At 44.1% G+C, this 288,358-nt stretch overlaps 6 protein-coding genes and 1 long non-coding RNA gene across 17 annotated transcripts in view; 3 read left to right on the top strand and 4 right to left on the bottom strand.

The window, feature by feature from the left end:
- LOC119436175 (alpha-1,2-mannosyltransferase ALG9) overlaps positions 1–14,434 on the bottom strand; it is a 15,514-nt gene extending 1,080 nt beyond the window's left edge. The window contains exons 1-2 of the mRNA XM_037702942.2: positions 13,043–14,434; positions 1–8,121 (exon numbers count right to left, since the gene is read on the bottom strand). The exon at positions 1–8,121 is cut by the window's left edge and continues 1,080 nt beyond it. Of these exons, the coding sequence (XP_037558870.1) occupies positions 7,605–8,121; positions 13,043–14,313 (1,788 nt within the window). The 5' untranslated portion in view covers positions 14,314–14,434 and the 3' untranslated portion in view covers positions 1–7,604. The remainder of the gene's footprint in view (positions 8,122–13,042) is intronic.
- LOC125940209 (uncharacterized) overlaps positions 1–36,412 on the top strand; it is a 174,443-nt gene extending 138,031 nt beyond the window's left edge. The window contains exon 2 of the long non-coding RNA XR_007463441.1: positions 35,872–36,412. This is a non-coding gene — a long non-coding RNA (uncharacterized LOC125940209). The remainder of the gene's footprint in view (positions 1–35,871) is intronic.
- On the top strand, positions 15,120–36,412 carry LOC119436174 (repressor of RNA polymerase III transcription MAF1 homolog). The gene is made up of 6 exons (XM_037702941.2): positions 15,120–15,714; positions 16,613–16,762; positions 16,870–17,026; positions 23,171–23,415; positions 24,974–25,060; positions 33,749–36,412. Exons 1-6 carry the CDS (start codon positions 15,632–15,634, stop codon positions 33,768–33,770), a joined length of 744 nt encoding a protein of 247 aa, XP_037558869.1. The 5' UTR covers positions 15,120–15,631; the 3' UTR covers positions 33,771–36,412.
- Positions 36,413–46,689: 10,277 nt separating this feature from the next.
- On the bottom strand, positions 46,690–92,931 carry LOC119436173 (hyaluronan-mediated motility receptor-like). Of its 11 annotated transcripts, none has more exons than XM_049655943.1 (14): positions 92,710–92,930; positions 92,527–92,622; positions 86,208–86,263; positions 85,148–85,320; positions 81,901–82,121; positions 66,013–66,395; positions 65,509–65,760; positions 64,753–65,256; positions 63,413–64,500; positions 59,255–59,356; positions 58,910–58,963; positions 54,159–54,207; positions 52,103–52,279; positions 46,690–47,022 (listed from the first exon to the last, which is right to left on the bottom strand). In XM_049655943.1, the coding sequence occupies exons 1-14, from the start codon at positions 92,747–92,749 to the stop codon at positions 46,873–46,875; spliced, it is 3,345 nt and encodes a 1,114-aa protein (XP_049511900.1). In that variant the 5' UTR covers positions 92,750–92,930; the 3' UTR covers positions 46,690–46,872. The 11 variants fall into 11 exon arrangements, with proteins under 11 accessions (XP_049511900.1, XP_049511917.1, XP_049511903.1 ...); XM_049655960.1 differs by having other exon boundaries at positions 65,005–65,256; XM_049655946.1 differs by having other exon boundaries at positions 63,413–64,752; positions 65,005–65,256; positions 92,710–92,929.
- Positions 92,932–107,084: 14,153 nt separating this feature from the next.
- On the bottom strand, positions 107,085–180,417 carry LOC119436170 (cleft lip and palate transmembrane protein 1-like protein). Its single transcript, XM_037702935.2, has 16 exons — positions 180,264–180,417; positions 178,488–178,681; positions 171,901–172,001; positions 167,185–167,401; positions 151,580–151,713; positions 145,349–145,421; positions 143,216–143,333; positions 138,749–138,843; positions 138,024–138,212; positions 136,642–136,707; positions 130,529–130,579; positions 128,211–128,293; positions 126,895–126,929; positions 122,644–122,744; positions 119,416–119,531; positions 107,085–108,095 (listed from the first exon to the last, which is right to left on the bottom strand). Exons 2-16 carry the CDS (start codon positions 178,638–178,640, stop codon positions 108,014–108,016), a joined length of 1,614 nt encoding a protein of 537 aa, XP_037558863.1. The 5' UTR covers positions 178,641–178,681; positions 180,264–180,417; the 3' UTR covers positions 107,085–108,013.
- Positions 180,418–180,609: 192 nt separating this feature from the next.
- Positions 180,610–195,219, top strand: LOC119436172 (small nuclear ribonucleoprotein E-like). Its single transcript, XM_037702939.2, has 5 exons — positions 180,610–180,778; positions 181,082–181,108; positions 185,678–185,740; positions 187,928–188,006; positions 195,022–195,219. The coding sequence occupies exons 1-5, from the start codon at positions 180,722–180,724 to the stop codon at positions 195,078–195,080; spliced, it is 285 nt and encodes a 94-aa protein (XP_037558867.1). The 5' UTR covers positions 180,610–180,721; the 3' UTR covers positions 195,081–195,219.
- Positions 195,220–201,062: 5,843 nt separating this feature from the next.
- LOC119436171 (zip homologous protein 2-like) lies at positions 201,063–275,694 on the bottom strand. The gene is made up of 16 exons (XM_037702936.2): positions 275,506–275,694; positions 275,341–275,402; positions 275,214–275,276; positions 275,045–275,101; positions 272,576–272,634; positions 229,118–229,189; positions 228,255–228,355; positions 214,314–214,374; positions 213,822–213,864; positions 211,942–212,032; positions 208,375–208,405; positions 205,854–205,922; positions 205,751–205,797; positions 205,655–205,686; positions 201,396–201,442; positions 201,063–201,327 (listed from the first exon to the last, which is right to left on the bottom strand). The coding sequence occupies exons 1-16, from the start codon at positions 275,615–275,617 to the stop codon at positions 201,294–201,296; spliced, it is 981 nt and encodes a 326-aa protein (XP_037558864.1). The 5' UTR covers positions 275,618–275,694; the 3' UTR covers positions 201,063–201,293.
- Between the last annotated feature and the right edge of the window lie 12,664 nt (positions 275,695–288,358).

Genomic DNA, 288,358 nt, shown 5'->3' with positions numbered 1-288,358 from the left:
TATACATTTGGCTATCAATCAAGCTCATATCAATGTCAAAGTCGCAAGAACATTGTTTGTAATAAATGCTCGTTTTAATTTCTAAGCCTTCCAGCTGTACTAACTTCAGCAAACAGCACTTATAAGATCCATTCAGAAGAAAACTTGTGCCTAGTGCAAAGAAAGTGAAACAAAGAAAGTCTGTAGCACATCTAGCTTTACTTTTTTTTGGCAGACTTTAAGGCTATGTGGTTAGCAATGACATAATACCCTTGAACATCAACTTGAGCTTTATGTGGTAGCACGCATCAACAACTACACGACAACACAATGGAGCAATGACCTTGTGAAACTGTACAAAACTACAGTGTATCAGCTGATCCTCAATGAACATTACACAGCCTTGGCTTCATGCATGTTAACAAGCAACACCTTTCATGACATTCTATATTGTTTCCAAGGCTGAACTTGAACTCTGCAAGTAAGCTGCATTTCTGATAAGAACTTGAAAAGGTACCAGCAAAAACAGTATGTATCATATATTGGTGAACCTAAGTATGTTTTGTTTCTTTCCATGCTCAGCTTTACCAAAGTGTGGAGGGGTGCTTACATTTAATAAATTAAATGTTTCATGAAGTCTGTGCATTAATGCCATTTCATTAACTAAGTACGGATCTGGAATTTTGTCTTCCCTTTTTTTTTAACGACTAGCCGTCAACCCAGTGATTGCAGTGTGATGCCTCAATCACTCGTGAGCACAGCAAATGATTGGTTAGATCACCTTTTAATACATCCAGTTCGAAACAAGCACCAAGTGCCGCACGGCTTCGGACATGAAGCAGGATGCAATCATGTCACCATAACTGGAGGCACCGGTCACGTCACCACAGACTCCTTACGAGTGCACCTATGCTATGGCCAAGCTATTGAAAGCAAAGTATTCAACAGGATAAGGGGGAGTAGGAGGGAATAGGAACTCACTGTGTGCCCAGAAAAGCAACTGCAGAGGATGAGACTGAATTTTTTTTGGAAAAGCAGAGCCAGTTTTTGGCAACACAGTAATTGTGTGTCTTTCAAACATTTCACTGGGTTGACTGGCAGATGCACATGTGGTTTGTAATACCATGTGATCACTACCTACAGTTTTGGTGATGTGCACTGCTCCCTGCCTCATGTCAAGCTGCGCTGCACTTGGCACATGTTTTGAACTGGTCGCATTAAAAGTCGCACACAATTACTTGCTGCACTCTTGAGAAATTTAGGCTTTATGTTGTAATCACAGTGTGGATAGCTGCCTAGAAATACAAAAAGCGATACACAAGGTTTCTGTGTCAGCATTAGTTTAATGAGAAACTCAAATTAAAAAGCCCAAAGTCATCTGCAATGTTGGAAAAATTATGGTCCACTATTTAGATTGCTGCTTGCCACCAGCCCACTTCCTTGTAACCAAGCACTCATTCTGTCCGCTTGACATGGAGGCCTTTGCGACACTGCCCCACCTGCTGCTCTTGCTGTTATCAGTGCCTCATAACAAATTGACCGTCTGTTCCTCGAGCCTGCTTGTAATGCCACACATTAAAAAAAATTTCATCATAAGAATGGCCTGAACAGCAACAACATCTTTGAGAACAAGGGGAGTGCTTACATTTGCATACACTTTGGAGCAAAATTGGGCCGGGTGCAGGCTCTTCCAATACGAGAATAGAGCGAATATTTAGATTCACGCACATATGGTACATATGTGCTTAAGGTTAGCCACACTATGTTGGGCAAAAATAAATTAAGAGAGAGATCAAGATGACAAGAAATTCATGACTAGGTGCAACAAAGGGTACAATCTAATTTAATTAATTATTAATTAATTAACAAGTGCTGTCTGGCAAACAATAAGCTTTCGGTGTCAGTAAAATTGGCACAGCATGTCATCAAAACATTTCTGCAGCTATGCAGCATGTTCCACAGAACTCCCACTGAGCGTTTAATTAGACAGGGTTTTGCATTTTTTAAAGTTTATTTTAGAGAATACACGGACAGGAGTTTTCAGAATACATTTCTGACAAAAACTTAGAACTTTTCGGCTTGTTTTATCACGGTATAAGCATTCATAAGATTGTGTTTCAACATGCAGAGACAAAATTTATACATATAGGAAATTTTTTATCATAGTCTTGTTATCGGTAAGTAGATTATGCCTAATGGTTATGGTTTTTCCCAATTTCTGATAAGCTGAATGCTGGGGACAGAACTCTGAATCTTACTGACTGGACTGAGAAGATGTTTTCATGGGACTAGCTCGAGGATGACATTTTAAGCGAATATTGCGATTCTTTGTGCAACCATTATGGGCCGTGTGCACAACGGCAAACAGGCGTGAAGTGCCAGCCTGTGTGCTTACTTAACTTCTTGCATATCCTGTGCACTGGAAGAAAACAAACAACAAACATTGGCTAACAGCACCAACTTTTTAAAAAGAAGAAAAGGAGGTTGCTCGTGGGTATACACATTAGAGTCCTAAAATTCAGAGTCCTTTGGGTGAATCTGAGCAGGCAAACATTTTCTAGATGACTTGTGCTTCGAACTTCAGTTGCCAAAAATACAGAATGCTCTGTGTGCATTGGTAAACGAGAGAAAGGCATTTTGTACAATACGTGAAAACGATGAGACAAGGATATCTTTCTTTTTTTCGTCATATTGTGATAAAGACATACTGACCTCTGAACAATAATAAACATCTAAACAAATTTATTTATTGAGCTGTCAAGCACCGAAAGAAATTTTTAAAATGTGTGAAATTTCTCTCTGCAGCAGTATTTCCCAGTTGGGAAGAGATCTAATAATGCGAGAGGTTCATGTCTGACATTAACAACACATAGTGAATTGGCCATGCTACATACTAGCTGTTACTATAATAGCAAAAACTGCAATGAGCATTTTGAAGTACCCTGTAAATGTTTGGGTGGTTTATAATATACAGGGTGTTTCAGCGAACACCTTCAAAATTTATTTAAGGTTGCCTGTGGCAAATAGCCCAATTATAGTTAATGAGCTGGTCTACTCAAAGAGGCGGACATTACTTGTACAAAACATTGAAATGCATAATTGACTAATTAACAAAAAGTTACTAATTAAGTTTTAAACTAATTATCTGATGGCCCATATTGCAATTTACAAATTGTAGCCGTGAACGCCAATGCATTTCTCCGCAAAGTTCGGGAATTAATATCTCGAAACTCGTGTCATCCCGAGAATTCGTTCCAAGTGGATCCGCCTTGTGAACTCCACGGCTACAATTTGTAAATTACAATATGGGCCATCAGCTAATTAGTTAAAAACTTAATTAGTCCATTTTCTAATTATTCGATTATGCATTTCAATTTCTTGTGTAAGTAATGTCCGCCTCTTCGAGTAGACCAGCTCATGAACTAGAATTGTGCTATCTGCCACAGGTAACCTTTAAGAATTTTTGAAAGTGTTCGCTGTAACACCCTGTATACAAGTCACTACTATGCAAATAAAATTCCTTCACATATAGGGAGCCAGTGCTGAAATTTCGTGTGGCAACAGCAGTGCTGTAACACACTGCTTAGCGAGCAGTGAAAACAGTTTTTAGTAGAACATGCTTTCATTTTGCATCAGCAAATTCACCGCTCATCTTGAGGCACATGTGCCTAGTGCTTGACCTGACTGGGCACCGGCATGCTAGAATGTGTGAGCTCATGCCTTCCTCAAAAGGCCTATTGCTACGAAAAAAGGCTGGCCAGATGCACCAGGCGCTATCAAGTGCTGATACAGGTGCGCCTCTGTCATTGTTTAAGATATCCTACGATTTCCTTGGCATCCCTATCAAACGGCCTCAGCATATTTTAGTAAGGCAATCAAATTGCCATAGCACCTTCTGGCCAGCGCTGGTTTCCTATAGAGTGGTTAAAAATGGAATTTTGCTGGAGTTCAGTGGTACTCCTTGTTCCATCACTGTGAATCACTTCAAGTTTCTATCTGCCTGTGTATCTGTATCTTGCTTGGCTATACACATAATTGCATTAAATGTTATTCATGACTTGTAAAACTGTTTATTTCTGACTAAACTGAAAATTTCCATGAGTTAAATAATGACTACCAATTTCATTGCTAAATATATTATTAATGTGTCAAACTAGGTGCACAAGAGCTAGTGTTACTTGAATTTGAGGAAGCATAAATACAGGATGACTTTACCTTTAACGCTCAGCCAAAGTTATAGTGATGCACCGTTTGTTAGTAGACATACTGCAATAGTGGTTAATGGCCTAAATCTCATTTTGCACATAAGAGAGCTTTTCTTTGAAAGTAAGCGGTATACTTCACAGTAGAGGAAAAAAAACAAGGCAATATCAGTTACCACTGAAGTAGTGTATCATTAAAATAACCTCACAAACATTGCAACTGTGCAGAAAATGTACCTGAAGAATGCTATAGGAAATGAAATTATAATAAAAAAAAAACATGGCAGTCACAAGGAAAATTAAAAAATGAGCCACTTTTTGCTTGTGTCAAACAACACAAGTTTCTAGAAAGCTTAAGCTACACATTGTGCACAAGTACAATGTAGATTTTGAACTGATGCTTATGAAATTAGGTGAAAGCATCGCTGAATTTTATATAATCAAGCATTGGAAAAATGCTGCCACTTCAGCAGTCAATCAACATGTTTTTATTAAGTAGAATGAATCTACTTTGTCAGTATCAACAAAAACATTTAAAATGGCATGTCCACAAAATAGGTTTGTTAAGAACAAGCAACTTCACTAATTTAGGGTCCCAACTCTACATGTATAATATAATGTTGGCAACTGACCTGAATACAGACGTAGAAATATTAACTCACTGAGTTTTATTCAGAATTTACAGACTGCTTAATGCAAGCTTTCTTATTGCCCAACACACCTTAGAGGCATCAGATTTATGCTCACATGCACCAATGACTGTCCTGGTCAATGACAGTCACCAGGAAGTCGATGGATTTTTGTTACACAGATGGCCAGTTTCTTCAAAATTTTATAAAAGGTCACTACTCCAATGAAGACAAACTTCATTACATGAAATTTCAAAACAACATGAACCCTATTTTCTCCTATTGGCACCATTCCCACCCCTCAAGTACAGCATTGGCCACTTATATGCACCTTGTTTTCGGGTGAGAACTCCAAAAGCACTGCCACAAGTGGCTATTACAATGTCTGACATGCCGACATTTTTATTCTAAATATTTTTTTGAAGTGTGGGACATCGTAACCTCTCTTATGACTCACTACCAGCTGCTGATTACCCCCCCCCCCCCCCCCCCATAACACAAGCGATCTATTTCCAAACCATACATGCTGCAAAATGTGCAAAAAAAAGGTTCATATATGAGAGTCACGCATTACGCATGTTTCTGATATCTCAACACATCAAACACATCCCTATAATGCGCAGAGAGAAAAAAAAAAGTTTCCCCTACATGCAGAACATGTAAGTGCATGCTCCGTCATGTAAGCATCAGTAGATGCCATGCTCCTGGTTTTTTACTTGTTTGATAAGCCTTCTACCTGTTCTTTAATGTGCACAAAAAAAGAAAAAGAAAGGCAATAAAAGAACGAGCATTGTGTTTAATTGCCATATCTTGTGCATCTTTTAGGAAAATTGATTAAAGAAACTATTTGCTGCAAAATGACAGCATTGACAGGTGGCATGACCTATTATTTTGCTTCTCACAGGCTCAATTTAGTGGGCAATTCAGCACTTCAAAAGAAGCCAGTGTTAAGTATCTGTACCACAGAAAACACCATCCCAAAACATGATGTGCATCTGCCATTTTAACAATCTATAACCTAATGGTACCTCCAGTGAACTACACTGCTCCTGTAACATTTCGTAGAAGGCGTGAGGAGTTACTTTTTATATTTATACGCATCAATTTGTACTCAAATGGACCCTGCAAACCAAACTTCCCAAATCTTGCTCATGTCACGTGAATGGTATCATTGAACATGGTTGATTTTCTGCATTATAAAGCTATGAGAAATGCCACATCATGTAATGGTGAGCATATGAGAATGCCTAAGTTTATGCTCACATGCTCTCACGAAAGGATTCCATTCTACTACTTAACTCATCAATTATTGCTCCTACGTGGAGTGACTCACAACAATGCATGGTTGGCACAAAAAGGAAGTTGGTGAATCATGGTGGCCAAGGCAGCTAGTGTCCACTGCTGCTGATGGTACTTGAAACCTTCAGTATGGTATCACCATGACATTGTGAATGCATAAAAGCGCATAATTTACCGAACTGAGCACAAAGCTGAGTGCTATGCCTGTGAGATGTTGCAAATATAGATAGTTGGGAACAGCAATTGAGGTAAAAATGTAGCCAGGATCTCTACTAAGAAGTGGTTGAACATATTCTGCATTGTTTGTTTTGAGGTACTGTGTATTGAAGATGCTGTAAGACATAGCATATTCTTTTACAGCTTTGAACTTACAGTGAACAGCACCTTTCTGTTTGCCTGTAATTTGAAATGCCTCAGCTGAGTAATTTTTACGTATGCCTTTGCCAGTCTTCATAGCTGTTATTGCACTTATTTCTGTGGTTTAAAAAGAGTATATCTGCAGAACTAGTGGCATTAATAGGTTACTACAGGGCCCCTTTCAGGGGCCGTATACCCTCTATGACACGTCTCAGTTCCAATGTAAACTGCATTACTGTGCTGTAAAACAGCACAAAGAGTTCTAGGCACTGAGACAGCATCCCATTTTTCTAAATCACAGTCACTGCTATGCATACAAACACAGTTATAATGAGACTCAATGAAGTTTCCAGGTGGAATGCTCTTTAATTTTACGGCATTTATCATGGCTTTCAGCATATTCAAAAATCCACAAGCTTGTAATTTGTAAACTGAGTGTGTGCCATATTCCTTTTTACTTGTCATGATGTAAAATGTTTCTATGAGCAGCTACTGATGTATTGAACTGGTTTCAGTCCTCACTGACTTGTGCACAACATTTGCAATTATTTACATAGGCGTGTAAGTTTCAATAATTTACAGCATAAAAGCTTATTGGCATAAAAAAAAAGGATATATATTTTTTAAATCTTCTGCACAGTTTTACAACGTACACCCAGCGACAATGTTTATGGACCACGGTATCTCAGCAAACGTTCAATTCCCGAGTAGCTTGTAGCAGTAGCCAGTAAAACTGTATACGACAATGTTGCTAGCATATTCTAGTCGAGGCCCGAAATGCAAATACCAGGCTGCGTTGTGAGGCTGTGGAAATATTCAGCTTTTTCTCAGATTTCATGGTCCGTAATATTTTGTCACCGAGTGTACATGCAAATGGTGTTTTTGCTAATTTTCAACACTACAGAAATATAGCGATGCAGGCTGATGGTGCCCCCCCCCCCCCCCCCCCAAAACTACCTGTACTAAAAATTTATATGAACATGTAACTAGTTCAAAACTAAACATTTTGTCAACATGTCAGGTCTTTAGTCATGGTTGAAAATGTCTTAGACATCCACACACAAACCAAGCGCTAAGTACTATGGAATGCTCTTTCAGCATTCGGTCATGGACCCCTTAGAAGAAAATGAAAGAAGAGCTAAGCCTTATTCCTAGTTGGTTTCTTTCGCTTGAGCAGGTAGTAGTTGACATATGAGCATTGCCGTTCTGTCACAAATGGCACATAAAAGGTTCTTGCATAAACTGGAGACCTCTTGCTGTCCAAAAACTTGACAGAAGTGACAACCTCCCAATCTGGACTGGACGAGTAGTCAGGCTCACGATCAGTCACATCATGACCATCTGTGTCAACAAGGTAGTCACACAGAGTTGGACTTATGTAGCGAGACCGTTCTTCCCTATTGGCATCATTCATATCTGTGGGTATGATGCGTGTTGCATTAGCACCAGATGCATACGGTTTGGGAAGCTGTCCTCGAAATTCTGACTCAATGAAGGAGAGTTCCCAGTTTTGAGGTAGAAAAAAAGACGAGGGAAATCGGTACCACTCTTTCCCCACACAAAGTGTTGATGGCACAATGTCACCCTGGCTACCATGGCTGTCAGCACCAAGGCTTGCAAGTGGCCCAAGCTCCATGTATATCTCCATGGGTGCTCTGCAATGAAAACAAGGAGACTACATGAAATAAAGCATTTCCAACCACTTCTCAATGAAGGTTCAAAAATTTCTATTCCACGACCAGGAAAAAAAAAAAGAAACTTAGTGGCCCTGCAACACTTTTTGACAATGTCACAAGATGCCTCGTAAGCATTGCTTCAGGAACCTCCTCCTACAAGAATTTCCTAGAACCATTTTGTATCGGCAAAGTTGCAAAGAGTGCAAAATTTCCTGGAAAGCTTTCCTTTCTCTTTGTTTTTCCTAAGATGCGGGAAGCTGCAATGCATTGGCAGAGAATGCAATGCCTTGTCTGCTGTCACATGACTGTGCTGCACCTCTTATTTATTTTTTGTATTGAAATATGTCTGGAAGGGCACCTGTGAACATGGGTGCTAGCACTTCCACTTGAGCATGGCCATGATGAGGCGTACTAAGGCTTGCCACTGTGTGTGTGTCTTCATCACTGAATGTGGCTCTAGCTGTTAAATGGCGCTGACTAGTAATGACCACTTAAAAAATAAGGCCAATAGCCACTAAGTGCTCCCTTGTTAACATAGAGCTGATCATAGAGCAGCAGAGACTCACTAAAGCTGCAGGAAAGTGCAAACTAGCTTCACAGTGCTGTTGTCTGCTTGTAGGTGAGTACCGTTTTGTCCAAATGATGATGATGATATGTGGTTTTTTTGTGGCGCAAGGGCCAGATATGGCCAAAGAGCGTCATGACTGATAATTGTCCAAGTACTCTTCACAAGAGCATGGCCTAAAGTCCCATTATTTTCTATATACCTCCATGTACTCATTCTTTTCTACATATCAATTTCAATAAAGTTGCAGGGCCCCTTTAAGGTGTCATTGCTCAGCACTTGGCAGCAACACTGATATGCTCACTGGCAAGCCAACTTGCCCTTGACAGCTATTTTATAGCAATTTTAAATTTAACAAAAAAGACAAATCTTTTATCTTTAGAAACAAGCATCCTGGATAGAAAGAGGGCAGAGGATCATGGCTTGAATGGCAGGCAGACAGATTTTATAACACACATAACTTAGTGCTTTGCACCTATTGCCAAACATATGATTATGGGGCTCAGCAGTTGGGAGAAAACTGAATTTCCTCGCATCCAGTGCATGCATTGCGAAACTGAAAGCCACACTCTACACTTCTGATGACCAACACAGGTGTGTGCTACTGAATTCTAGGCAGTGCAGTGATGACACAAGAAAATTACATATTCTTATGGTTTTCAGATTCGGGATTTTTGCAGGTAGGCTCACACTAACTATTTATGCTTAGGTATTGGTTTTTACCCAATACAATGCTGATTAGTGTTGCACGAGCACTGGCATAAAGGTTTAAAAATAAAATTGTCTGTGCTAGCCTGGCACCTCTACCAGGAGCTCAGAGAGTTAGTACTTCCTTTCAAACAAAGTGTTCTTAAAGGTAGACTAAAGGCAAATACTAAGTCCACGTGGACTGTTAAAATACTATTCCGGAAACCTCGCAGCGCCTGTTTCGTACTAAGAAAAGACTTAGTTTATAAGAAAATTGCGTCTGAAGAGTATTCTTTAATGCAATTCAAATCGCCCACCCCCGAGCGGGGATTGGTGACGTTGCATATGCCATCACCATCCTTTACTACCAACGATGAGTAAAACGGCGCTCGACAGAAGGCACTACGGTTTTTGGCGCAATACGCAAATGCGTGGCCATGCAGAAACCGAGCCATGACACAGCATTGTATTCAGCATTGCAACTGCTTTTGGTCAAGGAGTAAGGACCATTCGGGAATTCCGCGACATCACATGGACATGGCATTCTCTGCTACTTGCAGGCTGTGTTAGTTTCGCAAGCCAGCAAAACCAGTGCAGCACTATGCAATAATGAAACTACTGAAATATAAAAGCGTGGATACCTCAGAATGGAGAAAACGAAACCTTTCAAACACCCGCACCACTGTCAAGGGTAACGTCAGTAAGTGCTTTTTTCTAAAAATCAAACAGAACTGGACAAATAGCATTTTCTTTTGTCTTATATTGCAATGCAACTAACTTTTTATTATGAGTGGTTGTGTACTAGTGACCGAATTATAATGAGGAGTGCCTTCTTCATCGGGCTAGTACTTGAATGTCCCAGGGGAGTCTCTAATCGTGTCCTGCAGTTACCTCTATTTCTCGATTACTAAAGCTCTGTTAGTGATAATATTGACGCCTTAGACGTTCTCTATCACTTTAGCTTAACTTAATATTTGCCTTTAGTGTCCCTTTAATTACTCTACACATATCATTTTCGGCTTTCCCTGCAGAATGTAAGAGAACTATGTAAGATCACTACGCCCATGTGATGGCAGAAACACACATGCAAATTTGTGATAGAAGTCTGATAGTGAAGAAAACTGATCTACAAGTAATTAGCACAAGCAAAGGTCCTCAGACTTAAAATGTAGGCTTATCACAGTAGCCACAATGTTCGGAAAATAATATGTACAAGACATGCAAAGCAATTTGTCACATAATTTCTCTAATCTTTCCAAACATTAGCGTGCCTGCAGCCAATACAACCTATGTCATTTTATAACACTGTTAATTAAGTGCTTTGCATTTAATGATCTTTGGCACCCACAAGGATCAATGTATGGTCACTATCAAGAACTAGAAGTGGATGTGTATGCAAGAGATGTATTCTCCTGATGCTGCTGTTCCTTTCAGCAATGCAGGAAAATGGGGTGGCTCAGTCAGCTAAGGTGTTGCGCTGCTGAGCACGAGGTCGCGGGATCGAATCCCGGCCCCGGCGGCCGCATTTCGATGGAGGCGAAATGCAAAAACGCCCGTGTGCTTGCGTTGTAGCGCACGCTAAAGAACCCCAGGTGGTCAAAATTAATCCGGAGCCCTCCACTACGGCGTGCCTCATAATCAGAACTGGTTTTGGCACGTAAAACCCCAGAAAGAAGAAGAACATGCATATAACAATTTTATCTTGTACAGGGCAACTCACTAGGGCCCCACTGAAAATTTTGGTTATACATTGGAAATTCTAAAGTGCCATGCAGGGAGCATTTTACTGCAAGAGTTTTTGAATTACAATTATTAAAGGGGATAGAGGAAATTGAAATTGTGTTATCATGCTGCCAGGTGCAAAGCTTCACTGCCAACATATACCTCAATCACACCCGATCATTACTTTTGATCACAATCAAGTTCGATTGGGACCGAAAGTAATAGACTCTCTCCCTTTGCCTCGAGTAGCATTTGTAAGCAGCATTCCTTCCCTGCCTTCTCCCATACCAGAGCTGAGAGACTCATGTTTACGTAACAAGCTCCATTTCCTTTTTTTTTTTTTCTCTTCCTTTGTTGCAGCACAGGGCCGGTATTTTGTAGCGATGCCTTTCCGGTAATAATGCCTTTTCGCGCTTATCGTGCTTTGTCAGTGGCCGGAACAACGGTCCGCTCACGTTATCAACGGGATCAGCTGGCCGTGAGCGGTGGATTATAAGACTAGAGTAGAATAAGTCATAATGCCTCGCTACAAAATCGTGGCCCAGTGTATGTTCAGAAGTGGCTTTGCGTGCCTTGCATTGAATGACTTAACAAAGTCCCGTGCTGTACTAAGTGATAATGCAGGCAGTGCAGTATGATGTGGAGGCACTAATGCATGCGACTTTGATTCTCCAGCAGGAAGTGGTGCTCCCTTGAGAGAAAGGGCACACAAACTTTCATTTGAAATTTCAACTGTTTTCATGTTATGCAGCAGTTTGATACTATCCAGAAACGATCGTTAATGCATGATCTACACACTAGGCAAGTCTGTTTGCAATGCCCAAACTTGATGAGGAAGGAGGCCCTTTAGTTGACGATGGCAAGTGAACTTTAGATAATGCGGTTAAATGGGCTAGTTGGTTGCTGGATTATTGACTCGTGTTACCAGCGTAATAGAAACTTGACACAAATAGAAGATGCACACACCACAAACAACTGATCACGATCTAAAGTGTCCCATGTGACTGGGGTAATAGACACTTTCTCCATTAGCTTCGACTAATGTCTGCAAGCGACATTCCCTTCCCTGCTTTCTCCACACCATACAAACAGTTGTCGTCAAGCATTCTGTGGTGTCTACATCTTCTCTTTGTGCCCCATTTCTATTGCACTGGTAACAGGAATAACGAATATCAAGCCAAAAATTATGGCATTGCTGGAGCATCATTCTATGGCTCACATCAATGCCTAAATATTGGAAGCTTTGACACATATTTAACATGAGGTACTTGCTAGGACTGCTCTGCAAGTGATCTGCATTTACCTACATGGAACATGTATCATTGCATTGAAACTAATTTATTTCTAATGGACTTGCACTGCATTCATATAATAAACAATGCACAAGAAAGCAAATGCCTACACAATACATGACCCTCTTAAAGTTCTAAATTAAATTAAATTCCGGGGTTTTATCTGCCGAAACCACGATATGATTATGAGGCACAACATAGTGGGAGACTCCGGGTTAGATTTGACAACCTGGGTTTCTTTAATGCACACCCAATGCACGGTACACGGGTTTTGTTGCATTTTGAACCCATCAAAATGCAGCCGCCGCAGCCGGGATTCAATCCTGCAACCTCAGGCTTTTCTTGTACTGATATTAGTGAATGTTACAATAATGCCAATGTGTGTTGATTTAGCAGTGACTGACATTGGTGAGAAAAACAAAACAAAACACCTTCACCGCATATTGTGCAATAAGGACTTTGTTACTATTAAAATTGCAGTATGTCTCCTACTGTCATTTAAGGAAAAAACTAAATGTTTAAGCTTTCACAGCCTCAGTGCTGATTAATCGGATGACGCACATCATCCAATTAATCGGATGACACACATCATCCGCAAACCATGTGAAAGAGAACTCCTGGATCTCAGTCAAACCTGAAATTTCGATAGAGGGCCACCGTCCTGGACACGGACAGCAGCGTGGCGGTGACCAGAAAGACGAGCCAGAGATGCTGGGCGACAGCAGACGTGGCGCGGCGTGCGACACCCGTCAGTGTGCGCGAGTAGTGGCTGGTCACAGACTCGAGTGTGCTGACACAGATGGCGGCACACAGACAGATGAGTGGGTACACGGGAAAGAGGAAGCGCTCTTCCTTGTGGGCTTGGCTGAAGAAAATCGCGCACCAAAGGTAAAGTGGCGCCAGCTCCAACAGGCAGTCAGCGCTCACGCGGCCGTGTGGCGGATGACCTTGTCGTGTCAGCTTAGGCCACATCCACACCGCCGGGCCTGACGCCAAAGCGGCTGCAAAAGCGACATTGAAGTTGAGCAGTCCGTTCTTGAAGTAGAAGGACCATGGCTCGACTCCGTACAAGTTGGCGCCGTGCTTGCTGAACACGTTATACATGACAATGTTGAGTGGCGCCAGCACGGTTCGACCGAAATAATGCGTGTCGATAGTCACGAGCACGGGCAGAATGAAGGCAAGCGAACCCACACAGGAAACCAAAAAAGGGTGAGGCTTGCGCTTCACGAAAGCTATGTCGTAAGCAGCTGGCAAGCTAAGCGCGGCCGAGAACGGCCAGCCCAATAGAGCACCTACGGCAGTGGCGAACACTGTAACACGGTGGTCACCAAGCAACCAGCCTCCAAATGCAACCATCGTGCAATACATGGAAAATGAGCTCGGAAGATACGCAGTACAGGAGACAAACATACCAGTGCTAAAGAGAAGCAGGACTAGAGTCGAGCGTGCAACTACCGGTCCGAAGCGCTTAAGCACGCCTTTATAGAAATAGACCTCGCAAAGCGCGCAAACGAAGCCCAAGATGCAGCGCATGAAGTAAAATACAAGAACCCTATTTGATTGAAGCAGGGTGCTGTAGACAAGGCCTGGAAGCGCGTGGAGCCAAAGGTACGCATACGACCGAATAGCGTACTGGGGAGAGTATTCCCAGGTTTGAAGGCCTTTGCCATACATCAGGTAGTGGGTAGGCTCCCAGTAGTTAAAGGTCTCGTCGCAATCAGCTATGTTGTTCCACACTGCTGCACATAGTCGAGCGGACAAAATTGCTTTGAAAGCAGTATACGGCAGAGGCGCCCATGGGCCAAGTTGATCATCATTTGCATTCGCAGGTGGTCGGGGCTTCGCGGCTAGTTGAAGCTTTCTGGGGTGGTCCCTCGGTTCTTTGCGACGCTGCCGTGCCATCGTGACAATCGATGACTGAGGGCTTTGTATGCTTCCTTACTTCAATTCACAACACGATAACATGGCCTTTGAGTTGGCACTCAACGAGCAGACCAAGCAGACGTCGAAGGGACGCATTTGCGATGCAGTAGGCGATGGCGATGTCAATATTTGAAAATTATGAATTTTGATATTATACACTGTTATATACTAAAATAAAACAATAAAAATAAATTTTAACTAATTTATTAATAACTTTATATCTATTTCGTAAAATGTTAATGAGAAGCGTCTTGCGTACACCGTGGTTGATTGTGTTTCAATTTTTTTTTTCTCAAGTTCAAACTCTGTTTACATTCACTGTTGCCATGCGCCCTGGTTATTTACATAGAGAAAGTTTTTTTTATTATTCTTGGGTCATATAGTGAGAAACTATAGGACTTGGGTTTTACCTTCCACTAGAGTGCACAAGTACACTCTTACTTCCACCATCGTTGTTTACAATCATGGAGGAAAGAAAATATTCCTCCATGTTTGCCGATGTTTACAAAGGCAATCGCAATCCGCGGTGGTTTCGCATTCGCAAGCCAACATTTCAAAATCAAAACACTGATCAAAACGCTGATAACATACCCACAGTAACCTGAGAGAAAAAAGACTCACTCCCATTCACGATCCCTCTTGTTTAGCACATTCCTACCTATTAAAAGAAGAAAAAAAAAGTATTTTTTTAGTGCAGCCCCCACTAGGACCCTACCCCCACTAGAGTGACTCTACCCCCACCGTGGGTAGGAGTCGGAGCCACATACGTGAGAGGCAATAACAACAACAACACCGGTCACCGGTGACGAGAGTAGTGGCATATTTTAGTTCCGTTCGCATTGCCCAAGCTGCGCTTGCCAAGTGAAAGCGGCAAACTGCTCATCGCTTTATTTCAGGGTACCTCAGGTGCTGTTTTCTCGCGGGGGTGAAGTTTATTTGCTGCCGCAGTTGTCGGAGCTGGACCATTTGCCAGGAGCATTCCGTGACATAGTTCCAGAACGACAGCGCAGTTGACCCGAAACAAGACGCCATTGTTGTAATCCAGATGAAAACAGTGATCAGCTGTCGTCCAGAAGTAATGATCGCTGGCCTTAGGTCGAAATTTCAGAGTTTTGGCCTCACTACGAGCTCTGGAAGTTCGAAGAGCCTTAAGAAAAGTAAAAGAATAGAGGAGTACCCTCGAAGACTTGCGGAAAACTTTTTCGCCTAGGCTTCTTGTGTCGAACGTTCGAACTGTGACGCGACAACTTTTGTGTTCCTGTAATTTTGTTCGTGCTCTTGTAGTCTCAGTGGGACAATGAAGCTTCTGGAGAGCAGTCGCTTCGAGGCCATCAACTCAGCGTTGTGCTTCGAGACTGGTGATTGCAAGATTGTTGGCAGGTAGGTGCAAAGCGAAAGCTCGAGTTGGAATCATCTAATTATCTGCCGCGTACAGGGCACTACGGTATTATCGCCAGAACGCTGATTTAACGGTGATTGATACTGTCGGAAGAAGGTTTTAGTCTCCTTTCCGAGCGATAGAAATATGGGCGTCGCATTAAAGCGAGAATGTATGCTACCTGAAATGATGTTCTGAAGTTATGTCAACGAACTGCGTCTGCGCCCACTTTCGAACTTCTGGTTGTTTGTGTATCTGTAGAAACACTGCGTTACGGAGTACGGCAGCCGTGGTAGCACCACTTTTGCCAAAGTTGCAGTTATGACGCCACTTCGAAATTGTTTACCGTTATTTTCATTACTGTACTCCTGCATTTGGTTATGCAGCGCGTGCTTCACGAATGTTGTGAGTTCAGGTAAAGTTACGATTGCGCTAGCGCTTGAAAAAACGTCGATGTTCACCAACAAGAAAAATATGTTGCCAATGCTTTTCTGCATTATTAATAAAATAATGTTATAGACTCGCGATCAACGGTAGAACAGTGAGCACGCTTTCAAAAATTTTCAAGGCTCTTTCTAGTTGCTTATGAGAGTTGCTGCTTGACATTTTTTGTTTGCTGAATTGGGGCTGAACAGGGAGGCTTTGGAACTGCAAATTGGCATCAGCACTAATTTTCACGATTTAAAGACTTGCGTGAAGGCTCTGTGAGTGCATACTTTTTTAGATGGTTTATTTATACTGCAAGAGTGTGTGTATATATATATATATATATATATATATATATATATATATATATATATATATATATCTGGAGCTGCTCTGAAGCAGAACTTTGTACATGTTTTCTGCAGTGAACAATAAAGTCAGCACTGCATGTGAACTGTTATATTCTCTGCCCAGGATTGAGAGCTACTCTTGCAAGATGGTGGGAAGCGATAAGCGGTTGTTCAAGACCATGAATGCTGAAGCAGGTGGTGGCCCAAATGACTTACAAGCACTATCGCCACCACAGAGTGTACTCATTTCGCAGAGTCCAAGCAGACTTTACAGGCAAGTCACCCCACATCTATGTTGCTGCAACGTAAATTGCTAGTTAGTGTGCTTTCTGTAACTCAGCACTCATATTTGTCCCTCTTTATGTCCCTCTCTATTTGCAGCCGGAGCCAAAGTGATGATGGAGAGTGCCACTTATGTGACACTATTAGTCGCAAGACTCTGTTTCACTTAATTGGCACCCTGAATGCATCCTTCCATCCCGACTATGATTTCAGCCAGGCCAAGAGTGACGAATTCAGCCGGGAGCCCAGTCTGGACGTGAGGACCATTTTCAATGTTATACAATAGCCTCCGTGATAGCTGAAGGGTCTTGCTATTTATGCCATTTGATGTTAAACCAAGTCATTTAACTACAGTGGCGGCTGTTGCTTCTCCCAGTTTTTTTTCTTTTTTTTCACTGGGACTGTGATTTTATGTAATAATAATGTCACTGCTGGAATATGCACCGACCTTGTTCTATTTTCTAGAGATCAGCATTGTAATGGTACAGTTCTCCACTTTTTAGATCATTTCATGGGACCATCGACCGGCACGGCGGTTAGCACCACGTCCTTGGGGGTGCACCTGTGAAAGTAGTGAAGATGGGTGCATGGTGTGCTGGAGCGTTGTCCTGTCCGAGCATCATTTGCTGTGTAATTTCATTCAGCCCGACATAGCCCCTATGGTTTATCTGATTTCAACATAAGTAGAAATGCGCACACAATAGTTCCAATAAATGGCTGCAAGTGATAAATAAGCTCATAAGCAGCAGGGGCTATGTCAGGCTGAATAGCATAACCTGGCATACAGTGCTTGGACAAGAGGACGCTGCACGCATGCACCTTTCGTCATCACTTTCACATGTGCATTCTGGGACACAGCTCTAGTTGTCTTGCCTGTTGGCATTCTCGTAAGATTATTTAAAAATTGGAGAGCTGCTCATATTGTAACTCCCTGGTTTTAGACATTGTGTTACTATATAACATACAAACTTATCCAAAACTTATATTGGCTCATTTAAGTATTGTGATCACTGAAATAAGATAATTGCCTTTCACTTTAAATTTGTGTCAGTTGAATATTGACGGCTAAGTCAAATATTACAGATGAAATCAAGGGCCCATCACTGGAGCACCTAAATCTGTTGGTTTCAAACAGTCAGAATTTTGTTGTGTCTGAATATTGTTGTGTTTGCCACACAACTGCTATAATGCACTGTTGTGTGCGAAGAGTGTTTCAATAAGTGTATTTATGGCATATCACAGCAGTGAAGTAATGTGGAGCACTTTTGACTGCAAGTGTATAGTTTCCTCGTCTCGAGATGTGTACTGCGATTATGGACCAATTATGTGCACATTGTGAACCTAAGAAAGTTCTTGCCACGGGAAAAAAATTAAAAGGAAAGGTTGTGATAAACAAGCATGCTTAATTACATTGTGCTATTGTGGCTAGTGAATCACTATATACATAGTTATTTGTTTGATAATATTTATTAAACTTGGACAGAATAAACAGGCATTTTCCCCTCACATTTGTGGTCAAGCTTTCCCAAAACCATCCAGCCTTTTTGTCTTTAACAGTCAGCAGTGCAAGTAACCCTCATGAAAACTTTTTCCGTTATGCACATTATAACTCTTATTGCAGTGCTCTGTCATGAACATAAACAAAAATGCAAATGAGACAGTTCAAGCATATAGGATGATCATTGAAAAGTGAAACTAGAAGTGTGGAGTTCACTGGCATTTAGCCTGACAAACCTGTAATCTAGGTGTTTGACTTCTCCATTTGAATGGCCACTCTGCATATCATTTGTCCACAGTGGTGCATAACCAAGAGTTGATACCCGCCGTGGTTGCTCAGTGGCTATGGTGTTAGGCTGCTGAGCACGAGGTCGCGGGATCAAATCCTGGCCACGGCGGAAGCATTTCGATGGGGGCAAAATGTGAAAACACCCGTGTACTTAGATTTAGGTGCACGTTAAAGAACCCCAGGTGGTCCAAATTTCCGGAGTCCCCCACTATGGCGTGCCTCATAATCAGAGCGTGGTTCTGGCACGTAAAACCCCATAATTTAATTTTTTTTTAACCAAGAGTTGATTTAGGGCATGAAAGCTTAGAAAATTGAAAAGCAGAGGTGTGGTCATTTCCTCATAATAAAATCGTGGTTTTCGCACGTAAAACCCCAGAATTCATTCATTCAATCTAACCTTGAGTGGAAGAATTTTTTTATATACCTTCCATAAAGGGAGGGGGGGGGGGGGGGGGGGACTGTAACAAGCTTTCTTAGATGGTTATGCAAATTCCACATTTTCGTGTAGTTACCATCCTCCATAGGGAGCATGAATTTTTGAGTAGTTGTTTTTATGTGATAATTTTAAAAATAATAAGAATTTTTAAGAGATTTGCATGCTACTTGGTCAAGATGTCAGCTTCTAGGATCGGTGGTAAAGTTTGTTTATTTAGGCTAATTTGTTACAGGAGACCCGTATCATGAGAAGGAATTCTATGGAAGGTTAAAAATGGGTTGGAGTGCAATGACAGGCTCTACTGAGTGATGGCCAGCATCATGCCACTATCGTTGAAAAGTGTAGAATTGTTGCTTCTACTGGTACTAACATATAGGGCTTTCTAGAAACTTGGAGGTTAAAAAAAAGCTTGAGAAGAAGTAGTGGACCATGCAATGAGAAATGGTAACTGATAACCAAAGCGTTAAGAGACAAAAACACAGCAGTGTGGATTAAAGAGCTAATGAAGGTAGCCAATATTCTTGTTGAGATTAACTAAGAGGAAGAAATGGAGTTGGGAAGGCCATGTAATGCTTAAGTTAAGAATGCTTAATGTCTATTAGAATTACAGAATGGGTGCCAAAGGAAGGCAAGTGTGGTCAAGGATGGCAGAGAACTAAGTAGTGTGATGAAATTAGGAAATTTGCAGGTATAGGTCAATGTCAGCTGGCACAAGAAAGGGTAATTACACCCGTGTACTTAGATTTAGGTGCACGTTGAAGAACCCCAGGTGGTCCAAATTATTCCGGAGTCCCTCACTACAGTGTGCCTCAAATGAGATCGGGGTTCTGGCACGTAAAACCTCATAATTTCTTTAATTTTTTTTAAAGAAAGTGTAATTGGAGATCACCGGGAGAGGCTTTCTTCTTGCAGTGGACATAAAATAGCCTACTTCTTCTCAAGCTTTTTTGTTAACCTCCCAGTTTCTAGAAAGCACTATATGTTAGTATCAGTAGAAGCAATGAGGGTCAAAACAAGCTGAAGCAGTTAATGTACAGCATAGTCTCTATCTGTACTATGTTGCTGCATGTGTATTGAGCACCTATTTTTCTCTCGTTTTGGCAAACATGTTCCGACACACAAAGGAAAATGTGGGTATGTTTGTCTGACCAAGCATATTCACCTTTTCCTTTGTTTCTTGTCTAACTTCTTGCCTAACTTCTTGCCTATAACTTTTAGTGAGTTTTGCAAATTGTGGAAATGATGCATTGCTGGGGAAATGATGCATTGTGGATATGTGTGATGGTTTGATCAAAATTGGGCAAAACAAGTTATGAGTGCTTTGTGTGGTTATAGCCTTGTCCTCTGTCCCCTGCAGATTCAGATTTTGTCTGCAGTAGTAGGCTTACATGAACCTGAGCCCAGTTGTGCTGAATTTTGGGATATGCTGAATAATGTGCGAGTGGTTTCTAGATTCCACATACACACGCGCACACACACACACAGACAGACAGACAATAATAATAATTTACACAAGACCTCTGCTGCAGTGACCAAGCGAGTGACCCCAATGGCTGACTGACTCCCATTGGGGCATTAAGCAGCGGCAATTGAGAGAAGCACCTTCAGTGGGCGGCCTGCGTGGATGCTCTTCTTTCTATCTTTTTTAATGTTACTGTCTTAAGAGGGAAGTCAGTTTTGAGCCTCCCTTAAATATACTTGTATAATAGGCCAATTAGTTCCAAAGCTAATTAAAAATAAGTAACTATTGTTGCTGGGAAAGACTACTCGCCAAAATATTTCTTTAGGACATAGCTAGATACTAAGAAGCATAAGGTTCACAATGATGGGAATACCTTTGGTGTGAGAAGTATTAACACTTATACAGCCCTTCAAAGTTCTGTGTTCAAAATGTGGCTAACTCATTATGTAATGTACAGCCAAGAAAAAAAAATGAAAACCAAAACTTGGAAATATGCTTCTACCAATGTGTGCATTATGTGTTTATCTAAGTGACGTAACAAAAACTATGATTCTAGGTGCGCTGATGGCTGAGACATCACTCCCGAAAAATTGCAAGGAGCTCAAAATTCGTTTCTTGAGAAAATAAAAAAAAAAGTTCATTTTTAATGGAATACTAAACAAAAAAATATTGAATATATTGACATTGCTAGACGATTAGTAGCCGCCATGTATATGTATATATTCAGTCAGCCTACAGCTACTTGAATACCATTTTCAAATTACATATTTTTTGGCGATATTTTGACCCGCACCTGTGCTGCAAGACTGATGTCATGCTCTGCAATCAGGGGTCGACGTCGGCTTCACGCCAACTACACTGTTCACGCCGCAGACACTGTTTCACGGCGTTTGCTTTTCTTAGGAGGGACAAGTGCGCTGTCTTCACTGATGTTTACATTAGACGCGCGTAGTCTCGGAGCAGGGTCTAGAATGCATGAATGAACACACACACGCTGCCTGTGTATGTGAGGAGAGGCGCGGGAACAAGCGTCAGCACATAGTCTAGGGTCTCCGAAAGAAAACGACATCTGCGAATGGGGCTCACCGACAAAGGGGAATGGTTTGCTTCACTGTAACTTGTTCGGTCCGGCACGATCTTATCACCGGCTTGTCTGAACCTTGGCAATGACCACCTCCATGTTGGTACGGCATCTTCTACTTACTTGTCTAATGCGCCTTTCTGTGTCCCTGTTCTGCTTGTTCTACAACAAAGTAGAAGCAGAGAAGGTTTGCTTTCAGAAGGCACGTCCGGTTTCAAACATTCTTTTCTTCTTTTCTTTTCTTTTATGCGAGTGCTGATTCACCACTTGCGATCACGATCTGGTTGATCTGCTGTGATCAACTAAGAAACGGCGGGTCACCTTTTTTTTTTAAGCAGGCCTAGCAGACGAGCACTGTAGGCTTCGAGAGCCGTGGTCTTGGAGTCCCACGTCAAACTGAGGGTCGTTCTCTAGCCTATGCTGCCGGTGCGCCTCGTAATGGGTAGCTGCCTTACGCAACTGGGGTGTCACACGGAGGCTAAGCGGGCCCACGCCGTCGTCTGAGCAGAGTTGACAAGAGTTGCTTCATTCGTGATGAGTACGAAGTCGAGAGGTAGGGTAAACGGTACAGAGGGTTTATTTATATAGGAAAGGCAAACTTATTTATAGGACAAGGAAATACTCCTACTGGCTGGAGTACGGAGCACATTACATTGTAGCATGTCAGCGCTACTACATCTAAGCAGACTACATAGTTCTGGGAGAGCACTCGTTACATGGCAGAGCAGATGGGAGAGTACCGAGTTACATCTCAGAGCAGAGGGGAGAGCACTCCAGATGAGCTGTGAAAGTCTGCTTAAATGCACCTCGTCCTCCCTAGATCCCTAGGCCAGGGAAACCTGCGGTCACCTTCATTCAACCGGAGCGTCCAAAGTCGCCGAAGGCTCCTCCTTGAGGAAGAGGTGCGCATGAACTCTCTGGCGCCTTTGTTCGCTGAACACACTTGGAAAAGTAGCCTCAGGTGCACACGGCTCACTGTCGCAGAGAATGGAGGTGTCGGTCGTAGACTGGAGGTGTCATGCTTGACCCAACCTGGCGCGTCTTGGTTCCGGGGATGACCAAGCCATTAGCGGGTTCGTCTGTCCAACAGCCTTGATGGCTAGCAGCGACTGCAACGAAACGGCGTCGAGCGCACTTTCCCAGGCATTCCCTGGTCCCAGCGTCGTGGTCGGCGGCCGGGTGACATCCAGTAACCGCGTATTCGTTGAAACGTGTCTCGCCATGGTATCGCCGCTGGTCTTTTACATGGGACGTATTTTCAGTTTCACGACGCGATTTGTCTCAGGAAATTAGATGTGGCTCAAAGTTCGCCGCCCCCACTGGCTGATAGTAACAAGGCATGTCGGGGTGCGATACAAAGAAGGGTGCTATACAAAGAAGGGTGCGATAAATAGGGCTTTGCTACTGGCACCAACCTTGCTGAGGAGAGTGGATGAGTTGAGGAGGAATAGTAAAAGCAAGCATTGCACTAATTCCACCTTTCATGTTTGCTCTTCATATATTTCTTGAAAGACCACATTTGTAGAACATGTTTGTCAGGTTTTAGAGAGAAGGTGTTTCATTAAAAATGTGGAATGTGGTCCACTGTAATCCTTTACCACTGAGTTGAATGGCACTTGTTTCTTTGGCCTGCAGTGGGTGATGAACACTGTGGACAGCAACCTGTTTGCAACAGCTAACCAGGCATACAGCGCACTCCGAAGCCACCTGTGGGCAGCCGTGGAAAGTGAAATCTCACTGACTGAATGTGAGATCTTCAGTTACAACCCAGATCTGGCCTCGGATCCTTATGGGGAAGATGGTTGCCTGTGGTCTTTTAATTATTTCTTCTACAACCGCCGGCTCAAGCGCATTGTCTTCTTCACCTGCCGGGCAGTCAGGTGAGCTACTGCATTTGTTCTTCAAACTGGGGAAGTCAAAACATACCGTTGAAGGGATGGTAAAGAGAAAAATAAGTTTAACTGTATTAGAAAAAAAAAAAAAAGCTTTCTACAATATCAGAAAAGTCATTCTTGCTGTGAAAGGAGGCTTGGTAACCCAGAAATGACTCAAGTATGAAAGATTCAAGTTCCTGCACCAGCTGACAGTGACTTCGAGGATTTTGATGCCATCTCCTAAGGCCTAGTCAATTTTTTGGACTTCAAAGTGGGCTGCATTTCATTTTAAAGGTGCTAAAGGCCAAAGTTCGTAAGTTGAGAGAATTTTTGCTGCATCACAATGGCTGAAATCAGTGATGTCACAATGATGTGCTGGTATTTTAGCAAGAAAAAAAAGAGGGGGGGAGCTGGTTACCTTGTAATTAAAAAAAACAGTTTTGAAAGAAAACGTCATTTGTCTTAAGTTATTTAATGTTTCTCTTTAGTGTCCCTTTATAGTGAATAGCACACTCGCAGAACATCATATTAGCTATAAGAATGGATATCTGTGCAACATCAACTTTGTTGTGTGTCAAGGTGATAAAATTGCTTTTCACAATGCCCTCATGCCACATTAGTTGCTATAAAAACTGAATCTAGCTTGTATGAGCCAGCTTAAACATAAAAAAAGACATTGTTTTGAGTTAAGAAAGATACTGTCAATTTTATAGATAAAGTTTCTTCAATGATGTAGCATGCCACAGAAGTGACATTAAGTGGGAAGTCTGTGGGTTCTTTTCATAGAAACATTGCTAGAAAATCTAGCAGAGATCCCTCATTGGACACGAATAATAGTGAGTGAGGATTGATTTCTTTGCAACTTAAGTAGCTGTTTGCTTGGAGACAGTGGCCGAACAAGCTTATTGTTTGTAAGATTAAACGGAGAAGTGTTACTGTCAATTTATATGATCCATTAGCACTCTTTGTATGTCTTGAGTAACTGTGTTGAGCTATTACGTTACCTGTCCACACACTTTTTTGACAAAGTACTAATGTCATAAGCAGTGATTAAATACATGTGCTTCTCAGGTGACACCAGCACGTTGTTGGTTGTCTGTTGTTACATCTGAATGGGCACTTGCTCGAAAAAGAAGTGATTACACTCTGAAGGAGGGAATGTATGGGAAATGTGGTTGGCATGGAAATAGGAAAAATGAAGTTCCTAGGAAAACATTCACATTTATTTGCTCAGATCTAATATTTCGTTGTTAAAGACAGTAAAAAGGAATTCTTTTTGGTGTGTTCCGCTATTTAGCATGTTTTGTATTTTTGGAAAAAGCGTGCTTTAATGTTACTTTTGTAAAAAAAGAAAAGGAAAGCTACAGCTAATCAAGGCATTTTGTTTCACAGTTGTTTAGCGAAATGCAAACAATAAATATGGAAGCAGCTCAAAACTATTTTTTTTTCTTCCAAAACTTGTAGAAGTGTGTGGCCTTTCTTAGGCTGTGATTGTTACGATTTAATTGCTCACTGTTCTAATGTGCTTATTTATAGACATGCAACATGTATTTTTTTCATACAGTGCAAACAGCTTTGAGTATGGCCGAGATGATCTGGAACTGGAAATGAACATGGAGCTGGAAGAAGAGTCTGTGGCCACTACCAGCAGGTTAGCATCACTGCTGTCTGAATTTTCTAATATTTTAACGAGTTGTACAGAACAGAGGTGCTTGACTAAAATGGCAGTGGCTTCAGTTTTGTCAATAATGTAAGTGGCCTAGGGCCACTTAACATTCGACAAAATTCTGGTTGAGAAATGTGAAGAAAAGGAAATTCAACACAGTGATGTGTCATTGAGTAGGATGTTGCACTCACTGGCAGGGGCCATAGCTTTCGGTATGCACCATACAGCGAAAGCTCCCTAATGCGACCTCTGTTAACCCAAAAAATCAGATAATTTGAACTCTCTACCTTGTCCCAGGAAACATGCACTATGCAATAGCATCAGATGCCAGTTAATTTGGAGGTATTTGGCTGCACACTGGTTAATACAGACAAGCCCCAGAGCGTAGCAAGCATATTGCGCCTCTATGTGCGAAGAAAAGGCGGCAGTGGAGTATGTGTCACCACGTCATTTACCCAGCACACATCACATAGTATGCAGTACATATGTGACATGTACATATGTGACATGTACATAGTATGCACCTCTGGTTTAACAGATGTTTCACATCTGTCACCATGGTTACAGGTAGTGCTGGCGAATGCCCCCAGAGCTAGGTTATAATATGTGTACATAAATGCTGAAGAAAGTGGATGAAGGGACAACCGTCACCGTAGCTCATTAGGTAGAGCATTACATGTGTTGTAGAGGCTGTAGGTTCCACTCCAACCAGCAGCTAATTGTCTTGCGTTTTCATTTTTATTCTTCCTTTATTACGAATGTGAAATTTATTGCATATTTATTTCTTGTTCATAATTAACTGTACAGTTAAATTAAGTAATAGTCATATAAGATAGAGGTGTGCAAATATTCAAAACCTTTGAATAACGGATCAAATAGTCACTATTCGTAAATGCGAATATTTTTCAAATACCTTTAGAATATTTTGGAACGTCAACGGCGCCCAAATATACGTGGTGCTAGCAAAAGTTCCGGGAATTCAGTCATGAAAAAAAATGTGTTGACCATAATGACTAATCAGCACTGTCTCCTTCCAAGTAGTCTCCTTGGGCATGTATATACCGATCCCAGGGTTTCTGCCACGATTCCATGCATTTGTGAAACTGTCCAGGCGACAGTGTGTCAAGCACCGCCTGAAATTCCGACTGGATCTCTTCAACAGTGTGAAACCGACGTCCTTTCAGCTTCAACTTCAACTTTGGGAACAAGAAGAAGTCACAAGGGGCGAGGTCAGGTGTATAGGGTGGGTGCAGAAGTACTGTGGTTTGTTTAGAAGTCGGGAACTGTCGAACGAGTGATGAGTGAATGGGCGCGTTTTCGTGATGAAGAAGCCAGTTGTTCCACTTCTCTGGACGTTTACGACAAATGCTCTCTCTTAAGCACCTTAAAATGTCACAGTAAAGCTCGCTATTCACGGTTTGTCCAGGAGGTACGAATTCCTTGTGGACAATTTCATGTAGGTAAAAAAGAAAAAGAAAAAACAGTGAACATGGGCTTCACATTGCCATGAACTTGACGCGCCTTTTTCGACCGTGGGGAATTTGGCGAGTTCCATTGCGGCGACTGCTGTTTGGTTTCAGGATCATAGCCATAAACCCACGTCCCATCCCCTGTTATTACACTAGAGAGGAATGTGGGATTGTCTCTGAATTGTTGCTTCAGTTCCGTACAGACAGGAACACAGTGCAGCTTCTGTTCGTCACTGAGCAGTCTTGGCACTAATTTTGCAGAAGTGCACCTCATGTTCAAAACATTCGACAAAATTTGCTGAACTGTGCCGTACGATTGTCCTACAATGTCGCAGACATCCTTTATAGTTACTGCAATTTCCAAGGATAGGCTTATGAACTTCCGCTATCGTTTACGGGGTTGTGCTCGTTGACGGGCATCTAGAACGTTGATCGTCGTCAACACACATTCGACCCTCTTTGAAGCATTTATGCCATGAAAACACCCTACTTTGGCTCATGGTGTCGACTCCAAAAGCAGTTCTCTAGCATACGATGAGCTTCTGCCATATTGGTTGCTAAGAAATGCGCCAAATCAGTGAAACATTGCATTGCAAAAGAACATTTCGTAAAACAATACTTCTTAGATGCAAGTCGTTCAGCACACTGATTTACAAGGCATACTGCTAGCCACATATAGCGGCGGAAAAGTGTACCGCACACAGTTTACCAGTGCTTTTCAATTTCCCGGAGCTTTTTGGTAGCACCTCGTACATAAAATTGGAGCAAAAGGACAGTAAGTTCCCCCCTGCAGGCATAGTACAGTAAAACGTTAATTCGACCCTGGTTAATTTGGAAAATCTGATAATGCAGACTCATCCTTTGGTCCCGGCCAGCGTATGCATTATTCAATTCAGTCGTTAATTCGGACGTTTTTGGCCGCACATCGGTTAATGCGGACAACTTTTGAAGCTTGGCAAGCAAGAAGCGCCGCAAATGCGCAATGCAAAAGAACAACAATGGTGCTAGCGTACCAATGATGTGCTGCGGATGTGCTGCGAAGGAAGTTGCGAGGCCTTGATCGCCGCTACGAGAGCCAGTGAGTCACGAGATGACGAGAATTTCAGCATCTGCTCTGCTTTTGTGCAAATTAGCGACATGATTTGCTCATTTATTCACTAAATAAAAGCGTGTTGACGTAGTAAGCTTTTGCTTGTTGTTTACTGGATACCCTGGATAATTTGACATTCGGTTAATTCAGACATTTCTTTCGGTCCCGTGAAATCCGAATTAACGAGGTTTTGCTGTATAGACATAAAACATCAGAACTTGCGCAGTGGAGCAGGCTACGTCACTTAAGCAGCCATACTTTACAGGCTGTTACAGCAATCATTCGCACTCTCTGATGAGCCCTGTGCATGTGAAGAAACTACTTGTTTGCTCCTAATGCTCCATTTGCGCTTTTAATAAACAACGCTTCATTACGTACTATGTAATGACAGAAACTTTCCAATTTTAAGACTGCCGGGATGGGAACATCGTTTTATATTAATTGTCATAATGGCTGTTCATTTTTCGAAATCTATTCAATTCGCTTCTGGCACTGTTCGATTCGGTGTCGGAAATCGCTATTTGTATACCCCTTATAAAAGAACAGGCAATTTCCCCTATGCTTACCTTAGCTTTGTGCGTCTGTTACGGAAAAACTGAGCTCCTTGATTCCACCAGTTATTCTCACTCATTGCATAGCGAAGGTCTCAACTTTGGGAGGTAGCATATGAGGGTTTATTGGCCAGTTGCATGCTCCTAAGATACTAACATACTTTGTGACAGCTGCAGTTTAATGGATGTCCCATATCTGCTGCCATGGCCACAAGCGGTGCTGGATTTATTTATTTGCTTACTTACTTGTTTGTTTGTTTATTTATTTATTTATTTATTTGTTTATTTATTTATTTATTTATTTATTTATTTATTTATTTATTTATTTATCATAGTATCCTCAGTGCCATTAAGGCATTACAGAGAAGGTTGGGGGGGGGGGGGGGTGTTGCACACTACATAATTTGGTGACAATGACATGTATGGGTATCAATTGCAATAAAAAAGTATTCCATATCACAATAAGTAACAAGCATTGAACACTGAAATAGATATACTTAATTCCAACAAAATCAAAATAACAAATACTGCAAAAAGAACTTTTGTATTATAAACATAACATTAGAGCAGGCAGTAAAGACAGTGTTAGAGTTAATGGTAGCAACATCATGAGATAGGCAATTCCATTCCGAACTTGTGCGCAGAAAAAATGTATTTCTGAACACCTCAGCTCTGCACTTGTATATTCACTAACCTTCTTAGTATGATCGATTCGTGGTGAGATGTAGTGCGGTTGAAATATGTACATGTCCTTGTCTATAGCTGTTCTGGAACAAAATATGGCATGAAACATTTTTAATCTTTACTTTTTCCTTCGTATTTCCAGCGTTTCCCACCCCAAGCCCTCTTTTGCAATGGACACGTTAAATTGATATCTGTAATTGTTGAGGACAAACCTTACCTCTAAGTTTTGTACCCTTTCTAGTAGCTTGATGTCTTGTTTAACCACGGGTCTCATGCTGTACAAGCATACTCGAGGATAGACCGGACCTTCACTTGGTACAAAAGTTGTTTTGTTTCTACTGGGAAGTGTTTTTCGTTTCTCCGCAGGAAGCCTAATACTTTACCGGCTTTAGCTGTTACCTAACAGATATGGCAGTCCCATGGTAAAGTTTCTTTTAAGGACACTCCTAGGTATTTCATTTCTCTCTCTGATGAAATGTGGTTGCCATTTATGCTGTAGTTAAACTCATGAGTTATCTGCTTACGTGGAAATGACATCCTTACAGTCTTCTAAAAATTTATGTGCATTTGCCAAATCTCGCACCAATCAAACAATTTATCTAAGTCATCCTGCAATGAAACACAATTGCTTGGACTACGTATTGTTTTGTCTAACGCGCAGTCATCTGCGAATAATTGCACAGAAGACGGCAGATCGTCACTGATGGCATTTAAAAAATTTAAAAACAATGAAGGGCCCAAAACAGAACCTTGCACAACTCCTGACATCACTCCAGCCTCATGAGAACATTTGTTGTTAATAAGAACCCTCTGACTTTGCGCAGTGAGGTATTCTCAAATCCAAGCAATAACTGATGTGTTTATATTATACCATTTTAGTTTTTCGATTAATCGGGAATGGAGAACGCGATCAAAGGCTCTTCTGAAATGTATGAAAATTGCGCCAATTATAAACCCTTTATCAAGTGCACTCGATAGTTCATGTATTAGTTCTGTTAGCTGTGTGACACAAGAACGACCGCTACGAAAACCATGCTGTTGGGGGATAAGTAATGAGTTTGCATTCAGATGTGCCATGATGTTAGTGAACAGAACATGTTAAATAATTTACACACCACACTAGTGAGAGAAATTGGTCCGTAAATCTTAATGCTGTTACGAGGACCTACCTGGAACACACTACTTGGAAGAGTCACAGCGTGACGTCGTCATCGGCGCACGTGCAGTGGCTCGGTTGGCAAAATGCTGCCTCCACCCGTGGTGCAGCCGTGTAGTGCTTAGTGCGGGTCTGCGCTACATGGACGCTTTTTTTTCTCCATAAACCTCTACAATCACCATGTCAGCCAGATTAGCAGTATATTGTGTGCCGGAGAACATCAGTGTGTGGTAAACTGCATGATGGAGAAATGGGAACACTGGTTTTATTACTTGTGGAAGTGAACAACGTGGTAGTCTGTGGTGGACTATGCATTGAAGGACAGTGACGTAGACTTTTCTTTGGAAATGCACCACGTTTGATGCGGTGCAATAAAGTGCGCAGCAAAAAATAGTGACAGTATGGGCTCATCTTTGTGTAGGGAAATGAACCACATTGTTGTGTGGATGTGTGTGTGTGTGGCGTAATGCGTGATTGACAATGCATCTCATCTACATTGATTACAGGTGGGAAAGAATGAGATTTGATGATCAGTGAGCACATATATCTCAGTGCCTTCTGTGAAGAAAAAAAAAATTGTCGGAGCATAATCTATCGGTTTAAAGGTTTTGATTATAAATGAGCTCCTAGCATGCGTTTTACCATTCCCTGAACAGCGTATGCCTCGCCACAGGGAACGTGCATGCGCTACTAGCATGGTTTTACTATTACCAAAGCTCTGCGTGTATGCTTCGCGTTGGGGATTGTAGAAAAGGTGACCGACTAAAGTTATCACGCTTCATAGCAGATCTTATGGGTTTTAACTAAAACAATGAACTTCTTTCTTTTATTTCTTCTTTTTATACTTACCTTTGCGACACAAATTTATGCTATAATGATGCACATAAACACAAAATTGGGTCTTATAAAGTTAAAAGCAGCAAATGGAGCCACAGCGAAGTTAACACGCAATAAATTATCTATTATTTATATACGCTTTGTGCATTCGCATTGCGATAACTAATAAGTAAAATTAATTAACATATGATGTTTAACATCCCTAATCAGCAGAGATGCCTTATATGAAGAATGCTGTAAGGGGAGAGCTCCAGATTAATTTTGACCACCTGAGGTTTTTTACCATGCACCTAATACGGTAAAGACTGTTTTTGCATTTTGCCCCCATCGGAATTTAGGCACCACCATTGGGTATGGCTGATAGTTGTAGACGAAGTTTATCTTGTATATCATTTAAGATGACAGTGCAAATAGATGCAAATTAAGTACATTCACGGCAATGCAATGCATTATCAGAAGACCATTCATTTATGTGAAGTGTCATTTCGGCACGGGGAAGATGTCAATCTTCTGTGATAAAATATTGGAACAACTATATTGCCGCGGGTATGTGCCAGTGGGGACGAGGTTGAAGTAGCACGGGTTTTTTAGGTTAAGCGTGGAGACGAAGAAGACATTGTTGGTTTTGTTGACAACTGATAAAGTTTCTTTGTTGGTGCTGCTCCGCGTCTTCGTTGATCTCACGTCGTTACACTAGTGGAGGTGCATTCAAAAAGTTCTGAAATTTTTGTGGCTGTTTCAAATACAGAAGAGCCGTTCTCATGAAATCACCATATGCTGACTTAAAGCACTTGGCAACAACGCTACGTTGTTGTGCCAGTATTTCGAGGACGGGTACTTTCAAAGCACAATTCGTAGAAGTTTTCACTTCATAAAATATCAATATACAGGAATTGTGATCGCAGCAAATTAGGTACAAGCAGCACTCCTATGCAGAAAGATGTGGCCAGCTGAATGTTTTTTGCCAACCAGTGCCCACTTCGGAGCTGCGGCGGATGGGAGGGGCACTAACAGTGACGTCACGCTGTTTGCAAACAGAGCGAGGTCTATTGAAAGGGTCTCATTTTTCTGTATGTCAGCGCTTTCTATATGTCAGTGCTGTTGCAAATCATCTTGGGCGCGATACTACATATACGTTCATATATCTGGTTTGCCAGTTTCATCTTCTCTTTTACTATATTGTGAATTGTAGTTTATCACAAATTCTCATGCATAATTAATAAATGCAATAAAATAATTTTAAGTTTAGTTGTTCCTGTTGGTTTTTTTTTTTTTTTTACTTCATGTGGTTATAAAAATTAAGTCCCCTCATGAGCATGGGTAATATGGTTCTGGCAGGTTGTAGTTGTACAAAAAATGAACACTTGTAAGCATTCATTAAACTTGGTCATGGTTTTCTGTATGTAGGAAAGCTAGTTTTCATTCAACGACCGTTTATTCATTTGTATGTTATGGAGGTGCAATAAAAGTTACATGCTTAGTATATTTCTGATAGCATGGTTTTCTGTATGTAGGAAAGCTAGTTTTCATTCGAGGGCCATTTATTCATTTCTATGTTATGGAGGTGCAAAAAAAGTTACATGCTGAGTATATTTCTCATAGCAGCCTACTTTATAGGGTGGTTTATCAGTTTCTGGAGTAATGTGCTGCAGGTTTCCTGATTTTTAGTTGACAGCACTGGCACTGTCTTTATCAAGTGTTGGGCTTAAACATGGCTGTATATGTTCTTAGACTCTAGGGAGGGTTGGGGTTTGTGTGTGAGGGGTGGGTATATTGATTCCAGATAATCAGAAACATTAGTTGTACAGTTAAACCTCAATGTAACAAAGTTCGTAAAATCGGCAATTTGCTTCTGTTATATAGAAATATTGTCGTATTGAAATTCGACCTTTTATGCAAATAAGTATAGCCGCTGATCAATATTTTTTTACACAGAAGGGGCTGCAATATTTTCTGAATGAACGGACAACCAAAAAAAGCAAATTTGAATGAGAAAAGAAATTCATTTTGGTTGAATTTGAGAATCTGTGACGAAAGATACGGTTTCATGCAGTGTCGATATCTTCACATCAGCGGTACGAATTAAGCGATGCCAGCCACACTTTTAAGTCCACTCCCCACGGCCCTGTGGCTGATAGCATTGCCCACAGTAGGACGACGCTATCATGGAATGTGCCAGCAGCGAGGTGCTGCAAATGCTTCAGCTGCCTCTCGCTTCAACAAGTCTCCAAAATTTGAGATTATGCAACCTCTAGTACTAAACATCTGAGAAGACATTGCACATAATGCCACACAATCTCGGCATGCCCATTCTGTACATGTAGCAGATTACCTCGAAAATGGCGCGCAGTCTGCTCAGCTGCACTGGAAAAGGAGACATGCATCAACCTGTCCCCCCCCCCCCCCCCCCCTACTCGCACATGCTTGATCGCATTACTGACCGCACCTTCGCACACTGTGACTTGCACTCAAAGCATACAGCTCCCGTGGCTTGATAGGATCTTATCGCACTTGGACCTTATATGGAACGTGACACTGCTCTGCATGGGTGGTTGGTCGTGCAGCCCTTTGTAATTCAACCATTTTACCATCTGTGTCCACAGCAGTTTTCATTTATAGCCTCGGTATTCCTTTGCAGCGGCAGTGAAATTTCATTATACTTAAATCATCTATGAACACATTTCATTATATTGAACTTCGAAATACATGGTGTTCTATGAACAAAAAGTTATAAAAAGTTAGATAGTTCGTTATATTGAGAGTCGAATTATATTGAAGTCTGTTATATCGAGGTTTCACTGTGCAAGAATGCATTTCAGCGGTAGTTGTGATTTAATGAGGTGTGATCTAATGTCCTGAATGTTTGCTATTGCTTTTTTCCTGCAGAGCCACGCAAGAGGCATTTTAAGAGTACGCCTCAAGAATTGTGAATTGCTCCAGCAGCAAGCAGCCAGGCAACTTGCACCAGGCACATCACTGGAATCTCCCGTCCGCTTTTTGCACCTGTTCGTTCAGTACATTCAATACATTTTCCACATTAGCGCACAAGCTATATAATTGGTTGATCACATGGTACCCTCAAAAAATTTGTATATAAAACTACATTGTATGCACATCAAACATATGCCAATTTTTAACTGTACAGTCAAGGATTTTAGACAAAAATCTTGCTTTATTGCCCGGTGTAACAAAATAGTACCTGCCTTTAATGAAACATCCCTTGCCTTTGAGTTGCACTTTCTCTACTGTCTATGTCTTTCTATGTTACTCATTGCATCCAGCTAGTGCAGGATACTAGAATGAGCGCTTTGAAACCACACCAGGATTGCGGTAAACTACGGCTGTTTGAATATGACCATGTCATGGGAGGAAAACTTTATATAAAGTTTTGTTGGGAATTCTGCAGTTATCTCTGCTTGTTACTCTGATCTAGATACAGTTAAACCTGGATATAATGAAATTGACAAATTCCCGAAAAACTTTGTTATAAAGAGGATTTTGTTATATGCAGGTTTGGCAGGAAAATGCGAAAAAGAAACGCTTACTGTATTTACTCGATTCTAACGCGTCCTTGATTGTAACACGCACCCGTTTTTCGTTTTCGTCGAAGCACTCATCCTTGGAATGTCACACCAGGTACTGGATGCGTGGACGCGTGTCGTTTCGCACAAGCGCGAGGCATTGGAAACGAAGAGCGAGCGTCACAATGGCGTCGTTGCGTCGTATAGTGTTACAGTAGAACCCCCCCCCTGTTACGTTTCCGGGTGCTGCGTTTTCCCGGCTGTTACGTCGTTTTCGGCCGGTCCCGGCACAGCTCCCATAGAACCCAATGCATTGGTAACCCCGCTGTTGCGTCGCAACTGTGGGACCGTTCCCGCATCATACATTGCGAACTGCCACCCTGCGCCGGCCCGTGCGGCCATTTTGACTTTTCATGTCACTTGGCTTGTCGCCCCCGGCCAAAGTGCCGGGGGCGACAACTATGACGTATTTTCGGTTTCCGTCAGCAAAAGTATGGCCTTTGAGATCCTTATTTGCTGTCTAAAGATGGTGTCTATGACGCGTTGTAGCCCTAAAATTGGTTTTGGCTCATAGATGTTTCGTATTAAGTCCAAGGGCGATAACGCAGTCACCGCGCGCCGTATGCTGTTTGTGCGAGTGAAAACGTGCGAGAGGAGCCGACAACTGCGTCTAAATCTCACGCGCGCAAGAAGGAAAAGCAGGGAGGAAGCGCACCTTCTTCCGTTGCGCTCGGGGCACCGGCGAGGGAGCGAGGGGGGGGGGGGGGGGATAGCGGGCGGCGTTGTACTGTACTCTTGCATCAACTGCAAACTGCGTGGCGGCGCGCAGTCGCGCGGGCTGTATTTTGAAACCGATCTGCGTTGGGGCAGAGTCTAGGCAGTGTAGGTGCGTCGGCGGTACACTGTATCGGTGGCTCGTAGCATTGTGTGCTGTGTATTCTCGGCGCTCATATTGCGTTGCAGGAATAGACAACAGCACGAAGGTCACATCGCTCGCTTCTGCAGCGGCGCTTCCACACACCGCCAGCGTGTGACAGCGCGTGTCCGTGCTCATCGAGTGTGATGTGTCACAGCGTCTGCCAGTGCGTCGGCAACATCAACTGGAAATAGGAGAGTGCCGGCTTGGCGGGCTAGGCCAGCTGCAGCAAGCGGCAGGATCAGGTTTGAATGAAGGGAGGGGGAAAGGTCATGCCCGCGGCGGCAAGGTCACCGGGTCGAGGGATGCAGGCCCGCCTTGCACACGTGCGCTCGCTTCGCATTCCGTCGCGGCGGAGAAAGTGCTTCCGGTTGCTGCTCGCGAAAAATGACAAAATTTGGGGCGAAATCTCTAGGTTGTCGGCGGGGAAAATTAGTTATTTCGAGGCGGTCTCCCGCTGCCACTTCGTTACGTAGAGGTCTCAAATACATGTGCTTCTATGGAGAACGGTGGGGAAAAGAAAAACTTCGTTATATCCAGGAATTCGTTATATGGAGGTTCGTTATAAGCAGGTTTAACTGTAACACCTAAGCAATAAGCTGTAATAGACTAAAGTTCTTCTTTTTGCTGTATTTTTTGTCTAATGAGAGATTGTCGTGGCAAAGCAGAATTCGCTCAGTCTAGTTCCTTCTATGTGTGGTGTGTTTACATAACTGCGTCACCATTGCGTATATTGATGCAGTTGCAGCAGTGGTCTGCAACAGGAGACATAGGCGTTCAGAAGGTGGCAGTTTGTCAAATAGATGTGTTTTCTTCTGCATAGCCAAATGATATATGCTGCTCTTTGCTTGTACACATAGCCATTTACCAGTACAAACTATAAGAGAACACTTATAGTAGCAAACCCATCTGTTGTGTGTTCTTTGCAATATATTTTTTTTCTTTTTCCCATTGGCTGCATGGTATGACACAAAAGGCAGTAGCTGCCACTGTTTGTTTTATACTACCGGTTTAGTGTGTGAAAAGCAAAATGGTATGTGCAGTTTTAATGGTTTCTTTTTAATGTACATTTTACAGCTATTTAATCCAGAACGAAATAAAGAAAAAAAGTGATTTGGTGTTCCTTGCATTTTATCACTGGCATCCAGCTGAGCATGCCATAACTTACATGCATAGCAATTTAATAGCAACAGCAGATGTCCTTAGCTATGCATACAGTTTAATGACTATACAGACTTTAAGAAATCTCCTGTGGCAGTAAGCACAATTCTAGTCGTTTGGTAATTACTCGAAGAGGTGGACATTTACGCATTTTAGTCGGAAAGTTCGCAAGGCATATCCACTTGGAATGAACCTCGAGATGACACAAGTTTCAAGATTTTCAAAGTGTATGACAAAACACATTGGCATACCAGCTATACCTGCGCTTCCATGCATAAAACGGTGTTTTGTTAAAAAATGTGTAGAACAAGAGTACATTTTTACTGCAAGTTTGAAGACGTATATCTTGGAAACTGGTGCCATCCTCAGAATTCATTCCAAGTGGATGTGCCTTTCAATCTTGCCAGCTACAAGTCATTAATTGCAATGTGCCATAAAGTAACTAATTATAGCCTTAATTGGTGAAATTTGTTGTTAATTAGTCAATTATGCATTTGGATTTATTGTGCATGTACACCTTTTCAAGCAATCCAGTTTCATGGGTTAGAGTATGCTATCTGCAACAGGCAATTTTTAAAAATTCTGTATATTCTTTGACGCAAGCATTGCTAGAAGAGAGCCTGGGTGCTAATGCATGCAGATCAGTGTTGCCAGGTTTGGCTATATATAGCCAAATTGGACTACAGAAATAAAAAATTTTGGCGTCGACTTCGACGAGTTGGCTATGTGGCTATATTCGGGCTACTGAAAATCTGCAACTTGGCTTTGTTTGGGCTATAAGGGGCGCCCTAATCAACGCTCCAGAGGGGCTCTGATCGAGTAGAAACAAATATCGAAGGCTATGTTTTAGCTGACGGAGCCAGCAGTGCGCCTGTGCGTGTGTGCATGCGTGAAATGCCATCCGCCCCCTCTCGCCCTCCATTCTCTGCGCCGTTGTCTGAGCCAGTGGCTTTGATCTTTGATGTACTTAAACTTGCATCGCACTACACCGTGAGAGACCCGATCCCCGGGCATCAGGATGAGCCTGGGAGTAGAGGGTTTTTCACAGTACACTGTACTAACAATGCTATGCTCGGAGAGCAAAAAAATGGGGTCGGGGCGATCGTGGCGCCGACATGAAAGAAGCACAGGTAGATGACACGCTCCAGTGTGCTCACGGCCATGGCTTCTTGGTGAACTACCGCACCGGGCGCAACTTTCAACCTGTTTCACGTTTCTCACGCTAAGCTTTACTGCTATTTTCTTTTTCCTGCGAGATGAGTTTTTGTTTGTGCTTACATTAGAGTTCATTTCCATAGGTTAGACTTAAGACTGAATCCTCCTCGGAGAGGAGAATCGAACCATGGGGAAGTGGGCCAAGTATGCGAGAAAGTATAAAAAAGAATGGGAGCAAGACCCCGAGCCCAAAGTGGGTCCTGGTGCGTTTACTTATAGATGATTTGCCCGTAATGTGACAGATGCAGGTACTTATTTTGCTAATATCGAAACAAGTTTGCCGTGATGCCATCCGTGCGCCACGTCACATGAACATCACCCAGTGTGTTAGCTTAGCAGGTGAGGTGTCGCGCTGCTGGCTCGAGAACTGGGTTGGCCACAGTGGCCGCATTTCGATCGAGGCTAAATGTTGAAACACCCGTGTACTTAGATTTATGTGCACGTTAAAGAACCCCAGGTGGTCAAAATTAATCCGGATTCGCCCACTGATTCATGCCTCCCAATCATATCATGGTTTTGGCACGTAAAACTCCAGTAATTATTATTAATAGTATACCAACATGGTTTGCTTTTTGACAGTAACTAGTTTTCACAGGATTACCACTGTTATCAATTTGTCATTTACCTTTGCCACTTCGAGCGAGTTACGTTCGGGAAGTGCTCGTCGCCGTAAACGACTGCGCGCTTCTTACATTTGTGTGCCGTTTTTCGCAGCAACCGTTTAAGTTTCGCTTACACCGATTGAGACAGCGAGTGGCATCTGTTGTCTCTCACTTCTTTTTAACGCATGTTCTTGGCGTGCTGGAGACCTAAGACGGTGGCCAGGTTAACGTAAATGGAAACTATATAGAGTGTGTCCCAGGTAACCCGGGCCAATCTAATTAACGAGAAAACAAGATAGGACGATGAGACAAATAACGCGAGATATTATAGCGCGATACACTGGTTTCAGCTCATTAAAAAAAAAACAAAAAAAACCGTGGTCACGTCACTGTTGCAAACTGCTGGACAGCTGATGCTTTTCTACGCCGTAGGCGGATGTCACGTGAGAGCTCAATGACGCTGATCATTATTTTGCGTTCACGTGAGCTAAAAAGCAGAGTTCGTAGTTAGTATTACTGTATATAACTAAAAATAATAACTTAGTACTATCTGTCATATAATAAAAGCACTATGATTTCGCCTTCTGCAGCGATTTGCTGCAAGCGTGATGTAGACCGTCACGGCGGCAAGGACATTTGGTTAAAAAAAGAATTGCGTTGTTGAATGTGAAAATTTGTATAGAAATAAAACTGCAAATAAAAATGGCTACATTTGACTACGAAATATTTTGCTCTCTTTTTGTGTTTGGCTACATTTGGGCTAAAATTTCTCTAACTTTGGGCTACGCCGCCTCATCCGACCTGGCAACAAAAGTTGCAGATATCATCAGCCTTCCTTTGGCATTGAAATTACTGGTAGTTTGATTATACCTGCCTACTTGTCGTGAACCTAATTGTCGAATGGAATTTATTTGAGCAATCATAACAGTTGAACTTTGCAAAGGCATTGTTGTCAGTTGTGAAAAATCATCAGTAATGCAGATTTATTTTTTCCACAGTGGACCATGAAAGTGCAGGTTTTAGATTGCTGAAGAAGACTAACAGTAGTCTAACAGGTATTTAGTGCATGTGCATTTTCAGGCATGTGATGTATCCAAAGCTAGTTAATGTGCTTGCAGTCACTAGTGGTAAACGGTCAAAGGTGATTTGGAAAACTATATTTTGTTGAATAATCTGTAAAGTTTTTTTTGTTTTTTTCTCGCAGAGTGCAATGGTTTACAATGTAAACTTTCATTAATATCTCCACAGCATTTCTTTTCACAGCTGGTGATGCAAGATTTGGCCTAGAGTCTGCCATGCTGGTGATATGCACACCACATTGGAAACTAAAGGCTTTCTTTCAACAAGCACTTTGGCACAAACATAAGAAGCAATGGTATTGCAACTGCTGGTCAGGTCGATGTGCAATTTGTGGTAAATTTTTGTTTGTCTTTGTCAAAAGGCTACCAGAACACGTATCACTTGCACCAAGGCTCTAATCATCAGTTGAGTGAAGTGCAGTAAAACCTTGTTAACACATAACTGTGTAATAATGCTGGTTTAAACATAGGCGCGATGAATCCCCTGCCGTGTTGCCATTGAACCTATAGTATTGGCCGACCGATTAAGTCATAGTCGCTTAACGCATGCCAAACAGTTATTGCGTAGTATTTACTTAATTTTTCAGTGCATACAAGTGCAGAATCAGCGAAATGTTATGCGCGCAGACCATAGATAGTGAAATTGTGGCATAGGACCTTTCCCGGACTGTAGTCACCACCGATAGTAATGTCAAAACATGGTAGCCACGACGTGTTTCCTGCTCCCATAACTTCTAGCGCCTCCACGTCCTCGTCATGGACGAGGACTGACGAGGACGAGGTAGTAGGTGATGGCCCTTCCGTAACCGATGCAGCGCTTGCGTTGACTGTCATGAAAGCGTTCGCAGAGAAGTGGGGCCTGCCTGATGGAGAAACTGGCTTGTGGCCTTGCTGAGTATGAGAATGCGGTCGTCACTGCAAGGCTGCCACGGCACCAAGTGAAAATCAAATTTGTAGCTGCCTATTCGCAAATAAAACTTGTCTGCATATGTGCTTGAGTGAGAATTAAGACATTTTTTGGCCAGTAAGTCTATAACTGCTCATCTGCCATTGTCGGTTAATTAGTATATCGCTTAGTGCGCACCTGATCCATGTTCCCACCAACTACGTATTACCGAGGTTTTACTGTACAAGAAACACGAAATTGGGCACCCAGAGACAAGTATGGCTGCTAGAGCAATTCCTCTAACAGAGTTGTTAGTTTACATATAGACTGTGTGCCATTACCCACTTGAAAAATTGGATGCTATGCTGTTCCGATTTTTAACACAAGTTGTTGCATGTGGGAGCGCTCCAAGTTGGCTCGGCTGTCATGGATGTCTTGTCTTGCAAGTCTTGCAATAGACTTTTGAACAACCTTGTAGCTGCTAGTGTGAACTTTTTTTTTTAAGCTTCGAAAAGGTTAGTCACAGCTTCAAAGGTCATTGCAAGTTGAGTTTAGTTTATAAAGGGGCACTAAAGTGACAGTAAATCAGTTTAGATTGATAAAATATTTTTCAAAATTCTGTAGTCATGAATTTTATGGTAATTGGGTGATTAATAAAAGAGAAAATGAAGGTCAAAGATAAATTTTCAGAATTTTGTGCCAAAAGTCTAGGGTCGGTATGTTGCAGTGACAATGTGTATGTCTACGTATTTTCTCGCATTTGAGCGATAGCTCAGTGAAAGTTCTTGAAACTTGCCAAGGTCATTTTTTGATTCTTCTAGAATACCATGCAGTCTATCTTTAGCAATGAAAAAATAACTAGGCCTCAGAGAGAGAGAAAGGACATATATTTTAGGCCTGAGTAGACTGCGTCAAAACCCACGTCACGGTGAGCTGGTATGGAAATTTCAAGGAAGTGTCACCACTGGTGTTTTGTTATTGTCTTTGGCATATCAAGCCTCTTCTCAAGGTAAGAGTGCCTTTTTTCGATGTTGTAGAAGGGTGATTTACTAATACAGCTCAAATGTTTTTCTTGTGTCCTTTTAATGTGCAAGTGGTACTATTTGAGTTTTCTAAGCATACCACAGAACGAATCTTTTAGAATGTAAAAGACTGCCATATTAAGAACTGATGTCAAGTAGGTAAAACACAGCATAACATAGTATTTAAAATGCAACAAATTACAATTCTTTGTAATGTGTACAGCCACACCAAGGTGTGGCCATCACATTTCACTGAACACCAGTGAAACACTTGTAAATGCAGCATACTTTATTGTCGCAATTTCATATACTTAAGTGTTTAGATAGTAATGACAAATCTGGAATAAAATATGAATGCTTCTCTTAGTCTATCGAATGAAAACATGAATAACGGTAAGCTAGGAGTTACTATTGCTGGATACGTCAACATTTGCATTACAGCAGAGGTTTATTAAGTGTTCAAACATTTGACTGGGTGGAGGATCTCTCAAAGATGAACCAGCCTGCATGCCATAAGTGATAACAATCATGAAAGCATGTTTTAGTTACATTCCTTATTCAAAAATAAAAATTAGGAAGACTAGCAGTGGAAATTCTGCATGAATAATATATCGGGCAATGTTTGCATGGCATTACATGCATAAATTTATGTAGATAAACATTTTGAAGTGAAATGACAAAAAAAAATAGGCAGATCCCTCGCATAGGTGGGAATCGACATAAAGCGAAGCTTGTCGTCTTTCATGGCCTCTACGCATTGTTGCTTTGCCTCCCGTCTTCGAGCCGGCCAGAATACATTCACGGTCTGCACTTTTTGCTGCGTAGCGAAGATGCTCCTGTTCCATGCGACGCTTCTTTAGGGCCTGGGTGTCGTCGACGCTGACTGCATGCTTTGGAGCCATTTTGCTGGCGTGAGTTTACGTGATCGTTCTGCACACGTGGCCAGCACGCTGTTGAAACACCAGCTCTAAGCGCTTCCTTCAGGCTATGGACGATTGTAATTGTGTACGTTATTCCAGTATTCTTCTGCTCCAAGAGACTAAGGTTCCGGAACCTCTCCGAGTCTTCATCACTACAAAGCTGTTTTCTCCTAGCATCACGCGCGCTCATTATGGACAGGAAAAAATACAAGCACAAGCCATCATTTTTATACACAGACACATCACATGCGCAGCTGGACACCGCCACCTTCTGCACGCCACATCAAGAAATTGTAGCAGCGAGGATACGTTACAACCAGAAGCATATAGTCTACAACCAGAAGCATATAGTCATGGCTAGCGCATACTACAGACCATTGGCAAAATCACAAGACACAAATTAATATATTGGTTATGGCAGCCGAAACATGCCTACCCAAGAGATTCCATTCTGGTAGGTGGGGAACTTCAATGCGCCACGTGAAACATGGGGCTACCGAAACTCAAGCTCAAAAGGAGCAAGACTTCTCACTGCAGCCAGCGAAAAGGCTGGGCTTTTATTGGCCAATGATCTCGACTATCCTACGCGACGCAGTATGCAACCTAAACAAGGTGGCACAATTCCAGACCTGACCTGACCTGGCACACTGGTAACATCACTAAGGATTGGCGTTGCGGCCACGAGACGATGGGTAGTAATCATTACCCAATTTGGATTGAGTGAACTCAACTCTAAGAAAACGAAGACTCACTATAGTTGGGTACAACTTTAGAAGGCAGCGGCATTTGCTCCTCAAAGGCGGATGCACACGAGCCTCCACCAATGGGCGCACACTCTAGACTGACGTCATGCGCCGGACGGCCGGTGACACCGCCGATGGAGAGCATGCAGCCCGCGCTTCGAGCTGGGCCGAGTCTAGCCGAGTCACGTCAGCGGGACTATTTCTTTAGTCACGGAGGCAATCGGCTGCCGCGCTTCGGTCGTCTTGGCGGGGCCTCTCCTGTCTTCTTAAGTTGTACCCGACTATACTCAGTCACCTGGCAAAAGTTCAGAGAGGTACTCGATGAACATCTAGAACTTCCTATTGAGGACCTCGTGCGAAGGGCCAGAGAACAAGCCACCACTACCGCACTGGTGACAACAGATGTCCCCACACCAGATAACCACCTCCTCAACCTCTGGGAGAGCTGGTAGCAGGCAGAGCAAGAATACCTATTATCAAGAAAGGATTATAAGAAATTGTTGACGTGCAAAAGACAAGCAGAGGCGAGAATACGCGCTAAGCAGCTCAGCCGGGAGAGATGGCTAGACTTCTGTAGCAGTCTGTCACACTGGCCGTTCCGGTTCAGGGCGCTTGTGGTGCAGCTTCAGAGCTATGAATAGCCAAAAGAAGACTAGGAATAACATGGAGAACATCCCGATCTGCACCGGCCAGACTGTCGAGGAACTAGAGCATGAGGCAGCATACACCCTTTTCCCGCAGCCTGTTCATCTACCACCACCCGATATCTACACCCCCCTGCCGTCTCGGAACTCGGGACGGCATCAGTGCACCATTCAGCCCATTAGAGCTAGCCCTTTCGCAAGTGAAGTGGCACGTGCTGCCGTGAAGCTACACCTAATTTGCTTTACTGTTAAACTTTTTGAATTTTTGGTGCGGATTATACGTGCAAAAATACGGTACCAGAAAGCATGGAAGCATTGTGTGGTCAAACTGTGGAAGAAACAAATGCGGACGCCGTAGGAAATGTAATAAAATTTAAAAATTAAATGATGGGGTTTTATGTGCCAAAACCATGATCTGATTATGAGGCACGCCGTAGTGGGGGACTCCGGAAATTTGGACTACCTGGGGTTCTTTAACGTGCACCTAAATCTAAGTACACGGGTGTTTTTGCATTTACAGCTACAATAATTCTTCCCAGAAAAGAAGGATGTCAGGTGAGGACACTGGGCCTCTTCGATTATCCGTCTTCGACAGTCGCAGACTATCCGAAAGACTGCATATGCAATGCTCATTGGCTGAAAGCAGTCTCGGGCAGTCCGGGACTGTCGGGAACGGATAATCGAAGAGGCCCACTATTATTGATGTGAAAGCATCAAATGGCTGATTAAGCGAAAAAGCCGGCGTCTGTGGTCCGTAGCAGCGAAACGGCAGGTAAATTCCCATTGGCTGTGACGCCATGTCATGAGCGTGCCTCGACGGAGCAGAACGGGCGAAAGGATACACCTGCTGCTGCGTTAGCGCACCAGGTGTTGCGCGAGGAAAGAGGGCATCAATGCGTCGCTGGCACCGCAGGTTGCTGCTGCTGCTTGCTGGCTCTGGCAGCACATACCACTATGGTACATTACTCGCAGTACAAAATTCGAAGGACCGCTCAGCGCCATTCAAATGGACACTAATGCTTAGTGCATTGTCAACTCCTAAAAAAGGCTTAGGTGTCCTCGAATTTTTTCACTGTATCATTGCAAGTTTTGAAAGATTAGATATAGGGATTAGTATGGAATGTCTCTGGTAGCCGTCGTTTGCAGTTGACAATGTCCTGTTCAGCAATGTTAGAGATGACTTGCAACTTGACAGCTCTGTCTACACCTTCCCTTAACCCTTTAATGTACACAATTGCGTGTGACAAGATTAGTGCATCAACAGCAAAAGCATTGATAAAATATTTTAAATGTGTTGCATGCATTTTGAAACACTTCTGCTTGGAATTGTGCTGCAATGATGTGTGAAAAATCTTAGTAAAATGAGTGGGAAAGTACTGTTGGGTGTTCTTGCTTTATGTGAGTATGCCATATGTAGCCAGTTCACTTGTTCCATTAGGCATAATTTTCAAGTGGCTGGATAGATTCTTTTCAAGCCTGCTAGATATAGTTGATATTCTCATACCTGATGTTCCTGCAGAGAGTTTTTTGCACAGAATTCACATTCTGTAAACTTGAGAAAACTCGCAGCAGAATTGAAAATTCTAACTATCTGCAGCTGTATGCTTTTTACGATTCTGAAGATGTGAGAAATGCAGTGAAAGCAAGAGTTAAAACAGAAATAATTGGCACCTGAAAGGGTTAAAGCTCATCTTATTGCCTGGCATCTTCCAGTCTTCACAATGCCTCTGCAGGAACTTTGTGCTTCGGAACGCTATTCTTTTGCTCTACCGTAGTTACTCGTTGAAATGAAAAGTTTACAATCATTGCGTTCTTCCGGTGCTAACATATGGGGCAGGAACTTGGAGGTTAACAAAGAAGCTCGACAACAAGTTAAGGACCATGCAAAGAGCGATGGAACAAAGAATGTTAGGTGTAACGTTAAGAGACATGAAGAGAGGTGTGGGTCAGAGAGCAAACGGGGATAGCAGATGTTTTAGTTGACATTAAGAGAAAGAAATGGAGCTGGGCAAGCCATGTATTGGGTAGGGTAGATAACTGGTGGACCATTAGAGTTACAGAATGGGTGCCAAGGGAAGGGAAGTGCAGTCGACGATGGCGGAAAATTAGGTGGGGTTTGAAATTAGGAAATTTGCAGGTGCAAGTTGGAATCGGCTAGCGCATGACAGGGGAATTGGGGATCGCGGGGAGAGGCCTTTGTCCTGCAGTGGACATAAAAATAGGCTGATGATGTATTCAAATAAGCTAGAAAAATTTGTCAGAAATGTTGTAACAATATGATCCATCAACCTATGTTCATGGTCAAAGAATCTGTACCTATATTCTTGAACAAAACTAGCAGAAGTACTGTGCTAACGTAGTTCGTTCATTGTACCCGCTGTTCAAGCAGCACTAGTGCCGTATTTTCTGGGCTATAAGTCGCACCTTTGTACAAGTCCTCGCACAGCGCTCGGGAACTCGATCACGATAAGAACCCGGTACCTCGATAACGCGCACAGAACCCATAGCAATTAAGTGGCAGAGGAGTTCAACTTAGTGTGCTTCGCATGGTCATAGCCTCCAATCCGGTTTTGACAGCAATTTTTACGAAAAAAAAAATTAATAAATAAACATACATAAGTCGCACCGGTGTATAAGACGCATCAACGAAAAATTCAGAAAAAAAAATGCTACTTATACACCGGAAAATACGGTACATATATTTGTGTTAGACACCAAAAATTGGATGGTTGCCAGCGAAACATCCAATGAGGAAAACTTCTCTGGCAATTCCAACGAGGATGCAGCTTGTGGGTGAACTGGAGACATTTCATAGCCAAGCTTATGGTAAATAAAGAAGTGTCACGTTCGAAGTTAGTTTTTCTAAAAAGTAATGGGTCAACCTATATTCGAACTAATATGTAGAGGTCAACCTATATTAGCATTTGAACTATTTTGGTGTAAATACGGTAGGTGTTGGGTTTCCATTCCAACTGCGACATTCATACGTGCCATGTCTCTGCTAGCATTGCCAGCGTCTGCCAAGTTTCTTGTGACCTTCAGCAAAGCACATTCATTCAACTAAGCAATGATCAAGGACGCCAGCAGAGTTCTGTCTGCTATTGATTTCACTCACTTATCAAGTGCTAATTTTTTTTTTATTCATGCACTCATTTACACTATACTAAATGGGGATGAGCTGATGACTATGGTGATTTCATGAATTGAAAGTTATAATATACAATCTTCATTCTATTTGAAAATGTCATCTACATGACAAAATGTAGTCTTCCCAATGCTTTGAAGCATATCTGACGCATATCTACATGGGTGGCTTTGGGAGCACATTCTCTTTTGCTGAATGGTCAAACAGTCCTTTCTGTCCTTGTTTCAGTTTTTGGCTCAGTTGTAGTTCAAGTCTAACAATTTCTTTTGTCTGCTTCAATGTCTTCTGGCGGAGGGTGTACAGCTCCTGAAAAAGAAAAAGGAATTTTCACCATCTATACAGTAATTAAGGCCACCTGAAAATGTCTGCAGCAAGTTGAGCATCTTGGCCTCTGCACTTGTTCGAAGAGTTTAGCTTAACCTTCATGACTGAATTCAAAATAACAAAGAAGGCTTCCATTCTAAAAGCGGATTACTGCAACCATTGTCATGAATATCACTATTACAAAAGCTTGCTAGCACACAAAGCCAATCTTGCAGTGCTAAAACTGCAACTTAAGTAATACTGATCTAGTTTCTTGTAACTTATCACGAACAGTTTAGCTCCATTTGTGTTTCCCACTTTTTGCATAGGTGAATGCAAAAAGGAATAGAATTTTTGCACATAATGGATGAGCAGCTCTCCGCTTTAATTTAATAGGCATCAACTTTCCACTTTCACTCTCAGTGGCATTTCTTGGCACAACAAATTTCAACATGTTGCATACACAAAAGTTGATCCAACTTGCGTCTGTGGTTGTCAATGGAAAACAGCAGTTGAGGTGAGACATTAGTCGCTGCCCATGGTGTGACCTCTAGCAAAACTTTCTGCACTGTCCATTCTTTAGTACTACATATCTTAATTGGAAGAGCTTCAAGACAGGTACAGTGCAGTCCGTTTATAAAGGGAACACATTACTAGTTATTGCACCAGCATTGCCTCTAGCTCAGATTCGAGAGAGAGGCCTGCCTGCCACACCAGTCTTGTCAATACTGCTGCAAGTCTGAAGACCGAAGCCAATGTAGACGACAATGTGAAAGTTCTGGCATGCCACCTTGGTCACTTATGTCTGTGCAGCTTATTTTATCTCGTAAACATTCAAAAATACAAGTTTTCATGCAACAATACCATGGAACGCATACTAATGAATGCACTCATACTCTAGTTTCTTAGACACGGATACGAGAGAATGACAAAGTATGAGCGGACGCAAGTGAGCACCAGTAAGTGGGAGTGGACGTGAGTATGAAGGAGAGCAAATTTGAACAGGCGTGCAATGCCAATGAATCTTAGTGGACCTGGATGGGTCAAATGAGTTAATAGCTGAACAAATTTTTGTGAGTATGTTCATATATGTGAGCAACATGTCATAGTCGCACTTCCATGACAAAATTCAAGAAACGTAGTTGTAATGATTTGAATGCTAAGTGGTTGCTCTTTTTAACAGTGGACCACACTGTACCATTGGGAGTAAAAGTCGAGACCATGGGAGTGGTGTGAAACTGCACAGCTGCACACTAGTGGTGGCACGCATGCATTCAAGACCAGGATAATAGACAGGGCAATTAGAGAACCAATATTGGGAACATTCCGATCACAATGGAAAAAGAAGTAAAACTCTGAACATATGGTGGCGCTGGTGCTGTGTTGAAACTTTGAAACTAGAGTGTAATACACAAAATACAGACTGCGTGACCTGCCATGAAGATGAAAAAAAATGCTGAGTGACCTGTCTGAACAAGTGCATCTGCATTCACGTGTAAAAAATAAATTCTGCAGTTTTACGTGCCAAAACCATGATATGATTATGAGGCCCGCTGTAGTGGGGAACTCTGGATTAATTTTGACCACCTGGAATCTAACGTGCACACAATGCACAGTACATGGGTGTTTTTGCATTTTGCCCCGATTAAATGCAGCTGCCACAGGAAGGAATCGAACCCACAACCTCATACGTAGCAGTGCAATGCCATAGCCGCAAAGCCATCGCGGCTGGTAGCATCCAAGTGTTTGAAGCTGTCTTGCTCGGCACATATGTCTTGTCAATAAAGTAACATACATGAAATAGGTCACTGAAAAAAAAAAGTCAAGGAATTACAGTGAAAGCAGCTGCATACAAGTAATCGATGACGTAGAAAAATTACTGAAATTGGTAGTACAACTATTAATTATTTGCATGTGATTCATTACATACAAGTTTGAGTCCTGCCTTTTTGCTAGAATATTCTTTTATGACTACCTGAGCCAAATGTTCAGTACACACGGCAGGAGGCCTATAATTTTTCTCCCAAGCATTGCCTACGCTTTCCTTTAATTTCTTGAAGTCCCTACCACTTCTCACACTTATTGTGATCCCGCAATAAGCATGATTGCTATTTGCCAGATGTAACAGGTTTTCTTTTTTGCCTGAACAGAATTCTTAACATCGGCCCATGACTGATAGGACAATTGTACTGCCTAAGGTAGATCACTCGAGGCATTGGGTATTATTTCCATGAGAAATTGCAGTAAATGATAATCTAATTAGTAACTAGTCACTTTATGGCACATTTTGCAGTTACTTGATGCCAGTGGATTTACCATGCAAGACACGTCCCCTTGAAATAAAAATTGCACGAGTGGGTTTTGTGTGCCAAAACTACAATTTGATTATTAGGCACGGCGGAATAATTTTGACCACCTGGGGTTCCTTTAACATGCATAGAATGCACAGGCGTTTTTGCATTTTCCCCCCATCAAAATATGTAGCTGCTGCAGCCAGGATTGAACCTACAACCTCAGTAGCACAACGCCATAGTTGCTAGGCTACTGCAGCATTTGGAAGGAGTCTTGAAACTAGCACTAGTTTCTAGAAAAGCACTCTTGCATCAAAATGCAGTGCTACACAAAATGCCTTTTTGGGCAGTGCAGGACAAAGTTCATCGCACATTTTGGGAACATCTCAAAACTGATGCCAGCCTGAGAATTAATTTTAAGTGGATATGCCCTAAAGTGATTAGTGTAGTTCAGATTTGATTAGTACATCTAGTATAGATGCCAAGAAAACGCAGTGACTCTGGCAGGGCTAAAAATGAAATCTCATGACAAAGCCAATTGTGCGATCTGGTAGCAGAAAGCAATAACACTGCCGATACTATGGCCTCCAAAATTGGGCTAGTTCGGATCTATCTTAGAGGCCATGCCAGTTCTCAGTGTGGCAGTGGGCGGATAAACACGGGTATTGCTCCGTGTTGGCATAGCACCATGGCTTTTAGTGCAGTTGAAGTGAAGAAATGGATAGGAAGGCTGAAAACATGGCAGAGGCAACATTTGATTGCTGATAACTCTGTTCATATGTGGTGCCTTAAAAATATGTCAGAACAAATTTCACGATGTCTGTCATGTTAATGTGATTAGCATTCAAGCAATGTAGCAACATACAGTATTGCTGAAGACACCTTTATTTAGGATCTGTAGTGGTAATTCTGAGATTTCCATTGTTTCAGCTATATAGGTTATACAGTAAAACCTTGATTTGACCCTTGTTAATTTGGAAAATTGGATAATTCGGACTCAACCTCTGGTCCGGGCAGGGGTACGCATTATTTAATGGCATCAAACTCCTTAATTCAGATGAATTTTGCCATGACAGGAACACCGGAACGCTTCGTGCCTATTTGTGCCTCAAAGCCTTTATTCTTGCGTTTACTGCCGTGCATGACACCACGCTGTCCTCGTGCCTTTAGAGCCATGATCGCATCAACAGCAACTACGGTTGCGTCTGCAGCGCTTGCAGTAAATAGTAGTTTCATTTTGACTCAATGCGCGCGCTGGCTGCATGTCTTAAAGGGACACTAAAGGGAAAAACAATTTCTTCTGTATCAGTAGATTACTCTTCCCCAATACCGAAAACGCCACTCTTACCGCGAGAAGCCGCTTGGTAAGCCAGAAAGAAACGAAAAACACAGAAGGCGAGTGGCGACGCCACCTTGAAGTTCCCGCACCAGCTCACCATGACATCAGATTTTGACAGCGTCTTCTAGGTCCCAGTTAATTCTTTAGCGGTAAAGATTGACTACATTGTGTTCTAAAGGAGTCCAAGACTGAGTATGGCAAGTTTGGTGAATTTTAGTGAGCCAATGTGGCCTAAATATGAAAAATTACTTTAGAAGTCGTGACGTCACACTGAAGTGCTGACATTGGGGTTTCCGCGTGAAATTCAAAGAATTTAACTTTGAGCTTCATTTTCTCTTCTAAAAATTGACCTAGTGCAGTGTAATTAACGACAGCGGAGTTGTCGAAGAATAATTTATCAGTCTAAATTGATTTAGTGTCCCTTTAAATATGCGTGGTGAATATGCATGGTGTCCATCTATGATTGTGTCAGTAGCGACCATGGTTACGTCCGCAGCGGTTGCAGCAAACAGTAATTCCTTTTCGACTGGGCGCGCGGTGGCCGCGGGCCTTCAAAAATGCATGGTTGTCATTCATGATAGTGTCATAGCGACCGCGCTTTCGTTTGCAGCAATTGCGGCAAACAGTAGTTTCATTTTGACTGTGTGCACGTTGGCTGTGTGCTGTTGTTTATTCATTAATAAATGTGTGCTGATTTAGTAAGCATTCAGTTGTTTTTTTTCATACCCTTGATTATTCAACATTCGGTAATTACCCAATGACCCAAGTTGGTGTCAAAGATTCATTAAAGAGCGGCACATACCCAGTGTTCCAGGTTGGTTTTGACGGTCAATTTCAAACCCTGTTCTCTCAGCAGAGCAGCCTGATGCTGTACCCATTGGAACATGGACTACTCAGTGACTGAATGTAGTGTGAAAATGGTTAGAGACCCATCCAGACAGAAAAATAGACAAAAACAGTCCTTTAAAAATGCGTGAAGTTACCAAAGAATGCTAATCGCATAAAAAAAAGATGCATTGGAAAAATTTGCTAGGCAGTGCTCTATCCCTGACACATTCCACACCTTAACAGCTGTTGTAGGGCCCCTTTAATTCAGACCACCTGAAAATGTTTGGAGGAAGTTCAATACATTGGTGTTTGAATTGGTTTAATCTAAACCACACACACCCTGCCCTCATTGTAATGTGGCCAGGAATGGAACCACCAAGTTCATGCTCAGCGGAACACTTCCATTGAGCCACCAAGTGGGCATGGCTAGAGTAAATGATTAGGAAGTCGAATGCTGGTAAAGCTAAGGGAAAAGCTGGTAAAAAGTATGCAAACAAAAAGGTTTTATATATAAAAATTAGGTATGCTGACAAGAAAAACCCCAGCAGGGAAACATGCACAGAAGCAGGTATGTGCTTAAATTTCTAATCCCTGTTAAGGATAGATCAGGCTGTTGCTCACTGACCTTCTTAAAGTCATCCCGCTCTTTCAGAAGGTTGCTCAGGTACCGTATCTTTTGCTTGTGATTCTGGTGACCCATCATTTTGGACACCTTTTCGTGCAACTTGGACAGCTCACTCTCTGTTGCCTCGTTCCTTCTTTCAAGAAGCTGCTTCTCCAGCTCGTACAGCTCTAGCTGCTCCTACAGTGAACAAAAATACCACAAAGTTGAAGTGTCCAATTTTACCCTTAATACACAAATGCTAGAAAAGGCAACTATGCGAAAAGCTATTAGGATGCATAACTTAGAGAAAAAAAAAAAAGCATTTTTTCTCATTATTGAATTATAGGGTTTACCATCCCAAAGCACACATGGCCTATGAGAAATGTAGTGTAGGACTCTAGACTAATTTCAATTGACCACCAAGTGCTTTAGTGGCACGAGCATCGAGTGAGATTTTTGTTTCTTGTGCAGCACTTCCGGTTCACCTCCTGAGACGACTGGGGACGAAATTCAAAATAAATCAGAAAAAAAAAAATAGTACAGTACAAAATTCATGGGTTTCATTATAGATATATCGGAGCATTAGTTTAGTTACAAGTTGAGTTACTGAAGTGCCTGGAATTATTAGAATTATTTAGCCGAGAAGAAATTCAAAATCAGAAATAGAAAAAAAATAGTACAGTACAAAATTCGTGGGTCTCGTAGATATATCACAGCATAAATTTACTTACAAGTAGAATTGAAGTGTCTGGAATAATTAGAAATCACTGATTACCACACACTGAAGCACAGAACAACGCCGAGGTGAGAGTGCTACTAAGCGACCAATAAGTCAAAGATTAGGGTCGCCTACCGTTTTTAAATTTGCACCCCAAGCATGGTAGATCGAACATTTCTGCATTCCGCCCACGTCATAATGCAGCCAGTGCAACCTGGAATCGAACTTGCAACCTCTTGCTCCATCAGAATCGTGGCTCAGCCAGTTGGTACTTGCCAAGATGACGAAACACAGACACATAACACAAACACACAGAACTGCCTGGATTGCGTGATACAGGGCCTGTGTATTTCTGTATGGGAAGTTCAGATCATATGTAAAGGACAGTCCCTTCCCATGCAAGCTTAAAAGGTTTAAAATGTGGCCATGTTTCATCGCTTTTGAGCAAAATAATGTGAGTCTTGCTCAGCAGCAGAATGCCATAGCCACTGAGCTGCCACAGCCGGTATCATTTTTTCTAACATTTAAACAAACTGCTTATTTTTCTCCAATCCACATCTGGGGATGTGCAGCTGTGTAGAGAACCTAAAAAAAGTTGAAGCTATCCAGGCATGCTTAGCCAAATTCAGCTATAGAAAGGCCGAACAGCATTGCTACCTTTTCATTAAAGCATTTCACTCGCCCACACAATGAGAAATGTTCCTACATATGAAGTATTAAAGATAAACAAGAAAAAAGGACACGTTTGGCACCAAACAAAGAAATAGTTTACGACAACCAACCAGCTCACATTCGCGACCACAAAAATAGCGCCTCATATGAAAGACATATGTGTCAGGTAATTCGATGCAACATTACCTCTAATGTCATGATAAGCGACATAAAGGTATAACTGCTACATGAAAGGTGTTTCAAGTCTGAACCTATTTACTAATGAACGAACGGAATGGTGTCTCTCTGCAACTAGCAGCAACACTCGTGCTCGCAACGAAAACATGGTATGTTGCATACTGGAAGCGCGAAGGCGACCAAATATGTGGTATGATGTAACCTTACGTCCCGAAATTGGAGTCGTAATATATGAAGTAGGTATTCCGTAGATAACATTGTCGCAGATCCTAAGCAACTGCACTGCAATACACACTGAAAGACCTTTGCTCTTGCACTAATTGCATAGCTTCTGCAGCATTGCCTGCTAAGTATGAAACAAAGTACAGTAAAGCCAAGTCACGAAAATAGTATACTGGCAAACTTGTGTTTCTAAAGCCAAACTTGCTGCTTTGTAGTGCCCGAATACTTTCTCTGTAGTGCACTAACTTTTATAGTGTAAAAACAGGCAAATATTTCCATCTCACAAACCTGGAAAGGTGAAACTCTCATCTGCAGAGCCTCGAAGCTTGTCTTCCATCTGCAAATTGGCGTAGCAATTTTCAAAGGTTGCACACAGCATCAAAAATACTGCAGTTCAATGATACATAAACGTCATACAGGCCATTCCTTTACATTGCATGCAATGTTTCCTGCAAAGGGCCACTAATTCTTTACACATATGGGGGACTCAAATCCAGTCATTTCCAGTTGTGCAGCAGTAACAAATGTGAGGTGCACAACAAGCCATAAAGCACTCTCTGAACTCTCCAGCAGCGGGTGGTGTGGCTGCGGATTAGTATGAGAGATGGCACGAGTGTTGCACTGCTAACACCACGTAATGGCAGGGTTACTCGGTCGCAGGAGGGAGTAGCCTGTTCCTTTTAGATGTGAAGCATCTTATGGTCGAGGCTATGTCACTCCCTCCCTCCCTCCATCCATCCATCCATCCATCCGCCGTGCGACGTCCACACCCCTACTGCGCATGCGCATCCTCCTCCCCCTCCTCTCCTTGTCTCATCTCCTCACGGCATTCCTCCTCTACTCTGGATTGCGCAACGAATGGCAACACCTGCGGCTCCGCGTGCGATAATGCGAAGCAGCTTAGGTTAGAGGTGCGACGGTAGGCGCCCCAGAGGCACCGGCAACAGTCACCGACGGCGTCGACAACAGTTGTGCGCGTTGCTGGTGCTGCTGCATGTCCAAGTTTATACAGCTGATAAAACTACCTTGAGTCAACCCCATGGCTGCTTCGCATACTACTCGGGGTTCCCCTACGGGAAGATGGTGTAATTTTTTGGCTTGGCGTCAGCTGGCTGCATGGACATTTCACATGCGTGCCGGCTGTTCACGTAACCATCCTGCGAAAGGCTTAGGAGCAGGACACCGGAATGGACAAACACGATCGTTCAAACATGACACAGTTCGCATGACAGTACGCGCAAACAATTAGACATTGGTGTCCAGCATATTCGCTCGCAATCTGGTCACGGCGAGTCCGACTTTCTCGATTTGTCACACACCCATCAGCATGTTCTATTGGTAATAATTCGGCTGGCTAGATTGGTGTATATAAGGTGCAATAAATGCCCTTGTGATTGTCTGCACAACTGTGTTGTTCTTTTGTCCCATGAGTGCGTTTTAGACGTCACAAGCTTATGTCAAATTGTAACAATGCTTACGAGGGTTTTGCAAAAGTCCTCACAAATAAGAGTTATATTTCAGAGTGGTGTGCAATATACATAAATTTTGTCCACTTACGGAATTGTGATATCGTTATTCATTACTATGTTACAAAGTTGAAAATTGGTACTTGAGTTCGCTTTCTTTTTTTTTAATTTCTAAATTTTCATAAATTTTCAGTTGTCTAAATAAAGGATCTGCTTCCTATGGTCACTTGGTTTTAACTTCCTTTTAAATGAAAGAACATCAAATTTAGTGCAGTGGATGCCGAACAAAACATTCTCTGTTCCCATGTATTCATAGGGACACTAAAGCAAAATATTAAGCCAAGTTAGAGAGTATTTGTCTAGAAGAATATCATTGGTTTCCTGCATAGCAATATATATAATACGACTTTGTTGAATAGAAAATTTTTGCCGAAGGTCGCACTGCTGCTCCTCCATTTGCAATGCCAACACCAAAACTCAAAAGTTGAAGCATCTCTGCATGACACTCCCTATATGCTGCTGTTACGTCTTTTACAGCGAAGCTGTATATGGCTAGGGTTCTATGTATTTTTTATGTCTGTGCGTCAACAACAACAAGGGGGGAAACAAAGGGGAAAAAAAGGGGGGGGGGATGGGAGTTGGCCGATCCCGGAGATAGTGCAATACCAGGCCGACCCGCGGCGGAGGTGAGGCCGGCTTCAAGCACCAATAATACATCAAGATGCATTGTTTGAAGTCGTTGGGTATACTGGAATCCTCTGAACAGCACATGGACGCATGAGCAGGAGGTGTTGCCATATATGCAAAGCACAAAATGTTTGTACAACCATACACAATTCCGGCCACGGCGGCCGCATTTTGATAGGGGCAAAATGCGAAAACACCTGTGTAGTACTTAGATTTAGGTGCACGTTAAAGAACCCCAGGTGGTTCAAATTTTTCGGAGTCCCCCACTACGGCGTGCCTCATAATCAGATCAGGGTTTTGGCACGTAAAACCCCACAATTTAATTTTAATTTTTAACCATACACCCTTGACTCCTAAGAGGGCAATGCCACCGACTGCGGGGATGTATGGGCCGTACAAACGAAAGACAGAATTGTGATATCCACTGCGTATAAATCTCCAGGCACACCCAAGTGCGATATCGAGAAGTTCATGACCACGCACTTCGCATGGGTTAGCTGTGATGACACTACCCCTGTGATTATTTCAAAACCAGACAAGAAATGGTTCACTCAGTTTGTGCTAGAAGAGTTTGGTTTGAAGTGCCACACCATTCCAAGTCACTCAACTACTAAACGATTGTGTATGAATAACTTTGGCCAAGAATCTGTTTAAGGGTGTAACCGAATCAGTGTATCACAGTAATCACAAAGCAATCGTCACTACCATTACCAATGATGAAAATAAATACATGTACCCTTGTCTAACCCTGTGTGATACGCTACAGCTTCGCTGGTAATCCACCATCATAGAGTGGAATGGCTCCTCAAATTTTTTTAAACTCTCTTTATATAGCTCTATATAGATAGTGTACTGCTTGGTGGCTGCAGGTGTTCTGTTTGCAAGAATTCCCTGCAGCTCTGCTTGGGTTCCGGATACTGAATATCGGATATGGCAGCTTGAGCGGGAGCTCTGCGATTGTTAACGGAGAATGCAACGTAGTGAGCAGTGGTAAAACATAGCAGCTGCTCTCGGAGCATCAGCAGTGCTGAAGTCGCATATGAGAGGTGCCATAGTCCAAGACAGCTGGTGCTACTCTAAATTTCAATTTTGGTCATTTTATCACTTACAAAAACCTTTGTTTTAGTTGTAAATTAGGAATTTGTCATTACAGAAGGCTAATCATTCAATCTAGCTCGACTTATTTTGCTTTAGTGTCACTTTAAAGAGGAGCTCCTGAGGTAAAGCTTCCTCTTAAAAAAAAAGCTTAAGCTTGGGAGCTCCTATGTAAGTAACATGCAAACAGTTTTCCTCGGCACCTATACGAGAGACATGGAGACAAGAAATTAGTATTCCATGAAAGGCATTACACTCGTACCAGTATGTTACTCGGGTTTCGAAAAACATGTTTCAGGGCCCCTGTAAAACAGTGCTTTCTCTTTAAGAAACGCTGCTGTTTTGTAGAGGTCTGCAGCAAGTGGAGGGAACCATTCTCGCATGCTCCCCCCCTCGTTGCATGCTTTGACCATTTCAGATAACCTTAGTTCCAATCAAGCAACTGTATAACTCAATAGTGTTTCTAGTCTCCAAAACTATTTCAATAAAATTAAATTTTCTCTCGGAAACAAATCTGTGCTTGAATGATTTAATGCAATTTCAAGAAGGCTCTCATACCTTAAAACTTTTGGCACTGCAACGTTCATGCAGGGAGACATGTACTATACTATGAAATGTGCTGTCAACAACACATTTGACTGCAAAGTAAAAGCTACACAGTACAACCATTAATGTTTGCACACAGCACCATCTAGAGTGAAACCTCGATTATGACTTTCTCGGGACCATGCGAGAACATTGCATAATTCGGGAGTTGTATAATCTGAACAACAAGAATTGTGTATATAATACATGTTTTCATATGACAAGAGTTGCAAGGTGCTTCAATTTAAATTATATGATAATGCTCTGCAGGAATATGTGTGAACGTGCGTATTTGCTATGATCTGCGTGTTGTCCAGCAGCTAATTGGTTCGATCTTCACACATGCTTTCGCGATATCCATATGCGTTAGGGCAGTATTCTCGAGTGATCACTTTCGGAGTTTTACTTTTGCGAGACTCAGTGTTGGACGTGTCAAGTATACGGCTGACAGCGTTCTTGGCATTGCAAAGATAGTGAGCTTGGTACAGTGCCAAAAACACTGTCGGCTTATACACGAACGTGTGTGGTGACAGGAGCAGGTGCTGCAAAAACTGCAAGAGAAAATGCAAGGAGACAGCAATGAAAAGACAAAGGCAAGTGGCAGTTGAGCGGCATGAAGAAGGGGAAAGAAAATGATGGCAGGGCGGTGAATGCAAGAGAAGGTAAAAAAATAAGCAAAAAACCATCGAGAATGATTGTAAACATAAGTGAATAGCTCAAACAAACAGCCGAATGAGCGAGCAACAGTATCCCCTCCTTCCCACAGATTCCTGCGACAGTGTTGCCCAAGAGCATGCGCCCTTTCGATTGACACCTTCCCTCGCCGAACAAGCGAGCAACAGCCTCTCCTCCTTCCCACAACTTGGTTGCACGAGAGCTCATGCATGACGGTACCTTCCGCCTCGATACTCACTTGCCCGTGCATGCACCCTATCCCTCGCCTTCCAGCGAGGAACGAGCGATGAATTCTGCCTTGAATGAGATGGTTATGGTGTCTGCAGCTGGTGTCCTTTATGCTTTTCCCCATACTCTTAGCAATAATTTCCTCCTATTATCTATATTTTTGGCTCTATAAAGGTACAACCCAAATATCAGCAGAGCATGAATCAACAAACAGGAGCAAGGCTGGGACCATAATATTCTAATAAATTTTTATTCTCTTTGCAGTGTTGAGTGACACAGTAAAATGATTGAGTGCAAACTGACCTCTCAGCATCGGCTGCTGTGGAGTTGAGCTGCTCAGTCAAGTTGTTCACTTGCCTGAAAAGTGACACGCAAGTGATGTTTACAATCGCACACTGTGCCGAAGAAACAAAGAAAAGCTAGCATCTTCCACAGCTTCAATGCAAAAATTTACTGCAAAGAGTAAAAACCGAAAAGCAAAAACAGAAGCATGTGTGCGAGCATTCACTGACACACACTGACACAAATGTGTGCACATTGACATGCACACAAACGCAAACAGCGGGCGTGAATGTTATGGACATTCAGCTGGTTAGACAATGATAAGCAGCGTGACCGTCACTGTTGCAGCACGTAACACGCAAATACCTTGCGTGAATGTCCCAATTGGAAGAAAGAAAGTGCTCTAAAGACAGCCACCACGATAGCCTAGACACCATCATCTCGTAAAATTCTGCAGCCACCTGCATCCTGAACAGCACAAAGAAACTTGCATCAGCTACTGAAGACTGGCCTGGTTTATAATGAGTGCAAATAGTCACTATACATCCAAAATGATCCTTGACTGGACATGTTTTATGCACCAATGCAACACCTGGTATATGAGTGCTGCCCTGAATTAAGTTTTGACTAGCTGGGTATTTATTGCAGTGCAAACGAAATTTCATCAGACATGTCTTTGCATTGTGCCTACATCTGAATGCAGCCACTATGGCTGAAAAACAAACTTGAAGATTTGCTTCAGCTTCATTTTGAACAGACAATAAATGAATGCCAGCATTAAATTCTGGAATGACTATCTGAAAACATTTCGTATGCACAAAACAATGAAAATAGGTGCCTGGTATGTGAGCAACAGAGTAACCTGTTGGGGAAAAAAAAAAAGACTTCTCACTTGCAAGTCACTAATGCTCCTGCAAGGAATTTCTATAAGAAACTGCTATGGAAAGAAGCCAGATGCAGAATTTGTGTGCTATCACATCCTCGCACCTAAATATGTTTGCCTCACCAAGAAAAGGCAGACATACGCAAGTGAAGTGGCATTCTATATGTTGAGCACACCCAACACACCACTCATTACACACCTGATTAAACTGCCCTGCATTGTAGGTCAGCACATTTGCACTGATCAAGATGAGATGCACAATTTTTGATCAATATATAAAATAGTATTTATCATTGACAAATACAAATTGAGCTGGGATACCAGCACTTTTGTAACTTATTTGCAACAGCAGTACATGGTGCATCCAATGCTTTTTGTATATCTGCCTGGCTGTTTGTGGAAAAATAACTCACTGCATGCACCCTCTTCATTAGTGCAGGTTGCCACTCAACTGTTGTGCTTGATATCTGTCTGCGAACCAGGCCTTACTCTCAGTGCTTGGAAACTGCACAAAGCAGCTCTTCTATGATGTCGCCACACAGCAATATTGAGCGACTTCATTCCCGCATGCCCTTTTGATATCCCCCAAATTATTCAGCAGCCACAGTAGCCCGTCTAATGACACAACTGGAAAGCAGCCAACATCTCTTACTGACTGCCATAATGTGACTACCTTGCTGCATGAAATCGCTTGCAACGTGTTGTGTACATATATTCTTCTAGTTTTCTGTCTCTTAAATGTTCGTCAACTTAGCACTAAGAGCATTTTGCATTTTCTTCTTCTGGAATGGTTTCACATTGTTAGCGCTAAATGCTACGTTTTCGCAAATGACATGCTGTTCATATTTTCAATTTCAGTGCGATTTCATTTTGCTCACGCTTCGCGCCTTGTACTCAATGTATTGTTCGTCATGTATGAAACCAATCCTGCTCAAGGCCTCTAATCAGAGGCTGGCAGTACTCTTGAAATAAATGTGTAGCTCTGATAGACTGCAAAGTTTAGGGGAGCAGCATCTATGAAACTATACAAATGCAAGATATGGGCAATTATACTAAAGCAGTGAGCAAATTAACATAATAAGCAAGCTGAAAGCTGAGAGCCATATGCTGTTCTCAGTGTCATATGCGAGTAGCAAAGGAAGGAAGTGGACATATGCATAGGAATATAACCTTAAAGGGACACTAAAGCAAAACAATACATCAACTTAGACTGATAAAAGTATTCTTTGAAAACTGTGCTGTCGTTAATTACACTGCAATAGGCCAATTATTAGAAGAGAAAATGAAGCGCAAGGTTAAATTTTTTTTTTTTCAATTTCGTGCGGAAACCCCCAACGTCAGCACTTTAGTGTGACGTCATGACTTAAAGTAACCTTTTGTATTTGGGCCATGTTGGCTCAGTAAAGGTTCGCAAAACTTGCCACATTCAGTCTTGAGCTTGAAAATGGGGGTACCAGCGAATACACGACAACGCGTACACAACTAGGACTAGCAACTAGAACAACTAGAACTAACCTTGGGAATTTGCCACTCACAAACCTCGGCGAGTTGTGGCGCTGGCTAACACTCCTAGGGTTAGTTCTAGTTGTAAAACAAATACCCCGGAAAGTGGATGAGAAAACTGCGCCGCGGTAGCTCTATGGTAAGAGCATCGCACAGCAGTAATGCGAAGACGTGGGATCGTTCCCCACCTGTGGCCAGTTGTTTTTCCATCCATATTCATTTCCATTAATTTATCATTTCTTTAATTCAATTAGTAAACAAGTAATTTTCCCTATGTTGTCCTTGGTGCCATTGTTTGTTGGCTTCTTATATGATATGATTAATAAAAATCAGGCCCCTCATTTCCCTTTCTTGCCAAAAATTATGTCATTTCTAACGAATGCAAGAGGCAAGGTCAAATATTTTCATTTCGTGATACAAGGCTGCAAATTTGGCAAAAAGATTCTAAGAGGAATGCTTCACTAATACTTTAGCAGCATCTGCAAGGACAAACACAGAAGCCGCCAAGCAATGAATGTATCATTTCACTACATTTTGGCCCAGAATGTTAGTAGTACCCACACTTCAGAAGCCGCAAGTAATGAATGTATCATTTCGCTATATTTTGGCCTAGAATGTTAGTAGTACCCACACTTGAATTCCATGCCAGCTTGTAGGGAGATTAGGAGCATGTAAGCAGGCACAGGTGTAAGCTGTCAGTGACAAAGGGATCTGGCTGTGCCTGAATGATCAACTTTTTTTGTCAAATGAAGATCAGGAAGTGACAGCACTATAAACGCAACATGGGACACATTTGGCAGCTATCTGTGTATGTATGCATCAGCACGGCATTTTTTTTCAAATTTTTTCAAGCGACTACGGCTTAAGCGGTCAGCCAATATATTAGGGTTAATGGCGACAGGGCGAGGGATAATACATCGCGACTATATTTAAACCGGAATTACTTATTAAGTGGGTACATATTAACAAGGTTTTACTAATCAGAGGGGTTCCACTGTATTGATTGGTTCCCTTCAATACAGCAGCGATGAACTCAGACTAAAAATACAGAAGCAATATTTCAATGCGGGCTTCAACGCTCTGATCCGGTGTGCAACACCAGTCATGTACTGCCAGTGCTTGCAATAAAAACCACACAGATGGCATGCTTTGACAGATGGCATGCAAGCATACAATGCCTATCTTCCACTTCATGAAATTTAGTATCTCTAGTGCATTTTATTCAAGCAAACATTAGGACTGCATTGAAGAACTGAGTTCTGCTGAGATGAAAGTGAATGATTGCAATTCCAGCAACTCTGACGTATTTTGAAAGCATTGGAAATGTTGCAAAAAGTGTGCCGTGTGATTATATGTTTTATAGAATATCAGATTAACTACAGCCTTAAACCACGGTACATACAATGGAATTCATTATTGGCTGAAGGCACAGCACAATGCGAGACACAATGAAAGAAAATGCAATTGATTGCAGTTCAGACCAAAGCTGGTTGTTAATAACAAATACAAATTTTAGCTGGCAAATCAGTTCTGCGGAATCCCGCAAGGTGAAGGAAGTATCATGAAAGGGAAAAATTGTCATCCACCCGAATGGAAAACCATACGGGTTTCTCGAAAAAAACGCTTCGCAATTGAGAAAAAATTCGTCCTGGTCTGGGATTTCTTTGTAGTTTCGTGCTACATTTGGGTGGATGACAATTCTTACCTTCCACAAATTTTAGCTCAACAAACATTGTCTTTGATGAGTCATCATCATTAAACCTTTTTTTAGGTCACATTTGTGGTGTATATTAATGTGGAACTTAAAGGATTAGGAAATCTTTTTAATTATAGGTTTTGGAAAGTTAGCATAAGGGTGAATTAAAAAATTTGCATCTTGTTGCATATATTTACACAATTGACCACCTCGCTTTGGCTGTTAGTCCCAAAAGGGAACATTATTGACAATGACTCAAGTGCTAAAATCTTTTCATACACTGCTTCACCTTGTATGTCTGACCGAGCAGATTTGTTTTGGATGCTCAATTTTTACGACTAGACTAAGAGTGCAACCAAATGATTTATTCTCTCCTAGGTACAACTCAATTGCAGCTATGCAAATTACAAGCAAGGAGAGAGAAAAAAAAAAAAAAACTCACTCGTCCTTGACTTGTGTTAGTTCTTCTGACAGCTGCTTCAGTTGGTCACGCAGCTCCCTCTTCTGCCGGTCAAGTTCACTGCATACGCATTTGTACTTGTCAGCACGAAGCACAGCAGCTTTGAGTTGCTGAGCGCAGTCGGCCAGTTCTTCATCTCGGCGTCGATTTTCACAGGACAAAACTTCTGCCTTTTCCTTCCAAATATTAAGGTTGCGTGTGGCGTCTGAGAGCTTAACTTCAATTCCGTTCCTTATTTCATGACACGACTGAATGCTTTCTTCAAGCTGTTTTTTTTCTTTCAGCAGTTCAGAAATATTGTCTTGTGCTACCCTGTTTGCATCCTCCAGAGCAGACGTTTTCTTGGCAAATTCTTTGTTGCTGCTATGAAGGCTGTCAACTTCAACAAGTGCTGAAGCGAGTCTTTCTTCCAGGCTTGTTTTGAGGGTCAGTATATCCCCAAAGTCAACAAGTTCTTTTAGCATGTCCTGCTTTAGCTGCTCATGATTGGAAATTTCACGATTCAAAAGGGCCACTGAAGACTTGAGCTCAGCTTCCTCACAGTGTGCTTTATCAAGTTTAAACTGAAGATCTTCAATGCAATCTGTTAAGAGCAAATGTTGCTGTTCCCATTTGCTTTTTAAACCTTCAAGAATCTGAACATTTGCTTTCAAAACTTCATTTTGTTTCACAACTTCATCCATTCTCATGTACAGAATCACTTTCTCCTCCTGATATTGCATGGCTTCATGGTGAAGCTTATGGTACTTGCTTGCAAGATCTTCGAGGCTTCTCTCTATAGCTGTCTTCTCCATGTGCAGCTCTGCTACCCTCTTCTCACCTTCCTCTTTTTCCAATTTCACTTGGGTAAGAGCATCATTCAGTGCAATAAGCTCTTGCTTGCAGTCAGCAAGTGACTGTGCTTTGTTTTGCAGCACTTCATTTTCAAGGACCAACTGTTCAATTTGTGTGCCCTTGGCAGTGTTTTCTTTTTTCTGGGATACAAGCTCTTGATGAAGCTCAGTATGCTTGGCCTCAAGGTTCTCAATGCTTGCTTTCAGAGAAGAATTCTCTTTGCAAGTTTCTGCCACCTTCTCCTCTAATTCATGCTTTTCTGCCTTCACACGATCCAAGACTGCACTCAGCTCTTGCTTGCATTCAGCAAGTGACTGTGTTTTGTTTTTCAGCACTTCATTTCCAAGGACCAGTTGTTCAATATGTGCGCTCTTGGCAGCATTTTCTTGTTTCTGGCATACAAGCTCATGATAAAGCTCAGTATGCTTGGCCTCAAGGTTCTCAATGCTTGCTTTCAGAGAAGAATTCTCTTTGCAAGTTTCTGCCACCTTCTCTACTAATTCATGCTTTTCTGCCTTTACACGCTCCAAGATGGCATTCAGTTCTTGCTTGCAATCAGCAAGTGACTGTGCTTTGCTTTGTAACATTTCATTTTCAAGGACCAACTGTTCAATTTGCGTGCCCTTGGCAGTGTTTTCTTTTTTCTGGCATACAAGCTCATGATGAAGCTCAGTATGCTTGGCTTCAAGGTTCTCAATGCTTGCTTTCAGAGAAGAATTCTCTTTGCAAGTTTCTGCCACCTTCTCCTCTAATTCATGCATTTCTGCCTTTACACGCTCCAAGATGGCATTCAGTTCTTGCTTGCAATCAGCAAGTGACTGTGCTTTGTTTTGTAGCATTTCATTTTCAAGGACCAACTGTTCAATTTGCGTGCCCTTGGCAGTGTTTTCTTTTTTCTGGCATACAAGATCGTGATGAAGCTCAGTATGCTTGGCCTCAAGGTTCTCAATGCTTGCTTTCAGAGAAGAATTCTCTTTGCAAGTTTCTGCCACCTTCTCTACTAATTCATGCTTTTCTGCCTTTACACGCTCCAAGATGGCATTCAGTTCTTGCTTGCAATCAGCAAGTGACTGTGCTTTGCTTTGTAACATTTCATTTTCAAGGACCAACTGTTCAATTTGCGTGCCCTTGGCAGTGTTTTCTTTTTTCTGGCATACAAGCTCATGATGAAGCTCAGTATGCTTGGCTTCAAGGTTCTCAATGCTTGCTTTCAGAGAAGAATTCTCTTTGCAAGTTTCTGCCACTTTCTCCTCTAATTCATGCTTTTCTGCTATTACACGCTCCAAGATGGCATTCAGTTCTTGCTTGCAATCAGCAAGTGACTGTGCTTTGTTTTGTAGCATTTCATTTTCAAGGACCAACTGTTCAATTTGGGTGCCCTTGGCAGTGTTTTCTTTTTTCTGGCATACAAGCTCGTGATGAAGCTCAGTATGCTTGGCCTCGAGGTCTTCAATGCTTGCTTTCAGAGAAGAATTCTCTTTGCAAGTTTCTGCCACCTTCTCCTCTAATTCATGCTTTTCTGCCTTTACACGGTCCAAATCTGCATTCATCTCTTCCTTGCAATCAGCAAGTGACTGTGCTTTGTTTTGCAGCACTTCATTTTCAAGAACCAACTGTTCAATTTGTGTGCCCTTGGCAGTGTTTTCTTTTTTCTGGGATACAAGCTCTTGATGAAGCTCAGTATGCTTGGCCTCAAGGTCCTCAATGCTTGCTTTCAGAGAAGAATTCTCTTTGCAAGTTTCCGCCACCTTCTCCTCTAATTCATGCTTTGCAGCCTTCACACGGTCCAAGACTGCATTCAGCTCTTCATTGCAATCAGCAAGTGACTGTGCTTTGTTTTGCAGCACTTCATTTTCAAGAACCAACTGTTCAATTTGTGTGTCCTTGGCAGTGTTTTCTTTTTTCTGGCATACAAGCTTGTGATGAAGCTCCCTACACTTGGCTTCAATATCTTCTACTATTTCTCGCAGAGATGACCTTTCAATGTAAATGTCTGCCACATTCTTCTCCAATTCTTGTTTTTCAGTAGTCATATTGGTCAGCATGTTACTCAAAGCCTTAAGTTCTTGTTCAACGAGAAAAACTTTGGTCTTGAAGCTTGCATTTTCTTCGTCGTACGCATCCATGAGATCTGTTTGGGAAGATATGTAGGTTAGGACAAAGCCTACAAGAAATGTATAGTGAGAAATCAACCATTTGTAGAATATTACAATAATTTTCGCTCATTCTTGAACAACAATGATTGCATAGCAATATTACATGAAAACAAAAACAAAACAAACAAAAGCAGACAGAAAGTTAATGTACCAAAAGCAAGACAAATACAAGAGCTGAACATGTCAGTATGATACTACATCCTATGTAGAGCTTGCATTGTGCCAACCAATGCAAGAAGTCCCATGCACATATATTGTCTTAGGGTTTCACACTGCAATAATACATGCAAAATCACCCTGGCAGCTATCTTTGAATATGGAATTGCATGCTTCACACCACTTGGGCAACATCTAGTGCACCACTTAAGTCCAGAATAACTGAACATCTCAGCTGAGAGACACCAATTTATTGCCAACTGCTATCTCAATGTAGCAAACTTTGCACTTATACCAATGTCTAGCTGTCTGATTGAGAGACAATTCGATGGCAACACTGTTTTATGCCACACTGGGGCATAGTAAGGTTCTTTTTGAGGCTACTTGTGCTATGCGTTTCAGTGCGACTTAGCATGCAGAAAAAGACAATATACAACTTAATAGGGACTAAACAATAACCACGCCCTATTTCTTGATATCACTACTGCAACAATTTTACATTTCTACATTAAGTACAAACACAGCTGCTTTATCCCCTTCAGCGGCGGTGACTACGTTTGTGTACGCAAATTTGAATCGCGCGCCGGTGCAAGTGAAAGCCTCCGTGGGGAATTTGGGTGCCTTCCGCAGTTTCGTAGACGCATCGCACATGAACACCTAGCACCACCTTGCTTTGGATGGCAAAGCTCAAGCCTAAAACAATCATTCAAGATGGACACCTCCGCAGTCTACGGGTCGGCATGTGAGTACCCCCTACAAGTCTCTTAATTTTGCCATCATACGTTTTTAATAGCAAATAATTTTTATTGCAAGATTGTAAGTTGCTCATTTAGGCTTCTGACGTTTGCTGATATTTAATTTAGCTTAGCTGGAGCGAGTCTCGTGTTACCAAGAGAAATATATAAGCGTACACAGACGTGCACAACGCACCTCAATGCCAGCAATCCTAATAAAGATACTGAAGTTGCTTACGCAAATTATGCATGTTGTACTGATTCGTAGTTCGTAACGCGTGTTTTGTGTCTTGTAGGTCTCGAAGATCACTCCCGCTCAAGAAGAAGAGTAGAGACGTCATCAGCTGAGCAATTTTTACTAAAAATTGCCAATGGAAATGTGTCGGTTGGCGACTTCTTGGACGATGAGCTGGATGAGACTGTAGAAATAACAGCAAGTGTCCGTTTCTCAACAATTCTGCAGCAATACCATTCATTGTCTAATTCTGGTTTGTTTGTTTTTGTAATCCACCCTAACACAGCCTCAAGAGAGCGAACGACCGGCAACAGGTACTGGTGACGAGGACAGCGAGGACGAAGAGCCCATGCCACCCGAGCCACCTCAACCTAAACGCAAAAAGAAAGCAGAAGTGAAGTGGATTGACAAGGATTTCACACCTAGAAGCACTGATTGCACATTCAGTCACCAAGAAGCGACTGCTCCGCTAGCCTCTTCAGTACTTTCTGAAGTATTTTACAGAAATGTTCAGCGAGCTAGCCAAGTTCACTAACATTCATGCTTTGCAACAAGAGGGAGTTGAGTTGCAGACCACAGCTGATGAAATGAAGGTATTCTTTGGAATAATGATGCGAATGGCAGTCCTGAAGTACCCAAGAATACGGATGTATTGGCAAGAGGATACAAAGGTTCCCACAATTGCTGACACGATGTCATGCAAGCGGTTTTTCAAACTCGGGGCCATGCTCCATGTGACGGACGTTAACAGTCCGAGGGACCCTACACCTGACAAATTTTGGAAAGTAAGACCAATAATCAGTGCAATACAAACCCAATGTCTCAAGCTTGTCCCGTTGCCAGTTCAAAGCATTGATGAGCAAATGATTCCGTTTATGGGAAGGGTTGTTGCGAAGCAATTTGTGAAAGGGAAGCCCAACCCGAAAGGGATTAAAGTCTTCGTTCGCTGTAGTGCTGACTGCTTGGCCCATGACCTGGAAATTTACCAGGGCCAAGGCATGGGCATAAGTGAGAACCATTCCCACCTCGGCCTAGGGGGTTCTGTTGTGATGCGGCTTGTAGAGCATACTCCACATGGACACAATATGAGGGTTTACACGGATAACTATTTTTCCTCTGTGCCCCTCTTGCGGGAACTGAAAGAAGTTCCAATCTTGGCAAGTAACTCCATTCGATCGAACCATCTCCTCAGATGCCCCTTGAAAAGCGACAAGGAACTAAAGCAGACAGGGCGCGGTAGCTACGATAGGAAGGTCAGCGAAGAAGGAGATATTGTAATAGTTAGATGGCATGACAACGGTCCGGGGAACATGGTGTCGACAATCATTGGCATCAGAGAGTTATCAAAGGTGAAAAGGTGGAGCGAGTCACAGAAACAGCATGTCGAAATTGACTGCCCGGAAATCAATTCACAATACAATAGCTTCATGGGGGGTGTGAAAAATAATTTTTTAATGTCTCTGTACCCACTGAAAGCCAAGACGAAGAAGTGGCCAGTCCGTGTAATCTCGCACTTCGTGACATTTGCCATTTGCAATGGCTGGATAGAGTACATTCGGAACGCAAATGAAGGCATCTTCATGAAAGATATGATGGCCTTTCAAATGAATGTAGCCCGCAGTCTCATCGCAATCAACAAAAGCAAGCGGCCCAAGAGGTGACGGCCGAGCAGCGCTGCGAGGCCAAGTAATTCTCGGAAGGCATAACTCTACACCAATGCCCACAAACTCCACAAGATATGATGGCATCAACCACTGGCCAAGGCACGTCGCTACGAACTTCGCTCAATGATGCAAGAACCACGGATGCACTCCGAGGTCCTGAGTTTGCTGCCGCAAGTGTGAAGTCTTTCTTTGCTTGTCTGCTGGAAACGACTACTTTAACGAATTTCATACCAAAATCTAAAATCCTGTGTTGTAGCGCTCAACTGTTTCCAAAAAATGTTTTATGTGCACAAGCAAATTACCCGAAACAAGCAGTTTCTAACCGTAAAGCCTTACTCCTAGACATAAGCTGAAAGGTTGCCATTGAGGCACGATGTGCACAATTGTGCACGCAACAAAAGTTTTTTGTATAAACAAAAAACAATTGTATAAAACTTTTTTTTTGCTGGGTGTTTAATAAAGTTCCTTTTGAAAAGAATTTTCTTGGCAGTTTCTTAATTCGCGCCTGAAGGGGTTTGTGCAATTATAGCTAGAAAATTCACAGTATTTTTATTGTAGGCTACCTGCTCGAGAACAGTGCCACGAATATAACCAACGTCGATAGCTAGGGGCAGCTGGGAAACTGCGCAGTCTCACCACGGGAGCGACATGGTCCCTTGCTGCCGCCCAAAACGCGGCAACGTTGCAATCGAGATGTGCTCCAAGCATTGCCTCTTTTCAGCTGCATTCGACTTGCATTAATTAGCACAGCCTCTTCGGAGCACCTTCAACTCTCCAAATTTGGTTAATTGTGTTAACTGAGTGGAGCGAGTTCCCCTGTCGCAAACACTGCAGCTCTTCTTTTCTACAGCTGAACTATTCTGCTGAACACACCTGAACCATTCTGTGGTAAAAGGCATGAACGCTGTCTTAGGAACACCTTCAAGAACGGGAACTTGGTGGTCTTAACGAAACATTGTTTTATGCATTGAAGCACAAAAGTAACTGGAATGCAAATGCATTTCTTTGCAAAGTTCGGTAATCAATATCTCGAAACTGGTGTCATCCTGAGAATTCGTTCCAAGTGGATCTGCCTTGAGAACTCCACGGCAAGAGTTTGTAAATTGCAATATGGGCCATAAGGTAATTAGTTAAAAACATAATTAGTGAATTTTTGTTAGTCAATTATGCATTTTAATTTTTTTTTGCAAGTAATGTCCGCCTCTTCGAGTAGACGAGCTCATGGACTAGAATTGTGCTATCTGCCACAGGCAACCTTTAAAAATCGAAAATCTTTGAAAGTGTTCGCTGAAACACCCAGTACTAATCTTCAAGTGGAAGCTTTAGCTTGGGCCCAACTCCGATGCCGCCTATTCAAATACATGTAAAACACAAACGCTTTTCTGAGATAACCCAATGAGCCAATTTTAATGACATTTGTTGCATTTGAGAGAGAAAGTTAAACTTTAGTGACTGATAGAAGTAGAATTCTGATTTAGGGCCTGAATTTCTTAAATAGAATTTTCAAACATCGCTAGTTTGAAAAAAAAAAATATAAGCACGAAGGTTACAAATTTGTAGCTCTGCACCTAGAACAGGTATCGCAGTTCCATTAGAGCATCCAAAGCAGACAAATCTGATATGTCAATTTATACCTTACGTGAACTTGTTACATGTTTACGAGGGTTCTGCAAAAGTTCTGCTCACAAGTAAGTGGTCTTTTTAAAAGCCATGTATAATATATAAATTGTGTCCGCTTTAGATGTACTAATAGGTTCAATTTACAGTATTGTGATATCATTTTTCATTGTTGAGTTAGAGTTGTAAACTTGATAGTTTCGTTGCCTGAAAATTTGCAATTTTTTGTCAATATTTATTTTAAAAATTGACAACTAAAATAAAAAATTCGCAATCAACAGTCGCTAGATTTTAACTTTTCCTTTTAAATGCAACAATCCTCATCAAATTTTGTGCAGTGGTTGCCGAGAAAACGATTTCTCCTTTCCCACGTATTTAGATAGGATGCCCTGAGCTAAAGCTTCCTCTTAAGAAGGGAGACATTAAAGAATTGAAGAATTATAGGCCCATTAGCTTGCTTTCAGTATTGTATAAAATATTCACCAAGACAATTTCCAATAGAATCAGGGCAACAGTTGACTTCAAAAAAAAAAAATTAAATTATGGGGTTTTACGTGCCAAAACCAGTTCTGATTATGAGGCACGCCGTAGAGGGGGACTCCGGAAATTTGGAGCACCTGGGGTTCTTTAACGTGCACCTAAATTTAAGTACACGGGTGTTTTCGCATTTTGCCCCCATCGAAATGCGGCCGCTGTGGCCGGGATTCAATCCTGCGACCTCGTGCTCAGCAGCCCAACACCATAGCCACTGAGCAACCACGGCGGGTAGTTGACTTCAATCACCCAAGCGAACAGGCTGGCTTCAGGAAGGGATAGTCTACAATGGATCACATCCATCTCATCAATCTGGCAATCGTGAAATCTGCGGCGTACAATCAACCTCTCTATATGGATTTCATAGATTATGAAAAGGCATTTAATTCAGTTGAGATACCAGCAGTCATAGAGGCATTGCGTAATCAAGGAATACAGGAGGGATACGTGAATATCTTGGGAAATATTGTGACCGAGGGAAGAAGCAAGACGGGAAAATGTATTTACAATATGTACACGATTGATAGGATGGACACAATCAGTCAGTCGCCAAAGCGTCGTCTTCTTCAGCCCCAAGCTCGTGCTCCTCTTCCTCGATGCTGTGTGGAGCAGTGTAAAATTTTCTACAAATACTCCACGGCTACCTTGCTTCTTCACAATAAAAAAAAAAGTTACCTATCAAGAAAGGGGTCAGGCAAGGAGATCTCCAATGCTATTCACTGCATGCTTAGAAGTAAAGTGGAATCTCGATGGTACGATCACGGCTAATACGAATTTCCGGATGATACAAATTTTTCTGTGGTCCCGGCCGAGCCCCATTACTTTGCAACGTGCTAGAGAATGGTTGTTACGAATCGATTTTCGACCCGCGTTGGTTGATACGAATAAACGCCGCCCCACCGACGGCCGCGAAAGAGAACAGCGCGCAGTCACACGCTTTCTCCTTCTCTCTTTTGGTGCGGAGGCGCGGACGCGGCGCCAAGGCCGCGACTGGGCGCGAAGAGTGACGCGGTGGCACTTTTCTTACTTTTGAGCTTTTCCCCACGCAGGCGTGGGGAAGTGCGGTCTGTCGCTTCAACGGAAACTGAGCGGTGTAAGCACAGCGCAAACAAAGGTCAGAGCCGTGTGGAGATCACTCTCAAGATACGGTGCGCGCGACAGCCCTGACAGCCGGCACAGGCGCAAAGTACAAGAACGCATTTGTTGGCAGAGTAGAAGCCGCCCCCCCCCCCCCCCCCCTCCCTCCTGCGCTGCCTTCCCGCTTTGCTCCTTTCGCGTGGGAGATTGCGTCGCCAGTTACCCTTGCGCCCGGTTGCAAGATACGCATTTGGTGCCCCACAGCACAGCAGGCGAGTCTCACCACTGGCAGTTCTTGCTAAGAATTTCACGGACTAGGTAGACTCACCCTTAAGTATGTTCTCTGTGGTCCAAGAATGCCATGGTAGTTTTATAATGCAGAAGGAGAGGACCTCACATGTTTCATACTTAGTCGGGCAAAATACAATGGGATTTCAAGGCACCAGTGAGCTTGGAGTTGTTGCTTTAGGCAACAAAAGAGAAGTCACCATTTTGATTAACAATACAAAATTTGGAGACGTCCTGCATCCTCAAGCTAAAAAAAAAAATTTGAACACAAGGTGACATTTCTGGCTGCATAGGACATCTGCCGCAGTAAGAGCTGCTGGAACAACGAAAGGAATATTGCAGTCTGTCGATACTGTCCTTGTTCCTTTTGTGGAAAGCTACAGGAGTTGTACAGGAGACATGAATGTGCACTCTGGATTTTTTATTCATCTCTTGCACAGTGCACAAGAAATCTCCCGAAAAAGCAGAATGTACAGGTGCCCAGGGAGAGACTGCAAAAATGGGCAGAGTAAGGGCACACTAGATTTCTAGATGGCAATTCATACAGGTTTGCAGAATGAAAATAACTTGTTTATTCTGGCACAGTATCGAAATCATTAATGCACCCGAAGCCCTTTATTGGTAGCCTTTCTCTATATATCCATGCCTTACGACTGTCTACAGGGATGTGCATATTTTGTTTAAAAACTTAGAAGAAAGATTTTGCATGTACTGTTGCTTGGTTATTGCTCAAATTTGGCCGAAAGATATTTTATGGTCTAGATCACTAAATTAACACTTGGCAGTTATTTGCCTGGTTTTTGAATAAACAAATGTGAAGTTGCATTTGCTTAGCTGATGTGAAGACTGCGCTAGCATAATCTTGTGTCGCCGCCTGTCAGCAGCTGTGGGAAGCAGCTGTTATAGGAGGGTTGCTGCATGTTCCAGAGGAGTGGGAAGCATGTGGCAACGCTAGTAAGCAAAGATATTGTCAAATCTAACTGTGGGTAAAATAAACATGCAGAAAATGAGTGTGGTACAATGTGCACTGCAAATCAATGACTTCGAATTTAGGAATGTGATTAAAATGTGTGGCTACATGGTCAAGGGCGCATTTTTGTTGTGTGTTGCTCATCACTTAAAAAAAAAAATTATTAAAGACGTTTTGCCATGGCAATGATTTCGCATCGCTACAAGTGATTCAGCTCTTGGTGTAGCAATTCGTATGTGTCAGAACATGCCTGAACCAGCGAATTTGGACATGTTTGTTTCAGCACCTGTGGGCCTGGATTAATTATGGGGTTTTGTGTGCCAAAACCACAATCTAATTATGAGGCACGCCGTAGTGGGGGACTCCGGAAATTTGGATTACCTGGGATTCTTTAACATGCACCTAAATCTAAGTACACGGTGTTTTCGCATTTCGCCCCCATTGAAATGCGGCCACCGTGGCCGGGATTCGATCCCGCGACCTCGTGCTCAGCAGCCCAACACCATAGCCACTGAGCAAGCACGGCGGGTGCGGCGCTCGAGGCAGGCGACACGCGTAGGAAAATCCCAGCGCCTCGGCAGCAGAATACCGGGTAGTGGTCGCATACGTTCAAACAGCGATTGAAAAGCAAGTTCCCAACGAGTGTTGATTTCAGAACGCGGGCAAGAGTGGGCCGCTCTCCACACCATGGACAGATGTCCGCGTATTGTGTGGGGCTTATATAGTGTTGCCGGTATAGATTTGTGTACGTGTTCGTTTATAGTTGACGCCAGTCACGAGCCTGTTCACTGGCAAGGTCCGGGTGCGGATTACTCAATTTTTGGAGGTCACGTCGCTGGTTTTCCAAGATGTCACGCGAGTTTGTTAGAGGTTCGTCGATAGGACTCGTCGGCGCTTGGATGTGAAATACGCGAGCTAGCCGATCCGCCATTTCGTTTCCCTCCAGTCCCGTATGTGCTGGGCACCACACGATGGTATGATATTCTAGTAAGCCATGTCCCAAAATGTTCAAGGCCGCCTTGGGGATGTTTCCAATTAAATAGAGGCGGCAGGCTACTTGGGAGTCTGTGAGAACCAAGGCTGACTCTCCTCTCCGGTCTTTATCCTTGATGGCTAGGGCGATTGCTACCGCCTCTGCCATACTGGCCGATTTTGCTTTGGTAGAGGCTGCTATGGTTGATCGTTGGCTTACAGCCGCTAGGCAGTATTTGTTATTTTGTATTTTAGCTACGTCCGTGTAGATCGTTCCGGGATGCGAGCCAAAGCGCTTGTGTAGATTCTTAGCCCTTGCCTGCCTTCTAGGTTGATGATATTTAGGATTCATGTTTTTTGGTACTGGAGAAACTTTTATTCGATTCCGTATTTCCCGGGGCATTGGGGTGGTTTCCTTGTTTAGGTACTGGGGTCGTAGGGGATACCCTAAGCGCTCAAGCAGGGCTCAGCCTGTTGCGGTGATATTGAGCCTTTCCCTTTTAGATATCACCGCGACTGCGTGCTCTTCGTACGTGTTGTACAAACCATAGTTACAGTCGAATCGCATTAATTCGAACACGCTTAATTCGAACTTCTGGTTAATTCAAACTGATGCTGTGGTCTCGTCAAATTTGTGTATCCCAATGGGCAAAAACGCTCGGTAATTCGAACGCGAAAGCATTTGCGACAGTTAATTCGAACATAACCGCGCACCGACAATGCTCTCAGCAGCACGCCAAATCACGTGGCGGCGCCTCCGACCAGCATTGCTCTGACACCGCCAAAAGCAAAAGCTTAGGAGAGACCCCTCAACGCCGCGCGGAGAAATAAAAAAGAAAGAAAAAAAATTACACCATCTTCCCGTGGGGGAACCCTGAGTAGTATGCGAAGCAGCCATGGGGTCGGCTCAAGGTAGTTTTATCAGCTGTATAAACTTGGACATGCAGCAGCACCAGCAATGCGCAGAACTGTTGACGCCGTCGGCGTTTCGCCCGCACCGAACGCGCGCGGCGTTGGTGACTTGCTAGTGCCTCTGGGGCGCCTACCGTCGCGTCTCTAACCTAAGCTGCTTCGCATTATCACGTGCGGAGCCGCAGGTGTTGCCATTCGTTGCGCAATCCGGAGAGGAGCGGAGGAATGCCGAGAGGAGAGATGAGACAAGGAGAGGAGGATGCGCATGAATGCCGAGAGGAGAGGAGGTGAGACAAGGAGAGAAGGGGGAGGAGGATGCACATGCGCAGTAGGTGTGTGGACGCACGGCGGTTGGATGGATGGTGGGAGTTAGGGAGTAGAGTACTAGAATATGGTCGAGTGGGACGAGCGGCTGGGGCGGCGCATGCTTTGCAGTGAGGCGCCCGACGTGGAAAAATACTGGGGCGGCGCTGCAGTCGAAGTGGACTGGGCCGCATCAAGGTCGCGTCGTTGGAAACTGCTGGCGATACGGCTCGGCAGGGTCATTAGTACTACTTCGCGCGCTGGTATTTGCGTTCAGACCGATCAAATGGGGTTCATAATTGCATATGACATGTATTTATGCCTTAAGAATAAATTCCTTTCCTTTCTCTTCTTTATTTTTTATTATTTTCTAATGCCGCTCGGTGATTGCGCGTGCATTGCGGCCGCAGTGTCGGCTTTCATTCTATTATGTTATTGTACGGTTCCCTTTGGAGAGAAAATGTTTTTCTCGTTCTTCAAGCAACATGTATCTCTCGTGTGTACTGTTCCGGATATAGTTTTCTATCAGTAGGTCTTGCAAAACGCAGACGAAGCAACATATGTAACCTTCCTGCTTGCCGCTTCAAACAAGTAAAGCATACCTGCCCCATCCAGCGCCTTGTACTTAGATTTACGGGAAGCCTTGGTATAGATCTAAAAAAAAAAAAGAGTAAACTGCAGTGCAACATTCCATGCAAGCTTCCGCCTTTCTCGCGTAATAGAATGCGGAGTAATTGGTACAGGGTCATTTATTGCAGTCGGACGTCCAGCGCCAAAAACGGTTTTAGTTAGCCATTCTGTATGCTAATCTTTGGCCGTAAGCTGTATGTGGAATGTTTTTCCAAATCGATACTTCAAAAAAAAAAAAAAAAAAAAAAAGCCTGCGCGGTAGCCTAATTAGTGCATATATCGTGGATACGGCGTTGCGCTGCTAATTCTGGAGCTCGTGGGTTCAATCCAGGTCGCGGAATTCGATGGGAACGAAATGGAAAAAGACTCGTGTACTTCTATTTAGGTGCGCGTTAAAGAACCCCAGGTGGCAAAAACTAAACCGGGTGCCTCATAATCATATCGTAGTTTTGCCACGTAAAACCCAAGAATTTGCTTATATTAAAAAAAGAAAGAAAAAAGCAGGTGGCTGCGTTCTTCGGCTTATTTCTGGGGGTGTAAACAAGATAAATCATTCTCGAGTCTGATTTCCGAGAAAAACATGTTACGTTTATCCTATATTTCATGCGTAAATGTAATGCCGTTCCCAAATGTATGACCGCTCAACTCTGCAGCTTGTATATTATAAACGGCTGCGTTCAGTTATCCAGTGCACTATCATAACGACTATAATGAAACAAAACAACGGCATGTCTCACATACACAGAGATACGTGCAGATCTGTTGCGTTCGTTGAAGAAGTGGGACACTCAGTTTTAATGGGTTGCAAACATGGTGGGACTGTCAAAAATTCTTGTCTGAGTCAAGTTAGCAGATTTGCAGGCTGCCCCAAAATGGGGCATTTATATTGAATGAGAGCTAGGAACTTCGACAAGAGCCAGCTAGGAGCTGGCTCAGGCTGTTGCGCCTCTGCGCAACAGCCATGTATCTCCGGCAACAAAATCATTGGAAATAACAGTCCTCACTTGCGTGCAGACACTCACCATTGAGATTTAAATAGTGCTGTTTTGCGTTACATTCGAACGGACTATACGGCGTAGTACAGTATAATAATAACACACACGCGCACACACGTGCACGCGCTCACGCATATAAAATGGGTTTGCATGCTATGAATATTATGTCTGCGAATGAGAGTTTTATTTACAGTATTCACTAATAAGTGTGTTTGTTACTGCAAACACGTGCGCTTATTCCCCCCCCCCCCCCCCTCTCTCCAGTCGGGAGTTCTCACTTTTTCAATTATTGCATTTAGAATATTTCTTTTTTTCCCTTACACACACACACACACACACACACACACACACACGTCTATGTACCGTTTGATTTAATTACCCAGAAATACATTGGTCATTCTTCGCGCCACGCAGTTAATGAACCTGGTTTATTTCACCCTAATATTGTTTTTTGCGATCATTGTCCCTGATCAATATCCACCAACAAGAAGCGCGTGTAAAATGACACGATATCAATAATAAAAATTTTTTACGTAGCCTTCATGGTGCGGAGATACCAGTTACTTTTAGAGGGCAGTCGTAAAAACAGCCGTTCACCTGGCTAAAACTACATTTGGCACCGGATTTAAGAGTCATGGGCGCACCAAAGCAACTAAAACATTTAAAAAATGTACTGCACAGAGGTTCTGCGAGAAAAACGGGGCGTGCGCCAGCGTCCGCGTAGCGAACGCGCGCTCGCTAGCAGACGACGCGCTTGACAACGACAGCAAAATTGAAGACGTCGCGTTGTATAATCTATGCCTCAAATATATATGTTTGGCAAAATGGGGTAAACATAAAGTTGCAGTTGAAATAAAGCACTATTTTAAGAGCGTACTATGCGCAATCGGCCTCGGCGCCCACAGCGAAAGTACGTTGAATATGCCGCGCAGCGCGTCTCCGCCCCAATCCAGCTCGCTGGCAGCGCCCTCGCACTATTTTTCCACACGCGGCGCCTCAGCGGCAGAGCGCCGTTCGGCCCACTCGTACACTCTAGTAGGGAGTGACATAGCCCCGAGCATAAGATGCTTGTCATCTAAAAATACCGCGGTGAAAATTTCCTCTCTCAAATGTCGCCGTTTCTGCGTTGTGCCGGAAGACGCGTGTACGTGCCGACGCCTCAGCCAATGCTGCGGCTGCGGCGCATAGGGAAGCAACGCGGAGGCCCAGTCCGGCCAACGAAACTGCCCACGCCGGCTAACGCTCACTTCAACGGCAGAAAACGAAACTTCGGGGAGCGGGCGAAGCTAGCGCCGGTCTGGCGGGAGCGGCGGGCGCGCACGGAGACAGTCGAAGGTGAGGGAGCTACGAGGGAGTTGCACCGAAGCGACGGGATTGGCGAGGCCAAATGCGCTTCCCTGCCGCCCTCCTCCCTCACCTTCGACAGTCTCCGCGCGCGGTGTCGGCGCCGCCCGCTCCCTGAAGTTTCGTTCACTGCCGTTATCGGGATGCGAGAGAGAGAGATCGTGGTTGGAAAGAGGAAGACGCTATCGGGATGCGAGCGTTGGCCGGAATGGCGCTGAGCCGTGCTCCCTCAAGGGCTGCAGAAAATAGCGCCAACATTTCCCTTTCCACACGAACCACTTGTGCAGTTTCGTGGCCCTCGCTCGCTATGTGCTTGCGCGCCGCGATATTTCACGACTCGCACCGTTCGTACGTAGCGCTATGGTGCACAAATACGTCAAAAATAAGTCCTTTAAATTCGAACAAATTTTCGGGCCCCTTCGAGTTCGAATTATCGAGATTCGACTTATTTTCTGCTGGTGCGTCTCGCCCTTGGACAGGAACAACTCCTTTAGCACACATTGCAGACCCTTGTCCGCATTCTCGTTGTCTTTCGTGCGAAAGAAGCTTTGTAAGGCTTCGAGGCCAGCAAGGGCTTCGGCGAAGGTAGCCGGTGGGCGCAAGCCTTCGTTATCGCCACTGTCTTCAGGCGCCTCGTCCGCCACCACTTCCGCTGCGTCGTCCCCCACTACCTCCGCTACGATCTCGGCGAGTCGTAGCGCAGCGCGCGCGGCCGCCGCGCGCTGTTTTCGCCTCTTAGTAGTTGGCGTTGAAGGGAGGGGCGAGGTAGCGCAAAGGTCAATTCGCTCGCCGCTGCTGCCGCGCTTCGTCACTTCGGGCGAACGAGCAATGCAGAGAAGCCGCGCGGCGGCCGTCTGCCACTTAGCGCCTCACAAGCACACGAGAGCGGCCTTTTTGCACACCTGAATGTTAATTTTTCGCTGCAGAACGTTTGCTGCAATGCTGAACGTTGCTGCCGAATAATCGTATTTTCAGAGAACGTATTAAGACATTCCTCTATGGGGTTATGTTTATTTTTCGCGATTGCGAACGTAGGCGCCGGGTAATCGTATTAAGCGGGAACGTATCAGCGAGGTTCTACTGTACATCATCAGGCATCTTCAAACAAAAGTCGGTCGATGTAGAGGACGAGGCTCAAGACCGTGGAAGGAGCACAAGATGCCACAAATGGTCAAGCTCAGCATTATCTCCTGTACAATGCCGGTTGCAAACAATCGGGAAAAAAAAGTTATTGAATAAAATCACTGCCTTGGATACTGTGCTATCTGAGGAAAGCAACACAAAAACTGTAAGAAATGGCAGCAAGAACAGCTGTGTTACAAATAATTTTTTTTCTACTCTGCATGAGCTAATTCAGCCTTGCTTGAATGAGTGCTACGAACAGCTTGGCACACATCCTGAAAAAGTGTTGCACTTCACGAGTTTAATACATTTGTAAATGCGGCATGTTGAACGAGAGCTTTACATTAGGAGACGCACGTGAAATGCGCTATACGTTAGATGCTGCACGTTAGTGTTCAAGGAGAACACAGAAGCAAAATATTTACTATCAAAATCAAAAGCAGAACAAAGATTAATGCTCCACTAACGATCTCGGAAGACATGATTAATAATCAGCCTAGTTGCTGCAGGCGCTAGCGGCAGCATGACAGCTGAGGCACGAGGCTCTACGAGAGCGTCTACTCTACCTATAGCTTTCAATATGACGTTGTCACGTGATATCTTAAATATTTTATGGGCTTTTTTCATCGAAAAAAAAAAAAAGAACCACACTACACCTAGGTTGCTCTAAACACTGTTATTGGTAATTTCTCGATATCCTGAACAACTTTTGCACTGACCCCTTACCGATTAAACAAGTTAATGAAAAGTCGCCCAAATAAACTCATTACTAGCATTAATAATGCAAAGTGGGTGCCATTTATTTAAAGCCCCTACTTATACTATGATTCTTGGTGACATTTAGTTGGGACAGCTAGTATACTAAATTCTGTTTTGTGTAATAAGTGCTCAAGGGATAAATGTGCCAACTGTCAGCAATTAGCAAAAATTAAGTCATGAAAATTGAATTTTTTACAGTATATTCAATGTTTCTTTTACTGCATCCTTAACTTTTATGTATTTGTTATATTAGCTATTTACATATATGAAGGGTGTTTTAGAATATGCCTTTGAAATTTCTTTAAAAGGGGGAAGATGCGACAGAACTTCTCTGAGGGTTGCTTTCACCATAGAGGCAAACTTACATTAAGTTGAGGTAGTAACCAGACAATTATGCAAATTAGACCAATTAACTTTCTAGCCAAACAAGCCAGACACTTGATTTTAATGCAAGATTTGAAGCCATCCTACTTGGCAATTGGTTCTAGACATGCTGCAACAAGGTGACACTGATAATTTTTGCAGTGTAATGAATGCTGGCTAATTTCACCAAGACAACCGAAACTGAACTGCCAAAGAGCACAACTGTCAAGCTCTTAGCAGGCGCCCATGAGGGACATGACCATTTACGCCTCATCATCAGACGAGCATGAAGTGTGTGAGATAGCAGATTGCAGCTGCACTCTCTTGCAGTTCAGTTTTGGCTTGTTTTCTGGGTGAAATAAGCAAGCATTCATTACACTACAGAAACTGGCAGCATCAACTTTTTGCATCCCTGGAAATGATTATGAACTCCTCGAACGACAAGGTTGCATTAGAATTGGTTGCCAAGCTCTTTTGGGTAAAAGGAATCTAACTTACATAATTACTTGTATATTTACCATCTTGACTCATTTTTAATGTATGCCACTGTGATAAATGCAATCTGGAGGAAATAAATTATTGCACCTTCCCCATTTTTAAGCGTTCTTAAGCATGATTTTCTGAAACCCGGTATAATGTGTATATTTACTGCTTTAATATTAACTGGGCTGATATATTTTGTTCTCTAATGAATTTTTTTTTTCACTTTGCATTTGAAACTTTTGAGCACGCACGTTATGCACCTTTTTTTGCCCCTCCTGCATGGCCCTCCAAGCATATAGTACTAAATCATTAAACTACAAACCTGTGTTGTGGGCCTCGGAATCATCAGCATTCATCTTGTCAATCATGTCATTGAGCTCCTCCTTCAGTTCTTGTGTTCCTTTTGATAGCCGAACTTCACAAAAGGCCTCTTCTGCAGTGTCAGTATCCCCTAGTTCTTTCAAGAGAGCACGAGTGTCTTCTATATCTTGCCGACTTGTCCTTGAAGCCTTGCAGCTTTTTGATTTCCTCGCACCGTGCAAGCTACACCAAAGATTTGATTAAAATAGCATGAGCTCAGATTTTCCAGACAGCAGCATTGCAATACTAAATAACTGCAAAACACAATGAGATTATTGAAAGTGACTTAAGCTTAGTGCAAACAAAAAAAAGAAATAAGGAAGATGTACAGGACCAACCCTTCTAAGGGCAAACCAGGTCGTTAGTATTCAAATACATTTCCAGCATTTTTTTTTTTCCTTTACTTTATATGGAATGAAAGCGGCCAGTATTTAAGTAGATATATACTGCTTATAGATTACCTGGCGGCCTTTAGGGCAAATGTAAACCACTTTGAGCACTTTGCCTCTTTGAGTGGACTACCTTGTATGTAGGGTACCACTAACAAATGCCCATCAGTACATCACCATATTAAAGTGTTATTGTATAGGACATTCACCAGCTTTCCTGGCAGCCATTGACACAAAATTGAGTGGGAGAGGGAGTTGACACAAGCCAAGCAGAGTAATGACATAGGATGAGTGTCAGAGGGCACTGAGAGGAGCACACAGCAGGGTGGGAGCAAGAGCCAGCCGATCAACCGAAGACTAATGTTTTACAAACTACCAATACAGATTCTTTGCACCTTATACTTAGACCCACACAAAGCCCAAACACCATTTGACATAAAAGAAAATTAAAACAACCTCTTCACATTTATTTCTGGTCATTAAGAGTACTATACTCATACAAGCCCCAAAAAATGAAATAAAAATTGAGTAAAATTAATTAGTCATCAGTTTGCTGAAATATCAATTGAGAACTCCCTCCAGTGAATAAAAATGCTACTATGGGCTTTGCGTTGTTTACAGCGCTTGAATCATAATTTACAGGCATAAAATTTAGCATACCAAAAATAATACATTGTGGTTTGTGGGGGTTAAGGATGCAATACTACTTGCAACAGTATGTGGCATGTCACATTTAGCACCCATGCTCAAGCTCTAGCATTTGTTCATAAAAATACGAGAAGAGTCATTTACAGAAATTGTGGCTAAAGCCCACACGTACCTATATGCACAACCAAATGTACACTTTCATTCTCATGTTTTACTTTTACCATTACTGCATCATGAATGTATAATTATTATTGGTGTTCAAATAGTATTCAAAATTTTTAATACACACTGAATGATCCTCGCTATTCGATTTGTACTCAATTCAAGATTTAACTATTCAAAATTGTCACTATTCGTTTCTGTTGAAGTATAAGGGATAACGCTTACTGGAGTTCAAGAGAGAATGATGCAAGAGTGGACTGTTCCAAATTATTCGGCTGTAGGAGAGCCGATGTTTTGTAGAGGCACCAGTTCCTGGGTGATCACTAAGGGCAGATAACTGCGGCTCAATAATTTCCATTCATTTAATAAGACTGCCTCACTTTTAGGCAAATTATACATTGTGTCCCAGCTGTCATGCACAATAGCTTCAACAAAGGAGGATAATTCTACGTGGACAAGATGAAGTGCTATTTTTCAGAGTCCACTTGAGAAACTGCCAGTAATTTTGAGTACCTGTCGCCCAATTAGTAATTGGGATTAATTAGCTTACTTTTTAATTGCTGTTATAATGGTCAGAAAGTCATTAAGGAGCTGTAGAATATACCATACATCAAAATGTTTCCAGCAATATATACATTGCATGTTTATTTTTTGGGTGAAGAGAGAAAACCCGTAAAATGTGAAATACCATGTGACTATGTGCCCATAGAGCACGTGTTAGAGTGCCATCAAATAGTCTCAGTGAGAAAGCAAGAAGCAGTTTATGTAAGGCTTGCCACTCAAGGCAGTTAGTTTCCTTGACCTCGGTATGCAATAATCACTGGCACATTGTTAGAGGAGGAGGAAACAACTTTATAAAAATGGCACATTGTTAGAAGAATATGCATGCTGTTATTGTTAGAAGAATATGCATGCTGTTATCGTTGCCGCTTGACCCAGACAGATGAACAGCTTGCTCTCCCACTGAGGTTGTTTGATGGCACTATCCCGTGCCATCAAACATGCTATTTTTCATATATCACAGAGTTCCTATCATCACCTGACAAAATTAACACACTACGAGTATCTTGCTGGAAACATTTTTTGAAGTTTCTTATGATTCTCTTGAACTGCTCAACAGCTTGACAATAACAATTAAAAGTTAGCTAATTACTTTTCCTTCAGAAATTGGAAGTCAGGGACTAAATTATAGAAGTTTCTCAACTGGCCTCCAAACAAGAAGCACTTGGTCATATTCACGTAGAATGATCATTCTTTTTTCAAAGCGTCATGCATGATAGCTTGGACACCCTTATACAAATTTGTCTTGATTTAGGTAAAGCAATTTATTATCTGGCCAATTTGTTATTGGGCCAGTGTCACTTTTCTCCTTCAGCAAACAACACTCGCGTGGATCTTGAGTTGTGCTGTTCCTTTGTTTAATTTACAGTCATTATCATGGCACAGCAGACAACTGAAAGCGGTTTATTTCCGAGCTCCTCAGTTAAGCAGATGTCCAGTTGTGAATGGGCGTGACATGCAGTATCAGATAACCGAAATAACCCTTTTTAAAATTTTTTTTCACAAGTGGACTCCATGCAACTTTTTTTTCCCTTAATTTAGAAATGAGAAACTAGGGGCGCGATCTTGTACGCGTTCCAAAATGAAACGGAGGCGGTCCGTCGAGCCGCACACAATTGGTCAATTTGATCGTCATGGTTAAAATTGACCAATCGTGTGCGGCTCGATGGAACGGACGGCCTCCGTTCCATTTTGGAACGCGTACAAGATCGCGCCCTAGGTATTCAATATTCGATGCAATATTCAGAGGTTGTTGTTCTCTAATGTTTGTATTCAATTCAGAAATTTCACTATTTGAATGCCCTTAATAATAAGTGACCACTGTAAACCTTCACATAACTTTTTAGGTGACACTGGTTGGAAATTTAAAGCAGTCTTTCATAATAATGAGCAATACTGCATTATCTTACAACAGACAACGAAGACTAAAAATCCCAAATTAGGACATACGTTTCGTTTTTGGCTGACACCTTTCGTGAAAGGCCTCTGAGAAGTTCCTCCAGTTGGCTTACACGGGTGTGGAGCTTCCCCTTGCTGACTCGTAGCTGTCCTATCAACATGTCCCTCTCTTCAAGGTGCTGAGCCATTTCTGACAGTCTGCGCTTCAAGAGTTCCTTGGAGGCCTGTCAGTTGAAATAAGTGGTTTCTCAAATGTCACACTCCATATTAAACAAAACGGCTGACAAACAAACAAACATGCGCAAAACATAAACAAAAACAAAATATGCGCAACATAATAAAGGAGCATTCACCCCTATAGTACAATACCTTCACCATGCTAACCTTATCAGTAGCGGCTACTATCTCAGGGATGAAGCAACGCAAATCCCTTCCTTTTGAATGAATCAACTATATTTGGTTCATTCAGGTGAAGGCAGTTCATTCGAATAATCTGTATAATGACGATGTAAGCATAAAGGTAGTGGTTTCTAGTCGGAAAACGCATACTTGTGAGCATCTTTGACATATATCCTACTTTGCATGTACTTACCATGCTGATACACCAGCAAAACAAAAAATGCCTCCATTACTACCTGACCCACCAGAATGCTTACTCATTTAGATGAGAATTTTTTGTTACGATTTAATAAGCAAAACAATTCTGAGAGCTGGTAAGGGCTGGCAATACCGAACAGTAATGAAGAGTAGAACAAAAGACAATGTACCAGAAGAACAGACATGCTATGATGTGCATGCTTGAAAAAGTTCAAAATGGGGCCCAACTGGTTACACGGCTGATTTTGACCAATATTAGGTCAAAAACACAAAGGTGAGACAGAGCACTCTTCCTTTTAATTTTTCTACACCTTTTTCCTTTCAAGTATAACCTGGCATTATGCAAGAGTAGTGTATCAGCATGTGCTCAGTTCATGGAAGCAGTGCATTTAAATAATTAAAACAGTGAGCAGTCCTAAATGTCTGGGGTTATAGCCGTAGGCTAGGGTCACAAAAAAATGTAGATAACATGCTGCTTGAATGTTCTCTTGAAGTATTCATAAAGGATACTCACATGCAATGGTATTGGGGGCATACGGTAGGAACCACCAGGTGTGAAAAAGCTAGCACCTGAGAGCAGGACATAAGAAAAAAAATGAGCACCACTAGTATTCTTTGTTGTCGAATAAACTTCACAGTGACGTGTTTACAATCTGTACACATCATGCACAGCACAGGAGTCAATTAAAACGTAAGCATGTGAATTTAACAGACAGCAAACAAGAGAAACTGTCAAGGATTCACAGGCCCGTGTATGTACAGCAGAAAATCATTGATGCATTCCCACTAAGTATTTCAGCTCTTACACTCCGCAGCGGTGGTCCTATTTAGTCCCCAAAGGGTCATGCATAGTCAAACCTCTTTATAGTGAAGTCACAGAGGCCACGAAAATACCTTCGTTATATCCAATATTCGTCATAAGTATACACGCAGATACCTGAGGCATTTTGGCACTTTGGTAATTTGATTCTCTGCTTCAAAAGGCAAGTGGAAAAGACTTGCAAGAGGATCATGTGCAACATTGCAATTGCTAGCCACACGTCGTCGCAACACCGCATTTCTGGTGGTTATTACAGTTCACGCTTTCGCGTAGCGTCGACTAAAGGCAGCGACCATCATTTGCTTAAAGAAAAAACACCATAATGAGTTTAAAATAAAATGAATTAAAAATAATTTAACTTTTTCGCATCACTCTCATGCACACAATCATGCAAGGACAGCTGTTGCCACGACTAAAAAAAACTTGCGAGGTCACATGGCGATTCTGTCACTGAGCTGGTACTCGTAGTGGCATATATTGTTTAGGTGAACTTGCTAAGTATTTTGCATTTGACACAGAAGTGAAAAATTAAAATTGAGGAGCCATTCCACTCTGATGGTGGATGACCAGAGAAGCTTTAGCAGGGTTAGACAACGGTACATGTATTTATTTTTATCATTTGGTAATGGTAGTAACGACAGCTTTGCAATTACCGTGATATACACCGACTGGTTTGGTTACAACCTTAGACTAAATCTTGGCCAAAGTTTGCAGTGGCCTCCAAGATTGCGCGGCTTGGAGAAGCCTTGGAGCAGTTTCTCATATTTATCATGGATGTAGCAGCTTTAACACAATGCAGCAGATTGGTTATCGACAGCACAGTAAAATTAGCTATATATTTAAAATACCAGTGCTTGTGGCAGAAATCAGATCAAACGGTAAAGCTGAGTACCGCAATCACCTACAACCGTTGACAAAGCAGCAGTTGATAATCGGTATGAGATCGAAGTAATCTCAGTCACTTTCACATTTCACCAAAATAGTCTGCATGTCAAGTTCAAAAATACAGCTAAATGAGCTACTGGCCATGAGATCGAGCAGAGTCGCCTCCTGGCGGGCACTGGCTCAACCATGGATAGTGTGGATCGCGCCACATGTCGTCTGCAAGGCACTACATGTTTACGTGTGCATGTACAGCGTGAATATCTTTGAAGACGATTCCTCCTGTGCTTGTAGCACAGTCGTAAATGCTGGCCTGCATTTTTTTGACGGTGTACAAAAGCATCTGGCCCTGCACTGTCCTCTTTGCGCAATACTACGATTAGTGAGGGTCCTAGTCGAGCGCACGATGTGCGATTGTCGCACCCTCCGCTCGCCAGAAACATTAATTTTATTGTCGCTTCGCATTTTGAGTAGGTCGCAAAAAGTACTTCATCTAATGTTAAACAAGTGGCAGTAAGACGTGAATGCCACACTTTTGTGAATTGTCAAGATGTGTTGATCACTCCGCAATCCAATACCATGAAACATGAACGGGGCAGCGTGAAGGTCACTCAGAAAAAAAAAATGAACATATCCATTTCGTCTGCTGATAAGAGTTCTGAATGGCTGGGCTGGGGTACGCATCAGGAGGAGACAGGCGCCCCCAGCCAATCAGCACTTCAGCAGCAGACGAAATGGACATGTCCACTAGGTGGACACTTGCCCCCTGATGATCCTATTAACTCAGTGTCCTAGCTTGCTTAATGTTTTTAACTCTTTAACTGTTTGTTTTCACAGCGAATGAAAAAAAAAAAAATGGAAACAGATGAATGCGCACAATTGGTGATGTAGTGTGTGCCTTAACTTGCTACTTTACCTTCGCTGTAAAGGAATGGACGTTTTTAAGAACCGGCAAGATTCGCAGAGAATGCAGATTTTAACTTGTGCAACAATATTAAAAGAGTAGGCGGAACACAAGCGAAACGTACACAATAAGCCCATGTAAGTGCCGAAACAGACTATGGCTGAGTACCAGTCCCCTGTCGAATGACATTTTGCGCTTCTTTCAAGTAAATAGAAATGTTCTGCCCATTTCATAGAAAAATGTGGCATTGGGAGCCAATATAATATCATTTTAGCGCAGTGAGTACATATCATTACCAGAAAATTGGGTCAAATCGTTCACCAGTGGAATGCCGCCGTGTACATTTCAATGCAAGCCGACCGCTTTCCACATTAAAGCGACACTGGTGCTGCCACCTGTAGTTCGATCTCGTGGTGAACATATTTAAAACGCCAGTTTTTGTGGCAGAAATGAGATCAAGGCCGATAAAGCTGAGCTCCACAATGTAAAAGCAATCAGTCACATATCACAGTTGCCACACAGCAGCAGCTGGTAATCAGTATGAGATCGAATTTTCCTGCGCCATTTCGGAAAATGTTCGGAGCAGTTACCAACAAAAATGACAGTTTGGAGCAGCATGTAGCAGCATTTCTCTTTTGGAGCAGTTTGGCGCAATTGGTGCAGCACTTCCATCCCTGGTTTACGACCATGCACACACATTAAACATATCAGCGATGTCTTGTACCAGAATGCTTTAGGATGATCCTGGAGACAACATTTGCCATGGGATAGCCTTAAAAAAGCCGACTCGCAAGCAAAAAATTTACAAATCATTAGGCACTTTAGAAATTTTGTTTGTGGGGCTTTGCCAGCAAGTATTGCGTAATAAAACTTGCTTGTCACCAAGTATCATGCAACATAGTTTGCATTCTTGCATGAAGTTGTATAAAGGTGTGTTTTTTTCAATGATGTTTATCTACATGATTGTGCTTGTTATTTCTGGAGTTCTTCAATAGCTTATTTCTAATACTCCCCTCACTCACAATGTTTTGTTGTCACAGACAGAAAGGTGAATCAAATATTAGAACAGCATAAACAGTTCTCTAGAAGAGCACTTATTCCAGCATTACACAACATACAGGTCAACAAGGTACTATATTAGAAGACCGAAAATGACATGCAGGCACTCCGAGCTTGTGGCCATTTGAGATTATGTAGAAGAAATCCTGCTTGATCTAATCAATAGAAAAGTGAGGCAATATTCCTTAGGTTCAACAAGCTCTCACCAAATTTACGTGTCCATTCCACGTAGCATACTTGCTACATGGAATGGACATGTAAGTTTGGTAAAGGAGTTTACCAACTCAACAGGACACACTAGCACAAGATCATCACTGAATGGGCTCTTGGCCACGTGGTCATACTATGAAATGAGATGAGATCGCCGACCTCATGACTTTCCTTCGAATTCAGATTGAGGTCAGGGAGGAAAGCCGCCTAGAGCAATCCAGCTCATCTACGAGCCAGCAGCTTCACCAATGTGAATTCCAGCCTCTGGAGCTGTGCCCACCTTCCTCCGCAGCTCTCTTAGTCGAAGTAAGATTGCCGTACATGCGGCACAGCTCACTGTGCAACGCGTCCGACCACACAGTTGAAGTATGCTCCGAGATGCTCACTCAACAAGAGAAGTGAAGACTACAAGCGTGGAAATGCTTCCGCTGCGCCAAGTGGAACCACTCAGCTAGTGTCTGCAGGACAGCCAGAAATTTGCAGGGCACCCACTGTGCTGGTCACCACGTGACATTGCTGCAATGTCTCCACTCCAGTGCAGAGCCAGTCAGGGAGTATGGGCAATGCATTTCCGCCGTCAGCACATCAAGGCCGCACGTCAGGTTCTGTAGACACGCCACCTAGAGCTGCACCCATATCGGAGAGCGGTACCGGGCTCCTGCCTGTACTCGTTCAGACCGGCAGAGTGCAGGCTGTTGCACCAGCAAGGACAGTGCTGCTGCGGTTCCTTTAGCTACAAGAAGTCAGCATACTTTAGTTTGGCAGGACGTCGCTCGAGTTTCGAAATGTCTTGTTCGAGGCGTTGAGCACCTTAACTTATTCACAAGCTTCGGGAAAACACTGTGCCCTGTGACCATTACGTTTAATTGCATGGCAGTCACAGTCCGAAGCCAGCACAGTAGCAACCAGACAACTATAGAGGCTCTCAAGGTTCCAGCAATATATGCTGTCACCAGGCACTAGCGGATGGAGAGATCCTCTCCATGATGACACCACGGTCTTGTTATCACCAATGCAAGCCCTAAGGTGGCGACTTTCAGAGAGGACAAAATAAGCATCCCGATTGGCTCTGATATTTACTGACTGTCACCACAGGATACATAACTTGATTGTCAGCGCAGGTTACAGCAGTGGGAACTTTTTTGGATGGATGTTCCAAAGAACGACTTCTCCCAAGGTTCAGCTGTAGAAAGCACGCCACTCTTCTCTGGTACTGGAGAACCTTCCACAGATGATGCGCCAATGAAAGAGGAGAGTTCTTCAATGGGGCACCCGAATACAGTCAGCATACAAGACACTACGAGGAAGGTAACCAGGACAAAGTTCCCCTTGTCATCAAAGGACCTGGCACAGCACTGCAGCTCTTCCATCGTCCACCAAGCATCGATATGAGGCTGCTGCTGCCCAGGGAACCAGCTGCCACCATGCTCCAGAAGGAGGGAAAAAAAAGTAAACAATGACAAGAAAGGCGGCAAGAACAACAACAAAAGAAAGGCAAAGATCAAAAAAGGCAACTTCAAGAGCCCCAAGGTTGGGAAGGTTGCCAGTGAAGGAACGCCACCAAAAGCAACCACTGAAGATGTTCCTAAGGAACCCAACTCCAATAGCAGCATTGTGGAGTCAACCAAGGGCAAGAAATGTACAGCCCCTACACGGCTGTGGAAACAGCATAGACGAGTGATGGCGAACGATGGTTCCATGTGCTCCGAACGGTAATTCAACGACGAGCACAGCAATGCGCAACTGCGTGAAGATGCAGATGTACAAGCGCCGTCCTTCTGGTACGAAGGTCGGCGCACAACAGCGTCAAGCGGAGATACAGGTGCTGCACAAGTACGCCGCCAAGCTACCACAGGTCGCGGTCGCAGGACAAGGGCGCCTACGACAGATGGGTACTGTTGCTGCAGCAACGAGTCGAAAGGAGACATTAACGATGCTCATGACATGTCCTGTAGCCAAAAGGGCTCGCATTACAAGGTCCAGGAGCAAGACCAACCACAAGCAACGTCATAATTAACCCGACACCGATCGTTGCCATTCAAGCCAGCACATGCATCGCTAGGTCATCACCTCAATCGATCGTCAGGCATCTGTATCGCAGGCCTGCCACTCATTGTGCTAGATCAGCGCTCTGCGGCTGGCATGCGGTGTATGCACTGATGAGGCCCGTGTAAAAGTGAACTGGACAGGTTGTAAATGAAGAAGGTGCGCCGAACACGAGCAATGGCCACGGGTTCGTTCAGTTGCTGCCAGATGACGTATTAGTCAGACGTCCAGGTCTAATCCCCGCGTCGTTGAACTACAAGTGCTTGAAATGTAGTTAGACGACGGGGATTAGACCCGTTCGTCATCAGGCAGCAACTGAGCGAGCCAGCGCCCGTGGCCGCTGCTCGTGCTCGGTGCACCTACAGTGTACTGTAGTACACTGTAGGTACACTGTACACTGTACAGTGTACTGTAGTACACTGTAGTGCACCTTTATTTGCAACACGCCACACATCAGACAGCGGGAGAGGGAAAAGTGGAAAAGGGGGGGGTCGGCTCGTACTTGACCAGGGCAGAGGGGTGCAGGCGGGTGTCGCACCTCGCGTATTCTCAGGCGATCATTTTCGCGAGGAAAAGTGCTCGCCTGGGAATACGTCCCATATTACACAAATTTCGAAGGAGGGGGGAGCGGGGGGGCGCTTAAGCCCCCCCCCCCCCGCCGCCGCTCTTGCCTACGCCCCTGAGGTCAGACAATATTCACAGGTCGGCTACCAAAAATTTGCTTTTCTGCAACACTCGCTGTTGTGTAGCAAATATAACTGATAACGCACTCAACCAATACTGTTGTCATGATTCCTGAAAATCAATACTCTGTCCGTCTGTGTTCACGCTACTTGCGGTAATATACATGAACTAAGAAACAGCACAGTTCGCAACAGGCTTCTACAAAGACAAGGAGGTGAAACACGTTACCATGGGTGTCGCGAAATCTTGTAGCTGAGCAAAACTTGGGCGCAGGGGTGCGACTTTCTAGAGCTGGGTTGTAGGAACCTACTGGAGGTACATCATCTGCAAGAAAACAGAAACAAGCTGCGTTGACAATACGCACAACGTAGTAGAAACAAACAAAACAACACAGAAGAGTGCAAAGTATACCGTTGCCGCCAGGGAAGCGGGGTGCTTTCGGAAAAGACATTGTGGAAAGGCAAGTTACCAAGCACAAGCTTTACCAGACGACGTAACAAGTGATACTGCTAAGCACGGCGACTTTAGTCAGCTTTCGCCGCCCGAAAGCAACAGCCTGAACAGCCCGCAGGCTCGCAGCTGACAGAATAGGGGTCCAGTCGGCCCAGCCAGAGAACGCAGTTCAAACGGTTCAAATTTGAGCGGACCCAATCAACAGAGGCGTTTACTCAAATTTTATTGGTCGAAACCATGGACCAGCGTTCCTAGCATGGCAACTCGCAACCTGCATCAGCGCGCTAACCTCAGCAGCAAGATAGAACTAATATAAGCGCTGCGGGCTGCGGCCAATATGAGCCGACTGTTCAAGTCATCTGCTTTATGCAGCAGCAAATTTTTCAGGAAGTATCAGAAACTGTGCAGTTAGCAAAAGCAGTGAAGCCGTCATTTTATGCTGTCAATTGCAACTTGTTTTATCATCATCATCATCATCACTACCAACGGTTTTTTTTTTTTTTCTTATACTTCTGTCACACGCGCACGCAAAAACTATTTTACGTAAGCAGTCTTTTACCAAGCTGAAAGACTTTTGAATGAAGAGGTGTTGCGCAGCAGACACACGGCGCCGACGATCTTCTTTTAGTGTTTCCTTCTGGACACACTACCAAAAACATGGCGCTAGCGTTCGAAACAATGTCAGCAAAATAAAAACTATGTATCGAAATATGAAGTGAAAACTTATTGTTTACACGTTTTTCAAATAAATTTACCTTAAGAAACGTTAATATAAAGATTTATTGTAGTAGTTTGAAGAGCGTCAACATGTGACAGCCCCAGCTAGAGTGTCCAAACACGGCCAAAGCACGGTGTAAAAAGCACGACGTCGTGGTAAAAAGTGAAAAAGGAAGGTGATCCGACGGCGGCGCGTACGCACGCCGCTGCCGCAAGGGGCAGCACCTGTTTTGGGGGCCACTTTTTCGCTCGCTTTGCTGGCGCTTTTATGGGCACGCGCGGCAGAAGTGCTTTATTTCGATGAATATATGTCGTTCGCCTGCTTAAAACGACTCTACTTGTTTGGAGGAACGTCCCTTAATATTTCTGCCGACATTCCGATTGACTCCGACGCGGCGAGCAGCGGTAAGCGCAGCGCGCCGTCTGCTCGAGCAGACGACGCGTCTCTCTCGTGTTCGAAATGACGGTATTTTGAATGTAAGTGGCATGAAACCTTCTACCTGCTCAGGATTTGGCGTCTAAATAACGAAAAATTGCATATCTTTGGCTATGGGTGTTTGGAACTCGAACACGAACTCAGATCGTGGGTTTCAAGCGTGCAAAGAGATGTGTGTGTTCTGCACATTAAGACAGCACTCCACAGAAGCCTGCCCTGCGGATATGCCCCTGACGCAGAAGAGGAAAGTGCTATCAAATGATAAACGGTGCTTCCGATGCACCACCAAAGGTCATAGGGCGCGCGACTGCAAACGGAGAATCTCTTGCTCGAGGTGCAAAGGTCGCCATGCCTCAAGTATGTGCGACCCACAAAGGATCCCTCAGAGTTCGCACCAAGGACTCAAGATGACAGAGCAAGCACGACAGTTTGCGCATCGGTAGGGGGACGACGACGAAGCAACGATGGATCGACTTGCGTCTTCTTGCAAACATTTCGAGCCTGGGCGGTAAGAGACAACACTTGCCGCTACATGCGAGGTGTCTTCGACGGCGGAAGTCAACGCACATTTGTTACCGAAGACTTGTCACGACACCTGGGCCTCAAGTGTGTTGGATCTATAAAGATAGCTCTCAACACATTCGCCAGCGCCTCAGACCAGGCGGCAGGAAACCGACGAATAGTGGAGCTGCGCTTACGAAGTCAGTTTTCTGACATCGAGGTTGTGCTAAGCGCCATTGAGATTCCGCATATATGCCAAGACATCGAAGAAACTAAAATGGAAGTGTCTTTTGTCACTTCATTTAAGAAACTGGGAAGAGACGTAGCCGATGAACCGATACATGCATCAGTATTCAGTCATCACGCAAAGCGGAATCAGCGTGCTGATCGGCTCTGATCAAATGTGGAGAGTCTTGACGGGCGACGTTCTACGTTGTGAAGGCAATGAATCGCTGATTGCCATGAATTCCAAGCTTGGTTGGACCTTTCAAGGACGCACCACCTGTTTGACATCACTGCCAGCAACAACGGGCATAATGGTTTGCGTTTTGAAAAGTCAAGTATGCGAGTCGGACGAGTTCTTACGGACATTTTGTGAACTTGATCACCTTGGAATTTCTGATGCAGGTGACAGAACCAATGAAGTCAGCAAGGTGATGCAATATTTTGAGAGCACCGTCACATATCGCAACAGAAGGTATGAAGTACCACTGCCTTGGAAGGATGGATTTGAGCTTTCGGACAACAAACAGGTTGCTGTCACAAGGCTGCAGAAGCTTCTTAATCGACTAACGAGGCAGAAAGGGCTGCTGCGGATATACGATGACACCATACGTGAGTACGTACGAGCTGGTCACGCCGAAATCGTCGACGACCTCCATCCTGAGCAAGGCAAGGTGTATTACATGCCACACAAAGAAGTCATCAGAAAACAAGTGTTGACCACGAAAGTTCGGGTGGTTTTTGACGCGTCATCACATGAATAAGGTAGTAGGTCTCTCAACGAGTGTCTTGAAAAGGGGGACAACCTGTACCAAGACCTTGGAAAAATACTACTGCGCTTCAGGACACACCCCATAGCGGTAATCGCCGATATTGAAAAGGCATTCCTGCAGATATCCATACGGGAGGAAGACAGAGACGCTTTTCGGTTCCTGTGGTTTGCCGAAGGCAACCTAATGGGGACTCCGCTCCAAGAATGGAGGATGACATTTATGTCTTGAAGGATACAAAAATTTCTTTGTAAACCGCACAAATCGGCGTGGAGGTGGTGTCGCTCTTTACACTGATACCTGTAAAAACTTTGAAATCCTACCAGAATACTCGGCAATTACCGATGACTACGAATTTTTATGTGTAAAAAATGGCTCTGAGCTAGCTACTGTGGTGTATCGCCCTCCAAACGGCAACCTAATGTTGTTTATGAATTATTTTGAGGCAATGTTAGAATACGCTCGCTCAAATAACTTTACATTAATTTGTGGAGGTGATTTCAACATAAATGTTCTTGATGACACACCTATTGTACGTGACTTTACTACGAGGCTACTTTCATCAGGCTTTGTTAATATAATCAAAACACCTACTCGAGTAACGGTGTCCACTTCGTCTGCGCTAGACTTGCTAATTACAAACTGCGAAACTGTAATTTGTGACGCTGGTACATTAGCATGGGAAATTAGCGACCATTGTCCAATTTTTATGCGTTACCATGCTCCTGGGAAAACCGGAAAACGTCAGTGCGACGCAGTTACTGTTCAGTGTATCTCCGATGATGCCTTAGAGGCTTTCAAATCTAATATCTCTTCGCAAGATTGGTCCTGCGTATATGAAAAAAGAAATGTTAATGACGCATATTTAGAATTTCTGGAGACATTTACGAACATTTACATGAAGCATTTTCCTTTTAAAACTTTCAGACCATCCAGAAAAATAAGAAAACCGTGGGTAACGCCTGCACACAGAAGAGAAATAAATCGCAAAAACAAGCTTTTCCATGCTTTCTTAAAGACAAGATGTCCTACTGCACTGAAGAAGTTCAAAGACGTTAGAAATAAGCTAAATGCGGAACTACGGCGAGCTAAGGCAACTTATTACGAAAATATTTTGGTAACATTTCAAACAATGACTCCTCTGCAGCATGGAATGCAGTAAATAAATTTTTAGGGCATGAAAGAAAGAATGCGTCTCCGGAAGAAATTACGCACGAAAACAGAGTGTATACTGGTGATGCTCTCGCAGAATTTTTTAATAAGCACTTCATTGGCATTAACACTCCTGCTACAAATCCCCTACTCGGCGATGACTTGGCCAATATCTGCACTGAAAGTATGTTCCTTCATCCCACAGATGAATTCGAAGTTTATAGGACTTTCATGTCTTTAAAGAATACGAGAGCACTAGACATAGACAACCTCCAAATTAGACCAATCAAAACAATACTTGAATTCATAGTGCCCGTACTCGCATACATATATAACTTGTCGATAGAACTAGGTGAATTCCCAGATGCAATGAAACGATCAAGAGTGTCTGTTGTATATAAAGGCGGAGACAAAAACGTGCCTAAAAATTACCGACCTATATCTATCATACCTATCTTTGCTAAAGCCTTTGAAAAAATCCTGCATTATCGGCTCAATAACTTTTTTCAGAGGATACAGCTTCTGTCAGAATCACAACATGGTTTTCGTAAGGGACGGTCAACCGAATCAGCATTATTAGAATTGAAAGAACATGTACTAATAAACATTCAAAAGAAACTAATAACTCTAGCCTTATTCATAGATTTCAGCAAGGCATTTGATTCACTTGACCATAAAATTTTAGCACATAAGTTATCAATCTGTGGAATACGAGGTAAGCCTTTATCTTTAATTCGATCTTACCTTACAAACAGAAGCCAGTATGTATGTATCGGCACGCACAAATCATCTTTACTAACAATAACGACAGGCGTACCGCAAGGAAGCGTATTGGGACCGCTTCTGTTTAATGTTTATATAAATAGCATAGTTAACATTGATTTGACAGTAAAGTTCATTATATATGCGGATGATTGCACCGTGCTTCTTTCTGGTCCTGATGCGACCAAACTGGCTGTTGACTGTAACAATATACTTGAAAAAATTGTTCGCTGGTCTTCCTCAAACTCACTTAAAACTAATCCTTCAAAAACAAAAGTTATGTTTTTTCGAGCCAGAAACAAGGCTATTAGGCTGGAACACGTCATTAGATTTGGTAATGATGACATTGAAATAGTTGAGGAACACACTATTCTCGGCATTACACTATCTTCAAATCTTTCATGGGGTTCACACATTTCAAACCTTTGTAAAAATCTTGCGTCTGTCAGTGGTGCGATGTCACGTTGTCGTGCGCTTCCTTTAAATATTAAAATTAAAATATATTATGCATTGTTTGCTTCTCGAATTAATTATTGTAGTTTGGTCTGGCTAACAACAACTAAAACGAACATACAAAATGTTGTAATATTGCAAAAAAAAGTTATAAGACAGATCGCCAACCTTGAATATTGTGAATCTACTCAGAGCGCTTTTCAAATCTTCAACATAATTCGCATAAAAAACATGTATGACTATCGTGTTCTGGCGTCTTTTTATCATTCAAATAAAATATTTAGACGGTTCTTAGAAACAACGGCGAGCTTAACTGTACACAGACCTGTGTTAAATACACGCAGCACAGACACGTGGTTTCTGCCACGTTTTCGAACAGATTACAAACTTCAAATGCTACAATACAATCTTCCTCTACTGCTGAACAAATACAAAGAAATGAAATACATGTCGAAATCTCAGTTGCGAGCATTTTTTGTAAAAGTGTTGTAATAAATATCTTGTTGTATCAATTTTTTTAATGAAATATTCATATTTCTACCTGTTTTTCTTGTGTATTGATGACACACTCTTTATATTTTGATCCTATACTATTTTTATTTGCTGTTTTTGTTTATCATCATACACGTATGCTTACATGTCCACTTCATTATTACTAAGTATCTTGTTTTTGCCGTTTCGTTGTATCTGCCTTGTAACGGCTACCTGGGCCTCTGTCAAGCTGTCTACACAGCTTTTAGCCTAGGTAGCCATCCAGTACTGTCTGGTGAATAAACTGAATGAATGAATGAAAAAAGAATGGAGGATGACACGTGTTCCCTTTGGAGCTACGTGTAGCCCATTCCTGCTCACAGCGACCATAATTTACCATGTGAAGAGAGCACATAAGGCCAAAGCACAAACGGCGACCAAACTGACCGAGTCATTTTACGTGGACGACCTAGTCACTGGCGCCGACACGGAAGAGGCAGAAAATTTTTGTTGTGAGGTGCAAGAAATTATGAAAGAGGCGGGCATGGTCTTATGCAAATGGACCACAAATTCTGCCAACCTAATGGTTGCCTTGGAACGCCAGCAGGAATCTGCCCGTCAAGAAATGGTGGTTCTGCATGAGAAGTCGGTCAAAGTTCTCGGAGTTGTTTCGAATCCTGCAATAGACGTATTCACTTTTTCTGTTGACAGCCTGTTAGAGTTTATGAAAGATAAACTGGACACTAAACAGTTTATTTTACAAGCGACATCGAGAATATTTGATCCACTCGGACTCGTTGGACCGTGCACGATTGCCATACGCATATTGTTCCAGAGATTGTGGACACGAGGAATATGCTGGGACGAGAAATTACCCAATGAACTTCAAGAAGAATGGCAAGGTTGGGTACGGCAGCTCCCGCAACTGCAGGAAATAGTAGTTCCTCGTTACCTTGGCGGAGGAAGGAAGTTGCCAAGTGAGATGCACCTGCATGTCTTTTGCGATGCTAGCCCAGCTGCGTACGGAGCGGCGATTTACGCGGTTGCGGCCAGAGATGAATGACCCATGTTGCTGATCTCCAAGTCACGTGTGGCTCCTATAAAGAAAACAACGCTACCCCGCTTGGAGCTTTTAGGTGCATTGGTTGGCACAAGACTGCTGACATACGTCAAGAGTGCACTAAATAACATTCGTATTGAGTACATTATGTGGACCGACTCTACTATTGTATTGTCATGGATACGAGGAGACTGCACAAGATGGAAACAGTTTGTGGCTAATCGTATCACGGAAATTAAGAGCCGAACAGAACCATCCCGGTGGAGATATTGCCCAGGATTGTAGAATCCATCTGATTTGCTAACGCGGGGAGCGACGTTAGACAAGGTGACTTCGTGCTCAAGATGGTGGCATGGTCCTGACTGGCTACACGGATCCATGGACAAGTGGCCTCTCCAACCATCCATTTCGTCGGGCATTGACGACGCTGTCAGAAGTGAGATAGCAGCTGTTCAAGTAGTAATGGAAGCCAAAGTACACAGTCCAGTTATATGCATTGAGCGTTTCAGCAAGCTTCAGCACCTATTAAGAATAACAGCTTGGGTGTTCAGATTCACAGACCGTTGTCGACACAAGACAGAAGAAATTGGCCACCTGAAAGCGACAGAAGTAATTCGGGCTGAGCACTACTGGGTCAAATGCGTCCAAAAACAAGAATTTTATGCAGACCTCAACTACATAGCACGAGGACGACCCCTAGAACCCACGTTGCGCGTTGCCGATCTCTGCCCGTTTATGGACGCCGACGGAATCCTCAGAGTCGGTGGACGTCTGTCACTTCTGAAGCTACCGCTAGGAGTGAAGCATCCAATAATTCTCCCCGCAAATCACCATTACTCCAATCTGGTGGCCATAAGAGCTCATCAACAAGTCTTGCACGGAGGTGTACGAGAAACTCTTACACAGATCAGAGAGTACTACTGGATTTGTCGAGCGCGTGTTCTAGTCAAGAAGGTTATACATAGCTGCAATGTGTACAAACGTTTCACTGCCAGACCAGGAAGTGCTCCGACCGTTCCTTTACCAAGTCACCGAATGGTGCCGACAAACCCTTTCGAAGTTGTTGGTGTTGACTTCGCTGGACCTCTCCTAGCACGCGCGCAAGACGGTGACGCCAAGTGCTATGTTACACTTTTCAAGTGTGCCGTGTCGCGAGCAATCCACCTCGAACTCGTTTCAAGTATGACATCCGAATCATTCATATTGTGCTTGCGGCGTCTTGTCGGCCGAAGAGGACTACCCTGCGTTATCTATTCTGACAATGCAAGGACATTTCAAAAAGCATCAGCAGATTTAAAGAGACTCTTTGACATGCTCACGGCGAAGGACGTGACGAACCACCTCACCTCTAACGGTATCTCGTGGAAGTTTATAGTGCCGAATGTTCCTTGGTGGGGCGGATGGTGGGAACGGCTGGTTCGATCTGTGAAGACTTCTTTGTGTAAAATCCTCGGCAGAGCCTGTCTCAATTTCGAAGAAATCACGACAGTGCTGACAGAGGTCGAAGCAGTAATCAACTCCAGGCCTCTAACTTTTGTCGAGACAGACGAAGGAGAACCATGCACACTGACTCCAGCCGACCTGTTGCTTGGACGACGACTAACTGCTATACCCTACGATACGGTTGAAGTTGACAGTAATTCGAGGCGAGCAGATACCATTCGTCGACATGCGTACAGAAAGCTTCTAACCGAAAACTTCTGGAAGCGATGGCGAAAAGAATATCTACTGCAACTACGATCTGCTCATTTCGCGGCCAATCGACCAGCTACGGACTTCAAGGAAGGCGACATTGTTATCGTGCATTCCGAGACTTCACCCCGTCAACTATGGAAACTCGCCAGGGTGATTGAAGTATTCAGAAGTTCAGACGGTCATGTCCGTTCATGCAAGTTGAAACAACAAGGAGGTCTTATTATAACGAGGCCTATCCAAAAGCTATACCCGCTTGAACTACGTGATTAATTTCACTGCGCGGCCGGGAATGTTGTTTTCACTGGAAGCGCCGGCGGAACAAGAAGAGAAGAAGAAGCGTCGGCGAGCACGAGAGGAGAAAACGGGGACTCTCGCCTGTTACCAGGGTCTGCACGGCCCGTATCAGTGCTATTAAAAGCCCTTCTCAATTATATCGACGGAGTCGAGTTATTCTGCGGCTTCTGTACGCCATAATTCCACATAGGCTGTATCCTCTGTCTTCTGTGCATGCTTGCAACAGTCCAAGAAGCACTCATGTGCTGAAGCATGAATGTAAGCAGTGGTAAGACAAAGAGAACACACAGTGGCAAGCATGAACCCTATGCATGCTTGTTGTCTTGCCATTGTCTTTTCAACACTAAAAGGAATAGAATTCATGGGCCCCCCACAAGGTCCCACTGTAAATTTTAGTAAAGTGCTGCCAAGAGAGCTCTGCTGCAATAAATTTTAAAAAGAGCTTCATAATAGAGGAGTTAGAAGCAAATGAAATATTGAGAAGAGATGGTACAAGGAGGCAAGCCACTTTCCCATTGCCTTGACCAGCGCCCGCAAGAGACATTTCTCCCATGCCTTATCCGATATTAAAGTAGGTGGTCCACGTGACACATTACGTCAAGACCCCTGCCACCTTCATTTTAAAGCTTTCTTTGCCTCTTCCCTGTGGTTTGGAAACAACTTGAATGCCTTGGTATGTGCCAGTAGGTATGAGCCCATACTTGGCCAATCACCTATAATGGGTATGGGCCATTGTGACACAATGGGCATAGAAGCCTTAATCCTTTAAGTGTTCTATTACTTTGACCAAAAGTGACCTTATTTTGCTTGATTTCTTTTTATGGCATATTTTCAAACTTCACTACATAGAAAACCCTTATAAAGCTTTTGCAACCAATTTGCTTCATCTTTTAAGCATGACAATGCTGCACCACTGTCGGGCCAAGTCAATGTTTTCTTTCCGAATCATCACTTTCGGTAGAATAAGCAATGAGAAGACTATCATCACCCTCTTCACTTGAAGAACAAGGCTCTAATGCATCGCTTTCACTATCACTTTCACTGTCCGGGTCAAGCAGCAGCTTTTTATTGCACGTGCGACTCATGCGCAATCCGTCAGTGGCAGCGCCATAGTTACAAATCTGCCACATAGGTGCAAAAAGCACGAGATTCTAAAAATGTGGTCTTTGAGCGCTGACAAAGTGCTGCCATCTATGTTGTAGAACATGTGAAGTCCGAATCAATGTAGCCTTCGAGGTACTGAAAAAGTGTTTACACCTATGTAGTAAAACAAAAAAGAACTAAATAAATGTGGATTTCAAACGCAGGCACTGCAGTTGTCTATGTAGTAGATGAAAAATTAAGTGGACGTGCCGAGTTCGTCCAAATCATTTTGAAAATGGGATTATTGCCATTGACGAGCTGAGCTCATCCAAAACACTTAAAAGGTTGAATGTATTCACATATCCCTCGTACTTCTCAGTGCGTACAATTCTCATCAACATTCTACCCTCGACAAGCATCGTACATAGCCTTCATCCTCGTGACACAGAAAGCTAGCAGCTACAGGCGACGAGGCCGTGTGCATGTCATCCCACTATCGATGCTATCTCACACTCAAACAAGCTTCATGCCATTTAGATTCCAACATTGCATTGGATCTGTTTATTTTTCTCTCGCATCTTTTCTTGCTGCATGACATTTTCGGTGGTAGTTTTGCTTGCTCTACATTTTACAGGAATTCCCAAGTTGTTCGTGTTGCTGCAGTCTATTTGTACACTGCGTGTGATGCAGAGGCAATACCAGTGATGTTATATCTGCTGGCTGGGAGAGTGGCTCATCCGAGAAGCAGGACACATGGGCTTTTCTTCGAATTTTTGGCTGTTTTCACGGTTTACAGCAGTGTAGCACTTTGCAGACATGGTCATCACTACACAATTATGCACCACACTTATCTTTTTGCAATGCCAAAAACAATATGTATCTTCACCATGGTGAGAGTACGGCTTTTCTGCAAGAGCCAAGGTGGGGGGAGGGGTCATGGTTGACTTAAATATTATTTTACATATTGTATCTGAATGCAATAAATGTCTCATGTATACACATACAAAGAGCCTTCTTTTTTCATGCATCTTTAGTCTATTTATTGAGCTTTTTTTTTTTCTTATCAATTTTTTGCATGAAGCTCTCCTTCATTTGAATTTTACCAATTTTATGCGCAATAGCCTTTGCATATTCATGCAAGTGTCTGTGCACTCCTGCTGCTTGAACCCCTGTGGTTTGCAGATTTTAATGAATGAGTGAATTAATGAATTAATAAAGATGGGCAATAGCTAGTGATTACAACTTTAGGCATATACCTATAAAAGACATGGAGTGCCTATGTTAAATAGAGGGTATAGTTCCCTGATGACTTACTATAGTATAGCATGAACTGTCCCAATCAGTGGCGCACCGACGGGGGGGGGGGGGGGTATTGGGGGTTGTAACCCCCCCCCCCCCTGAGGCCGGGCTAACCCCCCCCCCCCTTTTTGTTTAACCCCTTTTCTTTCCTTGCACCTTTGAGTACTGAAACTAAGATGTAATCGTCTGCACACTCGCAAAAAGCGCATTTTTTGACAATTTCCCGTGAAGAAATTGAAATTAGTGCTGTTTAGATGGTATTGGAAAACTAAGGCAAACTGTCAGCCCCCCCCTGGCAGAGATCCTGGGTGCGCAACTGGTCCCAATGCAAAAGTTCATGTAAAGGTATATTCACATGAAGATGACATGGATTAGTTTGGCTACAGATGCACAAAACATTTACTTTTTGCAGTAAATGCTCAACTTGCTTGTACACAGTGAATCTGTTGAATTTGGCCATGATATTTACGAGGTGTGTTCAAAAAGAAACCTAACTTTTGCTATAACACCTTTACTGCTTATGGTACAACATTTTAAGTGCTGTCCCCTTCAAAGTAGTCCCCTCTACTGGCAATGCAATCTTCCCATCTTTTCTTACATTTTTGGAAAGCCTCCTGGAATGCACTTTCTGGAATGGCGCGCAGGTTTCTTCTCGCATTGTTCTGGATCTTCTCTACGGTTTGGAAACGACGTCCTTTCAAGGTGGTTTTCAACTTGGGGAATCGAAAAAAGTCTGCTGGGGCTAGGTCCGGAGAATATGGTGGGTGGGGCACAACAGGAGTGACGCGTGAGCCAGGGCATTGTCACGATGCAACATCCAAGCCCGATTTTCCCACAATTCAGGCCTCTTACTGCGCACAGAATCTCTCAAACGTGCTAGGATTCCCTGGTAAACTTCTTCGTTTACCGTCTGACCATGTGGCACAAATTTCTGATGGACAATGCCTTTGCAGTCAAAAAATACAACCAAATCACCTTCATTTTTTGACAGACTCATGTGTGCTTTTTTTTTTGGACGAGGAGAACCTTTGGCCACCCGCTGCGATAACTCCACTTTCGTTTCAACATCATAGCCATAAACCCATGTCTCATCGCATGTTATGATGTTCTTAAGAAAGTTTTCGTCATTGGCAGCAGCAAGCAGTTCCTGGGTGATTTCAACACGGGTCTGCTTCTGTTCGTCAGTCAACAAACGCGGCACGAATTTTGCACTGACATGACGCATCCCAAGTTTGTCACTAAAAATTTAATGACATGATCCTACGCTGATACCCACTTCGTCAGCGACTTCTCGAACAGTCAAAGCACGATTTCTACAAATCACAGTTTTAACTCTCTCGACGTGGTCATCATCTGTGGATGTGGAATGTCGTCGAGGCTTGGGAACGTCACCGACTGACATTCTTCAGTCTTCAAAACGCTTGAACCAATCATAGTACTGCGTGCGACTCATACAGTCCTTCCCGTATGCTTGGCTAAGCAACTGAAATGTCTCTGTGAAAGTTTTCCCAAGTTCATAGCAGAACTTCATGCACACACACGCTGTTCTTCCAATTCCTTCATTGTCACCAATCCGAAGAACAGCTTGTTCATGTGCTCACTTCAGCGGCTGTAGCGAGCGTAACGCGGCAAATGGCAGTTTGTTGTCTAAACCTGCCGCTACATGCGCTCAGTAGCTGCAGCGTGCTCCCTCTGCTGGTTGGCGCGCTATTCCAAAAGTTCGGTTTCTTTTTGAACACACCTCGTACATACCCTGCACCTGCTAGAAAGGCGTAGTGATGCAGGCAGTGCCGTACTGCTGACAAAATTGGCTCCAGCACACTGCCATGTTAAGACACAGTGTATAAAGTGACTTCGGCTGAACAAAATCTTGAAGGGGCAATGATTTCATTTAGCCCCAACCAGAGAGTTGGGCCTTTGCTGATGTATGCACATATAGTCCCACATTTTGGCATGCACATTAGTATTTTGTTTTTAAAAAGCTTCGCACAAAAGCCAATTTTTCTACATCAATGTTAATTGTTTAACTGTCCTTGAGGAGCAGTTGGCATAATTAAGGTGGGAAGGCCGAATTCAGGTCATATGCTGATTGCAAATTGCTGCTCTCATTAGTAAGCAAATAAATGAACAATAAATGAACTACAAGATGAAATCAGTACACTAGTTGGATGAAACTTATGAAGAAGTCGCATTTAAAGAGACTGAACAAGTTAATTGAGGAAGCTTTCTGTTAGCTCCAAACTTTTGAAGAATACAAGCCTGAACTCAAACTGCTTGTTTCTATAAGTTTGTGATTAAATTTAAGGTTCAGATTTTACCAATTAACGTCCCGTTAATTGCACAGTCCTCCCTCTCCAACTGAGTTTCTTGACTATGAGGTTGACTAGCACAGAACAACTGAGCAAGTTAGTAGGGAATCGTAAGTTTGTGGGGTCTGAAACGTACTCTTGGGAATAAGGAATGACACAGTAGTGCAAACAATCAAAAGGGCATTTATTATGCCTTTTAAACAATACTTCAGCCAGCCGAATTACTGCAAATAGAACATGTCGATGAACGGTGACGAATTGAGGAAGTCCGACCCACTGCGGCAGGATATCGAGTGAATATGTTTGCCCCGCCAACGCCTAATCGTTCATGTGTACAGTCACCTGAATGGTGGCGTGTTCGAACAATGCTCTGTCCATCCCGGTTCCCTGCTCCGAAGCCTTTAGTGGGACAGTCTCACGAAGCGTGTCAGCGAGCACGCGGCCGTCCACGCGCAGCCCCGACCCCACGCCAAAGGAAGGGAAGCTCAGTCCCTTTGTGCTCGAGTATTCACGCTGTCACGTGGCGCTAGTATCAAAACACCAGCACCATCTCTCATACCGCTGCGCAACTACCGACTACTGGCAGTGCACATGCAATGCAAGGAAGTCGGATTCCAGGAGACACGAGAGCCATGCAGGGAAAACAAGATCAGGAGGCACAAGAGAGTCGAGCACCCCTACAAATTGTCCTTTTCATTCCCTCTCGTGTTCGTGTTTGCACATAAACTAGCATCCTTGTTTTTATCGCACACACACACACAAAAAAAGCCGCAATATTTGCTGCCATTAATTCTCTGGAACGAAAAATTCAGCCACTGCTAGTTTCCAGTGACATGATCGGTTCACTGCCAATGAAGACAACAGTTGCTGTTTGTTCAGTGGTCCTTTGTTCAAATAAGCTAAGAGAGTATCGCCATACGTAAAGAGAGAGAGAGAAATAATTTTATTGAAGAAAAATAAGGTTAAGGGTGTTCTCTGTTCAAATTACCTTACAGTGAATCACCCCGCACACAGAAATTAGATCTCATGTTGTATAAATTGGCTCTGCTACGACCTCAAAATATGCTACGTTTACCCCAATCACTCCACGCCCGCAAACAAATAAACAGTCTGAGCAACAATGCATTTTATTATTCCACTTCAGTACACCAGCCATAAACCTTACAAAATTTCAAGTTTCATGGATAAAAATGATAACATGCTGAAAGACAAAAATTTCTAAGTGTCAGAGTGAATGCAAATTACCTGAGAACCATGAAGCCCTATAACCATCCTACACTGATGCTAATAGGTCACCCATTTAGGAATTTGCAATTACTATACTGACTAAACCAGTCATTTAAGTGATGTAAGTACTTGCTCTTGTTAATTCTGCATTAGTCAAAAGTTTTTTTTTTCTCTAGCAACATCAATATAACCCATGCTGTTTTCATTCTATAATGAGAGAAAGTATTTAAAATCTACTGAGTATGCATATGGCATGCTGATAACGCTGACACCATCAAGATCTCTCACCTTAATTTGTTCTTTCTGCTACAGTGTAGTACCAAGATATTTGAAGACACCAAAAAAAAAAAAAAAAAAAGAAAAAAAAGAAAAACTGTAGTGCACTTATAGCATGGTATACATGCATGACACATTCTCTGCTTTTGTGCTCACAAAGCACTATTTTTATGAATAAAAAGAAATACAAATTTGTTTCCAATAAAGCAACAAAGTAGGACACTGGTTAGGTACCTCCAAATACCACAAATGTAATGAAGCTTTCTTTTTTTTTTTTGCCAATCTTCCACATGTGATAGTGAAACTTTCAGCCAGCATGCTTTCTTCAAACCTACCACACATGACACTTTCAAAGGTAAAATCACTGTTAAGGTCCAGCTGGAAAGTAGAGCGAACACACTGCAATGAAAAGGTGTTCTGGCCTCAGAGAAATGGAATGTGGAGTGTCCCTTGATGTCAGAGAATACAATAAAGGGTTTTGGGCAGGCTTGTGGTCTTGCAGGCTGTGGTCCGTGTGCAGTGAATGCAAGATGGCTCATTCCTTTTTTGGCTTCTCTGGTGATTTGTCAAAGCTCTCCCCAAATTCATTCACACGGCTTTTATCCACAGGATACAACCTTGCAGCAATTCAAAGAAACAAGTAATCAGACAATTTCAAGATATGCATCCATTACACAATTCATGAAGCAACTCGACCAACTACGCTAACAAGATGCAACTGGCAGGAGAAAGGACACAACAATGGGCTGATAACTGTGACTGTGTACCTAAGATGGGAATTTTGAGGGTCAACTTTGATTTTGAAGGCCATGTGCTGCATAGTTCGATACTGCAGTTGCTGCGGGGTCCTGCGATGAGCCCTTTCACCATCGAAACACTCGAACAACTGTGTGTTCTGATTGGTCTCTGCAGATGACATAGCTCCAGGCGCGTGGGCGTGGCAACGCGAGCAAGCTTGGCTTGCACTTTGACGTGCACGAAATGTCTCGTGCCCTTTGCCCATGCTGTCCCTATGCACAGAAATGTCTAAAGTCAGCAGGTGATTTTTTTTTCGTGGGCTTTTCGGCTATACTTGCTGACACAGGCACTGTTCCATGAGAAATTGCTGAGAAGTTATTTGCCCCCGAAACGTGCGAAAGGCTTGTAAATATTATCAGACGGCTGCTGCCATCAATTGTGGTTGCGCAGCGTTTTGTGAAACAGTGTGCTCTCATGTGCTCTTAAAGATAAAAAACACCCTACCAGGAACCTCTTAACTGTTACCAGTATACACCAAGGCTAATTTTTTCCAGTACAGGCTTGCTTGAAAGAAAGCGCGAGCGGCAGGCAATGTTTACGTGCAATCTGTCGGTGGTCCCAGGCAGCTTGTCAAAATATGTTGAAAGACACATTCAGAGATATCCATTCAAAATAACATTTTTGGTATTCTAATCGGCATGAGGCATATTCCAGTGCATAACACACATGGATAAAAGCTCCACAAGAAACTGTTGATGCACCAAATCGCTTTAAACATGATTGCTGTTGGAACTTCTCTTACAGACAGCCGAAATGCAACAAAGTAGTAATGTACGTAAAACCTACTTCATGTTCTGATGGTGTGCCAATGTCCTCTCAGCAATGTGTCGCGGTTGTGTGTTTCATGGATTTAGGAAAAGCAGGTTACGAGTCACGAGCTTCGCTGCATATACTTGGCAGACTAAAAGCGGGTACCACAGCACGGATGCACTCAGTGCACTGACTGCACAGGAACGTGATGGTTGCAGAACCCACACAGAATTTTGTGGCCACTTGGGTCACGCTTACCTTTATAACCTCTTGTGCTATGGTTAGCTAAGACAGTAGAAGAAAGACTTGACTCCAGTCAGACAAGGCACATCCTATGTGGGTGGCTGCAACTGAAGCAGACGACCGAGTGCCTTCTCTCAAGATTCACATAATGCCTTACTGCTGGCCCTTGAGGGCGCGCGCCATTTTCTAAAGTCGTCCATTGGAGTCGTATGGTTTATTGCCTGGAAAAGCATCATACTACAGTCGAATCTCGTTAATTCGAACACGCTTAATTCGAACTGCCGGTTTATTCGAACTGATGCTGTGGTCCCGTCAAAGTTATGTGTATTTCAATGGGCGAAAACGCTCGGTAATTCGAACACGAAAGCATTTGCTATGGTTAATTCGAACATACCGCGGACCGACAATGCACTTAGCAGCGCGCCAAATAATCCGGCGGCGCCTCCGACCAGCATTGCTCCGACACCGCCATAGAGCAAAAGCTTAGCAGAGACTCCTTAATGCAGCGGCGAAGGCCCAGTCCGCCAACGAAACTGCCCACGCCGGCTGGACCTGTCCTATTCTTGCTGGTTGTCCTGTGTTAGCACTGCCGATTCTAACTGTTGTGCACCAACTGGTCCAAGTAGGCACTGTTTTAGGCTATCGGATGAAATGTCGTGGGCGCCTTATGCTGGCTAAGCTGCACGTCACAGCCTCTAGCCATTTGTGACAACAACAATATTCAGAGACCATGCTTACTGGGTATTTGAATATATAGGCTGCATTTCCATTTTCCATTTCCATTTAGCACCACACACCGTATGAAAGCCTATAATCAATAGGCACTGAAGTAAGCATGAGTTAAAGCATTGTTTATCAAGACCTATATAAGTTATACTAATTTGAAAGCATCAGTACCATAATATTTACTGTTACTTCTGAAATACAAAGCATCTGCACATTCTTGCTCACATTTATACAATTTTGCGTGCGGCACTGCATTTGGGTAGGTAGCTGAATACCTACCCAAATATAATTAAATATGAAACTTAAACACAAATACAATTAAAGTTTGTTTCCTGGCTACAACAGCACTTTGGTGGTGAAAATGCAAAAATTCCTGCCTTTGAAGATTTCAGCAGAAATTAAATTTGAAAGGCCACAATGATAATTTCTTAGTAATATAAAGAAATACTAGGTGGTTGAAATTTATCCACAGCCCTTCCCACCTCCATAATAACTGTGAGGGCCTTTTGTTTAACATTCTAATAGTTCATTTATTGTGATGAATGAATTAGCTTTTATCTAGAGCTATAATACATGATATAATAGCTACATTGTTTGCATTTGTATTACGTTATGCAACTTTCTGCCAGACTCATCAGTCATGCACAAGTTACTACAGAAAAGAATCAGAGAATCCCTACAACAACCTTTAACAAAGAAGTGGAATGTGGTGTTAAATGACATTCACTTCGTAATCTTCTTCCAACAAAATATCATATAACTATATGTGTCTTGTGGAGCAGAATAACAGGGAATCAATTGGTGTCCCTGATATGCCGTCTCCATATTGTGCACGTGAAATTTGCTACATGTACAACATTAACAGGGCCTATGGACATAAAAGTGAGAGCACTACTTGATTCTATAGTTGGTGCTACTGCCTATCTTAATGTGTAGGTGAAATTGGGAGTAAGGCTTGTTTGTTTACAGTCAATTTAAAAACAGCGTTGCTGTGGCACACAACAACTAATGAAGAGCACCTTTTTAAAATATTGCAAGCTTTGTTTTCAACATAAAAAAGAAACACTGCACATTGACGGCACTGTGCAAATAACTCAATTTCATGTACTTGAAACCTATTTACAGTCGAACGCCTTTATAATGAAGTGCTTGGGGCCTCCAAAAGCATTCATTATACAGATAACTTCGTTAAGGTCGCGCACCACGTACCACACACCTCACTATACAACTGGGACAGAAATATTCCTTCACTGTACAGATAATTTTGTTGTAGAGGCGTTCGTTGTAGAGGTGCTTGACTGTACAAATTTCACAAGCAATATTATAAGCATATAATTTGTATAAGCATATAATTAGTAATTAGTGATTTTAGAATATTTTGTATCATTAAGTGCACAAGGTCATTGTAATTACCCCACTGGTTTAACCCTTTCCGTACTGTGCCCATTGGACATCGTTAGCCCGTTCTCGATGGTTTGAAACGCCGCTTTCGAGACCTTCCGCAGTGCTCACGGACACACTGCGTTATCGGACCTGAAGGAGGAGAACTATATTTTTGTTTTTTAAGCAGTTCGCTTTTTTTCTCTGCCAGGTGGTAATTTTTGAACGCGCTCTGAAATTTCGCGTTCATCAAAGTAAAAAGCAAAAATGGCTGCATCTGAGAGCGGCGCGTGTGCTTTGAAAGATCGCAGATCTTGTGATTACGCTGCGTCTACGGCTGATTTTATCGATGGATCATGCAGCTGCGAGTCTGAGGATGCAGCTTTTTCATCGGACTTTGACTCTGAGAGCGACGATGACGCAAACCAGCCGGAACATCGGCAGCCGCAGCTCGGCACACCCAAGTGAAGTGCTTGCAGTTAGTTTTATACAATGAAAAATATTGATTTTTTTTTTTTGAGATAGTGCTTATTAGACGGCAATACATTTTGTATCTCATAATTTTTTAAACATTTTTTTTCTAAGTAGATACAAGCGTGTCTTTACAAGCTTTGGTCAATTTTATCCCACAATCTTGATTTTAGAAATTATATCTTTTTTTTACATACATCTTGTTAATAAAACTTTTATGCGTGAAAAGTGCATTCATTCTGCTTTTTGTTTATGTATTACATAAATACTGAGTGCAGTAGTTCCTGCAGCAAAGGGTAAGGAAAGAGTTAACCCAAGCAAATTTCACCACTTTTATGCAGGTTGCTCCCTACACAGCATGTCTTCATCTCAGGTTAACCCTTCCTTCTAGTTGAGGGTTTCAGAACTTGTTTAAAAGTATAACTGATTTCATTATGATGTTTGCATCATGCTTCTAACTTGTACTTAAAGATGACTGTTGCTTTAACCCACGTATTCCTAACAGTGTACATGTGAGGCATCTCTTAGCCTTGTAATATCACTGAATTCAGAGATTATGCATTGACAGGAAATGAAAAATTAGCAAAAGGCCAAACATTATTCTGTTTGAGAATGTGCAATCTTCCTGGACGCAACTGTCTCTGTATAGCCATCAATCCACTAAGCCTTAGCAGATAAAAGCTATGTCACATAAGGAAAATAGAGCTTTGGCCAGAAGAGAGAAGGCTACAAATGTGCACAACGAGGCATAATACTACATGCCATTTGTTTCAATAAATAGTTGGCACACAATGTTAGTTCACAATGTGAGCTTCTCACTGCCCACGAACCAATAGGGTATAGCATTTGTATAGTGCGCTTCACATTGAGAAGCTATGTGTGCATGTATACAGAGTGTGTGCTGTGGTACAAGGAGAAAGAAAAAGGAACAACTTCTACACCATAGCGCGAATATGAAAAGAGCCGGATTCATAGACTTAAAAAAAAAAAGAAAAAAAAAAACTTTGAAACCTTGTTCCAAAGTATTCTAGCCTTTTCACAAAATTACTGACAACCAGGTTCGTCGTAATTGTGCTAATTTTCCCACCAGCTGATAGACACCCATCATTCAATGGGGACATCAATCTCTTTGACCTGTGCTAAGGGTGACAGAGGCACTATTGAATTTTCCCGTGACATACTGCAGCTTCTTTTGCAGCTTCTGCATAGACAAGCTGCTTGTTTGTAAATAAAGGTGGTGCTAAGACAGAGCGTAAAAAAAAAAAATTAAGATGCCTACACTGACTACTCATGTCTTCTTTGCTAACCATCAAAGTGAATGATAATCCCTGGCAGGTAACTTTTGAAAAACAAGTGCCAAAGTATTGATCCCATCTTTTGACAAGTCACGTGACAAGGATGGTCATTTCTTTCGTCTATACAAAAAGTTATGGAAGCACTTCTGTGATGCTCACATTTTGTCTATATTGATGCCCTGGAAAACAGCCATTTAAACACACGTGAGCTTCTGGCTTTCCTAGAACTTGTTTAGAGAGCAGCATTTCCAGTTTTATCTGTTTCTAGAAAATCTGGTTTACGTAGGGATATGCACTACATAAAGAGCTAGCAACAATGTGAGTAGTGTGCAAAGGAACACACAAATGCACGGTATGCTGTGTTTAGTATCTGTAGCAATAGAGTGTGCAGCCACCTTACTAGTAAAGGCAGATGATGGTGTCGTCATGTTAGCTAGTAAAACGTTTGCACAAATGCTCATTTTAACCTAGTAATTGTTGATAACATTGTCATGCTACGCTTCAATCTCAATGCACAGTGCCAAAGTTCATTCTGACAGGTATGGTGTCAGGACCCTTTCAGAAATCACCAATTATAAAATGAACTGTTAAGATTTATGAAATATGAAAGTGCCATATTCGTAGCATTTGGTAACTGGTGCGCTGACACCACACTGCCATACTCTGTTAACAGGTGGTGATGATGAATGCAGCAATTGTTGCTAATCAAGCATGGAATGCCCACACATGGCATAGTGAAGTGGATTTTCCTAGATTAGATTAGATTCCGGGGTTTTACTTGCCAAAACCATGATTTGAGTGGAGGTTCTCTCACTCGTAGTCACACATCTCGTCTTTGCAAGACATCCTAAGATGGAAGCATAACTGCAAAGCATAATTCTCAATGACTGGCTGTGACTGAAGATTTATAGCCAGTCTATTGCCAAAAACCCTCCTCTTGGCCTCAATCTTTTTATTTTTGTTATTATTATTGCCTGTTGGTTAAATAAATCAAAACAGCAGCAACATATAACGGTCACTCTGCAGGGTGCTAAGAAATGCAGCACAAAGAGCATTGCGCTCATAATAGACACAGACCAGTGCAACACGACAGTGACCAAGAATAAGAAGACGCATACACAGCGCTAACGTTCAACTGAATGTTTTATTTCATCGCGTTTTATTTCATCGCATTTATACAATGACAGCGGATCAATAATAAAACCAATGAGACAAACATATAAAGACACAGTACAGAACCAACACGTGTCATCACTGTGATCACATCGCACCTCGTCATTTCAAGGCGAAGATTCTAGAAACCTTCTTTCTTTTTCCGTGCTGCTCCCCGTCTCTTATGAATCCAAACCAACTAGCCTGGCAGCGTGCCCTAGCAAATTTCATTTCTCGTACATCGGGCATTCCACCATGGTATGGTACTGAACCGTCCCACGTCATCCCGCTGATCCCAACAGCGGCCTGCAAAGCTCGGATGCTTGGCTTCTGCATCCATCATAAGGTGTTACCACCTGAAGTACTGGCATTATTTGGATTCTGTTTGCCTTCCTTCAACCACGGTGTTCGGATTTGCAAAGTGATGCGTTCCGAGCGGCAGAGGCAAACTCATATGTACAGGGATCAACCAAAGCTACTTCTGGGGCCGACTTCAAGCTTGAACAGCTGGCAGGAATTTTCACGACTGGTTGACCGCACAACTGAGTTCCTTTGGCAGCAAGTTCTTCCTGGCCTGAGGACACAAGTACAGAAGAAGACTTCTGCATCATCAAGTCCCTCCAACCTTGTGGATGATGCGACTTTACCGGACAAAGTACAACAGGTGCTTAAGTGTGGACCGAAGTTTGAAGATGCACCACGAAATTCCAGTCCGGAACTTTTAGGGATGGTTCGGCATGTGTGTATCTGAAGGTGTCGACGTTCGCATGCGTGTCTGTCCTCCGGGCAGGAAGCTTTCCCTAACTGGGACAGTTAAGTATTTGAAGGATAAGTTGCTCACTCTGTTACTGGCAGATAAAGGAGGAGGTTTCGCAGTTATGCGTAAATCGATGTACCATGCGAAGGCGTTGGAGGCTATTGATTCTGTTTTGGATACCCACAATGAAATTTCACTGGAAAAAGTCCAGTCTAATGTGAAAAAGCTTTGCAAGAGTTTAATCTGGAAGGCCTGGCCTGGTTGATGGAAAATGGAATTAGAAGTACTGTATTTATCTCTGCAAAAATGCATAACAAGGAATGTCCCTTCCGAGTCATTATCTCAGAGAATAAAACCTGGCAGAAATGTTTAGCACTGTTTTTGCAAAAGTACTGTATTTTCCGGTGCATAAGAGGCATTTTTCTTCTGAATTTTTTGTCGGTGAGTTTTGTAAAACTTATGTTATTTTTTGGGGGGGGAAAACTGCGGTCAAAACCGGATTCGAAGTTATGGCCTCGTGAAGCGTGGTGGTTGACTTAATTGCTACGGTTTCTGTGCGCGCTATCGAGGTGCCGGGTTCTTCTCGCGATTGAGTTCGTGCGAGAAGAACCCGTGCAAGAAGGACGGAGCAGACAGCAAGCGGCAGCAGGCCGACCACGAGTCGACCGACTCCAAAGTCGGCGCATTCGCAGATCGCCGTCAAGATACGGCGCGCGCTGCTGCGCAAACTCCGCAGTTGCTACCAGAGTACAAGCCGCCCTCCCTCCCTCCCGTGCTGCCTTCCCACTTTCCTCCCTTGTGCGCGATTTGGCTCACCGTCGCACGCTTTCACTCGCACATACAGCATACGGCGCGCAGGGACGATGTTATTGCCCTTGGACTTTATACGGTACATCGCGGCAACCACGACGGCAGAAATGCGCCTAGAGTGTAAATATATGACACCCATACGCTTACGTGTGATCCGCGTTCACGGAGTGAAACGTCACTGTTTTTTTTTTAAATCGCTTACCGAACGAACAGGTGCTTCTTATACACCTGTGCGACTTGTACACGTTTTTTTCCAGAAAAACTGCCGTTTTGAGGGGGGAGCGTCTTATACAAAGGTGCGAGTTATAGACCGGAAAATACGGTACCTGAAGTTGTTACCTGTCAATGATCTATTTTGGGTAAATAAATTGGAACAAGTGCTGGAGTTCTTCAAAGACAAGCAGAATGTAAACCTTTAAGTATTTTCTACTGAAGTAAAAAATCTTTATTCCCTTCCTCAGATGGAATTGATAGCATGTGTGGCCGAAGGCGTTGACAGAATGGGAGCGGTCCAATTTCAACATACTGCCAGGGTGTCATTTGAGCAGTTTTTAGAGCTCCTATTTTTTTTATTCAACTCAACCTCTGCGACGTGGACGTGGAACAATGTGAGACAAAAAAACGGCATATGTATAGGATCATGCATCGCTCCATGCTTGAGTGATCTATTTCTAGCAAAGCGCAAGCAGGCCCTTGACGAGCGCTTGAATCATACGGATGTTGTTGCTGTGTTTAGATTCCTAGATGAATATTTATTTGTGACCAACAATGAAGCTAACAATTTTGACTCGGTCATTTCAGAAACGCTATCCATGCTTACGTGGGAGTTACCTCCTCAGGCACTGACGCATGGAATGCTTAAAGACAACTTCGTAAGATTTTTAGGCTTAGGGTTGTATTTCACGTCAAGAGGCGTGTGCTGGAGCTACGATCCTAGAGGCAATAAGCCAGTACTTCCGTTTACTTCTGCTCACTCGAAATTGGTAAAACGCGCTGTGATAAGTTCATGTGTTTGCAAAATTCATTGATGAAGTATTTCCACATAAGCTTGAAACAAGCTTGTGGGCCCAGGCTAAACGTCTAAGTGACTCAGGCTGTCCTCTGAGCCTGTTGACCGCTGTAGCTGAAAATGTGAGTAGGAAGTGTAGGGTAAACTTCAGTGAGTGGACCAACAGTACTAAAGTAAAAAAAAGGTGGCCATAGTTCCACGCATGCACACCATTTTGCACAATTTGCGAAGGATAGCGAGAAATTCCGGCGTCCTACAGAATGCTGGCAGCCCTCCGGTCCTCCAGAATGCTTGCAAGGGCTTTGCAAAAAGGTTAATGCCGACAGGAGAGAGAGAAGCCCGGCTGTGCCATAAAGCATTGTGAAAAACATGTGGATTGCATTCAAGACGTTGTATATTCTATACCTTTGTCATGTAAGCACGTGTACATAGGTCAAACAGGCCAGTGCCTTAACCAGAGGCAGGACACGAGTACAACGTAAAAAACTGGTTTCAGGCCATCTAGGAATCCACTGCCAGAATTGCGGTTGCATCCCAATCTTTAAAAACACAACCATTCTAAGTAGGGCCCTAGGCAGAATGACACGAGAGATAATTGAAGCATATGAAATCGACAAAACAAAAGAAATGTGTGAGCTTTCCATCTTTGGCCTTATCGGAGAAAGAAAAAATGTTCCTAGAACAGGGGTTCTCAAGCATGTTCGTTCCAGGGAACCCTGCTAAGCTCCATAAAGCGCCAACGAACCCCCCCCCCCCCCCGAATTAACCGAATTAAAATGTCCTAATTAAGCGAATGTCCAATTACCCAGGGCATCAAGAAAACATTAAGTGAATGCTTACTACGTCAACACGCTTTTATTTACTGAATGAATCAGCAAGTCTTGCTTCTATTTCGCACAAGAGCAGTGCGGCAGCTGAAATTCTCATCTCATGACTGATCAGAGCTAGCAGCGGCAAAGGCCTCGCAATATCCTTCGCGGCGCGGGTCTTTATCTGAGACACGCTTTTACTACCGCACACACATCCCGATTATTTTTTCGCTAGTGAGCTGGTTGCCAACAAATTGTCCGTCCATCGCGATGTAGCCGGTGCTCTTCATCTTCGACAGCTTTGCACTGCGTCAAGGCGAAACTACTGCTTGCCGCAACCGCTGCCGACAAAACCGCGGCTGTTATCAATGCGATCATGGACGGCGGCCTTGCGGTTCAGAAAGCAGGCGGCCGACGCACGCACCAAGTCAAAACGAAGCTACCGTTTGCTGCAACAAGTGCGCACGAAACCGCGGTCGCTATCGACGTGATCGTGAATCGTGAAGGCATGGAGGAAGTGGGTGAAGGCGCGCAGCCGTCGCGTGCACCGAGTCAAAACGAAACTACTGTTTGTCGCAACCGCGGCTGACGAAACTGTGGTGACTATCGGCGCGACCATAGATGGCGACTACGCACTTGTGAAGGCATGCGGCTAGCCGCCAACGAGGTGTTACGTGCGGTGATTAACGCAAGAATAAAGGCTTTGAAGGCACAATTAGACGCGAAGCGTTTCGGCGTTGCTGCCAGTCACGTGTCGCGTAAGATTGCCGCTGGGGACCCTAGCAATGCGGACTGCACCGCTTCGTTTTTGGACGCTAGCACGCTTTTTTGCTCTTTTGCAGCGCGCATTTGCGGTGCTCCACGCATTTATTTCTTTATTCCGCCGACGTATACGTCCATGCGCACGCAATCGGCACCTACGCTGTCTACAAACGAGAGAAATGCGCATGGTGCTAAGTTATGGCCTCCGAGATTCAAGTGCGAAAGCTTAGGCGCGCTGCCCACGGCTGCCCGTTTTCGGAGGTTGGGTGGCTACAAGCTGGTTGCGGATTTATTACGCAGTTCGCGCGTTGCCGTTACACACTGTGATATGCTTTTTGACACTTGGGCATGGATAATGGGGGTTGAGTTGATCGAGCAAACTTCGTGTTCGTCGTTTTCGCCACTTGGCAAGCGCAGGACCATGGAAAATTTATCAGTGGCTCGCGGAACCCTGAGCAGGGGCCTGTGGAACTCCAGGGTTCCGCGAAACCCACTTTGAGAACCCATGTTCTAGAATCTTCGCCTTGAAATGACCAGGTGCGATGTGATCACAGTGACGACATGTGTGGGTTCTGTACTGTATCTCTATGTTTGTCTCCTTGGTTTATTATCGATCTACTGTCATTCTATAAATAACAAGTGCAATCAAATAAAACGTTCAGCTGAATGTTAGCACTGTGACGCATCTTCTTATTCTTGGTCCCTTGCCGTGTTGCGCTGCTCTGTGTCTATTACGAATCCAAACCAACTAGCCCGGCAAAGTTCCCTAGCATTGTGCTGCATTTTTAGCACTGCACTTCAACCAATGTGAACACGTGAAATGGTCCACATTTATTAAGAATTCCTTGTGATAAGCGTATGAGAAACTAAACCAAGGTCCCCAAACTGCTCAGCTTATCAGATAATTTGAGTTCACACTCCAGGAAGTCTATCTACTGTACAAGGATGTCACAACAGTGACTTCAAACAACTTACCATCTCTGGTATAAATAGACTAGGAATACTGCATCATCTCTGAAGCAAGCCACCCTATGAGCTGTTGGCATTGTAATGAGGAATGCAAACAGGTCATCAATGAAAGTATTAAATGCCTGCAAAGAAATGAAAGATACCAAGTTTAGCAGCAGAGTAGCAAATCTGTACTGATATTTGGGAACAAGTAATCACTTAAAAAAAAAAAAAGAGAAGGACAATGATCCCCCCCCCCCCCCTTTATTATTATTTCTTTTCTCATACATGTTCTTAAATGTGTCCTGGTGTCTTCTGTGCTCTTAAATATATCTTCTGTTTCCATGTTAACATTTAAAGATGCGTAAGGTTTTTTTCTGTAAGACTAATAATTTATTGTAGTTTGTCACTGTGTTCGTACGCCAGACTACTATACTGTAACTTAACTGTAAGTGCGTAATATAGGGTCTCTTTTATTCATGTTGAAATAAGCTCTTGTAATAGCTCCAATAGCTCTAGATAGTTCCGCTTTTAGTTTATCAACATGAGTGGACCATGAAAGGTCTTCCGAGAACCATACACCCAGTTTAAAGAAAAATAAGCTTGTGCATGCTAACAGTAGAGGGCATGTAAACTGCCTTCAGGCTCTTAGTATGTGATGTTGATTGCTGGGACAAGAAGCGGGGTTGCCATGACATTAATGTTGCTCTGGGGCCAGTGACACCAGACTCATTTCAGACTCATTTGAGTTACACGGCACTCGGAAAAACACCGCAGCTGCCACCTGGGGGGTCTGGCAGCTTTTCTTTGTCACATCCATTGCAGCCTGTGCACAATTTACGGAGATGGCATTAACACAAAACTGATCATAAGAAGTAAATGCAAGAACCAAATGGTGGCCCATCAGATATGATAATCACACAGCAGCAGTAAGCACTATGTATTCTTAAATAGAATCCCAATTTCAGAGCCAACTACAAAATGATCTTCAAGTCTAACTTTGTTGGTGGGTTCAACAATGCGATAGCGTTTGCAAAACGAACACCAATGGCAGTGGCAAAAATGCTTACAAACGTACTAAATGCTGCTTGGGGGTGCAACACGTTCCCTTGCATATGCATTGTGTTTTCAGCAAGGGCCGACTAAATTATTCAACAATTCTCTATTTATCGTCGACTCTTCTAGGTCATTCCAGGACAGTGTCACTAATGTGGCGGCTCGACCATTTCAGATTTTTCTTTTAAGAAATCATGGCAGCGCACTGGACAGTGTAGAATTTTCCAAAATAATTCAGGTAGAAAATTTTCTTCTTGTGAGGGCCTTTTAAAGTTCAATATAATACAATGTCTAAAAAAGTTATGAATAAATTATTTTTGTGTCCATCACTACACACATGGGTTTATAGACTCGACAAAGATTCATTTCAGCTCAGGAGAGCGTTCGGCACAGAAGTGGTGTTGATGCATCCAATTTTTAAAATAAAATGCGGATTTTTACAAGTTCATGAAGGGAAAAATACTCTCTTTCATTTATTCCAATAACTTGACCACGAGCTGCACTACTCAGAAGAAATGTTTTTTTCGTCAGGATAATGTTTGTCGCTGTATGCAAGTGGATGCTTCTAAACAACAACAAAAAGGCATTTGTTTACATTGGTATCATGCAATCAGCTTTGTACAAAATCAGAGGCATGCAGAACTTCACTGACAGGCTCACAAGATACTGATAAACCAAGCGGTCGCCAAGAACGTCAGTGCAAGACATAAGGAACATAACTGTGCCTAATCTGTGCAAAATGATAAGGAAATCATTGTGTTGAACTAAAATGCTGTTATATTCATTTGTAGAAAATTTCGCTTCATTATTATGAGATTTTAAATGCACAGATTTCGTATGGGAAGTTCAAGGGAAATTATGACTACTTCATTATATGCATTAGGTCATTATAACCAGTTTTGTCATAACAAGGTTTCACTTTATAATGCATTGAGTGCTTTCCTTTTCAGGAAGTTGATTGCACCTTCAGAACAACTGCATATGCTCTTTCCCTGCAGGTTGATGAGAAATATTAAGCAACAAAAATCTTGAAGGCTTCGTTGATGCCACAGATTTGCAAAGTTGTTTTTGTTCTTGTTTCGAGCTGAATCACCATAAGAAAAGCAATAGATATTCTTAAGTTTTGGGAAATATTTCTTTTGTATGTTGAAGTCAGCCTCAAATGAGGACATAGCAATGGAGAGAGAGAGAGTTTAATGATACGAAATGCAGAGAGGTCGGCCTGAGGTACACTCCTCTAGCCGGCTACTCTGCGTTGGGGGAAGGGGAAGAGGAAAGAAAGAAGGAAGAAAGAGGAACTCGCCATGGTAAGTAATATGATGCAATTTTTTGGCAAATTATCCGATCTGGCCATAAAGAGTCAATAAAATGCAAGGGCAAAGTGGAAGGTGCGTCAACACTCGTCTTCGGGAACATGAACTGTCCCTCAAAAACGCAGGTTTGCTTCACCTGGGGTGCGATCGCGCAAACAGCTCGCTTTTCCGTTCCTTTGCTTGCCCTCTCTGGATTGATTAGAATTGTGATTGCGTCAGCGGCCGTCAGAGACAGCGGGGCGGTACCGCAGATTTCTCACATTGTGACGTAGCAGTCAAACCGAACGTGCGGAAAGCAAGCTGCTTGCGCGATCGCAGCCCTGGCTGTACATTGCCGAGGCTGCAGATGTACCCCAGCATTTTCAAGCATACGAATCCTCACGAGGAGGGAACAATTGAACTGCTAGATAGTGGAAGTGTTCTATATTAGAAAACTAAAAGAATAATGCATAATGCATGCACTGTCAATATCTCTCACAAATCAGGAGTTTTCGTATCTATGTAGCATGATACGCTGAATGCTGACATGTGGAAAATACTGCTTTGTGACATATAATAATTTTTTTCTTTTCCCATTTATATATGATGACACGTGTACCCCAGTCAACCATTTATTTGTTGCACGTTTCAGATTAAAACCAGCTGCTAGTCTGCACATATGTGGTGTGCTTTCTTCCCTGTCCCCGGTTTTCTTCGCACAGTAAATAACATGGATTAAATTGGCTCATTTTGATATATTATTTACAAACGAAGTGTATGAAGATGCAGTTTTGAATTCAAGCAATCTTGGCTTAGTTTCGGTTTCTGGATTTGGATCAACTTGAAAAAACACTCGTCAAATGTTTCTGATATAAATCAGCACTGCTCAAAAACAGAGATGCATTACCTTGTACATGAACACTTTCCAGGGCAGATGGGCCACAGACTTCAGCTTATAGTTGAGAAATAGTTGGGGCAGCATGAACAAAAATCCAAAGGCATACACTCCTGCAGTAGTAACAAAGGTATACACCAAGCACAAAAATATGAAAGCTGTGGAAAACATGCACGCACACATACACACAGAGTTGCTAAATTTTTTTTTTTTTTTTTGTGCTAGTACCACAGCTTTATATGGAGTAAATGCTAGGCTGCTGGTGTACATTGGGTGGCTTTATTGACATTTTAGTAGTGTTTCAGCTGTCTGCATGGACATTGGAAATATTCAAAATGGCTACAGCCTACATGAATGTCCTCGGGGGGACTTCGGCACAGAGCATTCCGCAGTGCCAGTACATGGCCAAGGCATAGCCAATGATAAAATCTGTGGCACCATCTGTTTGTTAGAAATCAAACCACTATTGCAGAAATGGAAGTACATTCAAATACCTTTATAACAAAGCACTTGGGACTTTCAAAATACTTTTTACAAGTCACTTTGTTGTGAAGATCGACACCATACCACTTACAATAGAACAGGCTAAGCACATTCAGCAAACGAAATCTTTATTTAACATAGGTTCAAGAGATACTTAGCAACTAAAACAGCAATTTTTTTTTTTTGCATCTTCCATTCGATGGAATGTGTGACTGCAGACTGAGGCTCACAGAATGCTATTGCCATTTGTCAAAATGTTCGGCCATGCATGCGGGCTGCTGGGCTTCTTGTTCTTTATTTATTGCCAGAGGATGGGAGTGGGATTGGGCTACCACCATAGGTAGGTAAACTCACTCAAGAGTCAACTCCCTCAGAGCAACCCGTGAGTGTGACCCTGAGTGGGGTCTAGAGAGCCCTACGGTGCAAGTCAAAAATTTCGAGTGAGCGCAGCTGATTAGAATTCTGGTGTCCGAGTCCGAACGAGCATGGCCGAATAGAATTTTGGCGAGTCTGAGTGAGCCCTAAGCAAAAAATATATTTTGTGAGTGAGCCTGAATGAGTTTCATTTTGCTGACCTATGGGTAGCAAATGATGCTTCTAATAAAATTTAATCGACATATGGAGGGAACATTCTCCCCCACATCTTGTCGTGGCCACAAAAGAAATATTGCCAACATGCCCCCTGCTTATCCCCCACTTCTCTCCCAATCACACACGCTTCAAAAAAATGTTGTTGACTCTTAAGGTCATAGGTAGCTTGACCTTATGTTCCGTGGACACTGCAAAATAGTCTGCATATATGCACAAGTCAAGATATATAAAACATTTTAAGTACCAGCAACACAGGAGATCAAGGACAGAGTGTCCTGTACTGAATAAGTTTTGCGAACTGAAACTGCACCGGAAGAAAATTGGAAGATGTTGAACCAGAACCGAACAGTTTGACACCATTTAAATGACACAAAGAGATTCACAGGAGAGAAAAAGGCAAGTGTTGCCAGTGACAAACAATAATACCATGGTAAGCGCTATGCATTTGATGATGTGTGAGTGTGTGTGCACGCGAGGGAGGGGACGGTTGGCGATCGCGTAGGCAGTGAGCGCCTTTGCTTGTTTCTTTTTATCTTCCTGCATTTTCGAATGAAGAGCGCATCTGTGCAAACAATGTGTAAATGAAAGTGCATGATAATATACCACACCAATCATCACCATAGGAATGCATTACTCGCTGCTCCTCATTATATTTCAGCATGCACCGATGACAACTTCAAGGTCCACGTCCCAAGTTTGGGTACAAACCTGCATACTTATTCCTTCATTCCCAGGACAGCGACCAGCTAGAACTGCCTCCCCCCCCCCCCCCCCCGCCTCCATTGTCAGCAACCCTGTTCCATCATCGTTCATAACCGCGGTTTCAACGTATTGTATGGAATCCCACTCTTCCCTGTAACGCCCCATGTGGCATTAACAGTATTGAAATAAATTAAAAAATAAGTGAGTGGTGCATGCTAGACAAGTGAGCGAGAAAAAATTTTCACACTATCGGTGTAGGGTGCGGACCAAATAAATATCAGTGTAGTAGTTCAAGGAAACTTCACAATAACTTGGCTACACAATTAACCATCCAACAGCTCATGTCCTCAAACTTGGTTAACACTTCGTTCACATTTCCTCACTCAAGCTTACTGGATCCAACAAACAATGCTCGTGAATACATGGTTTCCGATTAATTGGGGATCACACAGATTCAACTTCACACTTAAACTCGCGAACTAAAAAAATGTGAAGCTACATGTGACACTCAGAATCCCAAACTCAAAAAAAAAAAAAAAAAAAAAAAAAAAAAGGCTCCAATTCACATTGTCTTTCTAAGATCTTGTCCACTCGTGCTCACCTAGGCTCACTCACACTCACACGCACTGGGGGCATGGGGCTCACCTAGATTAACACTGACTTGGCAGGTGTAAGGGCAAGGGAGTACACATGCCTGAACCTGAGTGTGAGTGCACCAGAGCACGAGTGATAGTCACTGCTGACAAGCATGAGCGTGAACATAAGTGAGTGCTGTCGTGTGCAAATGGATGTGAATTTGAGGATCACTGAATGCTGGTGAGCGTGAGTGGTCATTATTATGAGAATTAATGAGCACAAGCAAGTGAGCTAACTTGAGAGTGAGTGAATTGCAGTACACACGAGTAAATGTGCGTGTGAATGTTACTCTGAAGCCAGCTTTTGATCTTGCTTTGAATCAGTAATCCTTTTATAGAGCTGTTGATTCAGATCAGTTATAAACATGCGAGTCCGAATCAAGTGAGTAAATGGGCGATTCCATGGAGTTTGAATGGATTCTGAGTGAATGATTCCGTTAACATGAGTGTGTCTGTAATTTCATGAATATAAAATAAGCCCTACTGAATGTGAGTCTGTTAGTAAGTGGGCCTGCCTGAGTCTGATGATTCTGAGTCCGAGTGAGGCCGGCTGAGTAAAATTTTGGCAAGTCTGAATCCAAGTGAGTTCTAAGCAAAAAATATGTAACGTGATTGAGTCTGAGTGAGTTCCGTTTATTTTGTCAATCTGTGGCTACCACAGCTACCCCTGAATCCAGACCCTCTCACACAGTCTTTGTTGTTCTGCTGACCAGCGCTCCCTATACGCACTGCAGCTCAATGACCGTGCCAGTGCATTCATTGTAAGGCAACAAATCAGCCACTGGGGATGCCGAAATTACTTTGTTGTACAGGCACATTTGCTGCACTAGTAGTCTTCGCTGTAAAGTATTTTTGCTGGGCCTCGCAGCACCAAAAGAGAGAATTTATTTTAAAAACAGTGACCAATAATTGCAAATATATTGTCCTCAAAGTGAGATGAGAATTTGCAAATGTCTGTTTTGCCAGTTTTTTGTTTGTTTGTGTACGTGTGTGTGTGTGAATGAATGAATAAATGACCCTCTATCTAAGAGCATATGCAAGGTTTATCCATCACTATACAAGAACTGTCTTTTATAGAGACCCCCCCAGCAGCCCACCAATAACTGTATTTCGTGACCTGCTAGGTATGGAACAATGTAGGACAGGAATCAGCAAAACAAAGAATTAAGTGAAAAAAAAAAAAAGAAAGATCAGTGTACAGATCATGGGAAGTACAGCAAATGTCCTATAAAATGAACATCTCTAACATCTTACTGAACTACAAATGCACATTAAACAATTACACATGCTTTTTATGGCATTCTTCTCATTTTGTTAAGATGATGGATTTTTTTCTCATTTTTGAACACATTTATTTAAAACTTCTGAGTCTGTTGACCTCAGCCAGCTGCCTGATGGCATTTATATTCATGCACAATAAAAGCTAAGATTAGGCTTTTGCGATTTTTGGGGGGACCAAAAGCTAGTAAAAGAAAAGTGATGATAGAGAATGAGATTTTTGGGGCACTTATTTGATGCCCTATCCTTTTCATGAGCAGAAGAGGAAGTATAAAAAAGAAACGATGAAACAGAAGTGAATTGAGATGAAGAAATGAAATGTGAAAAAATTGCAGTTTCCAGCCAGGAAGAATGCTCTTGTATGCTTTGCATTTGGACCTATAGATTGAGGAGCTCAGATGACTGGTCTAATGCCAAGTGATTTTATCGTTCGGCTAAATATGAAGAGCCAATTCAGTGCTCACACAATTGAATAACAAGGACTGTTAGTATTGCAAAACAAACAAACAAACAAACAAACAAACAAACAAACAAACAAACAAACAAACAAACAAAGTTAACATGCATAACTTACCATTAGCGAGACTATGAATGCACCAGGAGTACCAACTAAAAAATGAGGAAGAAAAAGAAAGGCCTTATGTGTCATATGTTTATTTCAAGGTATCTGTCTCTGACACTTGCAAAAGTGCTGGAGTAAACACAGAGGAAAATAGACGAGAGTGTAGACTCACTTATGCCACAATGGATTTGGTGCGCCACCCAAATGATGGCACACCCCACCTTACTTTCTAACACGCTCGCTTCCTCTGCATTCCTCTATCCTTTCCTATACCTTCTCCCCCTTCTCTCTTCACTACCTGTTGGAAGCAAATGTGCACACTGCCAATTGGCAAGGCAAGAAGTAAAATCAACACGTGCATGAGAAGGAGGCCCATCGGAACATGCCACCATCATGAAATGCAGCAGTCCTGCACAAAATGCATTATCACTGTAGTGTGCTTACCATTCGTAACTGGAAAAGGTAAAATTGGCCAATGGCTGTGCTTTGGAATGCATAGCCTAGCCTGAGTTGCAGAAGTGCAAAGGCACTGCGCTGCATGGTTGTTCTTGGTGTCTGGAGACAAATTTCAGCACTGTCTACACATCGCATCACAAAGCTGACTTCACTGGTACGCTAGCATTAACACCTTATATGGGGAGTTGACATTTCTATCTTGCTCCATGGTAGGTAACTTCCAGTGGGTCTCCTTCAACACTGCCTGTAGAATGTTGAAGATACTCACTATGGAAAAATTAAATGCTGATAAGTGCTAAGTGGAAGATCCAAGCATTTTCCCACAGATTTTGAGGACATATTTCTCGAAAGTGGTGCTGAGCACAGGATCTCCACTAAATGGTTACGACTCCCTTACTGCTCGGCTTCACTTCCACAATTGGGACATGTGTCTTAAAGTTAATAATAACTAGTGAAACTTTGTTAATTAGCTAACATGACCTGGCTTCAAGTGCTGGTATTGTCTGCCTCCTCAAGTAATCCAGCTGATGTGTCAGAACTGCGCTATCTAACCCAGAAGGTTTTAAATAAGTCAGTTTCCACTAAAAAACATCACCTGCCATTGGAATACCATATTGCCCTAGCGCCATTAAACACCACATCATCATAACATGTTCTTGTGAATATTGCACATAATATTAATATTGAGGAGTGAATCTATGTGCCTCAATATTCAGCTTGTTATTTGAAAGATCACAACATTCACATGCTTCTACTAATAGAGCATTGCAACAATGCAGGCTTACAATGAAGAAGTCTGTATACTAGTAAATAAATGCTTCTGCTGCAGAAGCCAAATAGCCGTGTGAAAGTACTGATTGTTTCCTGCTCACCTTCTATATGACTGGTAGAAAAGGGAGTATATTGCACCCCAAATGCAGAGTGGGTAGAGCAAGTAGGATAGGTATCTCATGCCCTGGAGAAGATGAAAAGAACAGATACCTGACAGCACAAATGTAACAACAAAAACGTGATTGCACAGCAACAAATGTCTACAGAGAGAATACACTAAGAACTCACTAAAGGAATGTTGAACATGAAGTCAAGCTAGGATACATTACTCTTTAAACTCACTGCATTTATTTGGCAGATAAAGATGGCTTAATAAAAAAGAAAATGGCAACCAAACTTCTTTTCTCAAATATTGCTAATAACACTGGCATGATGTCATACATTTCAAGGCATTTTGTGGAGTTAAATGCTTCAGTCTTTTGTCAAGGAAAAGTTGACAAGAGTTGTAAAGAATTAATTTTGTAATAATTCTTTTCTTTTGAGTATATTTTTTTTCCTACACTCCAATGTGCTCAGCAGCCGGTCCTGGTAGTAACTGCTGCACACCCGATGTCAAAGGGCAAACAGAACATATAAAAGAATCCGTGCAAAATCTGAGCTCAGGTTGAATATTTTAAAACTTTATGAATGCAATATAATTTTCTTTATTTAATAAAAACTTAATTAGCCTCAACCAGACATTACCATAACCAACAACATTGTTGGAACTGGTGTTGTAATTCTGAGGTTGTTTTGCCACTCGTCTGTATCATTTATGCTGTTTTCTAGCATACCAAGCCTTCACACACTGTAAAAGAAACCCATTTGGCATTCTGGAAGTGTAATCTACCAATCTAGCCTAACTTATTTCCTTTAGCAATGACAATCCCTGTCTAAGGTCCCAGAAAAAGCAGAGTTGCGCAAAGATATGGCATTTTGTTCCAAAGCTATGTTGTAAAGCCACTCCTCATGTGCGCAGGAGATAAGCATAGCACGGCGGCAGTAAAGGACAGACGCTATTTCATGTATTAATAAGACTCACATTCTTTGCCTACTTTCGATCTATCTGTCTATCTATCCTCTTACGCCGACCCAGTCACACAAGTTGTCTACTAGCTTGGCCTACTGGGTATATGCTTGTGGTTGCGCATGTCATTCTTGTCATACATCACATTATAAAGCCAGCAGGCAATGAAGCCAAGGAATGCATAAACAAGCTGTGATTTAAATTGAAATGTAGAAAATAATGAGAAAAACGGAAAATGACAGTGGACGAAAAGATAACATTGCCGGTGGAAGACGAACCCACAACCTCCATGTTACGTGTGCGTTGCACTACCAATTGTGCTATGGTGATGGCCATCAATCTGTCGTCTATCTTGGTCATTTATGTGTACTAGATCTAGCCATGGGAGTGTCAGCCAGTGCGCCACTCAGGTCCATGGCCGGCGGATATGAAGCATCCTTTTTTGCACGATGGTGTCATGTAACACATGAACACTTGAGAGGTGCTGGGATCGTTACCCCGTACCTCCAACAAAACTGTTACGATGCGAAAGAAACGGGGTTTATTGAACAGGCTGCACAGCGAGCCCGAGACGGGCCAAAAACGTTTTTTTTTCTCTTTCTTGTTTTTTTTTCCGCTCACACTTCTGCGTCCTCCACTCATGCGGCTACGTTTACTGTAATAATATATTCAGGCATGCGCCACGAGAAGACTGCACCAGATGGCACAGCCTGCCCAGACGGATGCACGAAATGGGAGTCTGGCTGCATACACGCTTCATACATAACACGTTATGCCTGTAGTTTTACAGGGTGTGTTGCTGCATTGCTTCAATGCTAACCGCATTAACGTCAACATTCATTGTGAGAAGGGTTCCGCCGATTTTTTTTCTTTTTTTGCTGCGCCGGGCACCATGACAGTTGCTCTTGATCACACTGCACAGCGCCGTGAAGGAGCAAACTGTGAGGGAATGAGGGAAGGCGCGTGCGGCGAGAAGGAGAGAAGGAGTGTCGCTACCTTTAGTTTATTCAAACAAGCGGTGAAGGGAAAAGGGAGGTGCTACTCTGCTCCCTTTGGGAGAATATACAGGGACACTATCCCTGACAAGCCTTACAAGACACTATAAATCATCTTTTAATGCCATCGCAATGAGCCGATTATGTGCTACAGATGAGCCTACAATCGATAAAAAGTCACAGTAGAGGCTAGAGTGCTGTAGTTCAAATACCCAGCAATGCCCTTACTTTTCTTGAATACTGCAAAAATATCAGACTCCAATAAATGTACAAAATTAATGCTACATTAATAAAAAAATATTTTGCTCTTTCACTACTAGTTGTGTTCAATAAAAGCATATCTTTAACATACACATACCTGAGAATCTAGCTTCTGGGTCTTTGTTTCTTCAGCGCTTACAGCACCAAACTAAAGAACAAAAAGAGAAAGACATTTTGTTGAACAGCGATGAGACCTTTCACAAGATGTACAAATAATTAAGCAAGAAAACTGCAGCTTCACCTAAACCACTGACAAGCAAATATTATACCTAGTGAAAAGGTTACACACAGTAAGACTCAAACTGTTTTGTGCAGTACCATTTATCGTAAGAATTCTCAGTGGCATGTGTAGTATTATTTTTAGTGTCATGTAAGTGACACACTCAGTGTTGTGAGAATTGAATGTGCAGTAATGCATGCCACATTGTGCTCTTTAGGATGTACGAAAGGCCTTGCAATCCTGCTCTTTGGATGGTGTTCGCATGAAACACGGATGAACCAGAATACAATGCACATAAGAACTGCTGCAGCAAAGTTGCCTCAGCCTGTCCTACAGCATGATAAAATGTAGAAGAGTCTGTTGCTGGGCCTGTTGGTACATACTTGTAGAAACGATGGAACCCAGCCTTTGTGAGACACGCATGTGAGACACGCATGCTCAAGACATACGCTGAACCATGGGCCACAGAGAGCAGTAGTATTATTGTGTGCCAAGCTGCTTCCTACATGCTACAAATGCACAATCAATGTTCCTCAAGTTACTGTGCAACTTTTTTCTATTCGTTCGAATACTTCTTCAGAAAATGTGAGAAACATATGCATTTAAAATAACGACAGAGAATTTACCTTACAGTGTATGCCTTTTAGCTTACTTTTGCCAATACAAAGAAATGAAAACTGTGGAACACACAAGGTAGGCCAGATGAATGGGCTAAATACAAAGCTCATCCTTGGATCGCCAATGATTCACATATTGTTCAAGCGCCACTGCAAAGTGTTTACAGCAATTCATACTGCATGCACACTAGGAATCTTACAATGTGTAAAGTGCTGGTCATACGTAACTGCCACGGCTTCACATTGTCAGACCTTCTGCATTACCAAAAGTAAGTTCAAAGGCATAGAAAAAAGAGGAAATGTTTTACCACTGCATCCCATTTAACAAATTTCTAAATGAAATACTTTAACAAAAAACATACAGCAACTTCAACCAGTGGGGCCATTCACTGCACTGTGGCACTGCCAAGACAGGCGTTCTAAGAAAGATGACAACACAAGAGAATGGAAACAACATGTGACACTCCTTGAGAGAGCCAGCAAGGGGAAAGAAGGTGCACACATGGAATGTACAAGCTGAAGTACCGGGTAAACAATATTGGAGACAACACTGCATGTAGCAGGCGAAGTGACGATACATGCTGTGAAAGCAGCACTACTTTTCAGCATAAAGAAGTGCAGAAGCCCCAGTGGTACCATAGAAAAGACTTCTGGTGAAAAGCAGAGCATACTTGGCAGCACATTAAGGCATGCACATTCATCTAATTTCACATGCTATGACAACTTTTAATTACAATGTTTCACCGCTGTGTGTGAACTGATGATCTTTTCACGAATTGCTACGCCAAATTAGACATAATTCTGTATTTAAGCGCTAAAGGTAAATCTCAATTATATCATATTCAGACATGATCATTTCATAACCATCAAAATTTCAGGAGAAATTGTGTGTGGAAGATGATCCCTTTAAGGCTCACCAGGTAATGTGAACCTGCTGAATTTGATGGTACCCTAAAGATACGTCAAGCTAAAGTGATTGATTAAAGCTCAAAAACAACTAAGATGTTAATACTATAGAGAACAGAACTTTAGTAAGCGAGAAATTGAGGTAAGTGTAGGACAGAATTTGTGACTCGACAGGGACATTCTAGTACTATTAGCCTGATGACGTCATGCTGCCTTATTATAATTGAGCCACTAGTACTCAACCACTAATAAGAAAAACATCATTACATTGCATTATAACATTTAAAAATATAAGCTACTTGTATACTTATAGTTCATTCCAAGAAAGTACCCACTGATGCTACTCTTGATGATGCTTCAAGTGCTCGAAAAGCTTAGTTTTCGCTCGACCCCGCGCCACCCACACTGTTACATTTTGGTAGTTTCGATCTGGGTGTCGAGCAAAAAAAAAAAAAAAAAAAAAAAAAAAAAAAAAAAACCCAGTTTGGTTCTGGCTCGGGTTCAACATAGTCCAGTTCAGTTCTGGTTAGGATAAATAAAAATTTATAACAGTTTGCAAACCCATTCGCAACACTGGAACGGTTAACAAACCATTTCGGCACAGTCGATTTTATCCTGCCCTATGGTGATATGCTGCATAGTGCTATTGCCTTGTCCACATGGCGCATGCGCAAACTTCATCAAGATGAGGCAGAAATTTACATATGAATCACACAGAGACGGGGGAAATTTTATGTACATATTAAAGACAAAGGTAATTAGGTAATTAGTCAGAATCCCTGCATCAGCGTAAGGGCTGTATAGCTTCCACACTCGGTTAATTTTCGTTTCGTTTCAGATTTTTACTACAAGACTGGTGGTGAACAACTGTGGCATGTGATCTATGGTGTCGAAGACGGCACGAATTCACATTGTACTATTAGATAAAATAGAACCTCAAACTTCTAGTCTGTAGCAAAGAAAGAAGCCAGCATATGACATTTCGCTCAGTTTGCTGCTTTTTTAGAAGCAGGTGAGGACACTGATGCTTCTGAACGACAAGCAAGGAGGACTTGTGCTGAGCCATATGTCAATCTTCCTTACACCACCTGCATGCGGCGCGTACTCTTGCGCTGGCTAAGGGCAGATAAAGAAGTCAAAAGCACGCACATGTCCCATGAATAATTTCTACGAGATGAAGAGCATCATACTCTGCTTGGCTAAGCAACAAATGTGCGCTGAATCATGACACGTAACAAAAGCAGATTTCGTGTGCCGTTTACAGCCGTGGTTACCGCTCCCTTAAAAGGTGACAACATTCATTAGAGAGCGCAATGTTAGGTTTACAATAAGTCATGCAGTTTAACTCGTTGATATCCCTCCCTTGAGGACATCCGTCTTTTCCGCACTCCGTGTTTATCTATATTTAGATACAAGTTGACCTAATGGCTGAATTGGGAGCGTTACCAGAAACGTTGATTCCGCGGAGCTCCTGAAACAACTTATCGGCAGTGGAACACAACTTATGTGGCCAACTTCCAAAGTACGAGCTTCTCTGCTGAGGTGGCCGTAGTTACCAGGACATACCGATTGCCTATCCCAATTCTCAGACTCAACGCAACTTGTGAGTCGTAACAATCTGCTAGCAGGGTGCGTCGATTGAAGTAGTTATTCGAACAATTGTGCAAACTATTGAGCACCCATTGTCGCCCGATACGCTTAAACTGTTCCATGCCAAACCAGTAACCATTATTAGAGCAAAAGCTCTACTACACCATGTCTCGCAAGGTCAATCATCGCGTCGCAATGACCTTGAGCCGCCGGAGCGCAAGTGTGGCAGGTGTGACGTCACGACACGTGATCAGCTGCGGAGAGGCGTCACAGCTGCACTTGCACAAAGCCTCGCCGCTGCGGTACCACGTGACCACGCAAGGGTTTAATGGCTGCTTCGCCGGCTGGGCTGTCTATGCGTGCGCTTCAGTGCAAGCAACAGGCTGAATCCAATCATCCAGTAGATATAGCTAGACGGCAGGCAGGCTGCGAAATCTCAAGCAATGGTAAAGTTGGCTGCTGAAACACTAGAGCAAAGGGAGGCCAGATTAGCACATTATAGAGAAGCTTACCAAGTGCAGAAGCGTGCATTAATGAACCAGTGTGTGCATAGTCTTTGCAAAACCAAGCCAAACAGACCTTTTGCTCGTGATAACTAGGTTTACAAGAATTAAACCTCAGCCAATTAAAATTTTTTTTTTTCGGTTCAGGTTCAGGTTGGGTTCAGGCACATTCCAAGAATATTGGTTCAGGTTTGGGTTCAGTTTTACCCAAAACTGCCGTTCAGGTACGGTTTTCGTTCGGGTTCGGTTTGACACCCTGGTTTCGATATTGCAGGGTGCTGCACTGGTTCTGCTGGCTTGCGAAGCTCACATTAAATGCAAGGAACAAAACGCGCAATGTCCATGTGATGTCTTCAACACGAGCCAAAGTGTCCTTATCAGGGACGCCAATGAGGTCCATGGCAATGAGCCATTGAAAATGACCGAAAGCTTCTGTGCTCAGGATAGGCATGTGCTTTGTTTCGGTCATGTAACTGCAATCAAGGTAATAAACTGCACTCTCATCTTTGTCTTAGTTCCATTCTTGGACAACCTACCGCATTTTATGAAAAAAAAAAAAAAAAAACAGAAAATAAAAATGCCATGTCATGTACATCCTGATATATGCCCACCTAAAGAAACGACCATGACTGCATAACGACACTGCGTCCATACTTAGTGGTCCAAGCTAGTAGCCAACTTGGGTCACTGGATCGATGTAAGAGGACGGACAAATGGACGGACGGACGGAGGGACGGACGGACGGACGGACGGACGGACGGACGGACGGACGGACGGACGGACGGACGGACAGACAGACAGACAGACAGACAGACAGACTTGCAGGCAGAGTCAACAAAGTGCCTAAAGTAGGCTAAGAATTCTTTGCATTAAAAAAAAAAAAAAAAAACTGTAGTGTTGGCTCTCAGATGTCCCACTGCCTTGTCCATTGTGGTTGATCTGAATTGCAGTATAGGAATGCTGCCCCTTCAGTCGCAATTTTCTAGGTATTTAGCTAAGTTCTTTCTTGGCACAAAACAAGCGCTACAAGTTGACAGCCTACGCTGACTTAACATATGCCTTCAGTCATCTTAAAGTTACCTGGTTATCTCATAAACTAGTGCATGCTCTTAAGAGGTGTAATATTCTATGAAAAAAGCAACAGGGTCATGGCAACCTTGAGTTAAGTAGTATGCCAAGAAACTCACTTTTTGATGCCACACCTCAAGCACATACCTAAGATGACCCTTGTAACACCTCCATCTCTTCCCTAAGCACTACATAGTACCTCAGCACTCAAAGCCTTCGACTACTTCGTCATATGTTGTCTACATACTAGAGAAGCGCGAGTTCTGTGCAATGCTTTTGATAATCTCTCATCTGTTATCTTGCAGCTACACAATGCACTTCAGCCGTGTCATCATCAATAAGCCAACGCGGACCCAACTTGGCTTCATTGAGGCCCACGAACTTTTGCCTCTTTTGCAAAGGCACCACCAATGCAGTAGTGCCGCACAGACATGAGCGCAAGAATTGAAAGCGGAGCTTTGCGCGTAATGGACCCAATGAGTCGCAGAAATGCTGGACAAGTTTCCAACCTTACATAAGCTTGATGCAGTAAAAGTGCATCAACTGTGGTGACGTTATGTGTACTACCAACACAGGTCTTGACGCCAACAGCACACCTTATGTAATGAATGAATGAAGGAGGTGCCAACCACCTTCCTATGTTTTTTTATGCTAGCATAACGTTGCTTGTAACAATTGCCTAGTGGCCTAAGCTTGCAGCATTACTGCCTTTAAGCATACGAAGTTGTGAAATAATGAAGTTTTTTTACTGTAAAGAAGCGAATACTGCAACAAAAACTAAAAAAAAAAAAAAAGAACAGAGTGTGTCACAATGTTTTCTTTTTTGCATTAAAAATAAAAACAAATTATGGGGTTTTACGTGTCAAAACCACCATCTTATTAGTGGGGGACTCCACATTAATTTGGAACACCTGGTGTTCTTTAACGTGCACGTAAATCTAAGTACATGGGTGTTTTTTGCATTTTGCCCCATCGAAATGCGGCCTCCGTGGCCAGGATACTGATAGTGCTACAAGTGCGGTCTACTATACTGTATAAGATAGATACCTAATACAAACCCAAATATAATGTAAGAGTTTGCAAACTTGGGACCATGAAACAGAAATAATAAATTATCCAAAAACAACAGACAAAAAAAAAAAAAAAAAGAATGCTTAAACCACAGAAACCGCAGTACCCAAATGAGAAGCAAATTTCATGTGCTATTATCCGGAAAGAACCTTGCATTATACATGAGATTTTACAGTGCACGACAACACAAAAGATTCTTGTGCAACAAAAAATATGAGAGATATTAAAAACAAACCTCAACGTGAGGTCTCCAGCTCGTCCAGTGCACTGTCATCTTAAGAGCCTTCGTCACTTTCCAGACCTGTACCAAAAATGAGAGAAAAAGCTGGGTAAACTTTGGAATGAGTACATGAGTCAAAGTGCTGTGACAGCTCATGTAATGGAAGCACAATGAACATAAACTGCATTACTAACAGCATGTAAAAATTTCTTTATACACACCCAAACCATGCCTCATTATTGCATGCCTCCCAAACCTTGCCTCTAGCACTGCATATTGACTAGGCACTTATCCTAAAAGAGTTCAACAAGATGACTATCGACTGCACTAAGAAATACAAGCTTGTTTCCTCTTGTGTAATGTAAACTGTGTATAAGAAACATCATGAAGATAATTTGAGGATGACACTATGATTCTCAATGAGACAGATTGTTGCAATAATTTTTATATGAGAACGTAGTCGCCAAGAGATAGAAAACTCAGGGATCCAACAATTTATTACATGTTTCTAATACTTATAGAAATACTGAAGGAGAGGGTTGAGTGATGCAAGTGAGAATAGTTCCGATTGATTCCGCTGCAGGAGGGCTGCAGAGGCACCAATTGCTTATCAAATGCAAAGGTTTAAGAACTTCTGCTCAATAATTTCAAGCAATTCAATAAAGAAAGCCTTGCTTTTAGGCAGCCAGTATATAAATTTCTTGTCTCGACTTAAGCAAAGCAATTTATTATTTGGCCAGTATCACCACACTTGCCTCCCATTAAAACAAATGCGGTGCCATACTATATCACTTCTCTTCTTCAAAGAATACACAGCATTCGAAATGCATATAAATGCGGTGCCATACTGTCTCATTTCTCTTCTTCAACGAATATACAACATTCTATATGCATCTTGTGACATACTGCTCCCTTTTTTTAATTACGGTCAGTTTCATGGTGCGCAACATTGCTTAAAGGAGTTGTTTCTCATTTACAAGCCTCTGAATTCACCAGACATCAAGTTCAGAATGGCATTACATTCATTTATCAAATATTGTAAATAAACTTCATTTTTAATAAAACAGACTCCACACAAACTTTATATTAGATTTTCTTTAGAAATGAAAAAAATATTTGATATTCGATTCAATATTCATAGGTTGTTTTTCTGAAATACTCATATTCGACTAAGAAATTGCAATATATTAACACTCTAATGCTTTCAAGTGCGCTTTTTAAATGTAAACTGGAGAAAACCTGAAGGACCTTACTGAGATACCTTCATTAGATGTTTATGGTTTTATCTATTCACTTCACTGCAAAGAGGGGCAGCACCGTCGGACTCTATCATTTGAAGTGACCACTGCTTTAAACTATGGCATAAACTTGGGTTTCAAAGTGCAAGCGGCACTAACCTCAATGACTGCTCCAACGGCACTTGTGACAAGCACAATGCGGCTAGTGTCTTCATCAAGAAGGTAGAAGAAAACGATAACTTGACTAAAACCTCGCCATAGCACAGCCTTCACTGAAAGGCCTTCAAAGGTCTTGCGCCCACGCCAAAAATTGACGTCATTTTTGAAGGCTAAGAAATCAAACAGCAGCTGCAACAAAAATGAGATAACAGTGTTACAGTGGCAACAATGTGAAAATGACCACAAAGCAAAGCAGAAAAATAAGATCAGCCAGACACACACACCTTGCTAGGCAGTAAAATCAATGGAAGTAAAAAATGGCTGTGAAATTGTGGTAAAAAGACTGACTACTGGACCCTAGGTTCCATCCTACGATGCTACTCAACATCAGAGCAATAAAAATAACAAAATCATATATACTACAGGGCTTGAGGACGTTGTATACTACTATTTGTCACAATCACGTCAGTTACGTAGATGGTTGGGGTTGCATTCTGCTACTTTCAGAATAAGTCTACTTTGATGATGGTTACTGCTGTCATTTTTCCTTCACACAGAATTCACAGTTTTGATGTCCAAACATCAATTTTTCACAAAGGAGGATCTAAATGGCTATATGACTGTTTATTTATCTCGTTACAATCCTGCTTTTAGTATAGCTGCCAAAAAAGTTCATTAGGTCTACCTAGCAACACATGATAAACACAGCACAGAAAGATACTCACATGAAAGCCAGACACCAGCAGTGTCATGAGCAAAACATAAAAGTTGGTGTCAAAAAAGATGCTTTTAACTTCGTCTGTGTCCTTGGTTGTCAGGCCTGCCATAAATAGCATAGCAAAAGATTGTTGTACATTTCAAAAGTAACTCCAATCCACCATCAATAAACATACAGCATAATATTATAACTGACGTTCACTGCAGACAAGCTCGAGTGTGTGCGAAAATGGGCATGGTGCAAAACATGGAACTGCAGGTAATGAAACAAATGCGGGAAATGCTGAATACTTATACTTATTAAAGCTGAATGCTTATTAGTAATAAATTAATTACTTATTAGTAATAAATTAATTACTGAGCCATCAAAATATATTAAACCCTTAACAACTGGACACACCCAGCACCATCAACCCCACACTTTTAACCCCATATTTTGCATGTACTGAAGTGTTCAAGTATTCCTTTTTTCCACAAACTATTAACGACTAGAACTCGATACCGACCCCAATTGTACTTACTACTGATTGACATATGCTACTTTTTTCTTGTGTTTATTCAAATGCTTTTGTACACACCCTGCTTGAACCTGTGCAAGGTCCGCAGTATTGTATAAAATAAAATTAAAACACAGATTGCACCCATACAGCAAGTATTAAAGGGTCCCTGAAATGGTTTGGACAAATTCTGTAGACGCGTAGGGTATAGCTACAGTAAAACATTAGTGCCACAATTTAAGTGAAGTGTCTCATATTAAGAGAGCTACGGATGATTACAAGTTACCCTCTTCCCTAGCCATGCTTCTTCTCCTCAACTAATTCGCCAAGTGATGGGGGTTAAGCTCCACCTTCACTGGCCGTTGTGTGACCTTCATGTGACGTTGTGACGTTTACTTCCGGCTGTCTTGGAGCCGGACACCCTACCTTTCTACAAAATTTATCCAAACCATTTCAGAGATCCTTCAACTAAAATGCAGCATGCTCCTCAACAGGCACTGTTGGCAGTGCTGTGTATGACAGCACACCACAGGCTAAGTCATCTGGGTAAAGGGGGAAACGATATTTTTAAAAGATTTGTATTGCTGTCACCGCAAGCCACCACATTTCATTCCGTGTGCCTATACGCCAAGCTCCACAGATCTTTTCTTTTCTAACAACAATGTAAAAGTTTCATGCACTAATAGGAACAGCCAGGGAAAAGGTATTTCTTAACTGCACAAAGCCCAACGCATCATTTTTGATATGCTGAGTTTGATACCTAACAATTTAGATTTAAGATTTAAATGCCATAAACTTAACACAAAGTCCGCTGTAGCGTTCTTGATACCTGCAGTGATATCCCCCCCCCCCCCCCCCAGTAATGGATAGTTCAGCAAACCAATTACTAGTTAATTACTTTACTATAATATTTGCTTTTTTTTTTTACTGAAGTAGACCCTTAATTGCTTTTTTTTTTGGATGAATGTACTCTCCATAGCCATAAATAATAAAGATGAACAAGTTCTTAGAACTTTATTTGATGTAGAATGGCTTTTTGGGGTTAAATCTAACAATCACAACCAACATTTTTTGCTAAGGCGGGTGGTGTGAAGAGCTTGAGTTCAAATTGCAACTGTTGACAACAAAGTGACACCCAATGGCAATACACAAGCCTCCACAGTCAAAAATGATATCACTGTGCCCAAGTTTGCTTAACTGTCACATTTCTTAGGGAAAACACTTCTCACACAATAAATAATTTGTTCAGAGCACAATTTTTAAACCAGAGAGAACTGGAACCAGACACCTCATCAGGCTCTACACACTCCTCTAAGTAGCCACAACAGTAGATGGAATGAGAGTAAAGCAAGCTCCTTTGCTCCTACTTTGACATACCTTTAGTACAGTGTAGACCGCTTATAACGTAAGTCGCCGGAGTCTCGAATATCCGCACTATAAGCGGTACCGCACTATACCCAAAACAACTATTTTATTGCGATAATGGACACTCCAGGCGCATTTCTTCCATCGCTGTCACCGTGGTGCTCTAGGTTCCGTATTCGCTTCCTAAATAAATTGAAAAGCACGGTGTCACGCGCGCACAAGTAAACATGAACACATCTCGCTCGTTGACCGCAGAAATGAACTGTCAAAACGCTCAATTCGCTCGCTGAAGCGCGAGCGAATTGACCTTCGTGCTATCATGCCTCTCGCTTCAACGCGACCTATAAGCGGCGAAAACATGGCGCCCGGCAGACTTTCCTTGTCGCAGATTGCGTTCAAGATAGGGCCAAGGCAATCGCATCGCCGAAGTGGATTGTCGCAGATTACGCCCTGCTTCGGTCCACTGAAACCGTTCTGCATTGCTTTGCTGGCGAAAATCCTCTCCTCCTGTTTGCACCAGTCCCGAACGGAAGTTTTGGATTCTCCGAAAGCCCGTTATGCGGCCCGATTTCCGTCTGTCTCCGCACACATGATCCCTTTCCTTTTAAATGCGGCATCATGATGAACTCGGTGCTTCATGCTGATAGAGTAGACGCAGACAACGTGCAGACAGATGGTAGACTATTGCCTAAGCACGTGTACTGCAATACATGGACGAAGCTACGGTAGCTAGGCTCGAGAGTAGCTAGGCTTGACGTGCGTGCGAGGTGGCCATTTTGAAATGCCGACGGCTATATGGTGACGCATATTTAGGGTCGTACTCGATTCTAAAGTGCACGCAATTTTTGGACCTGCTTTATCGGAAAAAAGTGCGCGTTCGATTCGAGTAAATATGGTATTTGTGGCTTGAGGGGAGCGTTTGCCGTCTAGGTTGACTGCCGAACTTCCAGGCAGCCGCACTGTAACCGGTATTTCGTGTCCCGCAACTGCACTAAAGCGATACGCGTATACATATAGTGCTATGGAAAAATTAACGGGAGTCTGAAAAGACCGTATTATATATCCGGTCCTGCACAATAAACGGTTACGTTATAAGTGGTCTATACTGTATATAGAACACACCTCCCTTTAGTACAGTGCTCGTATTGCTGAGAAAGCCAGCAGATATTTAAAATATTGGCTTATATTGCTACAGAGAGAGCTATAAGTTTGTGCATGCAGCAACCATGGTTATAGTTAGTCAGAATAAATTTCATGTGACCATGAAAATAGCAAGTGCTCTTGTTCACACCGATGAGCAGATGGCATGCACATGGGCAATGCTTGTAGTCTTTCAGGAGCACTATCAAAAGGTAAGGTCAGAAGCAGTCACAGAACACTGCATAGGTATTCCGCACAACAGTCGCAGTTCATTTGTGATGGCATGCCTTAAAATTACAAAAACAAAACTTCTTTTCACTGCAGTTAACATACTTAATAATGTCTATTCATACTATTCAATGTTCATACTTTCATTTTATTGTATAGAGACTGGCATGCACAGTGGTGTGAAATAATACTGTTGCATGTTACAAAATGTTTAAAGGGCCCATCACCAGGTCTGGCCTTTTTTAGTCGACAAGTGCAGTGCATACAATGCGCGCTAGCGATCGTGTCTGCTAAGTATTACATCCCTACGTGCTGCAAAAAGACCTTAAATTTCAAACCAAACGCCATATGCCCTTCTCCTCATGGGTGCCCCGATCCCAGCCGGAAAGTTGACATCAATCGCACCACAAGTACACCTACGTACATAGCAGTACTGTGACGTCACTCACAGTGACACGTGACGTTGAAGATTATTCAAGGCAATATCAGTTATTTGTTTAATCTGTTGCTTCAATAGATGAATTAAAGTTTGGAGAAATAATAAAACATACAAACCAAATGTCTGTGCGTTTTTGTTTTACTTCGTTTTGTAGCAAGAGATATGTACTTGCGCTTCGTCTGCTTGTTCCCACGCCGTGCAGTCACGCGCGCAGAGAACGAAACTATGTCATTTTCTACCATGTTCCAGCATTGCGATCACGCTCTTTCATCCTCTTGCGTCTGCCTAGTGCTTGTGATTGGGGCACTGACTTATGCTGCTAATTAGGTGTTTTCGTGCAGAGCGCGCAAAATTGTCCACTGCGCGAAATGAGACAAACGCAACAGCTCACGTACGTGACCATCACCGGAAGCTTAACACTCAGCAAAAACGCGAGAGTGAGAAAAAAGAAAGAAGGCGGAGCCCGCGATCCTCCGGCTCCGGTATGGGAGAACGCAGGGAAGGAATTTCGCTTAGGAGGCTAGACGAGGCAAGTGGAAAGAGTGTCTATGTTGGCAGTGACGCTCGCCTCCTGAAATCATGGGTTCGCTTTACTTCAAATATGTATTTCTATCTCAGCTATCAATGAACTAATTTGAAAAATTCTTCCGGTAGAACACTACTTAGACAGCACGTAACAACTTCCAGCGTATAACCAAAATTTGCTATGTGGCCTCGTGAGGCCACATAATGTGGTGAGGCCATTGTACTAGTAATCGGAATACCTTACAGAAGTAGTTTAAGCAATTAAAAAAGAAAACACTCACCAAAAGCATGCATAGACTTGAGAGCTTCACTGACGGTGATCATAAGCCGAAGTCGACCAATGGACACTGGGCTAACTACTATTTTCAGTGGAACTTCAGGATTCGTCTTTTTTACCAGCTGCAACACCATGAAAATTTTTCCCTAATAAGCATTCGATGAGTAGACGTACTAAAGACAAAACTTGCATATACTGATCTCAAACATATGTAAGAATTATAGGTGGGCGATTTCAAATATGAATTGAATATGAATAGTAAGTATTGAACACTCAAATGCAGATGCTTATATTTACAGCTAGAATATTTATTTTGGTACAATTAGCTACCATGCTTGTACTGACTAGTCAAAAAAGACAGATAACTATCGGGGACAATTAGGATCTGTTTTAAACACAATATCACTAATTGTCATAAAAAATAAAATAAGAAAGAAACTGCATGAATAGCCTCTCAACATCTTTAGAGCCTGGTTGCAAACAAGGTTTCCAAGAATGAATGGCTGCTGTATGACTAGCTTTCCAGAAAATGCTAGAAAAATGGCTGCCCCCCCCCCCCCCCCCCCCCAAATAAAGATGCGAAATTGTGGAAAAATAAAAAATAAGTCTACTGAAGGACTTGCGTGTTTCAGACACATTTAAAACAGCCTGTTGCAAGCAAGAAACCACTGGTTGTAGTGTAAAACATAAAGCTGCTACAGGACTACACTGTGAAAAATACTAAATGACTGTCAAGCAATAATCTTATCGTGTCATGTATGCTTTTGCCGCGACACAGAAAACAAAGCTTGCGTAACCTATTTTATTCTGCATTACTTATTGTCGTTTCAATAATAATAATTTCTGTGGTTTCACATGCCAAAACCACTATCTGATTATGAATCATGCCTTAGTGGGGGACTCAAGATTAATTTTGACCACCTGCGGTTTTTTTAACATGCACCCAATGCGCAGTACATAGGAGTTTTCGCATTTCGCCCCATTTGATCCCGTGACCTCGTGCTTAGCAGCCTAACGCCACAGCCACTAAGCAACCACGGTGGGTATCATTTGTGATACTTTGCTTAGCGGACAGAGAGCAGTAACCAGACTTTATAATAGTCGGTTCTTGCAAAATGTTTCGTTAATTTATTCAAAACTATCGAATAGTTACTTTTCGAATACGAATTGTTAGTAAGTATTATTTTATGCATATTCGAAACTTCAAATATCAGCCCACCCCTAGTAAAATGCCAAACTTGAAAACTTGATCTGTTAATAGCTTAAGTGTGCAAAAAAGAAAGAAAACTCACCCTACCAATAAACAGCAATCAATGTGAAATGTGGCACACAATTTCACAGTTAGCAGCAGCTTTCATCTGCTAATGTGTGTAGTAGCACTTAGGTAACTCTTTCGCCATACACCACTCAACTGAATGTAAATAAACAAGCACTATCATAGTGCAATAAAAAAAAAAAAAAGAACCTTTAACAGTTTGAACAAATTATGTCATTAAAGGGACTAAACAGTTTGAACACAATTATGTCATTAAAGAGGCTCTGGAACCCCCCACTTGCCCTTATTTTTTCCATTTCAGTCCTTTATGAACTTCGCCTTCTCCATGATGTCATTGAATACGAGAGTTGCTAGTGGCAGGCTTTGCAGTAGCCTGCCACTAGCAACTGGGCAGCAAGTTAGCAGGCTGACTGGAGAAAAAGAACGAAATGAAAAAAAAAAAAAAAAAAAACAGCATGCGCGTGCACAACTGCTAAATTGTGGGTGATGTGCCACTCCAATAGGCTTGAAAAAGTGCATTTGCAATGTCAACAGGAATGGCATAGCAAGAGGAAAACAGAGAAGCAACTATGTCAGCAAGATGTGCAACAGAGCCCCTTTGAATTTCACTCAGTGTTGAGAAGATTGATTCCTATAAATGTGGACGTCCTATGCTACGTTCACTACTCAACCTTATATACGGCACTTTCAATATTAGAATGTGGCAGCAACAATTTATTACAAATTACACATTTGAAAAGCAACAAAGTTAGGGTGCAATGCTTCTTGCTTTATATTATGCGAAAATTATTCTTCTCCAGGAAAAGTCCAGGAAAAAAAATAATAACAATACAATGCAGTGACTTAATAAAACAAACTTACTATAAAATCTTTCTCCCTTGTCGTCACATCAGTCAAGTGGACAATAGGCACATATTCTCGTCGAGAGTTCAGTCTGCAAAGAAGATGTTTTCATACGCTAAACAATCAGATTCTGTACAGGATATTCAAGAGTTAACAAGCTACGAAGTTGCCTTATTGTTTATTGATTGCATTTACATCCTGACAACCTTCTTGTATACTACTGTCGAGTCCACTTACAACAAACATCGCATGCAGCATTCGTTCGTTATATCTGAGCATTTGTAAGTGAACATGCAAAAGTAGGCCAATGAAATGGCATAAAATATTTAGGTACAGTGGAATCTCGATGATACGATCACGGCTAATACGAAATTCCGGATGATACAAATTTTTCTGTGGTCCTGACTGAGCCCAATTACTTTGCAACATGCTAGAGAACGGTTGTTACGAATCGATTTTCGACCCGCGTCGGTTGATACGAATAAACGCCGCCCTGCCGACGGCCGCGAAAAAGAACATTGCGCAGTCACGCGCTTTCTCCTTTTCTCTTTTGGTGCGGAGGTGCGGACGCGGCACCGGACAGCGCAGGAGGCCGCTTTTCCCCACGCAGGCGTGGGGAAGTGCGGTCCATCGCTTCAACGGAAACTGAGCTGCGTAAGCACAGTGCATACGAAGGTCAGAGCCGTGTGGAGATCGCTTTCAAGATACGGTGCGTGCGACAACCCCGACAGCCGGCACAGGCGCAAAGTACAAGAACGCATTTGTTGGCAGAGTAGAAGCCGCCCCCTCTCCCCCTCTCTCCTTCCCTCCCTCCTGCGCTGCCTTCCCGCTTTGCTCCTTTCGCGTGGGAGATTGCGTTGCCAGTTACCCTGGCGTCCCGGTTGCAAGATATGCATTTGGTGCCCCACAGCACAGCGTCGTCGCCCCCCCCCCCCCCCCCCCCCCTACCTCCAGCCTTTCGCGCGACAGAAGCAGGTCCGGGCTCGACTGGCGCGCCCGGCCGTGACGGAAGTCGCGTTTGCTCTCCGCTGTGTGTTCGCTCTCCGTGCGTGAAGGCGCGCGTCCCCCGCGCGAAAGGCACGCTTTCACTCGCATATACGGCGCACGGCGACGAACCGCCCTTGGACTCATGCTCCACGTCTCATGCTCCTCCTCCGCATCGCCCTCGTTGATCTCCTCTCCCATCAGTGGGCGCACCTCGTTCAGAAGCAGTGCTCGCTACCGCCCTTGTTGGCGACATTTTCCAGCGGAAGCCGCATTATAATAGGTATTTCGCCTCACGCGGCTGCACTGTAAGCGGTATCTGTATACATGGAGTTCTATGGGAGGGTAAACGGGAGTCGGAAAAGGCCACGTTGCAGCCAGTTCTGCACTATAAACAGTTATGTTATAAGTCATCTATACTGTAAATGCTTTTTACGTGCGTGTGCCTGAGTGAGCTCACCTCCGACTCTATAATTTAGTGAGTTTTAATTGTTTCGATGATACGAATTTTGGCTAATACGAATATTTTTCGTGACCCCGTGAGATTCGTATCATCGCGATTCCACTGTACTGTTTTCCAATGTAATCAGTCAGCTTGCTTTGCTGCTTCTTCAATACCGACACAATAATAGTGGTTTTCAGATTCTTCAAAGCGGAATTAGATCTCATCGCTGAGAGTTTTGCTGTAGATGAGCTGTTTTAGAGATGTGATGCGGCATTGACAGGTGGTGGTATTGGTTTCGCGGTCTGCTGACTCTCTTCATCTGATTTACTGGAGAGAGAGCCTTGCACCTTACTAATGATGCAATCAGTCCTGCATGTCTCCGCGACGTTGGCTTCGTATTCCACATCCACAACGTCATCACAACTGACGAGACAGCAGCACAGGACTGTGCTTCAACAATGCTAGAAACTTGGGCTTTTTGGTAAGGCATACTTCAGTGAACCGCGCAAGAAAGACAGGACAAACAAGCAGAGGAGATGACACACAGCACTGACCTTCAACAATCTCTATTTTGGCAAAGTCCATGAAATGTATACATGAGCGCATTATCGACGTCTGTATAAATGGTTTATTTGCCTGTTTGCTCATAATGGATGGCTGGTGGCAATAATGCTCTTATGTATATATTTTGTGTGCTATGCCAAAATAAAATTTTTTTCTTTTTAAGCCAGCGCTGTGTGTCGTCTCTTCGGCTTGTTCGTCCTGTCTTTTTCGCGTTGTTCAGTGAAGTTCAACGATGTGCTGCTATAAATTTGCAGCCGAGTTTTCATTGCTTCTGTGATCCACACTTCCACTCTCCTGCCCTACACAGGAATCCAGTCTTGCAGAAATAGTTGTTGATGTAATATGCAGAAACCTCCCACTCAAAGACGCCTTTATCATTTCCACAGCCGTGAACAACACCCTACATAGCGGTATGTTAGTGACTGAGTGATGATGTTAGCGGGATGTTAGCGGCCATCTCACACAGTTGAGAGGTACTACCAGGTTCATTCTAAAGGAGTTCGGAGCCGCATGCATGTTCATTCTATCAGAGACGCACTGCTATACACCACTAACTATGACTAAATAAACTATGACTGTCATTATATCTTTGTTCATAATACTAAATGAGCATCGTTATAAACAAAACAAAAGGATGGTTATAACTGGGCTCGACTGTCTAGGAGGAATGTGACGGCGGCCGTACGAGCCGTGCCGTCGTTCCCTACTCAGAAGGGCGAAGTGGCAGCTGCGACGACCAGCGTGGCTAGCTTTCAGACCGACACTGCACGTGCCAAGCTTGCGCCTTGAGCACGCAATGCGCATTTTTATTTTCTCCTTCTTTGACAGCCGGCGCCAAGGCACCGGCTGAGAGCGCCGAACAAAGTGGCCCGCTTTGGGCCGCTTTGTTCAAACTTTGTTCAAACAACTGTAACAAACAAATGGCCAGCTATCACAGTCAGATGGTTGTGTGAAATGATCAGCATATTTAACAGTGTGCTAGCCTTTAACCTATTGACTTAAGTGTCATAAAAGTGAATACTGGCTTAATATTTATTTCTTAAATTAATTATGTAATTATACATCCTGTCAATCCAAATAGGGATTATAACAGAAAGGGCAAGAAGTCAGAAGTGAATTAATGTATTGAACGTCAATAACGGCCCTGTATAATAGAAGAAATGCAGTTAACTCGGCATGAACAAAATAATTTCAATTAATACCGGAAGTGACATAATAGTCAAAGCTGTAACATACTCAAGAACAAAAGGACTGAGTTGGGGAAATATTACAAAGCAAAGGTGCCCAATTTCCGGAGCACACAAGTAGTTTGCAATCAACAAAAGAACAAACAACTTTAAAGGTGTGCCATTAGTAGGAGACAAGATAGGGTAAAAGAAAGAAAGAAGAAAAGAAAAACACTAATGAAATCACAAAAGAAGTGGCCTAAAGTGCACTATTGTTAATGCATGAAGTCAGGCTATTTTATTCTCTTATCGCGAAAGGAAAAAACGAGTATTTAAAAGCATATGAGTGGAATGGGTAATAAGTAAGATTATGGGAGTGTTTTTGGTGCATGAGCTTGATTCGGATTTCATAACACAACGAGAAGTTCCCAACTTTAATTGTTTGCAGAGTAATTGGTACATGACCTTTAGGCACGGCAGCTTTGACCAATTTTTTTGGAATGAGTATTCCAGCATTTCTTAGCAAATCTGTAGGGCAGTCTGTTGGGTTGTACTTGTTGAAAATAACCTTAAGTGCTTTTCGTTCAGCTCCTTCGACCTTCTCGGTTAGCTTTTTAATGAAGGGAAACCAAACACCATTTGCTCATTCCTGAATGGGTTTGGTAATTGTGTTGTAGGCTAGCAACTTTGTATCTGGCGATGTTATTCTTTAACACCACCTAATACAAAGTTGCACAAAGAGATGCCTTTTCTGTGCTCAGAAAGAGTATATCTTAAATGCAGATAATGTACAGTATAGACCACTTATAACGTAACCGCTTATAGTGCAGGACCGGATATAGTGCGATCTTTTCAGACTCCCGTTAATTTTCCCATAGCACTCTATGTATACACGTATCGCTTAAAGTGCAGGTCCGGGAAACGAAATACCGGTTACAGTGCGGCTGCCTGGGAGTACGGAAGTCAGCGGAGACGGCGAACACTTCCCTCAAACGGGCGCCCCAAGGAGTGCTCGAGGAAGGAAGAGAGACGAAGTGCACGTCTCTCTTCCTTCCTCGGAGAAGGGCACGTGGTGCGAACGAACAGCCAGTGAGGCTGAAACCAGAATCTTGAGTGTGAGTCATGAAATATCAAGGCGCGCATCGCGAGCGAGGGCGACGAAACTGCCAACGCCCGCCAACGCTCGCTTCAAGATAACGGCAGTAAACGAAACTTCGGGAAGCGGGCGGCGCCGGCACGGCATGGCAAAGGGCGCACGTGGAGACCGTGGAATCTGAGGGAGGAGGGCGGCAGGGAAGCGGATTTCGCCTCAGCAACTCCGCCGCTTCGGTGGCTCCGCTCGCCCTCCCTCGTAGCTCCCTCACTTTCGACTGTCACCGCGCGCGCCCAGCGCCGCCGCTCCAGCCGGCCTGGCGCCAGCTCCCCGAAATTTCGTTTTCTGCCGTTATCGGGAAGCGGGCGTTTGCCGGCGTGGGCAGTTTCGTTGGCCAGCCTGGGACAGCGCCGCTGCTTCCCTTTGCGCCGTAGCCGCAGCGTGCAAGGTCAACACGTGACTAGAAAGTAGAGGAAGCATAAAGAAGAAAGAAGGGTTCATACACGTGGCTACGGTAGCGTGGCTGAGACGTTGGCACGTACACGCATCTTCCGGCGCAACGCACAATCGGCGACCTTGCCATTTGAGAGAGGGTGAAATTTCCGCCAGATTTTTCTTCTTCTTTTTTTTTTTTGTTCGCGCGCGACATTGAGGGGTCTCTCCTAAGCTTTTACTCTATGACGGTGCCAGAGCAATGCCGGTCGGAGGTGCCGCTGCATGATTTGGTTCGAATTAATGAGATTCGACTGCAAATTGAATGCAAACGTTCTAGCCGCATTCCTCGACTGTCGCATATGCGTGGCGGCTTGGTGCACATGTTTTGCATATGTGCGGGCCTTGAAAATTGTTGCTTTGGTTATAGTGCAGTACCACTTCATCATCAGCCTATATTTATGTCCACTGCAGGACGAAGGCCTCTCCCTGCGATCTCCAATTACCCCTGTCTTGCGCTAGCGTATTCCAACTTGCGCCTGCGAATTTCCTAACCTCATCATCCCACCTGACTTTCTGCCGTCCTCGACTGCGCTTCCCTTCTCTTGGTATCCATTCTGTAACCCTAATGGTCCACCGGTTATCCATCCTACGCATTACATGGCCTGCCCAGCTCCATTTCTTCCGCTTAATGTCAAGTACCACTTATAGTGCGGATATTCGCGACTCCGGCGACTTACGTTATAAGCGGTCTACACTGTAATATGTTGAATGTGAGAACACCCCCTTAAGTTGAGCGATAACATTACACCAAGGTTTTTGTGTTTCTTCACATTGGTTAGAGCAGTTGAATTAAATGTATTTGAAGTCGGATGAATACTTCTGGCTATGGTTAATAGAGTCAACTTTTTTTTATGTATAACTTCTGGCACCATGGCGAACAAATTTGATAGTAGACAGCAGGTGGGAACACCCATGGCAATCATTCTGACAACAAAGCTACTCAAGCAGGTAATTTTTCTCAAGAAATACATAAAAATGATCAAACTCCTTTTAGTGCACAGAAACCACGGACACAAATGGAATAAGATAAGTGCTATTAACTACCTCAATCTCTCACATTGCTAAATATAAAAATGTTTCCATTGTGGATGCTGACGAACAAATGCACTTAACACTGCATTTATACATGTTCTTACAAGTCATGCTTGTTATGTTTACATAAACTCGGCATCATTCATCGTGCTCGGACAGTGGGTTGTCAGCTATGACATTCTGCTACTGAGCACAAGGTTAAGAGTTCAATTTCCAGCCTTAGCAACCATGTTATCATGGAGACTGAATGTACAAACACCCATGTACCAATATTCTTGTACACTTTAAAAAACCTTAATTGGTCAAAATTAATATGCAGCCCTCCAACACTGTCCTTCAAATCCCAAGTGCCACAGTGAGATGTAAAAACACAAAAGAATCAGTCAGCTTAGGTCATCCTTGTGAAATGGACAGGCTAAAACTAATTCACAATATTTGATTGGCTGTCTATGACAAAATAAATGACTTACTGAAGCAAGTGGGCTATCTCACCAGGAATCTGGTTAGCTTTGATGGGGAATGGGTCACTGAGGATGTTGACTTCAACCCTTGGGTTCCAATGGGTAACTGGTCTACTTTCTAGCGCTTCAGCAGAAGGCGGTGTCTGAGGAACAAAATAAATACCAAAATGCTAAAGCATACTGCACTGTCCAGATTCTGCATAGTTGATAAAGGTTTACACGTCACAAAGAAACAGCATGCATGACTTCCCCTTGTAAATTTTCCAAAATACCAAGAGCAGCAGGGCAAGCATGGATATATACAGTCAAGAGCTTCAATAACGAAATGACCTGTATAATGAACATGTGTGCAAAGTGCAAACTGCGCCTTGAAAGGGTGAAATTGCAAGGAGGGCTCAAACAAGTCATCTTGCTAGAAGCCATAGCATGTACAAGCTCCCGCACACCATCTTCTAGGCTGAAGTGTGTAAAGCGCGCTCCCTCATCGCGCACCTGAAGTTGCTTTCGGCCGTTAAGTTTACTGTTTTAGAGATGTGATGCGGCATTGACAGGTGGTGGTATTGGTTTCGCGGTCTGCTGACTCTCTTCATCTGATTTACTGGAGAGAGAGCCTTGCACCTTACTAATGATGCAATCAGTCCTGCATGTCTCCGTGACGTTGGCTTCGTATTCCACATCCAGAACGTCATCACAACTGACGAGACAGCAGCACAGGACTGTGCTTCAACAATGCTAGAAACTTGGGCTTTTTGGTAAGGCATACTTCAGTGAACCGCGCAAGAAAGACAGGACAAACAAGCAGAGGAGATGACACACAGCACTGACCTTCAACAATCTCTATTTTGGCAAAGTCCATGAAATGTATACATGAGCGCATTATCGACGTCTGTATAAATGGTTTATTTGCCTGTTTGCTCATAATGGTTGGCTGGTGGCAATAATGCTCTTATGTATATATTTTGTGTGCTATGCCAAAATAAAATTTTGTTCTTTTTAAGCCAGCGCTGTGTGTCGTCTCTTCGGCTTGTTCGTCCTGTCTTTTTCGCGTTGTTCAGTGAAGTTCAACGATGTGCTGCTATAAATTTGCAGCCGAGTTTTCATTGCTTCTGTGATCCACACTTCCACTCTCCTGCCCTACACAGGAATCCAGTCTTGCAGAAATAGTTGTTGATATAATATGCAGAAACCTCCCACTCAAAGACGCCTTTATCATTTCCACAGCCGTGAACAACACCCTACATAGCGGTATGTTAGTGACTGAGTGATGATGTTAGCGGGACGTTAGCGGCCATCTCACACAGTTGAGAGGTACTACCAGGTTCATTCTAATGGAGTTCGGAGCCGCATGCATGTTCATTCTATCAGAGCGCCGAACAAAGTGGCCCGCTTTGGGCCGCTTTGTTCAAACTTTGTTCAAACAACTGTAACAAACAAACTGCGCCTTGAAAGGGTGAAATTGCAAGGAGGGCTCAAACAAGTCATCTTGCTGGAAGCCATAGCATGTACAAGCTCCCGCACACCATCTTCTAGGCTGAAGTGTGTAAAGCGCGCTCCCTCATCGCGCACCTGAAGTTGCTTTCGGCCGTTAAGTTTACTTTGAGCGTGCTCTACCGACTAGAGCACGCTCAAGCTTCTTAACTTATCGAGGCCATTTTCAACCGGGTTACAGTGCGCGACTGTGCTCTTTGATCTGCTTGCGTCTGTCTCAGTGCTTCTGTGGCACTGTCTTTTACTGCTAGTCAGGTATTCTCGTGCACAGCGCACAAAACTGTGCGTTGCATCATCACCAGCCATGTGGCCATGCTGCCGTCACCGGCCATGCTGCATCGTTACCGGCATAGTCACCGGAATGCCAATGCATTTCTCCGCAAAGTTCGGTAAATAATATCTCGAAACTGGTGTCATTCTGAGAATTCGTTCAGTGGATCCACCTTGCGAACACTACGGCTAGAATTTGTAAATTGTAATATGGTTCATAAGTAATTTGATAAAAACTTAATTAGTAAATTTATGTTAATTAGTGGATTATGCATTTCAATTTTTTGTGCAAGTAATGTCCGCCTCTTCGAGTAGACCAGCTCATGAACTAGAATTGTGCTATCTGCCCCAGGCAACCCTTAAACATTTTTGAAAATGTTCACTGAAACATCCAGTATTACATAATGTATGCATTTGCATTGTGATTGGTAAATGCTACAGTTATTATATTATGTTTATTAATCACGTGTGAAACTGTCAAAACATGCTGCTTTTCTATTCAATTTATTATTATTCCTGTATATTGCTGATTAAGCTTGTCATATAATTGTTTTAATTCGTTTTCTAGTATGTTTTTATAATTGCTGCCTTTCTAATTTGTTTATATATATATATATATATATATATATATATATATATATATTTTTTTTTTTTTTCACTGTCGTTGCTATACCTAAGTTTTCTTTTCTTTTCGTGTATACGAAAATGCAATTCAATCACCAACTACTGGACCTCCTCCTGTCTATAGGATTTTGTAATAACTTTATATGTAGTAGTAATAAAATTTGATTCCGATTCTGAAGCTTGTCTCCTGAAATGATGGGTTCACGGCACCTTTTCAAATATTTCTATCTCCCCCCTGCTATTAAAGAACTACCATAAAAACCGGAATATAGGTCGAACTTTTTTTCAAAAAACCATTGTGAAAAGTCGACCCTCGTCTAAATACTGTCACCATTGTGCAACCGGCTGAGTCGCATTTGTTTAAAGGTAAGGGTGTCTTTCGGTACTTTTGCCGTTGAAAAAGATTTTTTTTTCATTTTTAGAATTAGTTGGGGGTCGACCTATATTCTGGTTCGACCCATAGTCCGGTTTTTACGGTAATTTGAAAAATTCTTGCGGTGGAATGCTCGCTAGAGGGCATGTAACAACTTCCAGACAACTTTCAAACATGATGATAAAGCATGCTGACTAGTTTCCTCACTATTTCAGGACACTACAGATGAATAATCACCGGCAAATTTTTCTAGTGTAAAACCGCATTTTTAGAGAATCAGATACCCATAAATAGATTCGAACAGTAGAGCTCAGTACTTTGAAGTATCATGACTTCTCTCTTTTTGATTTCATCCTTTGCTGTTCAATATAGTTTCATAGCTGGTTTACTCTTCATCACCCCTATCTACTATGTTGTTCCTTTACGTACCTCAGTTTAACACCTTTTCCTCGCCACTGTCCACACGTCTGTGAACATAATATTTACTACTTAAGGCTGTTTCACATGGTGCGATTTTGCACTGCGATTTTCGCAGCTGCGATTTTCGCAGATGCGAAATTCGCAACGGCCATTTCACATGGTGCGAGGTCACCAATGCGATTATGCGACGCCCAGGGTTGCTTGCTGCCAGATTTTGTCGCACATGCCGCATAAATTCGTTTAATGTAATGAAAAAGACGTGCGCGTTATAATATAATTGACCTCTCTTTATTAGGACCAAATAATACGTGCTTTTTGTAATTTAAAAGCGCTTCAAAGTTTAGTTTGTTTTGGAGTGCGCAACAGCGGTTTGTGAAGTTCAATACGAGGAGAAATGGCGGACGTAAACAGCTGTTCGCAGGTGGTCGTTCAGCGTTGTGTGCTGTCTCTGTGTGTGTTTTATGCCTGTGTCTTTCTACCTGCGGTTAAACAAATTACAAGAGGACCTATCAACAAGCCCTTATAGCTGTTGTCATCGCATATGCAATATTCGGGATTCGGCGGAGTCGTCATGTCAACGCAGAGACCCTCGCGCTACCCGTGATTAACGTCAGCTTCTGAAAAACGGATGTGTGTGTATTGCTCGTGATTGCGAATTAGTGGTTCCTGCTCCTAGCAATATTCTTGCACCAAACTTAGCAGCAAGCACCAACCCAAAAGCTCACGTCTGCCCCTGAACAAAGCCGCAAATGATCTGTGTGTAATTACTGAACGTGCAATTGAATTTGTGTTGTGAACGTTTATCTTAGCGCCAGCCTGGCTCGTCCGTCTCGGCGCCTGTGCTGAAATTATTCATACAAGTGCTCTCTGAATATTTCGAAAGGCGTAAAAGCCGACACCACATTTTTTTTTAGGAGCTGCAGTCACTTGTGTACGTAGTATCGTATCATTCTGGCAGACATGGGCGTCGTTTATTTTCTCGTCCTGTTTCTTGCGCTGTTAGTGTGCTGTGAATCTGTATCAAGAAGCTTAAGTTAATATGCTGCAGTACTTAGCGCAGCCGCGTAGCCACACGGCTAACATTAAAATACCTTGTTAGGAGTACGTTTGTTTGTTTAATAACAAAATCGAACGCTAAAATTTTGTATTCATGGTGGCAAGTGTAAGGTATGAAGCTATCGAAACTATCCGCTAATGGAATGCGTGTGCTTCTACCTGCTTCAGCACGTTATCCTTAAAGTGAGGCTGAATACCCCTGATAACCAAAAACATATGCAACTGGAGCAGGTGCTATGATTCCTCTCCTGGAAATGAAAGCCAGCATCCCAGTCTGTTAAGCTAGTCATGTACTTAACCTATATTAGACCAATGTTAGAGTATGCTAACTGGAGCCATTTAAAACTGGGTTATTTCACCAAAATAAGAAAGTGCAAGGAAAGTTTCAAGGTACAGTCTAATCTGGTATTCCCGAACCTATTGTATTAGCAAAACTTTATGCCTCCCTGAATTGCCTGCATTAACCCAATGCTGAAAACAGGGGAAGCTGATTCCGTTTCTTGCTGTTGAAAAGCTGCTAGAATCTCAATAACAGACCACTTATGTTCTGAGAGAAAGTGAGGGGCACTGACAATATCTCTAATCTTTTGTATGAGCCTTCACCTTGAACGAAAATGGAATAAAAATATTTACCTTTGCAAGCCTCAGAATCCAAACATTCTCAAAATTTTGAGGAGCCACATGAAATTTTTGAGATACAGACAATAAAAAGGGTGCCTAAGTACAAGTGCACACTGAACACACTTGAGTGGTTGAGTGGCCAGCTGCGAATGCAAAAGCATCCATAGCTGCTACCTCGAGGTAACTGCTAGGTTGCACGTGTGTTTCTCCTATAGCCCATGTACCTGGCAAGCGGAATGGTTATACGTAGTCCTGGGCTTTTTCTTTTTTTTCAATAGGTGGTGGCTAGCTGATTCCATCTGTTTATGTATTTATCATTTGTGTGCATCTTATGTGCATGTGTTTGTGTCATGTTCTGATTGTTATACGTGCAGTGATGCAAGCATCTTTTTTTTTAATATATTGCACTACAGTCATTTATTAAACTTTGTGTTGAAATGTACAAAATGTGGCCACCCAGTAATGGTTAGGACAGACAGCAGGATTGGCAAAAAATATGATGCAGATCCAATGCACTTGCTTGAATCGACATGAGGCGAAGCTTTCACGCAACGGTCAGTTGAACTCTAGAAAACTAACTGCAGTGTTTACAGTTGTCCTTATTTCACCCGATGCAACACGTACTCATAGACAATGTTTGCTTATTCACCGCACAGGTCACACAATGTAATGTATACATAGCACGGTGAACTCACTCAAACGTCGGCTCACTAAGACTTCGAACTAACCGTGAGTCTGAGTTCGTTTCAGCCTGACTGAGTAGAATTTTGGTGAATACGAGTAAGAGCAAGCTCAGTTGAGTAAACTTTTAGTGAATATTGTCATGTGGTAGTCGGGGAAAGCTGATCCAAGTATAATTTTAGTGAATATGAGTCAAAGCAAGCTCGGCAAGTAGATTTTTGGTGAATATGACTCAGTGCAAGCTCACCTGAGTAGAATTTTGATGAATATAAGTCGGAGCAAGCTTGGCTAAGTAGATATTTGGTGAATATGACTCGGTGCAAGCTTGCCTGAGTAGAATCTTTGTGAATATTAGTCAGATCAAGCTCGGCCAAGTACAATTTTGGTGAATATGAGTCAGAGCAAGCTCGGATAAGTAGAATTTTGGTGAATATGACTGAGCAAGCTCGATTGAGTAATGATGGGATATGGTTATACGAGTTTATGCAGTAATACATGTAAGTGCAGACTCATTAGCAACATTGCCTCCATCTTGATGGGCTATACCTACGCCTCATGATGAGTCTGCACACTTTATGAGCTGTGGACATGCAAGACCCACCCACACTTGAAAAGATACTATCATTCATACGAAGGAATGCAACCAGCTGACTTCAGTGCACAATTTTGATCTGCTTTTGTTTAATGAGTTATCTACTGCTTATAAAAACAAGGTGTTCGCCTGCTTTTCGCATTATTGCATGTGTTTTACAGGAAGTAGAGACAGAGAAGCAAGAAAAGGCAAGGATGTTTATGGCTATGTAGTTTCTTAGAGTACTGCAATATGTTACAACCAGCATAAACAAAAGTAATTCGATGCACTGAAGTAAGCGAAATGTGCAATTACCTTTTAATGTGAGGGTTAATACAGATGCAGTAAGGATACAAAGTCTGCAACACACTGAAGGTTTATTGGTTTTTTTATTCAGGAGAAAAATGATGCATCAGAAAAATGAGAAAAAAAACTGTTTAAATATTGCTTCGAAAATAAATTGGCAATACTGCTTATTCCCAGTCAAAGCGTGAAATATGCTATTGTAGAACATTCATTACGATATCCAGTTTGCACGTTCGCTTTGCGTCTCGCAGCGGTAGTAACAGAACCTTGAAATGAGATAATTCATTGGGGAAAATGCGCATGAAAGCCCTAACCAACCGACTGCAACTAAATGGTCGCGCGTATAGCGTGACCTATTGACCACAGCATTTGTCCGTAGTTGCATATTCTTTAAATTGTTCCGTCCGTAAAAGCATACGGCGATAAAACTGTGGCGTTTTCGTATATCGCGAGTTGTCTCCAGAACCAGAAAATTGGGACGACATCCGAAGGCCATGCCTTCCCGTGAGGGACACCTCGTAGTATTTACACACTCGCAGCGCGTGTGAATAACGGAAAATCACGCAAAAGTACGTACTATCAGCACCCGAAGCCAACCTAAAAAACAGCGTCGCCAGATTAGCAACGTAGCGTGTCAACAAACTCGTAGAAATCACAGAACCGAATCTGACCTACGAGTTTTTATCTGCACTGTTCGCGTGTCGGTGCTGATGTTACGTACCGATTGCGTAATCCAAGGCTTCACTCAATTAGTTGCACTGTTCGAGGCTCGTTGATCCAATATTTATAGACAAAAAAGTATCTATAAACGTTGCGTTGAGCGACCGCCGCCATTTTCCAAAACAGACCGCGAAATACCTCTCGGCGCAATTTCGACGGAAAAATCGCAGCGATTGCTGCGACGTTGCGACGCTGCGACCAACCGGTTGGTCGCAGCCGAAAATCGCAGAAACGGCCCTGCGACTGCGATTTTCGTCGCATGCGACGGAAATCGCACTTCCGGTGCGATAATCGCAGTGCAAAATCGCACCATGTGAAACGGCCTTTAGCTACGTAAAATATTTACGCATTTTCTCCCCTGCGAGTTAACGTTTTTCGAAAGTCGCCAACATTTTTACATGTTTTTTCAATGTCCTCTCATGAGAACGCACAACACGAGTTTGTTGTGAAATACGGCTGTCTACCAAAATCTCCTGCATGGTTTGCGAGTGTATTTTCTGGAAGTTTCTACCTAAGAGCTGAGTGCGGCTAATCGTAGTCGGCATGTTCTCTTAAGTGGAACATTATCTACCATTTCTTAGACTGCCGGGTACAAAGTCAAATCGAGATGCACGTTTTGCGAGGTCACCATCAGAGGTGTGTACTGCTCCACGTCGAACTTTAACATTAACTAAAAATTATGTGCGCATTAAACACCGGTACAAACTGACTATGCCATTGTCATGATGATGATAATGAAGACAGCGCGTCTTATTTGAAAAGGAGTACTGGTATACTTCACTAAGTTCATTCTTTCAACTTTCTGGTGTTTTTGCATCTTTAAGTACCTTGATACTATATAATGCTACATTCGCTTTCGTTTACTGATACATAGAAACGAAAAATACATAGCGCAATGTATTGTTTCTAAGCATTGTTTCGTCTGTAGAATGCACACAACTTATTCAGTGCGTAATAAGCAGATCTCGTACGGAAGCTTGGTGAGGGCCAATTACCAACATGTACAAACGAACACATAGCAAAATAACACGCTTACACGTTTATGATTGGACAATAAAGCAGTGCATCATATCAAATGTAAAGGCGGCACGGGAAAAATTGCTGATTGCGCAGCGTACCTGCATTGATCTGATGCAAGTCCAGCAGGCCCCAGAAACTGTTGTGGAATAGCGATATAATAGTAAGAATGTTGAAAAAAATGTTTGTAGGAAATTTGAAGAAAATGATGTCTGCAGACGAGAGATTAGAAATATACAAGTAAACACCTGCAAACTTGCAGCCTATAGAGAAGCTATAATGAGGAATTAACTAGTGTATCGAAGTATCTTTAGATACAAATGTCAAGTATCGTATCGGATACAATTAGTCTGCTAGTATCTTGTATTTATATCATGATACATTTGCAAAGTATCTTTGCAGAGCTCTGGCAAACAGTATGGCCTCTTCTTCTGGGGCTTTAGCTTGAGCGCAGTGAGGGAACTTGACAAACACTGCTTGAACACTGACAGACTAAGATAAAAGCAGAATTGCTGACTGCTCTCACAAAAAGAAGATCAAATAGGGGAACACATTGGACTTACAAACAGCACAGCAAGACAGAGACAAACGGACTGACTCACTGTCATGCTGAAGTGTAGCGAATTAATTGTAGGAGCCTAGAATAAACTGCATTTGGGGCGCCACATGGGAAAATGGCCGCCCTGGGAGTGGCCCAAACATAACTTTTTTTTTTGTTCGGTCACGAGGGTTTCGATAGGAATTTAGGGCGCAGGTTCTTTTCCCAAGCGTACAACCCCTGAAGGAAGCTGAACACCAGGCCTGGGTACACTTGTGCTCATTTGAACCAGTGGGTGCCCGGCGGTGGTGGGAATCGAACCCACCACCTCCCACAGCCGATGTAGGCGCTCTACAACTAGGCCACGGCTGCGGTCGAGGATGTAGTAAAAGCAGCAGAAGAATTCTACATTGATCTGTAAAGTTCCCAGAGCCGCCACGCTACCTTCATTGATAAACAAGATACAGAGGCTCCTTCTATAACTAGCCAGGAAGTTATAAAGGCCTCACAAGACATGACCTGGAGAAAAGCCGCAGGAGATGGAATAACAGTCGATTTAATAAAAGATGGAGGAGATATCATGCTTGAAAAGCTTGTGGCCCTTTATACGCAATGCCTCACGACTTCAAGTGTATCAGAGAGCTGGAAGAATGCCAACATTATACTAATCCATAAGAAGAGAGAAGTTAAAGAATTGAAGAATTATAGACCCTTTAGCTTGCTTTCAGTATTATGAAAAATATTCACCAAGATAATTCCCAGGCTGGTTTCAGGAAGGGATATTCTACCATGGATCATATCCATGTCATCAATCAGGTAATCGAGAAATCTGCGGAGTACAATCAACCTCTCTATATAGCTTTCATAGATTATGAAAAGGCATTTGATTCAGTAGAGATACCAGCAGTCATAAAGGCACTGTGTAATCAACGAGTACAGGAGGCATATGTGAATATCTTCGCAAATATCTAGAAGGATTCCTCAGCTACCTTGGCTCTCCACAAGTAGAAAGTCACCTATCAAGAAAGGGGTCAGGCTAGGAGACACAATCTCTCCAATGCTATTCACTGCATGCTTAGAAGAAGTATTCGAGCTATTAAACTGGGAAGGCTTAGGAGTGAGGATCAACGGCAAATATCTCAGCAACCTTCGGTTAGCAGATGACTTTGGCCTGTTCGAATTCGGGGACGAATTACAACAAATGATTGAGGACCTTAACTGAGGAAGTGTAAGAGTGGGGTTGAAGATTAATTTGCAAAAGACAAAGATGATGTTCAACAGCCTGGCAAGAGAACAAGAATTCAGGATCGCCAGTTAGCCTCTAGAGTCTATAAAGGAGTACATTTATCTAGGTCATTTACTCACAGGAGACCCTGATCACGAGAAGAAAATTTGCCGAAGAATAAAAATGGGTTGGAGAGCATACGGCAGGCACTGCCAAATCTGACTGGGAGCTTACCACTGTCGTTGAAAAGAAAAGTATACAATCATTGCATTCTACCGGTGCTAAAATATGGGGCAGAAACTTGGAGGTTAACAAAGAAGCTCGAGAACAATTTAAGGACCGCACAAAGAGCGATGGAAAGAAAAATGTTAGGCCTAACGTTAAGAGACAGGAAGAGAGCAGTGTGGATCAGAGAGCAAACGGGGATAGCCGATATTCTAATTGACATTAAGAGAAAGAAAATGGAGCTGGGCAGGCCATGTAATGCATATGGTAGATAACCGATGGTCCATTAGAGTTACAGAATGGGTACTAAGAGAATGGAATTGCAGTCGAGGACGGCAGAAAACTATAGGTGGGGTGATGAAATTAGAAAAGTTGCAGGTGGAAATTGGAATCGGCTAGCGCGAGAGAGGGGTAATTGAAGAACACAGGGAGAGGCCTTCGTCCTGCAGTGGACATAAAGATAGGCTGCTGATGATGATGATGAAGGATTGAACTGGAAATTAACTGGGTTTATTTTAGTATACGTTACACAGGTGTATGTGACATTCCACTCTTCTCCAGTGCACCATTGGGTAAGGGCTGTTGCTGGAGGCCTGCTGTCCAAGTTGCTTGCCCAGGCTTCACCATTTTCCTTGCTGGCCCTTCAGCTGTGAGCAAGGCCAAAGTGCGTAGTGGCGCTCTTCTGTTGCTCTGTTTAATATACCACAGTATCCTCCCCTTTGAGGTAAAACACAGACGTGTTTTACACTCCGTATGTTTGCAGGGGCTTTTGGGTATGTGTTGATCTTCGTAACTCTAATCACAGAGATGTCGATGGTGTTGTGGGTTTCAGATCTTGCGTTTCACTGTAGCTTTTGCGGTGTGATCGCTTCCAAAGGTTTGCTTGTGTCTGGTTGTTGTATGATTTTAAATGCGAAGCATTTCTTGGTGAACACTTGTTACTTTGACAGTATCTTATCTTATCTATCTATCTATCTATCTATCTATCTATCTATCTATCTATCTATCTATCTAGCTGCCTATGTCTTGAAGTATAATGCTCAATCCAATGATTGAAGTAGTGCTCTCATGGTCGTTTCGTTAACTTGGTATGTACCAAAATTGGCATACTATGATAAGAGTATATGACGAACATAAATGAAATGTCATGACATGCGTGTCATGTAGGTCATGAAACAGCCGCCTACGTCTTGGTGCTCTCATGGTTGCTTCGTTAACTTGGTAGGTACCAAAATTGGCATAGTATGACAGGAGTGTATGACGAACATAAGTGATAGGTCAGGACATAAATGTCATGACATACGTGTCATGTAGGTCATGACAATGACCCAGCAAAAAAAGATTAACACTCACAAGCCACTGGAATGGGTTCTGATGTGGGTACTAAGTGAAGGAAACGCTAAAGGATGATGGTAGAAGTCATAGTCATGACCATGACTGAGCAAAAATGATGACTCAGCGAAGAAAGATGAACACTCAAAAACCACTGAAATGGGTTCAGACGTGAGCACTAAGTGAAGGAAACACTAAAGGATGGTGGTAGAAGTCAGTCATGACCATGATTTAGCAAAAATGAGAACGACTCAGCGAAAAAAGATTAACACTCAAAAACCAATGAAATGGGTTCGGATATGGTACTAAGCGAAGGAAAAGGCTAAAAGTTGATGGTCGAAGTCATAGTCATGAACATGACTAAGGCTTTCGCCTTAAGGTCTTTTCGATGTAGCAAAAGGGACTCCTGAGGACTTATGACATGAATGTCATTACATGCGTGTCATGTAGGGCATGAAAGAGCCGCCTACGTCTTGGTGGTCTCATGGTCGTTCCGTTAACTTGGTAGGCTCCCCGCACACTGCTTCGCATAACATCGATTCCCACGGGGCATAGAATCTGCCTTTTTTTTCTTTTTGCTTCATTCTTTTCTGTTTGCAAACTTGGCTTCACCGGTTCTTGATTCTTGTCGTTTTCAACTGCTGTCAGGCCGCAACTGTTTTATGTGACATTTCCACATGCTCCTGTCTTGCAGATGTACCTCGTAGGTTCTATTTTCAAGGATGCTGCTAACAGTGCCTTTTGTCCACTTTTTGTTGGTTCTGTAGCCTCTTGCCATCACTGAGTCACCTTTGTAAACACAACGCTCTTCAGAGGGGTTTGTGGGACATCTTCCTCCCCTCTTCCTCATGACGTTTTGCACTGTGAGTCGTAGAACGAATCTCGTGCGGAATTCCTCTCCAGGCATAAGTTAAGCTGGAGTGCAGCCGGTCGTAACGCGAGGTGTTCTGTAGGCAAGCAGAAGGTTATTACATACTATGGCACCCATGGTATTTTCTGCTCCTAGGCTTGAATTGATGGATTTGGTGGTGAAAAAATAGTTCAACTCCATTTCTTTGCATGGAGTCATGAAACTCGCTAGAAGTGAACTAACTGCTGTTGTTGGTTATAACTTTACCTGGAAGCCCATATCTTTCAAGTGCCTACAAAATTCTCAGCTGCGCCGTTTGTTGCTGGATGATTTGGCGATGAAAAAAAATTTTAAATTCCATTCCTTTGCATGAAATCACGAAACTCACTAGAACTGAAATAACTGCCATTGTCGGTTACAACTCCCTCCGGAAGTTTATATCTTGCAAACAGATCGTGAAACATTTTGATGGTTGCTGCTGATGTTGCCGATGACATTTGGGTTACCTCCGGCCATTTAGAGTATGCATCAATAAAAAGCAGGAATGTTCTTTCATGGAACAGTCACACAAAAGCAGCATGAAGGCATTGCCATCCCTTTTTAGGATATTCCCAAGGATTACAGTAGAACCCCACTGTTACGTTTTTCACGGGACCGTAAAAAAAAATGTAAGAGCCGGGAAACAGGAAAAATTGAGAAATGGGAGTAGTGTTGAACTGCACACAATATTATTTTAATTCTTACGTGCGACAAAAAGTAGTTTCGCCCGACAGCCGAAGTATCGATTGCGATGAGCTATACAAAGTAAGAATAGTAGTTTTATTGTCTGTATAAACTTGTAAACATTCGGTTATTAACTAATTAACAAACATGGTGTCAGCGCCCACAGGCAAACATGAACACATCACACTCGATGAGCGCGGACACGCGCAGTTAAGCGCCGCTGCAGAAGCGAGCGAAGTGACCTTCATGCTGTATATCGCTTCAACCCAAACTGAGCGCCGAGAACACGCAGCACGCACAAAGCCACGAGCCGCCGACGCACCTACACTGCGCAGAATCTGCCCCCACGCAGATCGCTTTCAAGATACGGCCCGCGGGACCGCACGCCGCCGCGCAGTATGATGCCAGAGCACAACGCTGCCCGCTATCCCCCCCCTGCTCCCTCACTGGTGCCTCGAGCGCAACGGAAGGAGGTGCGCTTCCTCCCTGCTTTTCTTTCGCGCGCGAGACGCGGTCGTCGGCTCCCCTCTCACGCTTTCACTTGCACATTCAGCATATGGCCGCGCGGCTTCCCTCGCACGCTTTCACTCGCACATACAGCATACGGCGCGCGGCGACGTATGCTGTATGTGCGAGTGAAAGCGTGCGAGGGGAGCCGACGACTGCGTCTCGCGCGCGAAAGAAAGCATACGGCGCGCGGCGACGTCGTTATCGCACTTGGACTTTATACGGAACATCTATGAGCCAAAAACAATTTTAGGGCCGCAACGCGTCATAGACATCATCTTTAGATAGCAAAAGCGGATATCAAAGGCCATACTTTTGCTGGCGGAAACCGAAAATACGTAATCAATGTCGCCCCCAGCACTTTGGGCGGCCAATGCCATCGTCAAGCAACTAAGTCAAGCGACATGAAAAGTCAAAATGGCCGCTCGGGCCGGCGCGGTATGGCAGTTCGCAACGTATGATGCGGGAACGGTCCCACAGTTGCGACGTAACAGCGGGGTTACCAATGCATTGGGTTCTATGGAAGCTGTGCCGGGACCGGCCGAAAACGACGTAACAGCCGGGAAAACGCAGCACCCGGGAACGTAACAGCGGGGTTCTACTGTACATGGTTCATGGATTGATAGAAACTATACTTTTTCGGTGCCTTTCGGCTAGCCTTGCCTTTGCTTTTGCATGACACCTGAAAATGCCCCTTCTTCCCGCACTTATGACAGGTCATGTTCTTGGAATAACATTCATTCTCATCATGACTGCCCTTGTCACATCAACGACAAGACTTTTTCTGCCTTGCAACTGAGTTTTCTCTTTTGGTCCTCTTTTCAGACTTGCCTTTTCACTGCTTTGTCCAAGGCGATTTATGTCCGGCGCATTCTCTCTGCATCTTGTAAACCCCACCCCTTATGTAACACCCCAATAGGGGTTTTTAAGGAAAATAAAGTGAAGTTATGTGATGTAACTCTTTGACGTATTTCATGGCCAGTTCAAGTGGTGTCACAAAGTCTACTGACAACTCAAAGGTCAGTCAAGGTTTCGCCAGAAGCTATTCGAGAATGCTGCCATCTCTTATGCCATCGAGAAATTTGCAGAGTCCCAAAAGTTACATAAGTTCTCAGTTTCACCATGTTCGAAAACACAACAAGACGCAAGGAACACCAACAAACAGATAAGCTTTTTCATGCCGTCTGTTATATAAGCCTGTCATACAATTTTAGTTTAATCAACTGCTATGTAGACACAAGCAGTGTAAGGATGTTTCATGTGTGCGAATCACCTCAGGAGACACAGGGAGCGTGCAGAAAGTGCGACTTGCGCAACTGGTTTTATAGCGATGTCTTTTCCAATGTGATTCCTTTTCCCACTTCATCAGTGGTCAGAGAGACACTTGGCCCGCGTTATTATAATGGGATCAGCAGGCCACGAACTGTGGATAATAAAAGTTGCATGCAATCGAGCGAAAGGCATTGCTACAAAATCGCAGCGTCGGCTTTACTCAAGACAAGGCAATGGTGTGCATCTGCACCTGAACGAGTATACTAGGGCACGGCACTTATAGGGAGAATTGTGCAACGCAGACACAAAAAGCATACATCTATATTGCAGACAAGTTATATTGTCCTGGCTTCAACAGCTCCTGAGAAAGAAGACTGTGCCGTTAATCAAAATTGCTTTAGAATATTTTGGTTGAAAACTTAAATGCTGGGGCTTTTCATTCCAAAACCAAGATCTGATTATGAGGCATGCCATAGTGGGGGATAAAAATTTTGACCACCTCAGGTTCACCTAAATCTAAGCACCTAAATCTAAGCACACAAGCACTTTTGCACTCACCGCAGATTAGCTCCAAATAGGCAGCAGAGGCACTGTATGCACTCAGCAGTGCGGAAAACCATGCACAGCCACTGCCGGGCTAGAGGAGAAGATGCGCACTCACCTGCCCCCCTAACACGCTCTTGATCATCTTAACTTGCTGAAATTGATACTGACATTTTAAGTACTAAAGCCTTACAAACAAATATGTATAACCATGGGAATGCAAGCAAGCCATAACATAGCGCTGATACTTACTGGTGTATCCGACTTGAAGGATTTGATGAGCTGGACTTCCTCTTCAGTTGGAACCAAGTAGCGAGTAAGAGGGTTGCTACTTATGCTGACAGTTGAGGCGCTCATTACTTGTTCTAGTGACTTCACAGACTCCCTTTTTTTGCGCTCCAACAGCAGTACATAAGCATCCAATGTTCCATTCCTTAAAGTCTTGCGTGGGAGCGTCAGATTGATGTCTCTGCCCAATTAGAAAGAAAGCATTTTTTTTTAGTAAAGTAGTAGTAGTCAACATGGAAATGTATGTTGCTAGGAAAGATAACAAAACCACAATGTGCATGCAGTAGGCAAACTTGACACCAGGATATATTTGTGCTCTCTCCTTTAAGAAATATAAGTACTACCGGAAAAGCAGGTGCTCTTGCTTACCAGTATAAACTGTTGTGACTAGCCTGTCCTTACCCTGCCATGTGTATTTTTGTAGTAGTTTTATATCCTGAATGTTTTGATTTCGTGCCTTTTCGTCCTTTACCCATGTATATAAGCAGTTGCCTTGAATAAATTTTGTTTACTTATGAGTACAGAGCATTTCCTGTGTTTTTAATTGTTCTTCCATCTATTCCTATTGCATTGCTGGCAACTGCTCTGCCCCGGCACTGCTTTTTGGATTCAGCAGATAAAGATAAAAGGATGGGTGTGCATCACGGGAGGTAGACAAACATGACAGGTAGGAACACAGAACAAAGGCAACAGTGGTCCACACATAATGAACAGCACCTCGTCTATGATGAGCAAGAAACATTGCTCACATATAGCTAAAAAATCAAAAGTTGCTTCTTCTCCTCAGATTTAATCATGGATAATGTTCCCACACATGTGTAGCCATTTTCATTTATTGCTTCCAAAATACAGCTAGCATGAACCCGACTTCCTTTTTGTAAACACTAGCAGCTTACCTAGAAGTCACCATCTGCACTGGTTCATGAGTAGCACGAAATCTTTGCAACACCTTTTTGGCAGCTTTTGGAAAGCAAGTTAACAGCATATTGGATGACAACAGAGTTATCATTGTCTACAGATAGTTTGATGATTTCTTGGCCCTAAGCTAAGTGTCAGAAGAAGGAGGAAGCTGCAAGGATGTAATAATTACTGCCTTCAACACATGCAGCAAAGAGTTTGTCTTCCCTTGGTAATTACTGCAACAGAATCAGATACCTTGTCTTGGTTTTGTCGTTTAGTAATGGCCATACCTGTTTCAGGTAGGAAACCTGATCAAAGAAGCAGTTCTTTAGCTACAACTCGGGACATCCCAAAACTGAGAAAAGACAATGGGCTATCATGGCAATCACTTATGTCATTAAAAGGTATTGTGAAAAACAAGCCCAGTCTCAAGACAAAGATAGTGAAGTTTCAAGAAAGAGGATATCCTAGAACCCTCCTAACAGCCATATGTGAAAGCATTTAGCAACTGTTCAGGAGAGAGCGCTAGATCAGCAACACAGCTGCAGCTGATGACCACAGGAATAAGTACTTAGCACTCATCCTATATATTCGTGGCATAAGCCATCACCTGAAGAAAATAACAGCAGCAGCCAGAGTGCAAGTCATTTGTTCCGAACTGCACAAAGCATATTTGATGTGCCGCCAGGACAATGAAGACTGCGAGTCAACAAAATGCACAAAATAACCCAAGACCAAGTATAGTAAACCACAAAAGTTTACAGACCACAGTCACAGAAAACGTTCAATTCCCAAGCAGCCTGTAGCAGTAGCCAGTAAAACTGTATACGACAATGTTGTTAGCATATTCTAGTCGAGGCCCGAAATGTAAATACCAGGCTGCATTGTGAGGCTGCAGAGATATTCAGCTTTTCGTAATGAACGAACTGGGAGGTGCCTAAATGATTGTGCAAAAGAACATGTAGCATCCAAAAAAGCAAATTTCTTCAGGACATCTAGAGCACCACTGTCAACAGTGCTAATGCAGTGCAGACTTTTCCTCAGATTCATATTTTAGCCATTCACAAGGCCCAGCTTTGGCAGAAGCATTGGCAGTATAAAACATGGCAAAGCGCACATGAGCATCCTACTTATGACATTACAGCAGTGGCGCACCAACAGGGGTGGGGGGAGGGGTTAGAAGCATTAAAACCATTACACATAATTATTTTGGTGCTCTATCCATGCTATTACTGACATTCCTGAGTTTTCCCACTCCACCAGTCATAAGTGACCTCCTCAGACACTGCCACTACTCCCTGCTGCTACGACAGTTTAGGTAAGAGCTTCAATGGATGACAACTTGCCAGTGGCGCACCGACGGGGGGGGGGATTCGGGGGTTGTAACCCCCCCCTGAGGCCGACTTAACCCCCCCTTTTTTTTAACCCCTTTTCTTTCCTTACGCATTTGAGTGCTGCAACTAACATGTAAGACGCGAAATCATCTGCACACTCGCAAAAAGTGCATTTTTTTTACAATTTCCCGTGAAGAAATCGAAATTAGTGCTGTTTAGATGGTATTGGCAAACTGTCAACCCCCCCCCCCCCCCCCCCCTGGCAGAGATCCTGGGTGCGCTACTGCCACTTGCACTGCTCTGCAGACCAACTTCTTTGCCCTATCAAGCTCTTTCAAGACTGATTAAAACGCTGAAGAAATAAACATCAGCACCATCCTTGGTGTCATTAATATTAGAATTATTAGGCATTTTATTTCCTGTTAGATTCCTCTGGCTAAAGCAAGTAAATTGCATGTTATGCAAAGGGAGTGCTCCCCCCCTCCCCCTCGCCCTGGCAGAAGATCCTGGGTGCGCTACTGCATTGCAGAGAATAGAAAGCAATTTTTGCAACAAAGCCACTGCCTCACTACTGGTCAACAGTGACAAGTGTACTTTACAAGCATTTGTACTTTATAAATTTTTAGTTGTTTCCTTTGCGTACGGACTACTCCACAATGTACCTCAGTTCATGCCATCGCTATGTTGTGTGTTTTCTTAGTGATGTTATGCAGTCGAACCTCAAGGTTAAGCAAAATATGCAATATAACCAACTTTTTTTAATTTCCCCGATCTTAGTTTTCAGTGATGGGTACTGACAGTCAATAAGCATTGTTTTTGCATAGTCATATTACTCATGCTCCTGACATTACCCCTATCTATGTAATCCCCCCCCCCACACACACACAATGCTCCGATGCTGGAGCCTGTGAGGCAACGTTAATAAATAAATAAACAAGTATTTCTTCCCATGATTTACTGAAGTAGTCTTGCTGTAGAGTTTCAATTTAACGAAGTCCACATGCATTACATGTGTGGATCTGCAGCTTTTGTTAAAAGCAAAGGAGAAGATAAACATCATTTGACAGTGAATTACAAGTGAAAAGATGTGAATATTCCCTTTCACGTGTAAAACCTGCGAACAAATGGCAGAAAGCATTGGCCATCGAGCAGAGGACAGAATGCCCACTTCACCATATTTTGTGTTAGTATGAAAACTATGTTGAGTGTATACACCTTTCGTGCTCAAAGTCTTGCAAATGCATCTTGTCAATGACAAAGGGAATCCGTGTTGTCTCAGTGTCACCTTGTTTTGTCATTATTGCAAGTCAGCATTGCAAACAATGTTCTAGTGATATTGGCCTTGCAACTCATTACACCACTGTAAACAAACGAAATGGCAGCCTAGCATTTGTAGGCCATAATGATGATACCATACATGTGCACGCATAGTTCCTGGTGACGGCAGCTATTAGCAGCAGGTGCAGCCTGCACGTAACCTTTGCTCTTAACGTGATCTCTACTGCACGTCCCGTTACTTTGGAACCTATAATTATTGGTCAAATTTCTTGCGGGATTCTATTATACACTCTTACTGACAAGTTACTATCCACCAGAACTGTTCTAGAAACCTGTGAAGTAATTTTTATTAATGAAACAAAACACCTCAAGTTCATAAAATTCACTAACAGTTTCTCACTGCAACATTATATTGACAGTATACTTCAGTTGTATTCTGCTGTATCAACCAAGTCTTATCGGTGACAGCTGCCTTTGCCATACCAAGAGCTGTTTGAAGACCTGTTCCATGCAGCCACTACAGATAGTCATACAACAGCTCAGATGGTGAAATCACAGGCAGGTGTTAAAGCACCAAGTACACAATGAGTATTGTAAACGCAGGTTGAACATGGCAGAATAATTATTTTTCTTATCGCTCATCAGCGATTCTCTAAATCCCATTAGGCCGAGGTGTAAGTGCCAAAATGACAGAATTAATTGCCCAGCATCTACCTCACAATAGTTTTGAGAAGCTTGCCGTTCTTGAGCGATTTTGGCATTTCAGACAATGAAAGATTGCCATTTGCACAACTGATGACATGTTTATAAAATCGAGGCAAGCAAAAGACAGATTGAATAAAATGACACTAGAAAATTCACAGTGCAATGTACAGTCCTATATGAATGAAAGCTATGCACACGTATACCCCAGACTGTAGAGCTTTCAGTGCCAACATCTTGCCGTTTTCCGCAGATCGTAGACTGTTTGGGTTGTGGTCATTTCTTATAATGTCACATGTTAATGGCACATTTCTTGTGACAGGATACATGAGCAGCTACGCAAATTTGTGAAAATTTTTCATGAAATAAAGGAAAATCCACGAGTATTCAGAGGTAACCTCTGTTTTTGAGAATCGCAATACGCATGCACTAACTCCTATAACGTGTTGCACATGCATCAACTTACCTTTCTTGAAGTTCAGAAATGTCAAACTCGTCTTCAGACCACACTACATGTAAATCACTTGCTCTTCTGACATGTTTTGCAGTCGTTACACAGAAAAAGAACTACAGGAGAACAAAAGGTAGCAATCAGACACTGAAAGGCATGCCATTTCTCAAAATTCATGTAAACTACATGACAATACAAAGTTTGCAAGAAAATGAGGGAAGGACACCAACTCTGCAACTGGGTTTCTTATGCTTTTTATGATGGTAAAAGAAGGTGCATGTCTTCTGAAACTAAAGCAGTGAGTTATTACACAACAAATGGCTCACATAGAACAAAATTTTGCAAGCTGGATTATGATGTGCACTAAATTCCACAATATTTTACGACTTTAGTACTGAGACTTAAATGACACAGGATGTACATGACTTTCCATCATTGACACAGTAGAGTTTGAACATTTGGCTATGCATGAGCAAAAATGCTGGAAAAGTTATCTACTTGTTCTCATTGCTATTCTTTCCAGAAAATGTCTGCTTCACTGAATTTACAACCAAGCCGCCTACCATTTACAGTATAGACCACTTATAACGTAACCGCTTATAGTGCAGGACCGGATATAATACGGTCTTTTCAGACTCTCGTTAATTTTCCCATAGCACTCTACGTATACGTGAATCGCCTATAGTGCAGTATTTGTGGCCTCAAGCCACAAATACCGTATTTACTTGTATATTCGCAACTTACATTATAAGCGGTCTGTGTAGACCGCTCATAACGTAATTCGCCGGAGTCGCAAATATCCGCACTATAAGCGGTACCGCACTGTAACCAAAACAACTATTTTATTGCAATAATGGACACTCCAGGCGCATTTCTGCCGTCGCTGCCACCGTGCTTTAGGTTCCGTATTCGCTTACTAAATAAATTAACAAGCACGGTGTCACGCGCGCACAAGCAAACAAGAACACATTTCGCTCGTTGACCACGGAAACGAACTGTCAAAACGCTCGAGTGATGAAGCGCGGCAAGCGAATTGACTTTCGTGCTATCATGCCTCTCGCTTCAACGCGACCTATAGGCGACGAAAACACAGCGCGCGGCGGACTTTCCTTGTCGCAGATTGCTTTCAAGATAGGGCCAAGGCGATCGTATCGCCAAAGTGGATCGTCGCAGATTACGTCCTGCTTTGGTCCACTGAAACCGTTCCGCATCGCTTTGCTGGCGAAAATCCTCTCCTCCAGTTTGAGCCAGTCCCTAATGCAAGTTTCGGATTCTCCGAACGCCCATGATGCGGCACGATTTTCGTCCGTCTCCACACACATGATCACTTTCCTTTTAAATGCGGCATCCTGGTGAACTCGGTACTTCACGCTGATAGAGCAGACGCAGAGAACGTGAAGACAGACGATAGACTATTGCCTAAGCACGTGTACTGCAGCACATGGATGAAGCTACGGTAGCTAGGCTCAAGAGTAGCTAGGCTCGACGTGCGTGCAAGGTGGCCATTTTTAAATGCCGACGGCTACTATATGGTAATGCAGATTTAGGGTCATACTCTATTCTAATGCGCACGCAATTTATGGACCTGTTTTAATGGAAAAAAGTGCGCGTTATATTCGAGTAAATACGGTATTTGTGGCTTGAGGGGAGCATTTGCCATCTAGGTTGACTGCCGAACTTCCAGGCAGCCGCACTGTAACCGGTATTTCGTGTCCCGCAACTGCACTATAAGCGATACGCGTATACATAGAGTGCTATGGGAAAATTAACGGGAGTCTGAGAAGACCGTATTATATCCGGTCCTGCACTATAAGCAGTTATGTTATAAGTGGTCTATACTGTAGTTTGATCAATTATTAGGGGTGTGAAAATATTTTATTTTAATTCAAACAACAAATCAAATACTGAGTTAAATATTGAAATACCAACAGGCAGTTTTCAACCTTCTTAACACCTGTAGAATTTATTTAAGTACTCTAAATGGCAGTGTGAACATTACATAGGAAGGGATGACAATCAGGTGAGACAAAAGTATTGCAGTTTAAACTAGTACAAGTAAATAACAAAGAAAAACCAAGGGATACATAGCAAATATGTACATTAGGTGGCACAAGCAGGTTCAAAAAACATTCAACAACAATAAAGAATGAAATCAGAATGGTGCCGCGATACAAAAAGCACATATAAAAGTATGCACACAAGAAAGTAATCTACTCAACACTGTCTCTAGTCAACAAGGTTAATAGCTCAAATTGAAAAGCAGATGAACCGGTTAGCGTGACAATTTCGGAAGGTAGTGTGTTCCATTATTTTATAGATAAAACAAGTGGTGAATTTTGATATTTGTTAGTTCGGGCAAAAATTGGTTGAACATTAAAAGCATGGTCGCTATGGCCTGGAATGTGATGCGCTGGATGAATGTTAGTGTGAGCGAATGATAGATTATTGTGATAAAGGCTGTGAAAGAAAGAGAGGCGGGTAAGTTTTCTTTGTACGGCAAACGATGTCAGACCAACTTTTTTTTAAATGGACACGCTTTGGTTCAAGTGAGTATTGGGAGTGATAAATCGTGCCGATTTTTTCTGTACTGATTCAAGCAGGCTCATAACGTTTTAATGATGAGGGTGCCATATGCTGAGGCGTATTCCAATAATGGATTGATTAATGAGTTGCACACACATAGTCTTGTATCTGTATTTACGAGATATGTTGCTTTAAAATACCAATTTTTTCAAAGTTTTAGAAGTAATATGCTTTATGTGATTATTCCAGCTTAGATCAAAGTTAAAGCGTACACCCAGGTATTAAACGAAGAAACTCATTCAATATTGGCCCCATTTATTGTGTGCTTGTTAACAGATTTATTCGAAGCCAAAGTGAATTTTAGATGCTTAATCTTCTGCACACAATAATTTCCATCTGTCACGCATTACATCATTATTAGATCGAATTATAAAGCAAGGACATCTGAATAGCTAGTTATTGGCCTATAGATGACACAATCGTCAGCATACAGCTGCACTGATGAAGGTATGTTGAATGTGACAGCATTCATATAGATTAACCCCTTAACTGCCGATGACGAGATAACTCATTGTGAATTTTCGGCAATTTTTGCACATGTGTATGTGTTCAGTTTCTTGTAATTTTGACACGAAAATAATGCACAATGACTTACAGCAAATGTTCTTTGCACTTCTAGAAAATTTTTCAGAATTTGTCACAGCAGTTAAGGGGTTAAAAAGAGAAACGGTCCAAGTAGGGACCCTTGGGCTAATCCAGATTTCACTCGTGAACGGTTTGAGATGTAGTTATTTAGCTTAATTGAATGGAATCTGTTAGTTTTAAATGTTTCGAACTGATGCCGCCAGCGCCAAGGCTGGTCTTATTAGTCAGTCTGTCAATAGCTCGTGCTACTCCGTGTGCAAATCGTTACTTCACACTGTTTAGAAATATGCTTGTAGTTTTCTCAGCCTATGGAAGTGCTAGTTCGAGGAGTGGCCTATCTGAACGCTCGCTTTTTCTTGTATAAGCATCTTTTTACATTGCCAGTAAACCAGGATTCATTAATTTTGTAACCGATTGTTAGTTTCAATATGCAGGTGATTTCTATCTCTTTTAGCCCTTTTAGCCCCCCCCCCTCCCCTTGTCACGAAATAAACACCAGTTTTTTTCAGTCAAGCGGTCCTTGAAGTCAGCTTGCAAAGCTGCTGTGAAACCAGATAATAGTTGTTCCTTTTGCCAACGTCAGTATGTGTGTAGTTAAGAATACACTTTTTAACTTTTGTTTTGTTAGCAAGTGGCAATGAAAGATACCAATGCACAACCTTGTGGTCACTAATCTCTTTTAGTATGTGAGTTCTGGCAAGATCAGGGTGATTTGTTAACATGAAGTCTAACACGTCTTTGCCATGTATAGGTTCTCGCACGAGCTGAGTAAGTTATGAAAATGAAGTGTCTGGAGGAAGTGGAGGCATTCTGGTTGATTATGGTTAGATGCCACAGATGAAGTACACAAATCGATTGCTTGATAATTTAGGCCCCCACCGATGATCAGTAGAATGTTGGGACACTTGGCCGTAATCTGGTAAATCATGTTGTGGAAAAAATCTTAATTCAGGATGGCTGTCAGGTGGACGATGACATGCTCCAATGATGCATTTCGTATAAGCGAAGTGAGCAGAAACCCACATTATTTCAAAAGGTGATTTAATTGTTGCTATAGATGGGTTATACTCTTCCTTTACCGCTATGATACACCGCTGCCTCCAGAACCAGATGTCTTTATAAAAGACTACAAAAGATGGATGAAGAGCAAGTTCACTGTTGGAAATGTCATCTGAAAGCCAGGTTTCAGTCTCCAAGATGATGTCAACTGAACATGTGTGAATAAGTGAGTTAAACGCATCTATTTTTCTATAAATGCTGCAGAAATTTTCCAAAAGCAGTGATATTGGATTTGTGGCGTCAGCACTGTTTCCTGATCGTGCGTTGTCATTTAGCAGAGGGCTCTTTCATTCTAGCAACTGGAGCGACTATATTTCGAAAATAGTGCTTGAATTTCATACACAGGCTTAAAGTTGAGCTTTCTGGAAACAGTAAAAGGCATCCACAGTTGGGAAACGCATGGAGGAATAAGGTGGGCAGTCATCACATGCTAGTACACTTTCAACAGTATGGCATTATTAAAAATAATGAAGCCCTGTGTTGCCTAAGGAAAGAAATTACAAACTAGCTGCAATTCTCAATTTTGCCATATGCAGGTTGTGCATTCCAGTGGTGGCAACGGTATAAAAAGAAAAAAATGAATGATGGTGGTTTTGGCATATATATATATATATTTAACCCAGATGACAAGTGGTGCTCTTCACTTGATCAAACACACCGGCAAACCACAGCAAATTGTTTTCCCCAGATAACACCGACTATCTTTTCTCCATGCAAGCTTGAAATATTTAAGGATCTCCAAATAAACTGCACATTTGATCCGCCATTTCACTTGAATGAAGCAGCTAGGCATGCTATTTCAGTGCCAGTGGCCATGAGATATCTGTTGACTTACCGAAGTTCAACCAATTCAGGACAGAACAAGGAAAACAAGCGAATGTTAAGCTTCTCTGAAAGCAGGTTTAGTATTTGAGAACTCTATTTGATTCCATTTTAATAATTGCTATTCGCACACCCTTATCAATTGTTTCTTAGTGCTAAGCTCACAATGCCGCTATAAAAGGCACAGAGTTCACAAGTAGTTAAGTTTCCACTAAAGATGATTATGTTTTGTTTTCTTCTAAAAATTTCAATCCAAGTTCCTTACACCTCACCTTGTGGGATTTAGACTCACAAAACTGCACAAAGTAAGATTCATAGATTTATCGGCCATATAATTGAAGTTTATATTCACTTACTAATTAAATTAGCAAGCAAGTTGTCACACGCGCACAGACAAACATGAACAGATCTCATTTGATGACCGCAAACACACACCGTTACAACAATTGCGTGATGAAAAGTGCAAACAGAGGGGAGTGAATGCTTCTGCCACCTGTCCCTTCAATGTGCCTCTGAAACATGAGATCAGGCGACCTCCAGCCCTAGACCCGCATGAAGACTGCACACATGCAGCCACCAGCCATTTTGGCTTGCCCACCATTTGCCCCCGGCGGAAATTACCTCCAAGATAGGGCACGGGCAGCGCACGACCAGGCTAGTGAAAGGAGACACGCGTTCACCTTTTGTATAATTTTCTGTTTTATTCTTCTGTAAGTTATTGCCAACTTGTATAGGTTACAGCAACATAGTCTAATCTGCAACAAAATCATCTAATTCAAAAAGATGTTTGTCCTGTTTATAATGCAACATATGGGTCACCAAGTGCGAATATTTTTGAAAAGTCCCGGATAATCAGCATACGTAAATATAGCTATCAGTTAAGTGTAAAATTTTAACTAGAGATGCAGAAAATGTATGCAATTTGAAAAATCTGGGGCCACTTACAGAAAATTATATTTCGTTACCCAACAAGACATGGAAGCTTTAGGTTGTAGGTACACCTCGTATTCCAGCAAACAGTGTCTGTGCTTTACACTGCCTTTATTATTACTAATCTTGTTATTTTTTTTTTAAATATCGCAAGCAATGTGAAATGTATACCTCATCTTGATTATCACATGTAAACAATACTTTAAGCCTGAATTTTATATTTTGCCCGGTAATTCGTAAAGTTACATGCTGCACTTTTCATAGCAGGCTGTAGTATTTTTTTTTTTTTTTTGAGAGCTTGTGCATAAACTTAAATATTTATATGGAATTCCATGTAACCTAAAATTCTATTCGAAATAAAAAAAAAAGATAATAGCAACAACAAATTTTGTTATCATGGCAAAAAATGTGCAGCAGGGCATTTGTATAAGTTTTCTGGAATTCAATAGTTGCTGACAACCTTTGTCTTCATGCTGCCACACACACACATAGCATTACAGGCTTTAGAGGGCAAGGGCAATCAACAGCTTGCTTTGTACAGTGTACATGGTGGTGCTGAGGCAAGAGAAATGTATACAGTTTGGAAACATGGCCATAGAAAAGATGGATCTTGCTAGCCTTACTTGAAATCGTGATTCACTGCTCCATGTAGGTCTGATGCAAATCTCATTTTTAGCGCAGCGCTTTGGGTAGTACAATGTGTACAGTGTCCACATGGAGTGCAGTATGTAGGCCAAAAATACCCCGCTCAAGCCTAGTGTCCATGAAAATCTCATGCTTGTAGGTTCTTGTTCCACTATCTTCTGAATAAATTATGCTGTAAAAAAGAAAAAGATGGAATAAAAGACACACAAAACATGACTATGCATGTACAACCTCTAGCACACTAGTCTACAGTGTGGGAACGGTGTGCTCCCAACTGCTTGCAAACCTGCTGGTGGCTACTTGATTGAAGCAACTTACATCTTACTGACCACTGCCTACGCCGTTTGCTGCGTGGTAAATATTATTGCTATGGCGGGTGATCGTTCATGTGTGGCAATGACGCGTGCTTTGTTTCACACGTTTGTAACTGCTGTGGCTTGCCTGGACAAAGGTGGAGCCACTGAGGGTAACCGTGCTAGCCACAGCTAAGCAAGCAGTGAGAGTAGCCATGGCCTGTTGCCAATCTGGCTGCGAATGTCCAAAGTACACTTGTGTGCGCAACTCGCACGCTCTCGACAAATGTGCTGGGGTCTGTATGGCACCAACTTTGTCTGCAAATGAGAGCTTCTAGTTACAGGAAAAGAATATTGGCACAGTCCACTAAACAGCGTGTTGCAATGATTAAGGTAGTACCAAAATCCTTAGCTTTGCTTCTGAGGAAAAAAGCGTGCTGGAATTTTAAGCCATTCTAACCTTTCTTAAACTTACATTAGTTTTGAATCATTCATTTTTCACTAGTGCGGCAAAATTCTTTGCCCAGCGTAAAGTTCAAGATTTAGATTAAATGCTTGCAGTGAACTAGAACAGTCATTGTGATGAGTGGAATTGATAACTGAACAGTTGCAGAAGACAAAATTCGACCAAATAGTGAATAACAACTGGCTGAATGCTTTATTTGAAGCCATTCCATTGTAAGCTTTTCATTGTTTTACAAGACAGCATGCAGGCATTATAATAATGGGCATGTATATGTGTGTACAAACACACAAAGCTGGTAATTGGTAATAACAATTAATGGTGTATATGTGAACTCGAGCAAAAATTTCAACTAATGTTTGCAAAAGCAGATTGACTGCATTCACTTCATCTCAGCTTTGGCAGCTAGTACAACTTCTTTCAGTTCATATTCCTCAGTTTTCCTTCTTCAATACGAAACGAAACGCCTTCTTATTTTCTTCTTCCAATTGTTTGCAAACACACTCTTTTCAATGTCCTTGCAGCACGAGTTAACTAAAAGAACGGCTGAACGCTTCGTTTAACAAATGAGTGACGAAAGGAATGAAAGTAACATGCCAATTAAGGAATAAAAACACGCAATGAGCTTACGAAACTGATGAAGCAGAACAGTAGTCACTACAGTCCTTCGTCGAGGAAAAGCCTGACTTAACGCACAATTCATATTGCATATCCACCACGTCACACCACGAAATGTCCGAGCAGTTCAAAATACACTACACTTTCGCGCCGAGAGTGCATAGCATCGCAGAGGCTGAAGAGAATTTGCTACACAAGCAATATCGTAGCTATGCAGGTTGTAGCTCGACATTCAAAACCATATAAAGGAAAGCAGGAATTGCAGCAACAGTACACGCACCATACCCTTTTTCAGCAGCTTTTACGAGAAACCTAAACAACGCTTCAGAACTGACTGTTAGCAACAGAATCATACATACTACATCTGCTACACTACATACCTATAAGTCAGTAGTGGCAACTATTTCATTTATTTGTAGCACCAATTACAGATAATACCGGCGCCGGCTGCACCGCTTTGTTGTACTAATGGTTGAACACGTTCGAAACAACTGGCAGCGGGGAAACAATTTTGTGCGACGCCATTTTTCCGTGTCGGTCATCGCTCGAACAAACTAGACCATTATATTAAATTTTGTTAGAATACACCTAACTTTACTAACAATTTACTTAACTTAATAAAATATTGCTGCTATTTATTATTTATTTTGCACACAAAGCAAAAATTAAGCCTATGTAGCAGAGAGTTCGATCGGTTTTATGGGTTTTGCACTACAGGCCAAGCTACAGGCTATCGGCATCGAGAGCAATTCGAACCCCAAAGTTGGCGCTGGTCGCGTGTGTTTTGCGTACAGAATTCGTAAAGTTTGTTGGACGGTTAATTGCAATATCAATCAAAATGGCGTTTAAAGGAGGCCCGGGGCAGAAAGTCCAGAAGGTTATGGTGCAACCTATCGTATCCTTTTTCTGTGTGAAGCCATGAAAGTCTCGCAGGCGATTTTCCGGCTTTGGCCTTTTGTCTATTCTCGTCAAGAACGTTAGGTCTTGGTTAGGAGGACTTGCGCTAGCAGCCCTCGCGAATCTGCGATAAGCCAGTTTGGTTAGGTCTATTGAAGTATCTTTACTGCCACCCTAACTGTGCATGTCCATTTGAGTAGCTACTCTTTCACTGAACCTTCAGCGGTTTGTGTTGTTTGACTACGAGGTAACCTTGCGCAGGACTTGCGTTGCTGTTTCTTCCTTGACATTTTCATTTCAGAACCTGATCTTCAGATATCTGCAGAATGTAAGTATTAAAGTTGTTTGTAGGAGGTAATGTTTAGTCTTGTGACATCAGTACTATGAACTTATCCAGAGGCTTCTAATGTGCCGCATTTTAGGACTGCTTTTCTGAATTGTAATGTTAGAAGTTCAGAGTTACTCTGTTTATATTACTGTTATTCGGTGCAATTGAATTAGGCAGAAGAAACGGATGTTAACCTTAGAAAAAATGGCAAGAAACCATACAACGTATTAGTCAAAAGGGCCCATGAAGGAATGGGTAAATCATTAAAGGGATACTGAACAAAACTTTTGCCGCCGAGATTTGTAGCCTAAATAAAAGCTTGAGTGCTGAAATTAGTTGACACAACTTTGTTTTCAGGAAGAAACTAACGGAAAATAGTAAATTTATTGCATTTTTTCGCGAAATACCGCGTTCAGCGGCGGCACCGCGAACTAGAAGTGACGTTTCTGTGACGTTATCTGTACTGGATACCCAACGTTAATCGAACCACGACCTACTGAACTCCAGACCTGCACAGATTTCCCTGCTCCAGCACGCCTGGTCTAGTTCACCACTTTTGCCGCTAGGAATAGACCGTACGAGCAGAGTGGCGCTAGCTATAACCTGTTCGCTGTCGTCAGCTTCTGTGATCTGTTCCAGCACTCGTGCCGCTATTTCGGCAGCCACATAGCGTTTACATTGTTTGCAAATGCCTAAATTCACGCAAATAAAAAAGAAAACAAAATTTGCCAATGATTGCTTCTTATTTCAATCACGAGATAGAGCAGGAAGAGCTGTGCAACAAAGGAAAACGAGTACAGCCGGCAGACAACTTTTCCTTCCGTTGCTTTCGCAGTAGGGGAAAAAATGTGATTACAAGAAGATTCATAGGATAAAATATAGTGCAATGGAGTAATAATGAACTACAATAATAAAAAAACTTGATATATTGATATGAACGAGGAAATTTAAAAGAATCACGCAGACGATATGTATACGCAGACCACACAGACAGCAAGAATCTGCAGACGCTGCAGAAAGCATGTAACTTCAGCCTTGGCTGCATGCAGCTTTCATGAGGTAATTACAGATGGGATAACGTAAACGATCACATTATGGTATGCTCCTGTGTGGCATCATGCAAGTCGGAAGAAAGCAAGGGATCTAGCATCAGTTTTCAGTTTCATAAAAGCTTCGCGATGCATATTTGGCGGACCGAACGAACATGCAAACATCACTCGATTAGTTCACTTTTTTTTCTTGTGTGGAGCAGTGCAAAATTTGCACATAATGGCAAACCTAGAAAGAATTCGTGTACTATTTTACACGTTATTACGTTTACATAATTTTGACATACTAGCTGTTGTCTTTGCAAGAAATTGTCACATGTGCTAGCAGTCCGCCACAGCAAAAGAGCAGGCGCGCACACATTCGAGTCAGTGAGTAAAAACTTCATTGAAAATAAATAAGCGCCACCCAGCCGCCCGTCAAGTAGCAGACGAACAGGTTATAAAAGCGCCACCTATGGCCACCGGTTGAACGAGAGTGGGCATAAGCGGCTCCCATAGAAGCCGGATATCTGTGCAGGTCTGGAGTTCCAGTAGGTCGTGAATAGAGCAGCTCATTTTCGCAGCTCCGCTGAACACGTGGGCCCCATGGCGGAGGCGCGAGAACTAACGGCGCTGCGATCGTGTTGCGCTACCGGCAGTGCTTCCGGTTGCGCGTCTTCTTCGCTGTGGCTGCGTCCTGCAGAAGTTCGTTTGGAGGTTTGAGTATAAGGAGCTCGCGCTGGTCTGCAGAGGTGTGAAGCCTGGCTTGTGTCGAGCATGCAGTATGTCGACGTGTTTTGCAGAGGGTTGTAAAAGTGGCTGCAAGTTGTCGGCTAAACGCTACTTTTAATGCATGAACATTCTTTGGCGAGTACCACAGGTCCGTCACGCGAAAAGTGTAATGCTTTGTATCTGTACAAAAATGCGCAATTTGCGAACTTAAAATGGTGAATCATTACAGTATAAATGTAGATGATTGGCCGCTTTACAAGAGATAAGGAACAATTAAAGAAATGGATCAGAGGTAATACTTGTAGGGATACATTGGGCTCCATAGAAAATGCATGGGGAAGCTTATAGTAGGGGTGGGTCAAAGAAATTTGGGCATGGATCAGCTGAAATCTCGGTGCGGGCAAACTTCAAATTGGGACGGGGGCCAACTTAAGTTTGGGAGTAGGCCAGCGTGCATGCAATACAACTTTCTCCAAGGAAATGCATAGCTTATACAGGGTGTCCCAACTATCGTGCACCAAGATTTTAAAATATGCAAATGCCACGTAGGTGGACAGAACCAAGGTAATGTTGTTTGCTGTCGCTTGCAGATACTCAGATTATTTTTTGAATTCCACCTAAATACATAATTAGCCTTAATAATAAACTTCTTAAATATTATAATTGGATTAAAAGTGTAAATCAGAAAATTGTAGAGCAACATGAAAAACTGCCAATACAGCTTTCTGTTGCTCAATACGTGCTACATAAGTTTTTCTGAGCGTGAAAGAAGCCCGTGAATATGTGCAAAGGCCTCGAGCGGCAATTTGGTTTGTATTCATGAGCTTCTTTAACGCTCGGAAAAAACGTGCGGAGCTGCGAAACTGAGTTGGTTCTAGCAACAGGGGGGGGGGGTTGCGGGATACCGGTGTGTGAGCCATTGCCTGTGTCTCTCCACCCCCATGGACAGCGCCGAACGGCAGCGAACGACGTCTCAACTGTGCAGTCGCTTGCGGCCGCATACCTGTTTTCGTAGGTGGAGCTTGTTCCCAAGTCTTCTATATCGCCGTTTGTGTTGTGTGCTGTTTTTTCATGTGATCAGTGAAGCACCTGGCACAATGCAGGAGAATGCCTCTACGCTGCTGCGCGCAAGGGTGTGAAAAAAGTACTGTCAGGCGAGACAAGCCGTGTAATACCTTTCCGGCTGAGCCGAAGCTTCGAAGGATATGGATTCGCGCTGCGAGACTTTCTGTGCTTCGAACACTTCGAGGACAGTGACTACCAGACAAGCCCTGCTTTGCTGCAGAGCTGCGGCATGTCATTAAAAGGGTGCTGTGGAATCGTAGTAGCAGGGTTTTTCAATATTTTTTATCTGGTCATGAAACTTCCGCGTAACGCTATGGGAGAGCTTCATATAGCGCCCGCAGTGGATGCACCACAGCTCGTGCAAGTAAAAGGTGGACTGACGCCAAACGGACGCCACAGGCGTTCATGCGTACGCTCGCTATTGCGCAAGGGTCAACTGCCTGTATCGGCGTGTGTATATTGTCGACACAACATGCAAATCGCCGCCCTCTTTGTACAGAGTTCAGAAATTTAACGCGAACAATTTCGAAACAACTTAACGCCTTGTTACAACGCCTGCTGCTGCTGCTGCTGCTGCTGCAAGCGGGTACACATGATGTCACGGCGGTCGGCGTGCAGCCGCTGTGCGCTCACAATCCACCAAGAATACAGACATCCGTTAAAAATATGTGAAATAAATACTGCGTATCGGAACAGCCGCGTCTTCAAAGTCGAATTTCGATGCTTCCCTCATTTTTTCAAATTTTTGTTCAGTATCCCTTTAAGCAAAGCGTTAAAAAAAATATTTATATAACCAGCAGTTTTACAGCGATACAGGACGCAACCTGATAACAGATGGCTGTGTGGTTCTGCGAGCTTGCTGAAATATATTCTGTAGTCAACTATTGCTGGGATAATTCAGGTTATCAGCAGGGGACTTCTTGTAAACGATGGCTGTTACTATTGTAGGTAGCTTTGACCTGGAACAATCGCACCTACCATAACTGAACAAGTAACTCAGCGCAATATAAAAGACAGAAACAAGAAAGGGACAAACAAGGACAAGCGCTTGTCCTTGTTTGTCTCTTTCTTGTTTCTGTCTTTTATATTGCGCTGAGTTACTTGTTCAGTTATGCAGAACCAACTAGCCCAACAATGAACTATTCTAGAACACACCTACCATTACAATGAGAATTGATTTGTAGAACAAAGCAGTGTGGTTTCATTCGAAGTTGTTCAATGTGTGTGCATCTTCAGCCCTGTGCTAAGCTTTATGGCACCCTAGACTGGTTGCTTCAGGATACGCTGGCATTGCTACAAAGGTGTACAGCAGCAATAAGGTTTATTATGAGACCCCAGTGTTTGTAAGGAAACACTAGCCGTGATGGTGTAGTGGCTTTGGCGTTGCGCTGCTAAACCCGAGGGCGGGGATCAAAACGTGGCCCTGGTGGTCGCCTTTCGATGGTGGCGAAATCCAATAACGGCTGTTTACCGTGCATTGGGGGCACAATAAACACCAGGTGGCCAGCATTAATCCGGACTCCCCCACTACTGCATGCCTTGGCTTTGGCATGTACCCCAGAATTAAAGAATTAAACTATGTAAAAAAAACTGGTTATCACAGTTATGAGTGTGTCCTCCAAATACAGCTTGAATTCTTTCTTTCACAACTTCTTTAAGTTGCTGGAGTGCTTAGAAGCAACTAGTTGAAATGCCATAAGAGTAAACTTGGGCCATGTCAACAGTGTCACTGTTTTGCTTGCAGAGAGCACGGATCCAAGTTTGGCTGTATGAAAATGTTCACTTGAGAATTGAGGGCCACATTATCGTAAGTTCAAACTATTTATATACTGTGTCTTAGATGGATAATTTTGTGTGTGATTCAAGGTGTGTGTGTAGAAATATTTTTGTGCTTGTTTGGTACAAATTTATTTAAACAGTGGTGACGCATTTGAGTAAATCATTTCCATAGTTACATACCCACCAGAAACCTTGTTGTGAAACTGGTAAGCATTTGGTAAATGGCGTGATTTTGATGCACAAGGTGTGGTAATTGCATTGTAATGCATAAGATGCTAACTTCTTCGTCAGTTCGGGGAAGGGGTGCCCTAATTGCTACACTATTTTCTGGGAGCTGCATTTTTGCTCTTAACAGCTAAATATGCTAATAGTGAATGAATAAGCAAGGAAAGTACAGCAATACATTATTTTCTTGGGAGTAAGGAAGTGTGGACTTCTTCAGCGAAATGCTGGTCGTCAAGTGTACACATTTTGAATAGCAGAGTTAAAGTTGTGCACATAAGTTTATAAAAGAAAAAGAACTCCCTTGCACTTAGGTGCATCAAGAGACCACCACATGCTGCTGTGGAGAATGCTTATGTGTTTATTCACTGTACCCATTTTTCTCGATTGCTTAGAGCTTATACCACTAAAGAACTGGTTCACAGGATGGAGGCTTGAAGTTATCCTCAGTAGTCAATAAGGACTGTTCAGTCTGGAACGTGGTTCCAGCCTGAGACATCCTGAAGCATAGGTTTCATTCAGTGTTTCTCAACTTGTAACTTGCAGCATAGTAGTGCAGCCTATAGCTGTGTCAGCACTTCACTAGCTGATATTGCTGTTAATTACCTCTGTTGAACTTGTTTAACATTCTGTAAAGTAACTATCACTATTACATTATGGCAGAGGTTCACTTTTGCTCTGCTTTGTCGCGTTGTCTGCAACAACTGGTTGCTCGTGATGCATCACGTGGGTTATAGTGATGATGCTTGTAGCTGGCGCTGCTCTGTCACTGGTCACAAGCAACGCCAGTATGAAAGTTATTTGAACCGACATCATTGTCTTCATTGCTGCTGCAGCAAGAACAAATTCAGCAGAACCCATCTTACTATGACTGTCAACGTTGATGCGATAAGCATTTAAACAATGTAGTGACAAACCATATTGCTGAAGACACCTTCATTTACAATCTGTAGTAGGGAAAGTGGGCTAAATACGTTAATTTCAATAATACACTGCACAACATTATGTGGTTTTTTTCGGAGATTATGTAAAAGTAGCTTTTGTATTCTGGCCGCCAACAGCCGCACCCAGTCAGGCCCCCTGAATAAAAGTAAAGGTGGTGACATTCTTTATCTCACTGCCTGAGCCGGCAAGTGAGGGCAGGCAAGGAGGTCTGTAGTTTATTCGTGCTTGCCTGTTGATGGAGTGGAGTCATGTAGCTGTGCTGGCACTGTTTCTGCAAAAACAAGTGCGCGAGCAGCCGCGCGCTGCCGGCTGCACTTTTTTTTTCTCGCTCTTTTAGCACCAGCGCCATGACAGTAGCTGTTTATCGCAGGGAGCTGCCCTGCAATCGCGGTGATTGCGAATCTTGATATCGGAGTGATCACAAGTGCTGCGATTCGCAATCGCCCTGATCAAAAAGAGCAAACTGACAGTGCGAGTGGCAAGGGAAGGGGCATGCAGTGAGAGGAGGAATGTCACTACTTTTAGCTCATTCAGTGGGCATACATCCAATCACTTAATGTGAAATCCAGAATTTCGGTGCTTCTGGTGAGTGGCAAAGTGAAGTCAGTCACGTGTAGAATCTTATTTTGTGCTGTTACATCACCTAGAAATGTTTTGAATAAAACACTGTTGTGTTAATTAACCCTGGCTTCTTCAAATCTTCTTTTGGAAAATACCTCCAGTCACTTCACCAGTACTTAGTGCATAAATAGTAGGAAGAATGCCCTTAGGTAGCTTTTCAACACTTCTGTATCGACACTGGGTATCGCCATGTGAACATTAATAAATTTGCACTCTTTGAAACAGGCTTTGTTGCTACATCTTGGGTTTAGTGCTTTTCTAAAATGCCCTGTAGAAGAGCTGTTGCATTTCTGGTGTCCTTGGCCAAATGTCAGCCGCACCACTCTCTTTGTCAGTTTTATAGCGACTTAGATACATGATCTGTTTTATTGTAGTCTTTGTGTCTATGCAGTGAAAGCTAAGGTGGTTTATATTAACATGCTTCCAGGGCTTTGATGAATATATGAACCTAGTACTAGATGATGCGGAAGAAATCTACACCAAGCCAAAGTGCCGTAAGCAAGTTGGTAAGTTATGAAGATACTGTTCTTCTATCCTAATCGTGAAACGTAGGTTTAACATCAGGCAAGTAAAATGGGAAAGTCTAAATTCAGCTGGCAATGGGCCTTCAACTGTACGAAATTGACGCTCGATTTAAACTTTTCAGTGATGTCTTAATGTACTTTGGTCATTTGCCTGGGTTTTAGTTGAAGCACATTGCTAAGTGTTTACTACCTTACCCGTGAATGTTATGAGAAGTAGGTAACAATGGCTGAATGCTGCTGTAAAACTTGTTTCTTTGCACCATCTAAATTAAACATTACTCTTACTCATAGCGCAGCTTTGGTTTGCAGTTCATGTAGAGCATATATGGGGTAAAAATAAAAATAATAGGAACAAGGACACCAATGGCTGTCAAGCATAGTAAGTTGACTGGTACACTTGAATTTTTGAGTGTTCAGGTGACTTGTAGTACAAAGGTGTGGGATTTCAGGGTCTGCTGTGATAAATTAGCGAGCCAAAAGATGTGTGGTATCTTTGAGCCTGGCTTGAAAGCAGTACACAGTGCTGTGACATCATGCCTGAAAGTTGATTCTTTTCCATGAATTTTACTTTGTTAATTGTATATGAGAGCTTTCTTCTGATAGTTTTCTTGCCTTTTACAAGTGCCATAATATCTACACATTTAAGCATAAAGAATAGCAAGGTGGCTAGAATGTGAATCTAATTTACAATTACTGACTTTGTTTTGTTTTTTGATTTTTTTAGAACAGTATTTCAGAATTGCACTTATGACTTAATTAGATGCACTTGTATGCCAGTGTTTAGATATTCAAAGCTTTGGTTCTTTTGACAAATTCATATACAGGGTGTCCAAACTATCATGCACCAAGATTTAAAAATATGCAAATGTCACGTAGCTGGACAGAAACAAGGTAATGTTTGCTGTCGCTTGGAGATACTCGGATTATTTTTTGCATTCCACATAGTTACATCATCATCAGCCTGTATTTGTGTACTGCAGGGCCAAGGCCTCTCCCTGCGATCTTCAATTACCCCGTCTTGCGCTAGCTAATTTCCAACTTATGCCTGCAAATTTCCTATCTTCATCACCCCAACTAGTTTTCTGCCGTCCTTGAGTGCGCTTCCCTTCTCTCTTGGTACCTATTCTGTAACTCTAGTGGTCCACAGGTTATCCATCCTACCATGGTCTTCCCAGCTCCATTTTTTTCTTCTAATGTCAATTACAGTATCGACTATCCCCGTTTGCTCTCCGATTCACACCACTCTCTTTTTTAGGCTAACATTTTTCGTTCCATCGCTTAGTGTGGTCCTTAACTTGTTCTCGAACTTCTTTGTTAACCTCAAAGTTTCTGCCTCATATGTTGTACTCCTTTCTTTCAATGACAGTGCTAAGGTCCCAGTCAGGATTTGGCAATGCCTGCCGTATGGACTCCAACCTAATTTTATTCTCCTGTAAACTTCTCATAATCAGGGTTCCCTGTGAGTAATTGGCCTAGATAAACGTACTCCTTTACATACTCTGGAGGCTGACTGGCGATTCTGAATTCTTGTTCTATTGCCAGGGCTATTGAACATTATCTATGTCGTCTGCATTTTAATCTTCAACCCCACTCTTGCACTTACTCGGTTAAGGTCCTCAATCATTTGTTGTAATTCGTCCCCACTGTTGCTGAACAGGACAAAGTCATATGAAAACCGAAGGTTGCGGAGATATTTGCCGTTGATCCTCACTCCTCACTCACACCTTCCCAGTCTAAGAGCTTGAATACTTCTAAGCATGCAGTGAATAGCATCGGAAAGATTGTCTCCTTGCCTGACCTCTTTCTTGACAGGTAAATTTCTACTTTTCTTGTAGAGAACCAATGTAGCTGTGGAATCTTTGTAGATATTTACATAATTAGTCTTAATTAGTCAACTTCTCAATTATCATAATTAGATGAGAAGTGTCAATAAGAAATTGTAGAGCAACATGAAAAACTCCTGATACCGCTTTCTGTTGCTCAATACGCGTTACATAAATGTTTTTCTGAGCATGAAAGAACCCCGCGAATACACTCAAAATTACCACGCGGCTGGCCACTCGAGGCACTTTGCATGTATTCGCAAGCTTCTTTCATGCTCGGAAAAACACTTTTATGTAGCACATATTGAGCGACAGAAAGCTGTATTGAGAGTTTTTCATGTTGCTCTACAATTTTCTCATTTACACTTTTCATCTAATTATAATAATCGAGAAGTTGATTAATACTAATTATGTAATTATGTGGAATGCAAAAAATTATCTGAGTATCTCCAAGCGATGGAAAACATTATCTTGATTCTGTCCAGCTGCGTGGTATTTGTATACTTTTAAATCTTGGTGCATGATAGTTAGGACACCCTGCATAATTTTCCCTATGCTTTCTTTGGCTTCTTTGTCTGCTTATATGTTGTTGACTTATATAGTGTAAGAATTGGGTTGAAGATGAATATGCAGAAGACAGATAATGCTCAATAGCCTGGCAAGGGAACAAGAATTCAGGATCGCCAGTCAGCCTCTAGAGTCTGTAAAGGAGTACGTTTATCTAGGTCAATTACTCATAGGGGACCCTGATCACTAGAAAGAAATTTACAGAATAAAATTGGGTTGGAGTGCTTACGGCAGGCATTGCCAAATCCTGACTGGGACCTTACCACTGTCGTTGAAAAGAAAAGTGTACAATCATTGCATTCTACTGGTGCTAGCGTATGGGGCAGAAACTTAGAGGTTAACAAAGAAGCTCGAGAACATGTTAAAGACCACACAAAGAGCGATGGAACGAAAAATCTTGGGACTAACGTTAAGAGACAGGAAGAGAGCGGTGTGGGTCAGAGTACAAACGGGGATAGCCGATATTCTAGTTGACATTAAGCGGAAGAAATGGAGCTGGGAGGCCATGTAATGCGTAGGATGGATACCAAGAGAAGGGAAGCGCAGTCGAGGTCGACAGAAAACCAGATGGGATGATGAAGTTAGGAAATTTGCAGGGGTAATTGGAGATCGCAGCGAGAGGCCTTCGTCCTGCAGTGGACATAAAATATAGGCTGATGATGATGATGGTGCTGACAAAAAAAATTGAGCCCCTCGGTTCCCGTTTTTCTCACTCATTGCATAGCAAGAGTCTCGATTCTGGCAACCTTGATGCTATAATGTAGCATAAGAGGGTTTATTGGCCAGTTGCTTGCTCCGAAGCTCGCATACTATGTGACGCCTGCAGTTAAAAGAATGTTCCAAATCTACTACAAAGATACTCTAGAAGAAATAAGGGAGGACAGCTGCCATAGCTCAATTGTCAGAGCATCGCACGCGTAATGCGAAAGATGTGGGTTCAGTTCCCACTGGCAACAGGTTGTCTTCCTGCCCACTTTCATTCACCTTTTCCTTATTCTTACATTTTACAATTAAAACTACAGCTTATTCTCTCCCGTATGCTTTCCTTGGTTTCTTTGTTGGGACGAACAAAAATAGAGCCCCTCAGTTTTCTTTCTTCTCGTTATATAGCGGGTGCAACAGCTGCGCCATTTTGATACAATTTCGTATTTTTGCGCTGAGCTGCACCAAAACCGTTATATATGTTGAAATTGCGCCACGCTGCGCCAAAACGCCCGACCAGCCGCGAAATTTCTTGGTTACGCTAGTTTTAGTGGGAAACAAAGGCCGCGTTGGCAACCTGCAGTTTCGACATTGCCATCCAATCCAGTCCGATCCAGTAGCGCAGACGAGATCCAAACGCATGCCCAGACGAGACATTCGCGTGTTTGGTGGTGTGTGCCAAATAATATTTTTGCTGCTGGTTGCAGTGCGCCGTGTTGTATATGCAGTAAAAATCTCGCGGAGACAAGGAGTGCGCATTGCTTGCAGTAACGAAAGCAGTTCGCCATTGCCGCATTGACTCGATAAGATCCTCGCCGTATTCGTGCACGCAGTCACGAGCGGAGTGGTTACAAATGCGCCACAGGAAACTCGCTTGTACGGTACAGCAAGCGACCCGGCACTGACGGCGTGAGCTTTGTAGGCGACGCAGTGCACAAAACTAGCAAGGGTTCGGTTCCATGCGGCAACAGGCACTGTGTTAATGAAACTGTGCCGATTTTCGCTGCATGTTTCAACTACCGCTGGAACGTCGCGACACATCGTCAGAAAAAAAGACCGAAAGGAAACCACTCGCAAAGAAATGCATTGTGTCTTTCCACATGTTTGGCGGGAAAAGTCGCGTGCAGTGCACTGCTGGGGCGCAATTGAGGTAGCTGTTCGGAGCGCGGCCTAGGTCAACCGTGCACGGCGAAACTGAACGCACGCTCCGAACAACCTTCTCCGATCGCGCCCCTGCCATCACTTGAGCTGCTAATGTGAATTACCGTATATACTCGCATAATGAACGCACTTTTTTCCCCAGAAATCCAATGCAAAGTTGGCGGGTGCATTTATTATGCAGGGTAAATTTTATGGCGTTTTATGAAGGGTTCTTTGTGAAACTGCTCCAAATTTGGGATTTAGTGCTTCAAAACGGCGTTTTTTTTTTTTTAGTAACCTGCTCCAAATTTGGATTTTCCTGCTCCAAAAATTGCTCCAAATCCTATTTTGGCTGTTGCACCAGTGCGGGTGTTCAAAATTAAGCTTTATGGACTTTTCAAAAATCGCCTGTGGCAGGTAGCACAATTCTTATCGTTGAGCTTGGTTATTCGAAGAGGCAGACATTAGTAGCACGAGAAATCAAAACACATGCAAATAATTAACAAAAATTGACTAATGAACTTCTTAGTTAATTACTTTACGACATTGCAATTTACGAATTGTAGCCGGTGAGTTTGCAAGACGGATCCACTTGAAATTAATTTCCAGGATGACACCAATTTCCCAAAATTATTTCCCAAAATGTGCGACGAAATACATGGGCGTTCCAGTTACTTTTGTGCTTCAATGTATAAAACAGCATTTTGGTTGAAAAGTGGGACAGTGCATTGCATTTTTACGGCAAGTTTGATGGCGCATATCTCCTAACTGGTGTCATTCTGAAAATTCATTTCAAGTGGATATGCCTGACAAGCTCACCGGCTACAATTCGTAAATTGCAATATGTGTCGTAAAGTAATTAACTAAGAAGCTAATTAGTGAATGTTTGTTAATTAGTTGAATATGTGTGTCTATTTCTCGTGCTTCTAATGTTCGCCTCATCGAATAATCCAGCTCAATGATACAAATTATGCTACCTGCCACAGGTGATTTCTAAAAATTCTGTAAAACTTAAAAATGAACACCCTGTATATCTATCTCATCACTTCCATACTGTGTTCTGAGGTGCACTCTTTGTCAAAAGCTCTGAAGCCACTGCAAGATGCTATGTAGAATAGCTTTAGCATTAATGCATCCTTGTGTAATACGTTTTTGTGCACAAAAAGATGCTTTATTTCAAAATGCAACTGCTGTGCATTAATGGGACACTAAAGGCAATATTAAGTCAATGTGGACTGTTAAAATACCATTGCAGAAACCTCTTGGTGCTTGTTTCGTGCAAAGAACAGACTTTAAGAGAAAATCGTGTCTGAAGGGTCCACATACCTTTAGTGCAATTCTAATTGCCCACCCCCGAGCAGGAAATTGTGACATTGCATCGCTATCACCGCCCTTCACATCTGTCGGTGAATAAATCGGCGCCCAACAGATGGCGCTATGTTTTTTCCGCAAAACGCAAGCACACAGCCATGGAGAAACCGAGCCAAGACAGAGCGTTGAATTCGCTACTGCAGCTGTTCTCGGTCAAGTGGTGTGGACCATAAGGATATCCCGCTACATCACATGGACGTGGCGTTCTCTACTAGTACTTTCAATTGTGTATTTTTGGCAAGCCAGCTCTACGCGATAACAAAACTACTGAAATGTGAAAGCAAGGGTAGTGCAGAGTCAAGCAAAAACGAAACCTTTCGACTGCCCGCATTGTTATCAAGGGTAATGTCAGTGAGTTTTTCAAGTGAAGCTTGTATTGGCCTCACTCATGTCGGTGTTGATGTTGGCGTGCGAAAAAACCCAAGCCATGCGAAAATGAAAATTGCTTGTCGGGCTGCGGAATCGAACCACCAACCTCTGTGTTGAGACCACCACGCTAACCGATTCAGCCACTGTCGGTTCATCATACGCGCCCTTTAAAGCGAGGTTTTATATGCATAAAGAAGTAGACACGTAGCGCCTGCAGCTGGCGCGCGCGATCACGCCATACTCTCAGTCAGTTACAGGCGTCCCCTCCCTCCGGAGGAGGGAAAGGGTGTGATCACGTGTTCGCTCGCCTCACACCCGCCGTTTTCCGCGAATTCAGGCCCGGCAGTCAGATGGGGAGGCCGCGTTTAGTTCGTTCTCTCGAAGAGCTGGCTCCATTGAAGGAATGGCAGTGGGCCCCTGGACATCTCAAACGTTCAAAAATCTAACCAACCCTTCCCTTAGGGTTGAACAAGCTTTGCGTGCACCCCTGTTCCCGGTAGGGGAGGGGTTTAAATTTCTTTTTTGTAAAAGTTGAATAGAATTGGACAAGTAGCATTCTTTTTTTGTCTTATAATGCAATGCAATTATGTTTTTGTAAGAAGAGTTTGAGTACTAGTGACATAATTATAATGAGGCGTGTCTACATCATCGGGCTAGTACTTAAATGTCCCAAGGAAGTATGAAATCCTGTCCTGCATTTACATCAATTTCTCGATTACTAAAGCTCTGTTCACGACAATATTGACGCCTTAGACCTTCTCGAGCATTAGCCTATCACTTTAGCTTGACTTAATATCTGCCTTTAGTGTCCCTTTAAGAATCAGCTTTACAGAGAAGGCATTTTGTGCAGACTTGCACAACTTCATTTGCTGTTCATCCTTTGTTGTCATCCTTTGCCCCATGTTCATTGTCGTTTTTTAATGAATGGGGCATTGCCAGCTGTCCTAAAGCATGTAGATTGCTGATCTGCTGTTTGGGCCATTTAGTAGTATTTCTAACATCCTCCTTTTTCTTTTTTTTTTTAGGGCGGATCCTTCTGAAGGGCGAAAATATCACACTCATTATGAGCACGCAGAACATGTGAATGGGGCCAAGTGGTTAATGGGTCGTGTCCAGAAGCTTTTTTTTTTTTTTGTATTTTCATCTCATGTACATTGGGTTAAAATCAGTGTGGCGGCTTCATAAAAAATGTATTGAATACCATAAAATATCTGACAGGAGTATCTGAGTGTCTCGCCTGTTTCAGCCATTGCAACAAGCTCTGCACGACGGTATTTGTTCTTCCCTTCTGTGAATTGATACAGGTCAGAAATTTGTGTTTTTTTTTTTTCTCATGTGTGATAGGGCTTCCACATAGAAGTGCTCTCAATCAGGCCTTCTGTTGAAGCTGCTGTTGCTTGATACTGAGGCTTTCTCTCCTCTTGACACTGCTGGCATGCTGCAAGGCGAGTCTGATGCAGCACGTGATAACCTGGCCAATTCTGTGACTCTGCATTGTCTTTTTACTTCTACTTGTGGACTTGCAAATGCAGTCCTTCCAGCTTTTGTACAATGCAGCTGGCACTAGTGGCATCGTCTTTTCTGACAACAAAAGTGACTAAGAAAAAACTAAAACAATTTTTTTGTTCAGGTTTAACTTAATTGTTTTAATAATTATTGCTTTGCCAACCATCCATCACTGAAACTTTACTCCAGCATATCAGTAAGGGAACTGTGGGATTTGCTTTAAATTTACCGCACTTCAATCAGCATTTTGAGGCAACTGTAGCATAAAGTATGGTACATTGGGGCATACACGGTTAATGGATTTCATGAGTTTCTAGTGATTTCCAGTGACCATTTCATTTCAAGTCTTGTGAACTAAAAGCCACCTACTCTTGCGTGACTCCTATGTGAACAGGGTCACTGATTTGAACATGGCACCGGCCTAGACATAATTTTTGCGGATAAATATTGATCTCCACCATAGGATGTGTTATTTTTGGGTAGTCACGTTAACGCAGGGAAACCACGTTTTTCATTATAGAGCAATATGCAGAAGTGGTGCTGTGGTATTTTGTGACTGGGATTAGCAAAGTAGCTGTTACATTGGCAGAGAATGTTTACAATTTTATTCTATTATTTTGCATCAAAAAGCAATCAATGTAACAGCAATTTTTTCCTCGGCTTATTGCACTGTTGCTACTGCCGATAGTTGTCCTAGTTGTTTACTGGCATTTGTAAAACATTAACAGCACTAAGGAAGACAATGCAAGAAATTTGGAGTACTCTTAAGCTTTGAATGCGATGGCATTCAAAGATCCCTGGCTGCTTATCAGGCTTCCTGGCAACTTCAGCTTTCATTTTTCTCCAACTTCACCTCTGCATGCGGCTGCCGAGGAGGCGAGTGCCATCTGGATATTTTTGCAAGGAGCAAACTGTGGCGTGTCACTGTATGAGTGGTAGAAATGCTGGGAAAGGGGCTTGGTGTTTGAGCTTCTGTGTAAGAGAATTATGTTTTCTCGTATATTCAAAATTACAATCCGACGCTATCACGTCTGTGGCTTGTGGTTACGTCGTACTTTATGATTTTTCTGGCGCATTTTGCTTTGAGAAAATCGGTAAGTTCACCAGCGCCTCTGTGCCACGCGGAAGGCCAGCGTGGTCGGGGCGGTTCGGGCCGACTCCGATGCTGGATTTTCTGCGACATGGGGCCCTTAATGCTGGCGCGTTAAAACCGTAAAAGAAGCCATTGCATGCCAAAGTTTGACAGCACACATGTACTGGGTTATAGAGGCAAATTTTTGCATACAATATGCCAATAACTGCATCAGCACTCCTATCAAGATCTTAGAAAATCAAACTGGTTACTTGAGTAAGAGTACATCTGCATGATGGGTGATCATGAGTGATGTGTTCTCAGATTTTGCTGCGAATGAGCCTTTCAAGCATATAGTACAGTCAAACTTCATTAAAATGAGCTAACGGATGTAACAAAGTATCATAATTTAGGATGACTTGTAATTTCCTGTGAAATACCCACAGAAGCACATGCGCAAGCACAGTTCACTTGAAGCACATGCATTTATTCTCTTTCTTTCCCCTCTGGTTAACCTGTTAGTGCCCATTGTTGCCCAGGAGCAACACCCTAAAAACTTTTTTTTTTTTTTCCTTGAACGCGCCCTGCGGAATGATACCGCTGGCACCATCTATGGAATGTGCCAAGGCTAGCGAGCATCTTGAGCTTGAAGTAAATGCGTAGAGATGGCTGCACTGCTCCTTTTTTTTTTTCTTAACTGTTTTGAGAGGTGCCAGCACAAGGACCGCACACGCGAGTAAATTTGTTCAGCTACGGCGGTATAGGACACTACTATGACAACTGCCAGACTTAGAATATCTCATAAGGCCTTGTACGACATTTATGAGGAGGCTAAACGGTGTGGCCGCAATTTGTACAACAAACTTTTACTCGCCAAAAGTGGTGTTGCCCAGGAGCAAGAACGGGCATATGCGGAGGCGTGATCACAAGTAGGGAGATATCGTTTGGGGCTGTTTTTTGCTGTGCTGAAGGTAAAGCAAAGCAATAGCAGAGTGTTCATTCTACCGAATAGAATAAGCGTCCCTCATAAGGTCATATTTTTTGTCTTTCATATATACATGGCGATGTCAAAAAAAAAAAAAAAAAAAGTGGCTGACTGATGAAGAAATTCAGGAGCTTATCTTCGGGACAGTGAATTGTCCGACGCTAACTTCGACAGCGATCCGGATGACCCCGATTATGCTCCAAGAGATGCTCGAAATTGATTGATACCTGTGCACTAGAAATAGTGCCCAATCTTCGCAATAAAGAGCCATGCGTAGAGGATGACGATGGAATGTCAAGCGATAATGTTGAAGCTTTGCCGGTTACCTTCTCGTGCCCACTCGGTGGCTCAGCGTAAGAAAAAGAAAGAAAACATTCGCAGAACATGGAGGAAAGAAGACCTTTCGGTTGATGACACTGACTGGGATAAATAATAATGGAATTAGAAATAATAAAAATAAATATTAATATTAAAATAATAGTGGAATAATAAATAGTGACCTATGTCTCCTTCCAAGCCGCAACTGCTTCAAGGCATTCCATGTGAAGTAGGACCACAGATGCCCAATGTTGCTCTGGAGCAACAGCTCACAATGCAGCCATGAATAAACAATTTTTTTGTGACAGCATAATTCACATATTTTGTCAGTCCTTTGTGCATGCTAAAGTTTCTGTGATGCTCCATATTTGAAATAAAGTTTTGGGCATCAAAGGGTTAACCTCCCTGCCTTTGCCCTTTCCTCTGTCTCTCTCTCTGTGTTCTCATTTGAACAAAAGAGAATTTTCTTAATATGGATATAACGATCTTTATTTAGTTCAGAATGAATATTTACTGATCATTATCTGCTGACTAGGCCAAAATTAAGCAACACTACGCTGCTTTTAACTTGCCAGAATTTGCAATGAAAAACTTGCGAACTATCCGTTGCCTGGCAATGCACCAGACCCGCCATGTTGTTTACATATGCACTCTTCCACTGCTGCCTCGCACCACACATTGGCATGCTACTGGGTCCTGTGCTCTTGTGTACGCAGCACTCCGTGCGTTGCTGAAGGAGCACGAGGCTTGCAGTACGAAGGTACCCATGGTACATGCTGCACCATCTAATTGTGGTCTCAATAGTCTGCTGCATGTGCACAGTTAAGGGACCGTATTTTCTAGTGATCCATTGAATTTTTTCAATCTTGCCATTCATGGTTGGCTCTGACGAAGCTGCACCAATGTTATCACTTGGACAGGGCACTTAGTGCAACGAATAATAAAAATGGACAATGAAATGGATTGGTACAAATTACAACCACTGCTTCATGAACAAGCTGAAGCGCTGCTAGCCTGCGATTCAGTACAACACCCGTCACTGGCCACGAGTAAAAAAAAAAATTGTTTATAAACGTCGGCTTGCATTTAACCGGAAGTGTTATGCAAAATCGGAGCCTTGCCGCACCCCGCCGATAAACCCACGAAACATTAAGACCTGTTGCGTCGCTACTTGAGCGCACACAACAGCGCCGAAGATAGATTTTTGTTGACAGCTGCATTAGGCAAAAGCAGTCGTCACTGATGGAGACGTGGCGGGAAACTATCTTTCTTGGTCCTTTGGTGGTGGGCAATGGCTTTTTGCATCTGCATACCCAGTGGTTACTAACATCACGCCCTGGGTTTTCCTGGTGGCCATGATAGTGGACATTCGTTATAATGGATATAACGATGCAAGTGTAGCTCCCACTTCAACTTTGTTATAGTGAGGTTTTACTGTAGGCCTCATTATAAAACGGTTGATGTATAGCATCTGTCCTGTGTGTTTTGTATTTTGTGTGTCGCGTTCCTTAGTGCTGTTAGCATATGTCATATTGCACCGTTTCACTGAGCTTTTCTACCTGTGGTATGTTTGTTTTAATTAACATAGTCACATGCCATCCTAAAGCTCTTGTTCATTGTTTCCATAATGTGTATGGTTGCATGAGGACATCTATCTCCCCTCAAAAAAAGGTTGGAAGTGACATGTCTGCAGTCTTTCTTTCTTTCTCTTTTATTCGAGACAATTTTCAAATTGGCTCAGGAGGCACAACAAAAGGCCCTGAGAGAGCCTGACTAGGTTGTGCCACCCTGACAGTGTAGGCAGCAAGTCTTGTTTTTATTACACATCATAGGCATACCCAGATACAATAACATCAATGCAAATACAGAGATATGTAGTTCCTTTTTCGGAACATCATAGGCATACCCAGATACAATAACATCAATGCAAATACAGAGAGATATGTAGTTCCTTTTTCGGAACGAGAATCAAAACCTAATACATATGCACACACATAATGAAATAAATCTACACAATACACAAGATTAATACCGAGAATTGGTTCATGGGCTAACATCTCACATCTGCTCAAATAGTAATAGGGCTTTAACTTGCTTCTTGAATTGGAGAAACTCTAGAATTAGATTTAATATGTCGCGATACTTATTGAGGAGTTCTGGTATTAGTGACGATAACCTCTGTAAACCATAATTTGTGCGTGATCTTGTCTTAACTATTAAGCTGTGTCGTAGTTCATAAGGGGACTGCTTAACTTGATAGGTTTCTTGAAAATTTATTGTTTTCTCGGTATTGATGTAGGGCTTCCAGAGATAGTTTTTGTTTTAACAATTGTTTTATTTGAAGTATGCTATATCAGGTAAAGTACGATGCAGTGCTTTTTGTGTAGGGGACGTTTCCAATTGCTCGTATAGCTCGCTTTTGCAACGATAAAAGATAATTAAGGTTTGTCTCGGTTGTTGACCATACCAAGGAGCAGAAAATCAGGCGAGAGTGTACAAGTGCATAGTATATTTTGCGTTTTGCTTCAGGTGGGAGGAGTGATCTTAGTTTATTTAACATTTCAATGGCTCGAGATACGTCGGTTCTTAACGCATCTACTTGAGGGGACCATAATAAATTTTCTTGGAACACGACACCTAAAAATGGGATCGTAGATGTGTGTTGGATAGGTACTCCTTGAAATTCCAAAGGTAAGGCTGGTACATTTGTTGGTCCTTTCGACCTAAACAACAAACACTTAGTTTTTTCTGTTGTGCCAAGGTATTTCTGTGTGCACGCTATTCAAGCAGCAGTCTCAAACATGAAAAGTATTTCCTGCCCTGCTTTGCTCACAAACTATTGTGCCAGAATAAAGTGTGGACACAGTTGTTTTGTTGCTCATCAAGTGTGGAGCAGCGATGTGGTTCAGGTTACAATGGGCAGGGACGGCATGCTATTGCAGCAATCCATCATAAAGAACCCCACAGTGTCAAGGTCATACTGAAGGGAACCTGTGGCCTGTGCTGTCATGCAAGAAAACTGAAGAGCCCATTGGGATGGCAGATTCGGCGATCTGAAAACATTTCCTGGATGTGATAGTCTTCATCAGCTTGTCCTATTTCCCCTTTGCTCAGTTTTCACTTCTGTGGCACTTTTACTAGTGAACTTGTACCAATTAAGTTTGCTGTTGTATAATGTATGGGCATGTGCCAAGATTTCATCACCCACTGAAATGATTTATCTGTCCCTTGTCTCAATGCCACTGTTAGCATTTCAATCTAGACCATTGGTACCAAAGTAAAATTAAGTGAAGAAAATGTAACCTCTTTATTGAAACAACTTAGCATGTACAACACACTTGGCTGTTTTATCAATGCAACCCCTTGTCAGCACTAGTACATTCTTCAGCATTTCAGTTTTCGAGAGCTGCACCTGCTCAACTCCTTGAAAAGCAAGTGCTAGCAGGCGACCTGCAAGAGAGATCAAGTAGACATCATTTGTCCTTAGTTCAACTTTTTTTCTACCTAAATGTACTTACAAATTCAGCTGCTTCCTTTGGGTTGACCCATATGGCGTTCTCGGCAGCTGTTGCAAAAGTTTGCAATATGAATAATGCACAGGTACTACAGCAGTGGTTTACACACATCCCTCTAACACTGCCCCCTCCCAAAGTTTTCCCAAAGAGACCCCTCCCTATTTCTCCTGCACTGGATCAGGTACTGCAGAATGCCGGATGGACGGGAACAGACATAAGCAGGGGTGGGACGCCTGCGCCAAACACGGAAAATTCACCGAAATTGTGCCACGCTCCGCCAGAACGGCGTGCTGCGGTAGTAGCCGCGAACAGCGAGCGGATTCGTTCTCCGAAAAAAAAAAAAAAATGCAGCCGTTCACATTTTGTACACCGCGCGACGGCGCCACCCGCACAGTTTCTCGTAGTTTTCGTGCTTATAACGAGACTACGGCCCTTCAGGCAAATGGTCGGCGTGCGCGCGGCTACTCCCGGCTGTTGTCGCTGCTGTCGGAACGGCCAGGATAGCTGTATTTAGAGTGTACTAGAATACGGTTTGAGTGGGCCGAGCGGCGCGGCACAACCCTAGCTGAGGCGCAAAACAACGAACGAATGAATGAATGAAAGCTTTAGTTCATGAGCTTTTCAGCGCATGCACCGGATGGAAGTGGTTCCCACTTCACGGGAATCCATATGCTGTTCTCGCCGCCTGGCCCCTGGTTACGAGCCAAAGCTGGTCTTCCAGGGCGGGGCTGGACAGCAAGATCTTCCATCGCTCTCTAAGGGGTTGGATGGGTAGGGGGATCATGTTGGGGTTAGGATTGGGGGCGAGTGGTGGGTGTTGTTGGCTAAATTTACATTCTACTATCATGTGTTGGAGTGTACCTGGCTCGTGACACACGGGGCATTCTTGCCCGTACTGGCTCGGCTACATGCGGTTTAGTAATCGGGGGTGGGGAAACGACTCTGTCTGGATCTGCCTATATGTTGTCTGCTGCTCCCTCGTTAACTTGAGGTGTGGCTCGGGGAAGCTGTCTCCCGTTTCTGTAATATTCCACTATGTCTTTGTACGTGACCAGTGGTTGGCTCTTTGCGTCCTCCTCTTCCCTCTCCGCATCTGCGGCTCGGTGTGATAGTGCTCGGGCCTGCTGGTGGGCAAACTCATTGCCTTCCACTGCGGAATGGGCCGGAACTCAGATTAATTCTATCTCCTCCCCTTTCGGGGGTTCCTTGCTTTTGAGCGCCCGAAGCACCAACCGGGACACCCAGCCCGACTGGAAGCTCCTCTCCTGCACTTTATACGCTTGTTGCGAGTCTGTGACCACTCTGGTCCTGCCTTGTATAGTGAGGGCCAGGGCAATTGCCAGCTCTTCTGCTTCGTCGACATCGTTTGTTTTTACCGTCGCGCACGTTAGCAGCTTTTCTATGGTCACCGTTACGGTCGCCCAGCTTTTTCCTCTGTCTTTGGAGAAGTCTGTGAAGATTACCCCCTTCTGCCCAGCCAGCAGCCTGTTGTAAGCTTTTGCTCTGGCCTCCCGTCTGCCGCTGTGGTTAAACAACGAAAAGTATATATGCTGAAGTCGCTGCGAGCAAACTAGATATTCGGGAAGCGCGCGCCGCAGCGGGCGGGCGTTTCTGTCCCCAAGACCGGTATAGCCTAAAACTATTCTAGTCTGTGTTTATGCCCATATGGGCGAGGCCTCAGCCATCTTGTTCTACCATGAAGGGCTAATGGCAGATTTGGAATAAATGTCGCAGTTTCGTCCGAAAGGCGAAGCATCGATTGCGATCGCAAATTAGTAGACAGCTGTACGAAGCAAGGATAGGAGTTTCATCGGCCGTATAAACTTCTAAACATTCGCTGACTAACTAAATTAGCAAGCATGGTGTCACGCACGCACAAGCAAACATGAACACATCTTACTCGATGACCGCGACACTCGCTGTCAAAACGCTGGAGTGAGAAAGCGCGATTGCAGCCGCGAGCGAACACGAAGCTATCGGCACTCGTACTCTGTCCCCATCGCTTTCAAGATAAGGACTTCGCGGCTGCGACATACGCAGGTCGCCGGAGTAGTCCCCCCTCCCTCCCCCCGGTGCCTTGCGCGCGACGGAGGACGGCGCGCTTCCTCCCCGCTTTCCTCCCTTCCGCGCTCGAGATTGAGCCGCCTTCGTTAAGCCATCGTCGGCTCACTCCCACATGCTTTCACTCGCACATACAGCATACGGCGCGCGGCGACGATGTTATCTCTCCTGCACTTTATACAGAACATCACTGCAACGTCGACGGCAGAAATACGCCTGGAGCGTCCAAATAATTGCTATCGCAATAAAAAACAGATTGGAATAGTTTTACGTTATACCAGCCCAGGGTTGATTGCGGCTCTCTGGGTCTGCGGTTACATATGGTGACCCAGAAATTATGTTACCGCGTCGTTTGGACCGCATAATTTGAGAACATTTCCCGCTATCATCATGAGCGTCGGCGCGGGAATATACATATAGTTCGATTGTAGTGCCACTGATGTTTTCGGCTTTACAGGAAAGCATGCACCGCGCCACCACTGGACCCACTCTTCTATATTCTAGTATGCTATAGCTACAATGCGCGCTTCTACTACGCGCTTCGTGTTAGTTTATTCTGTGTTTCGTCGTGGTTTCGAAGTGCGCTGCCATATTCCATTACTCTCCCAAAATTCAGATTGCCCTGCTCCAAGCTGCTTCAAAATGAAATTTTATCTTCTCCAAACTGCTCCAAAATGCACTTTTACTTGCTCCAAAAATTGCTCCAACAGGGTTCGCACAGCCCCTTGAAATCCTTGAATATCCTTGATATTGACAGTATAAGTTCAAGGGCCCTTGAAACTACTTGAATACCCGTGGGCTCCTTGTAATCCTTGAAAATCCCGTGGGATTTGTTCCGCTAGAGGAAATTAACGATGTACCTCCGCAAGTCATGCTGATATTTAAGGCCCTTTCGCTTACGAATGCCCATGAAAACAAGCTGTGTTGACTAAAGGGCAACATCAGGAAGTTTCGGTTTTAAATCTCGCAGCCCCTACGTCGTCTGGCAACTAATATGCATTGGAAATCCCATCCAATCCAATGCGAGACATATTGCTCGCTCGGCTTGCGTATAGTGCCTAGAATATACTCTAGTGTGCCGTCCACCGAGAGTCTCCAACGCGGGACGGTGGCGCGAGCAGTGATGCCTGCCGCCGCGGGCCACCAGACGGCGATGCCTGTCGGCACCATGCTAAATCCTGCGGTGTTCGACTCGCGTTCGTTTGCGATGCGTTGATTGCTACGCGTCGATTGCAATGCTTAGTTCATTTCTCGCCTTGCTGCCGCTTTCGTTGCAGTCTTATTGTGAGTGGGTTTTTTGCATCTATGTGTGCACTCGTCTGTCTAAAGAAACTTTGAACAGGTCGCGAAACCGCGATTTCCCAGAGACGCGGAAAGAAACGGCTCATCTCATTACCCAGCGCGTCCGCAGACCCCGAACGTATTGCGGATTGGGACAAGAACATAAGAGGCAGATCGCCGGGCAAATGGGGAGACTCGCGTCGTGTCTTGCCTGAAGTCCACCCATGTCTCAGCATGGTCCGGCACAGTCTCGAAGTGCAGCGCACCAAGCGGCCGGCGGCGGCAGACATCACACTCGGTGCCACCGCGACACCCGCTCTCGGCACACTAGTATGTGTCTTTTAGGTACTATAGTCGGGCCGTTTGTCGGCCTCGTGCGCGCCATTTCATTGAAGTTCGCGTTTGCGTTGTGTGTTTACTTTGACAAGATGCCAGGCGGGAAGTGCAAGTTTCAGCCTACGTGGCTGCAACATACGGACTATCGTCACTGGGTGAGACCGGAACCAAGCGATCCTTATCGAGCAATGTGCGCATTATGTCAGAAGACGGTCGACATTTTAACGATGGGGGAATCTGCCTTGAAGAGCCACCAGAAAGGCGAAAGGCGACGGAGTTTCCGTCGAACAGCCAAAGAAAAAGAAGCGGAGATAACAGCTCTTGAAAGAGAAATTAATACGAAAATAGGGCTCCTTTCCTAAGTCATGTGAGGAAATAAAATTACGCTAACACTCCTTGAATTCTGCCTTTTTGCATCCTTGAAATCCTTGAAATGTCCTTGAATTTCCAGCCAAATATTGTGTACGAACCCTGCTTGAAAATTACTTTGGGTAGTCCCACCCCTGGGCATGGAATACGAGTTAAAATCACTCTGTTGCACACCATCCTTCTCAGAGAAAATGATGAAAGAGCACATTACTCACCCTTATCGATGGGTTAAAAAAGCTTTTCGAATCTGTGAGCAAACGGAATATCTTAGACAAGCATTGTACTGCTAAGAGTGGACATAAAGTACATACTGTCTCCAATTTCGTGTGGTGCCATTGCAGGAATACTCGTGTTATACCTGAAATACGGAAGAAATTCAGTCTCTTCATCTGTGCTTCGCGTACGTACACTCACCGTGACAAAGAATCGGTGCTCGGTGTCCGGAAGCAGCTGCTCATTGATGACTCAGAGTCTTGAATCGACCTGTAGGCACCAGAGGGGCTCGGGTATACATCGCACGTTACACTTCGGTAATAAAGTCACTGCTTTATTGTAGGGGTTTGCGAATAGTGATTTTTGAGACCGAATCAAATAGTTCGAGAAGCCAATCAAATATCTAATATTTTTTTAGAAATGAATAGCCGTTATCACAATTAATATAAAATAATGTTCACATTCCAGCATCCTTAAGGTCGGGAAAGTTTCTGTCATTGTGTAGTACGTTATGAAACGTTGTTTATTAAAATAACAAATGGAGCATTGGGAGCTAACAAGTAGTTTGTTTGCATGCACTGGGCTCTTCGGAGAGTGTGAATGATCGCTGTAAAATGTGATGAGCCTGTAAAGTATGGCTACCTTCTCCACTACGCAAGCTCTTATGTTTTATGTCTGTACTGTGCCCGCGGGGGTGAATATTTGCCGTACTTTTGCTGCTAGTTTATGTGTATTTGGCCGCAGTTGACATTTAGAAATATTCAAAAAAGTATCCGAAAAATATTCGCATACAGCCATTACTGAATACACGATCATCTTGTTTTAACCGTGTGCTATAGTGTCATAGAAAAGCATAAAATAGAGGTGTGAGGGGAGCGGAGCGAGGGGAAACGCAATATAGCTGCACGCAAGCGGACGCGCTAGAGAGCGTCACGTGAAAGGGCAGTGTGAACCTTCCTGACAACTCCACGTCACAAAGAAGAAACATTAGTCGACATCATTTTTGAAGTCATACACGATGTTGGAGAGAATATAGAGAGCTTGGGGTCTTGACACAGAGTGGTGATTACTCCATACACCACCACCGATGTGTCAATCTGGCAGGTGCATGGCATTTTCCTAGTCGTTATAAGTTTCTTATCACATTATTAAAAGCAGAGGAAACAAGAAAAGGACGCCTGCCTTGGCCGCATATTATTCGACCACCAAATAAAGCTACAGATGGTACGTCAGAACGCTTGACTATCCATGAGGCTGCGCCATTAATGCTTTTGTTCGTATTTTTGTCGATGCAGTCGGAATTTCCCTAAATGTCAGTTTTTTTTGTCGTTTTAATCGTATTCTCCATCTCATCTTTTAAAGCGCTAGCTGTCTTCCTAATGTCCGTCTGGCTTTGTTCAATTACTGATTATCCCGCATTATAATTTTACTCCTATCGTTTACTCCTGATTTTTTATATTTAAAATATATTTTTATATTTTATATATTTTTCTTAGGCTTCTGGTACAAATTTAACGTACGCCGCTCAATTCTTGGCCGACGTGTTGTGGATGCTATGCGTCACTGAGACAGCAACGACTTCCTGTTCGTTGTCTTTGTTAAGTGATTGAGGCCAGCTGTCTCTCAAATCGTAAGAGGACCGTCTGCTGCAATCCATTCCTCATTCACGACTGCGTGCAAAGTGCAAGCCTTTGGTGCGCGGCGCACGTACGCCAGTCGGTGAGTGCGATGCCACGCAAGTTCGCCAACACAGAGCAAGCATTTGGAAGGCAGAACGCTCAAGAGATATTTGTTCTCAAACGTACCAGCAGAATCCTCTACAAATGTTTGCCATGTGGGTCAGCATACGTCTTATCTGCTCAAGTCGCGACAGTTCGAGCATGTGGGAGTAGTACATCATATAGTATAGTGCCACACTAGGCCGATGCAAAGGCTTCCCAATTCTAGACTAAGCTTTATGGAACCGAGCTGGTGAGGATACTACAAAGGACGTATCTTGTTTGCAATAAAAATCAAGCTATACGTTATTCTTCCCGTGGGGTCTGCCATTTACGCCTTTGATTCTCCAATGATCTCTTTTGGGAAGCTGACGTGAATACTCTTGTGATTGTGCGTATAACATGAACGTCCCGTGTTGGGCGTATTTTCGGACATGTACACGGAAATGAAACAGTGTAACAGATTGTCTGTCATGCTACTGTGAGTGCGTAGCAGGATTCACCCGAAGAGTTCACCCGTAGGATTCACGCAGGTTTCACCCGATGCGACCAGTGTGGACTCCTTGAGAGTATGCTCGAGGACACAGCGCATAGTCTGCAGGCAAGACTAGTCTTTGGTAAAACGAAAGAGTGGCTTAGCTGCGATCACGTCCTCAGTTTAGACAACCTGTACACATAATGACCCATTTAATCTGCATGGTTTTACTTCATCCTTTCTTACCACGTAAAAAAAAAAAACGAAAAAAAAAAAACGTGATAAATTAAAGTCAACGTGAATGCGAACATCCTCTGCAATGGTAACGTTCACGGAAGTGCTGGAAGACGTGGAACGCGTAGTGTTACCGAAGAGAAACCAAAGAACAAACGGTTTAATATTTTTTTTTAATGTTCCGTTGCGCTTTAGCTATGCACATATAGTGTACATTCTGCGTGGAATTGCGTTAAAATTGAATTAACATTGTAACACTAACAGCTTCGTCTGAAGAATGAGCCAGTTTTCTTACCTGCGGCGGCCAGCGTTTGCTGTTGAAAAGCCTAAAAGAGGAGGAGAAAAAGAAAACGAGGAAGTTGTTGCAATATATAGTATAATATCGTAATTTCCGATGCCTCGCCACCTTGCTCGGAAGACGAACTCATTGTACGCTCCTCTGGACAGAGTGCGGCACCAAATCGACGGAGTCAGTTTTGCGATGTTTGCATTTTAACAGCGAAGCTGTTTAAGCCAGCCGTAATTTGTGGTTTGTGGTTCGTATCAAGAAACTATTAAGAAATAAAAGAAAATAAACTTTCTTGCCGAGGCGGGATTCGGACCCGCGTACCCGTGGTCCCAAGGCGAGCATCTTTTTTTTCTGTTATGCGCCTGTCAGATGATGTGACTTCATGCCGATCGCGAACCTTTCACTTTGCTCCAGTTTCTCATAGGTCGCAGCTAATGGCTAGGTGACCCCACATGAAAGATTAATTTCTGGCAGTTGATTCCACTTTGTTTTAGCTTTGAGGCCAGATGGTGTTTAACTGTCTCTTAGAGCCACTCAGAGAGGCAAAACGACGGAATTCGCTGGTTGTGGATTCGCCATGTGCGTACAGAACAGAACCGCGGGTTTCTGACAGCGCGCACTTTGATTCTTGTGAGAGCATTACCTAGCGAAATGGCGGACGCGGTGCTCTCTGTCGTTCAATAAGCTGGGGTACTAAGGTAAGTGATATGTTTTAATGCGAAAGCATTTTATGCCCCACGAAGCGGAAAATCCGGCGTCTGTCCGGCGTTAATTAACATCTGATGGTACCAAAACCCGCGTGACAAGTTATGACGTCACGTTTCAATGTCAAAACCAACTTGGCCCACACCAAAAAAAAAAAAAAGAAAGACTTAATTTGTGCGATTTGAAAATTGAGTTGACCCATGTTTAATACCGACCTGGCCCACTGCCGAAATTGACTTAGGGCTCACCCTAATATTAACATTGCCCAATTCGAGCACATGACCAAGTGATGTGACATCATGTGACATAGTCACGTAACCAAGTAAGAACCTTAAGTTGAAAGGTCACAACACCAAGTGATGACGTCATGTGACATGGACGTCGACATAGTATGGACGTCGATGTAGTCGACACGCCCAGAATGCTATCGCATTCAATGCGTGTAAGGAGACTTAAGTGCCTCTGTAACTTTTTTAAATAAATGTCTTACCGCGAGGTTGCTAGCTCTAGAACGGGAAGCCATAAGTCACCGTCTTTTCGCTGCCTATGCTCGCGATCCATGCCACGGACCATAGTGCTAAAGAATATAGATGACAACGATGATGCAAATTGCATAGCGCAAATCGGGACAGAAAGAGCATGAGTAGCAAATTCTATCGCTCTGCTCGTGCGCAATGCATGTCTTCCCATAACCCATAAATGACCCCAATGCGTACGTACGCAGATACCGTACTTTTTTTTTCTTTTCTTAAAAAAAAAAAAAAAAAAAAAAAAAAAAAAAAAAAAAAAAACGTTCAAAATGAGCGAAATCGGGAAATTCACCGGAAAGGGGCTTTCGACGGCCACAACTGCCATATTTTTGTTTGTTGTATGCAAAAATATTTCTTTTTCACGAAGCTATATACCAGGTGTTTTTTTTTTTTTAGAAGGTCCAAATTAAAAAAAAAAATTGCCTGTGCCAGATAGCACAATTCTAACCCTTGCTCTAAATTACTCCATGAGGCGACAATTAGTTAGGCGAGAAATAAAAATGCTTCATTAAATCAACATACCTAATTACGCCGAACTGTTAAATTAATTACATTAGGGCATATATTTCAATCTATTAATTATAGCCGGTGAGTTAACAAGGCACATCCACTTGGAACAAATTCTCAGGACTGGGCCAGTTTCAAGATATTAGTTTTCAATGTGTCCGACGAAATGCACTGGCGTTCTAGTTATTACTTCTTTTAAGAAAACACTGTTTTACGCATTGAAGCACGAAGGTAACTGGAACACTAATGCACTTCGTCGGACACACTGAAAATTAATATCTCGAAACTGGCGTAGTCCAGAGAATTCGTTCCAAGTGGATACGCCTTGCGAACTCGCCGGCTATAACTCGTAGATTAAAATCATCATCATCATCATCGTCGTCGTCGTCGTCATCAGCCTATCAGCCATCAGCAGTCAACTGCAGGACGAAGGCCTCTCCCTGTGATCTCCAATTACCCCCGTCTTGCGCTAGCTGATTCCAACCTGCCCAGCTCCATTTTTTTCTATTAATGTCAATTAGAATATTCTAGTTGACATTAAGCGGAAAAAGTGGAGCTGGGAAGACCATGGTAGGATGGATAACCTGTGGACCATTAGAGTTACAGAATGGATACAAAGAGAAGGGAAGCGCAGTCGCGGACGGCAGAAAACTAGGTGGGGTGATGAAGTTAGGAAATTTGCAGGTGCAAGTTGGAATCAGCTAGCGCAAGACGGGGGTAATCGCAGATCGCAGGGAGAGGCCTTCGTCCTGCAGTGGACATAAATATAGGCTGATGACGAGAATATCGGCTATCCCCGTTTGCTCTCCGATCCACACCGCTCCCTTCCTGTCTCTTAACGTAAGGCCTAACATGTTTCGTTCCATCGCTCTTTGTGCGGTCCTTAACTTGTTCTCGAGCTTCTTTGTTAACCTCCAAGTTTCTGCCCCATATGTCAGCACCGGTAGAATGCAATGATTGTGCACCATTCTTTTCAACGACAGTGGTAAGCTCCCAGTCAGGATTTGGCGATGCCTGCCGTATGCACTCCAACCAAATTTTATTCAGTAAATTTCCTTCTCATGATCAAGGTCCCCTGTGAGTAATTCACCTAGACAAACGTACTCCTTTACAGACTCTAGAGGCTGACTGGCGATCCTGAATTCTTGTTCCCTTGCCAGGCTATTGAACATTGTCTTTGTCTTCTGCTTATTCATCTTCAACCCAATTCTTACACTTTCTCGGTTAAGTTCCTGAATAATTTGTTGTAATTCGTCCCCATTGTTGCTGAATAGGACAATGTCATCTGCAAACCGAAGGTTGCGGAGATATTCGCCGTTGATCCTCACTCTTAAGCCCAGTTTAAGAGCTTGAATACTCCTTCTAAGATTTAAATATGTGCTGTAAAATAATGAAATAAAAAGTTATGATAATTATGTGAATTATTTAATTAGTCGTTTTGATTTCTAGTAGAAGTAATGTCCACCTCATCGATTAATTTAGGTCAAGGATTAGAATTGTGCTATCTGACAAAGGCGATTTTTTTAAAAACTGGTGCAGCTAAAAAAAAAATAACACCCTGTGTACGTACCTCTATAATTGTGTTCCTGGATTGAAAATGTGCTACATTGTCAATCAGTTTCAGATGGTGACCCTCATCATTTCTTCGATCTGGCCACGGAGTTTCACTTACGAAGGTGACCTAAGTTGCGGTTGAATAAAGTTTATCTTTTTTTTTTCTTATTCCCTTCCTTCCTGTATAAGACATAATGTGCTTGGACTAACCACGCCTACATGGCGTACCGCCGCAACATCAGCGAGAAGACATGCAAGGACATTGGGCGTGCCTTACGGTGGGGTGGTGTGACTGCTGCGAGGATAGCGCGGCCACGGTGCTGACCATCCTCATCGTAGGCGTACTGGCTTCTCTGCTGGGATATGCCCTGCGGTGGTCGTGCGACATCTGTCAAACGCCGCGCGTACACATCGGTGTCCTCTTGCAGTATTACAAGCGCTCGCTCGCCCCATCTGGCCATTTTGCTGCTTAAAAACAGGGAGGGGCCCTGTTCCGGCTTTCACCACAGAAAATAGAGCGGGCACGAAAGACTGTGGCGACACACTATTGCAAACAGCGCGAAAGAAAACGGGACTAAGATTAAGGGAACCACAATTGTGCGCCAGTACACAACCCCGCAGATTTTCAACAGTTTTCATCTGCAGATAATCTCAAATACACAAATTAATTTCGCCGTACATAAAACGGGGAAAATGATAAATATGTGTGCTTGAGGCATAATAGGCTTTTATATTATCGGCTATGTATAAAGGGGCGTCGCACTACGTTCAGCTAATTTGAAAAAAAAAAACGCTTTTTTATGCGAAAGTGTCAAATGGCCCCTTGAACGACAAAGCAGGCGTCCCGTCGTCTGTAACAGCGAAACGGCACCTAAAATCGCATTGCCATTGGCTGCGACGCAACGTCACGAGCGCGGCTCGACGGAGCAGAGCAGGCGACACCTGCAGCTGCTTTAGCGCGCCAGGTGTTGCGTGAGGGGAGAAGGCATCGCCACGTCACCCTCGCTCTCGAAAGCCGTCTCTCTCACCCCCGCTGGGCTTGGCTGCTTTGCGCGCCTGCCAGCCTTGGTGGCCGCTTCTGCTTCCTCGGTCTCTCGTCGCGCAGAACGTCGGTGGCGTTGGCACCACAGGCTGCTTGCTGGCTCGGGCTGCACGTACCGCTATGGTACATTACTCGCAGCGCAAAACTCGAAGGACCGCTCAGCGGCGTTCAATTGTACATTAATGCTGACTCATAAGAAGTGCTTAGGTGTCCTCGGCTTTTTTTTTTTTTTTTTTTTAGCATAACAGACTGATAGGTGCACGGGACCGCAGGCTCACTGCTGTCAAGGCGCGTGCAATATCGTCTATATACTGTTTACAGGTGTGTTTACGTAATGCTGGTCTTTTCTTTTTCGTTTTTTCTTCAGATTTTTTTTTCGTGGTTGTCGTCCTAAGCGTTTCGAGCCGAATTAAACAAACTTAGAGCCATGCTGTAGACCTTTTTATGGTTCCGAGGCACCTAGCTGCTTTTGTTGACCACAACCATATATATATATATATATATATATATATATATATATATATATATTGTGGTTGACTTTCGGGCTCGTCTGTTCAATATGTCCGTTAATAGAATGACACTATGCTATTGCTTGTCGGGGCAAGTCTTCACGAATCTCCTCTAATCAACTGTAGTTCGTATTCAAGGGAATTAGTGAAAGCGTGCCTTACGATCGAGCACAACGTCAAACGCATTCTCGACAAAGATGTGAGCCAGAAAGGGGTACTTGGAAGCTTTTTGGGGACGCAGTCACGCTTCGATAGCACGCGGACCAATATATGTTATGTAGTAAGCGTAGGGACTCACTCGAGCTCGTCATGCAATCCTACATGACCAGCGCGCTATAGGCGCGGCTGGCCTGTCAGCGTGTCTTGACCTGTGTTTTGCTATACTGTGCGGACTGACAGGTGTAGATGGTCGACCAAAATATTTGTCATGACAGTACGAGTCACTTCAAAGCGCAATTAAATATGTTGGTGCTTTGGTCATACCTTGCCCTTGCGCCATAAAAATGCAGACATCGTTATCATCATTACCATCAATTAAATATGCTGCAGTAAAATTACTTTCGGACGCTTAAATTTGAGCATTGATCTATGTTGCTGCAAACTTACCATGCCAGCCATCATGGCCACAGCTTGCTTGCTTGGGGTGTAGCTTTTAAAAAAATGGGAGAAAAAAAAAGGGGGAGTTTAACGTTACTGCATAGGAAAAAATAATAATAAAAGCGTCACTAGCGTTATACGAAACAGTCGAAAGCTTACCGTAACGCCTTGTGCAAACCAATGACCACACGTGAGGCTGTTTACTGAGCAGACACCACTGTTTAGCAGATTAATCGTACAGCGCAGTGCGTAGAAAGGCGCATACAGCAATGGAGTATTTGCACATGCGCCGCCCGCGTCTAGCAGCGAAGAAAATATATTTCTATCTTATGTTTTGTACTTCTTACGCGCATCTAACACGACCATAAATTTTAATCTACCAGGAAAAGGTGGCACATTTTTAACTTTAACTAGAAAATGGGGAAAAAAAGTATGTCTTTGTTCACTGTGTACCGTCAGAGGCGAAGGAGGTGCAAATGATTGTGCATTTCTAAACATTACCCTGTTGCGACGGCGTGCTTCTTCCTCTGGGAACGATTCAACGGAGTGTGCAGCGAGAACTCTGTAAAAGATACCAAACGAAAGATAAACAGACTGCGGTCGTGTTCACTCCACAAGCTGGGGAGCTGTGCACAGCTCATGTACACTGTGTTCAGGTCTTCTAGATTGCAGCACAGTACGCTCAGCGGAATAACTTTCTCCGCATTCACTTACAGAAGGAGCTAGACCCCAAGGTTAGGAAGTGCCTTGGAGACCTCCCATGAAAAATGACAACGTGTAAACTTGGCTTATGACAGGCAAAAGAAGACACAACGGTCAGTTACACATAGTATACGTACACGCAGTTACAATTAAAAAATACGCAAAAATAACAATGTGAAATTCGTAAGACTACAACAGCTCAGTAAAGATCACACAACTAGAGACAATATTGATCACCGCAATATGTTTGCTGTAATCAACGTGGTCAGCAGATTTTATTATTATTATTATTATTATTATTATTATTATTATTATTATTATTATTATTATTATTATTATTATTATTATTATTATTATTATTATTATATTATTATTATTGCTTTGAGTGGCTGGAAGGGCAGGGGGTGGGGGATGGGGGGGGGGGGGTGAATAACGCAAGAAGCGAACTGTTTATTACACAGTTTAGTAGTTGATTCAGGTGTTGGATACCTATGAAATGTGCAGTTAATTTCTCAAGGCGAAGTAAGAAATCATTGGTCTTTGCGGATATTGTCTTTCCAGCGCGCTTATCAGCACTCCATTCACCACAGTGCTGATAAGTGCCAACTGGAAAATCAATGCATTTCGCCAGATTTTAGGACGCATGTCTCGAAACTGGCGCTAAGCACAGGATTTCTGCTAATTGTAAATTATTTCATTACTGTTCGTCTTCAATTCCATAATTGGAACATGCGTTCTAAAATGATTAATTACAAAATTGATTAGGGAAACTTTGTTAATTGTCTAAGAACACTCTGCAGTTTGTCTTGCAAGTAGTGTGATAGAATCGCGATATCCACAACGGGAGATCCGTTTACGGTAAAATATAGATAACCCGGCCGGTAGCCTCCTACATACGCGCGTCCAGTTTTGGTCACCTAATTTTCGGTATGTCTTTCCGTCGCTACCTAACCTCTTTCACTTCAGCTTGGGTCTCAGGGTAGTCCATGATTCTAATGGCTGTGCTGAGGGAACCGGGCCCAACCGTCGGATCAACTTGGGTCGCTGTGTATGTGCCGCTCTTCAATGAACCTCTTTGACGTCTAGTTGGGTCACTTGCCACGCGGAATTGAGCCCGCGTCATATATATTAACGTCGGCAGTCGTCCCGAGATATTTCTGCTGGAATTTCTTGTCTGAGCTCAGTTTATGGTGGCACAACGATGGTCTTCCAGTGCAGAAAGAGGGAGAAATAAACGTTTATTTCTGAACTATAGCAGATGAAAATAAAGTCATTTAAAAAATTTTCAGAGGCGATTTAGCGCTAAATTGGAGAGAAATGCGTTAGCGCTACGTTGCACCCCTTTCAGGTCCCGGGTGCATGATTTAGAACGCGTTCGCCACATTACAAAGTGTTCGGGATCTCGCTCAACAGACGCCCTGCATCTTCGAGGAGCGAAGTGCAACTGACGGTGGTCCGGAGCACACGAGCTCGACCACGTGAAAATTCGTCCGCGGCCACGTGATACGCAAAGAAAGAACGCAGTGACATTTTTAATTGCGTTAGCATTCGGGGTGCCAAAGTGGAAAAAAAGTGCAGCGTGGGAAGTCGGGATATATCTTTATTTAGAAAGTACTGCTAGTCTGAATGCCATATACTTTGGAGAATAGAGACTGCTGGTCTCCAATGAACCGGGTCTTCGATGCCAACTTGGGTCACTGGGTGTGTGCCAGTAGGTGTGCGCCACTCTTCAGTGAACGTCTTTGACGCCGACCTGGGTAACTAGGTTAGTGCCACTGGGTATTTGCCTGAAATTGCCCTGATGCCGAGTGGAATGGAACCCGTGTCACGAGGGTCCCTCATGGACAACAACCCGACGCATTGGCAGGCTGTGCGACAAATGCGCCGAGTATGTGCCGCTTTTCAAAGAACGCCTTTCACGTCAACGCTCTATCGAGCTGCGCAATTTATGCACTGGGTATGTGCGGCTCTTCAATGAACCTCTCGCTAGCTTGGGTCACTGGGTATGTGCCAGTGAGTGAGTGTCTGGCAAGCGAGGGAACAATCGTCAGCGTTCGCAGGCTCCGACGCGCCACGCATCTCATCTCGGAGGCCACGCGCGGACTTCTCCGCAGTGCCAGTAGATGGCGCAGCTTGTCCAGAAAGAAGCCCAGTTGCCGGATGACGCGTTTCTCAGCGTGCGCGCGAATCTCAGAGGCCTCGCGGCGGCGGCGGCGCTAGATGGCGCCGAGTGTTCTTAGGGAATAGGGTGCCTCGATGCCAGCGCCGCCGTTCAGGGTGGTGCCAACCTTTGACCGCCCCCGCGCCGCCGCTTTCTCGCTGCGACGCCATATTGTGTCACAGCGAGCCGTTGCGATTGCTTGGTGCCGGTGCTGAGTTCGAGGCACAGTGCGCGCGGATGCTTCGCGGACGCTTCTACTTGCTGGACAGTGTTCAGCCGCATGACTGACAAGCTATCAAGTGCATCGTGTCGACATGACGGGCTGTTGTGTTCCCAAGTGCGCCGGATCGACGCGTAAAGGACTGCGTTGTTTTCGCTTCCCCCGGGACCCAGAGCGACGGAAGAGATGGGAAGCCCAAGTAAAGCGCGATCACTGGAAGGCAACGGATAGTTCCTACATTTGCGAGGTAAGGGTCAAGAAAGTGTAGACTATCGCACCGTGTTTTTCATTTAAATAAGAAAGTATTCTCTGATCCTCGCTCACGTACCTACGTTCGCTCACGAACTAAGTAAGCACTGCACCGATGCTGTCTGAGTAGCGTATGGTTTGCGAGCGCGCGTCGCATAGGCTTTTTTCGTTTTGATGGGCGCAGTCTGTACCCTTATTTTAAGGACTGACGAAGATGCTCAGCCGCGAAATAGTCTTACATTAGCTACGAATCGTCACGTAAGCCACCTGTTTTCCTTTTTCACGGGAAGCACACATCGTGTGTGTCTCTTGTTTCTTTTTTTTTTTTCTTTCTTTTTTCGGTACTGGTTATTTGGGACTAAAGAACGCAGTGCTTCGTCTGGGGAGAGCGGCTGTTTTGTACGTGGTAAGCGAAACATTGTGATTTTCTCTGATTTCTCAGGAGATATCTTGCGGACGTTACATAGCTGATTTTTTAGACTTGTACATATTTGTAGCGTGGTGATCGTAAGCCGATGGTCATTCGTGCTCATTCCCGATCGTAGTGGGCACTGTGACGGTCTTTAAATGCCTGTGCACGGTATGCCCAGGTGTAGTAGAGTTAAGGGGCATCATGGGACCAAAATGTTTCGGCGCTTTCTGGCATGGTGTCTGTTGTAGCCTGTCCATTTCTTCGAAACGTGTGAAGCGAGGTAATACAGCATTGCTTCTGCTAAAATTTATTTTTAAGCACTGTAATGGGTTCTCTGTATTTACAAGGCAACTTTTCATATCAATAATCACTTCTGTTGTTTTACCTGTACTTAGAAACACTTTGAAGAGGACCAGTACGAGGGAAATCGACAGGATGGGCGCCGTCTGTTAAAGTCAACAGCCCTACATCATCATGGACTATATTTTCGAAGTGAAAAACATTGCTAATCTGTATTTGACTGTCTTAGTTTCATTTACGGTTTTTGTACGTGATATGTATGCAGTGTTGTTTATTTTTTCAATGTAGTTATCAGTGTTCTAATGGTTATTTATGAAATGTTCTGTACTCGCCATCGATGTGTTTGGCTGATGCGACGTATTCGATGGTAGCTGATGTATGTATTCTGGCTGGATATCTGGCTGGATATCTTGATTAATATTACCCGCGGTTGTGTTTTCTTGTTTGCATTCTTTTTTTTTCGATTTATATTGTGTGTAATAAGGTTGATGTACTCACTCGAACCCCCCCCCCCCCCCCCCCATGTAATGAATAAATAAAAAAAAAAAACTCTCACTATCCTGAATTGTGTGTCGAGCCTACCTTGCGAATTAATTTTTTTATCTCGTCTTTCAACATAACCTTCAGGCGCCACACAGTACATATAATTTTTCATGTACATATCTCTTTCATGATTGATTGTACTAGACATTATAAGTAAATGTATTTTGTGCATCGTTTGATTTCTTGTGTGTACTACGCAAGATTGACACAGACAAGTTACGTTACATTTTTCTCTACAGCACTAACTAAACCTTATTTTTACATCGCAGTTATTTTTACACCAGCTTAATCCTGTCAGCACACAGGTTTGTGGGCAAAAAAAAAGCAAAATTGCGCGTAGATATCGTCAAATAATTGCAACGAACGCGAAGAGCACGCGCAGCGCAAGGGAAACTAACCGCCGTGCGCGAGTGGCTGGCTACGGTAAAGGAGGCATGACGTGTAAACCAAAATACAACAGCGAAAAAGAAAAACTTACACACACAGGGGGTCGCAAACCTTATATACCAAGCATCGAAGCGCAAAAAAAAAAATAGTGCCTATTTTAAACATACACACGGCATATTAAATGTGATTGAATTAGGCAACTTGGGGCATGTTCCCGGCGCCATACATTTACGTCTTCGACCTTCGACGAGTTAACGGCTATTGGTTATAAAGATATGCAGATGGGACACCGATAAAAAAATCCTCATCAAGGCAAAGCACTTGGAAGCGCGCCGCGAGTAACACTTTATGAACTTCAGAATAGTGTTGGCCTGAGCTCGTTGGTTGCACATAGCACAAATGGTTTCCAGCAGAACGTATGGACACGGACAGAAAAGGACGACGACACACGCTGCAGCGTGTGTCGTCGTCCTTTTCTGTCCGTGTCCATACGTTCTGCTGGAAACCATTTGTACTTTATGAACGCAAGCGTAGCTGAGTCTCAGCTCGTGTGACACAATATGGCGGCGCCAGCGGGGTTGTCTCAACCCTGGACGGCGGCGCTGGGCATCGAGGCAGCCTATTAGGGAAGCGCGAAAGAGGTGTCCCACTGCAGTACACGCTTCATACATAACTCGTTTCGACGGTGGCAATACGTTGTGTCGCTATATTGATGGTAACTTATCGTCGACCGTCATCGTGAGATTGGTTCCACTGAATCTTTCATTAAAATTATTAATGTGTGCAAACATGAAAACACTCTGTCTTCTGTCTCCTTCCATGATTTAATAACACCAAAGTTTTTAAGACACTATCGTTTTTCAGACTGTACGGATTTTTTAAACAGCGAAGCTGTTCTAGCTAACCGTAAAAAGTGCGGCCTGCTGCCGCAAAACCTCGCCGAGCTATGACGTCACTACGTTGCCTAGCAACCACTTCGCGGAGCGGCGTGTGCCTCGCCTCCTCTCCGTGTCGTGCACATGTTGCCTTGACATGGCACGTTAAGTAGAGGGAAGGAGAGCATGCGCGCGGCGCGCGCAATGCTCGGGAGAGGGAAAGAGAAAATGAGAGCGAGATAGAGAGAGAAAGAAACTAGCAGCACCAACGAGGCAACGCGCAGAGCGGCTGCCGACGCCATCCGCGCTTCACCGTTTCCCCGCATTAGGGCCGAACGCACGGGGTGTCCGTGACTGCAGCAGGCGTCTCTGGCGGCGGCTCGGTACGTTTCGACTAGCCACGCCCCGGCAGATGCGGAGGCGCAGCTTGGCCGTGACGTCACCGGGGAGATAAAGCTCGGAGCCACCGCGACGGCGGCACAACTCTCGTTGACTCTGTGGCGAGTACATGTAGCCTTGACAAGGGACGACCAAAGAAGATCCGGACACCCGAAAAAGAAGCCGCTCATCTTGAAGCGCGCCGCGCGGCCAAGCGAGAATCTGCGCATCGGCGGCGAGCGGATTCGGAATACCGTGCCTATAGCAGCGCTTAGCATTTCCTAGCAAAACTTAGCCAAACCTAGTAAAACCTGGAAGAAGCTAGGTCGATCACCAGCTCCGCTGTTTACTCCAGCCTTGCACCACTAGTGCAAGCTGTCCACGTTTTTAGTTGCCTGTGCAGCAAGCGTACTTTCGCATATTCAAATTAATTAATTCATCTACCCCCAAGTGCCTTGGGAGCCGATGTCTAAAAGGCAAATTTTGAGGCAGTCAGATTTTAATGCGCACCCATTTTTTAATGATCTTGAAATTCGTGCCTAATTCGCGATGTTCATCATCGAATTTTATATCTCAATCGTGGGTATATCGAAACTAAGCGCGTCCTCCGGTGCGTCAGACGCCAACGCTTCGTAACTAAGTGTGGGACGAAGTGTGAATGATGGCATGTCGCGACAAATCCTGACACGGCACACAGCCGCACATGCTTGCTAGGCAAAGCGGGGCCGTATCAATAGCTGCCGCGACTGGCCGAGACGTTCAGTTTCAAGCTTCCTCGCGCTTGTCGTCACGGGGCGTTCCCGCTGACATAATAGCAAGGCCGACTTTCGTGCACTCCCAGCTCGCTTGGTTCCGATATTAGAGCAAACAGAGTTTCATACAATAATTACTGAAGCGAACTGTGGCGCTAGTGTCTACGGGAGTTGCAAGCAAGGCAGTTCAGCCAACATGGGAACGGTGGGTATGGTACATGGATTTGCGTAAACTTCGTCCTTCTGGCTTTAAATGGCTTGGTGACTTTGTACGACGGCAGGATTCGAACACAGGACCTCTAGCACAGAAACCCAATGTTGAAATAATCACGCAACAGACGCGTGGACAAACAAAACCACTGCAATTAGCAGCGATTATGCGTGCTTGCAAAGTCTTATTACCGTCTGTATTAAAAAAAAGATATTGCTTTGAATTTTAGATCAATTTAGGCCCAGATAAAGCTTAATAAACGAATTCAGCCACAAGAACGCCTGAAGCCCCAAGCATGAAGATCAGACAAATCCATGCACCTAGCCATCACTCCCATGGTGGCTGAACGACCGCAGCGCCAGAGTTGCCTCTAGTAACTATTGTAGGGAAACTCTATATGATTAGAGCTGTACATTTACGCTCCGCTCCGCTCAGACAGGCATATGGTAGCAATTTTCACAAAACCGCTAAGCGGCAATGTTAATAGCTTGCGCAGAACGCTCATGCCGGCAACGGAAGGAAGATCGCTTCCGTCGCTCCGCTTACAAAGCCAATTGAGCGGAACGGGAGAGCGCATCTACTTGACTTTTTAGTCGCTTAGCAGCCGAGGTCTTGGGAAGATGCGCTTATCAAATGCGAAATCCACGTAGTTCCCTGCAGTGCCTCAGCGTGTAAAATCTGAGCGGAGCGGTGCCTAACTTTCATCTATTGCCTCGGTTTACCGTTGAAATTTGATGATGAATATTTCGGATTAGGTGCGACTTTCAAGATTAAAAAAAAAAAGTTGGTGCATTAAAATGGAACTACCTCCAAATTTGCCATTTAAACAAATGCCCCTAAGGCTCTAATAAAAACGTTATTAAGAAATTTTAAATGCGTAAGCATTTATATGCTTACCCAACGAGAGAACTATCCGTCCGTCATGTAAGACGATCGCTTTCAAGATGGAGGCCGCAGCAGCGAGCAACTGTACCTTCGTGCTGCCTGTCGCTTGAACGCGAACGAAGCGGCGAGAACACAGCACTCACGGAGCTCTCAACACACACCGCACTCGGCCGGTTTCGCAGATCGCTTTCAAGATACGGGCCCGCGCGTCTCTTTTCAACGCTAAGTAAGCGGAGATAACACAGCGCGCCAAGCTATCAGCACTCGGCACTTTCTGTCGTCATCGCACATCTCTTTCAAGATACGGCCCGCGCCGCCGCGCCAGACGTAGCCGCCGCCGGGGCACGGTTGATCACGGTTCATAATAGTTCGACGTGTATGGATAAGGCGCTAAAGAGCGATAACGGCTTATAATGATCGGAACGTCATCAGCGCACCTGCAGTAGTTTGCTTGCCTCATCAATGAGTTACGCCGCCTTCCGCAGCAGTTCGTGTCGCCGCAGCGCTGTCGCATTTACCATAATAGCGCCAAGACGACCGCAGCCGCTTACCGAAGAAGAACGGAAACGTAGAAATGCACAGTACTCGCGTCAATACAGATTACGCCAGAAACAACTCAACAACGCTGCGCAGAGCGGGGAACTACAGCAACACGCTTCCGAACACAACAAGCAAGAGGAACGACGCCGTGCCGATGCCGCCCGACCCCCGACGTTCCAGGGAAAGCCGCAACGCACAACAAGCGCAGGAAATACAAGCGCGCCATAGCGTCACTGGGAACAAAGAACGAACCTGGACGATCAACAAGCGCAGGAAATACAAGCTCGCATGTATTTCCTTCATTTGCTATACATCTCCTGATCGTCATTTCATCCCACGTCCACATCCGCTGCCGGCTATCTATAACACGAGTGAACATTGCTTCTACTCGCCTTTTCTACGTCGTCTCGTGCAGGTCTCACTTAATAGTTCGGTGTTGCCACCACGCTTCTCCGTTTCACGATTCTTTCGCGGTCGTTCTCGCAATTATAAGAAACACAACAGCATACGACCACGAAACACCACGTCATTACTACTAAATGCTTAAGCATCATTTAGGTAACTCCTACAGAAGATTTTACGTGGAGTTTTTTTTTTTTTTTTTTGTTACTTCGTCATCTGAAGCTCAAGTTATTAGCAGCAAAGTATGTCCACCTCGCTATATAGGAATTCCATTGTAAAAAGGCTATTTCCGTTTTGTAAAAGGTGCAGCCTCGCTAAAGTTGCGCCACCTTTGCCCGACGCATGTGCGCATGCGCAAGTTACCGGAGAGAAATCTGGGGACTGTGCCTAGGTACTATGGAGGGGCACGCGCTTTGGTCTGTTCGTCCGTATAGCCGATGGCAAATTGGCAATGCGCACCGTTCAAACGGGATCACAGCGGCCGATAGAGTTCGTGACGGGGAAGCATACAAAACATGAAATTCGCTGTAGCAAAGTGTCATTATTCATTGTTCTGCGACCGCTAAAGCGACACCTATACCTGAGCCCCCACCACCGCGCTTCGCGCTGGGTAGCTTCGCCTACCTTGGCAGGAACCCTACGCGTCAAGCCTTCTGGTGAAGCATAGCTCATCATCAGCCTGTATCTATGTCCACTGCAGGAGGAAGGCCTCTCCCTGCGATCTCCAATTACCCCTGTATTGCGCTAGCTGATTCCAACTTGCGCCTGCAAATTCCCTAACTTCATCATCCCACCTATAGTTTTCTGCTGTCCGCGACTGCGCTTCCCTTCTCTTGGTATCCATTCTGTAACTCTAAATAGTCCACCGGATATCCATCCTACGCATTACATGGCCTGCCCAGCTCCCTTTTTTTCTCTTAATGTCAATTAGAATATCGGCTATATACCCGTTTGCTCTCTGATCCACACCGCTCTCTTCCTGTATCTCAACGTTAGGCCTACCATTTTTCGTTCCATCGCTCTTTTTGCGGTCCTTAACTTGTTCTCGAGATTCTTTGTATAACCTCCAAGTTTCTGCCCCATATGTTACCACCGGTAGAATGCAATGATTGTAAACTTTTCTTTTCAACGACAGTGGTAGTCAGGATTTGCTAATGTATGCAGTATGCACTCCAACCCAATTTTATTCTTCTGTAAATTTCCTTCTCATGATCAGGGTCCCCTGTGAGTAATTGACCTAGATAAACGTACTCCTTTACAGACTCTACACTCTAAGAAGAAAAGGAGGAAATGGGGTATTGAGGTTACTCCTTTAGGGGAGGAACTGATCTGCCACAACCATTCCTCCCTTTAGGGGGTAAGTGAGAGGGGATGAACTGTTACTCCCCATGCGGAGGACTAACAGTTGCTCTTTTCCGATGCTCCTCAAGGGAGTAACGGTTATTCTTTCCGGTGCTCCTCGAAGATGGAATTAATTAAATTAACCATTTATTCGCTAATAAAAAAAAATACTGGGCGAAAAAAAAAAAAACGCTCCGGCAAGTAGGAATCGAACTCACGTCCTCTCGCTTACAAGTCGGGTACCCTAACCACTTCACCATGGCAGCTCGGTTGACAAGTCAGGTTACCGAGTCGAGGTTAACCAGCTTAACGCAGGTGCGGCAATAACAGAAGAGACTCGGCATTTGGTGTATGCTATGCCGGGAGAGTCTAACGTTGCGCATACTTACAAATCTAAGCGACTACATAAAGAAAGCTGCCCGATTATTCTTACGGTGATTTAAACTGAGACATTACGTGATCTTTGTGTATATAGCGAGCGCGAACGGGGCACGCAAGACGACAGAGGACAATTTCTCTATCGCTTAGCGTGCCCCTTTTGAGCTACACATCGCTTCAGTTAAGTTTATAATCTCCTTGCAACGAAAGGAACTCCTTAGGTACTACTGGCCAAGAAAATCTGGCAATCCATTTATGACTTGCGCGCTTAATGCGTATCGTTCACTTATGGTGTGCACGCACACGAAGTGCACGGCTCTTCAGATTCCACCTTTTAAATTTCAGGCAATTTTCTCACGAAGATGCAAAGTGCTGCTTCACATCTAGTTCAAATAGACAGTACACGAGCTTCCAACTATTCATGATATATAGACAATACCGCGTTCGCCGCATCACTCCACGAGACGGACGAAAACAGCAGAGTGCATGGGGAGTAACTGTTGCAGTTCGTCCTCGCCGTTGCTCTCTTTCGGACCAGGGATCGTACACTTACTCTCCCAAATTTGCACACGCCACGCACACTCCTGCAGTTACTCCCTTGAGGGACGAAAGTGCCCTTTTTTGGACTAACTGTGCAGTTACTCCCGTTTTCCCCGGAATACTTCTTAGAGTGTAGAGGCTAACTAGCGATCCTGAATTCTTGTTTCCTTGCCAGGCTATTGAATATTATCTTTGTCTTCTGCATATTAATCTTCAACCCCACTCTTACACTTTCTCGGTTAAGGTCCTCAATCATTTGTTGTAATTCGTCCCCATTATTGCTGAATAGGACAATGACATCTGCAAACCGAACGTTGTTGAGATATTCGCCGTCGATCCTCACTCCTAAGCCTTCCGAGTCTAAGAGCTTGAATACTTCTTCTAAGCATGCAGTGAATAGCATTGGAGAGATTGTGTCTCCTTGCCTGACCCCTTCCTTGATAGGTAACTTGCTACTTTTCTTGTGGAGAACCAAGGTTGCTGTGCAATCCTTGTAGATATTTGCCAAGATATTCACGTATGTCTCCTGTGCTTTTTCATAATCTATGAAAGCCATATAGAGAGGTTGATTGTACTCCGCAGATTTCTCTATTACCTGATTGATGACATGGGTATGATCCATCGTAGAATATCCCTTCCTGAAGCCAGCCTGTTCTCTTGGTTGGCTGTAGTCAAATGTTGCCCTGATTCTATTTGAAATTACCTTGGTGAATATTTCATGCAATACTGAGAGCAAGCTAATGAGTCTATAATTCTTCAATTCTTTAATGTCTCCCTCCTTATGGATGAGTATAATGTTGGAGCTCTTCCAGCTTTCTCGTACACTTGAAGTCGTGAGGCATTGCGTATAAATTTAAGGGCCGCAAGCTTTTCAAGTATGATATCTCCTCCATCTTTGATTAAATCGACTGTTATTCCATCTTCTCCAGCAGCTTTCCCCTGGTTATGACTTCGAAGGCCCTTCTAACTTCATCGCTAGTTATAGAAGGGTCCTCTATATCCTGTTCATCACTACTTCGAATGAAAATAGCTTGGCTGCTCTGGGCACTGTACAGGTCAGTATAGAATTCTTCCGCTGCTTTTACTATGTCATAGAAATTGCTGATGATATTACCCTGCTTATCTTTCAGTGCATACATCTTGCCTTGTCCTATGCCAAGTTTTCTTCTCACTGATTTCATGCTGCGTCCATATTTTACGGCTTCCTCAATCTTTCCCGCGTTATAATTTTGAATATCCCTTACTTTCTTAATAATGATCAATTTCGACAGTTCAGCGTATTCTATCTAATCTCTTGAGCTTGACACTTTAATGCTTTGTCGTTTCTTTATTAGGTCCTTTGTTACTTGGGAGAGCTTACCTAGTGGTTGCCCTTGGTGCCTTACCTCCCACTTCAATTGCTGCTTCTGAGATCAGCCTAGTTACGGTTTCATTCGTTACCTCTATGTTGTCTTCATATTCCTGTTCTAAAGCTGCATATTTGTTTGAGAGCACCAGCCTGTAACAACTAGAACACATGTCAAACAACAACTGTAACAACGTGTCATTATGCAATGCATGGTTTGCGGACGCTAAAGCGGCATCTACCTAAGCCCCACCCCCGCGTTTCACTCTTCTGGGCAGGAACCCTCCGTGTCAGGCCTGGTGGTGAATCATAGAAAACAAAAAAGAAAAAAAAAACCTACTGCAGAAGTTAACGGGGGAAATGGTATAATAATGCAAATTTAAAATAAGGACAAGGGAAGAAAGTTCACCAACGATTACGATACTCCCTAATGCGAAATTCGAGCGCAGCTCTTTAGGTGTTTTGAATTCCACCGGTTGCGTCGCTCATTGTCAAGAAATAAAGCGGAACACGGGAAGGCGTGGCTCGCGCGGAGCGCATTCTCTAGTAGCGGCGGCGGCGCAGGCGAAGTAGCGCAGTGCGCCCGAAGCCCACGCCAGCGCTTCGTTTCCATATATGGTATCGTTGGACGTGCTCCCCGCATGCCTTAGTCATGACGTCATCGGCGACCGGGTGACAGCGCCCGCTACTGTGGCGCCATCTCGTAGCGGGTCGCCGCCGTGGAGCACGTCTCGTGCGGCATGCGTGCGGCACTCTGCTATCCTCCTGACCCTTTCGCCATACTCGCCTCCTCCGCTTTCTTCCTCATGCTTCCGCTGTACTCTCCTCTTCGGTACTCTTTGCGCTATCTTCGCCATCGCCGTCTTTCATCCTCCGCTGTACCCGTCGTGGTTGCTCAGTGGCTATGGTGTTGGGCTGCTGAGCACGAGGTCGCGGGATCGAATCCCGGCCACGGCGGCCGCATTTCGATGGGGGGCGAAATGCGAAAACACCCGTGTACTTAGATTTAGGTGCACGTTAAAGAACCCCAGGTGGTCCAAATTTCCGGAGTCCCCCACTACGGCGTGCCTCATAACCAGAACTGGTTTTGGCACGTAAAACCCCATAATTTAATTTTTTTAATCCTCCGCTGCGCTTTGCTCGTTCCTTCTGCCGGTTATGCCTAGGCCGACGCTCAACGCAGGAACGGGCGCCTAGCTGCGCTCTAATAACGTTTTAACACGCATTCAAACAACTGACCTCCCCATTACGAGCGCGGTGGTGTGACCGCTACGCCACAAAATACGAACGGAGGGGTTGCTTATTTCGGAGTATTTATCCGCGATTGACTAGTGCAGCTCGGCTAGGGACAAACGGGGGAAAGCGTATCCGCGCCCGTAGTACCTAGGCGCAGTCCCGACATTTTTCTCACGCATGCGCACGCGCGCAGCAAAGCGCGACGTATCCTTCTCGTCTCTGCACCGTTGCCAAAACGGAAACGCGCGTAAGAACGCCACGTTTGCTGCGCTTATGGCCTTTTATTAAAAAAAAAAACTTGTATTGTCTAAAAAAAAAAAAAAGAAACCCTGTATATAACTCGACCAAGTGACCTACCGCTACCACGTGACCGGCTTCCCACACTTCAGACACAAACACTTTTTTTTTTTCACTTTTACACGCATAATCCTAAAGAAAATGTAACTGCATTCTTTCTTTGCACATCACGTGGCCGCTGATTAATTCTCTAAGAGTGATGAAATAGATATACATTCTGGCCACTGTGCTTCGGGCCTCTCAACGGAATAAACACTTGTCAGGGCACCGAGTGACAGTGTTTCTTACCGTTGCTCGATTGCGAGGCGGTCGGCAGCTCAAAAGCTGGCGGGGCGGGGTAGTCAGGCCGAGTCAGGAAAGGTGGGGACTGGCTGATGTCGATGCCAGTGCTGCGTATCAGAGAACTCATTACGATTGCTGCAGATTGCTTTGTGCACCCAATGCGGTGATAGCCATTATTTTTAATTTTTATTTCTTGGCGCGAGGAACTTTGCTAACATCAACTCTGGATGCATGCATGGACGCGCTTGAGCACCGGTTGCTAAGTCGAGCATATCCGCGAACTCGCACCACAGTGCACCACAGAGCGTTATTTCCTGAGCCAAAAGTATCGTCCGGCCGAACTTCTGAACGCACAAAGGTGATGACATAAAGTGTTTTCTGCCTTAAAAGTAGCATTTCGCGGGATAGAAGCGTGGCGTTCGTTAGGAGTAACCTTTTTCCTCTTGCGCATATTTCACAGCACATCCACTTAGCACAGGAAAATTGATTGCTGTCAGGACTCCCACGCTGAAACGTGCAGGCTCTTAGCATATACCTCGCAGGCAAATGTCAAGGCAAATGCTGAGCAAAAGGCGCAAAAGAAAGGAAGAAAAAAAAACGAGAATATTATTGGCATGATTTTACGAATGCATCATTGGTTGCGTCGGCGACAATTATGTTTAATGCTCACCAGTTTTGGACGCGGATGCAACTCGCTGCAAACAGTTCTGCGCGGATAGTAGATACAGCCATATATAGGCGCACCTCCCGAATGTACTCGTACACGCAGAAAGAAACGAGTCGAGGGCAGAAAAGTGCCCCCACGGCAGCGCTTCCGTCGCACTTGCGCGACGAGAGGAGCAACGCCACTGGGGGGCTACGCAGTGTACCTTTGCTGGTCTCTCAGCTTGCTCAGCTCGCTCTTGAGGGCGGCGTTCTCCTTGCGCAGACTCTCGGTTTGACTGCGAAGAGAAATCGAATTGCCGTTTGTCAAGACAATCCCCCCACCCTCTTTTTTTCCTCTCTCTCTCTCTATTTTGTACAATATGCAAGCCAATGCGCGTGTCCTGTTCTGTTAATGTGTCCCCGGATGGGTGCGTGGTTCTCAACAGGAAGCTTTGGTTAGAACACTCATTATTCACCTAGTGTGAAATGCAGAACTGTGTAGAAATGCGAAAGGGCTTATTTGAGAATAACAGAAGGGAATGCCACGGGAAGAGAAACGCAGTTGGAGGCGGCCTGGGTTAGGATAGTGCTATGATGTAAAGCAATTTGTGATAATGGCTTCGGTGCATGCAGGGCAGGCGTAATTGGAGACTTCTGCGTTGCACTTACCGTGAACACTCGACTATAATTGGAAGAAGAATACATACGTATATCCCGAGGGACAACTTTGTCGCCGCGAAAACTGATGAAAATAAATTTATCTGTGTTTTGTACGACAAACACTTGGCCTCTTGGTCGTATCTTGGTTTTTGAACGTGCACCTATATGTAGATTTTATTTTTTTACATTCTTGTGCCACCGAGGTGCGGCCGCCGCGCTTATGTTCGAACCTTCAGCCGGGCATCGGCATAAAGAGGGAGAGCGTACGGCACCCGCAAGCAGACATGGGCACCCTCACGAGTGCCTCCCTTACCCTCTTCTGCCCTCACCTTCACGTGATGATACGAGGTGAGGAAGGGCGGACGTTGTGAGGCGAGGGAGGGTGGAGTGACGATGTGAGGTTAAATGAGGAATAGATGATTCATGTTAACGCGATAGCGCTAAGGGCCCCGTGTCGCAGAAAATCCGGCGTCGGCGTGGATGTCGACGCCCGTGGCGGAGAAAATCATCCCGAACCACCCCGACCTCGCAGGCCACCCGCGTGGCGCAAGGTGTTAGTGCAAGAAAAAATCATTCCGAACCAGCCCCACCGCGTAGCCCAGCCGCGTGGTGCAAGGTGTTAGTGAACAAAAATTGAATTTCTCACAGTAAAATCCGTCAGAAAAATGGTAAAGTACGACTTAACCACAACCTACAGACATGGTGGCGTCGGACTGTTATCTGAATGTACGAGAAAACATAATTCTGTTACGAGGAAACTCAAACACAAACCTCTTTTGCCAGCATTGCTACCATACCAACAGCGGCGCGCTCGGGTAGGCTACTTGCCAAAATCTTATCCAGATGGCGGTCGCATCGTCGGCAGGTCAAATTGGGACTTGGCCTACGTAATGCGTTTTGGGCAAGCGCGCGCGTCGGGGCAATATCCAAACAATTAATAAAATAATAAAAAAGGCCCCACGGTCTTCACATTTTAATATAAGACGACTTATATCGGCCATGGAAGAACATCTTCCCAGCAATGCATTTCTGTTTAAAAGTGAAGCCGACTTTAAGGGGATCGGTGTAAGCTTGGTCTTTGTAAGCTGGCTTTCCCACGTGCTGTGTTGCAGTGAAACCTACTCGAAGAAAAACGCGATGCGAACGGGTCCCGATAACGCTATCGCGTCCCACTCTGAAAGGCAAAGCTTAAGCGTCCTCCAATTTTTTGTTAAGTACCGAAAACTCACTCAGATCGTATGCGTGGTGGGTTTAAAGTCTAAAGCTTTGAAGTGCGCTGGCAGGAAGTCTCTCTAGCGCAGATGTACGCGGAGGCCCACTTTTAACTGACTAAAATCGTAAATGGCTGTTGATGTTTTAAACCTTTTGAAAGATCTAGCCGCTGAAAGCGGCAACGAAAGCGGGATGAGTGACAGAGTGTCCGACGAAATGCATGGGAATTCCAGTTAACTTTGTGCTTCAATGCATAAAACAGCGTTTTTCTCAAAAAGTCAACTGGAACGCCCATGCATTTCGTCAGATACCTTGAAAATTAACATCTCGAAACTGGTTCAGTCCTGAGAATTCGTTCCAAGTGTATACGTCTTGCGAACTGAGCGGCTACAATTCGTAGATTGAAAGATGTGCCGTAAAATAATTAAAAAGTTAATTAGCGTAATTATGTTAATTATTCAATTGGGCGTTTTGATTTCTCGTGGAAGTATAATGGCCGCCTCATCGAGTAGTTTAGAACAAGGATTATAATTGTGCTATCTGCCACAGGCAATTTAAAAAAAAATTGGTGCAGCTAAAATGAAACACCCTGTATATATTAGCCTGGCATGAAGGTATTTTTGTCATTGCATGATACGTTCAATTCAAGAGAAGGTCCGAGTTCGTGAGATCTATGGGCCAAGGATACCTTTCTGCGTCTGATTGAGTGAGTCCGAGTGAGCCCGGCTGAGTAGGTATAGGAAAAACTTGATTTCGTCAGCGTTATAGGTGGGGTTATTAAGCGTGGTTTCTTCAGGCGGGCCAGATGGCCATCAATCAAGCGATGTCTCATGGCGACCTCTTCAGCCAGAGTAGAATTTTCACGAGTCCGAGTGAACCCGACTGAGAGTAGAATTTTGATGAGTCTCAGTCTCAGTGAGCCCAGCTGAGCATAGATCTGGTGAGGTTGAATCCGAGTGAGCCTGGCTGAGTATAGTTCTGATGAGTCTGAGTCCGAGTGATCCCGGCTGAGTAGAATTTCGGTGAGTCCGAGTGAGCTCCAAGTAAAAAATATAATTTGTAAGTGAGTCTGAGTGATCTTCGTTTACTTTGTCGACTTATGGTCAAGCGCCTAAAAGCAAAGCAGTGTGACACGCTTTGACATTAAGAGTGGCACTAGACAATCAGTGTTGTAAACTAAGCTCGCGGTTCGAGCTAAAGATTCATTTGAAATTGTACTAAACGGAAGGTAAGAGAAGGATGGTAACCTTTTCAGCGTGAGGGTGAGGGAGGGCGGATAATATTCTATAAGTGAGGACGAGGGTGATGGAGGGCGGTCAACTTTTTCAACGTGAGGGTGAGGTGAGGACGGTACTTGCATTGTGGGCGAGGAAAACAAAAACTGAGGGCATTGACCACCGCAAGTGAGTCCTTTCCGAGTGCACACATCCGCCGTGCCCTCCGTACCGCATCGTGTGTAGGCGGGTCGTGCCGCTCTTTTGCACGTTCCGTCTAGACAGCGAGCAGGCTTTCGCTTATTGGAAACAAAGGCCCGCAGTGTCCGGGAACAAGCAATGCCTGGGCGCACGCGCTCGCTCCTGTCCGAGGAAGAGAAGGCGCGAGCTGCCGACATGGTGCCTTGTTCCGTGACACATGGCGGCGTGCGTTTTTAAGTCTGGTGAGCGCGTCGTAGCGAGCATGCCTCTCTATATACACGAGCAGTTCGAACGAGCACCAACTATGCGCCATGTCTGAGCGTGGTTATGTCTACGTCTGACAAAGGACCACGTTGTTCTTCTTTTTCTTTTTTTTCCTTTCCTTCATCATGCTTCAGTGCAGTCGACCTATCACGCTGACAGCGACAACGCGGTTATCACAAAATCAAAAGCGGAGGTGGCAAAATCAATTGTTGCCCGTAGATGCCGTGCAGCCACGTGAATCGCAACAGGCGCCCGAGAAGTTCGGGCTTGCCTGAGTCAAGTAATCAAAATAGAATTAGTTGTTCGCACCCTCAGATGAGACCAATCAAGGTTCGCGTGAGTGAAGCAGCCGATGAAGCTCCGTTTATCTCGCTTGCAAGCATTTTAAGTGAGGTTCGAAGGGGGCGCATAGTTAGGGCAGGTATGTGTGAGAGTTCACTCCCGCTTTTGAAAAGCCTTTATTTCTCTAACAGACGGATGTGTCGTGATGATGAGAAAGTAGCACCTTGAAGCTTAACAAGTGGACAAAGGTGACAAAGGTAGAGTATGTTAGCTACTGCATCGCACATAGCAGAGGCTGCAGCAGTATAAAAAGTCAAGACAATAAGTAAACATGGTAGGCGCATCTTTTTTTCTTTTTCTTTTTTTTTCGTTGCATTACGCGAACGAGAGGATGAAGAAGATAAATCTTGGATAGTCCTGCGAAGGGGAGAGTCATTAATCCCTTTGAACTTACGTCTGGTGCGCTTGATATGGGTACCAGGTCACCATGGTTCGTTTTTAAAGGGACACTAAAGAGAAACCGGAAGTTCAGCTTTAATGGTAGATTATCCTATCACGATCACAGACATACCATTCATACTGCGAACAGAGGTTTAATAAGCGAGAAAATAGCGAAAAACTGAAGGATACGTGCTGACGCCCCTTCGAATTTTCCGCACTACACGTTCGTGACGTCGGAGATCACAAACGCAGCCGGCCGCAATTGGTCGAGATCTCGCGATTTATCGCTGTTAATAAAACGTAAAATGAAATGCACCTTAAATGTACATAGTCAGCATTTGCCAACTTTTTAAGCCGTTTCAAGCGAGGACGTACAAGTTTAGCGCAAAATTAAATAAGTAATAAGAAAAAATGGCGTGGCGCTATATGCGGTCGTGATAGTTTCGTAGTTTCGTTTTTGCTCCATGCATCATCGCGCGCGCCTGTTGCACGCTACAGTGTTGCAGTGTTTAATTTGGTTGTGTGTTGTGTGGCTCGGAGAACGTTGACTTCGCGGGAAACAGCCAGAAAATGCCTCGTGTGGGTAGTGTTAAGGGCTGTATAAACGGCGCAAGGTGCTTGCTCAGGGGCAGCGGCAGTGTAGACCCGACTGTGTCCTTTCATGTGGTACCATGCGATGAGCCCCGGCGTTCGCAATGGCTCAGTGATCTGCCGATGATAAAACGGCAAAAGAGCCAGAGAAACCGATGGTGTGCTCCAGTAGCGCACCCAGGATCTCTGCCAGGGGGGGGGGGGGGGTTGACACTTTGCCAATACCATCTAAACAGCACTAATTTCGATTTTTTCACGGGAAATTGTCAAAAATTGCGCTTTTTGCAAATGTGCAGACGATTGCGCGTCTTACATCTTAGTTGCAGTACTCAAAGGCGAAAGAAAAGAAAAGGGGTTGAATAAAAGTTGGGGTTAACTCGGCCTCAGGGGGCGGGGGGTTACAACCCCCGAACCCCCCCCCCCCCCCCCCCGGTCAGTGCGCCACTGGTGTGCTCTCTGCATTTCTCGCCCTCGGATTATGTATATAATCCTGCCCTCGGAAAGTATCTTGGCGTGCCCCAGAGGCCAGTCCTTTCTCGAGCAGCTGTCCCATCAATGTCGCCTTCATCAAATCCCCTACTGATGCCCCTGCAGCAGCAAACTGGCGGCTCGGTGAGTGCTGAATGTCATTAAAAACAGACACGAAAAAACCATACTGAGTACGCGCGCAACTTTCTACGCTTGTTCTGTCGGGAACATCGTCGCCTGGCGGACCGGCCGCCTCGCCTTGCGTCGACGAAAACGAGGCTTCGCTTTCCGTCGACGCGGCCGGCTGCTCACCGCAATCGTAAGCGGAAACACCTACCGCGCGAGCACGGAGGATCATTTCGTGCTCCGTTTCACTGAAGTCGCTCAAATGCAGTCCTGCTTCCCTGGCGAGCTCTTCGTTGCAAGGTTCAGCGTCAGCAATGGTATCCGTCGCGGCCACAGAACACCTAAGCAAAAGTCGCAGCGAACGCAGCGGCCATGCAGCCTATGATGGAGCGAGCGCCTCGGCCGTTTACGCAAGCGGTGACATATCATGGCGCTGTCTGATTCACTGAGAGCAATGAAATCCGTGACGACACTGCTTCAGCGCCGAATCTGGGGTGAGAGAAATTGAGGAAGAGATATTTGGTCTTTGTTTACGAATTTATCGGTTAATAACTCATATTTTTGCACCCAACGAAAACAGCATGTATTCCTGATGGTCCCTCTTTTATTCCAGCTGAATTTCCTGTTTCTCTTTAGTGTCCCTTTAAATGAAATGGTCGACATGCTTGCGCGTACATCCCTAGATAGACCAATCACGTCTTTTCTGCCGACTTCTTCTATGTCACTGCTGCTAGGTTTAGAAAATTTTCTCTGTTACGAGACTCTGCAAAACAGGCGATTCAAATATCAGACTTTACCCATTTGCTTTTCCCATGAAACAATCAATGTGTCCTACACGTAAATTGGAAATCTCCTTCACAAATTACGCTCCCGAATTCCACCATTAATTTATCTGCACAGGTATGGTCTTGCACTGTCCCCTCTATGCCATATCTGCAAGGAACCTGAAACCACTGATCATTTTTTATTAACTTGCCATCGATTTACAAGCTAGAAAAAAATTAATATAGCTTGCAGTGAAGGTGCAATGCTAAAGAGACAGCGGAGCTAATGGGCACCTAGCTAGTCCTGGCTTTTGGGCTAGGCTAAGCACTACTAAGTCATCCCCAGCATTTTCCGGAATTCATTGATTATTGATCGATTATCGATTAGCTATTGATTGGCTATCAATTGGTTGTCGCAAGGTATTGGCCACGTATTTGGGCGGGCTAAGCACTACTAAGTCATCCCCAGCATTTCCCGGAATTTTTATTTGTCGATTATCGATTAGCTATTGATTGGCTATCGACTGGCTATCGCAAGGTATTGGCCACGTATTTGGGCTAGGCTAAGCGCTACCAAGTCATCACCAGCATTTTCCGGAATTTATTGATTATTGATCGATTATCGATTAGCTGTTGATTGACTATGAATTAGCTATCGAGGACTGATTAAGCTTAAATAGTCCCAACCATGCTTCGCTACTCAGCCAGGCTCAGCTTCGCTACTTCACAGGGGTATTAGGCATTCCTAAAAACACTCAAAATCTTCTCCCCTTTGGGACGTCTACATTGCGTTTTAGCCATAGGAACGGATACATAACTATCTGCGAATTCCTTTGTGACACAAAGAGAATACCTTGTTAATTTATTGACTTAATAATTGATATTTCACAAAAAATGCAAGTCGAAATTGAATTCCATTTATTACCTTCAAATTTGTTATCCTTTCGTAAAGCACACGTTTTCTTAAAAGAAAAAAAAAATGTCTCTAGAGTTTGTTAACCTACTTGAATTTTTTTTTGCACATTTTCCACTGTACCCCTGTATACCGGGTGTTTCGGCGAACACTTTCAAAAATTCTTAAAACTGTGGCAGATAGCACAATTCAAGTCCTTGAGCTGGTCTACTCGAAGAGGCGGACATTACTTGCACGACAAATTGAAATGCATGATCGGCTAGTTAACAAAAATGCTCTAATCAATTTTTAACTAATTACGTTATGGCACACATTGCAATTTACAAATTTACATCAACTCGCTGTGAATCCTCATGAGTACAAGATTTGTTCTCGGCACTTCTTAACAGTTACGTGAATCATCAGTTGTTCGACTATGCGTATTTGTCCCGTGCAAGTCTGCAGCGACAGGTGCGACCTAGACGTGATATTAGCGACGATTTTATGTAAACAAGATGCCACTTCTGCGTATACAGCGCCGCGTGGAAAACCACAGCGAAAAATGCGCGTGACCACGATCCGAGCCGCTTGCACGGGACACATATGCATGGTCTAACAAGCGATGGTTCAAGTATACACATACCTACTAAAATATTGCCGATTTAAATTATGGGGTTTTACGTTCCAAAACCACGATCTGATTATGAGGCACGCCGTAGTGGGCGACTCCGGAATAATTTGGACCACCTGGGGTTCAGTGGCATATCTTTCGTTCTTGAGTTACTGAAATTCTTTTTGAAGCGCGATTAATTAGCTAATTTGTTACGTTAAATTATGCAAATTTAGAAATATTTGTTTTAGGGCAGAATTTGTTATATTTGAAAAGTTAGAGCGGGCTCAGGAAAACTAAAATAAAGTGGTTTCCGTGACTATATTATTTACGTTGTTCTTTTTTTTTTTTTTTCGGGCCTCTGAAAAAATCAAGCGACATATGGAGAAAAAAAATTACGTCACTGCACTCTTGTACGTCTGGATTGTAGCGCTCTCAATCGTGTTTCGAAAGAATGATGCCCGCATGCCCATCGCAAGAGAAGAAAAGCGGTCAGGCACCTCATGGAGAAAGGAAAGAAATGTAAGGAGGGAGCTTCCCGAAAAAAAAAATAAAGTAAAAGGAAAGTCGGCCCAACATGTCATTATGTCGGACTAAGTTGTAGTGCCTTCCACCGCCGCGCTAACCGCGCTCAGCGCCCGCACTTCCGAAAAGACAACGGGAGCGACAGCATTTCACTGTCGCATTCACACGATGCAACGAAGACGATAATGCACTAAACTACCCAAGTTTCACAAGCTTATCGGGTGAAAATGTTCACAGAGCGGTGGGCAAAGCACCCGAAGAAGTACGCGTTGATTAAAATCTACCGGGAACCAAGCACATTGGGCCAAGTCCGCGAGCGCAGGGTCCGGTGTTGGGCCAACGTTGGGAGAGAGAAAAGGCGAAGGGGATGGCTTCATGGTGAGTTGTCTTGCGAAGGCTAACTGCGTGAAGGGATGTTCCCTCTCAGCCTATTTCCTTTCTTCATTTCATGGACGGCGTCCAGCTTACATCGGCACCTTCGCTGCGAACATGAAAACCCGCCACGGACCTGAATGATAAAAGGTAGGTGGCGCTGAAGACGGATTCAAACACACTAGTCGGCTTTCCACGGGAATGCGAGTTTGTTCCTTGGAAATACGGTTGACAGCACTGCAACTGGGCCGCTATAACGTAAAATGATTCCACAGAGTTTTGATTCCAAACTCCTGACGTCAAATTTACGTAACAACTGACGCAAGCATCGGGCCGTGACCCGCAGCGTTGTCTGAACAAGCCAATCAAACACTCTCCTCGTTTATATAGGAGGTCACCTTTGTTCGCTTTCAAAACCAATAACATTGTCTACATTCCGCGGTTTTTCTTATCTAATTGGCTGACAAGAGGTGAGCAGCACGCTCTAGTGGAGAGGACTTCGATGGGGCCGAGCCAGCACATTGAATATAGATAACCGCATGAAAAGGGTGGTGCCGGCTTCTCCGATTGGTCCGCTTCGCCTTACTTAGTTTGCGGTGGCTGGTCGAAATTCGTGGCGGCGTGCAACGGAAGGATAAGAATGCCGCTAAAACGGATCCTCAGCAAGGAATAGTTGGCAGAGCGATGTCGTTGCATGCCGAAAGGGCTCGATAACGTTTTACTGCCACGCAAAAAGGTTTATCATGCGCAAATAAATGCATGCTCACCGGCAGGTGCGAGTAGCGAGGGCCTGATCGATCGGCGGGCAGCCATCTTCTATTCCTTTCGGAACGGGGCAATCTGTGGCTATTCAGAAAATTTTTCAGTTTTGTTCGCCATATTAGTGCATTTTTTTTCGCGCACACGTCACTTTGAAGTGCTGAGTTTTCGCGGTTTTGTGAGGTCGCGTGACAGACAAGCGAAGTGGGCGTAGCCAGAAAACATTGGACCAATAGCAGATGGCTAATGGTGAAAAGCCGTCGAATCAGGAATGATTATTTTTCTTTTGTGCGGTTTAATCATGCATAATCAGTGCATATGTACTCGTTATATCAGATGGGGAGCTATCGCGGTTTTCGTGACGTCGCGTGACAGACAGGCGAAGTTGGGAGTGACCCGAAAATGTTTTGACCAATCGTGGAGGCCGATTGCAGAAATTGGAATCAAAACAGTTTGGAATCATTTTACGTTATAGCGCCCTAGCCGCGCAAGAGCGCCGTGACCTAATTGTTTTTCATGTTCGCTGGATTTTTTACAACCCTGAAAACCCCATAAAAGATAACGTCAGGATAAGAAATTTAGGTGGTGTGCCTGAGCACGCTGTACTACTTTGTAGATATAACTTACGGCATTGCTACACGCGTTTTGTATTTAAGTATAAACCGCATTCACGCGATCTTGCGCGCGACAGCGACAAGCGACGCGATGGAGATGGCTGTCGCGGTCGCTCGTCGCCTACAAGTTGCACCGCATGCGAGCGGCGACTTCGAGCGACGTCTCCCCGGTGTTGCCGGTATGTGGGCAGCAAATACTCGCCGAAACTGGCGTGACGCTTGCTTTATTAATTTAAGTTGATGTGTTTTAGTGTAAAGAGCACCATAAATATTTCTAAAGGTCTTGCACTACGTTATTATCCTTGCACGTATCAAAATCTAGTCGTTTGCTCGTTCCGTGCGACAATCGGTAGTACTTGACTGATGGATATCCTGTTCCGGCTTCGCGCTATTGGCTAGTCGCTCATAGCACTTCCGGGCGACGAGCGACGAATTCTAGATTTCTAGAACCGAGCGATTGAGCGAAAAGACCAAGCGATCTGTTCGCGCGACGGCCCGTTTCGTCGCTCGAAGCCGTCGCTCGTCGCCGTCGCGCACAAAATCGCGTGAATGCGGTTTGGGCTTTAGTTGTTTGAACGAGGCGCGCGGGCGCCATCTCTCGAGCAAAGAGGAGGAAGAACGAACTGGACTCGCGCTGTGAATCCAACCGGTCAGCGCTGCAACCGTTGCTGTGAATATAATCTGTAAATAGTTGCTCGTCTAATTGACTCGTCCTTCGCGTAACATTGTGGTGGAGGTGGAACGTTCCCCGTCCTCGCCACGGAGCTCCGAAGCGGCCGCACCGTCGTCTTCTCCGCCAAGGCTTCCGATGGAACCACCCCGTCGCCACCTACACCTGCGGCGCCAACCACAGCCTATGTTACGGTTCCCACTCTCCGTGATCCTGGGACATTCTCCGCCCAAAATGGCGTTGACGTCGACGACTGGCTAAGCATGTATGAACGTATTAGCCAAAGCCTCCACTGGGACCCTACCATCATGCTTGCCAACGTGATCTTTTATCTGGACGGGACACCGCTTGTCTGGTTTCACACCCATGAGACCGAGCTCTCCAGCTGGGACATCTTCAAAGAGAGGCTTCGCGACCTATATGGCAACCCGTCAGGTCGCCAACAGGCTGCGCGAAAGGAGCTTGCCACCCGCGTTCAGTCGTCGACCGAATCGTATGTCTCCTACATACAGGAAGTGCTAGCGCTTTGCCGGAACATCGACGAGCACATGATCGAGGTTGACAAGGTGGGCCATATCCTACAAGGAATCGCGGACGACGCCTTCAATTTGCTCGTCTATAACGACGTTTATACTATCGACGTCATCGTCAAAGAATGCCGCCGCTCCGAGGTAGCCAAAAGCCGCCGCGTCGTCCCACAGTTTTCCCGGCTCCCAAACACAACTTCCACGTCCTCTTGCTCCGCTCTTACCGCCGCACGACCATTTTAAGAGAAGGTCGCGCGTATCGTTCGCCGAGAGCTTGAAGCGGCGAGTCCAGCCCGTGCACTTTACCCACGACCCCTTGACGGTACCTTTGACCAAGCGGCCCCCACTATTTCCGTTATTCAAGCAGTTGTGCGGCAAGAAATTGCAAACCTTAGACATCCCTACCGCCTGCTCTGTCTCCCGACCCGATTTGGCACCCATTCCTATGGCCACAACGTGCAATGACCACTATTTCGCTCCCAGACCACGCAATCCTGCTGAATGGCGGACCCCAGACGACAAACCGATATGCTTCCGCTGCTACCGAGTTGGTCATGTATCCCGCCACTGCCGCATCCCCTGGATGCCACCATACTGGAGCTCATTCCCTGCTCCTCGCCCATACGCCGACGCTCGCCGTTATTCACCTCGCCGTCTGTACCTACTTCTGATGCCCCTGACAGTCGCTCCTCCGTGCGATCGCCGTCGCCTCAACGCCGTCGCTCCCCGTCACCTCAGCCTCGCCGCTTTTCCTCGCCAACCCACCGAACGGAAAACTAGGCCATGCAGCTCTTGGAGGTAGTGCTGCATCACGTTCGTCCTGTTCAAATCCTCCGTTGACGCTCCTCACGAACACGAACCTAATTGAAGTAGACGTAGATGGTGTTCTGTTCACGGCATTCGTTGATACTGGAGCCCAAGTGTCCATTATGAGCGCTAACCTATGTCGTCATCTCAAAAAAGTTCTTACGTCCGCCATCACTCGAGCTGTACGCGTCGCCAATGGCGCCACTGTTGCGGTCAGTGGTATGTGCACTACTCGCATAGGAATTGCTGGCCGCCAAGTTCCAGTCCTGTTCACCGTGCTGACCAGTTGCTCTCATGACCTAATCTTCGGGCTCGACTTTCTGACGACACATTCTGCCCTCATCGACTGTTCCGCCGGTACGCTGTGCCTCGAGCTTCCTCTTCTTTCAGACATTCGCCCCGAACAACCGAACACCCTCTGCACTACAGCGTTTGTTCGCTTACCTCCAAAGGCCTTAACCTTCGTCGAATTGGCCTCAACGGCAACCGTGCCTGATGGCGACTATGTCGTCGCACCTATTCTTGATGTCCTCCTGGCGCGCGACATCTCTGTGCCACACTCCGTCGTAACCCTTATTCATACTTCAAGATGGCGTACTCTACCGCCACAACGTTCACCACGACGGCCCAGCATTACTCCTTGTGATCCCTAAACAGCTTCGCTCGGCTGTTCTTCACGGACTTCACGACTTCCCCACTGCCGGCCACCTCAGTGTGTCACGTACCTAGACCGGATCCGCCGACGCTTCTTTTGGCCAGGGCTAGCTCGCGCCGTTCGAAGATAAGTAGCAGCGTGTGAGAAATGCCAGCGACGCAAGACACCATGGACGCTCCCTGCCGGGTTCATTCAACCACACGACATTCCCGCGGAGCCACTCCTTCGGTTTGGTTTGGCAATATTTTGAGCAAATAAACCTAACTATTTAGCTGACTGATCGCCACTTCAAAAAAGTCGCAGTTTCTCGCGAAAGGCGAAGCATCGATTGCGATAGCAAATAGTGGACAGCTATACAAAGTAAGGGATAGTAGTTTTATCGGCCGTATAAACTTGTAAACATAGGCATACCAAATAAATTAACATGCATGGTGTCACGCGCGCACAAGCAAACATGAACGCATCTCACTCGATGACCACGGACACTGGGGCGGACCCACCGCCCCATTCTTCCCACACTACCAGGGAGCAACACCTGTGGCGCCGTCTGCAAACGCGCACCCTACCTACCCCATCCCTCCTCTCCCACTACCGACCCATCCCACCTTCCTGCCCTCTCTGCAATGCACCGAAAGCAAACCTCACTCACATACTCCTGGCCTGTCCGACTTCTCCCCCCGGCGGGCCGACGCCGCTCCAAACCTGAGAGGACTGGGAGACCTCACTCCGCTCCACGGAACCCGGCAAGGCAGAAGATCGCCGCCAGCCGGGCTGCCAGCGTCATGGACATGGCAACCCCACCGCGCTCAAACATGAATGTTTGAGCGCGGTGGGGTTGCGCGGGGACCCAGGGGGCCTGGGAGGTCCCAAATGGCCTGTCAGAATAAAGTTTTTTTTCCTCCACCCTCCACGGACACTGGCTGTCAAAACGCTGGAGTCAGCGCAGCAGTAGCAGCGAGTGAACTCAGCTTCGTGCCGGCGCTCGCATCAACGCGATTTTCGCCGCGAAAACACCGGGAGGGCGGACTCTGCCCCTGCCGCAGATGGCTTTCAAGATACAGAACCCCCCCCCCCCCCCCCTTCCTCCGTAGACTTCCGGCGTGGCGAGAGCGCGCGGCCACATGCAGGGACCCTCCTTACCCTCCTTCCGTAGCGTTGTGCGCGACTGGAAGACTGCGCTACGGTAACTGCGCTTCCTTCCCACTTCCCGCCCTTGTGTGTGCGAGCCGCGATTTCCGGCTCACCGTCGTATGTTTTCACTCGCACATAAAAGTGTATGGCGCGCGGAGACCATTTTATCGCCCATGGACTTTATACGGAAGCTCACGGCGACGGGGGCGACGACGACGACGGAATTTCGCCTAGAGTGTCCATATAATTGCAATCGCAATAAAAATATTCTCAGTAACTGAAGACGACTACAAACAATGCCATTGGTCGCATTCATCTAAGGTGTACCACTCTGTATTTAAGGTTTGGTTAAAGTTACGTGGGCAGTCGCGCGATCGAGAAAAACAAACTGATCCGGCAAATAGCTGTGACTACGACTGAGAAGCCCCACAAGGTTCGACCAAGGCACAGAAACGTGAATTCCTCTTCCACACCGCCGAGCACGCGCTGCTCGCGAGCACCTCATGCGAACAGAGGCGTGCACGTGCAATGCCACGTTGGTAATGAAAATGAAAAGAAGATCAGTCTTCCTTTTCTTTTTAAATCAATCGAGCTATATTTGACTTGTAGCAACGGCCCTGGCTTAAATGACAAATTATGACCTTACAAAACGGCGAGATATATGTTTTTTACGTGTTTAAACGTTGTAAAAGTGTGTAGCAAAGGATACACTCAACGCTTCATTTTCTCTTATTTTGGCATTTCGGTTTGGCCGTTTTTCTCGCCGATCAACACCTGGTGACGACGACGAAGCGCATGCACGCGGCTCTGCACGTGTCACTAAGACGATCGTATGTCGAACGTCGACGTTTTAACTGGTTGCTGCCTTCTGTTCGCCCGAGTCGCCTGGCGATTTCGCCCTGCCATATACGAAAGGAGTGCTTAGAGACGTCGCCCTGGGTCACCAGTGTGAACAAGTGAAGTTGGACCAAGTCTCGAACATCAAGCTTCACTCGTTCGGTGAGACCGATCTCCAAGCAGCGCCAATTTTGCGAACCTGCTGCACGAGACCTCTGCACGTTCGACATTACCATGAAAGGAGCAATGGGTGCTCTGATTTCTTGCATCTGGCCTCAGTGCGTAGATGGCATCGTCGAGGGTCCTCGATTGCTGCCCACCTCTGACTACGTTCCGACGTACCACTCGGTTGCGTCAGACATCAGAGAATTCAACATGCCGCCACCCGTGGATCCACCTCAGCCTCCGCAGCCTTTGCAGTCTCCACAGTCCTTGCAGCCACCGCAGCCTTTGCCGCCACCGCAGCCTTTGCAGTCTCCGCAGCCTCCACAGTCTTTGCAGGCTCCGCTGCCACCGCAGGCTCCACAGTCTTTGCAGCCACCGCAGCCTTTGCCGCCACCGCAGCCTTTGCAGTCTCCGCAGCCTCCACAGTCTTTGCAGTCTCCGCTGCCACCGCAGCCTCCACAGTCTTTGCAGTCTCCGCTGCCACCGCAGCCTCCACAGTCTTTGCAGTCTCCGCTGCCACCGCAGGTTCCGCAGCCTTTGCAGCCTCCGCAGCACCGGAAGCCAACCAGGTCGAAGAGGGTGACCTTCAGGCTTGATTGACCACTCGGCGTGAATACCAACATGCTGGACTTTATTTCAGCGAGAAATCAAAGTAGCGTTCGGGCATGATATTGTAGTAACAATTAACGGACCCGCGATGACAAATCAGCACTTTCGTATCCTTGCTAATTCACTAAAATATCTATTGGCCATGGTCTGTACCAAAGCCACAGCAGCAGGATAACCCTGGGGAAAATTGGCAATTAGTAAGAAGACTAGGAAGAAATCGACTGTCGAATATGTGTCGCATTGGAGCAAGTGATAATGCGAGTTGACTTCACTACGCAGCTGCGGTCTCGTAGCATATGCTCCGCCAGAACTGAAATTGTGCTGTTATTCATGCTTTGATTTCTTGCCCTGGTCCGGCCAGTGATGTCAAACGCTTTCAGTCTATCACATTATGGACAGAATTTCCTCTTCTAATTGTGACTGAAACGAATGTTCTGAGCCCGCGGTCGTTTTTGTTTGACGTGAATAAAAGTGTGTAGTTGACCGCTCATTTACGTTTTGTTGTCGTTGTCACGCGTATGAATAAATTACGAAAGCTCAAGCTGCCAGACGTAAGCGTGATACACGTTGAGGCGTATGCGAACGCTACGTCTTGCAATGCTGGCTCTACTGGGTGGCCTGACAAAACACACTTTCCCTGTAAAATGGTTAATTTAAAGCGATTCACGCTTCACTCGAGTGACTCTTGTGCTTTAGGTTTATAAGGTCCTGTCAAGCGATGTTTATCGCCAGTCGTATAACTTCTCCTGCGTTATGCCCATTTTGATCTGCTGCTGCTATCTACAACAGCACGACCTGCTTTTAATGTGACTAGCACTCTTCGTCTGTTTTGTGCACTTTGATATCTCTTTACATATCTATCTATCTATCTATCTATCTATCTATCTATCTATCTATCTATCTATCTATCTATCTATCTATCTATCTATCTATCTATCTATCTATCTATCTATCTATCTATCTATCCTATTACGCCAGGCCCAGTGACCCCGTTGTCTACTAACTTGGGCCACTATATGTCGTGGTGCCGTCGGGGTTGATCCTCCGTCGTCATTCCAGCTTCGTCATCCGACTTTCGTCATACAGTCGACGTCATACCGTCGTCGTCATATTGCCTTTATCTATCCACCGACACCATTCTTTCTTCGCCATTCAACTATGATCATACTGCCGTTGTCATGCAATCGTCGTCATTGCGTCATCCCGTTGTCGTCATGCAGTCGTCGTCATACCATCTTGCCGTCGTCGTCATGCCGGCTTCTTCGTTCCATCGCAATCATGCTGTTGCATTCAATCGTGATTATATTCCACCGTTGTCATGCCGTCGTCTTCACACCGTCGTCGCGATGTCGTCGTGGTCGTTCCATCGTCGACATTTCAGCTTCGTCAAACAGTCGTCCCAATGTCCCTAATCGTCTCGCCATCTTCGTTATTTCAAAATGGTCATCCCGTTCTCCTCATGCCGTCGTCGCCCATCGTACCACATCCGTCGTCCCATCGACGTTGTCGCGAATTCGTTATCATATCGTCGTCACTACTTCGTCGCCATGCAGTCGTCGTCATGCCTTCATGGTCATGGGTCACCCTGGCCGCGAGCGAGTGTCACACCAAAGTGGGCCGATCCCGGCCGGAGACAACGAATGTCGCATGCAGCCAAGCATAGGCGGAAAATTTACATTTTTCCGGGGGGGGGGGGGTGGCTGGGGCCCGAACAGCTTTCCGAAACCTACCCTTACCCTTATATATAAATATATATATATATATATATATATATATACCCTTTGCTAACAATTTTCTCTGTCTAGCTTTATGGCGAAAGCAATTATAGCGACAATTCAGGCAAATTGTCGCGGTGGTCGTCGCCGTGCTGTTCCGCATTAAATCCAAAAGCCATATACATGAGCGACCCATACCCTGTGGGTGCGGGATAACGCACGTAACAGTGAGCCGAAAAGGATGGCGGCTTGATGGGCATTATTTCGCACGCGCTCAATATTCGGGTTAGTTGTAGGTCACGTAATCAAACGCGAATGGGAAGGAGAGCACGCGTCTTCTCCTCTAGCCCTGCCGTAGCTGTGAATGATTGCGCGGCTGACGCTCATAGGGCCAGCGTGCCATATCTAATTGTTTGTAATCATTGGTGGGTGCAATGATAAAGGCGAGCAGGGATGGCTGCTAACTTCATGTGCCCTGCCTTCCTTGCCGGGCTGTCTTTCTGCGCCCATAGTGTTGCAAAGTTAAGAGACAGCGGTCATTGCAGATCACTGCCAGAGGTCGTCTGTAGTGGGCATAAAAATAGACAGATAATGATGATGAATCTGATTTTCAGGGTTGCGGTGAATCGCGCGGCTGTACGAACCGTTCGGCTCCCGCTGCCGGCGTTCTTCACAATACTTGCGTTGTGAAAGCGAGTGCTCAAGGTCACCCAGTGAGGTAGGTATTCACAGGTTACATGGTCCGTGCTTACTATGTCCACTATGCTTACTGTTTTAATTTTAGGTGAATGTTTACTACAATTGATATGGCCACTATAACTAGCGTATAGACTCGTGTAAGGGCCGTACTTTCCTGTTGCCATTTTGACGGACCTTTCATGGGACCGGGCAATTTGACCTCATTTTTTCTACTACGGGTATGAAATCCGCAGTAAACCTCCGCGATCGCCTCCTCTCGACATCCAGTAGCGACGCGCGAAAGTACGCTGCCCGCGACAATTCGCTGTTGAGCCCGATCAGGATCAGCGCACAGAATGCGATTGCTTCTCGGTTGGATGTCTTTTTCTTTAATATTGGCTGTCAAGTTATGGTTGCGGCCCTTACACGGGTGCGATCCTTACAGGGATTTACACGGTAGAATCTTCCTTCATGTAATTGTCTTCTACTTCGCTATCACTAATACTGCTGCTTCGCCTTCCCGACCAAACTGCACTCTCCTTTATTTTTTTAGTACTTGAGTCCTAGTATAAGCGATGCTGCGCATGACTTCTAGACTTCTATTTATTTTGATTTTGAGTGAATCCGGTTTGTCATAATTTCGGTGACTGAGTGAATTCTGTATACAAGGTGTTTCAGCGAACAGTTTTCAAAATTTTTAGAGCGGCCTGTGCCTGATAGTACAAATTCTAGTTCATGAGCTCGTCTACTCGAAGAGGCGGACATTACTTGCACAAAAAATTGAAATACATAATCGACCAATTAACAAAATTAACCAATTACGTTTTAGCTAATTACCTTATGGCCCATGTTGCAATTTACAAATTCTAGCCGTGGAATGCGGATCCACTTTGAACTAAATCTCAGGCTGACACCAGTGTGGACATATTAATTCTCTAACTTTGCGGAGAAATACATTGGCGTGCCAGTGACTTTCTCAACAAAACGTCGTTTTATGCATCAAAGCACAAAAGTATGAAAAGAACAAATTATGGGATTTTACGTGCCAAATCCACGATCTCATTATGAGGCACGACGTAGTGGAGGACTCTGGAATAATTAAGACCACCTGGGGTTCTTTAGCGTGCACCTAAATCTAAGTATACGGGTGTTCTAGCATTTCGCCCCATCGAAATGCCATTATACCGTCGAGGCAGCGCAACCTTGAAGTAAGCCACTTAAATGTATTTTCAGGTGTGGATGTTAGCGGCGGATCAATTTTAACTGAACCTCATGAAGGAGGTTGAAAGTTTCTCAGACAAAGCCGAGTCCCCGGTTAAACAGCGGCTGCAGCGAACAATCCGCGGCATAGCGAATAAAGAGAAAACATTGAAGAACGACATTCGCCTGGCGAAGCAGTTTTTCTTGTCGCACAGTTCCCATGCTCCGTAATCTCACCCCGTCAGGGGCGTAGCCAGGGGGGGGGGGGTGAAATCCCCCCCCCCCCCCTATTTATCCACCCTTTGTTCTCGTCGCTTCGCGCTGACATAATTCAAGAAACCGGTGCTACTATCACAATTTCACTTCTGGGCGCTTCCGTTTGGGTTGGTAATTTACAGCGAATCATGTCTGCATATAGAAAAAAAACTGTCACTGTGTTTGTAAAGGCTTTGACACTCTGTGAGGTTTTGGGCGAGAATGTGGCGGCCGCATTGCGGCGGCCGCATTCTGAAGCAACAAATGCGCAACAAATGAAGCAACAAATGCGGCAGCCGCATTTTAGATGAAGGCGAAAATGCTCGAGGCCCGTTTAGATTTAGGTGCACGTTAAAGACCCCAGGTGGTCGAAATTTCCGGTAAACATTTCCGCCGCTTCCCTTCAGGTGCCGTGCCGGTCAGGCCGCGCTCGCGCAGGATCGCGTGAAACGTCTCTTGTTTGCGATTGCGCCCCTACGGAAGGCTGGTAGTTACTGTTGTGTTGTGGAATCCCAAACCAGCAATGTACACACGAAGGGGTTGATGCCAGCAGTGAAATTCCACCGACTCGCAACAGAATGCACGAAACAGACAGAAGCTGAACAAGACCGGAGTTCCTTCCTGCATCACTAATACACCAATCAGTCGAGATTCTGTGAGGAACAAGGCCGCTTCCTGTTTGCACCGGCGTAAGTGAAGCAGAAATGAGTTGCACGCACTACTTCATATGCATACACATGCCATATCTATGCTGTGCGGTGAAATATTCTGTACAATTCTGAATCTGTTGACGTAAAGGCAAATGACGGCTGCACGCTCGCACACAGCAGAAGACACAGCGCCCCATGCACCTCTCTCTCGTATGAGGGAGCAGGGCGACGAAAGCGTCGAAAAAAAAAAAAAAAAGCATTACGCGTTTTTGCGCGTATTTAAGTTTTCCAGCGCAAAGCCGCAGCGAACAAGGTATTGCTATGGAAGTAAGTATAGCCTGGTCACACGTGATTTTCACGTGTACAGCCGTCCTTGACTTGTGAAACGCACGTCGCCCTGACGAGGATCTACGCTTAACGGAGATTTCTCCAATCGGGCGGGTCGTCTCAATGATGCGCTTTCGAAGACTGGTCCATTCAGTGGCGCGATGAGAGACCATTGCTACAAGCGCCCACTGTACCTGTCGTACTTGCTGTACTTTACTGAGCTTACTTTTACTTAATTGCTTCACAAGCATACGCACACGTGAGGGGGTGTCCCATGTGTTTGATATAATGTATAGAGTCTGCTTAAACAACCGATATTTATTATCGATCATGGCACGCAGAAGAGAGCAGATGCTTGACCCCCCCCCCCCCCCCCCCGCCCCGAAAAAAATTCCTGGCTACGCCCCTGCACCCCGTTTAGCCTTACCGCCCCCCATGACAGCTGTTGAAAGCGTATTCGCATACTGCTACTCATTTAAATACATCATTACTATATATCACCAACCTGTAAGCATCGGCAACAGTTACACAAACTATATGTATACCACGCACGATCACCGACGGTGAATGATCGACATAAAACGACAGCCTCGGAAGCACAAACGTATTTACAAATAGCTGTGCGAGTCCTCAGCGCCAGCGTAGTGATGTGGTGTAGTGGTTAGCGTGTTTGGTTCTCACGTGGTGTACATAAAGTCCCTAGATTTCTTAGAAAACAAAAGAAAAAAAATATCTAGGGGCTTTAGGTGTACCGGGCTTCGATTCCCAGTGTTTCCATGTTTGTGTGATGTGCGTTGCCATGCTTGTGTGCTGTGTGTTATAAATTTCCTATAATGTGGTTCCATGCTATATGTGCATGAAGCAGCGCGCAAGACAACTCCGGACGGTACCTGTCTATAAATAAATGATATTTTTTTCATAAAGAGTACCCATTGATTGCGCCGCATGATTTCGAGCCGCATAAAATTTGAGCCACTTGTTAGCCGGACAGATTTGATCTAAAATGCTGCATAAAAATTTGGGGTTATGCGTGCCGTCTTCCAAGCAGCCCTACTCTGGGCCGTTTGAATGCGGGCAGCATATGCAAGAGCCGCGCAAAATAGGCGGCATACGCAGTAGGCCACTTGCAGTGAGCCATTTATAAGCGTCGAAATTTTGATCTACTTTCCGCGTTATATGCGTTGTTTTAAGCCGATATTTTAATGGTTATTGCATTTGGGTAGCTTATGGTTTATGCGCTTTGGTGGAGACAATTTTTGCGAACATGTAGTATCAGGAAAGAATGAACAAAAAATGTTAATGAAATGCCTAAACTTCGCGATTATGGCATGAGTTTATACTAGTAACTATACTAGAATAGTAGAAGACGGAGGTTGCGCGCCGGCATGTCGAGTGCGTGGGGAGAGGTGGGGGAGGGGGGGGGGGCAGTTCTTCTTTCTGGGGTTTCACGTGACAAAACCAGTTCTGATTATGAGGCACACTGTAGTGGAGGGCTCCGGATTAATTTTGACCACCTGGGGTTCTTTAACGTGCACTACAACGCAAGCACACAGGAGTTTCTGCATTTCGATGGAGGCAGTTAGCGCGTGTGTCTTGTTCTGCTGCAAGTGCAAACGTTAGGTGATGTAAGAGGGCCGCATGTGTTCTCGAGCGCCTAGTTGGGGTTGGAGGCAGAGGCACCACGAAAGGCAATTCGTTCGCCGCTGCTGCCGCTCTTCATCACGCCAGCGTTCTGACAGCGAGTGTCCCCGGTCATCAAGAGAAGTGTGTTCATGCTTTCCTGTGTGCGCGTGACACAATTCATGTTAATCTATAGTTAGTAAGCGAATGTTTACTGCAGTTTATACGGCCAATAAAACTACTCACCTTACTTCGTATAGCTGTCTAATAATTTGATATCACAATGACTGCTTCGCCTTTCGGACGAAACTGCGACTCTTTAGCATTGGTGGCCAAGCATTGCCTACGTGAAACGGACTTGAAGCGGAATCATTTTAATTTTGCACAGAGGACGCCTTTTCTGTACCTCTGCACTTACACGGCCAAGAATCAAACAGCTCCAGCAAACAGATATCATTCATTTACTGTGAGTTGCGCGCCAAACACACGAACAAGAACGGAAGGCACGTACGACACGCCATGACAGCTATGACCAGAACTTAAACGCCGGACGCTCAACGCCATAAGATGCATCTGCAAGGCTGCCTGCCATTAAGACACAAGAACGCGAATTCCTTTTCCACACCGCCGAGCACGCGCTGCTCGCGAGCGCCTCGTGCGAACAGAGGCGTGCACGTGCAATGCGACGTTGGTAATGAAAATGAAAAGAAGATCAGTCTTCCTTTTCTTTTTAAATAAATCGAGCTATATTTGACTTGTAGCGACGGCCTTGGCTTAACTGACAAATTATGACCTTACAAAACGGCGAGATGTATGTTTTTTACGTGTTTAAACGTTGTAAAAGTGTGTAGCAAAGGATACACTCAACGCTTCATTTTCTCTTACTTTGGCATTTCGGTTTGGCCGTTTTTCTCGCCGATCAACACCTGGTGACGACGACGAAGCGCATGCACGCGGCTCTGCACGTGTCACTAAGACGATCGTACGTCGAACGTCGACGTTTTAACTGGTTGCAGCCTTCTGTTCGCCCGAGTCGCCTGGCGATTTCGCCCTGCCATATATGAAAGGAGTGCTTAGAGACGTCGCCCTGGGTCATCAGTGTGAACAAGTGAAGTTGGACCAAGTCTCGAACATCAAGCTTCACTCGTTCGGTGAGACCGATCTCCAAGCAGCGCCAATTTTGCGAACCTGCTGCACGAGATTTCTGCACGTTCGACACTACCAAGAAAGGAGCAATGGGTGCTCTGATTTCTTGCATCTGGCCTCAGTGCGTAGATGGCATCGTCGAGGGTCCTCGATTGCTGCCCACCTCTGACTACGTTCCGACATACCACTCGGTTGCGTCAGACATCAGAGAATTCAACATGCCGCCACCCGTGGATCCACCTCAGCCTCCGCAGCCTTTGCAGTCTCCACAGTCCTTGCAGCCACCGCAGTCTTTGCCGCCACCGCAGCCTTTGCCGCCACCGCAGCCTTTGCAGTCTCCGCAGCCTCCACAGTCTTTGCAGGCTCCGCTGCCACCGCAGGCTCCACAGTCTTTGCAGTCTCCGCAGCCACCGCAGGCTCCGCAGTCTTTGCAGCCTCCGCAGCCTCCACAGTCTTTGCAGTCTCCGCTGCCACCGCAGGCTCCACAGTCTTTGCATTCTCCGCATCCTCCACAGTCTTTGCAGGCTCCGCTGCCACCGCAGGCTCCACAGTCTTTGCAGTCTCCGCAGCCTTTGCCGCCACCGCAGCCTTTGCAGTCTCCGCAGCCTGCACAGTCTTTGCAGTCTCCGCTGCCACCGCAGCCTCCACAGTCTTTGCAGTCTCCGCTGCCACCGCAGGTTCCGCAGCCTTTGCAGCCTCCGCAGCACCGGAAGCCAACCAGGTCGAAGAGGGTGACCTTCAGGCTTGATTGACCACTCGGCGTGAATACCAACATGCTGGACTTTATTTCAGCGAGAAATCAAAGTAGCGTTCGGGCATGATATTGTAGTAACAATTAACGGACCCGCGATGACAAATCAGCGCTTTCGTATTCTTGCTAATTCACTAAATTATCTATTGGCCATGGTCTGTACCAAAGCCGCAGCAGCAGGATAACCCTGGGGAATTTGGCAAGTAAGAAGACTAGGAAGAAATGGACGGTCGAATATGTGTCGCAGTGGAGCAAGTGATAATGCCAGTTGACTTCACTACGCAGCTGCGGTCTCGTAGCATATGCTCCGCCAGAACTGAAATTGTGCTGTTATTCATGCTTTGATTTCTTGCCCTGGTCCGGCCAGTGATGTCAAACGCTTTCAGTCTATCACATTATGGACAGAATTTCCTCTTCTAATTGTGACTGAAACGAATGTTCTGAGCCCGCGGTCGTTTTTGTTTGACGTGAATAAAAGTGTGTAGTTGACCGCTCATTTACGTTTTGTTGTCGTTGTCACGCGTATGAATAAATTACGAAAGCTCAAGCTGCCAGACGTAAGCGTGATGCGCGTTGAGGCGTATGCGAACGCTACGTCTTGCAATGCTGGCTCTACTGGGTGGCCTGACAAAGCACTCTTTCTCTGTAAAATGGTTAATTTAAAGCGATTCACGCTTCACTCGAGTGACTCTTGTGCTTTAGGTTTATAAGGTCCTGTCAAGCGATGTTTATCGCCAGTCGTATAACTTCTCCTGCGTTATGCCCATTATGATCTGCTGCTGCTATCTACAACAGCACGACCTGCTTTTAAGGTGACGAGCACTCTTCGTCTGTTTTGTGCACTTTGATATCTCTTTACATATCTATCTATCTATCTATCTATCTATCTATCTATCTATCTATCTATCTATCTATCTATCTATCTATCTATCTATCTATCTATCTATCTATCTATCTATCTATCTATCCTATTACGCCAGGCCCAGTGACCCCGTTGTCTACTAACTTGGGCCACTATATGTCGTGGTGCCGTCGGGGTTGATCCTCCGTCGTCATTCCAGCTTCGTCATCCGACTTTCGTCATACAGTCGACGTCATACCGTCGTCGTCATATTGCCTTTATCTATCCACCGACACCATTCTTTCTTCGCCATTCAACTATGATCATACTGCCGTTGTCATGCAATCGTCGTCATTGCGTCATCCCGTTGTCGTCATGCAGTCGTCGTCATACCATCTTGCCGTCGTCGTCATGCCGGCTTCTTCGTTCCATCGCAATCATGCTGTTGCATTCAATCGTGATTATATTCCACCGTTGTCATGCCGTCGTCTTCACATCGTCGTCGCGATGTCGTCGTGGTCGTTCCATCGTCGACATTTCAGCTTCGTCAAACAGTCGTCCCAATGTCCCTAATCGTCTCGCCATCTTCGTTATTTCAAAATGGTCATCCCGTTCTCCTCATGCCGTCGTCGCCCATCGTACCACATCCGTCGTCCCATCGACGCTGTCGCGAATTCGTTATCACATCGTCGTCACTACTTCGTCGCCATGCAGTCGTCGTCATGCCTTCATGGTCAAGGCCCCAGCAGCTGACGCCGCGGAGAGCGCCCTTCCTACCTCGTGCCAGCCTGCCCCCCTCCCTCGCGTCGGAAGCGTAAACGGAAGCGCAGATGAGATCGCCCCCACGCGGTGGCAACTCAGTGCATGCGCAGGCCGTCTCCCCACCGCATCCCCTCCGCTTTCCGCCTCATGCTTGCTTTCATCTCCCGCTGCGCTCTGCGTTCGCTTTGATTTTTCGCTGTGCTCGTTCGCTCGGTTACGAGGGACGCCTATGCGCGCCGACGCTCAGCGCAGGAACGGGCGCGCGCTCTAAAATTCGCAAACGGCTGACATCTTCGAAGGAGACGATGCGCCTCGTTACATCAGAGACGCTATTAGGGATAATTCCGGCACAAAAGAAAGCGTAATTCAGCGAACAGATCCAGCAACAACAGAGAAAGCTGAGAGATAAAAATTTAGCATAAACTTTTACTTGAAAAAAAAGGAGAAAATGTTCCTAATAACACGGCCGCAGGACCAGATTAAATACCAATACAGTTAATCAAAAACATCGCTTCACAAGGCAAGACACGGCTGAATAATGTCATAGAGTAAGTGATTGAAACGAAGAAAATTCTGTTTGGATGGCGTGAAAACAAGATCATCTAGGTGATAAGGATAAGACGAGCTCGTACAAGCCAGTTACACTAACCTCGTTGATATATAGAATGACAATGCAAGCAATAAAATTAGAACTGTCGAAGTGGGTGGAGAAAAATGAAATACTGGGGAACTACAGGATGGGTTTAGGCCAGGCAGACGCTTAGAGGATAATATATGTTTGTACTAACTCAGTGCATAGAGATTTCAGTAGCTCAGAATAGACCTTTATGGGTAGCATTCCTAGAAATTAAGGGAAAACAAGGGGAATGCGGGAGATGGCGATTCAAGGCGATGAGTAACACGACAACAAGGTGAGGGCAGGAGCCAACGTTTCGACAAGTGGACTTGTCTTCTTCAAGGCAACATATATATAGAAATTAAGGGAGCCTACAACGTAGACGGGCAATCGTTATGGGATATTCTCAAGCACGAACACATAGATGACGATATGGTGGAGCTGCTGAGAGAGCTATATAGAGACAACAGAGTACAAATTGTATGGGAAGGCCGAAAATGTAATAAAGTGGTGGAAATTAACCAAAGATTGAAGCAAGGGTAGCCTCTGTTTCCATTGTTGTTCACGCTTTATGTTAGGGGTATAGAAAGACGACTGGGAAACAGTTAATTAGGGTTAAATTTATCCTACATGCGTAATGGGCAAAGGGTGCAAGAGAAGGTCCCTGGACTGATGTATGCGGACGACATAGTTCTACTAGCGGACGATGCAAGAGGTTTATAGAGACTTGCGAATATGTGTCGCAATGCGACTAATCTAGGCCTTAAGTTGAGCACAGAGAAATCGGGAATTATGATCTTTAATGAAGAGACGAGTAATTACGTGGTATCAATTCAACAGCAAGTCATACTCATAGTCAAGCAATATAAGTACCTCGGCGTATACATAAACGAAGGAAAGAGTTACTCAAGCACCCACCAAGATAATCAGAAAAGAAAGGGGAAGCGGAATGCAGCAATAATGAAACAGAGAGGACTTTGGGGCTACAATAAATATGAGGTGGTACGTGGAATTTGGGAAGGAGTAATGGTGTCAGCGCTAACGTTCACAAATTCCATTCTCTGCTTAAAATGGGATACCTTGTAGAGGTTGGAAGTTAACCAAAGATCGGTAGGCCAGTTGACTTTGGGAACCCACGGTAATACCACAAACGAGGCAGTGCAGGTGTGACATGGGTTGGGCCTCTTTTGAAGTCAGAGAAGCACAGAGCAAAATTAGTTTCGAAGAAAGACTCAGGAACATGGATGAAAATAAATGGGCGGTTAAAGTGCACAAGTATATGTACCTGAAAAGCGTGGCCACAGAATGAAGGAAGAGGTCAAGAAAGTTGGAAACCAAGTACAGGATAATTCAAACTGTAAATATATATACAACCAAGAGTCATCAGAAAGAAATTGAGAGAAATAAAGACAGTGAATTGGATGCAAAGAATGGAAACAAAAAGACCATGGAGATTTCCAAGAATGGGAAGAAAGAAATTAGAAGGGAAATCTGTACGATAACACGAAGGGCAATGCCTTGCTATTTTAGGCTGGAACTGGTTGCCTAAAGATAAAAACATACCGGAGCAAATATTCGCAACTTGATCAGGCATGTGTCTGCTGTAGCAAAAATCCGGAGACCAGGGAGCACATCCTAATGGAATGCGAAGGGAATGCGAAGTGAAACCCGGAGCTAACGTACACCTTACAGAAGCGCTTGGATTTAAAGTGGACGGAAGCATCAGCTGGTCAGCAGCCGAGATAAGGAAGACACGTTTAGAGTATTCGTGCGAGAAAAAAAATCAGGGAAGAAATTGATACAATCGGATCCGTTACAGGCATAGGTAGCGGTACAAGGTACATAGGGAACTTTTGAGGAAGAGAAAGTTGACAAAGGAGATGTATAGAAAATGCTTGAATTGAAAGCATGTACAGCATGCGTGATAAACTCAAGCAGGCTGGGTGACAATTTGTCACCGCCGCCCCGTTTAAAAGGGGATGTCAGTAAACCATTATCATCGGATGCGCGAGAGAGGAGCCTCCGCTGAATGGACGCATCATGCACGACGAATTTCGGCGATGGCAGTATGGTGTGTCGCTAAATTGCTTCAATGCTAATTATTAGCATTGAAGGAATGTAGCAACACACATTTAGCGACGACGTTAATACGATTAGGTTAATTAGGTTAATGCCAACGTCAACATTCGTCGCGAAATGAGTTCTGCTGGATTTCTTCTTTTTTTTTTTGTGCTCCCTAAACACCGCCGCACCACTCGGTTTGGAAAACTAGGCGCTGGGAAGAAACGGGCGTGGTTTTATTCCATTGTTTATATGGCTGGGAAGAAGATGAGGGCAGTGCGGGATTGAGGAATCAGAGGGACACAAGTGCACCTCCTTATTTGCAGAATAAATGGAATGCATCGATTTGGCCGTTCGAGAATTGACAGGACTTGGAGCGATCTGCTGATCGAGTCTGTGTCAGCTGCGAGCCTAGCAATCACAGATGCAGGCAGTGTTGCCAACTAGAAGAAAAATATCCACAAGTCGTGAGCCCCCCTCAAAAAAAGCAATAAAAAACAAGTCGAGAACCCGCTATACGAGCACCTTCAGTCCACTAAAACCCGCTAAATGCAGACAACAGTCAGAGTCACATTAAAAAAAAAGTCTAATTGAATCAACATAAAACACAGTAGTAGAAAAGTTACAGTGGGAAGAAAAGTTAGTTTTTATTGCGATAGCAATTATATTGACACTCCAAGCGCATTGCTGCCGTCGCCATCGTCGTCGTCGCCGTGAGGTTCCGTATAAAGTCAAACGGCGATAAAATCGTCGCGATGGAGGAAGGCAGGCCGGAAGCGCACGGTCGTCTTTCGCGAGCGCGAGGCACGGGGGAGAGGTGACGGGAGAGGGAGGGGGGGTGCGTTCTGCTCCGTCGGCTAGTCGGCTGCTGCTCACAGCGCGGCCGCGCCGTATCTTGAAAGCGATCTGCGATGCGGGCGAAGTGCGCGCCCGCGCGGACCCCATCTTCAAAGCGATCTGCGATGGGGACAAAACGCATGCGCCGAGTGCTGGTAGCTTCGTATGCGCTCTGCTTTCGACGATCGCGTTGAAGCGAAACAAGATGACAGCGCGAAGGTCAATTTGCCCGCTGCTGCTGGCGCGCTTTCTCGCTCCGGCGTTTTCACAGCGAGCTTCCGCGGTCATCGAGCGAGATGTGTTCATGTTTACCTGTGCGCGCGTGACACCGTGCGTGTCTATTCAGTTAGTTAATTAGCGAATGTTTACAACTTTATACGGCCAATTAAACTACTATCCCTGCTTCGTATAGCTCTCTACTAATTTGCTATCGCAATCGATGCTTCGCCTTTCGGGCGAAACTGCTACTTTTTTCATCCAAAATGGGATCAAAATATAAATTATCAAAATTAATAAGCGCTCTTTGTGCAATTATGAAGTGTGTAAGCGTATTGAAAAACAAAACTAAGAAAGGTGCTTCCGTGAACTACAATGACTGGCCGGAAATTAGGTTGCACTACCGGGTAGTGATTAGAATTACAGAAAAGTATCCTCTGTTTCATCTTGGTATTGTCGCGAGTCCTCTGCGTGTATTTGTTCGCTGGTGTGGCTGGGTCTAGAATCGGTGTCACCGCTGACCCCGCAGAGTTACATGGTGCCGATCTCGAGAACAACGGGCTCGGGCAGCGTGTGACTGAAGCAGCAATTATCATTTCTTCGGATACCATCCCGCTCAGTAAGGATGGTATTTGTCACCTCAGTGGAAATGTTGTTTAACATAGATTTAATCACGTTCAGCTGGCTGAAAACAAGCTTAGCATCCGCGTTGGACCACGGCAGCACCAGTACTGATAAAGCGAAATTAGCCAACTATACCTTTTGGATGTATTTCACCGAAGCCATTTCACGAGGCAAAATACTCTAAAGCGCGTGTGCGAAAATGGTCACGAGTGAAACTGCTAGAGCTACAGTTCACGGGAGACATAGAGGAAGAAATGCGAAGCATACTATTTGCAGATGATGATCATAATTCCCTCTTACTTCCAAAGGGACATGAATAAGCTGCATGCTTGCGATACGTGAAGCATGAATCGTTGTAAAAAAAATCTAAAGTTTTTGTACATCAAAAAAAGAAGTGAACATTACACGAAAACCGCTAAAAACCCACCGCCGACAAGCGAACAAATTTCCCCGCTAGGCAGCGCGAAAAATCGCTATATTGACAGCACTGGAGCGCGAGTGTGGCTTGTGCAACTACCATTAAAATGACAAAAAGAGAGAAAACCATTTGCTTTCTGAGGAATTGGCAAATCTGTCTGGAGGTTGCAAAATTTCTCGTTGCTGTTTCCTTCTTGAACTGATCGATACAGAAATGGTTAAGAGGAGATATTAGAAAATAAAGCTCGGCTGAATGGCGCTGCACCACGATATGAAAGTTTCGGTGAACTGACGAGTTGAAAGTTAGCCCTCGTCATTCGTGGTCTTCCTTGTCCATTGCGCTGCCCGTCGGTATAGCGCTCACTCTCATTGAGGTAGATTTCGCTTCTAGGGGAAAACGACGAACAGAAAGGGCGAATAGAATGGAGCGTGCACTAGAGGGCGCTCGAGGAAGCAGGTTTCCTCCGCGCGGACATTGATTTCGCCCACATCGATTGGGCTAGCCGCGTTATCTCAGCGCACGTCAGAAAAACGCGGCGTATCGGGATGCAGTGCGGGGAAGAGGGTGCGAGGGGAAAAAAAAAAGGCACGCGGCGGACAAAAACGCATCTCGTAAACGTGCCGTACACCTTCTACAGTGTCGGTATCTTCGAAGGTCACGTGACCGAGATCTCGGTGCGCTGATACGCACGCACGCGTGGGCCGCGGCGAAGGACGCGCGCAGTCCGCGGAGTCGTCTCTTTCGACCGAGCACCGGCGCATGTTACCACGGTCGTCCCGGTTCGCCGGGCTGTGTCGCCGCGATAGCATGCAAATAGCAAGGGCGCTTTCCTCTCTATAGGGCTGAAAGGGAGGAGTCACAGGGCGGTGGAGATGAAGGAGCGTGTCGGCGGCGAGGTGAGGGTCGCTTGCGCCACGCTTGCGCCACGGCTCGTCTGATAGCATCGTCAAAACCAACAGCGCCGATCCCACTGTCTCTAATACCGGGCCTTTTATTCGGCGAACGAGACGCGAAGGGCTCGTAATGGTTTGTCGAAAGGATCCGCAAGTCCGTACATTAAGCCACGTGGCGTTGCATATATCGCCGCCCGTTTCGCGAACACGAAACGCTGCGATATGGGTTCCACAGCGAGGGGCGCGCTAATCCTGCTGGACGCACACAGGCCGGGGGCATGCTACACGCGTATCATCTCGCGCTCTATCCGGCGTCGTCTACTTTTCTCTCCAAGTTCCGCTGGGCGCATATTATACCCGACTTGGTAATGCCCGGAAAGGCTGTGCCGGCTAAGCGGTGACCTTGACCTCGCGCATAGTGTTTAAAAAAGATATGCTCGCATCTGCGAGCGAATTTTATAGCGGAGTCCTTCAGTAAGGACACGGGCGATACAGCCTAAACGAAAGTTGGTCATTCCACGCCAAATATATACCAGACGTGTCGCTCGACTAACTCAGATTATCGTGTAAAAAATCATGGCTATTTACTACCGTGATCAAAGTCATTTCCTAGTATATTCTTGCTGAAAAAAAAATCATTGTCATGTGACGTGCTTCCAAAGTTTGCTCAAGTACATGAAACACGGCTCTGCGAGAAAATCAGTATAAAAGTTATTTCGGTTTGTATAGTTGCACAACTTCGCCTGCTGAACCTACAAAGGTTCAGTATGCATGTGGTGGTGTTCATTGGCAACTGCGGTTAGAAAAAGTGCTTTAAGGACCCAAAATTTTGACGAAAATTTGCCAAATTACTATTGACTTGTTATTGTAACTATGTTACGTGAATGACCTACAGCTGTGTTTTACAGTAAACGTCCCTTTGCGCCACTATATTACATGGTTTTTCGAAAAAAAATCATGACAAATATGCAAAAATGTTGGTTTTGGTCCGCTTCCGGCCCTGATATTTGCTATGATGTGGTCAATGTAAAAATTTAACTTTAAATAAATTCTGTGGTTTCACGTGCCAAAACCGCGATCCGATTATGAGGCACGCCGCAGTGGGGGGCTCCGGATTAATCTTGACCACCTGGGGTTCTTTAACGTGCGCCCAATGCCCGATACACGGGCGTTCTTGCATTTCGACCCCATCGAAATGCGGCCGCCATGGCCATGATTCGATCCCGCGCAACACTATAGCCACCAGTCCACCGCGGCGGGTACCATCCACGTAAAAAATATGACACAAAGTGCATTAGGTAGGCCTGCTTGTTGGCCTTTCCATCGTTATCTCATCTCGATTTTTGTTTTAAGCGAGATATGATTTTTTTTAATTAGACCCCTGCACCACGCTCGGCATAGTTCCATACCGCCATTGCACCGCACAGCGCAGTGGCTGTCGTGCTTCAGTCAGTCAGCACGCGCAGCGTGGGACCGTAACGCGAATTTCCTGAGTAGATGAGGGTTTCACTGTGTTGCCCAGTCCTATAACGACCATTATAAAAACTGCATTTGCCTTGTCCTTGTGTCGTACGCTCAAAGCATCACGATGCTGCGGTTGCCGAACATCGCAGTTCAGGAAAAAAAATCTTCAGAAACCATATCGACGGTGATTTTCTATGCAAGCGACTTGCCCGAACACGTGAACGAAAGAGCGAGTGAGCGAGCGAGAGTGGGATAGTGAACGTGAGAGAAAGCGAACGAACGTTTGCCTTGCCGAGTCCGCGACCACCGACCTACCAAGAAAACGGCCGAAAGAGACAAAGAGAGCTATTCGCTTTAAAAAGAAATAATCCTGCTTGGACGTAGGTTTAGTGCAGCGCTCCCCCCAATTAAGGAAACCAAAAATGTTCACAATTTGGAGACGATCTCGACATGCCCTTTCTTTGCCGGATTGACATCGTTTAAGAATATAAAGTGTCCAATCAAGAAAGTCGCTCTACGCAAACAACCAAGTTTCCGGCCTAGCAAGTTCGTCTTTCGATGTCTGGAGCTAGTTGAATAAGAAAGTTCGCGGCCGTATATCGAGTTCCTTCCGAACAGGACAAGGTTGTTTAGAGAACAAAGGGCGGGACGTTTTTCCTGCGTTACATATGATATCAGCAAACAGTGCAGATGATGATGACGACGATGATTATGTAGCTGTAGTAGTGAACGTGACGTTAGAGTTAACTTGCTTCGGGACAGGCGTCCTCCTAACTGCCCCATGCACACCTTCTCACTAAATTTTTGTCGCAGCTGCACGTGGAAAAACTCACCGGCACAGCTTCACCGCTTTCTACATCTTTAAGCGCGAGACACACGATGCGATTTTGCGTGCGATCCGTCGTACGACGCGTCGCATCGGCCGCCGCACTCAACAAGTTCTCAACATATTCTGCCGCATACGGCCCCGGATCGTACGACTGCCCGATCGGTCGGACGGCCGCAGCCAATGACAGCGCCGCCAGCGTGTACGTCATGGTCTCGTGGTAGAGCCGGCGGGGCGGAGCCGGCGAGCAAGCGCTCCGATCGTCCCGGTACTTTTTTTTTTTTTTTCCTGGTCGAGACGATGGCCTCTTTGCCGCTGACGGCGGCACAAAAATCGGTTACACTTTGTTTCTGACCCGAAATAACTGATAGAATGAAGTGAACTGAAAATTGTGCATGTTATAAAACATTGCGCGAAGTAGTAAATCGTTGACGTGGTATCGATTCGGAAGCTGTCAGCGCAGACGCCGCAGCAGTCGTCTATGCGAAGCGGCTCGCCTGACTGACGTGTTTTCTCATCGCTACCAACGGCGTCGGGAAAACTAATTGTATTGCCACTTATGAGCGACATAAATGTTCAGACGTTGATTGGGCTGACGAACATGGGCGCTTTATAACGAGCTGCGGACGGATCGCAAGGGTTGTCGACCCCGGATCCGGCGGCCAGCGAGCTATAGTCGGGTACAACTAAGGGGACAGGAGAGGCCCCGTCCAGATGACCGAAGCGCAGCAGCCGATTTCCTCCGCGACTAAGGAAATAGTCCCGCTGACGCGACTCGCCCCGGCTTGAAGCGCAGGCTGCCATCTTCTCCGTCGGCGGGGACACCGGCCGTCCGGCTCATGACGCAAGTCTTTAGTGCGCGCCCATTGGTGGAGGCTCGTATACATCCGCCTTTGAGGGGGCAAATGCCGCTGCCTTCTAAAGTTGTACCCGACTATAGGCCTATATACCGTCTCAAACGATCGCAAGCTCGCCTGGCTTGCTCGTTCGCTTCCGTCCGCACCGATAAAATCAAATGTATTGCAACTAAAGCGCGACATAACTGTGTACACGTTGTACTGACCAACGTAGGAGGTTTATTACGAGCTACAAGCGGTCGTGTCACAAGCGACACCGGTCTCGGATTCGGCGGCCCAGCGAGCTAGGCCTGGCAGCTCCTAGCCATCGGCGGCTGTCGACGGAGCCCACACTGCGGACGCGGCCTTGCGGAAACACGTCTACGCTGCTCGCACAGACGCGTTTTTATTGTGATCGTCTGTGCGAAACTAGAGAACTGTGCAAAGACGTTTGTTTTCACTTTGTGAAGTTCCGCAGTATTCCGAGCGTCCATGCAGGGCCGCCGGTTGTGGGCGGAGCTACGCACCGCACGCCGTTCCTACCATGTGTCACGAATCGTCGTATGCGGCAAGTCGGACTCCGACGCGTCGTACGACGGATCGCACGCAAAATCGCACCGTGTGTCTCGCGCTTTATCCGGGATAAACACGTCCTGTGGGCCACTCAGGTGTGTGTTCTTAAGTTTTTCAGAGAGGCGTGCCAATCGGAATGCAAGAAACAAAGACGGGCTGCGACAAAATAATACCCCAGTCACACGGGCACTTTCAAAGACGTTTGAACCAAAGATCCTTTACTTCAAGGGATATTGCGCGCTGTCACACGAGCGCATCAAAGGAGGCCTTCTCGAAGGGAGCTTAGAGTCAAAGGAGTCCGCATTCGTCCTTTGAAATCTCAAGGGAATACTCTCGAGCCTAGAGGGTGTCCGATAGCAGAAATAACAATGTTTATAAATACGGAAGCTTAATTCTGACCTGTTTAGAACAAGCTTCTAAGTACTAAATACTAGTAATAAAATACTAAACATTTTTGGGACACCCGCAATATCGATCATGAACTCGCCGGTACAGCAGCGTCGGCACGGCCTGTCATCAGCGGAAACACATTACAATAAATACCTCTGTATTTGGTAAAGTAACGACCTTACTACGCGTACATTTCGTTTTGATGTTTCAATGTAATAGCAAAAGTAAATATCGCAGAAAAAGTACTGCATAAATTTATCGTAAGACGCATTTGGGCCCATATTTTTTATTACTTTTGAGGTGACGGCAGCGCTAAGGATACGTTGCGGTTTGTGTTAAAAGCTTAAACGGAGACCGTGTAGCACTGACACATATCCCTTGAACAAATTTTCCTTTGAAAGCTCTATGCTCCTTAACTTCAAAGGACCTTTGGCACGCCCATGTGACTGGGGTATAAGTGAACTCGAAGAACACTTGTCCAACCTCCCGGCTTCTGGCACTCTGTGTCAGGTACGAGAGAAAAACAAGGCAAAGACAATATTTATAATGATTTTTAGGACTGGGCAACACGGCCATGACCTCAGGTGCTGAGGAAATTCACGTTACAGTCCCACGCTGCGCGTGCCAACTGCCTGAAGCATGACAGCCAATGCACTGTGCGGTTATATGGTGGTATGGAACTATGCCGAGCATGGTGCAGGGGCCAAATTCAATAAAAATTATATCTCGCTTAAAACAAAAATTAAGATGAGATAACGATAAGGAAAATGTAAGGCCAACAAACATACACTTTGTGTCAAATTTTTACATGGACCACGTCATTGTGAAAATCAGGAGCTGAAAGCGGACGAAAACCGACGAAAACCGACCGACGGTTCGTAATGTTGTTCTTTCTCGAAAAATCGGCACAATCTCGACATACGGCATTTTAGCGCAACCAAGGAAACAAAAGGACTGAGATGGAGTAGAAGAGGAGGATAGTGAACAGGGCGAGGCGCTAAAAAAGAAGTAATCCTGCTTGCACGTAGGATGAGTGCAGCGCTTCCAATAAGGGTAACTAGAAAGCTTCACAATTTGGAACCGATCTCGACATGCACTGTCTTTGCCGGAGTGACATCAAACGATGTCACTCCGGCAAAGTATAAAGTGCCCAATTAAAAAAGTAGCTCTGCGAGAACAGACTTCAAACGACATTTTCGTTTTAGCGAATTCGACTTTGGGTTTCTGGAGCTAGTCGAATAAGAAATTCGCGGCCTTAACAGCAAGTCTCAGTACAATCTATAGGAGAAAAAGAATGTTTACTGCAAAGTGCTCTAGAATATTCAAAGCTCTAGAACATTCAAACAAAATAATTATAATGAACAAATCAATAGTAATTTTGACAGTAAAAATGGTCAATTCGGCAGATGTTTGTCAAATTTTGGGGCTCTTAAAACACTTTCTCCAACCAAAGTTGCCAACAAACACCACGCCATATTCAAGTCAAACCTTTGTGGGTTCAGCAGACGAAGTTGTGCAGCTCTACATATCAAAATAACTTTTATATTAATTTTCTCGCAGGACTGTGGTTCACGTACTTGAGCAAACGTTGGAAACCCGTCAGATGACAATTATTTTTTTTTTCCAGCAATGTAGCAAATAGCCATGATTTCTTACACGAAAATCTGGGATGGTCGAACGACACCTCTGGGGTACACTTGGCGTGGCATGACCCGATTGCCTGTCGGAAGCGGGTCGTCGACGGAGGCAATAATTTTAATGATTGCTAGGTTATGTCAGCACTGTAGGGCTTACAGAGGTTGGGTAATAACTAAAGCGGCCCCCATGGCGAGACAAGGCACAGACGGTCATCCACACACAAGAGTGAATGCGCGACGGCCATATAGGCGTCGAATTCAGCTGCTGTTTTCGAAAAGAGCCTGTATAACGTGCATATCAATCACTTGGCGAGGAGCGAAGCGAACAGTAAAATCCGTTACCAGGCCAGCTTGACAAACGGGTCCTAATGAAGAACAGAGCATGTGCTACCGATATGTAGAATATAGTCTGCGCGGAGTGTGAGTGGAAAAAAAAAAGGACTGAACTTCAAATAGGAGAAGACGCTGAGTTCCACAAAGTTATCGCAGAAAAAGAGTTGCAATTCACGAAGCTTTTCGTTCGCAAGTGCTCTTTGCCATTGGTTGGCAGCCCTGGCTAATAATATGTCCACCAATATAGATTTGCTGAAAAATGCTCTGGAGAACAATTATATCGTAAGAGCTTTTCACGGATATGAGCCCAGAATGCGGTTGTCGCAACCGGTAATCTAACGCATGACCCTCGCGCTGAGCAGCAGTATTCATATAGCCCCTGAGTCACAACGCCGGGCCTTTAGACTTTGCCTTTTTTCGTAACAAAAAAGAAAAAAAAAGTGGGAAAGTCAATGTTGCATGTTAAATTGTTGCCTATTATGTGTACTTTTTAATGAAAGCTATACAAATTTAAGCGGTCAACAATATTCTGGGCCCGTATTTACAAATCGCTGTTACGCTAGAATTGTCGGTAAGAGCAAACTCCAGCAAAACCTGATGCGGGACATATTAGCGAAGGAGGGCGACCAGTGGCATAGAGCACTTCCGAACGCAAGCGTTGCGAATTCGGCCCTTAAAGCTTTATTTGTGAAACTTGAAACAAGTACCGAAGAGAGCACAAAGGAGACTACTCATCTCTAGATTTCTTTTTTTATTATTATTATTATATATGCCCGGGCCATGCAGGCATTCAGGGGATGGCCGGCGTCCTTAGCCAATATATATATATGTATACAGTAGTTTTGAGTCTCCTGACGCGGTGCAATGAGAAAAAAAAATAATTTGAAATAAAGATAAAGCCACATAAACAAAACAAACACAGAAAGAAACGGATACTATATAAAATTGTAGCTGTGCCCATGTTTCGCTCTTGACAAAACGCTCTTAATGTGTTTGCGTGTGTGTGTGTGTGTATGTGTGTGTGTGTGTGGTCACTGTGATGTGCAATGTCTGTGTGCTGCCAACTGGAATTGGCGGCCAAACACTTGTTGCTAACCAAGTCTGTGTAGTCACGCTCTAGTTGACGGGGAGCCTGCGCTGCACGCAGATCACGGACACCATCTGGAACTGGCCGGTGCATCACCGTTCGCGGGACTTATCGTCCGCCAGGTGCGCATCAGGACCACTACCTTGTTCACCATCAAAGCGCACACATCGCCGAGCGCAGTGCCCTCCTATGCCTCCTATTATAAGAAGGCACGTCGGAAAGTTCCCAAGTGTGGTTTGTGGCCAAATGCTTGTCGCTAACCTGGTCTGTATTGTCACGTTCGATGTGAGTGTGCCTTACTAGCGGAAGTTCTATACTTCATTTTTTTTTCGGCTGTGTCGTATATCCCAACTGTGTGCCTTTGTAATGGGTATAGACCTATGCACGTATCGTGGTCGCGTAGGTTGTTTTGCTGGAAGCGGCAGACCCTGACAAGGTAGACCAGCTTCTTACCATTGTCAGAGATATCGCCGCGTCTAGCGAAAGGTTTCAAACAGATATCACAGGGAAGGCGAAAGACGTCCAAATGAATGTAACAGGCATAAAGAGGCGTCTTTCCAAAATGGAAGGATCCCCCGGCACTGGTGAGGTAGCTGAGATGCTTAAGTACACCCAGGACAAACGGAAAAGTATACGTATAATCAAAGCAATTGGAACAGTCAAGCTTAGTAGTTGACGACTTCAATAACATATTGAGTCGAAACAGCCTTACTTTTAAAGGCATTCCTGAGCAAAACTATGAGACATGGAAGGACACGGAAGGACTTGTAACATAGTTTGCATCTAAAAATTTAGGAATTGCAGTGGGAGAAATTGAACGTGCTCATATGATATGGAAGCAAAAAAACAGACCACTCTAGGCAGATCATTGTGAAATTCCTCGACTTAAAAGACAAAAGCAACATACTGAAAATGCGTTCAAATTAAAAAAAAAAAAACTAAAATAGTCTTGAGTCTGGATTGAAGAGGCTTTTTGGCCCAGGATGGAATTTATTAGGAAGAAGCTTCGATATTTAGCTCGTAGCAAACAAAAGCCTGGCGAAAAATTCAAGCTTCTATTTGAGAATCTTGCCCTGAACAATACGATTTACGTCTTTGACCATACCACTAACGAGGTAACTGCCCTTCCAAAGCGTCATGCACCCACGAAAACCCAGTGACGAAAACACGAATGCCGGGATGCTTCTCTGTCAATTCTTGTGTCAAACTTCCGTAATCAATTCCTTAAGCAAGAACACCTATGTTCCCATGTTGAATCGTGTTCGGCAGATATTGTCTTTAGTACAGAAACCTGCATGGTTATCACGCGTCATTACAGACCGCGAGTTGTCCTTGTCTGGTCAGGTTTCGTTATTTAGAAAAGACATGGTTGAATCACGAGGTGGCGGTGTGTTAATTGCAGTAAAAAAAAATAGTGTGGAACCTTTTATCGCTGAAACTGATTCTTGTCTCGAAATTCTGTGGCTAGCTCTGTTTGCCTGCACGTGTGCCATTGGTGTCTGCTATCGCTCACCTAAGAAATTAAATTCTCGCGTTTTACATGCCAAGACCACGATATGATCATGAGGCACGCCGTAGTGGGCGACTCCGGATTAATTTTGACCACCTACATGGGGTTCTTTGACGTGCTCGCAATGCACGCTACACGGACGTTTTTGCATTATTGCCGAGCGGGGCGCGCCGCTCTGTGATTGGTAGAAACGCGGCTTCTTGCGTGGGCTGATCCCGGAGACAGTTCACAGCCGCGCCAAAAACACTAACCTCAAACTGCAGCTGGAAAAGGGGTTTGTGTTTGAGTTTCCGCGTAGCATAATTATGCTTTCTCCTATATTCATATTTCTTTCTCGTATATTGAAATTACAATCTAATGCTATCATGTCTGTAGGTTGCGTGTAAGTCGTACTTTACGAGTTTTCTGACGCATTTTACTTTGAGAAATTCAGTTAGATCAGTAACGCCTAGGCACCACGTGGAGGGCCTGCATGGGGGATGCGTGGTTCGGGATGACATTGCTCACACGGACCATGCCGCCGACGCCGCCACCGGATTTCCCGCGACACGGGGCCCTTAACGTTATCGCGTTAATAAATAAATTGTGCGATGTGTGTTAGAAGTTGTATAGGGAAAATCTTGCATTTAACATTTAAAATTTCCCAAATTATATGACACAAATGAAGTTAAAAATGAAAGAGTCGTGTTCATACTATATTCAGTAGGTGACGTTGCTTGCCAAAAAAACGCCGTGATTAATGTGCTGCAGCACTTGGGTGAACAGGAATTGATCAAATAGATCGAGTCCTCGTTAGGTGTTGACGCAGTCAAGAAGTGGAGCCAGTATATATATATATATATATATATATATATATATATATATATATATGAAGAAAATAGCGGAACGTTTGCGAAAGCCGCTAAAGCCACACGTGTGCTTGAAGAGAAAAATATTTTGAGCTATTGGTCATGTTTCGAGGGCAAGCCAAGTGTTCTTTTGCTCGTCTATTTTTTCCAATTACTTCCGCGTGAAAGTTCTAGTTCCTAATTTCTCAGTGTTACCTCATCTTATATTATCTATTTTCTAAACTATATATCTGCTCTTCGTGTTAAGGCGCAGAGTGCCGTCATCGCGAAACATATCTAATGGAACAATCCGATGTCCCGCCGCGGTGGCACACTCTATATGGCGTCCTGCTGCTCAGCACGAGGTCGCGGGTTCAATTCCCGGCTGCGGTGGCCGCAAAAATGCTCGTTCGGTGAAAATGAATCTACAGCCTTCCACTACGGGCGTCTCCCATAGCTGCAGTGTTTCTTTTGATAGCCATACCCCGTGAATCGATCGAATGATCAATCGACGGTGGTCCGCTTGGCGTCTTTTTCAGATGCGCTCGTCTTCATCAGCACACGCTCGGCCTTTGTGCTCTCCAATAGTTCCGATAGCTTCGGCTCCTCTAAGCCCCGACGGCCGAGCTGCCACGCGATCATCTGCGCGCTGTTCCTCAAGTGGAGACGGTGTGGGCCGTATCTCCTAACGGGATCCACTTCCTTTTCGATTCTTTTTTTATTCGCCATTTGTCATTGGCTCGGACGCCACCGTTATCGCTGGGATCGCGACACTCGTTGCGACGGACGAAAAATGAAACACGAAATGGGTCGTTACAGAATACGTCCCCAGACCACGGCTGTTTCGTCACCACGACTCAGCCGAGCTTTCCCGACCGCCGCGCCTGTCATCACCGCGGCTGTGGGGCGAGCTCCCGAACAGGCGCCCTTAGGACGAAGGCGTCACTGGTGTTTCTCAAGGTTTCTCCTGATGAATGCTTTCATCGGGGCAGAACATCGAGAGAATTAAGGGAGCTCTTCTTTTGAGATTATACCTTTTTCATTTGGCCCACCGTGCGCAGGCACTGTTCAATGCTTTCTCACGGTCACGTGGGCCCTTGTGGGCTTCCGAGTACATGACAGAAACACCGAACCGCGCATCACGCCCTCGTTCATCACAATAGTGACTCCGTTCTCTGCTATGTCCAAGGCAATGGCATGAGTATAGTCGAATAATAACCTATACGGATGCGCACACCGAAATTATACGAAGGCGGGGCTGCGTGGTATCAGGGCCCGTATACACGACATTTCTCATAGGTATGTGCCATTCGCGGTTGGCGATCGTCTAGTTATCAATAGGAGCTTCCGCACGCTGGCCAATAAGGAAACGCTCTTACGCAAAACTGGCCGAATTCGCTCGCATAAGTATACTGTGTGCCATTGGCCGGCCTCCCTGGTTAATTATACGTCCAACATTACGCCTGGCTGGCATCATGCTCTCACGAGCGGTTCCAGCGTAAGAGCTTTCTTGTGAAGAGGGGCACCGCTTTTTCAGCCATGGCAAACAAAAAGATTATTCACACAAGCGAAGACTGTTGCAGCTTCAAGATGACCAGCAGAAGCGGTACTACCGGGTGTTTCAGCAACTATTGCCTGTAATTATTAAATATACAGGATTCGAGGCACAAACCAATATTCACAACAGGGACGGACAAAGGAATACTCTCTAACTGATCATTTAGAAGCCTAATGAAGTAAAATTTAGTAATAAGCTTTTTATTGCCACCGCAACTATATGGACACCCAGGCGCCTTTCCGCCGTCGGCATGATGTTCCGTTTGCAGGATGGCACCAGTTTCGAGATATTATTTCCCAAACTGTGGGACGAAGTACATAGGCGTTCCAGTCACTTTTGTGCTCAAATGCATAAAAGAGCGTTTTGTTAAAAAAGTGTAAGTATATCAACAGTGCATTTTCCGGCGAGTATTATGATGCATATTTCCAAATATGATGTCATTCCGGAAATTCATTTCAAGTGGACACGCCTCGCGAACTCACTGCCTACAATTTGTAATTTACAATATGTGCCGTAATTACTGAAGAAATTTGTGATTTTTTGGTAATTAGTTGAATATGTGTTTCGATTTCTGGTGCAAGTAATGTCCGCCTCTCTGAATAATCCAGCTCAAGGACTTGAATTATGTTATCTGCAATAGGCGATTTTTAAAAATACCATAAAACTTCAAAATGATCACCCCGTGGAACGGAGAGACTTACAACTGCCTTTTTTATTTTATTTTGCTTTCTTACTGTCCCTCTTATATTCAAAAAGGGACATTGTTAGGGCAAAACATTGAGGACCACATTAAATCTGCTTAGCCTATGGACCTGCTCAGCATTGCAGCCTGAACATTTTTGCTAGCTTCTGGGTGCGGGCCTTCATCATTGTGTTAGGTCCAGTTGTCACATGTAGTTATAATAAAGCGCTATCACAAAACACTGCCTTATTCCATGCGCAACACAGACCGAATCGCGCACATTTAACACATTTTCTGTTCAATGCCCACAGCGGAGTTAAAAGGCGTGTCTATGGAGAGAGAACGCACGTTTACACCGACGGATCGCTCTCCCCCGCCAGCTGTACACGTGACGTTGTATCCTGGCCATACTTCTCACAAATATGTTCAATGTGTCCCATATGATGATCGACGTCCACGGCAACACACGTGCACGCGCGCACCTCTACCATCCCTATTACAAACACACGCTAGAGAGCACGCTGTACTAAACAGCGAGGCACAAAGAATTGCATATCCAACAACGCTATCCAACACGTTGAGGACGGACCAAGAAAACTGGTGTGTCAAGTATGTGGCAAATACCGGAATTCATGTAACACTTACTGGGAAAGCGCCAGAGCACTCTCTTCGCCCATTTTAACTCGTTTAAAGGTTCCACGCTCGCCCTTCTCATCGCTTGGAAACCGTATACCGCTCTACAGTAAGAGCTACGCCTAGACAACGACCACTGCTTTCGGCCCAGATAAAACACGTCAACGGGTCCAGACAACTGGACTCAGTGCCCAGCTGAAAATATATTTCTCTCTGTAGTGGACGTGACAGCATTTTTCCAAGACCGCCGGGTCTGCTTGGCCTGCCTACGTTTTCTCTATCTCTCTACCTCTCCCCTTCATGCAAGAACGGGTACTCACTGCTTGTACTTGATCCCCAGCTCGGTGGCCTTCTTATAGCTCGCCTTCAGCGTGCTCACCTGGACGTGAATAAGCGTGTATCAGTTACCAGGAGTCAAAGGCACTTTTCACGAGTAGACAGCAGTTGTTCAATGGACATTTGGCAGAGAAGAAGCATGCGTATCCTTTATAATTATGTCGAGCCGAGGAGAAGGGGTGCAATTAAGCCGACTGGGCTTGGCTATAGTAAATGTCATTCATCGTTGATACAAGCTAAAAGCGATTAAATAAAACAAAGATCAGTATCACGGCAATGAAGGCGAGATATTGCTTATCTGTTTAAAGCACTGACATAGCGCTAGGGAATGTTTAAGCTGGAACAATAAAGCCACACCCCAACCCGACCCAAGCTGTCGTGATCGAAGGGGATTAACGATCTATGTGGATACGATAATACCATGCACTTAAAAGAGCGGGAGCGATAGGCACCTTAAACGAACGTCGAATAAGATTAATTACGGTTCCAGATTAAACTATTTCTGTCGATGAGACAAAGAGCATTCAATACAGACCTCCATGTCATCGTCTATGTTGATCTGAAGAAGAACGGCTGAATGGGCGAGTTGGTGGTTTTCAATGTTATTTTTAAATAAAGCCGGCAGATCCCACGCCCTGTGGGAATCGATGTTATGCGAAGCAGTGTGCGGGGAGCCTATACCAAGTTAACGAAACGATCATGAGAGCACCAAGACGTAGGCGGCTGTTTCATGACCTACATGACTCGCATGTCATGACATTCATGTCATGCTCTATCATTTATGTTCGTCCTACGCTTTTTTCATACTATGCCAATTTTGGTACCTACCAAGTTAACGAAACGACCATGAAAGCACCAAGACGTAGGCGGCTGCTTCATGACCTGCATGACACGCATGTCATGACGTTCATGTCATGCCCTATCATTCATGTTCGTCCTACGCTCTTGTCATGCTATGCCAAATTTAGTACCTACGAAATTAACGAAACGACCATGAGAGCAGTAAGACGTAGGCGGATAGATAGATAGATAGATAGATAGATAGATAGATAGATAGATAGATAGATAGATAGATAGATAGATAGATAGATAGATAGATAGATGCTCTCAAAGTGCGAAATATTCGCCAAGAAATGCTGTGCACTTAATAGCGCTACCGACACAGGACACAGAAAAGAGAGTGGACACGCACTGCGCTGTCTATGTTGTCTATGTGTCTATGTCAACATCTGTGTCGATCCTGAACACTAATGTGATATTTGTGTTCTCTTTATTGTGTGGTTCGATGGGCCTATAACTGCTTTCTATTTATTTTTACATTACTTTAGAACAGCAGACTGGGTTGCTGTAGGAAATACTACATTTAGAAGAATGATTAAAACGCTTTTATGGGATGTTCACATCATTTGAATAGATATACACTCTGTATGCAAGAACGTAATAAATGCCATTTACTGTATACGAATAATAATAATGTGAATAAAGCGAATAAATACATAAAAATTTAAATTAATAAAAACAACAAAACAGCGCGATTCACAGAGTCAAACAAATGGGGTGCATCTAGGAAAACAACGTAATCAAAGTCATTTTGTTCTATTGCGTAATTTAAATAAGTGTGAAAAAATAGCCCTGAGATTTCATTTCATTACGCATTTAATTTTCGTTACGGTTCTTTAAAACTGACTACAACCATGCCACTTCGCGCTAAAACTCCTGAGATAGATACACTTTTCTTCTAACTTTATATTCGCACTAACTTATTTCGTCGCATTGAGTTAACTGTACGTCACAAAACAGACCATGAGCTGGCGCAGAGCGAAGGGATTCGGATTAATTTCGGTGTCACTGGATAGGCATTGGTCGACGAACCGGAAAAGCTTCCTGTGCGCATAAAGCAACAAGGAAAAAACATTGAAGCACGCTTAAGCTGAGAGTGGAACGCGATAGCATTCAAAGATCCCTGACTGGAACGCTATGCACGAAGGCGAGCTTTCTGGTAGAAACGCGGCCTCTCGCGTGGGGTGATCCCGGAGATATTGCACAGCCGCGCCGAAAAAAAATGCATAATTTTCAGGTTTCCGTTTTTGTTTCGTGCCTTTAATATTTCAGTCTGAGAAGACATAAAAGGCATGCGCTGTGGGTGTTTTGTTTCATGACATTTGTTTGTGGATTGTCATTCTCAAAATACCGAGGAATAGCTTTGCCAAGAATGCGAGACAAGGTATGAGCAACAATAATGATAGAATAGTGTGGCAAGATAACCCACATATACCGCCCGTCATATATGAAGGCGTGGTATATACATGTACCTAAATATATTCGGAGGGCCTGCGTGGTTCCGGATGAATTTCTCCGCCACCCGCCGACATCGCACGCCGACGCCGACTGCCGACGCCGGATTTCTGCGACACGGGGCCCTCAACGCTATCGCGTTAAAATTATGTTCTCACCTCTTGTCTCAGGCACGCCGCTAGCCTGACGAGTTGAGACACCTGGAATTCAGTGATCTGTGAAAAAAAAAACAAAAAAAAAAAAAAAACAAGCAGCGGTGCAGGTAAAGACACCCGTTAAAGTAAAAGGCGTTCAGGCTGCTGTAACGAGTGACTGCGATAATCATACCATCATTGCTCTTTGTATAATCTGTTTAGGGTCCTTGAAAAGCTCCCGGACATCCTGACTCATCTGAAATAACATCTCTATGAGAACACCTTTTTGCAGACAACGCACAACAGAACGTGGTACATACGGTTTGAGACAAGGCAGCAGTCGTGCATGTTGCACTGCACATCTTGCACGAGTTCCGAGTGCCTGAGCAGAAGTGCAAAATCCAGCGGCAAGTAAATCTCCAGGATCACATCACATGCTAAAGATAGATGATACTAAAATGATTACAAATGCAACTCATGCTTACAATCTTCCTTGCAAGTCTCGCAGTATACATGGGCGCATGTTGTGACGTAAAACATTAGCGTTCTCGATGGCTGCGCAAAACAGTTGTTACAGTAGACCAACTTGTTCATCATGAATCCTGTGGTTCAGTGAGCAGCGTTACAAATTAATCCAATCCTACAGTTCAGGCGTCAAAAAATCTGACTACGAACGATGTTGACGACCACAGTATTTCACTAGAACTTCAGAGTTTACAACGTTTTCCTGCACCTCTGAACGCTGTGCGTCCTAATGCGACTTCTGCTAAAGCATTCTGGTTCGCACCTTTTGGTTCCATATTTATCATAATGTTGTTCATGGAGAAAATGTTTCATAAATAGATTATAAACTTTGTAATTACCGTGGCAATCGAAAATTATAGCGCTTTTGTGAAATCATATTTGCCGGGCAGAGTTCCGGAACGCGCCGCACCGCCTTTTCGCGAGCCCGCGCCGCCAGCGCTGAATCGGCCGCGCGCGGCGCGCCGCACTTTCGTACCATGACAGAGAGGTGCGAGGTCTGTTGGGTCTGTTGCTTGTGAGCGGGTGAGCGGAGCGCGGGATCGTGCATCGTTCCGCGAGCGGCGTCAGTCAAATAAAACTCCGGGCGGAGTTACGGCGCGGCTGAGGAAAGTTGTTCTACTGCTGACGAGTAGTATCCGACGAGCTTTACTGAACTATTACAGGCTTTCTCGCTTTCAGACTAAAAGTTTGCGTCTGTGCTGAACTCGGAAGTACGGCCTCTAGGCCGTCAAGCGCATCGCGGCGCATTGTATGAGCGTAGCGTGCGTGTGCGTGCGTGCGTGTGTGTTTGCCTCCAGAGTGTGACTGCTTGAGCGGAGAGAGGCGGAGAGTCGGAAAGAGACCGGCTGCGAGCATCGACGGAAGCAGACACCGCAAACTCTCGAGAAGTTCTCAAGTAACGGGTGCGGACCACACCGACTGGCACTATGACTTCTCGGTTTACGGTGTCCAAGACCGAGAAAAATCTGCTCGCCGATGACGCTTCGGCCGAGCGCGGCTACGGTTCCACGGGCCGCGGCAGTACGTCGGGCTACGAAGACGCCGACTTTCACGGTGAGTGATTTTTTTTAGAGCTGTTGCGCTCTTGTTTGCGACGCTGCCTTCTCCGCGTAACTCTTCGTTAAATTTATTCGCCCCCCCCCCCCCTTTTTTTTTTTATAGCGGAAATTTGACCGCTTTATGACACTGCACGAGCTGGAGCTGTCGGCGTCGTGACTAGGAACGATAAGCGTTGCGGCGTGTCCCGCTGCGCGGGCGTTGGAGCCTTTGAAATGCTCCAAGGAAACAATTGAAGGAAAAAACAAAATAAGGAGGCAGTCTCTCGCCTTGATGGCCTTGCTGAAGTTCAGGTTTTCAGGCTCTTTCGCTCCCCCCCCCCCCCCTTTTTTTTTTTTTTTTTTTTCTGCTCCATTTCTCGTGCCACCGCGGCAATCGCGCGTCAGGCGGTTCGTTTGATTTCCCCCGATGGTGAAGCAATTTGTGAGCGCGTCCATCTTTAAGGCAGGAGAAGAATTTCTAGGAAGTAATAAAATCGTGAGAATGGAAATGAAAGAAAGTAACCAGCTGTTGGGACAGCCGTCTGTTTTCTCACTGCGTCCGATATGACCACCCCTGGCTCAGTTCAACTCGCTTCTAGAAGCGGCAGCGACAGGAGGAACATCAATAAAAAGAACCTTCACTTTCCTCTTTATTTCGCTCAGCAGGGGTTTAGCGGAAATCGAGACGGACTGCTTGGACAGCGCTGGGCGAGCGCTGCTCACGCCGGTCTCCGTGTCGGTTTACCGGACGGGCCAAGTTAGCTTTGTCGTGCGTTTCGAAACCGTGGACTAATACGCCGGCGGCTCCGTGCGTGAAGCAGACGACATAAACGCGAGGCGCCGTCAACTCTGTTATGCTGGCGCGGCCGTATAAGCAGACGGAACGCCATGGTTAAAGAAGAGAAAAGGAAAACAATGAACGGAAGGAAGCGAGCTTCAGCTAGTTTGGTTCGTGCATTGCTGTTTTTTTTTTCTGTTTTTTTTTTTGCCCATATTTTGTTAATACATTGTAGAAGAAGTGTTTCATCGCTTTTGTTTTGCGAATGCACCTTCACGTGCCTAGCCGTCAAAATGTTCACTTTGCTTTTACCTTACGGCACGCATAAGCAATAACTATCCACACAATGAAACATTTCTATGCGGCCGAGTAGTGAGCAAATATGAGAACCGTTTCAGCTTGAAGGTCAATTAAACACGCCGCGTATAGCTTTTTTTTTTCTTTTTACTTTTTTTTTTCTTGTAACGTGTGCAAGGTGAGGGTTGTTTTATCGCTCGTAATTTTGCAACATAAGGCATAATGAACACTTGTCAGCACGTGGAGTTTTATTTTTTTCGTTCCTAATTTGATTTCTCACATATAAGGTCTCTTGTAGAGACGCACGCGCGTGAGGCATCCGGCGCCCGCATGGCTTGCAATGCGTTGCTGCCACTATAGAGCGCCAGTTAAATTTAATTACATCTTGATGGTTGGGATCTAATGATCAATCCTCGCGCTTTTTTCTCTCTTTTTCTATTTTTATTTTTTTATTTTGTTCCTCCGGCTCTAACGCCTATGTTGTGTCTCTGTACAATTTATTTATGTAAGATAAACTCATTTCATTTCTCAAGTATGACGTTGTAATATATAGTGCATGAATTTATCGGTACAACGAATGAACGATGAGTGCTCGTCCTCGCTTCGACGATGCATAATATCCGCACTGCTACTTCTGGTGAACAACGGGATGATATTTCGACACCTTGGTGGCTTATAGTGGACGTGGCGGTGAGGTGGCCGGATCAAATCCCGGCCGCGACGGCCGCATTTCGATGAGAGTGAAATGCAATGCCGTACATTGTGCGCACGTTAAAAAAAAAAAAAAAAAAAAAAAGCCCAGGTGGTGAAAATTAATTCGAAGTCCCCAACTACGGCGTGCCTCATAATGAGATCGTCGTTTTCGCACGAAAAACCTCAGAATTTAATTAATTTTATTTACGACACCTTCTGTAAGTATGCTCACCATTAACGTGATCTATAGCGCGTATTCGGGGGGGGGGGGGGGGGGGAATGAAACGTTCGCTGTATTTGCTAAATTCCTGTCACTTGAAACGGTAATGAAGATGAGCAAACACCCGCTAGCCCAGTGGCGTTGCTCAGCGGAGCTCTAGGTTTAATCCGGAATACGGCGTTACTCATAATCATATTGTGGTTTTGGAATACAAAAACCCCAGAATTTAATTCATTTATTAAGATGAACAGACACAAAACAGTGTAGTACGTGCGTCTTTGTGTCGTGACGTAGAAAGAAGTTTGCTATCTGCTGTCACTCCTTCTTTATTTGTTTTTGTTTTCCCGTAAGCGTTCGCATAACTTGTAGCGTTTCTTTGACTCGAACCCTGGGCTTAGCGAACACGTTTACTGGATCGGTCTCCTCGGTCTGCAGAGGCACTTGTCTTGCCAGGTGTATACCCTTCTTTTACTGCTGGAATGACGACTTGTTATTGTGATTGAGAGGTTGTGGGATTTTTTTAATACGATGGAGCAGCGAGGGAGTTGCGTTTTGTTTGTCCCGCTGGCTGCTGTCAGAAATTTAGGGTGCAGAACGTCGATCTGTCCGAATTTTCGAGTAAAAAATTCGAGGTCCCAACAGGGCGTGCAAAGAGCGTCTACAGACTACAGGCTATTGCCGGTTGACTCGGTGTGCGCGCGTGCCTTTGCTATTGGTGTCTACTGTGCCTGGCCTCACATCGATGCCACTTGCAAAGGTGTCACCGACAATGCACCAGCACCAATTTATTAAATTAATGTTTGTCGCCGTCTGTATGCTGTTCTTGCTAGACATGCGTGCGTGCACTTGTTAATTCTCCCGGCGGTTTGTTTGTTCTTAAATGGGAAGCATTTCTTGGCGAACATTTGCCACATTGAGAGTATCTACTATCATCTATCTATCTATCTATCTATCTATCTACTATCTATCTATCTATCTATCTATCTATCTATCTATCTATCTATCTATCTATCTATCTATTATCTATCTATCTATCTATCTATCTATCTATCATCTATATATATCTATCTATCTATCTATCTATCTATCTATCTATCTATCTATATATAGCTAGCTAGCTAGCCGCCTGCGTCTTGGTGCTGTCATGGTCGTTTCGTTAACTTGGTATAGACCTACACCACGGCGCTACGTCACGAAAATCGCAGAATTTAAGGCACTCCGCCGACGAATGGGTTTCGCGGGTGGTTGTGCGGTTCCATCTGTGAGGTCGATATTACAATGAAAGAAACGCAGTATATTGAGTTGCGTCGGCAAGGTTTTCATAGGTTCCTGCCGTCTTTTAGATTATGATACTCATCGCAATGCGCAATGCGCAATACATTTCGTAACCGTTAAGCATTTTGATTGGCTGCATTAGCCGATCTTAGGATCTTACGATCTTAGGATCATATACGATCTTAGGATCGTTATTAGATTATAATTGCTTGCCGCACTGTGGGAAAGCTAGATTAGGATTAGCCTTGAATGTAGGTCGAGCGAGCAGATGCCCCAAATCAAACATCTCAAAGAATTGATGTAATAATGTTCACATTTATTGCAGAATGCGCCTAAGAAAATTGTGTACAGTAGTACAGAAGCGATTACAACAGCTAGCTCACATATACATGGCGTCGCCGAGAGAATTACAAACGTAGGACAGCTTAAAATAGCGCTTAATAAAATAGAACGCATAGCAAATTTCGTCTGCGAACCAAGCATTCCAACGAGCAAATACCACGTGCCTTCCTTTCACCACATGCTTTCTTTTTCTCGAATTTTGTGACAGATTCATGGCGTACTACCCGCACACTGCTTCGCATAACATAAATTTCCACTGGGCGTGGGATCTGCCGGCTTTTTTTATTCTTTGATTAATGCTCAAATCAAACTCATCATTAAATGACTTTTGATTTAAAATTGTATGAAGCATTATAATGGAGGATGGCTTACAGTGAAGGAAAAAAAAGAACTTTATAGAATAGAACGCAAACGAGCAAATCTGCGCCAAGTTCCAAATACACCACATGCCTTTCTTTTTTCTTTCTTTTTTTAATTCGGGCATATAGCCTGTGACAGATTGCGTTACTCTGCCTTGACAAGTTGAATACCTTGAAGAGGTTGACGTTACTTGCTCGACAATTCCAAATTTCCAGGTAGCTATGTTCGTTTAAAGAAAGATTGGCAAAATAAATAACTTTTTAATTATTCATTTTTGGGCGTAATGTTGCAACCGCGAAATTGAAGTCAGGCAGTAGTGAAGTAATGTTTTCTTAGCTTCAACTGTAAGTGTAGCACCACTTTCGAGATATCCAGCGAACAGCTTCTCAAAAGCAGTGCGTCAAGCAGTTCGGGATCACCTTAACTGTAACGCCAACGCATTTTTTTAGAGGATATCTCGAAAGTGATGCTAGTCATAGGATTTCCGCAGAGCAGACACGACTTCATTACGACACGGCTGCAATTTCGCAATTCCAACGCGTGCCCTAAATCGATCAATTAAAAAGTTCATTAGTGAATATTTCTAATTAGGCACATACGTTCCGCCTCTTGAGGTTATCCGGCGGGAAGGGTGGGTCACTTTCGTGCCGCAGTGTTGCAAACTCAAGTTAAACTGCGATGGTGGGAATGGATGCTGTTCTTTAACAGCGAAGCTGTTCAAGCCAGCCGTAATTTGTGGTGCGTATCAAGAAACTCCAAAGAAAATAAACTTTCTTGCCGAGGCGGATTCAAACCCGTGTACCCCCGGTCCCAAGGCGAGCGTCGTAACCACTAGGCTATACAGCCACTTTTTTTTTTTTCTTTCATGGTATTTATTACGAATACGTATAAGATATTTCCATAGCGGCCAAAACAGTCAGCCGCGTCTACAAGCACGAAACAAACACTTCACAGTACAATTATTACGGTAAGAGTTCTCTAAAAGGGAGGCAAAAGGATACACTTCAACAACAACGGATACCAGTCTGGTTGGGAGTCTCTCTGATCATAAAAGTCTTTCCACGCTTGCAGAACATGCATGTATGCGAACCATATGATTGCGCTCGAGCGTCGTCGTCTTCGTCCACAGCTGGCGCGTTCGTACGCTCGTGCTCTGCGAGGTGAAGAGGTTTTGCGCGCTATGAGAGCGAGAGAGAGACGCATTCACGGAGCGAGTCTCCTGGAACGCGGTGTCGGCATTGGAACGCGGTGTCGGTGCTGCAAGCTGCGCTATGCAACGCGCAGTGACGGCCGTAAGTCCGAGACGCGCGAAAAGAAATTATCATCATCATGAGTATTAAGATGAAAATAGATAAAAAGCTCGCGCGCACTTCCGGAAAATGCTGGGCTACTATCGCCCAGCTTCGCTGTTTCAAGCGTTGCGTGACCGAGTGCAAGGTTAAGCGTTTTATTTTTATTTTTTTCGTCAGTGAACGCGTTCAAAGCAATTTAACGATCGAAAGCAATATAACAGGTCACGTGACTTTTTACTAAACTGCCCTCGCAAACATTCAGGCATCGAACTTGTACCTCAGATATAGCTATACAAGCTATAGGAACTGTTGTAACCAAAGCGGGAGATATTTACGTCCGCGCGCCGTGTCGTCTGCTACCGAGAGCTTGCGCGATGCCCGTACTTCCAAAGTAGCGAGTGCAGGAGAACCGTGAACGCACGAGTGCAGAACTTGCTTTGCACGAAATCAAATCGAATAGAGCGGTGCGCGCTGCACTGTAAAATTGTGGACAAAAGTGCTGCACTCCCTGAACTGGCAGAAAGTGCAGCCAAATCGAAGAGACCGCTTATGTCACCTGAATGTTTATACACACAAAGGGACACCAACGTTATTCTTGCATGATTTACGTCCATGTCTTCCATTTCATTCGGTAAATTTGGACCTTTTGTTCTTTTTTTAATAAAAAAGTAGAAAGAAACTGTTTCCGTTAAAAAAAAAAGAAAGTTTTTGGAGCACTCGCATGTCAATACTAATTTACACAGCATCAATCTGCTCAGATTCCTCCGAAATATGAGAGGGCTGCGTGCTTCGACATTATCTTCTCAGGGGCCGGAGCAGGAGATGTTCGAACCGCCTAGGGAAATCACAGTCCCGACCAGTTGAACGAAGAGGTTTGCCAAAACTTTGGGTGTAGCATTTTCGCTGTGTTCGCCGTTTGTTCGCAAACTAGCTTACGAAACCTTTGGGCGGGCACTTTTCTCGAGCACTCGCCTGCCACTCGCCTGCCATCATGGAATTGTTGGCCGAATCACATTGTGAATGTGATGAAGACATGTGCTAACACCTGGTATCTTTCTTCCCATTCATCATGTTGTTTGGATAAACTTATTTGTATTTCCTACCGTGTCGTTTTTCTTTTCTTTTTTTTTGCGTTTTCACTTTTTTGTCTATTCACCATGTCAGAGCTTGTTTATTTAATGTGTTTGTTTATATAATGCTCATTTATTGAAGGATTTACTTTGTCAGCATGGTTTGTAACAACTCACGGGACTGATGAATGTCTACATGCTGCACCTAGTAGTAGCACGAGCGACGGCTGCGTAGACGCTGGCACTACCCCCCCCCCCCCCCCCCCGCTGCCGGACGTCGTCATTCAGCTCTCCCACGTGCGTGAAATGCTCGCAATCGTGGCGGAGCCCGCGCGATCCGAGTTAATAGCGAGCCCGCGGCTATGCGGTTTATCGAACAGCGGCCTCGAACAAACGCCGAGTGGTGTAAGTACATACCTGCGGATCAGTAATGTAGAAAAGAGGGCGGCCGCCACCTGTCTACATGTACGCGGGGGATGCCAGCGGCCCGACCCGCGTTCGTCGTCTTCGTGTCACGTGCCGCAGAGCGGCGGCGTCCTTCGCCGAGTGCGCCAACTCGTCCTTTGACGGGAAAAGACGCAGCGTCACTGTCCGCCGATAATCGTTCTCGGAGGGCGGAGAAGCACAAGGGCCCGGTCGAGAGCGCTCGCTCCGCTGCGTTTTCCGCCAGCGGTGCTTTTCGCCAGCGGTGCCTTTTCTTTGGTCCCCCCCGCAGTGCGCGGCTTTCCTCGGCCCGGCATACAACCGCCCGCGTGATTGATGCGCTTCGTTTCCTACCCTCGCTCCTGCTCGGAGCGGGCGGACAGATGTGCGACATCGGGTTTTGTCGCACCCCAGGTGGAGCTCGTGTGCGAGCTCTGGGCTTGTTTTATTTATTTATTTGATTATTATTATTATTTTTTTTTTGCGCGATGCATGAACGCCCGGCATCGGACGCTCGCTCCGCCAGGCGCGTTCTGGACGTGGGTTTTGCTGGCCCCGCCTGCGGGTAACTCCTTTTTTCCTGCTTGACGAACGCAGTGGAGTCATCTCCCGTACAGTGCTTCATTTTTATACTCCGAGCTGCGTACACCTTCCCGACTTCATTTTCGTGGGCACTGCTGCCGTCGCTATATATGCAGACACTGCGCTGCTAATTATAGGGGCTGCTCCAATCCATATAGTTGCGAGTCCCGACTTATTATAACCGTTTCTTGCGCATATGTCTCTGGTGTTGAGACTTGCAAGGCAGGGTGTTCATCGTGATTGCCCTCTCTGTTGCTCAGTATTTAAACGATACGCTTTAAAGAATAGTGCGAATTAGAAAAAAAAAACTATTTTATCAAAATGCCTTCCTTGTTTTACCTTGCCTAGGTCATTCCCTGATTCCGTTCCTTATTTACTACACAGGAAACCTGTTCTCAGCTGACCTACGAGCTGGTTTCAAGGAAAACATGCTGCTGTTTGGACTGGTAACATATAGCGAGCTTCGTTTTACGTGAAACCTTATTGTACATGAGTAACATGATCAGTTAGTTAAAGACCTTACTTATTGGATGTAGTGCACAAACAGTGCTTCATTAGTCGCAGAGTTACGTCGCCAGTCGTTCATACGTACAAAATAAGAGGACGCACCTCTTCTTGCAGACTGGTCAGCAGAAACAAAGCGTTTCTGCACCAAGGTATATATCCTTCTATAATATTCGTTAATATTATATAAGGTAGTATTCTGCAACGTTTATTTACGAATAAATGAATGAATACCTAGACTCGCCTGCTTACTTGTGTTTGTGTGGAGAGAGAGCGGCATGGGCGCGGCGCAGACCCCCTTTTTCAGGGTCTTGTGCCCACAAGGTTCGATGGGATTGGCGTGGTGCGAGCTCCTTTCCCAGGACATCTCTAAAGAAAGTCCAGTGTGGGGCCGGGGGACGCCTGTGCGCATTTGGATGACCGGGGGGGAACGTGGTTTTGAACCCACGACCTCCCGCAGCCGAGGCGGACACTCAACCACGGCTGTGGTCACCTCAGGATCGCCGTTGGGGGAAGCGCATTTCCCTGATCTTGATACGTAATAATCGCCAAGAGCTGTTCACGCATCGTGGAAATAACGCACGCTCGCTTATCGCCACCGCTCGGCCCTTGCTGTATACCTTGGACCTGTACCTGGAGTAGCATACCAGGCGATCAGCCAGGCTGACATCTCCAGCATATCATTAAAGTTTGTATCTCTCTCTCTCTCTCTAATGTTGATGTGACTACAATTGTGTGCAACCGCTTAATGGACATCTTGACAATGAGAACAACAATTAAAAAAATAATTACTTTTAATAAATATATGGATCTTGAGAGCTTTTTGAAGCGTCTTGTCTCGCCTTTTCGTTGCTGTTCAAAATGTTCTCAAGATGAATGTCAACCAACTAGTCCATTTGTCCATATTGCTGTAATATATGGATGCCATGAACTAAAAAAAAATTCTGACTGTTTTTCAACAATATTCTAAGTAACATGCACTTGGTCTTATTCACTGTAGAATGTCTTCAATTATTTTTAATGTTATTTTTTATTATTTTTATCAATAATAGTATCTTTAATAGGAAATCATGTTTCATATTCACCAATTTCTAATAACATACCTTTAGTTGTTTCTCTAACTTTATTTTTAATATTTAAATTAACATTAAAATGACCCGTGTTTTGCTAAAGCTTGGTGCATCATAGCTGGGACACCCTGTATAGGTGGCGTCTAGTTGGCAGAATGTGTAAGGTGTGTACTGTAGCGTGCAGAAGTGGGCACAAATTACAATGTATAGAAAGAAAATTTCTCACGGACTCATGCTAATAGCCCACCAACAAGTGTGTGTGTGTGTTCAGATCAAACCATGCGCCGGTCTGTCTTTTCCTTCGCTTTCTATGCAATCGTCCAGCTTTACGTAGCTTTGTTGGCACCAGTAGAGTCGTGCATGCGCCAAATTGGGAACGAAAAAAGAAGAAGTCAGGTTTACTTACTAGTTTTGTGGAGCACCGGCGTACGGTGCGAGGGCTCGTCATATTTCGCAAACACGCCGTAGTAAGTTCTGGGACACAATGGTGGTATACTCGCTCGCGAACTATAGCGAAAACCGAGAGGCGCGTCGTGGCCGCACATGGCAGCGCCACTGAAACTGTTTGCACGCGTGTGCACCGCGCACCTCCCGCATTGCACTAGTTTCGCGCTGCTAGGCACTTTCCGTTAAAGTCTGAGCAGTTTCGGTATATAGCGACCTTATAGTTTCGATTATTTCGGTCTCGGAACCGTGACCCGTTTATGTACACTTATGGTTTCCCTTGCATCTGACGTGTAACTCTCGGCGCCTTCGTGGAGTGCATATCCTCGCCGAATGTCTGCAGAACTCGCCGGCCTGGAGAACGTGTGCACTGCCGCGCAGTCTTCGTGGCCAGAATAGGTGAACCTCGTGCGTGACCATATCGAACTACAGTCGCGCTTGCATGCATTGGTCATCTGGCGTGCGAAGAGCCAATTTGTAGCGCCGCTGTTTGTCAATGCTTCCAAGTGTAGCGTAGTGAGTAGCGGTCGGTACAGATGGGCCGAACGTGACGGGACCGCAAGCGTCAAACGTGGCCTCAAACCGACGCACGTGGCACAAACTGCGCGGGCACCAACCACCCCGAGGAGCGGCGGCGTCAGCAGCGCCGACGCACCAATTCCCAGCGGCGGCTGCGCGCCTATGGTGGAATGAAACGTGATCGAAATCCAGCCACACGTTTCATCCGAGAGTGAAAACTGCGCCGAACGCACACACCCGGAACTCAGTCAGCGGGTGAGCACGGAGAGAAAGGAGGCGCACGGCGGCCGCGAGAATAAGCGAACCGAATGACGTCACCCTCCTGACGCCCTTGTTGCTGCTTTTCCGCTGCTCCACTTGCGTATTGCGGGCTATCGTGGGCCGCCGCCTCTTTTACGGCGGTTGTATCGTAGACGGCGAGAGAGGAGCTTGTCGAGTTCCCCTCCGATCTGCCGTGCCTTTTCACAGCCATGGAAAGGCCACGTGAGCGAGCCGGTTGCGGCTTGCCCTTATACTGACGATGTTGCGTAACGGGTGCGCCACCACCCTACTACGGCCGTAGAGGTGCGAGCGGACGCCACTCCCCGGGGGATGCTAATCACTCGCGCGCGGCCACCACGTGCTTTCGCGTACAGCGACGCGACGTCAATTCACGCTCGCTGCCTCTCGCAGCCTCTCGCAGGCAGCGCGCGCTGAAAGATGGTCGTCGCGCCAGGGCGCCGTTTAGAGTCACTGTATAAGCTCCTAAAGGGAGCCTACCTCTAGACGCCGTGCCATTGGAGCGGTCCCTGGTGCTGTCTGTTCCACTCGGCTGTACATTAGCCCTAATAACGGCTCTCTTGTCATCGGGCACCCGCTCGGGTTCTCAGACGACGCGTGCCACTGCCGGCGGGCGTGGTACCACGCATACGGGGAGGCGACTGCAAGCGTTTCGATGGCACCGGTGAGGGGACAGAGTAAGTGTGCCGCGTTTATTGACCCAATATATAGACAATATGGGATCGTCTGCGAAAATAATGAAAAAAAAAAAAAAAAACGGACATTTTAGGGAACGGTGCTTTTTCGACTTCGTTGAAGAGAGCCCCCCGAGACTGCAACGCTGAGCGTATTTATTTTTACCGAGTTCCCCGGATGATGCATTCCAAGCCAGTGTGCCCCGTTCCGCACACTGGACACATTAGAACCATCCTGTGTAGAGACGGCACTGTGTACACGTACACTAAAATGGAGAAATTCAGGCAATTGCGCCTCGGGCTCTTCTCCGAGAAGCACGATATTAAGAGCCAGAAGATGCTCTTGTAGGTTTTTCTTCTGTCTCAAGGGAGGCTGGATTTTGCTTTATGTACTCTGTTAGGTCTCCGTTGTCGTCCTCTATAAATTTTAAAGCCCTAACGGTAGGGGTGTTACCCGTGGGAGAAGAAAACACCCTTAAGGGTGAGTGACTGAGTGAGTGAAACAACTTTATTCGGTCCACAATAGACGCGAGTAAACTCAACGTCACCTGGCTGGGTGTAAATTTTTTTAGAGTGTAAGTATTGGTACTGTTATTTAGGCCATTCAAGCAACGCTCGCGCGTCGGCTCCTGCACCGCTTTCTTGGACGCATATTCGATTCCACTGAACGCTGTAGCATGAACGCTGTTCTAATCGCAATTAGCGTAACAGTGGGTCCTTACCCACTGTTACGATTACCTCAGAGCTGCGATGCCCGGACCACGTGTAGTCAATTACGATTCACTTTCAGCGGCCATGCTCGGACCACGTGCAAACGCATGGTAATCGGCGTGCCTAACGATTTCGCTCGTGAACATGAATAGACGTGTCAGTCGCGAAGGTCAGAGACGAAACCTGCCGTGCCGCCCTGCAACCCTTCCTCACCCGCTGAAGACGTTCACCCCGCTACGGTCA

Source organism: Dermacentor silvarum, chromosome 1 (assembly GCF_013339745.2).
Source record: "Dermacentor silvarum isolate Dsil-2018 chromosome 1, BIME_Dsil_1.4, whole genome shotgun sequence".
Classification (NCBI taxonomy): Eukaryota; Metazoa; Arthropoda; class Arachnida; order Ixodida; family Ixodidae; genus Dermacentor; species Dermacentor silvarum.
This window is presented reverse-complemented; position numbering and strand designations above follow the sequence as displayed.

Coding starts and splice junctions, on each gene's coding strand:
- LOC119436174 (XM_037702941.2), top strand. CDS start 15,632: ATGAAGCTTCTGGAGAGCAGTCGCTTCGAGGCCATCAACTCAGCGTTG. Junction 15,715..16,612: donor GATTGCAAGATTGTTGGCAG/GTAGGTGCAAAG, acceptor TTCTCTGCCCAG/GATTGAGAGCTACTCTTGCA. Junction 17,027..23,170: donor GCCGGGAGCCCAGTCTGGAC/GTGAGGACCATT, acceptor TTTGGCCTGCAG/TGGGTGATGAACACTGTGGA.
- LOC119436173 (XM_049655932.1), bottom strand. CDS start 92,749: ATGTCTTTTCCGAAAGCACCCCGCTTCCCTGGCGGCAACG. Junction 92,623..92,709: donor CCGCTTCCCTGGCGGCAACG/GTATACTTTGCA, acceptor GTTTTCTTGCAG/ATGATGTACCTCCAGTAGGT. Junction 82,122..85,147: donor GTGTCAGCCAAAAACGAAAC/GTATGTCCTAAT, acceptor TCTTTGGTGTAG/CTTGCACGGTGCGAGGAAAT.
- LOC119436170 (XM_037702935.2), bottom strand. CDS start 178,640: ATGAGATTTTCATGGACACTAGGCTTGAGCGGGGTATTTTTGGCCTAC. Junction 138,213..138,748: donor TGCTGGTGTCTGGCTTTCAT/GTGAGTATCTTT, acceptor TTTTTGTTGCAG/CTGCTGTTTGATTTCTTAGC. Junction 130,580..136,641: donor GCTGGAGACCTCACGTTGAG/GTTTGTTTTTAA, acceptor TTTGTTCTTTAG/TTTGGTGCTGTAAGCGCTGA.
- LOC119436172 (XM_037702939.2), top strand. CDS start 180,722: ATGGCGTTTAAAGGAGGCCCGGGGCAGAAAGTCCAGAAGGTTATGGTG. Junction 185,741..187,927: donor GAATTGAGGGCCACATTATC/GTAAGTTCAAAC, acceptor ACATGCTTCCAG/GGCTTTGATGAATATATGAA. Junction 188,007..195,021: donor AAAGTGCCGTAAGCAAGTTG/GTAAGTTATGAA, acceptor TTTTTTTTTTAG/GGCGGATCCTTCTGAAGGGC.
- LOC119436171 (XM_037702936.2), bottom strand. CDS start 275,617: ATGATGAACAAGTTGGTCTACTGTAACAACTGTTTTGCGCAGCCATCG. Junction 228,356..229,117: donor AAGCTGAGAGACCAGCAAAG/GTACACTGCGTA, acceptor TCTGATACGCAG/CACTGGCATCGACATCAGCC. Junction 205,798..205,853: donor AGCACCGATTCTTTGTCACG/GTGAGTGTACGT, acceptor TCCGTATTTCAG/GTATAACACGAGTATTCCTG.